General features: G+C 41.4%; 2 protein-coding genes across 3 annotated transcripts; one reads left to right on the top strand and one right to left on the bottom strand.

Annotated features, from left to right (window-relative positions):
• Positions 1-95,138: 95,138 nt before the first annotated feature.
• On the bottom strand, positions 95,139-183,636 carry GPATCH2 (G-patch domain containing 2). 2 transcript variants are annotated; one of them, XM_036453481.2, is made up of 10 exons: positions 183,460-183,636; positions 178,058-178,771; positions 174,586-174,647; positions 171,760-171,942; positions 171,291-171,370; positions 128,821-128,888; positions 125,228-125,267; positions 120,503-120,573; positions 107,592-107,680; positions 95,139-99,400 (listed from the first exon to the last, which is right to left on the bottom strand). In XM_036453481.2, exons 1-10 carry the CDS (start codon positions 183,513-183,515, stop codon positions 99,171-99,173), a joined length of 1,593 nt encoding a protein of 530 aa, XP_036309374.1. In that variant the 5' UTR covers positions 183,516-183,636; the 3' UTR covers positions 95,139-99,170. The 2 variants fall into 2 exon arrangements, with proteins under 2 accessions (XP_036309374.1, XP_036309378.1); XM_036453485.2 differs by lacking the exons at positions 95,139-99,400; positions 107,592-107,680; positions 120,503-120,573; positions 125,228-125,267; positions 128,821-128,888 and adding an exon at positions 170,688-171,160.
• A 102-nt stretch (positions 183,637-183,738) lies between these two features.
• Positions 183,739-242,991, top strand: SPATA17 (spermatogenesis associated 17). Its single transcript, XM_045587116.1, has 11 exons — positions 183,739-183,985; positions 187,799-187,888; positions 189,263-189,344; positions 192,750-192,800; positions 196,235-196,338; positions 201,412-201,535; positions 213,792-213,995; positions 216,876-217,024; positions 220,448-220,571; positions 238,482-238,564; positions 242,634-242,991. Exons 1-10 carry the CDS (start codon positions 183,918-183,920, stop codon positions 238,560-238,562), a joined length of 1,077 nt encoding a protein of 358 aa, XP_045443072.1. The 5' UTR covers positions 183,739-183,917; the 3' UTR covers positions 238,563-238,564; positions 242,634-242,991.
• The last annotated feature ends 45,367 nt before the right edge of the window (positions 242,992-288,358 follow it).

The raw sequence follows: 288,358 nt of genomic DNA, 5'->3' as shown, positions 1-288,358 counted from the left end.
AGAGAGAGAAAGAGAGAGAAAGGGAGAAGGCCACAGAGCTAGACTTGATTTGCTTCCCTGCCAGCTAAGTTGCTGCCCGACCCCAGAATCTAATGTTCTGAATTATTCTTTGGTGCATAACTGTGCCCAGTGCTCCTGGTTCCTGGGATGCTAAGACTTGCTCATCCCTTCCCTATAGAAAGGAACCTCCCACTATGCTATACCTGCCTCTCCACATAGTTTAGATATCAACTGAAAGACAGTACACAGATGCACCAAGAACCCCTCCCTAAGATCTTCAACCATGCTCGGCTGGTATGGCTCAGTAGTTGAACGTTAACCTATGAACCATGAGGTCACAGTTTGATTCCCAACCAGAACACATACCCAGACTGTGGGCTCATTCCCAGTAGCGGGTGTGCAGAAGGCAACTGATCAATGATTCTCTCTCATCAATGATATTTCTATCTCTCTCTCCCTCTCCCTTCCTCTCTGAAATCAATAAAAATATATTTTAAAAAAATAAGACCTCCGACCAACACAGCAAAAGCCAGCAGAGGATAGTACCTGTAAAGTCTCCTCTAATCCCTGCTTCTTATTTGAGAGACAAAAACAAATGACTGCTTCAAATAAAAATATCCGAGATGTTGTAGAGACACAGACCAAAGTTTGAAGAACTATTAAACATGACAAAGGGATGGAGAAGGTTCCCCCCTTTCCTGAAAGTCCTTCATGTGACATCCACCTTACCGCTGTACCTGATTTTAAAGCCAGCAGATGTCTGACATATAATACAACATTTATAAATTAAGGAAGCCCTCCTCTTTTAAGTAATATTCTTTTAAATCTCCTTTTCTGACAGCGCTACTATTTGCACAGTAACTGTAACAGGCGTATTTTTGGGAAAATGGTGAATAAAACCTGACAAGCTATCGGGGGAATCTGAATGTATAATTGATGGGGGCATACATTAATATGATTAGGCCTTTATTGGGTGCGGTGGCTGCCAAGCCGACAAAAGGGGGCTGGGACAAGGCTCAGCAGCGGTCTCGGCACTGATAGGCATCAGTGTGTAACGTGGGTTATCGCGAGCCCTCTCATGTGCTCTGCTCACAACAGCACTGGGCCTAATTGAAATTTTTATCTTTTTGTTGCATACAGACAGTTGGGGCTGATCACTTCTTTGGGAAAGAGAAACAGACCAGGCGATAAAATCAAGTAAAAAAAAAATCAAGGTTTTCAGTGAAGGTCTTAATAAAATCATTTTCAGAAAGGCGTTAGAAATCAGTGCTTTGTGAAGCCACTCTGGAGAGCCCGACTTTGGGAAATTCCTTTGCACTAGGATTTTTTTGCATATAAAGCAGGCCCGTCCAACCCCGCATAACAAAGACATAGGCAGTTCAGTCACTTCTGTGGAAATTGAGGCGTTTTTCATAAAATCATGGCTGCTAATTTAGCCCTTTTTGACACTTGTATAGCGTCATTTTATAGAAACATCAATATGAGAATCATGGATCGGCTGCCTCCTGCACACCCTTTATTGGGGATCGAGCCTGCAACCCATGCCTGTGCCCTGACCAGGAATCAAACCGTTACCTCCTGGTTCATAGGTTGACACTCAACCACTGAGCTGTGCTGGCTAGGTGTAAAGCCATTTTTTTAAAAGGTGTAAAGCCATTTTTTAATGATTATAATAAAGTGTATCTTTGTAGAATAACATTTTTAAGTAAAGCAACAAAATTAAAATAATATTTCCTTCCATTCTAAACAATAAACTCACATGCTTTATCTAAATGGTACCATCCCTGCTGGCCAGCATTTTTTCTTAGATACAGTTTCTCAGTGTATGTTTTTGGTTGTGGGTCTATGGCCAAACATAGGGGATTGTGACAGTCACAGAATAACACATTAAGTTTCAGAGATGGAGGTGCATCTGTAATTTTCCAGAACTTTCTCATTTATAGAAACAGAATATCAGCCCTCTTTTACATCTGCCCTTGGCAGTAATAAGCATATGATGGGAAGCAAGCTGGATATGATTTGGGGGAACCTTGGTGTACTGCCACCAGAAAGGTCGTATGTTTTATGAACTTTGTGATAAAAATGAGTGTTGATATCTAGGGACTGGACAATGAAAACTAATGGGGCATTGGAACTTCCTTGGTGACCTCACGAAGCAATTTACGATCCTTTTATCACCCCTAATATGATGTTGTCATAAAAATGGTCTTTTAATTAAGTGTAACAGGAAAACTTTGCACCCACCGGTGACACCCCAGAGTTCTGCTTGCTCTACATCTTTGCCAACATGTGGTCTTTTCAGACTTTTTAATTTTAGTCATCCTAGTGGGTATATGTTGACATTTCGTTGTGGTTTTAATTTTAATTTCCCTTCGTTGGTCCTAAGTAAATTAGTCCTCATGACTAAAGATATTTTAGTAGCATATTGGCTATATATATCTTCCTTGGTGAATTGTATGTTCAAATCTTTTGTCCCTTCTTAAACTAATTGATTTCCCTTCCTATTACTGAGTTGAAATAGTTCTTTAAATTTTTTAATCGGTAGCGGTGGTGAGGGGGATATTTATGCCATCAAAGGTCAAAGGACATATGCATTGTAGGTCAAGGTAAACTGTGGGTCCAAGTGTGAGATACAGATAAGTTAGACGTGACATTTGAAAAACTATATGCATGAAAATGTTATTCAAGCCACTGACATAAAAAGTCAGGTAAAGATTCAGGGACCAAGAATGTAGAAATATGGAAATCTGCTAAAGCACTCTTTTGTTCAAGTGTAAGTGATCATTCCCCTCCCACTCAAGTGAAAGACCACTCCTGATTGTTGGCTGTTAGGGACCAAATCCGTGCTGGGGAAAATGAGTGAAGATGGAAGCATGGTTTGAAGTGTAGGGTCAAGGATCAGACATCGTTTTCTACCAGAGAGGGTGTGTTTGTGAATAATTGTATGTCTTTGATATACTTTTAACAGATGTTTGAGGGCCCATTATGGTCCAGACAGTGTATTAAGTGTTGGATGTAAATGGGGATAAAAAAAACAACACAATAGTGACAACAAAAGGTAAGATTGATGCTCTAAGGAGCTTATTGCCTGATCCTTTGATTTCTTTCATTTTTTATTCATTTCAAATATTACTATGTTAATTATCGTTGATAATTAATGCTAGATAAGTAAATAGTTAATTATCTTAATTAAACCATTATGATTTACATGTCTACTCAATTATCTAGGTAACATTTTTTTGAGCAAAAGGTATGTTTTGGTCACTGTCTTTGGTGCTTAGACCAATGCTAGAGTCTCTCTCTTGTGAACGAATGCTCTAAAATAGTCTTGGAAGCTCATTCTAAATATAAGCACAATGTTATATTATTTGGTGAAAACGTTCATTTTCAAGAGTTCTTTATTCCAAAAAGCTCCAGACAATTCCACATTCATCGCTTTCCTTAAGTTACATAGCCTGCATGTAATATTTCAACATGAGGTTAATTGCAGCTAAAGAAAAGTTTATGATTAGTCCAGACAGGTATTTTTCTTCATTGTCTAATACCATAAATCCATTAAATTCCTATCCATCTTGTCATCCTCTCCTTGAAGACTTAGTTATATGACCTGCAATAGTTCAGGCTCATGATTATAATGGTGACTGGCAGAGAGCTTTCAGAGTTGCAATAAATTTGCCACAGGCAGAGAGGGATTTTATACCAACCCAATTCCGTGGTGAAATTGGAATTTTTAACTATCTTATTCCTGGTGAGCAGTTTCATTTGGAAGAATACAAACAAACATTCTTCTGACTTTAATATAATAATTGTAGTAATTTGTTTGGAGGATAAAGTTTAAAGTCAGTTTGTACCACTATCTTGAACCCCATATTCTGGAATTATTTCCCATCCTTAGATACGAATATCTGTACTAGTTATATGTTTTTCTTTAAATTATTTTCATAGCCCGGTAAGTCTGGGATATGAGAGAAGAGGTAAGGATCTTATCAGGGGAAATGGACATTTTCCTTTGCTCTATTTCTTTCTTTCTAGAAAAGCAACAGATTTAGGGAACTCTCCAGTGAATGACTATACTTGAGTACATGTATGTGTGTATAAACAAATAGTCCATATGCCCATGATACATGTGCTCCTCCTTGAAATTTCAGTTGTTGACATGCTGGAAAAATTGGGTACGTAAATTATTTTTGCCTCCAGGCTCTTTAACTCGAACAGCCAGCACTCATTCAGCGGGCCACCGTAGTTCTCCCTGTCCTTGCAGCATTACAGGGGTAATAATTTTTACCATGGCTGAAGAGCTCTTGAAAATTCCTCCAACGTATTCAACATGAACCAGCCTTTCTTCAACATCAGGCCTGCATGTCTTCCCTCCACATTTATGTCGCTACAACAAACATATTTATTGGGGCCATTATGGGAAAAATCTCCCTCTCCATAAATATTTGTCTTCCCCTTTGTCCCTTTTATAGGATCGTGAAGAAATGATGGCGGGTCTTGTTGGGTGGTTGTGCATTATGTGGGTATGTGTGTGAATGCCTTGAAAGGGAATCTCTTTTTTACTCTTTCACTGAACTATCTCCATAACACCGTCTTTAAAAAGTCAGACACTTTCGGTGTGCTTTGAAGAGAGGAATGGACTAAGGAGCACAACAGGTGTTAAGCAGGACTCAGTGATGTAAATAAACAATGAACTATTTCCTGAGCTGGTATCTGCAGATGATTTCTTCATTGACCTGACACGTGGCTATCACTAAACTGTATCAGGGATCGAGCACTTTAACTGACTATCCTCTGGCCAAACAGCTATCTCGAACTGGCTTAAATGATGGAATTTGGATAAATAAATGCTCAGCTATCGGTTAGGTTTTTTTTTACATTTTCATGATCCACAGTGCTTGATCTGTTGGATTAAGAAATTTTACTAGTCACAGTGACATACTGTGCCCAGAAGTTATCCTTCTCCAAGACAAATCAGGTCTTGGAATGAAATATTTCCTTTCCTTTTGTTAGCTGTTTTCCTCCTCTTTCTACTGAGTGGTCCTATCAGGAACCAGCTTGGTGGGATGTTTTGTTTGTTGTTTGTTTTGTTTTGCAGTGTATGGCAGAGGCATGGTCTCTTTATGTAAGGATAGGTTATCATAGCAGAATGATAACCACAACACAAATTGTTAATAATTTTCCTTTGATAAGGGATTAGGTAGAAAACAAAGAATTGGGGGCAGAGGAGGTAGGGAACATTTCAGATGATCTTCTTCTCATCCAGTTATAATGAAAAAGGTTTTCTTTATTCCCCTGATATGAGGACAAAGGTTCAAATTAATGCGCTGTGAATAACATGACAGCCCTTTCAGGTATGGCTTCACATTCCACTGGTGAAGTGAGGAAATCCAAAGTGAATTCTGTTGCTTTTTCAAAAGGTAGCTGACATGTCTTTAATGTTCGAGAGAAAACGCGCGCGCGCGCGTACACACACACACACACACACACACACACACACACGGTTTCCAAATATGCCAGCCAGGATGAACAGGTAACTTATTGGGAATGCTAGATGAATAGTTTGGAATGTCACCATTTCTGTGGCTTTCCTTTCAGTTTCCATTTTTTTATAGTACATTTTCATGGCTCAATTACCAGACCAATTATAGTTTTCTCTTTTTATTTGTTCTCTTTTATTGCCACTCGGGACAGAAAAAAAAAGGGAACATTGGTGACAGTTAGCTCGTTTGTGGAAGGCTTTCAATACTGCTGATTAGAATGCTCTTCAGCTAGTCAACTTGCCAATGACATCCTATAAAAACAGCCTTCAGATGAGGCTCTTCATGGCCGGGAGGATATTTCTCACTAATGGAAATATACAAATGTGAGCTGCCTCTCCAAGTGAGGAGCATGAGATCTCCTTCAGGAGGGCGCCTTAGACTCATTGTATCTTTTGTTAAGATTTTCAACACTAACTTGGGAAATGGAGCTTGTTCCTGAATGTCATCCCTCACCCTACCTTACCCTAATGTACCCACATAGTTGTCATTACATACCCATCAGAACTGTCAGCAACTACACCACACCAAGCTAAGCCACAGCATTTCATTACGGATTGTCATTGTTGCTTTCATTAGGGCTCTTGAAAACCTGGAAGGCAAAGAGATTAAGAAAGATGAATTTTAAGATGGTAGATGAACATCAAAACCAATTACAAGCGGAGAAGAGAGTTTAGGTACACTTGTAGATAACAAATATTCTGAACAGCCTCACGTGGAGAATTTAGAGGTGAATTTTATGGGTGCTGGGTATTTTTTTAAATATGATTTTTAAAGAGAGAGATGAGTGATAGAAACATCATTGACAGAGACACTGATTAACCACCTCCTGCACACCCTCTCCTAGGGATGGAGCCTGAGACCCAGGCATCTGCCCTAACCAGGAATTGAACGAGAGACCTCCTGATTCATTGGTTGATGCTCAATCACTGAGCCACACTAGCCAGGTGGGTGCTATGTATTTTTAAATTTATTTTATATGACTATCTATTTCTAATGACTATCCTATGTAATAAAAGCCTAATATGCCAAGTGTCTGATCGTCAGGTCGTAGTTCAACCAATCAAAGTGTAATGAAGCAGGAACAAGGCAGGGAAACAGTCTCCAGAAACATGTGCAGAGGAGTATTAAGAAATGGGAACACAACCCAAACTCAGATCTAGAAACTCCATGAAGTGGGCTGGACCCACAGGAATGGAGTTGGGATTGGTGCTGCAGATTTGCTGACATGTGGACGCCCAAGGCGCACCCTGACAAGAACTATTGCAACAGAGTCTTTGGCAATAACCTTCTCCTCATTCACTCTAAGAGGGCACCAGAATGGAATCTAAATTCAAAATTAATTTTTAGCAAGTGATTCTGCCATCAGTGTGTATACAAAGGACGGTTTGGGACACTTTCTCAGTAGCACATGATAGTGAATGAAACAAACCATTTTCTTGCCATCTAAAAATCAGGCCAGTTCTAAAGCACAAATTCTACTTGGGTTGTCCAAAATCCAACACGCTCCATAGATACACAAAACTACACAATTATCTTGGCCCTCAAAACCTTGGCCAAGATAATTGAGCCAAACTCATAAAATTACTGAACCTATTTGGTTTATAAACCGCTTTTAAAAATCACTACTTAAATCTTTCCACGATGGATTGCAACAGAAGATTCAGGGCATTATGGGTTATCAAAGCACATCTCCGCCATTGCACCTTTGTGTTTTTTTATAATTGTGTTTTTGTGCCTGTTTCCCTAATAGATTAGGAATTCCTTCAGAATTTTAAGTTCTTGGAACGGATATCTGTGAAAAATTTGGTGGCAGTCTAAGCCATATGTGAATATACCTTAATTTAGTTCTTTGGTCTCAAGACAGAAAACCAAGTCTCATCTATTGCATTGTAAATAAAGGACATAAACAAATTCTCAATGACTTGGATCAATACGGTGTTCCTATGAAACCTGGCCAGCCTCAATCACATCATGAACACATGTTGACATACAGATTCTCAGTCACTTAGCTTTCTGAGCTTATTTTCTTGATAGGAAATGATATCTTTAAAAGGTTTCTAATGTAAAATATAGGGACTTTAACAATAGACACTTATGATAAAAATGTGCTTTTGCTCTAATGAAATATTATAGTAGGTGTGTTAGCTCGAGACAAACATATTTTTGAGTCTCCCCCCTACTTTTTTTTGTTTCTATTCATGTTTTTTGTTTTTTTACATACATTATTTCTCCTCCAGAAATACATACTTGTTCATATTCTTTCTCTTCAAAATTCTACTCAATGTTCCATTCTAGTAGTAAGAGTATTCTAGTGTAAGAAGTACATATTTGTCAGCATAAATCCCATTTGATCTTTCCATTTATTCTGAGAGTCTTCTAGACCTTGAATATATATAAGGGTCCTTGCAATAAAATCAACTGGTTGGGAAATTGGACACATAATTTGCAAACCTGCAGAAAACTTTCCTGATATGGAAGAAAATCTGATCCAGGGATTAAAACAAATGATGACATTAATGTAAAAGTCTATTTTTCTACAGCCAAAACAATTAACTTAATTAACAAACACTGATTGAGTTGACATATTGAGTTCAAAATAATGACAATAATAAAAAAGCTTTTTTTTGTTTCAAATCAATGAAATTAATTTAATTGGTTTAAAACCCATTATTTCTAAACTCAATACTTAAACAGAATTAACTTCATAATTTTTAAGTCATAAATAAATCTGCTGTGTTTTTAAGCAATAAATAAAACTCCTGTACTTAAGAGTTATAGGTCGTGTTTCTTAATTTGCAAATGAGCCATGTTCTGACTTTGATTATAGTTATTCCCAGGTTATATTACATTGCAACAAATCGTATTGCATTGAAATCTCCCTTTAGAGGCAGAAACTTTTTGTTTTCTGTCAAAGGAGATGGTTTTACAAAGAGAATGCATGGCCTGAGGTGTTGAGTAGGCCTGCATTTTTAGATATAAATGTATTTTGAAGAGCCAGAGGCTGCCAACTCTTATTTTTCTCTATTTTATTTTTCTCTATTTCAAATAACATTTGATTCAACAAAATCCTAACACAAGGAAAATTCGAATGATCCCTAGAGAACTTTGAAAAAGTGGCTTACCTGCATTTATATATAGTTTTCCTGAAAGCTATAATGAAAATGGCTCTTGAGCTAAAGGTACATATATGAATAAGAACAAATTAAAGCCAAATATCTGGAAACTATAAAAAAAATTGCTCTTGTGATTTATATAGATTAAATATAGATAAAACATCAAACACAAGCTTACTCTTTTAATTTTAAATTGGATTTTGTTTTGCCAATACATGGGTATGCCAGAGCATTTAGCGGCTTACTGCTTCCAAGTCTTAAACTACTAAACAGTGTTTCTATAATAGGACCTAACCCTAAAAAAAAAAAAAAAAAAATGTCCTATTTCTATGGGAAGAGTGTTGAATGATTAAAAATCTCTGCATGTCTTCTCACCTGTTAGCAGATACTAATCTCCGCATCTTGAAATCACCCAAATTTTCCCATATTGGGTCATGTGATCAGACATACATATGTGCAAATGGATGATTTATTGATAAGTGTATTGAAATAAAGCGTATTAGTTATTATAAGATGATTTAATAAGAGCAATAATTATTAACAATAATGCAAAAGAATGTTTTCAATAGACCTAGTTTTATTACCTGCAATTGTTTGAAAGCACAGAGTTCAAGTCCTCGTGTTAGTAAGCAAGTGGATGAAAGTACTGGTATTTAGCAGAGTGTATCTTTCTCATGAGTCTGAGGTGAACTCACCATTTATGTAGATGTACAGGCAGCACATCACTGTGAAGGGGAGTGAGGAAGATACACCATGGTCCCTTTGTATTGAGGAAGGAGACATCAGGGTGTCAGCTGGAGATGGGTTTAAAAGCTTGAGGAGACAGAGAGCTTTGAAGTAATTTCAGGAAGGAAGGAAGGGAGGAAGGGAGGAAGGGAGGAAGGGAGGAAGGGAAGAAGGGAGGAAGGAAAGAAGGGAGGAAGGAAGGAAGAAAGGGAGGGAGGGAGGGAGGGAGGAAGGGAGAGAGAGAGGGAGGAAGGGAGAGAGAGAGGGAGGGAGGGAGGGAGGCCTGATCAAGTACAGGGGGAAAAAACCCTCAGTATTTGTGAGCCCACCTAATACTGGGAAACCTTAAATTTAGATTCAATACCAAATTCCATAAATATTTTAACACCTAATAGATGCTTGGTCGTCCTAGTCCTCTTACTATTTATTAATAGAATTTTAGAAGAATCCTCCCATTTTGTTTGGCAGCTGCTGGGGTGGGTTTAAATGTGATGTACTTCTCGGCTGTTTATCCCACGGGGACTGTGTTGAGACAGACTTACCCAGGCTTCCTTTGAACACAGAAATGAAAATCAATAAACAATTTGAACCTCTTCGAAGAGAATTTTTCTTCTCTAATGAATATACAAGCTTGGTTACAGCTTAATTCAAAGGCTGAATTTAGGGAATGTTTTCGAATGCACCATAAGCATGACAAACACAAGCCTCACAGGACATGCCCCACAGGGAGACTTAATTTAAAAAAAAAAAATCACCATACTCTTTCATTCCAAGCCCACATAAAGAGGAGGCAGCTCCACGGGAATAATATTTACTTGAACATGAGTTTTGAGAAATGGCCCAGTGAGCACCTGATGATGTAATTTGTGCTGCCTACAGACACAGAGTTTTGTTTTGTTTTTGTTAATCCTCAGCCAAGGATACTTTTCCATTGATTTTTAGGGAGAGTGGAAGGGAGGGGGAGAGACAGAGAGAGAAACATCGATGTGAGAAAGACACATCAATTGGTTGCCTCTTGCAGAGGCCGGACCAGGACCAGGATCGAGCCTGCAACTGAGGTATGTACCCTTGACCAGAACTGAACTGGAGACCCTTCAGTCCATGGGCCAACACTCTATCCACTGAACCAAACCAGCTAGGGCTTAGACACCGAGTTTTGAAAGCCAACAAATATGCAGGTACGGGGGGTGGGGAGGGGAAGGCCAATTAAATCAAACACAAAATATTTGATCAGTTAGGATATTTTACATTTCAAGTGACAGAAAACTCAACTCTGGCTTTGGTTCTTTGGATCCAGGAGCCCAGGAAGTGTCACTGGCTCCTTTGCCTCCTTCTGTTCATTCCTTCTGTGATGCTCACTTCCATATGTTCCACACTTGGAAGCAAGGGCCTCCCACATGATGGCAAAATGGCTCCAAGGAAAGAAGTTCAGCTGCCTTTTCACACAATAGTAGATAAAGAGCCCTGAGCAGTCTCTCCTGGACCTGTCTAGGGTCACGTGCCCTTTCCTATCTCTGTGCCCCAGGACTAGGATGTACTGAGTTAGGACGTCAGAGCTTACCCTTGACATTAAAAATAGTATCAATTCCAGGGAGTTCTTGATGTGTTTGTTAGAGGTTGTTTCTCAGAAGAAATCTAAGGTCATATTTTACCAAAAGAGTGGTGAGAGAAGACAATCTGACCCAAACCACAGATAAAAGCAGGTAAAACAGATTTGAGTAGCAGTTGAATTAATTAATTAACTAATTAATTAACGGTACTATTAGAATCATGTTTGAAAATGTAATAAGTTTAACTGTACCCACAATTCATCACCAATATATTAAGCTTGCCTGTTGATGGATGATGGCATTTTTTTAAGATGTAAGAATAAAGATACAACTGTAAAACTAAAACTACCAAGCCAATACCATAAATCTCAAGTAGGTACTTTACTTTCCAATAAAGTCTCTTATTAAATACCTGAGAAAATTAAATTTAATACTTCATATTAAATGACTCTAGGGACTTCGTTTCCTTTTGCTTTATAGCATTTTATCATTAAGCTCCTGATTTTTCTGCAGGGTTTAACAATAGGCACACTAGAGTCATGAAAGGGGATAAATGTTATGTTTTATATTCTCACCCTATCGTTTTCTCTGGTAAAAGAAAATGGGAATGTAGAGAGAGAAGCCTGTAGGACTGACTAGGACTGACCTCCCTTTATCTTGTGTAAATCTGTGGGCTTATGACAAGGCCAGTTGAAAAATCCACCAGTGAGATAATTCAACTGATTAATGATGGTTGATGTTTATGGGGTTTAGAGCTGCATACAAAGCACATGTCTTCCTGAGTCTGGTGAGAAGAATGTGAATTTAGACCCAAATTCTTGCTTTGACTCACATTTGTTAGTATCTGTGGTGGTTTTATAATATGTCCACAAATTCAACACTCCCTCCTTTAATGTTGGAGCCTAATTCTCATCCTCTGTATGGGGGGGTGGCCTTGCTGACTCACTTCTAACAAACTGAATATGCAAAGGTGATCTCATAATTGTCTTCTTCCTTTCTGAGCTCTCTTTCTCCTTTGGACCACTCACTGTCCAGGAAGCCAGGGGCCACATGGTGAGGACACCTTGAAGCCCTGCAAAGAGGTCCATGCGTTGAGGAATGAAGGTCTCTGCCTACAGCCAGCAAGAGACTGAGACTTGCAGCCATGGGCATGTGGGTGAGCCATCCTGGAAATGGGTCCTCTAGCACCAGGGAAGCTTTCATTTAACTGTGACCTCAGCCTGTGTCTTACCCTCGATCCCAGGAGAGACCTTGAACCAGAATCACTTGGCTAAAACCTTCCCAGATTCATTACTTCCCTAAAATGTGTGAGATAAACATTTGTTGTTTTAAGTCACTAAGTTTGGGATACCTGGTTATGCAGCAATAGATACGTAATTCAGCACCCAATCTTAGTTCCCATTGCCCTTCAAGGTGCAAACTCCTGACATGTATCAATTGATAAATTAGTCAGTCAGGCAGTCAACCAATTGAGTATGTGTACTCACTTCTTCCATGCCCAGCATAATCTCATATTTAACATCAGTGCCTTCTTGATTTCAGCTTGCCTTCTGTTCGTTTTCTAGTCAGTAGCATGTAGTTTAGCACTTACATTTTTTATTTAACTGACTTGTGTATGTTATCTTTGGCCAGCTTCCCAAGAGTCAGAGGTCTTCATATTTTAAAAATATTTCTGAATGCATTTCTGGACTCAAGTCGTCTCAATTAATTGAAGTGGAAAATTAGTTCCTTCCAATTGCTTGATTTCCAGAAATTAAATAAACAGCCCTGTTTGTCTTGGACCAAGGGCTGTGTTGCATCTGTAGGCAGAGGGTACTCCATTTTGCCCATATTTAGCACTTTCCACTTTGAGTGGTAAGGCACGTGCACACACAACATCTGAACAAACACACCAGGCTTTAATATGTGATATATGTCACAGCAATGACGAGTATTACCTCTGACAAGTGTTATGTGAGTCCAGAGGAGAGACACAGTACACTGGAGCTGCCAGACATCTTTGGAAGAGGCAGAGTTTAATGGCAGTCCTGAGTATTAGATTGCTATAGGGAGTACAGGACAGAAAGAACATTGCTTTGGTGCCCCTCCATAACCTTATCAGGACTGAATTTGTTGGTGTTCAAGCAAGAAAAGCATGAAAACCCCAAATAGCTATTTGTCCACTTATGATACATGCGCACACGAATACACCATCTAGGAGCGAGGATGAGTTCAAGTTCACACACAAGTAGATCTCTGATATTTAGAACTCTGTTGCAATGAGATGACTAAATGTTGGTTGGTTTAGGTGAAATAAGGAACTCTCAACCCAAGTGCTGAACTATGGCTACTGCTTTCGGAAGGGAACACAAGCTGGATTCTGTTTGTTGGGGACTGACCCCTGTCCAGTCCCACATCCTATAAAAATGAAGCCAATCCCACATCCTATAAAAAGGAAGCCAATTGACTTGAGTATTTTTCTCACTGTGATTATTGGTCAAAAACCCATTTAAATGGCTCTAATCAATTGCCCTCTTTTATCCTGTTTTCAGCTATTCGTGTTATTTTTTCTTACCAACACTGGTATAATTTTCCTTTGCTTTAACTACTTTGAGTCTAAGAAACGTATGCATTCTAAGATTATGTATTTATATCTTGGTTTCAAAAACTAATAGCTAAAAAAAAAAAAAAATCAAATCTTCCTACCCCCCCAAACTTTGGCCACCTGCTCCTGAGAGTTTAAGCAGGATGCGGGTCATAAAATACATCCCACATACAATCCTTTCTGTCCCTTGAGCTGATTCACTGATTTAGGGCCAGGAATTTTTCCATCTTGTAGAGTCAGGCCTCATCAGAAGCTCCTGAAGGAACATTGTCATTCTTAATGACATTAGAAGAGAAGAAGCCAGCCAAGTCCTTTTTTTTTGTAAAACTATTTTTCTGAGCCTGTGAACATCCTCCGTATTAGTAACCCTGAATAGGACATTAGAACACATCCACTCAGACATTAAAGGACTTGTGTTTGTTTTCCTCTCTTATAGAAAACAAAGAGGATTCAGCTCCTACGAACATTTCCTGAGAAATTATTTAGTGGCGAGGCATTCTGGGAGAAAAATGCAAATGTCCCTTTTTGGTTTGGAACAACCAGTTAAGAACAGTTTCAAGAGAAACAGAGATCCTCATAAGACTAGGAAAGTGAATTATGGTCAACTCAAGTTACTTGTGGAAAAAAAAGCCAGTTGGGTTATTGCTATTAAAGATTTCAAGGAACGTGCACTCAGAACTAAGGAAAGGAGAATAAACACTCAGAATAAATGTGTATTGAGTGTTGACTTTTTAAAAAATCTGAATGAATGAATGAATGAATGAATGAATGAATTAGCAAATCTTAGAGAATTTTGTTATCCATTCTATAAGGAAAAAAAAATTATGAAAACCTAGATGCATGGCAGCGAAATGTGTAAATCTTATCCTGGAATGATGTAATCCCACAGCTATATTCACTGAAAAGATATTGTTACTCATCGGATAAAGCACAAAAAATGTATAAAAACCTAGATTTATGGCAGCGAGAAGTGTAAATCTATATCCCCGAATGATGTAATCCCACAGCTATATTTGCTGAAAAAGTATTTCTACTTGAGGCCGTAAGGATTAATGTTGCTTTCTTGGTAATACACCAAGAAACACTTGACGTCTTTTAAAACAAAGCAATATAACACTCTAATGTACAAGCAACATTACTCCGGAAACACATTTGTCTGCCTGGGCCAAATAGTAATCCTAACTTAATGACCATCCCAGTTTGTTGAGCCTGGGAATGAAAGACGTCTTCTGGGGAAGCCTGCAAACGAGCTGTGCTAACTGACTAAGCAGCTTTTTACCTGGGGTGAAATGTAAGTGCCTAGACTGCTTGACCGAAGGATTCTTCCAGAATTGAATCTGTTATCCAAGACTATCCCTTCAATGGGGAGGTTAGGGGAAATAGTCATCTACATATGAGATACTGCCTGGCTCCCAGACAAGCATATCTTTGTATCTTCAAGTCATGACTCAAGATACAGTCACTAAAAGGAACAAAACTCCTAAACTTTAAAGGAATTCAACAAGCAGTTAAGAATAGTTCCAAGAGAAATAAAGAGCATCCTAAGACTAGAAAGGAGAATAACGGTCAACTCAAGTTACTTAGGGGGAAAAAGTCAATGGGGTTATTGCTATTAAACATTTGCAATCCAGCCGAAACCGGTTTGGCTCAGTGGTAGTGCGTTGGTCTGCAGACTGAAAGGTTCCAGGTTCGATTCCGGTCAAGGGCATGTACCTTGGTTGCGGGCATATCCCGGTAGGGGGTGTGCAAGAGGCAGCTGGTCGATGTTTCTCTCTCATCGACATTTCTAGCTCTCTATCTCTCTCCCTTCCTCTCTATAAAAAAAAAAATCAATAAAATATATAAACATTTGCAATCCAAAGAGAAACATTATTAGATTCATTTATTAATAAATGTAGTCATTCACCTATTCATTTCTTATTTATTTTTATTGAATTTATTGGGGTGGCATTGGTAAATAAAATTATATAGGTTCCAGGTGTGCAATTCAATAACACATTGTCTGTATAATGTATTGTGTTCACCACACCGAGTTAAGTCTCCTTCCATCACTATTTATTCCACTTTTACCCTCTTCTACTTTCCCCATTTCTCTCTGATAAATCACCATACTGTTCTGTGTCTTTGAGTTTGTTTTATTTTTTGCTTAATCCCTTCACCTTTTTCAAGCAGCCCCCCTCCCAATAACCCTTCCCTCTGATAGCTGTCTGTCTGTATCAGAAATACTTAATAGATAGTCCCTTCTGACTTACAGCTTCTATAAAAGAGTAGTTTTTCTTTCCCCCTTACTTGGCACATAGAATTTTTGTATTTGTTATCTATTGAGGAGGTAGGCCTCCTGAAAAGGACACATACGTGACTTTTCCAGTGTTTGGGAGCTGGTACATAGTCACATGATATCAAGTCTTCCTAAGCAGCAGCTAAGACTGGGATGTGGATACATAACCTTCTCTGAATTGGAAGCTAGGATCACAACGGCAGATTTATTTCTTCTGTCATCTGCAGCATATTTTGGGATGAGGATTGTTATGGTAACTGGGGAGTGGGATGAATTGGGGAAAATTATTTAATGTGAACTGTATAAATTGCTATGAAAATTTCTTCCTGAAAACTGGACTTGTGATATTTTATTGCCTGTCCCAAAGATTCCAGTAGGCATTATGAGATCAATAAAAGTTCCTGAAATCCAATGAGCCACAGTAGTCTCCCTGGATCCCAGAGAGTCCCTGGTGCTAGGGGGGTGCAGGGGAGTATGTCCTGGTAGTACTGACATTTACTTTAAAATAACAAATGATCTGCCCTGGCTCAGTTGGTTGCTTCTGGCAACAAGACCCAGGGCAATGTTCCCCATCTTGAATTGTATTTCTATAACAGCAAAACTACGTTTATAAAATTTTCTTTCTATGATGACCAGCACAACATCTCAGGAAATGGTGTTATGATAATGATGACAATTGCTAACTTCCAAAGAAAGGAACTGAAGTAATGTAGTAAGAAAACACAGAGTTCTATCTTTAGCAGATTTACAAGAATTTTATTCAATTCTGCCTATGTACTGATCACCCCCAAATTTTTAGATGCTACACTGGGTGTCGTTAGCACTATAGATGCATCTAAGACCCTGTCCTTTCTCTTACATACTGACCTTCTAATGGAGGCCAAATATTATGCTTGTGCCCAAGTATTGGCACTCGAGTAGATGAAGCTGAAGAAAGTTCTCATGAAAAAGAACAACAACATTTAACAAACTGAATCGTGGGCAAAACTGTGAGAAGAAGAAAGATGCAGAGTCAAGGCCTGTTGGCCTCATTGCTAAATCATGAGAAAGTGGATGCCAATTGCTCCACCACTGAAACCCCAGAGGGTACAGCGACTCACTCGTGACCATCAAGGGATTAATGGTGCATTTCAATTGTTCTCACCAGCGGTTAGAGGTGCACTGAGCCACAGTGCAGGCCGGAGCTGGGTGGCTCCCAATGGCACACTCCAAAAGGCACCAGCCTTTTTCTGAAAGGAGGATTGATAACATCCAAAAATGTTGTGGCAAACTCTTCAGAGATCTGAACCCCAAGGAGGACCCCGGTTCCAGAGACCGACCATCTGGGCTCTAGAAATGTTTCCAGGAAACATCGGTCTCCTGGGCAAGCGGACGCCGTGAGCATGCACTCTGGTTCAGTGACCTCTATCCTGCAAGGAAGGAATTAATCAGCGTGTGAACCCAAGTGGGAGGGAGCTGGGATCTGGGCTAAGTGCACAGAATGTTTCCACTAAATGTCAGGGTGAGCTATGAACTTGGCAAGCTCCTACTCAGCCCCTGAACATTGTTCTCAAGTTCCCCCAGCAGACTATTTGGCCTCGTTGGCAACTAGCTGGTAAGAGACCCAGAAATAAATACATCCTGGGTTCAACTAAGCAGGCCCTGGAAAAGAGACTGGCCATAGAAGTTATGCCCGTGTTCAGCCTTAAGTAGACTGGTAACATTTTCTTGTCTGGAAATGAGAGCAGCATTGTCAGTGGAAGCAGCCTGTGAGGTGGAGGGCCGGTAAGACTCAAGTCCATGTACAGTGACTACAATCAGCTGGGCAGCCTGAGAAATACTAGACTGTCTAGGCAAAGCTCAGCGGGCAGAGAGACACTCACAGCAGCTCAGGCACATGGCAACTCACAGAGCTGTGGGTTCCTAATAAGAGAAAGCCACAGTCACGCTGGGTGCCAACCTCAAAAAGTGTCAGGAAATGTCAAGGCATGAAATAGCCTAATTATTTGAAATAATGGCTTTCAGGTGATATATGTGTTCAGGGACTGGGCCTACGTCAAAAATGTTCACAGTGCCTTGCCCATAATGTCATGTTTTTCTCCAATTAAGTGTTAAAGACTGGGGAAATAGAAACTATTAATAATAATAGTTTTAGTCAACATGGGCTGCTATCACAAAATACCACAGATGACAAACATTTATTTTTCTCCATTATGAAAACTGAGAAGTCCATAATTAGAGTGCAGAGAGAGATGCACTTCTTGGTGAGGGCTTTGTTCCTGATTTGAAGACAGCTACCTTCCTGCTGTGTCCTCACAGGACAGGGGAAGAGAGAGTTCTGGTCTCTTCCTCTTTGAATAAGAACACTAGTCCCATCTTTGGGCTCCACCTTCACAATATCACCTAAACCTAGTTACCTCTCAAAGGCTCTACCTCCAAATACTATCACACTGGGGATTAGAGCTTTGACATATAAATTTGGGGACAGGGATAGGGGAGTGATAAATAGTAGACTATAGCAACCACCATCATCATCATCACCATCCTCATCAGATACTATTTCTATCCTGAGGAAGCTCACAGTTAAGTGGAGCTTCAGGTATTAAATTGCCATACACAAATATGTGAAATTACAATTGTGCTAAGTTTTTTTTTTTTAAAAAAAGAGATGTATAAGGCAATGAGAGGCATAACAGGGGAATTTGACAAATGTGGGGCCAAGGGTACCCCTGGAAGAAGGTGACAACTGACCAAAATATATAATTAAGACTTTCAAATATACATACTTTTAAAAATAGCTCCATAAATCAGAAACTAATCTTATCAATTGAATTCAGATTTCCACTAGATGGTCACATATGTTCCTCCTTTAGAAACAGTTTTATGAATGATTACCAGCATGCTACACATTGAGTGAAGTAAAGAAGATCGGTTTCAAAAAGTGTAAGACAGAACCTGACCCATCTAAGGGCTTATAATCAAGGCAAAGAAGAAAAATCAGGATTCAGTTACTCATCAATATTGGTAAGCACCTAGTATGTTCCAGTAATGAACTAGAAAAGTATCATTCCTATGTTTGCAGATATCAGAGTCTAGCCAAAGCTACACACTCAGAAAAAGGAAAAGACAAAATCTTAGCCATGACTTTTAGCCAACTTAAATACTTATTAGCAGAAAAACAAAAATAATAATAATCTAACTTTGCTTCTGTGTAAACAAATTCTCAACTTAATCTATTTAAAATCAAATTTTTCACAAGGTACCTATGTCAAGCATTTGGATATAGTTAAAGAGCCAGGATATGATTTTGAAAACATCCAACCAAGAGAAATCAACGTATCAGTGTTGAGCAAATTCATGGTCTGTATTACTAGGGCTCTCGTAAGTTATTAATATGTCCCAATTAGGACTAGGCACAGAAAAGAGCTCATTTCCAAAAAGAAGTCAGAGAGAATAAATGCTAAGCAGCCAATAAAAAAATAAAAATTAAAAAAAAAAACAAGTACCCATTGCTTTGCATACAGGAGAGATGAAAGGAGGAGGAAAAAAGACAGACACAAAAATTGAGTAAGAAAAATAGTAGATTCAAGCTTCATATAAACAGCTACCTAGACATTTTATCATTTTGCTTTGTTTTCATCACTTTACAAATTAATCGAAAGACAACCTCCTAAGGACTTGATCACCATACCTCTGGTGATAATAATCTTGGACATTTCTATTTCGATCCATTGAAAGTGTTATTGAAATCAAACATAATGTGCGAACAAAAATTTTAAGATAGCTTTTTTGGGTTTGCTTTTTCCATAAAGTATACTACAAGGAGAATAAAGAAATTCTTTCCTCAAATTAATGGTGAATTCTTTTGTCATGAGAATAAGCGTTTGTATTCATTTCAGTGAAAGCACATAAATTGTTCTAGACAAGAAAAACAAAACTAGCCCCAGGCAGTATTTTCATTATAGAAAAAGGCACATGTCCATGAATATCTAGTTTAATATTAACAAAAGTCATTCAATTAGCTATGCATGTGCCATTGTTATGAATATTTATTCATGTCTCAGCTAAGTAACACTGATATCTTTTATGTGCTGGTTCAGAGATTCAGATGTTATAAACATTACCCTTTTTGCCCTGGTGTGACATAGGGGATTTGAGTCCAAAAAAATAACCTGACACTGCCCAGCACTGGAAATGCAAATTCCTTTAGAACTTTCCACTTTATGTGTTTAAAAAAAATGCCTTTGTTTTTTGCTGATTTCATTTCTTCTCTGAAATCATTAAAAGGGAGAAAATACCAGTGTGCTAATATTACTCTGTAATAATAATTTTTAAAGATCTAAATAATGGTTTCCTTTTCTTGGTCTCTTCCAATAACTGTCAGTGGCCAAAGGAAAGAGGAAAACGTGTAAAAGGCAGGTGAATGAGGCTCTGTAGAGCTTGGATACAAAATTGGGAGAGGCAATAGGATGTCTAAGACAGCTGCTTTGAATTCCAGCTCCAACTCTGTGAATGCGAACTCTCCTCTTCCTATGAAGGGCTCCTCAAAGGCCTCAGCAGATTGGTGGGTTATAGGTAGAGGATGACTTAAGCAGTGGGATAGTCACCCTCTCCTGGCTTAGGGCTCACAGTGACCCAGATAACAGGGGATCCTTGGTACAATAAAGCGTTTTCCCCTTTCTGCACGCCTTTGGGTCAACATTTTTATTTATTTTTATTTTCAAAATATATTTTATTGATTTTTTTACAGAGAGGAAGGGAGAGAGATAGAGAGCTATTGTAGAAACGTCAATGAGAGAGAAACATCGACCAGCTGCCTCTTGCACCCCCCTTACCGGGGATGTGCTCGCAACCAATGTACATGCCCTTGACTGGAATCGAACCTGGGACCTTTCAGTCCACAGACCGACGCTCTATCACTGAGCCAAACCGGTTTCGGCTGGGTCAACATTTTTAAAGTGACTGAAATTGCTATCCTCTGTTGGTATGGAATTAAAGGGAGACTTTGGCCCTTAAAACCATTCAAGTCTTATTTGGTCCTTCTAACCAAAGAATGAGAACTCATTACCTCCTATTCAACTTGTGATCTGGCCTCCAAATTATGTCACTGCCATACGCCTGGGCCTGCAGGACTGATTTCTCACCAGAGGGTGCTGTCCCCTCCACCGTGATCATGGAACACTCTTGTATCTTCACAAAGCTCTTGTCAACTCCGCTCTGACAACGCTTCCCCTCTGATGGTCTCAAGATGGACTAGCCCCCTTAGTTCCTGCTAGGTTCATGGTATGATGCAGTTTCTACCAAAGTCCCTGAATAAGAAAAGAAAAAGAAAACCCTGGTGACTTACTTGTTTCAATGTAACACCAAATGAAGACATTCTGCTTGTGAGGGAAACCATGTTTTCTGAGCATGGAAGCCGAAGGAGAAAATGCAGTGATAGGGGGGGAAATCATCACAGATTAAAAGCCCATTTCATTTTAGCTCTTTGGAATCCACTTTTGCTCATTAGTCTTTTATTTTATATCCTTCTCCCAAATCACCTGATGTTTGATGATTCTGAGGCAGAAACAAAAAAAAGATTCTTGGCATCTTAGCAGAAGCCAAATTATGGAGTAGATTTACGTCCTACCATAATGTTGGCTGAGAGATTGTGTGTCTCCCATCAAGCTCATATAACCTTCCTTCTGACTTAAACTACAGGTAATCAATTCCACCGCAATAGGGAGACAGACCTACCATGTCTTGGAAAGAAATAGCACAAACAAATGTTTGGACAACCGCCACTGAATTAATACACATGAGAAGGCAGCAGCTAGTGTTATTCTACAGAAATGAATGAATGAATAAATAAGTAGACTCTAAGCACTTTATTCTTCTCACATAACTTCTTCCCAGTGACATTATTGAACAGGCTGTTGAAAACAAACATCATTAAATGAGAAGAGAGGAGCAGCCGCTCCCCACCCCTCCCCCACCCTCCCTACCCCCGTATTCCCTGCTGCAACATTTTCCAATGACAAATGCTCCCTAAATGGGTTGAGCCTTTTGAAAAGGAGTCAGAGAGAAATTTGATGTGGCCCCCTGACCCCTGGTGAACACATGTATCTTCACCTGTCAGGCAACACACTGGCACAGGCTTACTTTTTCAGCGAAGACTATTGATTTTGCTGATTGGCTGCAGGCGAGTCCATAAAGAACAAATTACAAAGTCAGAGGTCCAGAGTTAGCAATGGCTTGCATGATAACAGGGACCTCCCGCCACCCCCACCTTTCGGCATTAGCATCCTCAGAGCTCCCGGTCAAAGGAGAAAGCTGGATAAGAAACCCTGGATGTGTTTTCAACTGATGGAAGTCAGTTATATACAAGGGTTTCTGTACAGGATGAAAGGGCAGGAAATGGGCTAGGACTGTGGACTGCGGAGCAAAGTAAGGGTGTGTAAGTACTGAAGGGAAGCAGAATCCTCAGAGAATTCACATCATTCTGGATGTAAGAAAGGAAACAATTCATACTAAGGGCAGCTGTGACACCGTCCTTTCTTGAGGCTTAAAATAAAAGCATGTAGATTGGTGGAGATATGTCCAAGCTTGAAGGCAGCTCTAAGCAGTTTCTCAAGACAACTTCCAGGATAAAAACTCTCTGGTTTTCGCCCTAGCTGACTTGGCTCAGTGGATAAAGTGTCGACCTGCAAACTGAAGGGTCCCAGGTTTAATTCCAGTCAAGGGCACATGCCCAGGTTGCAGGCTTGATCCCAGTAGGGGGCATGCAAGGAGATAGCTGATCAATGATTTTCTCTCTCATCATTGATGTTTCTGTCTCTCTCCCCTCTCCCTTCCTCTGAAATCAATAAATAAAATAAAATGCTCATTGTTTTTTGTTTTTTTTTAAGAGAGATATAAGGATGGTAGAACATGTTCCCCTGAAATTAAACAAAGCCCATGAGTCAAACCTTTAAATAAATACCCAAAATAAGATAAGAAGTGATGTGACTCAAATCAACTTGACGCCACTAAAGCTGTCAATTCATTTCTGTCAGCACCTTAAGTAATTTCATCAACTGGATCAAGCATGCATCAAGCTGAATTTGTGGTTAAACTCCTCAAAACTGTTGTTCCAGGGGATGATTTTCATCAGGGTTATATTGTAGTCCAAGGCTTGATAATCTCTACAGTCAAATAGCCTAAAAAGTTGGGGAGGGCGGAGGTGGGGGGTGGAATTAGTGTACACTACTTATAATAATTGGATAATCTGACTTTTTTTTTTTTTTTGCTAAAAGTATAAACACCAAAAATAATCATAAAATGAAGAGACATAGAATTTTTTTAAATGCATGTTATAAAATTAATATATTATTCACATAAACAAATCTAGCACCTCTAATTCTTCAGAGGACAGATACTAGAAAGACATGTCATGAACAGAAGGTATAAAATTACTGATGGCTAATGAGGATAGAACGTGGCTCTACCGGGTGTTTTCAGAGAGTTTTATCAGGAAAATAAATAGGTGAGAAATATTTGAAAGTTGTCACCATGTTATGGTGGCCACATAGCTAACCAATAATTCATAAAAACTACCACAGAGTCTTGAAGTTCAGCACTGGGCTTCGTTGCCAACATGTAGCATAAAAATGGAAATTTAGTTTGACTTTGGACTTACTTGCTGACTGTCATTTACTGTATTGGAGGGAATTGCCATGCTAACGAGACTGACCGATGTGCCTTAAAGAGCTGTACAGAAAGAAAAGCTTCCACATATACCTTCCTACAAGGCAGGGGCTCCTATGAATATTATTGAGCATTAACTTCCCTGGGGTATAACTGCTAAGCTAGGTTGCAGCTTTTAAAGAAAACTAAAATCCTGGTCACTTGATTTCAGGGGACACCATAGAGATGCCCAGGTAAGCTCACCCCAGAGAGTGGTTTCAAGAAATGGTTTATGCAAATTACCTGCTAACAGGGTTTGGATGCGAAGGCTTAAGGAAGGTCTATGTAAGCTTAGGAGACAAAGGCCTAATCTAGTTTGGGGCGAAGGAGAGGAGAGGAATGGCATGGTTGAGGGTTACTGGCTGCCTCTTAGGCTCTTTGACGCATACTGAAAAGCAAACGAAGAAAATTCTCAGACCTCAAAGCCAAACTCTCTGCATTCCCATGACGCTCCCCAAAACCTCCCTGCTCCCCCGCTTGGAGTTCCTCAGCCCCCAAACACATGGTTTTTCTGCACTGTCAGGTGGACAGAATAAGTTTGTCATCATCTTCAGCGAGGAGGAGCTGGGAACTGGTCTGGGAGTTGGGAGCGGAGACGGGACATTTACAATCTTCCACGTCGATTGCTGTTACTAATTCTGCTGTGAAATATGTAGAGCATCTGGAGAGGGAATTCAATAAAGTGTGGCCAAAATAGCACGCACTTTATGCCCCTGCTCCTGGCTCCGCTTAAGACAGCACTGAGACGGATCATATGACCCCAGCCCTTGCAAGACCTCATCACTTTTCATGGGAGAACGGAAAAGTGCTGATCCCGGAGCGTTTATGCTGATGGAACACAGATAAAAATCTGCAGGTGTAACTTTTTAAAAATTTAGTACATGAAGCATAAAAAATATATCAGTACCGCTATAGATCATCCGGACCCAACCTCAACACCGTGTTGTAGCTATAAAAACACCCAGCAGACCCCTTTGATGTGCCAGAATTCCAATATGGAACCATGTGAGGATAAAGAAAAGGTTAAAAATGCTCCTTTGGAGGTTTTTTAAAAGATATCAAGTTAAGGCTTTTACTTATTATAGTCCTACAATGACATGTCTTTTCAATGTAAAGATGTCAAATATTATCGACACATTGTGAAATGCTCTAAGTTTTCACTGTGTCAGAGTTTGCTCTATAGAATGTCTCAAGGAGTATTGGGGAAGAGGTAAAGAACAGGAAAGAGAAGATGACAATTTAGTAAGAAGTAAGGTGGGACTACTAAGCTCTGGTGACTGGAGAAAGAAATATATGAGTTCCTAGCTGGAGGATGACCTTCTGGAGGGGCACTGAGGTTTGGTCCCAATTTCTTCACCTGGGAAGTGGTGACCTGAATTGAACTTTGAATCCAATTGGAAACTCATCCCTAAGAATTCAATCACAAAAAGGAAGGCTGGGCATGCAAAGGTAGATTTAACCCAGGCATTTGGCTTCATCAGGCACCAAATTTAGATTCTCAAACCTAAATATTCAGGTCCTTCCAACTGCCTCCTCAGACTTAAAATGTCCAAAATTCATACCATCGTCATCCCCACGCGACCATGCCAACTTCTTTTTTTGCCCTTGGTTCCATTGCTCCATGAATGAGACAACCCGTACTTCAGATGGAAAGATGGGGGTCAACCCAAAAACCTCCTTTATTTTTCTTTCTCCTGCATTTAGGCCCCCTTTTATGCAATCCCTGGATTGTTGTACTTCCTAACTTCCTAACACTAGAACTAAATAGCACCCACCTCTCTTAACAAATATCCTTACTGCTGCCAGAGAAAACTTGCTAAGAGAAAACCTGCTACATTACTCTCCAGCAGTAAATCCTTCAATGGATCCTTGTTACCCATTCAAATCAAATCCAAATTCCTTAGGATGGCATGAAGGGCGCATCACCCTCTGACCTTTGACCATTCAGCCTCATCTTCTTCTAAAACCCTGCATCCAACCATATTCATGATCCACTGCTTTTACCTAACGGAAACCTCTGCCTCTCTTTACCTGCTCCCCTTGGCTCATTCAGTGCACTGGACTACAACAATGAGCACAGAAGAAAACACAGAACCCTAACACCAAAGAGTCCCAGCCTTAGTTCTAAGATATGCTCAGGCCAACCATGGGTTTAGATTGGCCCCCAAACAACTTTCTCTCATAAGCTGAACCCTGGCAAACCAAAAGATCTTTGAGTTTTCAGACCAGTATCTCTGTTACAGGCTCTGAAAACCTCATTTAGAAACCCTGAGTCCATTTAGTCCATTTTCTTTGTGAGCCTGGCTCTTCCTTTTCTCTGAAGCTACGAATGATATTAATTCTATCTTCATCTGGGGGATGAAGCTACATAGGGGCCAACGAAGTAACAGCTACATAGGGGCCAACGAAGTAACTCTAGGAAGTACTGGAAATTAAAGAGAAGTCAGGTAGTACATTAGGATTATGTTTTCTATTAGAAGATTTTATCAGGAAAACAACAGGCTCTGGTGGAGGGGATCTGACTTGCCAGGAAACCATAAAATCCTTTCAAAACAATCTCAAAAAATCCCAGTGAGGGTCTGGGAAGAAACTCCTCCAGTAAACACCATTGTGGATCCCAGGAAGACATAATATTTATAATGGATTGAGAATTGTAAAAGATACTGTTCCTGCCTAATTTGGGATTGATAGCCCACATCCACTTGTCTGTTGACACCTTAAGGATGAAGAATGTGTCTACCTACGTGTCACCTGGGGGAGCCTGGAGCATGGGTGGTCCCTGAAGGGAAGCGCTGAGAATGGAGTGTTCAGAGGAGAGTGTCACTTCTCTCTGCAAGGGCAGTGATGAGGATGGTTTTGCTTCTCTGACTCAGGGGAAACTTATATTACGTCTAAGAAGAGCCAGAAAGGGAGAATCAGATGATAGTCTTGAAGTAGTTAAATACAAAGAAATCAAAGCAATTAAGTGTCTGTGAATGCCTTTACTAATCTCTAGTAGATGCCTCTTTTCAAAAGTGATAAACCACAGAAATTTACAACAAAAGTAGGACTTAAGGGAGCCATGATTTTTTAAAAGTCACTTCAAGAAACAAACTCTCTTCTCTTCAAATCCAGTTTGATTTAATTCAAATTCAGTTATGTCTTCATTCATGACCTTGTCTGTATACTCAACTGAGATTTTGGTAATGCTTTTCTGCTGCTTAATCCCCGTTTCAAACTGTGAATAACAATTTTCTCCCTCTGATTACCAAATGACAAGAAATGTCTTAAGTAGCCGTTAAAGAAGCAAGCATTCTACGACAGGTTTTTACAACTCTCAAGATGGATGTAAACCAGCGTTTTATTCTTCAGCTTGAAAATTCCCTAATGGATTATTAGTTGCTCTATCTCCTTGGTTGAATATCTAACCAACAAACACTAATATGGTTGAATATTTACCAAAAACCTACTTAGACTTGGGAATATGAGATCGTTGGGGAATGTGGATTTCCTCAAAGTTTCCAAGAACTCCTGGTAGATGATTATCCTTACTACTAATACTAGCTTACACTTCTGAAATACTATGTGCAAAGCTGTACCTTATTTAATCCTTGTAGCAATCCCATCAAGTAGATACTCTTATTATCCCTCATTTTACAGAAAGTAGGCTTTCAAGGTGCTGCTAAGTACACTATTACCAAGGCTGTAGCTACCCATTAGCAAGGTATGCAGAATGCTGACTCCGTAATAAGTCCTCTCTTTAGAGTTCCAGGGTTCTACCACCCACCCGCCTTTTTAACAGTACAGCAGTTCTCCTCCCAGTTCCCAACCCTGCATAGATCTCATGTTTCAGAAAACATGATCCCTCTGAAAGATACTGTCTTCATCTGGGGGATGCCTATACTCACTCCCCTATAAAATGCTTTCCCTCGAAGAATAAGCACTATGTTTGGTGAACAGGTTCAGTCATAAAATATGCTCAATATTGAATACTGCTGATGCTTTTCAAACAACCCTGACTGCTGACTTTCATGATAAAAGAAGAGACCTTAAGGCTAACTAGAGTTACCCTAAGACTAACAATGGTTAGTCTTAATTTTTAATATTTCATTTCATTTATGGCAAGCTTTTGATATAGATGTCAATTAGCCTTCATTTTAGATAACTTTAATTTCTGTACAAAAGAACTTAGCTTTCTTTCCAGCATGCCTATAAGATTTCCCATGCTGGTAAGAAGTTACCATCATATCTGGCACTATTTTCTTTCTTTGACCATTTACTTACTTCCTTACTGTGTTCCCCAGCCAGTGTGCTATCTGTTAATTCTTCTCTATGGGAATCTTTTGTCAATTAGGTTTGTCCCACACACTGGACATTAACTGGCTTCTATCCATATTAAAGGAGTAACCAGGGACCCAACCTTTCCTAGATCTGGCATTACCTCTCTTAAAAGTTCAAATCATAAAATTACAGAAGTCAGAGCTGGAAGGAACTTCGGGATGACCCCTAATTCCTGCACATTACAGAGAAAATGAAATTCTAGACAGATCTAACAGGCATACCAGGTGAGTGGTTCTAACTCCTAGTTTTGGTCCTATGCCATATTTTCACACAAATTCATGATTGATAATCTACAAAGAGACATGAAATGTTGACTGGGTTGAATAAATACAACACATGGAGAGAGGCATCCTGCTTCTAGATCTATGAGAGGCAGGGTAACAAGAAGCAAGCATAAAAGTCCCTCCCACTTATTCTCTGACTCCACAGACATTGTATTAGGCATCTTCCATCTGCTATCTCTCTCCTTTTTTTTTTTTTAATCCTCACCCGAGTATATTTTTCTCACTGATTTATAGAGAGTGTGGAAGGGAGGAAGGGAACGAGAGAGGGAGAAACATCAATGTAAGAGACACACATGGATTGGTTGCCTCCCACATGCATCCCTACTAGTGAGGAACCTGCAACTGAGGTACATGTCCTTGACAGGGAATCAAATCTGAGATGCTCTGGTCTATGGGCCAATGCTCTAACCACTGGGAAAAACTGGCCAGGGCAACCATCTGTTGTTTCTTTCAAAACACACAGTATCTCTACTAAGTTCTACAAATAAGGAGACAGAAGCCAGGAGAACAGCTAGCTTGGCTGAAGTCAGAACTGGTAAACTGCCTGTCTGGATTTTGAACCCAAATGTTTCTGACTCCAAGCTGGGTTCTTTTCACTATAACATGTGTTTGACGTTTGGGAAGAAGAAAGTGATTTATTGTTTTAAAATAGAGTGATACATTGGCAGAGTGTTAGAAAGGAACAACAGGATTTTCAGTCCTTAAAGGGACTGCAGAGTGAATGGGACTTCATCCTGCATGGGACTTCTTTGCTCCGTCGCACTGTGAACATTCCGTACCTTCCATGGCAGCTGCTGGATATTTTAGGCCTATGGATCAGCTGATTTTTCTAACCAGGTATTTTATCATGTGCCTTGCTTTAGTGTCCGGCTATAACTCATTTCAGCAAAATGACATGACTCTTCGCTGCCAAAGATGATGTTATGAAACATGACTCATCAGAAAAGTAACATGACACATCAAAAATAAAAGCTCATGTCTAGTGATCTGGGGAACTAATAAAGGCAAGGGCATTGTACTATTCACGTCTAGAAAATGTCCATGGATAATTCAGGACACCCAAATCCCTGAGACGAGACTTCGAAGGCAAATACACTGTGTCTGTGGACTCTGCTAAATCAGACCAGATGTGCTGCAAGATACATTTTTTTAAATCAAAAGCTTTACTTTATAAATAGGCCCACCAGCCAGACTTATTTTCAGGTCTTAAAGCAGAACTCTGAGTGCATCCTGTCCCGTCTTGGGTATTATAAGAAGCAATCTGTTTCAAAGAACTGAAGTTTCCCGGCAGACTTCTCACACAGAACCAGCATTTTTTGAAGCTCTCGCCCTCCCTGCCCTGCCCAAACCAAGGGGAGAAAGTCATCACTCTTAAGTAGAGCAGAACCACTGGTCCAACTCCTGCTTTACTGGGCTGGAGACTAATGTGTATTTCAACAAAACAACCATCGGTTACTACAAAGATGCAGATGAATGGATACCCTTACTTGTATTTTTTTTAAAGTTCCTTATGATTTAAATAGCTTCCAACTCACTAAGTTACCAACAGAACCTGTACCTTTCATTTCTTTGATTTGGATGTTTCCACACCTGCATGTGGCTCTACCTCACAAAATAGAAACCCAATAAAACACAAAGCACAATCAGACAACCATATACTAAGTCATATTAGTTCCTATGGGAAATAAAGCAGGAATTAATTTTTTTTTATTTACTACTTTTAATCCCCAAATTGCCCATCCATGGATGTTCCTTCTCACCATCCCTCTTTGCAGTCTCAGGAAAGGGTCTCTACCCAGAAATTCTTTAAATAAACAATAAGGAGCATGACAGTAGCTGTAGGTTGGATAGAACAGGAAAGATAGTCTCTATATAGATAAATGTATTTTCAGAGGGCCAGTAAGTCAAATTGACTTAAAAGTAACCAGCTACCTGCTTGATGCCACAGGGAGCATGCATTTGTTTCTGGTCTCCCACCATTTACCGCACATAATAAGCACTCAAAAAATGTTTGTTAAACTGAACTGTTAAACACAGATATAGCCAAGGTGACTCAGTATGAGTGTCGGCAATAGGATGGCCATTGAGTCATTTGATCCTACAAAATAGAGTAAAATTTTACAGTAAACCCATTCAGAACTTGATATTTAAAAATCAACTAGTTGAATCAAAATCCTAAATAAAGCATCCGTTAGAACCCATCTATGATAATTAACAAACCGAAGGAGGTTTTTCTGCCACAGTCAAAAGAAATGCTGGATTGTGTCGGGGCAATTCAAGGAAGGAAGTGGAGAGCAAAGCAGACCGAAAGGTGATACCAACTTCTATATGTGGACATAGATTCATAATGTCGATTTGAGGAGCATCCACAATGGTGTTCAGAATAAATCCAAAATGTTTAGCCACAGGATACAATAAAATAAGTCTATCATTGCCAAGGAGATCTTTATGTCGCAAAATAGGAGAAGCTATCCCGAATAGAGAACTCAAATGTTCTCACGATGTGGTTGTCTATATGTTCTCTTCATTCGTTGCATTTTTTTTTCTCTGCTCTTCTCTATACCCTGTCAGGGGAGATAAATTCAGCAAACTACCTGAAATTATGATAACAGAAATGATAGATGAAGCTTCTCTCTACACATTTTGGCAATCCTGGCAGCTAGAAATGCAACAAGAAGATCTCTTGCTGCAAAGTGAATTTGGAAGACAAGCTTAAAATATGTCCCAGAGAGGTGGAATACACCAGACAGGACACAGTAAAGCAACTGTGTGGAAACGGCTGGAAAAATGCATAGCAGACGAGCTGAATTAAGAAGGAAGTGTATATTATCCTGCACACAGTGGCACCTGTGGGAACTGCAGATGTGAGGCAGGAGCACGTTTTTTTAATAAAATACATGTCTCCGTGTGTTTTACAAGTGGTAGTTGGGTTTGTGGTCCCACAAGAGAAGGACAACAAACAAAACACACACACAAAAAAAGAATGGCTGAGTGACGCTGCTAGTGATGAAAAAGGAAAATAATAAATAGCTTTCCTTTAGCCCCCATGAATTCTGAACCAATTGAGGGAGAAGACAAGAGTCAGAAGATAAAAGCAAAATGTTCCTTTTATGACTGATAGAGGGTAAGTTGGGCAATATATCATAGACAGTATTGTCGGTCACATGGACAAGAGAATCAGGCAGACTTGCCTGCCCCCTCCCAGGCAGGACTAAGTAAGGGGACTGGGAGGGTAAAGTGAGTCTTGAGAGGGTTGGGAGAAGTAAATCAGGGACTTGCCTGCCCCCTTTACTCAGACAGGTTCAAAGTATGAGGAAAGAAACTGCAATGACCTGTGAGCAGCTTGTACCCAAAATAGAACTAAGTTGATCATACCCTCCCCATCTTTAACTTTCCAATTTTGCCAGTTACTCCACCCACCAAATTCCTAAGAGGCAGGAGTTACATGACTGTGAATGCAACAATAGGGATGGAAAGAAGTGTTTCCTTCTTAACAGTATAAATTGGTATGAAATTACTGGAAATTTCTTGTCAGCCCAGCTCAACTAAGATTTGCAATGGCCAAATTTTGCTTTTGATTCCCAAGATGGATATTATGCCTGTCTACTCCCCCACGTACATACACTATTAAGTAACCTAGAGGTGACATAAATACCTTATTCTAGAATGGATTAATATTTTTATTCTGCCCCCTGTAATTCTTTCACATACTTCATATAGTCTGATTATGCTGCATACTTCTAGTTTCCAAGAGTATGTCAGTGTAATTACCGTATTTTCCCGCCTATAAGACGACCCCCTAATTTTACAGTTAAAACATAGGTTTAGGCCTATATTCACTGTATAAGACTAGCCCCCACTTCCGAGGCAACACCAGTTCTTTTTTTAATAGACCGCCTCTCTGACACTGGCCAATCTGAGCAGGCTTTTTACTAGAACACAGTGTGATCTTATACGCCGGAAAATACGGTATGTAGAGCAGTATTCTGCATAGTACTACATGCAGTCAGATGTTGTACATGTGCTCTGACCAAACTCAGTTCCCATGTACGCATTTTCCTTCCCCAGTGGCTATTGTTTCCCCATCCATGTGTATATTAACATTTTAAAAATCTAGTTGGAGACCATGGGCAGTAAAGACGTTTGTGGCTAAAGGAAAGCTATGACAGAGCAAGAAACATGACATGTACTATCAGCACAAAGGGTTAGAACAATGGTCATCATATTCATTTTAGCCATTGAGTTAGGTGTCAGTCTACAGTATATCCACGGCCTTGCTGCTTATTTGGGAGTTATTTACCCTAATACAAGTGTAAGAAATCTGAGTGTTTTGAGAGTGTTGGAAGAAGTAAACAATTATGATATAAATAGAAGGGAAACAATAAGTTACCAAGATGCTATGCCCTAATTCACTAAACGTGTCACATCAGATTTGCTAACAAATGGGATCTGGAAAAGCCTTTCAAAATATAAACTATGTGTAAGTCAAAGGGCCTCTTTATCACATCAAGTAAGTTTCACGGTATAATTTAGGCAGAGCCAAATTACTTGCTCCTGCATTTCAAAATGAGTCGCATCAGGTTGAACTGGATCTTATTTGCATTCCACATATAACAACTGGAATTTTTATTCCCCTTTTTAGGCTCAATGCATATCATTTCCCTGCTAAAATGAAACAAAGATTTGTCATTTTTGGAAGTCCGTCACAACACATCCTCGGGGGACCAACCTACTGCAAAACACGCTTGTGGTTGTGCTGCTGGCCTTAGAGCAGGGCTGGGGAAGGCGGTCCACGGACGGGCCATATAAGGCTGAGAATCATTTGGTCTGGCCCTGCCAAGCAATAGGGGTGAGTTAATTAAATGTTTGACCAAATACAGCAGCTGGTAATTTTGAATGGCCTAAGAATGATATTATAAATATCCAAATGGCCCTTGGCAGAACAAAGGCTCTCCACCCGTGGCTTAGAGCAAGAAGGAAAAATCTACAAGCTTCTCCCCACCCCCACTTCTGAAGAGGGGGAACATACCACAGAGACTCACTGCTGGGGACCTGAGTGCGATTCCCACAGCAAGACCAATGACAATCCTACAACTTACAAACAAGACGCAATGCTTTGGGTCAATGGTGAAGAGTAAGGGGTGCAATGGTGTAGAGTAAGGGGTGGAACTGGATACCCCGTCATTAAGACAGACTCTTAGCCCCCGCTGGTGTGGCTCGGTGGTTGAGTGTCGACCTATGAACCAGGAGGTTACATTTCAATTCTCGGTCAGGGCACATGCCCAGGTTGTGGGCTTGATCCCCAGTGTGGGGCATGCAGGAAGCAATCAATGATTCCCTCTCATCATTGATGTTTCTAATTCTCCCTTCCTCTCTGAAGTTATATATATATATATGTGGAGTGAAGGAGGGAGGAAATGAGAGAGAGGTGAGGGAAGCCATCATTACTGCACACCTGACCACATCCACCCAGAGCTCCTGCCTCACTCCTTGTCTCTCTCAATTAATCCTGAGTAAGCTGGAGGTGAGAGGAGCTATTGGGAACCCCCTACATTTCCAACCGGTATGCCTTCCATACTTAATTCCTCGGATAACAAGAGAACACCAAATAGCTACTGATCGTGTCATGTTAACATTTAGACATGGATAGAAAAATCAACAAATAATAAGATATGCTCCTTACCATTGAGAAGTTCATATATTTTGCTAGTTTTTATACTTTGGAAGTGTACATAAATTGACAGTTTTGTGGACCCCCTAATCAAATGTTAGTGCCTCGTGAAATGAAATAGATAAAGGTGCATTAGGAATTTGGATCAAATACAGATAAGCACTAAAATGTATACTATAATTTAATTTACATTATGGAAGAAGTCTTCTCTTTCAGCCATCCAAGTGACTCACTATGTGAAATTGATGCATTAGTAATTAAATTAAGACATGTATGTAAAAGTGTTTTATATATTTCAAAGCATTATATGCAGGTGAATTGTAGGCTATTATTTTGGTTATTATTATTCCAAATTTAGCACCTTTTCTCTATACTCACTTGAATATGTTATATCAGGTATAAACTGGTTATATTGAATATGGGAATAACCACCTTTTTCTCCTATTCTAGAATAATTCATATCAAGTAAATTTTATCAAGTAGAAGTTAGCATATTATTCTTGCATTCCAAGTAGCAGTCTTTAACCGACAGAAAAATCAATGCCATTTCCTCAACAGCAAATTATATTCCACTTCTGGACATTATAGCTCTTTTCTTAAGTGTTGATAAATAAGGAGAAAATTCTCACAACCATTTAACTTAGTATAATTTACTTAAATGAACTACTAGGAATAACGTACTTCTTATTATAAAATAATTGATTTTTCTCTAAGTCAGATGAAAAAATGTACAATAGAGTAAATGAAAATCTTTTAAACAAAAATAATTTGCTGTTCATTAAAGGAAGCATAAAACACATGATAAGATGGAATTATCCAAATGTCTGGGAAACATTTCTTGCAGGTTATTAACCAATTTTTACAGCAAAAAGCTTTCAATGGTGCTGAAAGCATTTCACAACCTGGCATGCATAGAGATGAAGAACTTTTAACACAAATAATTATAACCGCATTGCTCTTCTTAAACCTACAGATGCAGTAAAATAGCTGAATGTATGTAAGTGACTTGAAACTGACAAGTCTCATGACAGGGAAAGGCAGCAAAGAGACCTGGGAAAAAAATCCATACTGACCTCACCACCGTTCAACTCCTATCGACATCTGTCACTCAAAAGGCCATATCACATAAAAGCTTTCTGATCTGTAGCTTAAGTTTTCCATAGTAGGGCAAAATCCTATTACCTTCTAACCCACCTCTCAGACATCTATTCTCTTCCCTTCATGTTTGCAAACCACTGACAGTTTCTCCGAGGTGCAATGTCTTTTAATCAGGCTGGTTCTTGTTATCATGCCAGAGCCAAATCTTCTTTAAAAGAATCGGTTGTATGGAATGGTATGCAAGTTAATTATTTTTTTAGGTTAAATTGTGTAGTACCTAATACCATTTAATTGCCATCTACTACATTCTTGGGTTCATATAAATTTTTCTGTAGATGAAAACTTACTGATATTCAAAATGCGAGGGTCTGGTGGTAGTTGTAGTTTTTTTGCATTTATTTTTAATATATTCGGCACATTTAGCTTGTTTAAAAGTTGTTGAAATCTCTTCTGTGGATTCTGTAAACATTACACATAATTTAGAAAATGTGTAGAGTTTATAGACGTAAGTCTACAGTGTAGACATGTAATAGAGTAAAAAGAATAGCAGGGCTCCATTCTAAGAGGTCATCAGAGATTGATCCAGACAGATGGACAAAGAAATGTACAGGAATTTTATGTCTGAGGAAACTAACAAGACAATAATTTTGTCATTGTGCAATCTACCAAAGACAGTGGTTCCCAACCCCATTTGGTCATATTGCTTAGTTGTGTCCCCAATTATCTTAGGACCTGGAGAGGGAGTTCTCATGACATATTCAAAGAATATAATTCTCCAAATAAATTCAAAAATATTTATTTCATGCCTACTGTTAATGCTTGTATCACTCCCTTTACCTAGATGTTCTTTCCTGCTCCCTTCAATGAACTTGACTCCTCCTCATTCTTAAATATTTAAAGCAGATATTAGTATCTTCATGAAACCCTTCCCCACCTTGTTTTAAATCACAACTGACCTTGTTTTAAACCTACTCTTCTACTGGTGGAGTGAATTATATTTTCCTAGGAGTTTCTTTTTTGATGGAGATTTTTATTGAGATATAATTCCCCTATCGTAAATTTCATTCTTTTAAAGAGCACAATTCAATGGTGTTTCATGCAATCATGAAGTTGTACACTGATAACCACCATCTGCTAGTAATTGCAGGCTATTTTTGCTAGTGGGTATGTTAGCCTGCCAGTGGGGTCCCTCGGCCTGGCCTGCACCCTCTCACAATCTGAGACCCCTTGGAGGATGTCGGAGAGCTGGTTTCGGCCCAATACCACAGGCCAGGCCAAGAGACCCCACTGATGCACAAATTTGTGCACTGCCTCTAGTCTATATTAAAAGTGTAATATGCTAATTAGACTGGACATCCTTTCGGACATCCTTCCAGACAGAGCTGGGGCTGGGAGGGAAACCCAGGTCCCAGGTGCCAGAGGGAAGCTGGTGCTGGCAGCTGGGGAAAGGAAGACCTACTCTTGCATGAATTTCATGCATCGGGCCTCTAGTAATGTCTATAAAAGGAATGAACACATATGTAATTTTTAATAGTACTTTGCTTTTTTGAATTACTCATAAGAAAGGTCCTAAGAACCTAAATGTCTATTATAAATATTCTTTTCAAATAGCCCAAACACATTGGAAATTTTATATACACATATAAAACACATATTTTGTTACATAATAACTATAATACATATGTAATTGCAAATATATATTTTTTTAAATGCACTTTTAAAAACCAGCGAAAATATGTGTTTTTAAAATGATGGCTTATGTACTGACATTTTTCTCCTTAGAAATCAGTTTTAAACGAGCGGTATGTCAGGCTCTTTATGGGAACAAAGTTTCACTCAGGCTGGGCTGTAGCTGGGCTTCAGCCGAGCCGATTACAGGGCCAGAGAACTAAGGCTTGGTGTTTGTGGGAGGCACAGGCAGATATGGATCTTGCACAAGAGCCTGTCCCCTGAAATTAGAGATGGATCAGAGATATGGATTTATTTTTCAGGATGTGTTCCTTCCTGGATGTCAGATGCCATTTGTCACACCACCGACTTTGCTGTCTATCAGGATCTGGGCAAAAGGTATTTCAGAGCTTAAGGAGTTTCTCTCCATACGGCATTTAGCCAAAGAAGCAGTCCCAGCTCCTCCAGGGAGTTTAGGAAGTTGGAGAAAAACACCGCCAGCACCATGCTGTCTGGCAGGTCAGCTCTGTATTTCAGCAGATGCCTAACACTGACTCTACATTAACTCCATTGTTTTCCCAGGATGATTTCAATAAATCCTGTGTGCATGGTCTAAGCACGACCAAAATGGCTGTAAAAATTTTGAAAAAGTGGTAAATCTAGTTGCAGTGAGTAACTGAGAAACTAGGAGAATCAATTCATTAATAGTTGTGAGAACATAGATTGACAAAATGTTCTTTCAAAAGATTACACAATGGGCGTACCTACAGATGCATGGAGTTTATTTTAGGATTGTAACTTAAGGAAGTAAGTAGATAATTGTGAAAAGATTTATGAATATAGATGTTTATTACAGGGTTGTCTAACTTGAAGCAAAATATACAAACAGCCCAAGAGTCAAGCAATAAGAGGTGGATACACACACACACACACACACACACACACACACATATACAAAATGGACTACTATTCAGGCATTAATAGTATCTTATAAGATGAGTTAATGATGTAGAAAGTTTCAAGATATATGGAATTTAAAAGCAGATTATAAAAAATATGTATGTTATAATCAATCCTCTTTTCAAATATATATGTACACAATATTACTAGTGTGTGTGTGTGTAAGGACATAATAAGTACCTTTCAACTTCTTATTTGTGATTTTTTGGTCCATATTAAGTGACTAATAATTTATTAGTAAGTGGCACTTTAAAAAAAGAAGAATTCCTAGTGAAACACTATGTATCTAAGAGTCCCTGTCCTTAGGAGACAATATAATATCTTAAACAGGATTGATTTCATGAAAGGTTGATATCCATGATATAAGGGATCTATAAACACATACACACACACACACAGCAAATTAAATTTTGAGGCCACTTTTAGCTTTTGTTTTGACTTTATTTTTTAAAAAATATATTTTCAAACTGGAGGGGCTAGTGTGGAATTTTGGAGAAAATTTCTATTCTGCAGTCTCCTGCTTCTCCGATGGGCAGCTTCTGCTTGGATTGTTTCCTTGTCTTTCTACTCCTGACCTTTGCGTCTCTCAGGCCCTAGACTTGCTCCCACCCATGAGAAAAGAGGCAACTTAATCTGATGGGAAGGCTGGCTCTGCCTTTCTTGCCTTCTCTCTCCCTGTGTAGCAGGGCCTGTCCTCAGAACATATGCTCAACCCCTCTGTGGTGATGTTTCTGGGAGAGTTTGGTAGTTGACTGCAGCTGCATAGCCATGCCCACATGGGTAGGCAAGACGGTCTAATGAAGTGGTCGGCAAACTCATTAGTCAACAGAGCTAAATATCAACAGTACAACAACTGAAATTTCTTTTGAGAGCCACATTTTTTAAACTTAAACTTCTTCTAATGCCACTTCTTCAAAATAGACTCACCCAGGCCATGGTATTTTGTGGAAGAGCCACACTCAAGGGGCCAAAGAGCAGCATGTGGCTCAGGAGCCGCAGTTTACTGACCATGGGTCAAATCTATTATAAAGCATGAGAAACTACGGTCGTACCCATAGCCTCAAATCCAGCTGTACTCCGTAATACATATGATCTTCAACATCTATACCTGTTGTACAGAAATAACTTCCTTATGAGATACTGCAATGAATTAGAATTTGAAATTAAAAACACAATACTATTTGCATTAGTACCAAAAACAAAAACAAAAAAATACTTAGGTGTAAATTTTTTTTAAAATTACGTACAAAGTCTGTATGAAGAAAACAATAAAATTCTGATAAGAAACCAAAAGACCATCTAAATAAGTGGGGGAGATGTGCCATGTATGTGAAGAAGATGCAACGTTGTCCAGTTGTCATTTCTTTCCAACTTGATCTATAGATTCGCCACAGTCCTCATCAAAATCTCAGCAAGTTATTTTGTGGATATTGACAAACTGATTTTAACATCTATATGGAAAGGCAAAAGGCCCAGAATAGCCAACACAGTATTGAAGGAGAAGAACAAAGTCAGATAACTGACGCTACCTGACTTTAAGACTTAGAATAAAGCTACAGTAATCAAGACAATGGGGTATTGGAGAAAGAATAGACAATTCGATCAATGGAACAGAATAGAGAGCCCAGAAATAGACCCACATAAACATAGTCAACTGATCTTTGACAAAGGACCAAAGGCAAAACAATGGAGCAAAAACAGTCTTTCTAACCAATGGTGCTGGAACAACTGAAAATCTACAGGCAAATATATATATATATTCATTCTCACAAAAATTAACTTAAAAATGATCATATACCCAAATGTAAAATATAAAATTATAACACTCCGAGAAGCTAAAATAGGAGAAAATCTGGGTGACCTTGGTCTGAGCAATGCCTTTTTAGACACATCAAAAGCATAATCCATAAAAAAAATTGATAAATCAGACTTCATGAAAATGAAAAACTTCTGCCCTGACACTGCTGAAAAAGTGAGAAGCCACAGGTGGGGAGAAAATATTTATAAACATGTATCTGCTAACTGACTTGGATCCAGAATTATAAAGTTCCCTTAAAACTCAACAATGAAAAAACCATCTAATTACACCCTATATTTATATCCTGTAACCATATGACAATCAGTTATTAACTTGGAAAAGTAAGAAATGTGTGTTGTTTATACAACCCTCCCGGCAAACAAAGAATCCTGATGGAATAATTTTAGGAAGGTGTTTGTAGGAGGGGAAGCTCTCAGGAATTCCTGGGCAACCTACAGTGAGTTCACCTAACTGAGCTGCTGATTGGAGAGAGGTGGGTCAGGTTGGCAGGAACCTATTAATTCGGGTTCATTGAAGAGACTGAAGGAATCCCAAATGAGGAAATAAAACATGGGGTTGGAGTGTTTGTTTTTGTTACAGAAGGAAGCAAGACAGGCCAAAGCTCACAAAGTCCAGCTCAGGAGGCAACGTGCCCTGTGTGAGTCTTGGCTCTGTCCCTCACAAGCTGTGTGAGCTGCACAAGACATTCAACCCAGGGGGGCTCAGTTTCTTCATCTGTAAAATGGGAATTATAATATCAGTAAGCACTGGATAAGCATTACTTATTAAAACAAAGAGAAGATCCAGGAGAGCCAATTGTTCTTTTATGCTCCCTACTTCTTTAAAGTTTAAACTCCAGAATAAGGCATCTCTGTCTAATTCCTGGGGTCCTGGCAGTTTATCTTAAAGATCTTCAAAGGCAGAGCAAATGCAACCACCACTTCCACCATATGAAAGTAGAGTACTAAGGACATAAAAAGAAAGACATTATAGAGATACTAGTGGCCTGGTGCACGAAATTCATGCACTGGGCTGGTGGGGGTGGTCCCCTCAGCTTGGCCTGTTCCCTCTCACAGTCTGAGAGCCCTCGGGTGATGTCTGACTGACAGGGAGGGGGCCTAAACCAGCAGTCATCCTTAGTGCTGCTGTGGAGGCAGGAAAGGCTCCCGCCACCACCACTGCACTCGCCAGCCATGAGCCCAGCTTCTGGCTGAGCCGCACTCCCCCTGTGGGAGCACACTGACCATCAGGCAGCTCCCGCATTGAGCGTCTGTCCCCTGATGATCCGCAGGCATCATAGCGACTGTTAGTTCCACTGTTCAGTTGATTTGCATATTACCCTTTTATTATATAAGAAGGGCTCCTAAATCACAATCTGAATATTTCTAGGTGAAACACTGTTAATATTCAACTGCAGGAAGATAAGATGCTTTAAAAAAAAAAAAAATATATATATATATATATATATTTTTATATATATATATATATATATATATATATATACACCACACCGGTTTCGATGATAAGATGCTTCTTGAAAAGCAATGATGATGACATCCCTATTTAAAGCAAAAAAGCACTGGCTTTCGACCACGAGGGATACCTGATCTTCTATTAAACTCACCACGCTTTACACCTGGTCTCCAGGAGATTATGAGGCTCTGCTCAGAGCTAAGGACCAGGGCCAGGGTCCCCTGACACGTTTTATGCATGAACTTGCCCCCTCCCCCCCCATCAGAAATGACTGGCAGATGTCCTATTGAAAATTACTAAAACAGCCGAGACCGGTTTGGCTCAGTGGTGGAGCATTGGTCTGCGGACTGAAGGGTCCCGGGTTCGATTCCGGTCAGGGGCATGTACGTTGGTTGCGGGCACATCCCGGGTGGGGGGTGTGCAGGAGGCAGCTGGTTGATGATTCTCTATCATCGATGTTTCTAGCTCTCTATCTCCTTTCCTCTCTGTAAAAAATCAATAAAATATATTTTTTAAAAAAAAGAAAGTTACTAAAACATAGCTACAGCTCAGTAATCACAGTTGTTATTTCCTGGTATGACGCTAAGTAATATTATAGTATTAAAGAGATTGATTGTTTGTTCCATAGGTTACACAGCAAGGAAAAGACAAGAGCTAATATCCGAATGGGGTCTGTCTGCCATCCAGACTTCGATGCTTTGAACTGCAAATGCTATAGAGCAAACTGAGATCACTATTGTGGGGTTGGAGCCAAAAGCTCTAGCTAGGTGAAGGACGTAATTTATAATATTACAGAATCAGCACAGGAAAATACTTTTAAAAAATAAATCAGGCTTACCCTGGCCTGGTGACTCCCTGGTTAGTTGGAGTGTCATTCAGTACACCAAAAGGTTCCAGGTTCCATCCCTGGTCAGGGCATGTATAGGAGGTAACTGATAGATGTTTTTCTCTCACATTGATGTTCCTCTCTCTCTCTCTCTCTCTTTCTCAAATAAAAATAACATATCTTTAGGTGATCAATCAATCAAGCTCATTTTTTTGGTTTGTTACTCAGAGTTAGCCAACGTTATTTCAAATGAGCTCTGTTGATTGCATTTTTAAACAGATAACAATCACTTTCGATTAGCACATGAACAGTTGGTATGTGGCTAGACACTGCTGAAATATTAAAACATAATTTGTTCTCATTGACAGGCCGATCGATCCCATGATATTGAGTTTATCCTATCTGCTAGCCCAGCAAACTTTGCCTATGAGGCTGTGCAAAGTTAAATCAGTCTGGCTTAAGTTTTTAATTTAATTAAAGTCTATATTTTAAGGCACTTCAAAAAGGAGTATAAATACAGGTGAGCTAAATAATTCCCAAAGTTTCTTTGAAAAACTCTGGATCCCTGGAGGACAAAGTATAAATAACCTCATTGTCCACGATCCACTGCTGGCCAAGTCCTGGAACTTCAGCTGGGTGCAGAATGCTTTAATTTGGAGAAGAATTTTTTTTTTTTTTTTTTTTTGCTATGTGTGTTTCTTTTTCCCCCCAAGTAAGAAGCATACCATTGAGAATATGAATCACTAAAGGGTGAGATTAAATCTTGCAAAGAGGTAATATATGTTTCTAGGGTGGCTCAGGAGACTGACAATAAATATAAAATATTAATAACATTGTGGAAATCCTCATGGATATGCTCATAAAGTAGCACCAGAAAAGGGGGAAAAGACAGAAAATCAGAAGCAGGGATGTATGGAGGGGTCCTTCCGGCGGTGTGGTGTGTATTTTATATCTGGAGGAAAAGTAAGTGAAGAGAAGCGAAATGTTTCTACCATGATGAAAAGATAGGTTTTGGAGTATAAAGCATGTTCAAAACTAGATAATACTCTCCAGAGACAATCAGGCAGGGCTGCCCCACCTTGTGCTCTGAGACCAAAGGGAAATGAGCCACATTTGGGGAGAGAATCCACTTACAGAACCTTGAGAGGGAACTCGTTCGTTTTTGAGTTCACAGGGGCGTGTTTTTTGTTGTTGCTTTGTTTTTAGTGTTTGTGCTGCTTTGGTTTCCAGAAACAATAACACTGACAGAGGACAACAGTGTCAACCCATCACTCAGAGAGGGAGGGTGGGCGAGGCCAGGACCAAGCTCTCTCTCCAAAGCTGAGGCCTTCCCAGTCTCTGAGTTGATCTGTAGACCAATGAGGAGAGAGTGTACCATACGGATGTCAACAGCACTGGCCCGCCCTGCACTCCACTCTGACTTTTAAACTCCCATTCTTCTACCCTGACCACACACACACTGAGCCGGTGGATGAGCACTAGGGCTGGTGCTCTCCGAGAGAGGAGAAAATACACGTTCCCACTCAGATTAAGGGGATGGAGAGCAATAAAATGAGAACAGGAAAATTCAGAAAGTTCCACGAGATGGGAGAACAGGTTGCTCTGACATAACGTGGCTTTTTACATGCTAAGGGCCAGGGCCAGGGTCACTTGACTCGTTTTATGCATGAACTTTCCCATCCATCAGAAATGCCTGGCAGATATCCCACTGGAAGGCATCACAACAAAGTTATAGCTCAATGAGAGCAGTTATTTCTGGTATTATGCTACTTTGTTTTTTTTTTAATGTTTTTTATTGATTTTAGAGAGAGGGAGAGGGATAGAGAGATAGAAACATCGATGAGAAATAATCATCTATCGACTGCCTCCTGCACACCCCCTACTTGGGATGGAGCTTGCAACCGGGCATGTGCCCTGACTGGGAATCCAACCTTGACCTCCTGGTTCACTGGTCAATGCTCAACCACTGAGCAACACCAGCTGGGTTCTGAAATGAAGTGTAAAAATAAGGCACACAGAACGTCAATTATATACTAATCTCTAAAAGCAACAGCATAGGATTCTTGGGTTCACTTCTCACGAACATAGCGGTCAGGTTTAAACCGCATTGCAAGAAACTGCAAATTCATCGGATCCACCCTCACTCTACCAGCCGGCCTGAACCCCAGGGAAACCCTGAAATCAGAAACCCTGAGGGAGGGAGTGGAGACAAGTGGGAAGAGATTTTCCTAAGATATTCTGTTAATAGCTAAAATGAGAAGCTGAGCCGAAACCGGTTTGGCTCAATGGATAGAGCGTCGGCCTTCGGACTGAAAGGTCCCAGGTTCGATTCAGATCAGGGGCATGGACCTTGGTTGCGGGCACATCCCCAGTAGGGGGTGTGCAAGAGGCAGCTGATCGATGATTCTCTGTCATCAATGTTTCTAACTCTCTATCCCTCTCTCTTCGTCTCTGTAAAAAAATTCAATAAAATATATTTAAAATACAATAAAATGAGAAGCTGATATTTTTAAAGGACAGAGAGGCAGGTAGAGGGGAAGATGAGAGACCTGCCTACCCGGAGGATAGCGGCCTAGATGAACCTATGATTTCAACTAAGATATGCAACTTGCCAAGACAGCTGCGTCTGAGATGTCTGGGGAGGAGACAGCACCCTGGATTGATGGGTAGACGCGGGGAGTCTGTGGATGTAAAAGCAGTCCTCCCAGCGAGTCTGCCCCAGATCCCAGTTAAGAGCCACTCAGACGGCGGCTAAAAGAGGCCCACGCTGGAGCCCACAAGTTCTAATGTGCAAGCGGGAGGCTGCCTGCGTCCTGACTCAGCATGTCTGCTCCTTGCCCAAAGCGTCTAACTTTGAACCCAAAAGTGATTGCTTTCGCTACCGTCTGCTGTCTGTAAATTGCTCTGCAGACAAAACCCAGGGCTTTTGCCTATTTCTAAATCCCCCGCTGTGGCTGGCACAGAGCTTGGAATGAATGGAAGGGTCCTTCAATGGGTCAGAAGTGTTTAGGGATTTTGAGACTCCGCGACTCAGGACGGCAGGTGTGATGGGGTTATTCCCTACTATATGTATGGGGAGCCACAAAGGTGTGTGTGTGTGGGGGGGGGGTGTGAGCCCTGGCCCAGACACTGTGCAGTGTGACCTGGCTGAGCTGCTTTTGCTTCATGTGTGTGCAGCTCCGGGCTCATCCCTGAGCTGCTTTGTCTGCAAGCCTCAGTTTTCCCATCTCTAAAATGGGGGTGATAATAGTACCTACCACACAGAATACAGTAACTCCCCCCAAGACCCCCACTGGATGCCTGAAACTGCAGACTGTACCAAACGCCATACTGTTTTTCCTATACAGATGTACCCTTTTATATATATATATATATATATATATATATATATATATATATATATGTTTTATTGATTATGTACAGAGAGGAAGAGAGAGGGAAACATCGGTGAGAGAGAATCATTGATCAGCTGCCTCCTGTCCACCCCCCACTGGGGATGTGCCCGCAACCAAGGCACATGCCCTTGATCGGAATCGAACCTGGGACCTTTCAGTGCACAGACCGACGCTCTATCCTAGGGGTATTGAACTCAATCAGAGAAGGGGCCAAAATCTAAAATCCAGCCTAAATGGCGGGCCGAATGGTTTACTGAACAGTCATAAACTGTCATTGTGATGGAAACGCAGAGGAGTGCAGTGATGACAGCGCGGTGCAGGCCACATTGCAAGGCCTGGCGGGACGGATTTGGCCCGCGGGCCTTGTGTTTGACACATGTGCTCTATCCACTGAGCCAAACCGGTTTCGGCCTACAGGCGTATCTTGATAAAGTTTAACTTATACATTGGTCACAGCAAGAGGGTAACAACAATAACGAATAATGGGAGAGAACCGTTATAACACTCTGCTGTAATAACAGTTATGCGAATGCGGCCTCTCTCTCTCCATCTCGCAGTGCCCTGGACTCACCCTTCTCGCTGGGATGACGCGAGGTGACCAGACGCCTTTTTAAGTGGAGCACTTTCACCTTCTCCCTTAAAAGAAGCGCTTCATGGCGCCCCTCGGGGGCAGCCGGAGGGCCAGCCCCGCCGCACCGGCCCTTCGGGGCCATTAGGAAGTCCAACCGGGGCGACTTCGATCGATCGCAAGCACCGCGACCCCGCCTACGCCCCGCGGGTCCTGGCGGGGGCGGCTGCGACGTCACAGACGTGACCTGCGTGAGGTCACGTGTCCAGCGCGTCCAGCGTGTCCAGCGCGTCCAGCGTGTCCAGGGCGTACACGCCGGGGAAAGGGAGGAGCCACGTTGCAGGAGCAAGACATCGCGAGAGTTCATCAGGGCCTTGGACCCTGGTGACACTGACAGTGCGAGATTTCGTCCCCCTCCTCAGCACAGCCCGTATGAATTGTTCCTTTCTGGAGTTTTTCCTCTGGGGATGGGTCGTTTCTGGAAGTTTTCTGTTCATATTTTCGGGCCACACTAATAGAAAGCGGGGGAAAAGCAAAACTGCGGATGTGGGGACGGCAGAACCAAGAGCACCTGCTTCGAAGAAGCTGTGGCAGCAGGAGGGTAAGTCCCCCCCGGGGTCCCCGGGAGGAGGAAGTGCGCTTCCTGCAGCTCAGAGCACGACTTCCGGTCCATGTTAGCTGCTCTGTCATGAGAGTCAATAATAAATAACAACTGCTGTTTTCCATGGCCACGTCCACAGTGAGTTTATTCCGAATGGCAGGTTTCACTCCCCTACTGGAAAAAAAAAGATAACAGCATCCTAATAAAGGTTCTGGGTTCTAGGTTCTAGAATCTAGAATGTTCCTCCACCAGCGAGGGGCATGTGCCTGCCGTGGGAAGGTCGAAGTGTTTTGATCATTTGCTCGAGGTCCAAGTTTTTTATTTAAAATAGTAAGCTATATTGCCGAAACCAGTTTGGCTCAATGGATAGAGCATCGGCTTGGGGACTGGAGGGTCCCGGGTTCGATTCCAGTCAAGGGCTGTGGGTATATCCCCAGTAGGGGGTGTGCAGGAAGCAGCTGATCGATGACTCTCATTGATGTTTCTAACTCTCTATCCCTCTCTCTTCCTCTCTGTACAAAATCAATAAAATATATATTTAAAATAAAATAAAATAAAATAAAATAGTAAGCTATGAGCTAGCTCAGTGGTTGGCAAACTGCGGCTCGTTGGCCCCTTGAGTGTGGCTCTTCCACAAGATACCACAGCCTGGGCGAGTCTATGTTGAAGAAGTGGCCTTAGAAGAAGTTTAAGTTTTAAACAATGTGGCTCTCCAAAGAAATGTCAATCGTTGTACTGTTGATATTTGGCTCTGTGGACGATTGAGTTTGCCGACCACTGACCTAGCTGGTTTAGCTGGGGGGATAGAGCATGGGCCTGTGGACCAAAGGGTCCCGGTTCCATTCTGCTCAAGGGCAGGTACCTTGGTTGTAGGCTCCTCCCCAGTCGGGAGGGGTGTGGGGGGCGCCTGGTTGGGGCTCCTGCAGGAGGCAAGCAATGGATGTTTTTCTCACACATCAGTGTTTTCCTGTCTCTTCCACTCCCCCTAAAAATCAATGGGAACCGAAACCAGTTTGGTTCAGTGTATAGAGCGTCCGTCTGTGGACTGAAGGTCCCAGATTCAATTCCAGTCAACGGCATGTACCTTGGTTGTGGGCACATCCCCGGTGGGGGTGTGCAGGAGGCAGCTGATCGATGATTCTCTCTCATCGATGTTTTTAGCTCTCTGTCCCTCTCTGTAAAAAATTAATAAAATATATGTAAAATATAAACTTAAACTTCTTCTAAGGCCACTTCTTCAAAGTAGACTCTTCCAGGCCGTGGTATTTTTGTGGAAGAGCCACACTCAAGGGGCCAAAGAGCCGCATGTGGCTTGCGAGCCACAGTTTGCCGACCACGGCTATTGGGCATTTTCACGCGCTGTCCCTTCCCTCATTGAACACAGGTGATTGTGGTTAGGGCCTAATGAATGCTACATACTAGTGCTCTCGCAAACATTCGCCACCATCTTAATTATTCTTAACTGTTCTCTGCTGAGTTTGGGAGACCAGGGTGTGGAAAGAACACCACCTTGGGCACTCCTGTTTGCAGGAATGTGGGCAGTACATGTTCACCATTGCTTTCAGTTCTCCCCCCCATACATGTGTATGAAGCTCTTGTCATGTGCCAGGCACCTGTGATAGGCTAACAGTGAAGTTAGGAGGAGTAGGACTCCTTTCCTTGGGAGCTGGCAGTTGTATGGTGGCTGCAGAACAAGTTTAATTCTAATACTAGTAGCCCTTCCCACAAATCCAGGCGCCAGTAGGTCCCTGCTCTCCTGTAGCTCCTCCCACCAACCCCCCCACCCCATAGCTTGCTGCCCTGCCCCGTCCAGTAGCTCTCCACTGCCTGCTTATAGTTCACTGCCCCACCCTCCTGCAGATCTGTGATCAGGTCTTTATGCCGTTGGTCATTATGCCTCAGAGCACAACGGATAATTAGCATATTCCTCTCTTATTATATAGGATATATAGGATAGTAAATACTGCCCGGCAACCTATGAACCAGGAGGTCACAGTTCGATTCCCAGTTAGGGCATATACCCAGGTTACGTGCAGGCTTTATCCCCTCTCTCTCATTGATGTTTTTTGGCTTTTTTTTTTAAATATATTTTATTGATTTTGTACAGAGAGGTAGGGAGAGGGATAGAGAGTTAGAAACATCGATGAGAGAGAGTCATTGATCAGCTGCCTCTTGCACACCCCCTACTGGGGATATTTCCGCAGCCAAGGTACATGCCCTTGACCGGAATCGAACCCGGGACCCCTCAGTCCCCAAGCCGACGCTCTATCCATTGAGCCAAACCGGTCTCGGCTCTCATTGATGTTTTATCTCTCCATTCCTCTCTGAAATCAATACATACACACACACACACACACACACACACACACAAACACATTATACACACACACACACACACACACACACACACATATATATATATTAAAAAAATATCTAATATAGTAAGAACTGTAGCAGATGTGGGTACACTGAGTAGCATTGAGGCGCAGAGGGTGTCAGCAAAGCAAGCCACAGATGTTTTGGTTTAAGTATCTGATGTCGCAGCTAAGTGCCAGCATGTTGGTGCTGTTAACCAATGCATCTCCAGTTGCGCTCCCTGGCACTATATCTTGGCATCTACCACGTACCAGGAACCTCTTGAGCTCTGGGGACACAGAGGGAAAACAATAGAATTGATACAAATGAGCTTCTGGAAGTTCATGCTGCTTCCAATATATGTAACCTTAGGTCAGTCATGTCACTCTCGGACTCAATTCCTTGACCTGTAAGGAAGGGAAATTGAAGAAAAGAGTCAGTGGAGTTCTTCGGTCAGCTTGAACTCCTTAGTCATCTAGGAAAATAAAGATTTCTGAAGAGGTTGGCAGTTTTCAGTAAATGCCGTGATCCTGGTGAGTCAGTACCGCCAGGAGCGTGGACCTGGGGTTCAATGAGGACAAACTATTCATGGCTGCTGCTCTCGTGGAATTCACCCACATGTGGGAAATCATTCTAAACACACAAAACGCATAACTACGTATTACCCGTGCTAAGTGCTTCGACGGAAACAATTTCAAGACACACGTCCTTATGTAGCTTGAACTGATCTGCTCTTTTGATCGTGTGTGTGTCTTGCTGGTTGAACACAGTCTGGGTGACATCTGTTTGGGTGTCAGCAGCAGCCATAGGCAGGGACAGGCACGGGAGACAAAGGAGGGCTGGCTGAGCCCCTGAGCGCTTTGTCACCATGCTCTTTAGATGCCCCTCAGGGCCTTCTGAGAGCTAAACAAGTGACTCATTAGGAAGGAGCAGTGAAGGGAAACAGCGGGGACTGAACAGGAATCATAGCTCCGTGGCAGCCAGATCTGATTTGGACCACGACACCTGGAGATAACTGGGAACCGACAGTGTTTGCTGCTCAGGCTACTCAGCCAGCAGAGAGGGGACCAGGGCTCCTCGCGCATAGAGAGTGCTCCCCAGAGCACTTCTTCCTGGCCAATGGGCTCTGGCAGCTGAATGGCTCACCAGGGAGAGCCAGGTTGCACTGTGAGCAATTGTTTAAATCCAGGCTTAACGCAGCTAAGTGCTTCGTCCTCCATCAGATGGCACTTTGATGACTGCTGCGGGGTAAAAGAGGAGAGAGGGAAAGCGCGTTGGAGATTTCAGCTCCCTGCATATTTATGGTTGTGAATTCCCGGAGTTGTAGGTTACTGATCACCTTCGGAATGGTGAATAATGCCAGCCAGGTTTTACCCTCTGCATTTCCCCAGCATTCTCTAGATAGATGGTCGTGTGTGTGTGTGTGTGTGTGTGTGTGTGTTTTTCCTCACCAAAATAAAAGATTTTTTTAAAAATTGTAACATGCATAACAAAATTTAGCATGTAAACCATTGTTAAATGTACAATGAGTGGCATTAATTAAACCATATGGCTGTGCAACCACCACCACTATCCACTAGTGACACTCTGAACCCAACCCCTCCCCGACCCTGATAACCTGCTCTTGGTTTTTATTTTATTTTTTAATATATTTTTATCAGTTTCAGAGAGGGAGAGGAAGAGAGAGAAACATCAGTGATAAGAGAGAATCATCGATCTGCAGCTTCCTGCACGCCCCCCACTGGGGACTGAGGGCAAAACCAAGGCATGCACCCTGACAGGTGACCTCCTAGTTCATAAGTCGACTTTCAACCATTGAGCCACACTGGCCAGGCTATCCTATGTTTTTAGTCATTGAACTCTTTTGCCTTTCATAAGAAGTCCTAGGCTGCTTTGCCACAGCATGAGATAAATAGAATTAACCAAGAGAGCAGGCAGCTCCTGGCAGAGGAACAGCCATCGACATTTTGGTTCTTGCCACAAGGCTCATTAACTGTGCATTTTGAAGCAACATCAAAAGTTTCTCCTATCAACCTAGAGCATAGAACCCACCAGGGTAGCTTGAGCTCCCCCTAGGGGTCAGTGTCCCCATTGCAACAATCCGGACAAAAAGACCAGGCCCCAAAACCTTGAACAGTTGATGGATGTGGCGAGAGAAGGAAGGGACAAGATTTGAGAGCCACTAGGGAGTGTCTAAGTACAACCTGTCTGGGTTCCTAAAATAGCACTCCCTCCCTCCCTCCCTCCCTCGCACACACTGGACTGCGTTTCATAATCCTGCCAACACTTAAATCCCTTTTGCTTCCTAGACTGTCCAGAGTAATTGATAATGCCGATGCCTTCATAAGCAATGCTGTTCTTCAACCCAGTTTGGAGCTGACGTTTCGGCAAGGGGCCACTCCGTTCCCAGGGATGGCAGGAATCAAGCAAAACATAACAAGCAGACCCTGGCCAGCTGGGTCCTCCAGGCTTGCTCTCAACTCCTCCCGGATGCAAGCCTTCCTGTTTGCGCATTAATCCTTGTTTGCTGGCCACCGTTCAGCTCAGGTCATTGCATTCTTCCTCACCCCAAATGCCCCCGGCAGGTTTAGTCCTTTCGTATCTTCTTGCGATGTTTTATTTTTTTGTTTTGTTTTTGTGGCATATTTGCTCTTGTCGCATCATTTTTCCCGAGAGATGTTGCCTTTTAGTGAGAGGGCAGAGCCAGGCAGGCTCATTGGCACTGTGGATTGTCTGCAGAAGAATGGGAGGTTCAACCAGAGGTGTCAGAGCAGAGCCCTAAAGAATGAGAGGCCTCAGGAGGCCATCTGGTCCAGCCCTCTCCCTCAGGTGGGTGGATAATTTAACCATCCGCAGCCACAGCCAAGTCCATCACTCCTTGGCAAGGGATTCTAAGTTATCCCCCAGTGAAACTCCTCCTGCTTGAGTGTTGCTGATGCACCCTATGCTTCTCGTGCTTGATTGCTCAGTTCCCCAAGTTAATATCTAGATTTTCCTTTGGAATAAAGGAGGTTCTAGACATTTTTGGTTACTGGAATTTTTTTTTTTCTTTTTTCTTTATTTTTTTCATAAAACATGCCAGTGATTTCTCAGGAATTAAAATTTAAATAACACCTACCCCTCAAGATGTGATTCATCACAGGACACCCTTCAGCTCATGAAGCATTTATTGGACACCCGTGCCACCTCCCACCCAGCTGACCTTGAGGAAGTTCACTCACAGCTCGGTGCTCCGGTTTTCTCATTTGTAAATGGAGGGTGGCAAGAATAACTACTTCATAGGATTGTTGATTGCTGTGATGATTAAATAAGAGTGCATGAAAAGCCATTATTATAAAACATTACATTAAGCTAGTGTATTATGGAATTAAACTAAAAGATTGTGAAATACTAAAAAAAAAAAAAATTATTTTAAACCAGATGAGGCTATCAAGATAACTTAGCAAGGTCCCTGCCCTCCATATACTGTGGTCTGATGAAGGAATCCCATATTCTGTATTGCTGTAACTATAACACCTACCTCCACACCTGGCATTGGTAGTGGGAAGTTAATAAATATCTATTGACCCAATGAATGTATAAAGGGCATGAATATGCAGAAGGGAAATCACCAATGGGGAGGAATTTAGGACAGCTCCAAAAAGAAGCTCGTGTTTGATCTGAATCTTGGAAGGATGAATATGACTTTGATAGACAGGGGAAGAAGTGGAAGGCATTTAAATCAATTGCTGGAACAGGGTTTCCCAATCTTTTCTGGACTGTAGCACGCAAAGCAAATGCCAATATTTAGAAAGGGCTCGAAACCGGTTTGGCTCAATGGATAGAGCGTCGGCTTGGGGACTGAAGGGACCCGGGGTTCGATTCCGGTCAAGGGCATGTACCTTGGTTGCGGGCATATCCCCAGTGGGGGGTGTGCAAGAGGCAGCTGATCGATGACTCTCTCTCTCATTGATGTTTCTAGCTCTTTATCTCTCTCCCTTCCTCTCTGTACAAAATCAATAAAATAAAATAAAAAATAAAATAATAAAATAGAAAGGGCTCTAGCCACAGGTTCTACACTAGAACATCACCCCCTAGAGGACAGAAGCCATGTCCATCTTGACCCACTTTGTATTTTCAACACCTAATGCAGTCCTTAGCACATTTTGGTTGAATGGGATCAGAGGGGGAAACACGGGCAAACACAGAGCTGGCCTGTAAAAGGCATGATTGGGGCCAATGGCACATGGAAGTCATAAGAAAATGTAGAAAGAGTCTAGAGAGAGAGGGTTGTGGCAGATCCAGGAGGCTTTTGAATGCTGGACCCAACTGGCCTTTCTTCGTTAGAGCATTGGCTTTGGCACAGATTTGGGAATAGGGAGCTCTGAATAAGGGAAATAATTCTGTATGGGGCTGTGCAACGGATGGAGTGAAAAATATCAAGAGAAGAAAATTCAGTGGGTGGCTGTTTATATTGTCTGAATACCAGACAATGACTAAAGTAGGCAGAGGGAACATGAATGAAGGAGATGAATTTTGACACCGAGTGAGTTCAGAAATATCTGTAGGACATCACGGGATTGAGTAATATACGGCAAAGCAAGAGTCATATTATCACTAAATTGGCTATTTTACTTTAGACAGTGCATTTAACCTCTCTCTGCCTACTTTGTCATCTATGGAATGAGAAACTTAAGCTATTCCTTCAGTGCCATTCATCTCTAGTATTCTAGAATTCTCTAATCGTATCAAACTCCTAATAAATTAGCAAGGTCTCCCCTCCTCAACCCCACCATGCCCTCTTCCACATCAGTTGGTGGTGGCATTTCAACTTACTTTGGACTCCCTTAGTCCTTTGAAAAAATTTAGGTGGACATTTCATTAAATTATAACTTATGCAGAAACCAGTTTGGCTCAGTGGATAGAGCATCGGTCTGTGGACTGAAGGGTCCCAGGTTCGATTCCGGTCAAGGGCATGTACATGGATTGCGGGCACATCCCCTGTAGGGGGTGTGCAGGAGGCGGCTGGTCGATGTTTCTCTCTCATCGATGTTTCTGGCTCTCTATCTCTCTCAATTCCTTTCTGTAAAAAAATCAATAAAATATATATTTTTAAAAAATTATAACTTATGCCTTAGGGCCCTGGATAGAGGAGTCTTGTCTTACTGCATAGTAGTTAACCAGTCATTTCCTCTCTGCATATTTCTCTTCATCGTTTGGTCTTCTGAGGAGACACCTGACATAGCCTTTTGTCTTTTGAGTAAGAATTACTCAAATAAGGAAAGTGTCTTATTCCTCTTTGTCAGTATAAGCCTGGCATGTAAAAGTCAATGAAAATATGAGGAATGAATGAATGAGTAAATGAGGAGATGAGGAGACATCCATCCCTTGGCTTACATCTTACCGGAAGTAGTCTGATGCATTATGACTACTGGCAGCATCATATTTTGGTTTTTCTTTCCTGAGGATCCTTAAGAATCTAAATGGTTTTCTGAACCTTTGTTCTCCTACAGCTCGTGCTGGTATTTGCTGCTTTGTCTTTCCCCTCACAAGTAGTCACCTGCCCACACTCATTTGAAAGCTGGAGAACCAGCGGTGCCATTCCTTTGTCTTAGGATTTGACCGCCTACAGTTATGATCACAGAAATCCCATCCAAGGCCTCAACATAGTTTTTCTGGGACAGGGACCTGAAATGAGTTAACAAGCACCAACACACGTCCCAAGCTTAAAAGAACACTCTATTATTGTGTGGCAATTGGTAAAGAACTTATTAATTAAGAATATAAGATAGAGAGAAATCCCCCAGGAGGCAAAAAGCCATTACAAAGACATTGTGGAACCAATCTAGCAGTTAATGGAATACTCAGATGTTCTTTAAAAAATAAAAAAAGAAAGAAAGAAAAGAGGGAGTCACTTTTCAAAAGAATGGGTATCACTAAATTTGTGATCTTGCAGGTTAAGGGGAAAAGCTTGCCACAAGGCAGGTGAACTCTAAAAACAAAACAAACCAAAAAAAAAAATCCCATAAACATTTTGTTTTAAGAAAATCCAATCTTTCCATGGTAACATCCATAGATCCTAAACACATATCCACACCACCACCAAGTAAATTGAGATGGAAATGAAACTAGTGTTGCAAATGAGAATTAATAGTACATTTGCTTTTGTTCTGAGATGGGGGCACTGGAGGCAAAAATAAATAACTCATTTTCTACGCCTGTGAGTTGTTTGTTTAGGAAATAACTGTCAAAATAATAAGAAATGCCCGCCTCTTCTCCATTTCCCATCTGCAATGGAACGTTTTCCCCCTTACAGACTTATCTTACTGTCCGGGGATAGTGCTATGTTTTAGAGAGGGATTTGGGAAGATGAGCCGAACATTTCGGATTACCCAGGAGTGTTTTCCTGTGGTGAGATAGTGGAGACCTGACATGCCTATTCTATTAGGATGTTTATCTTCAGGGGGTCCTGATAGCTCCAGCCCTGTGAGCAGGTGCTCCTGGGGACAGGCTGAGCCAACTCTCGCAGCCATACACTGTCACAAACTTCAGATCACAGGACCCTCGTTACTTAAACAGCCCAACTGAGCGTTCTCTGCGTCCCCCTGAAAACAGCATTCTAAAGAAGCCAAATTGTAAACCCACTTCAGGACGTAAGTTACAGAAAAAGTAAGTAGCAGCAGGAATTCTCTCTTGGAAGGAAGGTTATTCTACCTACTAAGGTAAATTCGTGCATCCGGGAAATGATGTCATATTTTTGAAACCCAATTTCCCTTGAGGTCGGGCCTCTTCTGGCTTGGTTCCTCTTGCATCCGCTTGGACCCCTCTCTCATTGAAACGAAGTTATCTAAATGTCTGCGCTGGGTGGTCAGGCAGCACCAGGATGGAACCCAAGGGAGGAGAAAAGAGCAAGAGGAAGAGAGTATGTCACAGCCTGACTACAGGGAAACTGCAAAACATCTAATCACAGCAGTGCCAGGGAACTTGAACCTGTCCAAAGAGATCCCAGGCTCTCCATGTTTAATTGCCGTTGATGGCTGCTGGCCGGTCATGCATGACAATGTGTGCGTGTCCGCTGCTCATTCCTGTCGGCTTTCACTCCAGGTGATGAACATGGTCCCGGGGAGGGGGTCAGAGCCACAGTGGGGGTGGGGTGGGCTAAAGCACGCCTCATGGACACACAGCAGCTTGTGCTCAAATCACCCACAGCCGGACAGAGGTCTTCAGTAGAAACACAACCAGCATGAATCCCTGACTTCCTTTCCCCGAGTATGCGGCATTCTTGTTTTCCTTGGGAGGCAAACAAAAGTAGGACACACCAGGCACATGGGTAGGACATCTGTGTCCTAAGGTCTGGAAGCTGGCAGCAGGCAGCTGTCCTGTTTGGTGGATTGTGTTTGAGCACATGCTTGAGGCTGGGTAGGGAAATTGAAACTAGACTTGAAGCATAAAGGACATTACTCAACAAATATGAACAGATCTAAAGAGAGAAATACACAACAAGACATTGACAGTAAAGGACTCCCGTACTCCACTTTCAGCAATGGATAGATCGCTCAGGGGGACAGTGGGGGAGGGTGGGCAGGTGGGAAGAAATCAACCAAAGAACTTGTATACATCTACGTATAACCCACAGACAACAGGGTGGTGAGGCCTGGGGCAGGGGTGGGGGCAGCCTATGTAGGGTCAATGGAGGAAAAAAGGGAGTATACCGTATGTAATACTTTCAACAATAAAGATTTCTAAAAAAGAAAATGGATAGATCATCCAGACAGAAAATCAATGAGGAAACACTGGACTCCTGGACTTGAACTATCATGTTTGACCAAATGAACCTAGAAGACAGGAACAGGGCATGGCATCCCACAGCAGCAGGAGACTCATTCTGCTCAAGGGCACACAGTAACAGTCTCCAGTGCAAATAATATGTCACAAAACAAGTTGTAGCAAATTTAAGACGATTGAAGTCATACCAAGTATCTTTTTTTCCCCCAACAATGCTATGAAACTAGAAATCATTGACAAGAAGACTGGAAAATCCACAAGTATTATATTTGGAGGTTAAATAGGATGCTCCTGAAAAACCTGTTAGGGGTGTTGGGGGTGAGGGGGTGGGAAGGGGGGTAAGGAAGCCCTCAAAAGGGAAATTTAAAAAACCCAACTTGAAACAAATGAAAATGAAAATGCAACATACCAAAACTTATGGGATGTGGCAAGAGGGAAATTCATAGTGATAAATGCCTGCATTAAAAAAAAAAAAAAAGGAAGATCTCAAATGGACAATATAACTTCACACATCAGTGAAGTAGAAAAAGAAGAACAAACCAAACTCAAAGTTAGCAGAAAAAATGAGGAAATGAAGATCAGAGCAGAAATAAATGGAATAAAGACAAAAACTCAATATAAGAGCTATTAAAAAAAAAAAAAGATAAACAAAATAGACAAACCATTAGCCTGAAGAAGGAAGACAGAAAATTCAATAAAATAAAATAAAATGGAGGGAACATTACAGTTTATACCATCCAAATACACAGGATCATGAGAAATAACCAGACTGTTATGTGCTATATGGGAAAATTGTTAAGAGTAAATCCTAAGAATTCTCATCACAAGGAGCATTTTTTCCTTTTTTTAAAAAATTATATCCATATGAGATGATGCATGCTAACTAAACATTGTGGTAATCATTTCACAATATATGTAAATCAAACCATTATGCTGTACCCCTTTAACTTATTCAGTGATGTATGTTCATTGTTACTCAAAAATGGGGAGGGGGGGTGTTACTATCAAGGGGAAGGGGAAGAATGCTTGGTATGAAGATGACTGGGAAGGGTGGATGTATCAAAGATACTCTCTATTCCCAGAATTACTCCCTTAAAATTTTTCTTAATTCAAAGGAGATTTCCCTGATATTATTTACCCCGTAGCTATTAGTAATAAAATAAAAAAAACACAGGACAAGTGATGTTTTCTTTGATGTTTTAAAAGTGGAAAGCCCTGAGCTGAACCTGACTCCACTTGGGAATCACTTTCCTCAGCTCTTGACCCCTTACTTTTGTGCACCTTTTACTATTTATTATTTTCAACTCATCTTGTCTCATTAAGGGCCTCTATTGACATTATAAGTGATTAATCACTAACCTAATAAAATGACTAATCTCTTCTTACTTGGTCTTTTACAAAGCTGGTCCCTGCAAGTCTCAGAGGGTGTTTTTGTTTTGTTTTGTTTTGTTTTGGTTTTTTTTTTTTTAGTAAATTTACTAATCTAGCTGCTTCATTCATTGTAGAAACACAGACTCGGATGCTTCAATGTTGTTTATTAAGGGTTTACACATGTACATGGTCCGGCTTCCAACCTCTTTTTACCACCTCCATGGTCCCCTCTAGGGAATCACGCTTAGTGTGTGTTTGTGTGTGGTGTGACAACACCTTTGTTAGGAGTGTGATGAACCTTGGATGAAGAGGCACCCTCTCTTTTAGCTTATGCTGGTACAGAGCCACTAACGTGAACTGTTTCTGAGAGTTGATGCAAGCACTGCCCTCCAGTCTGGAAGGAGGAAAATCAGTCTGTGTGCTCATTTGGTTTGGGGACAAAAATCTGACAGCTCTGTCAAAGGTGTAAATCTATTGCTAGCAAGTAACAACTCCTGACAAGTTGGACTTCATCGTCCTCTATGCCTTGGGTGAGAGTGGGGCCTTTGGTGGGATGAAGATAGGTCACAATTGGACATGGAATTTTCTGGAAGGCATGGTCATCTGGGCATAACTACAGGATAGATGCACACACACACACACACACACACACACACACCTCTTTAAAGCTTTATGTAACTCAGAAAGTTGGATTTTAGTTTTCTTTGTGTAGAAATTATCAAAGAAATTCCACTGTCAGATGCTTTTTCAGTATAACCAGATTGATGCACTTAGCTTTACTTGAAATCCACAAGTATGTGTTTTCTGTGTGCACTCCAGGTCAGAACACCAGAGAATACCAAGCAATGTAACATACACCATATTCTCAGAGGCTAGCACTGTTTGACAAAATTTGGTGGGATTAGAATATAAATATTGCAGGAGTTCAGAGAAAAGATTAGCAAATTCTGGAGTTTTCCAGAAAAATTCCATGAGGAAAGATTCATCGAGTTGAATCTTAAAAATTGGGTGGGATTTGTATTTATGGGAAAAGGGGAGAATTTTTAACAAATCAGAGAAAGGAAAATAAACGTGAGGAAATCCTTTTGGTTCTGAGCTCACAGAAAAATGACTAAAGAATCTGATAATTTTTTGGTTAGAATCAGAGTCTAAAGGTTAAAAAAATTTAAAGCCCTAGTCTGGGCCAGTATGGCTCAGTGGTTGAGCATTGACCTATGAACCAGAAGGTCATGGGTCAATTCCTGGTCAGGGCACATGCCTGGGTTGCAGACTCCATCCCCAGTAGGGAGCATGCAGGAGGCAGCCAATGAGTGATCTCTCTCATCGTTGATGTTTCTATCTTTCTCCCTCTCCCTTCCTCTCTGAAATCAATAAAAATATATTTTTTAAAAATTTATACAATCATTTGAAGATGTAGGAGGAGGAGAAGGTGGAGTGAAGCCAAGATGGTCCTTGAAAATTTTGAGAACCAGGTAATTTCCACCCACAAGCCTTAACATTAAACACATGAGTGCCAGATCTCTGTTTCTCATCCAGCCATTCTCACAGATGCACTCACATGTAGAAGCTGTAAGAAAGTGAGTCTAAGGAGAGTTCCATGGGCAGGCAGTTGCATGAAAGATTAAAAAAAAAAAAAACTTCTTCAAGTGTCTGCACACAAATTAGCATGGCGCACACTTTATAATAAGGGCAAGGATCATCAGGAAGATTTAGAGCCACTTTAATCAAAGGCTATATTAGAACATGGATCCCAGAGGTGAGGAGGCAGCCATTAGCTCACTGAACCACCCGGATCCCTAGACATTCATAGCTCAACTCACACTGAAGGATTTTAGTGTCTTTGTAAAAGACAATCCCCTTCTGAAATTATTTGGGTTGTGGGGAGTGGGAATCGCCTAGTGAAGCTAAGAGGAGATGAGAAAATAATTTGATTTTGAAATGGGAAAAAATGGGCGGAGATTTGAGAGGAAAATAAATCTATTTACTTCAATGTTGGTATGTGCCAAGGAGAATGTAGGTGCCTGCAAATGGTTCACAATGTTTTTGGTCACATTTAAATTTGATTAAGGCACATAAGCAAAATGGTTAAGCAGTTAATGTATTTTTTGAAAATATTATGAGTGGTTTGTAAAGAATTCAGAAATCACTTATTTGTACGCTAGTGAATTCCAGATTTATATTTCTATGCTTGACATCTTTCATGAGCTATAGGCATAATTTTTTTTCAAGGAGATGCTTTTATTGACTCTGTTTCAAATGTACACACACCCCCCATTGATTTTTAAACTCTCCACTTGACAGTCCCATATGAATGTGGAAAAAGGAAATCAAACTTACTGTCTTAAACAGAGTTCTTGATTTCTGTTTCAACTCCAGAATCATCCTGCTCTTGAGTGTTCTGTATTTTTTAAAAATATTTTTTTATTGATTTTTTACAGAGAGGAAGGGGGAGAGAGAGAGTTAGAAACATCCATGAGAGAGAAACATCAATCAGCTGCCTCCTGTATGCGCCCTAATGGGGATGTGCCCACAATCAAGGTACTGGAATGGAACCTGGGACCTTTCACTTTGCAGGCTGATGCTCTATCCACTGAGCCAAACCGGTTTTGGCCTTCTTTATTTTTTTAACCTTTATAAATGATATTATCCAATTTTTCTGGCATGAAATCTGGGAATCATTTGTGACCTGTCATTTTCCCTCTTGCTCCAAATCTAGTCTATCAACAAGTCCTATATCTTTTCTCCTTTCTCCCCAGCTCACTCCACAGCCTAAGCCAATGGCCTCTTTGTCACAGAAGACTACATACGGCTCCTGACTAGTCCCCTATCTTCTGTACTTGTTCCTTCCACACCACTTTCCCCATATGGACAGGGCGACCTTTTAAAAATATAAGTACGTTCACATCACTCCAATGCTCAGTATAGTCCAAGGGCCTTTCTATTGTATATACTCAGAACAAAGTGCAAACTCCTCCCTGTGATCTGCAAGGCCTCACACCATCTGGTGTCAGACCACCTCTACAACCTTTCCTGCTCCACATTCACAAAGGCACTCCAGTCCTGAGCTCCTGGTTCTTCAAAGTGAGCGGGCCTTGCCCCATCTCCAGGCCTTTGCACTTGCAGTTTCTTCTGCCTGGAACACTCTTGCAGATATCAGCAAGGCTTGCTCCCTCACTTCGGTCAAGATTCTGCTCAAATGTCATCTCCAGAGAAGTGACATCCTCTTTAAAATAATGTTCTCTCCAACAACCCTTACTCTTGTTACTGCTTTTAGCATTCTTCATAGCATAGCATTATCTGACATATCATGGTGATAGATAGATAGATAGATAGATAGATAGATAGATAGATAGATAGATAGATAGACTGACTCACAGACAGATGGATAGGATACATAGAGATAAATAATAGGGATAGAGATGGTAGGTAGAGGGATGAATGGGTGAGTGGATGGATGAATAGATAGAGATTTAGAATAGATAGAGATAATGGGAGGGAGAGAGAGAGAGAAAATATCGCATCAAGATTCTATAACACTTTCCAGGTAATTTCAGTGTGCAGCCAAGATTGAGACTCACAGGACGAGAAGGTGAGAGCTAAATACACAGACTGTCAGCTGCTGGAATGATATTGGAATATTTACTCTACCACTGATCAATTTGTTTTTGTGATGCTGAAGGGATAGCTCAGACTCCCTCTAACTCCAATACAGTTTGGATAAATGTTCAAAGCAAAGAAGGTTAAGTTCAAAAGTTGTGTTTCTCTTCCACCATGTACCTTTTCTAGAGGAGGGAGGGCATGGTTGTAAGAGCTGGACACCTTTGCTTTGAATCCTGGCTTCACCATTAGGGCAAGTAACATTTCTCCATGACTCAGTATTCTCATCTGTAAAATTACAAGAATGATGATAATTTTCCTCACGGAGTTGCTAAGGGAGTAGCATTTCTATCAAATGCAAACTTACATGGTGTCATATGTATATAGTTTTGAATTCTGCATAAAGGGCCAAGAGCAGTGCCTGACACAAGCTAAATGTTCTGAAAGTGTTTGCTGCTATCTTCTAGGGAATGACTCTCAAGCAGAAAATGCCCATGGAAAATTCCTTTGGCCAATGGGTTTAGAAAGTAGCTAGGGGGATTGGGACAGGCCGCTTTCTCTGACACTCTAACTCCACTCAAGAACAGAGTTGGTTAATGATTAGACCCTATAAAATTTTCCATGTCATGTGCCTTTTCCCCACCAGGCAAGGGAAAGTAATTAAGAATTATGGGAAGCAGATTCAGAGAGAGAAAAGGCATGCCTTTCTAGGGACAGGCTCCAAACCCTAACGAGGTTATTGGCACAGGTGTCTCCTGCAAATAAATTAATGGGAAGGCAGATCCAATCATTAATCTGTCATCCACAGTTGGTGTTTAGAGTCATTTGGGGAGATGGGACTTCCTTTGCCCAACTTTGGGGGTGTTTGGAGCAGAGAGTAGGAAGCTGAGTGATTTCATTAGGATAACAAGGCTGTTAAAGAACATCTAGCTCTTTTGATGGTATTAATAAAGCTTTTCAAAGAAACTGTGTTCTGACAGCTGCTGTCAGTCTCTTTCTCAAGAACTGTGGTATTTTATGGATAACATGGGGGAGGTCTTATTTTCTTTATTTGTAAAAGTTTTACACATACTAGGAGCTTATCTTGAACAAGAGGCCCAGTGTACAAAATTAGGCACAGGTAGGGTCCTTAGACCTGACCAGTGATCAGGCCAATTTGTGGGGCGACTAGCAGAGCAATTGGGGGTGGGAGGGCCCTGCTGGCACCTGCCTTGGCCAGCCTGGTGATGTCCAATTGCCAGCCCCACCCCACGCCACCAGTTGTCTCCCTCTGAGGGGGCTGGCCTGGGGCCTGCAGGCTGGGGGCAGCTACTGCCCCCTGGTGATCAGTGCATGTCATAGCATATTAGGCTTCTATTATATAGGATAGCCACAAACTTTCCAAAGACAAACACCCCTAACTGAATGTGTGAGCTACCCTAGCATGAAGCTTTGATGGAACAAATGTGACAAATGCTAAATTACATGGTGTCATATGTACTTTTGTAAATGGCTGCAAGTCCTTTTTGATGAAAAATGGTAGACAGCATGGCTAGTATGGCTCAGTAGTTGAGCATGGACCCATGCACCAAGAGGTCAATGGTACATGCATGCTCGATCCCCAGCAGGAAGCATGCAGAAGGCAGCCATTTGATGTTTCTATCTCTCTCCCATCCTCTCTCTCTCTCAAATCAATTTTTAAAAATCTTAAAAAAAAAAAAAAAAAAAAAGGTGGTAGACAAAATGACATTCTCAATTATCCGAATGTAGGTTTACCCACCACCAAGTTTCTAGGTTGGTTTCTCCAGATTGAGCTTTTTTTTTTTTTTAATTTTGCTTCTTCCTAATGGAACTCAGGAAATATTAGATTTATTATTATTATTAATATATTTTTTTTTTTTAGAAAAAGTTTGAAACTACAGGCTAGAATTCAGAACAAGGATTCACTGCAGACCTCAGGTGTGCACACATTTTCTGTCCCCTATTACCTTAGCTAGTCAAGAGTTGCCTGTGTTTTCTTTTTCTCAGCCATGACTGGTTTCAATGCTAGAGAACACCTCATCCTCAAATGCTAATCTTGTGGTTCTAATGGGTAAGGAAATTGGCAGAGTATTTGAAATTTAACCCGTTAACTGCCATGCTATTTTGAATGTAATTTTGAAAGGTCCGCCCTGGCACCTGCGTTTATAGAAGCTTACGGTATACAAGTGGTTAACAAGTGGTTAAAATAGAAGTTTCTGTTGCTCTCCTGCAGAACAGTAAGCCCCGTGAAAGTACTTCCTTGGAATATGAATGAAGAACCAATGTCATCAGAACTCTAATTATCCTATGTAATTAATGGCAGACATTAAAACATGTGGCCACACTTTCTATCCATGTTTGACATAACACCAAAAGAGCTTTTTACTTGGAGTGAGAAGATGTGAGTGCTAATCTTGGCTTTTTGAATTACTATCTATATAACCTTAGGGAAAGCACTTAGCCTTCTTAAGTTTATCCACTGAATTGAGCAAATGATCACGATTAATAATGATTTGCAGTGGTAAGGTATTAAATAATAGAGATGGAAATATTTACCTAAGTTCTTTCACATAGTGGTTGCTTTATAAAGTTCAGACAATCTAATCTAATTAGTGTTGTATTCATGAGAGTTTAAAGACACGAGTTAGTACTCAAGTTCTATTCAATCACACACAGGGTGTCTTTTGTCCATAAGTCTGTGGGAGCAATGAAGCCTGCCACCTTTCCTCTTGAAAAACCAGCTTAAGGGGAAAAAATCAATGATCATAATCTGCCCAAGGATACATGGCAGCTAATCTCTTAACCCTTCAGCGTGTGAAACCATCCAATACCAACAACATTCACATTTTTAGATAAGCTGCGGAACAAAACATATTTTATCAAAAGTTTGGCTGAGATTTTTCTGTAACAGACTATCTCCAAGAAATGTCTATGCCTACAAAAACTTTCTACAGAGAGGAAACAGAAATTGTCCTCTGCATCCATTCACTTCCACCCCTTTTGGTGTCTTGTGAGTCTGGCTTCTGGAGTGAGTTATAACATTGGGGACAGCAAAACTGCACCTCAAAGAACTGGGTTTTATGGGTTCAGTAAGGAAGTGAATTCAAAATAATAGGAGTCTGGGGAAGACATGGGGAGAGTATGGTGGGATAAGATGTGTTTCTGTCTTAATTACAGTAGTGTTCAAGCCATGCTATTCAATTCAGAGGTATAAATAGAAGAGAGAGAGACAGAAACAATATGATATTAAAATTAATTTCCCATCCAAGCACCTTTATCATCCTCAGGTACCAACCCAATTGATCCTACCATAGTCTTCCACTCTCTCCTCAACTGGTGTCCTAGCTCTTAAGTCTCTATGAGTAAAGGTTTGGATATATATATCCTAACCCCCATCCCCATATATACTATGAGTGTGTGTGTGTGTGTGTGTGTGTGTGTGTGTGTGTGTATTGCTTCCATCTCAAGAGCTCTCTCTTCATTCTCTTGCTAGCTCACTATTCTAAGGGAAACCAAAGGTCAAGCTGTGAGCTGCCCTGTGGAGAGTCCCATGGAGAGAGGAACCGAAGTCTCCAGCCAACAGCCAGTAGGGATCTGAGACCAGCCAACATCCATGTGAGTCTTCTTGAGAGAAAATCTGTCTTAAGTTGTTTTCTTGAGTGTAGCCTTGGGAAAGAACCTGGGCTGACATCCTGACTACAACCTTTTGAGAAATCCTGGGAAGTCAGTTGTATCAGGATTTCTGACCCAGATGCTGATTAATAATGAAGGTGTTGGTTAAAGCCATTTCATTGGGGATCATTTGTTACACAGCAATAGATGACAAATACATCTGGGCATAAAAAGGAATAAAGTATATGAAGCATCTGGTCAAATGTGACCAACACCTCCAAAAATATAAGTTTAGGCATTTAAAAAATTATGTTATGGAGGAAACAGTAGAGAAGGAGGCAGATATGGATGCTAAAAGACAACCTTTTTCTACATCAAAATATTTCCTACAGCTTGCCGTGACATTAGGCAGCCCTATCTTTTCTTTTGACAGCTCTCTAGCCTAACACCGCCCCCATAATTGGGAAAAGGAAAATTGACTCAACAATAATTATAATAATAAATGGCAAATTCACTTGCGCTTTTGCCTATCATCCAGATGTCACATTTGTCACTGGGCTTCTAGATATTGATGTGACCAGTGTCTTAGATCAATGGGCAGATGACGAGAATATGAATGATCATAACCACAAATGTCAACTTGATCCCTCTAAATGCACTCAGTGTCCTGGAGATAACCTGAAAGGGCACATCGATAGTTGCCACCTGCTATGCCTGGTTGCAAACACTATCAGACAGTGTGGCATTTCTAGAGCAGGGAAAGAAGTTGAGTGCAATGGCAGCCTGACATTGCATAACAGATCAGGGCACATCATCACCCTGTTAAGTAACGGCAATTCTTCTCTGTCTTTGAAAGACAGACTGGTAAAGTCTCCCTGTGCCCTTGGGTCAGAAGGCTACAGTGCTCTTCCTCCCAGGTGAGGTCTCAGCTGACAGCGTACATATTCAGGTTATATATAGTCCCTGAGGTCAAAGAACCAGTGGTTCCCAGCCACGCAACCTCCCCTAAACTACTGAAGGCAAAACTGGAAAGTCGTGACCTCATACTATAGAATGGGGGAAAGCCTGAATTGGGGAAAAGTCGAGGTTTATAAGCCACATTTTACAAGAAATGCAGTTTAGTGCATTTTAATACACAGAGTCACTCCAACTAATTGCCAGAATAAAGTTTGCTCCCTCTCACTTTACTGAACGGATTAGCAGCACAAGCATCAGCACCACCATTTGCATTAGATTAATTGGCTAAAACCCCTTTAAAAAGGTGTTCAAAGGAGCTTAAAGGTACTCACTGCCTATTTACATCATAAATTTGCTAAGTAAATCTTTATTTTTAAGGAAGGAAGGCAAGGGTGAATCATTAGTCCAGCATCACAAAATCCTAAGAGAGTAAAGTCTAGGTGAATATGTTTTGCCAATACAGGCTGGTAAACATAAGTCTATGAGGTTAGCACCTGGTAAGCTGAGAGTACAGAAAGTTCATTAAGCATTGGGCCAAGAACAGAAAATAGATGAGTTTTGAAGCTGATTTGGCCTTCCCTTTATTAGTAAAGTTTCATTATGATTGACTAGAGGCCCGATGCATGAAGATTCATGCAAGAATGGGCCTTCCTTCCCCTGGCTGCCAGCACCACCTTCGCTCTGCCCAAAGCTGCCTTTCCACCTTCCCACACTGCCCAGAAGCCCGGAGCAGCTGAGGCGGTGTGGAATGCCTGCATCATGCTTATGCCATGGCGATGACGCAGGCATCCTGTCCAGCCCCAGGCTCCTCAGCTCCTGTGTATGCAAATTAACCCACCATCTTTGTTGGTTTAATTTGCATGCTCACTCCTGATTGGCTGGTGGGCATTACCAAGGTACAATCAATTTGCATCTTACTCTTTCATTAGTGTAGATTTTATGGGTGATAAAGCTGGTAGAACTGTGTTGAAAAATGTACCGAAAGGTGGAGTACAAAGTAGAATAATACAAATATATACCTGATCATATGTACTGGTAGTCTTTAATATGGAAATTGTTTACCTATACTCTTAAAAATTATGATTACATGGAATAATTTGCTGTTTAAATGCTGACAGTACTCTCCAAATTTTTCTTAAATTCAAGGCAACACTAATTAGCATGTTAATAGGTTTTCTAAAATGATATTCAATAAGCTAACTCTATAATTCATCTGAAAGAAAGAAGATGTAAAAGAAAAACCAATATATTTCTTTTAAGTAGAAGACTTTGGGAGTAAGGACAGCAGCTTCTGCTACCAGATGTCAGAATATTTTTTTAAAATCTTAGTAATTAAAACTCCATGGGATTGTTTCAGGAAAGAATGGATCAGTGAAAGGGTGGAGAGAATTGAGAAACAGATTAGTGTATACATGGAAATTACTTATAAAATAACTGTGGAAAGTTAGATCATGTGGAAAGAATGGGTCGACAAATTGTGTTGGGAGATTAACTATCCATTGTAAACATAAAAAGTTAGATGACTGACTGACACAATTCACAAAAATAAATTATAGACAAATTAAAGCACTGACAGTTAAAAATACAAATGTTGGAAGTATTTAAGGAGCAGAATATACAGATAGCTTTCGTAAGCAAGGCATAGAATGGAACTGGATAAATTTGACCAAATCAAAATGCATAACCACTGTGTCAAAAAAAATCATATCCAAACCTGGGGAAACATTATCTACAACATATGCAGAGCAAAGAGCAATAATATCCAAAATATGTAAAGAATTCTTATGAAGAAATAAACAAAGAACTCAATAAAACAGTCTAACGACAGTCATGGGCAGCTTACAGAAAATTCAATGTAAAATGTTCTCAGAGGCGGCTGGAGTAGATGTTGCTCAGTCATAGGAGTGCGCAGATGAAGGGACATGAGCCAGGTCTCATGTGTCGTGGGAATGCTAACCAAACAGTGCATGAGTCTTCCCCATCTTTATGTCCCTAGCATCTACCAGGGGGGCTAAACATTGGATGATCTCACCACCACTTCAGTGGCCAAAGTAATTTGTACTCTTCATTTCCCTGTAAACACGCTGACTGTTGCCCACTATACATGATCTCCTAAAGGTGTGGCCTACTTATGCCAGAGGGTCCTTGACCCACCCAGCTGAGTCTGAGGTATATCCATAGTTAGCTGTGTCTGCTCCCAAACCAAGTTTAAAATAAGTTTCTTCAATATTATGAAAATGAACTAAATACTTGTGAGGCAAAGAGCTCTTTCTAAGAAAAATCAATTTATTCTTTGGAAAACTTAAGACAAGTCACTCAACATGTGGTAAAATGAAAGGGAGGGAAGATAACATAAAAAGACTGGATGAAATGACAAACATGGAGAAGTTTCCTGCACTCAGATTGCATCACTCGTGTCTCTAAGTTTTTATAGCATTTTAATGAGACATAGTCTGGGGGAGGACATTCTGGGTGTGATTTGTGCAGGAAAAAGCACTGCTGAATAGTGGACTTACATCCAAAGAAAGGTTTGAAAATGGTCAAGTTCACTTGTTAGTACCCTGTTATATATGTGAATTGTGTTTGAGATAGAATATTAGAAAAATTAAAGTAATAAGAATAAATGTTCACTGAATGACTTACCATCAAAAAGGTTAAACCATAGTTAGCATTTTAGAGCATTTGTTATTATAGTTATGAATATTTATACCTTATGCACAATATCATACAGTAATTGTTTACTTAACATTAATATATATTGTTCATATTGTTAAAAGTTCACAAAATTGTAATTTTAATGGCTTCCTAAATATTTTATTATGTATTATAATTTCCTTACTCAATTTAGTGTCAGACATTTAGCAAGTTTCTGTTTTTTCACCTTAGCCATTGTGAATATTTTTAAAATATATTTTGGACTATATCTTTAAGATAGATTCTCTAAAGCGAAATTAAGAGGTCAATGGAAAATGGCTAAAATAAGAGTTTTTTCCTGATAATTATAAAAATAATTCAGGTGCTTTTAGAAAATGTGGAAAATATAGAAAAATATGCAAAAAGACACCAAGATATATTTTAATTGGTATATTTCCTAATATTTATTTCAAATACTCAATACAGTATTATTAACTGTAATCACCATACTTTCTATTATATTACCCCCCCAAGAATTATTTTATAACTGGAAGTTTGCATCTTTTGATTTAATAGTTCTTAAATTTATTTAAACCATAATCCTAATCAAATTATATGTATAAATATAGTTTTAGCCTATTTTTAAATCTGTATTATAAATATTTTTGCATATCATTACTTATATTTATGAATATACCTTTCCTTTATGCATATCAACATTTCTTATGAACCCAAATTAATTCCTTGGGGAATCTTCCCTGGTGTATGGCTGTGCAATGGAACCTCCATAGGAAACTGTTCTTTAGTATTTAAAGTCAGTTTCAGTTGCCATTGTGCAAAGGCTGGTGGGGAGAAAAATGCAAACAATGCCAGCATCCCCCACAGAGATATTCATCATTTCAGCTCATCTGTCATTGTAGACGATCCTGGCTACACCTCCTGGCTGAGTTTTAAAGGCCCCTATGGGTCATTGTCACATACCTGTAGGATTCTGGGACTGCTTGAGTATTGATTTATCCATTTTGGAATTCCTTCCCATTGATTTATTAGGCCCATACATCTTCTGGAGGCCAGCTTCTGTCTATGAGAGGTGGCTGAAATAGCGTTTCTCCATCATGCATTTTATCGCTCCCTGACATTCATTTACTGACTCCTCTATTGGCCCAGTGTTAGTATTAATGCTAATGGGTGTTACAGACTGGCCTCCGTCTTTGTGTATTTTTGGCGTCACCAAGTACAACACAGAAATTAAAATAAAATATCGTTATCAAACTCGTACCGGAATAGAGAGTATTATAGGCAATCCAGTTTGCATGTCCCTTAAAAGAAAGGAAGGACAGGAATAGAAATGGGTTCATACAAGAAATAGATTACATTGCTCAACAGCATTTATCATAGAAAACATTCCAAGTTGTGTTTACTAAAAAATTGGGATATTTGGGGGAGGAAATAGGGGCCGAGGAAGAAGATAAGACAGAATGACCTCATTCAGAGTCATGGCAGAGATTTGCAGGAAAATCTAGCCAGTGACAGGATTCTAGTCCTGTGTAACTCAGGTACAGAAATCAGAGCTTCTGCTTCAAAGAGAAAACAGGAAGGCTAAGGGTACAGAATCTATTTATATTTACTGCTCTTCAGACTATACCCAATAGGGACTCTCTTAGTTGGTTCTCAATGTGAGGCAATAGAGCCTTCGCAAAATAAATTTAAAGTCAGCATTTAAACACCATAGGACTCATGGCAACTAATTCATTCTCCCTGTCCTCCCCACTCCCCCCCCCCCATTTCCAAATTTCTTAAATGAGGGGGGAATATGACAATTTTGGACCAGGGAACTAAAGCACCTTGACTCATGTACCCAATTTGCTTCCACCCAAGACCCCGACCTCACGCTGCTTGGCCTTGGAATGAGTGGGCGCTCAGTCATGAGGACATAGTGGGTCCAGAGACTTGGCCATGTCTCCATCACCCTGTCTCCTTGTTGCTCTGAGTAAGCGTTTTGTGGTTGCTGGTTGGAGAATTTCCCCTCTGTGAGCTGAGTTGGACAGTAACAAAAGGCCCTTCTTCCCACCCCCTTTCTCCCCCGGGGCTCTGTCACCATCCAGATGGACAACAAAGGAGCTAGAGCCCCAGGGACAGTCCAGTGGCCACTCCAGGCCACCACCGGGCAGAAATGTGTCTGTTCTCACTCAGAAGCCGGGTAGTCCTTCAGGGGGATACCCTGAGCTAAGCAGACTCTTCTAATCTTCTTGCACCTCAGGAGGCCAGCTTGCTCACTACTGAAATCCATATGCTGCAGAAATGTAAATACCCTGAATGAAGTCTGAAAAAGCTTCTGAGTTCTCAAAAGATAAACAAATTCAGATTGTATCTTCTTTTTACTGCATACTTAGTACTGCATACCCACTGCACCAGGCCAGGTGGTTAGGTACCAGGCTCCTGCTCGTCCACACCCACCTGGGTGAGTAGCCCAGGAGGTCCCCAGACACCATGCTCCTCCCTCTAGACCACTAGACTCATGGTCGGCAAACTGCGGCTCGCGAGCCACATGCGGCTCTTTGGCCCCTTGAGTGTGGCTCTTCCACAAACTACCACGGTCTGGGCGAATCTGTTTTGAAGAAGTGGCGTTCGAAGAAGTTTAAGTTGAAAAATTGTGGCTCTCCAAAGAAATTTCAGTCGCTGTACTGTGGATATTTGGCTCTGTAGACTAAGGAGTTTGCTGACCACTGCTCTAGATGGTTTCAAACAGAAGAATACAGCATTGTCCACCACAGGGTCCTGAGACGACTTTCAGGACCTGCCTGGACCTGCCCAGGCTTCTCCCTAGGGTCCAGCCTCCTAAGGGGGTCTGTAACATGGGATGCTGCTTGTGAAGGAGCTGCACCCAGATCTCGGGTGGAGGAGGACTGTGCCTGCACGTGTTCCTGGGCTGCTCCCAGCGAGAGGAGCTGGGGTGGGAGGAGAATGGGGAGGCTCCAGGCTTGGGGGGCCGGTGCTGGGCAGGCTCTCTTCCTGCGTCCATCTTTTACCTGGAACTTCAGGAGCCGGAGAATGCTACGCTTGATATTGCTCTTCCACTTCATTGAGAAGGGATACCAGTAAAAGTAAGAGAATGCAATGAATTATTTTAAACAATTTCTAGATTGATTTGTAAGCTTTTATTGATTGGTTTTTAAAGAGGGATTGTGAGCTTCCATTTGTATTCTTACTCCTGGCACAACCAGCTTCTCAGACTTTTTGCGCATAAAAGCCACCCATCTGCCGAAACCGGTTTGGCTCAGTGGATAGAGTAGGGATGTCGAACTCAATCAGAGAAGGGGCCAAAATCTAAAATCCAGCCTAAATCGCGGGCCGAATGGTTTACTGAACAGTCATAAACTGTCATTGTGATGGAAACGCAGCGGAGTGCAGTGATGACAGCGCGGTGCGGGCCACATTGCAAGGCCTGGTGGGACGGATTTGGCCCGCGGGCCTTATGTTTGACACATGTGGGATAGAGCATCAGCCTGTGGACCAAAAGGTCCCAGGTTCGATTCCAGTCAAGGGCATGTACATTGGTTGTGGGCACATCCCCGGTGGGGGGTGTGCAGGAGGCAGCTGGTCGATGTATTTCTCTCATCAATGTTTCTAGCTCTCTATCTCTCTCCCTTTCTCTCTGTGAAAAATCAATAAAATATATTAAAAAAAAAAAAAAAAAAAAAAAAGCAACCCATCTGCTTGTTAAAAATCTAATTCCGGGCCCAAACTTTCCAGATATTTAGGTTCATTTGGCCTGAGTGAGGGCTCAAGAAGTGCCTTTTTTACTCAAGTCCCAAAGTCTTTCTGGATGGAGTGGTTCAATGGCCACCTCTCCGGGCATCCCGGAGCTCCTTGGTGGAGTCGATGATTTTACTGACAACATGCACCAGAGAGCAGTTTTCAATCATTATCTGAGCGAAGTGAAAAATGGACTTTTACACAAAACCAGAACTAAAAAAGCGAGAGAATTGTTGTCCCCGACGAAGGAAGCGCCCCTTGGAGGTGAGCCACTTATCTTAAGTAGGCAGCTGTTGCCCACAAGATTCTGACACTGATCGTTTCAAATTGCCTTTGGAGGTGGATTATGAGCCACATCAGAAAGCCAATCTCATTATTTCACATCACAGTTTGCATTTGACAAAACACAGCATTACCCAGAAGGATGATGCATATTACTTCGCAGATTTAGTTCCTATGTTTTCCAAGTCAAATACGTAATAAAAGAAGATCTATTACATAAACACACCTGTCTATGTCAGCCTCCTTCGGAAGCGGCACTGCAGTGACAAGACAGGAAACTGGCATAAATCTGCCAAGGAGAAGAAAGTGGGAGAGGAGGTGCAGGACCCAAACAGGCATCAATCCTTTGCAAACTGGAAAGTGGGTGGGGAAGTGGCCTTGGACTTGGCAGACCCGAGGAAGCTGAAACTGGGCCTGTCTTGAGGGAAGCAAGGAGAGAGGCTGGTTTTACTTGAGAGCCTGTCTCAGGAAGGAGGGGCAACAAGCAACTAAGAGTCAGGGGTGTTGGTGGGGGTGATAGAAAGAGGATTTTTTGAAAATGTATTTAAGAAGCAATTAAACCCCCCAGATCCCTTTGCTCCACCAGGCAACAGCTCTTCCCTAACACAGAAGACGTGAGGGTCACTTTATGAGATCCCCATCTAGAAACTCTGCATTCTAGGCTACAGGCCTGCAAGGCAAGGATGGAAATCCTTACTCAGTGGCTCATTAAGGCCTGGCCAGCGTGGCTCAGTGGTTGAGAGTTGACCTATGAACCAAGAGCTCACCGTTGAATTTCAGGTTAAGGCACATGCCCAGTTGCAGGCTGGATCCCCACTGTAGGGCATGCAGGAAGCAGCCAATCATTGATTCTCTCTCATCAATAATGTTCTTATCTCTCTCTCCTTCTCCCTTCCTCTCTGAAATCAATAAAAAATATTTTTAAATATAAATAGATAAATAGGAGGCCATTAAGTGAAAGGATGCTGACCATGGAGACCCCCCAACTCCTTTTCAATTATTGACAAAAATGCAGACTTAGGTCTGTCAGGCGGGAGACTGAGGAATGTGAGTAATCCAATGGAAAAGACAAGGATAAAATAAGATTCTGTCATGGCGGATCCCCAGAGATATGGGCTAGTCCCCACTTCACCTTATGGTCAAGCTGTCAGTCAACAAGCCTACCAGGCTTCCTTCCAGTGACTCATTCTGACATAGATCACCTGGCACCTGAAGAACGTTTACCGAGAAAGAGATTAACAACAAGGAAAGTGGGGAGGAGAGAGGCAGGGCAGAGAACTGATAAAACACTGTAAAACATGTGACAATATGCCTTAAAAATTCCATGGTTAATATCCAATGATTTGCAGGCGCAAGGATGACATTGGCAATGGATGCCAGGCCTGGAGTAATTAAACAATGTCAACGGTCAAGGAGGTGGGACTCAGTTCAAGCCCAGCTGGAGCATTTAGCTGTTTTACTGCTGCATCCTTTTCGGCCTCTTCCAGCTTATAAATATTAATTTAGGTACTACCAACAAGGACAGTAAACGGACTTAGGCATAAAACTTCCTGTCAGGGCTGATTTACATCCGATAAAAGGGGAGCAGGAGAGGGAAAGCCTGCATGGCTAAGTTTCTGATAGACAGTGAAATAGGACTATCAGCCTCGAAAGGCTTTCCGTCCCTCGTTGCGTGTTCTGCGTGGGTTGCGTGGGCTGCATGGGCGTCTCCCCTCTTCATAAGTAGCTCGCCAGCATGGCATTGTTTGCTTTATCAGTGCCTCGCACTGCTGAGAAAGAGTTCCTATCACATTGCCAAATGAACTTCTACTGATTTATAGGCGCAAGGCCTGTGCACACAAGAGATCATCAGGACTTAAAAGATAATAGTGCCAGCGAGACAATGAAAACTGCTCTCACCACTTACATTTCAAGAGTGCATAACTTCTAGCCTTGACACATCCTGTGATGGACGAAGAACTTGTTTGAAAGGAAGATCTGGACTAAGAGTCTACACAAGAGTGACTAGATGCAGAGAACTCTGGTGCCATCTTACCTCGCATGCAGCCCAGAACTATTTGTTTAACTCTTATAACTTCCAACATAAAAACGGTTGCTGACTTGGTTGTATTATAAAAGTACTAGAGGCCGGTGCACCAGTGGGATTCCCTTGGCTTGGCCTGCGAGATCGGGCTGAAACTGGCTCTCCGACATTCCTTGAGGGGGCCCAAACTGTGAGGGGGCACAGGCCAGATCGAGGGACCCCACTGGTGCACAATTGGGGCTGAGGAGGGACATGGGAAGTTGGCCAGCTGAAGAGGGACGGGGGGCGGGCACCAGGGCATGTCTGGCCTGTCTTCCTTAGTCCTGATTGGCCAGACTCCAGCAGCAAGCTAACCTACCAGTCATAGTGTCTGTCCCTTGTGGTCAGTGCACATCATAGCAACTGTCAACAGGCCAGCTGCCCCCTGGTGGTCAGTGCACATAATAGCGAGCAGTTGAATGGCCTTAGCATATCATTAGCATATTACGCTTTGATTGGTTAAACCAGTGGTCAGCAAACTTGGGCTCTTGAGCCACATGCGGCTCGTGAGCCATGGTTTGGCTCTTTGTTGACTAATGAGTTTGCTGACCACTGGGTTAAACGGATGACCAGACACTTAGCATATTAGGCTTTTATTATATAGGATAACTTCACTCTTGCCTCTCACATTCTAACTTTGTCCTGAGGTCCAGTGAGGTTGTTGTCTAGCCTCTTTTAAAAAGCTGGAGGTCACACCAAGGCATATATGAACCACTATGCCCATTCTGCATTGGTCCCCCATAAGTGGAGCAGACCTTCCCATAGGGAAGATAATGCCCTTAACCAAATTTTCTCCATCGCCTTGTTCCTGTTAGATCATGAAGGGGAGAAATAAGCTGAACACGAACTTTTTTAAATAGACAGGGATGGAGTTTCTGTAAGGGGTGGAAGATGGATAGAGCCCATGATTAAAAATAAATAAATGGTGAGGTTGCCTGAAGGTCCACATGGAGATCACGCCAAGATTTTAAAAGAATGGGGCTGCGTATAAGGCAGAAAACCCCGGGTGAGGATATATTCTCCTAAAGAGGAGAGCGTGGTCGAACAAAGCTTTGATGGTGGAATTAACATGAAACAAAGGCCCTCTGAGAAAGATCAGTCTGCAAAGAAATGAAGAATACATAAAACTTTGCTTAATTTATGGAATTTATATGCTGCTGACCAGTAAGTATGAAGTTCCATTCCCTGGGCCCCCACTATCACTCATGTATTCCTTGTCAGTAAATGTGATGCACTCAGAACATAACAGCCGCGGCAATATTTCCGTTCCCACTGCAGCTTTATTGCACCCATGGACCTCCGTAATCTTCCAATTCCCTCACTGTTAACATCTGCTGGAACATTATGGGTCCCAGCATAGCCAAGCTGCTCTGAATTACAGTTAGCAGAGTAGTTAATGCGAACACTATGATCCTTGATGCATCCGTGTTTGAAAAGAGCTTTGTAAAGGGCACAGAGACTGCTTCCTTCAGGTTTTATGCCTCTCATACCTGTTCTGTGTCATCCTCTCCTCGGCTCGGAGCGTGCCATTGGAAAAAGCACATAGTTTATTTTTATTGTTCAGTAAACACCATATTACATTCTGATAGTTTCTTTTTTATTCCACAGCCTAAAATCATTTTTTCCCCTCGCACTTCTTTAATGAGATGAAATTCTGTTGCAAGATAGGATTATAAGCATGAAGGGAGGTTTGAGGTAGGAAATTAATTACATTTCTGTGAAACAAAGATATTTCATCACCCAGTTAAGGTGCTTTGAATATTTTAAATCCAAATGGTACTATACATAAGCAAAATAGAGTCTTTATTTATGGCTCTTGTTAATGAGGATGTATTCATTCTATAATGGTGTAGTTAACATTATAAAAAAAAACAAAAACAAAAAAACTTGGTCCTGAAGAACTATCTTTGTTATGGGCCCAAAGAATATAAACATTGTCTGAACGTTACTGTACAAAAACATGTCATATGTTGATTATCAAAGTATTTTATATTAATGTAGTTATTTATATCAATATTATAGGACATGCCATTTAACATGTTTAAATGTGGGCATTTATCTGTTCTAGTTAATGCTATGTAGTACATGACTTGGTAAATATTAAGGATTATTCTTCTCCAGAGAAGGTTGTCCCCAAAATTAAAATACTAAATTTGTCTTGACTTTCACAATTAAGTAAAACTGTATGTAATCATTAAATATTAAGCAAACTCAGATGAATTTCTCAAGTTGTAATCTTTTTTGAGAGCATGAAATATGTCTTACTAGCCGAGTGTGGAGAGAGGTATTTTTAAACAAGTTAGTCAAATGTCTGCGTGAATAAAGAATGTTCACATGTTAATTTTAACATGCTTTCACATAGCTTCCCTCCAATGAGCAAGATGTTTCCCAAAGTGGGTGCCATAAGACAGATAAAGGGCCGAAACCAGTTTGGCTCAATGGATAGACCGTCGGTCTGTGGACTGAAAGGTCCCAGGTTCGATTCTGGTCAAGGGCATGTACATTGGTTGCGGGCACATCCCTGGTAAGGGGTGTGCAGGAAGCAGCTGGTCGATGTTTCTCTCTCATCTACATTTCTAGCTCTCTATCTCTCTCCCTTCCTCTCTGTGGAAAATCAATAAAATTAAAAAAAAAAGACAGATAATGGTCAGAGATAATAATTATACACCATTTATTGCTCTATATGTTATCTCTTGGAATATTTCAATTGTTGTGTCATGTGGAACAGTCTGTGGATCGTAGAGGGCAGGTTATTATATCCCTAGCTTTCCCTGCAGGATTTCTGCCAGCATCTAAGCAAGATTAAGTCTTTCCTAATAGAAAGGTGTTGGGTTTCTCTCTCCCCCTCTCCACCCCCACCTCAGGAATTCTTATGTTCCTCCTTCCCCAGCAGAGAGCAGTTATAACCACGATTCAGAATGTCTTTGGCCAGAAAATCTTTGCTTTGCACCTAGTGCCCTCTACTTGCTGGCCAGACTCTTTGCTTGAGTCCCCTCATCACCCTTTAGTCAGTATCTCTTTGGCTAGATCTCTGGGTGTCTGCTCCATATCGCCCTGTTGTGCTGACCTATGGTCTGTAGGTGATCTGGAAAGGTATTGCCAAGTCCTACAGCCGCCATGCCTATAGGCCATCCACATTCTCATCTCTACCATGGTCAGTGCTGTTGCCTTAGTTCTGAATCTCATCCTCTATCGGATATCCCTTGGTTACTATGCTAGTCTTCTCTATGTGCTTTTCTCCAAATTTGTAATATTAAGAAATTTAAAATAATTCTATTAAAATTAAATTCACCATTGGTTTTTCTTTTCTTTCTTTTTTTTAAAATATATTTTATTGATTTTGTACAGAGAGGAAGGGAGAGAGATAGTTAGAAATATTGATGAGAGAGAGTCATCGATCAGCTGCCTCTTGCACACCCCCTACTGGGGATATGCCCACAACCAAGGTATTGGGTCGGCAAGTAAGTAATTGCGGGTTTCACACATATGGCTTCAGTTGAATTTTTAGGTTTGCAGACGTAGTAAAAATGTAAAACACATTTTGTTATTTGATAGTTGGCTATTCAGCTGTTAATCAGTAAAAAAAGTTTTTTGATCTGTTTTGTAGTTTTCGTTTGGCGTTCGTTGAAAAATGGAAAATCAAAAGGAACATTTTCGTCATATTTTGATTTTTTATTTCCACAAAGGGAAAAACGCATCGCAAGCTCATAAAAAGTTATGTGCTGTTTATGGTGACGAAGCCTTAAAAGAATGGCAGTGTCAAAATTGGTTTGCCAAATTTCGTTCTGGTGATTTTTCACTCAAAGATGAAAAACGCTCTGGTTGTCCAGTTGAAGTTGATGACGCCCTAATCAAAGCAATAATCAATTCGGACTGTCACAGTACAACACGTGAGATTGCAGAGAAGCTTCATGTATCACATACATGCATTGAAAATCACTTAAAACAACTTGGCTATGTTCAAAAACTCGATACATGGGTTCCTCACGAACTGAAAGAATCACAGTTAACGCAACGCATTAGCAGCTGCGATTTGCTAAAGAAACGTAATGAAAATGATCCATTTTTAAAACGACTGATAACTGGCGATGAAAAATGGGTTGTTTACAACAATATCAAGCGGAAAAGATCGTGGAGCAGGCCAGGTGAACCAACTCAAACAACATCAAAAGCTGATATTCATCAAAAGAAGGTTTTGTTATCAGTTTGGTGGGATTACAAAGGAATTGTCTACTTTGAACTCTTACCACCCAACCGAACGATCAATTCTGATGTCTACATTGAACAACTAATGAAATTAAACAATGCAGTTGAAGGAAAGCGGCCCGAATTGACAAATCGAAAAGGTGTTGTATTCCATCATGACAATGCAAGGCCACACACATCTTTGGTCACTCGGCAAAAATTAATGGAGCTTGGTTGGGATGTTTTGCCACATCCACCATATAGTCCTGACCTTGCACCATCTGATTACTTTTTGTTTCGATCTTTACAAAACTCCTTGAATGGTAAAAATTTCAATAATGATGATGATGTCAAATAGTACCAGATTCAGTTTTTTGCTAATAAAAAACAGAAGTTTTTTGAACATGGGATTATGATGCTGCCTGAAAGATGGCAAAAGGTCATTGATCAAAATGGGCAATACATTACAGAATAAAGTTATTTAGTTCCATGAAAAAATTGTCTTTGATTTTCTTTAAAAAATCCGCAATTACTTACCTGCCGACCCAATACATGCCCTTGACCGGAATCGAACCCGGGACCTTTCAGTCCCCAAGCCAACGCTCTATCCATTGAGCCAAACTGGTTTCAGCTACCATTGGTTTTTCTTAGCTGGAGCCTTCTACTCTCCTAGTCCCATCTCTACCGTTGCCCAGGAATCTAGGATTCCAATAAGATGGGTGTGTGTGTTTTTCCTTAAAATTTTCAGTGATTCTCTATTGCCTACAAGTTATACTGAGAGGGAAATTCCTCAGAGTGTTTACATGATTCCTACCCTTGACCCTCATAGCTCATTGTACCTTCACCCCCAAGGTCTTCACTCGCCGTATATTGTGCTGGTGCCTTTTTCTCCCAGGTTGACAGTTGTCTCCTCATGCTACTACTTCGTCCAATGCACACATTTGTGATGGAATCCAGAAAACTTTATCATACTTATTGACTTAAAATCAGTCTCCCTGGCTACACTTAAAACCTCACTGAGGTCCAGGATAAGGCATAACATGGATCTACATGCTGGCAGTGGGTCCTGGGAAAAAGTATTGTAAATCTCAGAACACTTAGAGATGGCACTCCAGTTCCACTCACTCAGTGGTTTAGCTCTTGTGTCACATCCTGCAAGGATATCGCATATACTGTTTTATAGACCACATTTGGAACTGGATCTTGGGGTAGGGGAGACACACAACATTTACATAAGAGGGGTTTTCCAGCCAAATTATACCAATCAAATATGGCCAGGCAGTTATTTTAATCGGATAGCAATTTGGGGGGCATGTGCAGATTTGAGTTATTCACATTACCTCCAGGTGTGAGTTTTCTTTACTCATTTGAAGTTTTCTGCATTTGTTAATGTCTATTTCACTTTTTTAAATTAGTCATTTAGTGACATTACCGTGGTACAAGATACAGAATCCAAACATTCATTAATAAACAAATAAAAATATAGTCGAGGCAAAAGCTAGCCTAGGAATAAAATACTGTGCGAAATAACAAGTGCTGTCACTGAAGATGACATTTAATAAAGAGGGGAGGTTCTCATAGAGTGTGATAACCTTGGTCAGAAGTATGGTAGAGCTTGTGTGTGCACGTAGTCTGTCTCAGCAGACACTTGATGTGAGCTTCTCGGTGTATTTTCCATTCAAGATATTGAGTGAGATGAACAAGAGTATCCGATGACGTTGAAGATGTTGATTCTTTACTAATCACTTTTTAACTGTAAGTTCCCCAAGAGGAGGAAAGTTGACAATTATCCCTCTCCCTTCTGTTCTGTTATTCCATTATTTTTTATTCTCATGATTGACAGACCTTCAATTGTGTATTTTTTTTCATTTAAAAGATATTTGAGTACCTACTCAAGGAAGGAAGGAAAGAAGGAAGGGAGGGAAGAAAGGAGGGAGGGAAGGGAAGAAAAGGGAAGGGATGGGATGAAGAGAACATTTTTTCCTTGGCTTTAAGAATCCTAGTCTAGTTGGTCAGTGATCAAGACTTCCTTCAGTAGTTAGAATCTGCTTGACCCCTTGTCCCTGTATTGCTGTAACCTTCACAGACAGGGAAATCAGAATAGCTCTGCCCTTAGTCAGAAAAGATTTGGAAAGACCACCAGGCGTTCAAGGGTAGCTCCTTCATCTGTGGCCTGACCTGCTGCTCTGCAGTCCCTCCTAGTGTTGGAGCCCTGCCCAGCCCCAGCCCTGACTACGGGGATCACCAGCTCCCCTTGCCAGCCTCCTCCAGGCTGTCTGCATCTGTTGATTGCCTGCTCTTGTGTCTACTGATCCTGGCTTCAGCATAGCCGGGCCGCCCACTGAACCAACCCCTTCTTCCCCGACTGTCTGTCTCTGGAATTTTCTAGATCAGCATCCTGTCCTGAGTTTCTCTGGTCCGGGGTATGTAGGCCCAGGCCTTTCTTTCATTAAGAAGAATGCAAATGGTCTTACAAATCACAGGCTGCCCACCAGTTGAGCTGACTCTACATCACGTTTTAGGGAGAGATGGCTGATTCCCTACAAGAGCAGGAATTTGAGGCATCCAACTCCCGCGATCTTTGCCTGCCCCGAATCCCACAGTTCTCATCCAGAGATCTTGCAGCTCCTGTGTGTGTGTGTGGTGTGTGTGTGTGTGTGTGTGTGTGTAAAGGCGAAGGGGAGGATAAAGGATGACAGTCAGAGAGAAAGCATCTGACGACGCTGAAGACCACTCGCTTCTCCAGAGCAGCTTGCATCTCCCTGCCTGGGCTGCCAAGTGAAGGCTGTGATTAATGAAGAGATGTCAGGGAGATAATTCTTCCCAGCCAGGAAGAGTGGCAACCGTTTTTTTGTTTGTTTGGTTTCAGATTATTAGAGGTTGAGTAGAAAGAAAAGAAGAAAAGGGAGGCTTGTCCTGATTGTAAAGGTGCCAGGAAGAAAAAGCGGTGCCACCACCGGCCCAAATAGGGACCCCGCGCCACCACCTGCACCTCCAGGACCTACCCCTTCCCGCTCGCCCCAGTTGCTGCGAGCTACCTCCCTTGTTATAAATAGCAGCACAGATGTTGACAGAAAAATGCTCCCTTAATTACCATACAAACGGCTTTACTTGAGTGAACCGTTTAAAGCAGCCTCCAAAGGAAGTTCACTCAAGCAATTCCGCAGATTATGGCTAATGAACAATATTTCCTCGCACCTATTTAGTGCTCATTAAAATGTAAAAGCCTTTCATTTTAAGCAGACGCACAATAAATAATTCCCCTCTCCCTCTCCGTCTCCGGATAAAGGCAGGGAGGAGAGGGAGCAGAAGTAGCCCTCTGGCTGAGGGTGGGGGCTGGGGCCGGGAGAGGACTCAAGGAGCAGAGCAGGGGGATGGGCAAAGAGAGACCCAATAAATAGCCCAGGCTCATTAGTATCCCAGGAAGCCACAGCCTGTCTGGTGGGAGGATGTCTGTGTTTGGAGCTCCACAGACAGATCCCGGGACCCAGTCATCCAGGAGGGAGAGGCAGCCAGCCATGAACAAGGACAGCAGACAAAAGCTACCATGGGGAATGCCGGGAGGCAGCCAGGGAGAGGCAGAGTCAGATAGAGTCCTGCCCAAGTCCCACCTTGCTGGAGCGGGTGTGTCTTTAGACGGCCCCGTGTTTAATTTTGGCTTCGCTTATTTTTAGGCTGAGGTTAGAGGATGCATGTCAGATAAACCTTGAGAGGCTACTTGTGGCACTAGGACACAAAGAGCCTCTAGAAAATGCGTTCTTGTTCCCCATGACCTCAGGACTTGGATCAGATGACACGCATAACACACAAGGTGGCTGCTTTGGGTGTCCCAGTGAGCGGGAAGGGGAGGAGGGTGGCAGACAGGGAGATGTCCTGAGAGTCATCCTCTGGAGGCAAACAGCAAAGGAAAGTGGACCAGGGACTTGGCCAAATATATGCCTTGAATGGATTTAAGGAACCTCTGCTTTGTATGGAAAAGCTTTTCCCCTTTAAGAGAGCTCTTAACCTCAGAGATTGGTAGGATTTCAAAGTGATGAAAGACTTTGGGAGTGATGCATCTATAGGTTAGGAAAATCCCAAGACCAGACTATGTCACCAAATCGACAGATGAAACGGACAGGATTAGTGTGTAATATCTCAAACATTAGCCAACTTGTTGGATCCTGTGGGTTGCGTTAAATTGGTTTTAATGGTTAGGACGATGATCAAGATATTTCTTTCTTCTTTTCTTCTCTTCTTTCTATTTTTTTTTTAAACAGTGGACAAGGGATCTGGATTCTGTGAAGGAACATTGTCTTTCCAGCCAAAATTGACAGTATACCTTTTGACTTGAAATCATCATTTCAAGTGGAAAGGATGACTGAAAACCACTGTCTTTTGTTCTAGACGGTACCCATGTATTACGCACGTCCTAAGTGACAGCTATTATGCCACGTGTGGAGGACACAGACATGAATAAAAGATGACCCTGTAAGGAACCCACAGACATATAACAAGCTATGATGCTGTTGTAGTCATGTGGACAATGAGAGTGGGAGAAGCTGAGACAGGTGGGAGGTTTAGGAGGAAACGAGAAGTTGACATTCTGTATTGCCACTGGCAACTCCGTTATGTTCTTTTTTAAAAAATATATATTTTTATTGATTTCAGAAAGGAAGGGAGAGGGAGAGAGAGATAGAAATATAAATGATGAGAATCATTAATTGGCTGCCTTCTGCATGGCCCCTACTAGGGACCGGGCCCATAACCCAGGAATGTGTCTTGTTTGAGAATCAAACTGTTATCTGGCTCATAAGTTGGTGCCCAACCACTGAGCAACACTGCCCAGGCATCACTGTTGTGTTCTTATTCCAGAGCTCCAGAAAGAATGGTGGATTCTTGGTTCAGTTTTATTCAGTAAATGTTAGTTAGGGAGTGGCAGGCAGGCATAGGGATGGGGGAATGCGAGGGCCAGGTGGGGCATGTCTACATAAGAACCAGTCCTGTGCCAGAAGAAGGCAAGAGGAATGATCTCTGTACCTGGCTTTGCACAAAGGTCATGCCACAATGGTCTTCCACACCCATTGCGCTGGCTTTCATGTGCCTGCCCATTTAATATTGCATTCAGAGAGTCATTCATTTGCAGTGAAGATTTATTGGGTAGTCTTTCTGGGAATTAGAAATCACCAGTCTCCGGACAAAATAAAGAGCACCCAGAAATTTTATAATGGGGTGTGGAATTCACACCATTATATATAAACATAGGCACAGTCTTAAAATGGGAGAGTACATAAAGGAGTTAATGTGGATATTAATAAAGCCAACAAGAGTTCTTTAGCACCTCTTGGATATTTATCATTTATTTTCTATTAGGACAACTTCATTTCCAAAAGATGAATCAATTTTTTCCTGTTTTTCTGCACTACTGATTTAAACATAGAGCATTTTCACTTTCCTTCTCATCCAGAGCTATAAAAATGTGGGAAACATATTGTAATAAAGTGAAATACTTGCTTAAAGCTGTGTTATAGCTTAAAGCAATGTAAAATGAGGGGGATAATAATATTTCAAGGAATCAAAGATGTTTCCTCAGTTAAGAGTACATTCACATTATGCTACTTTTTAAAAAGACCCATAAAATGAATTTCCTAAATGTCAGACCATTTATATATATATATATATATATATATAGTTTCATTATATATTTATTATAATATTTCTATAATATATATAGAGAGAGATAATTTTTATACACACACACACGCACACATATATATAAAATTTAATTAACTAAAAGATTTACTATGATATTGCTTGGTGTTGCAGGCTCAGTGCCCAGTGGGGGCATACAGGAGGCAGCTGATCAATGATTCTCTCATCATTGATGTTTCTATCTCCCCCTCTCCCTTACTCTCCGAAATCAATAAAAATACATTCTAAAAAACCAAACACCGCTAAATACTCCACACTGTAGTCTTCATTCTGATGAGCTTAGTCTCTTTTTTCCCTCCAGAGAAATAAAGTGAGCTATGGATAGAAAAGGAAAAAGACAACAAGAATACATACATATATATATATATATATATATATATATATATATATATATATATATATTAACTGATGCAACTCATGAATCTATAGCCAGAATTTTGTTATTTTGTTTTAAGATTTTCTAGGTGAGGACCAACAAACGGTAAGAGAGAGAATCTGTGCCAAATTCAGTGGCTCTGGGGGAAATCTGCTAAAGATCATCTGAAAGTTGGCCTTGCCTGGAAAATAAAAACACTCCCCCCAAACAAACAAACAAAAAAAAATCTAAAAAAACTAACAACACAGAAAACAGAAAACAAAAACACAAAAAACTTGACATTTTGTCAAATTTTTCCCTTTCACACACCATGTCTATGTCTCATATGCACCCTTCCTTCTGTCTTGTGTATTTTCCGACGAGCCCTCTGGAGCCAGTTAAAGTCCTGATTTTATGCAGGTGACACTACCTGACAATGCCATAGGCCGTCGCGGTGTGTTGCAGGAAGAAAGAGAAAGAAACAGGAGGCTGGCCGTCATACTCGTTTTCGTTTGCCAGGCCCCATCACAAAAAAGCAAATGAGCACCTTCCGAGGGATGTGATGATAGCGCGGGGTCCACGGGCATTCTGGGGAGCGGCCCGCAGAGATGGATGGTGCGGCTGGCACGCGAGCACACACGTCCCGCCTGCATATGAACAACAGATTTGTCAGCGCGTGACAGGCTGACAGCCCCGCTCCCAGCTGCTTGTCCACTGTCGTTAGATCAGTACCTCGTCTAAGTGCTCGGCAAAGAGGCAATCTGCTGCCTCCATCCGGGGGAGGCAGGCTGCCAGTTAAAAACAAGTTATTGGCTGCAGGCGGCAATGCCAGGATGCATTGGAAAGACGCAGCGTAAGCCCTCCCGGGCTCCTGCGGCCATGCAGCCCGGGCCTCGGAAGTTCAGTCCTCCAGATTAGGTTTGCAAACCAAAGGGGATGACTCAGAATGAGATCTGCGCTGGCCAAACACTGAGGCTTCTCTTCCATCAGCATCTCGGCGGACCTCGGTTATGAAAGGAAAAACATGCCTGACATGAGCACAGGAGTGAGTGAGAGGCCCGGGAAAGTATGCTCAGCGTTCCTGCCATTGCAGTGTTATTCCAAACATTTGCACAGCTGAAAATGTGTCCATGAAATATACCATAGCTCATAAAGCCTCCAGAGTTAGCGACGAGGACTAAAAAAGTTCCCGTTTTTTCCAGTTGGGCTCTGTGGATATAGCTGGCAATCATCAATGAAATATTTTTAAAAAATTGTAGGGAATATATTTTTCAGACTTTATTGTTGTCATTGTGAAGACTACCTCATAGCCAATTCATTTTACTCTAGTTCTGGAATCTATAGACATAGATGACAAAAAGTAGAGAGAAAGCTAGTAAGAAACTGTACACGTTATCTTGAAATGTCTAAGAGAATGAATTACCGTATTTTTCGGACCATAAGACGCTCCGGACCATAAGACGCACCAGTTTTTAGAGAAGGGAAATGAAGAAAAAAAGATTCTGAAACAAATAGTGTCCTAAAATATTTTATGTGCATTAAAACCCAACATCACAGTCATAAACACATGTAATCAACCCTGTAAAGTAAACAGCAGCATTTAGAACCATTTTAGAGCCGGGCAAGCACACAGAGACCACACAGAGCCAGGCAAGTAAAAAAACTTTTTTTTTTAAGTATATGTGTAGGCTATATTTGGACCATAAGACGCAGGGACTTTTAAGTGCGTCTTATGGTCCAAAAAATACGGTACATGCATGATGTTAGAGAAAAGCTGGTGTGGTTCAGTAGTTGAGCATTGACCCAGGAACCAAGAGGTCACCAGTTAGATACCCGATGGTCAGGGCACATGCACTGGTTGTGGGCTCGATCCTCAGTAGGGGGGGATGTAGGAGGCAGAGGATCCATGATTTTTCTCTCATCACTGATGTTTCTATCTCTCGCTCTTTCTAAAATATCAATAAAAATATATTTTTTTAAATAAAAAGAAAAGCAGGAGAAGCAACAAATTTTAGGGAAACACTGCCTGTTGGCCCTGGATAGTATGGCCGTGTTGTTTTGAAGTGCGAGCACCGTTGCATGCTCTGTACTGTCTGACTCAGTCTCCTGTGGCCGTCTCCGACGGGTGGGGCCTGGGAAGTGAGAACCCAGAAAGATTTACACCGTGGTCTCTAATCGCTCCTCTGGAGCTGTTAGGCTGTCAAACATTAATAAGCAGTACTTCAGGGTCCCTGAGTACACATTGGCACAATAGTCCCCAAGGACTTAGGCAAAGCTATTCTAGTTTGTTGGATCAATAATTATTATCATTTCATTCAAGTCCACTGCAAAACAGAGTACTGTCTATGGGGTCTCCTGGCATTCTTGTCCCGGTCCCAAGGTGAAGGGTAGGTCTGGAAAGGCCCCAAGGACCTGGCCCTCTGGCATTCCTGGAGACCCAGGCCCCCCCACACCGTCTATATGCATCTGTTCTGCCATGTGTCAAACTCAAGAGATGCCAGCACCCTTGTAAGTTTGAGACACCTTACCAAGCAAAGTCTTTCATTGACTAAGAAAATTTGTTCACCTAAAAAAGAAAAGAAAAAGTGAAAACATAGCAACAATGCTGTTAGAAAGCAGTGGCAATAATATTTGCATAGGAGTGCTGTGTGTACTTTTTTTAATGCTAAAACTCAATAGCTCAAATATCTCTTTATTTTAAATATTTTTTTAATTGGTTTCAGAGAGGCAGATGGGGGGGTGGGGAAAGGGGAAAGAGAGAGAGAGAAACTGAGAAACATCTATCAGCTGCCTCTGCACCCTCGCTGATGAGGGATCGAACCCACAACCTGGGCATGCACCCTGATGCTCCAACCAACTGAGCCACACCAACTAGGGCATTAAAAATTTTATTTTAAAATAACCACCCCTGTATTTTCCTGCCTGTATTTTCATGATTCAATGATTAAGAAGAATTTTTTTTTGAAATTAAGAGCAGTGGGTAAATTGTAAAGCTCTCTATAAATATATAACAAAATACTATGAAAAGAAAGAGAAGTATTTTAATGATACAAGATTAGCTAGGATTTCAGGGAGTGATATGTTCTTGAATGTTACGCTGGCACCTTTGTGTGTGTGTTACTTCAACCAGGAAAGACAAGCATTAGAAACTTGACTGTTTTTGACATCCTAGCTTTTATGAGGATACTCTGTAAGCTGAGGGAAGCTTCGCTGAGTGTATTTAAGATCTCTCACTTAGAGTAAAGTGGAGGAAGAAAAGGGAGCGTTGTCTCGCAAATATAGAGAAGGGATTCGTTGCAGGCGATCATTGTCAGATCCAGAGCCGACTTTTTGAAGAAGTGCTTTCTCTCCATAAATCAAACGAGTTGGCACTCACAGCAGTCTCTTAGAATGTACACAAGGAAAGCAGGAATATTAAAACAACAGAGATGTTAATATAAAAAATCAGCCATGGTAGCAAAGAACAGTAAAGGAAATTGGGAAACTAATTTTTTTTTATAGTTAACGTTAATACTATCTACAGTAGGGACTATTGTGTAAACAAACAAACAAAAAAAGCTAAAACACAGCTTAAGCTGTGAATATTTACCTATTTGGATGTGGCATGTGGCATATGAGTTGTTGATATTGCTGTAACTTCCATTTGAAAGAAATGAAAAATGTTGCCATTTGAAATATGGACAATTTTCTCAATACTATTAATAGATGCCCCATACACTCAACAAATGAGACTACCTTCTAGCTTTTGGACAGACCATGTGTACATTTTTCAGACTCTGTCTCCTCTGACAACAAGGTCTGCCTCCACCTGTGGGTCTGGAGGCTTGCTTTTCGTTAAAGATCAGAAGAAACACTCTCCTGTTTTAATCACCTCTGTAAGCAGGTATCTTTAATATTTGAACACTGATAGCTCCACATAAAAATTATTTGGGTCCTTGGCATTAACTCTTCTGTACAGTTCCTTAACATTTTAATTTTCAAAATGTTAAGGAGGCACAGCTGTCTTGGTTCAGTGGCTGAGCATGGACCCATGCACCAGGAGATTGTGGTTCAAACCGGGTCAGGGCACATGCCTGGGTTGTGGGCTTGATCCTGAGACAGTGTGGGGTGTGCAGGAGGCAGCTGATCAATGACTCTCATCATTGATGTTTCTATCTCTCTCTCCCTCTCCCTTTCTCTCTGAAATCAATGAAAATATATATTTTTAAAAATGTTTTCATGTGATGTTATTTCATTTGATTTTCATTATAACCAATTGGGAAAGTGGGAACCAGGAGAAGAGAGACAACGGAGGCTTCAAAAGTTTCAGGCCGCCCACAACAACCAGGACTCCAACCCTGAACCGTTGCGTTTCCTAGCAGACCACACGGCCTCTGAGGGTCTCCTTTCCTCCCTCCATAGGAGGATGAATGTCCCACGAGGGCGGGAAGGAACCAAAGTTAACAGGCTGCGCTCCAAATTCCCAGAGATGGGCAGGTTTGACACTGACATAGAGCCCCCTATGCTGCCCACACAGCATTATGAACACCCAAAGTTTTAGCCATCATTGTTTACATGACACATGCATGCAAATCCTGTCATGATTCATCAATATGCTGTCAAAGGGACCCGGGCCTCATTACACAGACAGGTCGCTGCATCACAAAGGAACATGGGAATGACATGGGAATGTAGTTAACGGCAAAGCACACTGGTTGACAAAACTCAATGAGGACTCAGCGGCCAAGCATGAGGTCAGCAGAGATGTCCCTGCACAAAGAACGCTGTTCATCAATATTTTTGCAAATATAGAGATTCTCCCACTGCAGAAGGAACGTGGAACTCAAAACCTACTCTGGGAGAGTGTGTTCACGCAGTGGGCTGCTCTCGAAGGAGTGTCAGGATGCTTTCTGACTTTGAAATCTCTCCTTCTCTCCTGCCTTCCTCCGCTGCAGGCTAGCATATCACCAGCATGGCTTTGATCCCTTTCTGTACACTAATTTTTTATTTTATTTTTTTTTCTTAACATCTATAAGCCTTTTTGTGCCAGCTTTGGTTCTGTTTTTATTCCTATTATTAACGTGGTCGTTCAGTGACCAGCTGCTTCCTTGCTGCATTTATGAGGATTTGGCTGTTCGTTTTCATGTATTTGTTTTATTTCCGTGGCGGGGAGTCCAGAGTTCAACTCTTGCAAGGGGTCCATCGGCCGGTATTTTGCGGGTTGATTATGCATGCGGCTGACCCATACCCTGGCTGTGATTTCGGCTTTCCGGGCCCCCTCTCGTCTCGGGGCCTGCAGAGAGCCACAGCCCCGTCACCTCCCAGAATGTGGGTACCTTGCAAGAGAGACTCAACGGCCAAATCCTATATTTGCACGCCAGCAGGCAATAAGTGAGGAGGCTTAAGCGTCGTGTCCCTACTGTCTGGAGCCTGCAGACCCTGCAATCAGACACGGAGACCTTATTCCAGAACAATTGCCTTCTATGAGAGCTTATTACCGAGAGTCCGTGTCTCTGAGGATGCTCGCCAATAGCACAAAGCAAAACACTCCTCCTAATTCCTGCACAACGAGCCACAATTTTGCAGACGCTCGCTGAGCGCTTATTCAGATTTCAAAAACCACTTTGGGGACTTAGGGCCTGGGATGGGGGCATCCCGGCGGGCGGGCGGGCAGCAGTAAAGCCTTGTGTTGCTTAAGCCCATCCTGAGCCGGCCCAGAGACCTCCCCCGGCCACCCTGACAACCTGGAGATTGAGTTAAACACGAGTCCAAGCAGTAGCCGGAGCTCATGGTTCACCGCTTATTTTGGTGTTAAAGTTGGGATTTTATTATCCTGCCGGTGACGGGAGAGACACCTCCGGTCAATCCTTTATTTCTAAGTCGGGATAACATGGCTGCCAGCGGGTGTGACACCAGGTACACGTGTGAAATGCCAGCTGGCCTGGCGAAGCAATTGCGCCCGCCGGAGGGAGTGTGTTCCCCTGCTCTCCTGGCACCTCCCTCAGACAATTTGCTCATGGGTCTCTGCAAACTCACCCTCTTAGTTAAGAAAATGGGGCCAGAGGCAGCCTGTGTGCAATCTTTCCACGCCTTCTGGCTGCATTTTAGTATTTTTCCTTAAATGAAGCGGTCAGGCAGCTATTCTGATTGGGGCGTTCTCAAACATTTGAGGCAAGTTTAAATATTCCTAATTTTGGGGTTATAGCTTTGGTCCTATAGAATTTCTTCTTCTTTTTAAAAAAATATATTTTATTGATTTTTTACAGAGAGGAAGGGGAGAGAGACAGAAAGCTAGAAACATTGATGAGAGAGAAACATCCACCAGCTGCCTCCTACACACCCACCACTGGGGATGTGCCCACAACCAATGTACATGCCCTTGACCGGAATCAAACCCAGGACCCCTCAGTCTGCAGGCTGACGCTCTATCCATTGAGCCAAACTGGTTTTGGCTAGAATTTCTTTTTATTAATTATTATTATTATTATTATTTTCACTCATTTCTTCAGCCAGTCAAATTTCCATTGCGGGTCAGTGATCCCTGTGCAGGGTGTAACTAAACGTGGACACATTGCTTTTGTGCTGGTTTAATATTATTATTAGTCTGCTAATTGATGCTTAGAAAGGTACAAACAAGTTAAAAGCTTGGTAGAAGGAAGTGAGATTTAACCTGATTCTAAATGACACCGGTTACTGGGGAATCTTTGTAGCCAGGCGAGGGGAAGGCCATAGACAAAGGAATGGAAACAGGGAAACCAGTATGGGCAGAAAGAAGGGATTAAGGGATAAGCAACAAGAGACCCATGAAAAAATATGCTATTTGATATCTACATGCTCAGCTAGACTCCTCAGGCAGCATTCACTTACAATAATGGCAAATAGCGGAAGAGGGTTGGTGGGAGAGAATCATCTTTGAAAGAAAAGCAAATGCAAGAAAAAGCATTTGTTTTCTAGCATCCAAAGGTTTGGCGACGTTAGGGAAGTAACCAGGACATAAACTTCAAAACATAGAGCTATTCCACCTTCTGGGAAATGTTTTACCCACCACAAGCCCACTTGCTTTTTAAGGAACATGTAAGATGGACATATCTCAAAACCAGACAGCTCTCTGGCTTCCCTCAAAGTTCTCCTTTTCAGAATGCAATTCTGAAATCGCTTTTGGTCTTGTCTCAAGGAAAATCCTGTTTGTGAAATGGGTCTCTGCAAACTCACCCTCTTAGTTAAGAAAATGGGGCCTGAATTTCCTCCCTGAATTTCCGGGATCTGGAAAAAAGTGGAAAGACTGTTTGCTTTTGTGTAATCAGATTCTCTGCAATTTAATCTTCTATCCTATTTATGGCTGAGCTGGCCATTCAAAATTAAAATGAACCTTTCATCCGTGTGTATCATAAATGGGCATTTATCAGGATATGATTTTGCAATCCGGCGGAATACGTAACCAGAATTTGTTTTCTTTCCGTTTCACTATGTAATTACCAGGCAACAATAACAAAAGTGACATGTTTGAAGCACAGATAAAATGCTGTAAATTGGCCAGTAATGGTGATATTTCCTCATCTCTTGAAAAACCCATTTATTCTCTCTCTCAACAAATCAAGGCATTGTCAGCCCACACTCATCTCCTGGCTGGAGGGGCTCCACCAATTTCTCCAGGGGAGCCAGCCCCGGAATGCAGATGAGGGCCCCGAACTAAGGCTTTCAGTGTGGGCAGCCGGGCCTAGCTCGCCTCAATTTCTAAATCACCCATAATGGGGCCAAGACCTCCCAGCACTAAAAAGAGCGAGCTGACACACTGCACAAACTGTTAATTTTTTTCCTGAAGAAGCTGCTCTCTATTGCACATCTGTCACTGAGGCGCGACAATTACTCCCCAAGTGGCGAAATCTGCTGCTAGCTGCCTGGGTAGGGGGCCGCGTGCAGAGCCCGGTGGCAGGGTAGTCACCAAAGGCTGGTGTCCCCAGGCTCAGCGATGCTCTTCTCATTGGGAAAGACTGTCGCGTGGTATTAAAAAATATTAGTGCCCTGCTGCACGAAATTCGTGCACATTAAAAGGGAATTAGAGGAAATATTTTAATGTTTCTTTGTGCCCTTCATCTAAAATAGAAGTGTCAGAGATAAAAGAAAATTAGTAAAATGCATATGAAAATCTCCCTTCTGTCAGAATCTGGGGTGCACCAGGGGACCTAGAGTCAAGTCCCCGCCCATCACCCCCACTCGATTTGAAAATCCAGGAGATCCAGCCCCTGCCAGCCCCACCCCTATCAAGTTCCTCTGGGCAAGGAGGCAAAGCCTCAGGTCCCCCATCCCGGCACAGGGAGGGGGGGGCGTGGCCTGAGGACCCCCGTCAAGCCCTGCTGGATGAGGAGTGGGACCTGAGGTCCCTTACCTTGGTCAGGTGCCATGCAGCCTCAGTACCTGCTGTTGGGTCGGGATGTTACAGTGCCGTGGCTAATTTGCATATTCCTCTACTATATAGATAGATCTGACGTAGCCCAGCTGGCATAGCTCAGTGGTGGAGCATTGACTTATGACCCAGGAGGTCACAGCTCAATTCCTGGTCAGGGCACATACCCAGGTTGCAGGCTCTATCCTCAGTAGGGGGCGGCAGGAGGCAGCCAATCAATGATTCTCTAATCATTGATGTTTCTCTCTCTCACTTTTGCTTCCTCTCTGAAATCAATAAAACATGTGATGCAGATGAAGATGTGTGGGGAGGAAGTCAAAGTGGTCCAGGAAAAGGACAGGTGTATAAAGAATCAGGAGGGATCAAGAGCCAAGCCTTACAGGATGCAGAACACTGTACTTCCTGCCAGGGACCTGTAGACACCACAGCCACTGTATTAGGAATATTCAGGTTTCACACCTTGACTGTGTGCTCCCCAAGGCTTCCCAGCCATTCAGAACATTATTTTGTGAATTCCATGCCTTGTACATGCAGCATGGGTTACCCACCGTTTCCATAGTGAATGATATCCATCAATGAAGAACCACAGGTTAGCCAGGCAGCCTCCTAACAGAACCTTATATCATTTCCCCACTAAATTTACCAGCTCATTTAACTATGGCATTTGAAGAAATTCACCTCAATAAGGGACATAATAATGTGATTGTGTTTGGAAGCATATTTTAAGTATATATGTTGTTACAATAGTATACTATTTCTCATCCTTTCTGCTTTTATTAAAGAACTAGAAATCCAGTGCATGAATTCGTGCACAGGTGAGATTTGGCTGGCCCCATCCCCTGATCAAACTCCCAGTTGAGGGGACAATTTGCATATTAGTCTTTTATTATATAGGATAGAATGCTATCCTTAGAAAGAAATGATCATTTCTTTGAAAGGTAGTAGAAGATGAAAACAGGTGGGAAATAATTTTGGGAGTTCCTTTCACTTAGAATGCTGTCCTGACTCCATCATCATATAGCTGAAAAATCAAGTTTTATACACATATTTACAACGCCAGCAACTTATTCTGAGAATCCAAACTAAAAAAAACACCCCTACAGACTAAACAAGCCTTCACTTGCTCCCTAATTCCATCCTTGAGAGACTAAGGACTAAGGAGGAAGCACAGGACATGTGGGTGACGTTCCAGGAGTGGGGTCTGTGAATGTGAGAAAGATTTAAACTGTCTGACAATTCAGAGATGGAAGACAGCCCTAATGTACAGATAAAACCCAAAGTGAAAATAGTCCATCATGCCGCTGGCAGTCAGTGGCACTGACTCGCTGGAGACAAATCTGGATCTACTTAAAATGTCAGGTGAGCCAAGTAATGAGTCTTCGCTAAGTAGGCCCCAGCAGAAGGAGCCTTCATGGTCCGCTTGGCAGTTGAGTATATATTACTGCAAGCCTGTTAAATAAATGAGTATTTAATACCTATTGGATTACAAAGATACCCACTTACTCTAACAAGATCTACTTCGTTTTTTTAGGGAGAAAAGATAAAATGTTATCGTCACAAGTGAGATGCTTCCTGCAGCAAACAGAACTCAACGCTGTGGTGAGTGATATAAAATATTTAAAATATCCAAGCATGTTTATGAGAAACGTAATTTTCCAGAAGGAGATGGAGTGGCTTGTGATGTTTCAAGTGGCCAGAGAGAGAACCTGTGCTTGCTATTTGAAATCCTAGAATCTTTGAGTGGATGGAGACCTAAGCCAGCTAGTCAGTCTAGCCCAGCTTCAGAGAAAACAAACAAAAACAGGACAAATATGTGGTAGAAACAGTTCCTAAAATGCTGAGAAGAAATGGAAGTCAAACATTTGTTTAGCCATGTTTTTATCTAAAACTTTTTTAAAAAACAGACATTTTCCAGGGCTTAAAGATGAACAATGAATTTAAATGCATCGTTGGACGTTAATGGTAAATGGGTAGCAATTTAAAAAGCAATTTAAAGTATTTTCAACTTTATTTTTTATTACTTTTAGAGGGAAACAAAGCACAAAGACAATGACTTCTTATAAATAACATTCTTAAACATTAAGTTTATTCTTCGGTTCTTTGTTGTACTATTAATATAGCTTTCTACCAAAATAAAATAAAATAAAAATCCAAAATATTCCTTGCTAAACAACTTCATTTTACAATACCAATTTACATAATCTTTTTAAAAAAGAAAATGTACAGGAAGCAATGGTTGCTAAAAGCATGTCAACAATTATTTTTTTCTTTTATGAGACATCTGCTCAAAATGAAAATATATTGAAGAGAAGCAATTGTCAGTTCAATTAATTACAAGAGTATCAATTCACAATGTTAAAACAGACATTAATAAGATGCAATGTTTTGCAATTATGTCTGTATGTTGCATATGCGTGCTCTGTCAACACACACATATGTATACATTATGTTTATCTTTAACCCTATTGTCTTCTCTTTAATAGTCACAATACGAATTATAAAAATATGTGTATTCAAAAGCTGAGCCCATTTAATTGGTTAAATTCTAGTTAGCAGTGGAATTTTTTTTAAAAGGGTACCATATAATTTAATAATGAAAACCAACAAATCTAAGGGGAATATAGCCTTAACAAGTAAATTTGAGGAAAGGGAAAGAGGGAAGGAAAGAAAGAAGGAAGGAGGGATGGAAGGGAGGTAGAAAAGGGGAGGAGGGAGAGGAGAAAAAAGAAGGGTGAGAGGGAATGGCCCTAGCACACAGGCTGGCCAGTATCAAGTATAATCCTGTATAATAAAGATGTAATATGCAAATGGTCAATACACCTTGAAGTAACGACCAACTGCGTAACGACTGGATCACGGATCAGCAGGATGGGATGAGAGCTACAGGAAGGGGCAGGGCAGCAAGCTGAGGGGAGGCAGGCAGAAGGAGCTATAGGACAGCAGCGAGCTACTGGCGCACAGATTTGTGTGCAGGGCTACTAGTAAGTACATAAAGACAAAAAGTTGAATTGCTAATTCATGCTCAGCCTCTCTTGGCTACTGCTGGAGAATGGACAATTTGGACAGTAATGGGAGAGACCGATGCGCTCCCTAAAATTTTTAGCACTACCAATTAGTGTGATAGGAAGCTTTGGCTACTGTAGAAGAGCTTTAAGAAGGAGCAGCGAAAAATCTCACCACCTTTGTAAGGAGATATGGATGACAAGTTCTTCATTATAAATTGCTTTGGGCGCTTTGGGTTCCATAGGCATAGTAACTGGTAAAAAGTGAACTATAACTATATATAAAACAAATAAATTAGTGGACTTTATACTTAAAAGATAATTGATTTACATTAAAAGTTCCATGTTTAAGTTGTGCTTACTTCTCCCATTAAGATCAGGTACAGGCAGGATGTCATGTGTCTGCATTGCTATTCTTTAAGGACCCAATGGTGCAGGGTCATGTGCGCTTCTGGTGAATGTCTGTGAGAGCAGAAGTGGGGCGGGGGAGGGCGGATTTGGTGGGGGAAGGCTCCTGGACATCACCACTTGTCTACTCTGGGTGTGGATTCATGGATTCCATGTAGTTAAGCACTTCCATGGAAGAGGAATTACTTTAAGTCCTCAGCGAGCCACATAGAGGGCGCTAAAAGCCAAGAGTAAGCTTTTCTCCTATCAGCGGTACCAATAAAGATGGATTTTTATGGTTGGGGGCGGGTGTGTGTGTGTGTGTGTGTGTATGTGTGTGTGTTAGAGGACCACACCCAGGTTAAGGGAGCATCTAGAAGATTGGGACAGTTGAAAAGACAGTAAGAAGCATGCATGAAGGCTGCAGTCTTTACCTCAGGGGCTCTCTGGCCACTTGTTTATGGTCCGCTCTTCCCTTAGGAGTTAGAGCAGATGAAGTGAAAGGACCCGCCACATTCACAGGCGTCTGGGGCCAGTCGCCTGATAACCTTACTGTGTGTGCATCAGTGGCTCCAAATGAGATGGATTTTCAAAGTGCCAGGATTTTAGAAAAGCTTAAGATCTTCAGAAAATACTGGGGTTTAAAGAAGTTTTTAGACCACTATCTGGACAATCTTTCCCAGCTTTCCCCCTTTACATCCAAGAGGAGTATTTCACAAAAAGCACTCTTTAAAAATGACAGTTTTCTAAGTACCAAGCTTGTACAAAATAGCAGTTACTTCACCCAATAAGAATGCTTCCAAAGATCAACTCCCCTGGTAGCCCATAGTTCCTCAAGTCAAACTGTCCTCTTACCACAGTACCCCTAAGAGGGAAGATGATGCTTACAAAATGTGTACATTTGGCAAATCACCAGGCTTTCCAGGGGCAGGCTGGACTTCCTCTCTCTAATTGGTGGTGTTTTCTTTGGGTACCACTCCCGTAAGGTCTATGACACACACAAAACCCTCTCCCTCCTTTAAAAATCTCTTGGGAATTTACAGATTTTCAACAACCTATTAGAGTAGAGCACAGAGAACTTATAGCACCATACAGAGTAGTAAAACTACTCTGTATGGTGCTATAATGTCATTTATACATTTGTCCAAGTCCATAGAATGTGCAGCACCAAGAGTGAACTGTAATGTGAACTGGGCGATGGTGATGTATCAGGGTAGGTTCCTCTGCTGTAACAAAGGTACCACTCTGGTCAGGGATGTTGATAACGGGCGAAACTGGGCATATGTGGGGGTAGGGGTATCTATGAGAAATCTCTGTACCTTCACCTTCATTTGGCAGTGAACCTAAAACCTCAAGACCTTAAAAACAAAAAACAAAACCTCTAGCAAGGAGATTCACATGTGTGATCTTGGTCTTTACTTAACCAATAAAGGCCATTACAAATAGAATATTATTATTGGTCATTACCAATGCAGGAGATGACAAATCGGCATCTTCTAAACTAAGGAGCAATTTGAATCTCTAACATTACGAAGCAGGTGATTCAGACATAAGACTACCAGGCACATAATAAAAATGACTTGCTTTGCTTGGTTTTAAAGAAACTGCTAAGATGTGAAAAGGGCAAGTAGGTTCCATTCATTTTTGTTCACCTTGTAAATGGGTTGGCTCATTGCCTGACATTTGAATTCTTGGGAGAGCCATTTATATCTTCAAATAAATGGGTTCAATATTCTAACTTACACCAATGGTTACATTTTAAAATTAGTTTACTACAGTTGAGTTGATCTTTAAAAAAAAAAAAAAATCAACCTTTGGGAAGAGAGAGGTAGAAGTCAGTCTAGATTAATAGAATTTATAGTTCTAAATTCAGGATGAATTTAAAAAATACATTTTTCTTTCAATAATTACTTTATGTTCTAAACGAGGTAAAATTTATAAACACGCACTAAAGTGATGTTGAGGGCACTCTGGTGATAATAGGGATGAGGTTTATTTTTGTCAAAACATCAGAGGGATACGTTCATTGCAGTTGGTCAACTTTGAACTTCACACTACACTGTCCAAGGTCAGAAGACAAATGGGTATCTCTCCATTAGAGAATCCTCACACACACACACGGACTTACTCACAAATGCCAAACTCAACAACTATGGAACTGACACATCTCCCAATCACAGATTCACTTAGAACCTCACTGATGGGTCTTCTGAGTCACCCTCAATCAGGGTGATGGAGACACAACCTCCCTGGCCTGTCCCATCTTAGAAACCCTTGGATGCACTCACATTTGCCCGGACCTCACACACACACACACACACACACATATGAATGAATCAAGCTTAAAAGCATCAGCCATTACTGACATTTGCGATCAAAATAAATAAGAGGGATGATTTGTTCTTTATACCTAAAAACAGCCGAAAGTTGCTGGCAACATTAAAGGGATGGTTTGAACTTGAGCACCAGGAGCTGTGATGAAAGCGCAACTCTGTCGCCGCGGTAGGACTGGATGCGGTGAGGAAGCTGGTGTGCCAGGTCTGAGGCCTTGCCGGTTTGTGCTCCATGAACAGAAGCTGTGCTGTAATCTCAGAACAATGGGACACAGAGCAAGCGAAGCAAAACTGTGAAGGGTTTCTTCTCAGGCGGATGTCCCCGAGGCGGGGATCGGGGTGCTGGGGGCTGCGGGAGTGCTATTTGGTAGCGGAAATCCAAGTCCCAATCCCTTTGGCCTCTGCATGGCTTGAATGGGCTCGGCCAGTCCCTTGCCATCACGTCCGAGGCCCGAGCCAGGTGTCCAGCCCATATTCTGGAGCATGCGGTTCCCTATGTTGTTTTCTGAGATGGGCTGGGCGTTTTCTCCAACGAATCCTGAAAAGGTAAAATGACAAAGGCTATTAGTTCTGACACAGGCGAAGGTCCTCTCAGGCCAAGAAAACCATGTTCTCTTCAGTTTTTCTTTCATAGAGGCACCTGGGAGGGAATCTCTTACTTACAAAAAAAAAAAAGCCTTGTGTCAAAATACTTACCTAATACATACAAAACCTACATAATTTTAATAACTAACTAGTGGCCCAGTGCATGGATTCATGCACACTGAAAGCAAATTAATTAGAAGAAGTATTTTAATATCACTATTTGCCCTTTCTCTATAATAGAAGTGTCAACCAAATTCATGATCCACAATGACACATCGAAACACATGCATATGATTGGCACTAGCAAGAGCTTTATATATATAGATATAACTTCCTTAATTAGACCTGCTTTCTGATTTAGCCAAACTTTCTCCAGCCCAGTGAAGCACCCCAACTTCTCTTTCAGGTAATTGTCAGAAACACAACAGTAAATATCCACATGAAGCAGATTATTATTGTAGATCACTCAGGGAGAACAAAGGGTAAAATATTTAACTGTGGCAGTGTTTGACCATATTCTGCACCATGAGAAAACCTGAAGTCATTTTCAAGGTCCACCATATCATCTTACTACTTTTCAGTCAGGTCAAGTTCCTAAACTTTCTAAATCTCTGTTTTTTTGGCTAATGAAAAGAAAATAGGATTCCACCAAGTCTCCTATCTACCTACTCCAGGACTTCTGTGAGGATCAAATAAGATGAGGCAGGGGGAAATGCTTCACAGATATTTGGTCAAAGTGTAAAATGTTTCCACCTGGCTATTAAACAAGTTGTGTTTCTGGGCTGAAGAAACTCTAAGGAGGCTAGTCACTAGGGAGAGGAAGCCGGGCGTTGCTATGTGACCTCATTACCTGGCACCCACATCCACCATTTCTGGGTTGGGCTAGGCTGTGGGCTTCATTTTGCACCATGGGGTCTGGGCAGTGTGGGCTGTGATTTGGTGCAGGCTCCAGTGTGGTGGTGGGGCCTCTGTCACCCACTTGGGGGAAGTTGAGTGTTGCTTTGTGGGAACCAGGTCTACAGTGCGATTTCTCTATAAATGGCCAGTGCACATCATTGCAAATCCTGCATTTGAGCGTCTGCCCTCTGATGGTCAGTGTGTGTCATAGTGACCGGTTGGATGGACACTTAGCATATTAGCCTTTTATATGTACAGATGTCACCCCAATATGTTCAATGAAAAAAAAAAAAACATTTAAAAAGACACTACAATTTTATTTTGAAATTATGATTATGGTGGTAACCAAGACAGATCTCCAAGGTCTCTTTAATTTTTTACTGAACAGCTACTGACCAGTATTTTCAGTTAAACAGTACATGAGTATTCTCTCCCATAGCCCTGATGTTTTTTAGTGATAGTTATGAATTAATTTATTTCAATGTATAAGCTAAAAATCAGATCTGAGGTCTAATGCTGCTCTAGGCTGCAGATTTGTTTAATCATATTTTTATTTTTATTTTTAATATATTTTATTGATTTTTTACAGAGAGGAGGAGAGAGGGATAGAGAACTAGAAACGTCGATGAGAGAGAAACATCAACCAGCTGCCTCTTGCACACCCCCTACCAGGGATGTTTCCGCAACCAAAGTACATGCCCTTGACCTGAATCGAACCTGGGACCTTTCAGACAGCAGACCGACGCCCTACCACTGAGCCAAACTGGTTTCGGCTAATCATATTTTTAATACAAGAGGTTGCAAAAATCTCAGATAAATAAGGCCAATTCAAAATGTTCCTGCAAAAACTGCAGAAGTGTGACACATTTCTGTTCTCAAGTGAAGAGCAAAGGAAAACTGATTCACTATAATGATTTTAAAACGTTGATATTTCCAGGATAGGGGCCCAGGAGTGCTGTGCTTTCATGTAGGTGGAAAGGAATCCATCCCCTCTCTTTTTAAAAACGCTAGTTGCAATCCTTAATGAAAATAAAACAAAGCAAAGCATTATCTTGTGCTTTGAAGAAAAACAAACAAAAAAGAAACATTAAATATCTCCAATGCTAAATCTTTCCATGTAGAAACAAAGATTCATAAAACAAGCAAAAACAAAACAAAAAAGCAATGGCTTTTCCATACAACCTTTAAAAAAAACTAAAACCTCATCCAAACAATGGAGAGATACTTTGATTCTAGAATAAAATATACTGTTGGTTTCCCATCTTTTTTTTTTTTTTTTGAGATTAAGGCAAGGGAGGGCACCGTTCAGTCTTCGCTCAGCATACCACCACCACCACAATTTCCTTGTCTTTTGCTCCTGGCAGCGCTAAATCCTTTAAGTCCTTCCCTGGAAGGCGCTCCTCCCGCTAGGGCAATTTCAGCAATAACCTTCCACGCACTCCCTCCCAAGCCCGCCTGATGCTGGAACCCTTGTATCTATTATAGCCCGTTTGGTCCTCTCCCCTCGCATCTTCCAAAAACTACTGCGGCTGGTAATTCACTTGCGTAATTGGCTCAAGAGATGAAAATCTTGTACCGGCCTCTCCTCGCTGCTAATCTGTCCAGCTGACTGCAAGCCTAATTGGCAGCTTGTTTAGTAATTTGGCTCCTAAAGTGTTGTATTGATGTTGGATAAGCAGCCGGTGGAAAGGGGAGGTGATGTGCTGCTTCCCACATAGTCTCCGTTGCCCCTTTCCATCCCTGTCCTGAGCTTGGCAAGCATTCAGTGGTCCACACCCACTGTCTCCCCATCCTTCCCCCCCCTGCACTTGACTAGCCAGCCCAGAGCCAGGGCTGGTATTGTTATTACTAGTGATGCTATTAAACCACTAAGTTATTAAACTGCCCTGTAGTGTTCAGTAACTCACTTAGGATCAGAGGTTTTGATGACTGTTAAAAAAAAAAGAAAGAAAAGAAAAGCAGCAGCATTAAGTACAGAAAGTGATAGGTGTTACAACTCTGTCAAATATTTTTATTATTTCGTTTGAAAAAATTACGAACCCGTATAATTGTTGGATGCTCAACCACTGACCCACACTGTTCAGGGCGACTTTTAATAAAAAGTGCAATGTTTAAAAATCTTCAGCCATTACTATAATTTACAACCTGCCTTCCGTGCCTTAAGTATTCAGGAAGGTTATTTTGTTACTAGACGCCTGGTGTATGAAATTTTGTATATTGGGCTGAGACCGGTTTGGCTCAATGGATAGAGTGTCGGCTTGGGGACTGAAAGGTCCCGGGTTCAATTCCGGTCAAGGGAATGTACATTGGTTGTGGGCACATGCCCAGTAGGGGGTGTGCAGGAGGCAGCTGATCGATGATTCTCTCTCATCGATGTTTCTAACTCTCAATCCCTCTCTCTTCCTCTGTAAAAAATCAATAAAGTATATTTTAAAAAACTTTGTATATTGGGGGGAATCCCGCAGCCCCTCACTTTTTACCGCCTGCCTGCTTGCTGCTCCTTAGCGAGAGCACTGACCACCAGTGGCAGCTCCTGTGTTGAGGCTCTGCCTCCTGGTGGTCAATCAGAGTGTCTGTTTGTTCCCCTGTTTGGTCAATTTGCATATTGGTCTTTTATTATATAGGATTAAACTTTCAGTAGAATGAAAGGAAATCGTTGAAAAGTCACAAAAGCTGTAATGCAGCCTCTTGCCAAGAACTTGCATGTTCATAAAAACACTGTTTATGCTAAGAGAAATAAGCCAGTATCGCATGATCTCACACACCCGGAAGTGGGAAGAGATTAAACAGGAACTTGTATGCACATATGCATAACCCATGGGCCTGAGGCGGGGCCAGGAGTGAGGTGCAAAGGAGCAAATGGGGAGAAAAGGGAACATCTGTAATACTTTCAACAATAAGAATAAATTTAAAACAAACAAACACTGTTACATTGGAGCAATCTCTAGACTGAGTATTAAACTTGAATACGTATCTTTTTGTATAATTTGAAATGTACAGAAAAAAGACTGATTCCTCTGGTGACTATTTTCCCTATGATATTATTTCACTAGAAATCAAAATAATAACAGCATTTTGATAACAATGAGTTCAGTAATGTATAGTGGACAAAACATTTAAAAAAAGATAATAGCCACAATAGCAATAAGCATATTTACATCTTTTAATTTTCAAACCCTCAATAAGCTGTGACTTCTACCACAAAAAAAGACCGTAACCAGAACTGCTGCCTGCCTTTTAAAAATGCCTTAATAGTATTCCTCCTATTTTGTTCACTGCTTTTCTTCACCTTTACAGATGACATTTTTCAAACAATAAAATGCATTCTGCTGGCAAGCCTTCCTGCTTCAACAGTTCTCAATTTTAGAATAGTAACTCTGCATCCTCGCCACGGCGACACCCACCGTGTCTCTGCCTGTGTGACTTTGAATGAGACAGGGAACAAGCCATACATTTAAAAAAATCAATACCCAGCCTTATCAATATTCATTTTGCTTTGTCAATACAAACTACAAAGGTGAAGGAGCAGTAAATAAGCTCAAGCACTGAAATAAACTTGGTGTTCCTGTCACAATTAATAAATATTCAAGCGATAATGCTGCTGGCTAGTGCACAGCCTTATGAAGCCATGAGCTTAAGCTTCATGCTGGTGCTAAGATGGGGTGAGCACAATTTTCAACACAGTAAGCAGGGAAAGATGATCGCATTTTGGGTTATTAATTTCATAAAAGACTTTAAGTCTTTTTAAAAAATAATACTATGTACACAACGTACAACTTTATATTTAGGATCCTAAATTATTGTGTTTAACCCAGTTTGGAATTATAAAATGAAAGTGCCTGATTTTTCTAACAATTCTTTTAGTGAATCTTTTCTTAACCTGCTGTTTGACTGCATAATAGTTCACATGTAAATCAGAGGGAATCATCAAACAATGTTCAAGCTGACAGGCTTTTAGCTCTTCTTCCATATTATAAATGAGAGTGATCTTCACCTGCTTTTTTCCAGCTTGGATGCAATGTTGATTTAAAGGCAGGAATTATGAAAAACATGTCTCAATTTAATGTGTTTTTTGAGAGGTCTACAAAGGGCCTATGAAAAGGTGAAAAAATTCTCTTTAATTCTACCTGCTAACTCAACTTTGGAAGCTCACAGATATAACTGACTCTTTATTATGTGACTGACTATATTCCAGAATTTGAAAATGACAATTTCAGAGACAAGACAATCTAGGATTCATGATCTCATTATCAAAGTATATTTATGCAAAAGCATTTCTTACTTGAATTCGAATAAGTCTTCACCTTGGAGTTGATTCATTAATATTGGAAGAAATGTTTTAGAAGCTTAGCTCTTTTAAATTACCTCACTCTCCTCCTCCTGAGAGGAACTGGTGTGCATGGATTTGAGACTGTTCTGGAAATGTGTGACACAGTTCTCCTGCACCACTGCTTTTTGAATAATCACAAAAAGTTCTATGAGTTTTATTCTTTAAGGAAATTTGAAGGGAAAAAATCTAATATAATAAAAATCCAGAATCTTAAGAAAATCACAGCAGTTTAGAGTATAACATCTGGAACATGCTGGCGTGAGCTTCTAAATGTTTTAGGCTAAAGTTTAATGTCTGGAATTATAATGTGAAAGGGCCTAATTTTCTGACAATTTTCAACACATACTCCATATAAGTGGTTCCCTCTGGCACTATGAATAGTAACATCAAAACCACCTCACAGAAATAATTATATCACCCTCCTTGACCATTTTGTATTTTCCTTCTCCCTGCACATTTTCCTTTTCCCTGAGAGTGTGAGGCATTACCCAGGTGTTGTCTGCTCCTTATTGCTGGCATGAAGGTGCTGCATGCACATTCCTACGATTGTTCTGTCTTTGCCACTAATCATTGAAAGACAAGAGAATTCAGGGGCCCATTCAAAGGAACAGGGCATTTTAAGAAGCCTGCATCTGCCTATGAAAGATTTGAACTGAAGAACTTATGACATGTGTTTGGTCTGAAATTGGCTATATGTTCCCATATAAAGATATATATTAGAAGTGCTCTAATTAATATTCTGTATCTCTGTACAGCAATATTTAGATGAATCTTCTATGAAACTTATGATATATACTAGTGTGTTCAAGTAAGCATATGCAATGAGATCGACTTCACATATATAGTCTTACAAAAAGGTCTTGACTAAGTGGTCCTAGACAGAACATGGGTTTAGCGGTCATGCAGGTGTGGGCTTGAAACCTCCCTTTGCCATCAATATCATAGATAGAGAAGAAGATCCTCACACTTCTGTGAATTTTAATTTTCTGGCATAAAGTGATAATAATGACCAGCTCATAAAGTGGTTGCAAGATAAAATGAAATAATGAAGTATCTGATAAACAGTGGGTACCCAGTCAGTGGTAAATATTATTCTACATCAAAAGAAACACATTCTACACACAGGTGTTCCCAATGTCCAATTTCTGAAAATTCAATACAACTAGAAGATCAGATATTATAACCACAGGCATAATTTCATAATGTAGTCCTTTATATGGATAAGGAAACTGGATAATGAGTGCTGTAATTTTAAATTACTCTTCCTTATTTTTTTAGAGAGCTATGGGATAGGTCCCCTAAATAGAGAATTTAAGTTTCACATCTTTCCCCCCACCTCAAAAATCTCCATATCAAGATTATGTGTGTATGTGTGTGTGTGTATAGATATATATGCATGTATATTATATATATTTATTTTCCCTTCTCACTGCTTATGCTGCTATTCACATGAATCTTATTTTCATAGCCTATAATTAATTGTGAAAAAAGTAAATTTTCCTACCAAGGGTTTCCCAGATGAAGTTAAGAGAATGTTTATAAATCTGGATGGTTGAGGACCCCATGCAAGAGACCAAGGCTGTTATTCTTTGTAACTGACTGAGTATCTGCCCTGAAAGTTTTCTCATGGTCATCGGGCTGCATCATATGCATGCCAACTGCTGCTTATTCCTATGTGGACATCCACTTCTTAATGCCCAGTGAGCTCCCGCTACCCCTGGTTCCCCATCTCTGCCTCCCTCCCTTACCACTGCTCTTGCGTGAGATTTCTGCAGTACATGCTCATCTTACTCCTCTCCCTCAGCCACGCTGGAGTCCTTGCTCCTCTAGAAAGGCTCCCTGTCCCCTCTGGTCCAGTGACTTCTCTCTGTCAGCACTTGTGGTTTCCCTGTGCCACTCTCATTAGCATGACATACTCTTCCAATGACATGGCTCTTCCGGTGGAAATGCTGAGAGATGTTTTATTCTGATGCGAACGTCATCTAATAAGGAATGACGACTCTGCCGAGCTGGGACTAGACACCAGACGGCCCCAGTCACGGCCAGCTTCCCATCTACTTGCACATGGAGGCTGAGTCTAAACTGTGTGTGTGTGTGTGTGTGTGTGTGTGTGTGTGTGTGTGTGTGTGTGTTATTTCAGAGAAGAAAGGGAAGGAGAGAGAGATAGAAACATCAGTGATGAGAGAGTATCATTGATCAACTGCCTCCTGCACTCTCCCCACTGGGCATTGAGCCAGCAACCCTGGCATGTGCATGACCAAGAATCGAACTGTGACCTTCTGGTTCATAGGTCAATGCTCAACCACCAAGCCATGCCAGCTAGGAGAGCCTAAACTTTTGTGTTTATTACTATTAATCTCTTCTGGGCTTATTTGCCTTTTATGCATCCCTCCCCCTGTCCCACAACAAGTCTACATTTCTTGAGGCTACAGAAACAGCCTTTGAAGATTGTGTGCCCTTTAATACCTCTCACAAAGCACTGCATTGGGGGCAGGTGTTTAGTGAAAACTTCATTGGTGGACTGCCTGAAACCTCTACAGAAGGAATGTGCATCCATCTTACACCAAATACAAATGATGTAACAGTTGCTGGCAACTGTGCCTCTTCTTTGGCATAGTGATTAAGAATGATCAGTATTTTGCCAAAACCAGTTTGGCTCAGTGGATAGAGCGTCAGCCTGCGGTTCTATTCCGGTCAATGGCACTTACCTTGGTTGTGGGCACATCCCCAGTAGGGGGTGTGCAGGAGGCAGCTGATCGATGTTTCTTTCCCATCGATGTTTTTAACTTTCTATCTCTCAGCCTACCTCTCTGTAAAAAAAATCAATAAAATATATATTTAAAAAAAAAGAATGATCAGTATTTTATTCTTGATGACTCATGAATTTCACCTGTGTGCTCCGCCCCCTTCCTTTTACCTGTTGTAGGCGGTCCAGGCAAGGGTGCTGCCTTCCTTCTCCGTTTGACATCTCCCATGAACAATGATCCTAAATGCATACTGGTTTGCCTGGGAGCAATTATCAGGAAAAAAACAACAACAACTATTAACAAAGGAGAAAAAGCACGATACACAAACACACAGCTTGTACAATCTGAACCTAAATCCAAAGGTTCTCAACCAAGATGGAGCGGCATCGTAAAACCACCAATCTTGTTTATATCGAAACATAATTACGTTTGTTGACAAGCGTTCAGCAGCTAAATGCGCCTCCATAAATTGTTACTGGAATGAATAATATAAAAGGAATGCTTTTTAATTTTCAAAACTGGCAATCTTTCTGGCTCAACATAAAATCCAGCGCTGTGGCTTCTGACAGGAAAATAGCGAAGATTAATTATCTAAAGAGATCACAATATTGTTGCTAGGTTATCAATTGGTTACTAATGCTTTACTGTCAGAACAACATTTATTACAGGAAAAGTATGATCAATTTCTTGGAGGATATTATGCGGCAGCGAATTCTCTTAAAACATTTTCAATAGGAAGAAGAAGGAAACAGTGATGCTCTCCCTTATAATTCATATGATTAGAATTCCTCAGTTAATTACCAGTTAGGTGAAGCAACATCCTGGGAATGCATTAACGCCGGTCTGCTGCTCTTGAGCAGGCTAATGGGGTATTGGATCATATTCGGAAAGACACAGCATATGAGAACCTTCTGCTATTCTTGGAACTAGTTAGAGTTAGATGATTCTGCCTCATCGTGGGTTGCTGAATTAAACAGATTTGGGGAAATCAGAAATTGCCCATTGGAAACCAAGACAAAGTAATATCAACATGGAAAGGATGGAAATGTCTTCAGATTCTTCAAGCTACAGAGGGACCTGTCCACTTCCTGGATCTCAGTCCCTGACATGGTTTGGGACTGTGTCTGGTGGTCATGAAGCAGAAATAAACGAAGCGTTTCATTTATGGGAGCACACGCTCTTAGTAATTCATAGAGATATGCAGTAGTAGCCTCAAGTTTTATAGAACCCAATTTGAAAACATCCAGCTTATTAGAGAAAAACGTAAAAGCAAAATATCAATTCAGTTAAGAACCCAAATATGTATTTATACAGATGCACTCAGGTGTTTAAATACTATGAAACCTTGGGAGTTATGGAATGAAATTAAATGTAAGTTCTGTCTGTAAGGTACAAAGTAAAGTACAATTAATGATCAGGCTAATTCAAGGGGCTATACACAACCAAAGAAATACACCTTGAAAATCTATCAGTACAGGATGCAAATGGGCATTTGTCTAGTTTCTTTTTCCGTTATATTGAGTGCATAGTGTTTTTCTGTAACAGAATAACTAATTATAATTATTTAAATATTTCAAGCCCTAGCTGGTTTGGCTCAATGGATAGATTGAAAACTTAGTTCACTCAGTTAGACTAACTTTGCAGAAATATATTATCACACATATATGTCAAAGTGTTCATTAACATGCATAACTAACATTTTTGTTGGTCTTTGTGGTGCTCTCTATGGCTCACAGAGATAAGGAAAATCAATGGTTATGATCACATCTACATTTAAAATAAAATAAAAAAAACACACAGAAATTTAAAATATAATTACAATAACAAAGAAGCAGAAGTAAACAAAGTACCAGAAAAGATACATCATTTTTATCCAAAATTAATGAGTTCACTGATTCTGCAAGTATTAATATCTACTCCTGACTTTGCATAAGATCCCACAGTGGTGGGGAAGATGAAGAGAGGAGACAGAAAATACCAGAGAATGAAATGTTTAAGTTCTATTGGGAGAGTTAAGTCTGAGCAGGGAGCTGAAGACATAGGGTCGGGAGTAATTAGGGACAGTGGTGGCAGTGGCAGGCACAACTGATATCATTAACTATTGCCAGAGATTTTACTTTTAGTCTTTATATAACAGGTGGCATTTAATGTGCCTTTTTTCTCTTAGTTGGAAAAAAAAAATCTGTGTTTCTATGGAAGACTATACTTGTAGAAGATACCCTCCCAGCCATGGGCGATTTCTTCTCAACTCCAAGTTACAGTAAACAGAAAGCAAAGGAAAACCATTCTTTCTAGAACCTGAAGACCTGAGCCATAAAAAGAACAGGCCACTGCAGTCCAGAAATTGTCAGGGACAGATTCCCTGCTCTGGTGGGGAGGGATCCAGACTACTGATTGGGAAGATTCCCCCTTTAGGCTGTCCTCTCCCCCTCATCCCTTTCCCTTTAGATGGTGCAATGGAGATGCTACAAACACCACCAATGAAGGTCTACCCTGTCATTTAATTGTCACTTTTCATGTAAAACATAGCAGTTATTATTTAATTTAAAATCAATGAATGTCTCAGAAACAGCCTGTTGCTTTGGTCTGAGTCGTTTGCCTTTGCAAAGCTGAGCACTTGGGTTATGAGAGGAGGCGAGAGTTGGCCATTTCTGTTTGTTTGTGTTTGGCTGTGCTGCTCTGACAAATGACAACTCCTTGTCCTACCAACAGACCCAAAGTCACTATAGAATAATGTTTAAGACCCTTTTGTAAAGCGCCGTATGGAAATTGCCAGTCAACCCTATCAGTGTCCTTGTTCAGAGGACTGGCTTATGATGGAGAAGAGGGCAGACCAATCCAAGCCTGATGATTCCGTATCTACTGACACCTTCAACACTGGGGGTCACAGACACAGTATGTAAGTGGAGAGGATAAAGGAAGAAGCCCTGGCATTTAGTTAGGACCTGAAATATGATTTCCCATACACACATTATTAAATTTCCTACTAAATATGAGAAAAGCAGAGCTCACAAAGAACTCACTTTTTTGCTTTTGAAACAGACTTCCCTTATGTATCCCATCATCCCTTTAGATAGTCTGGTGGTGGGAAACTGGCATGCTATCCAAAAGGAAAAAAATAAATAAGTAACAAAAAACAAGAGGCAGAAGGAGAAAGTCCCAGGGAGAACTACCTCGCCTGGAACCTGGCTTCTGACCTGGGCTCCGAGGACGGATGCAGCGTGTTAGACACAGTAGCCTTAAAGAGGAGACATTGGAGCTTATCTCTCTAGCCTAAGTGTTTACAAAAAAGAGGCTTTTCAGTTAGAGCTGCCCCCTGGATAGAACGTGTTCCCAAGCAGCCTCGACAAGCTGCAGAGGAGAGGCGAGCAGATGTGACTACGGGGCCGGGCATCTGGCAACAACACTCACTGTCAGTTGGAAAAATATCAGCCAGGACAGGGTACCAGCTGCACAGAAGTGAGGCAGGGCCACTATGTCACTGTGGGGGGCATCAGGCCAGCGGGAAGGGTGGGGGCTGGGAGACCCAGTCCCTGTCACTGCAGGGCCATGGGGCAGAGAGGGGGTGGGGGCTGGGAGATCCATCCTGTTAGAGGTCCTCTGTCTTAAATCCTAGGATGGCATCAAGTCCTTGTTTTTCCTGGTATTCGCTCTCAAAGCCCCTACTTGTGCATGAGGAACCCTTTGCGTTTGGTGTTGTCAGTCATACCCTGACCAGGTCTAGGGTCTTTTCTCTCTGGTTGTGGCCCCTGGACTTAACCATTCTGCCTGAGCCCATGACCCATCCCTTCCGAACGACCCTGACTTGATGAAGGGCACTGAACTGGGGACTGGTGGCCCATCACTGGGCCCCCTGCTCTATTCTGTCTTACTCTCTCTTGTCACAGCCCTTCTGTGTGGTGGCATTCTGTGGGAGTGTTCCTCTCTATGCCTCTCACTGTTACTGCATTTTATTTGTACCACGAGCGTGCAACCACAAGAGATACAAGTCGTAGCCAGGTGAATTAGAAAGTAGCCAAAAATGCAAGTGAAAATGAGATGAATTAGAAAGTAGCACACAATGGAAGTAATAACAGCGAGTGGTTAGGGCAGCTGAAGGGATTTGGCGACCAAAGGCAAGGTCAGACTGTCCACACAAGGAGGCTGGGGTGTGTGCTCAGCTGTGGGTTCTGGGGCCTCATGTGCATGTGGGATGAGTCAGGGGGTCAGAACTTGACATCCCCCCCTCCCCCAATGCCTCAATTTCTGCTTCCTCAACCAGATCTTGGAAAAACACAACCTGTCCCCATTTTGGTCCATGTTGGAGGATGTCTATCCATCAGCAGCATGTGAGACTTAACTCTTCTGACTGAAGTCTTTGCATTACTCATTTTCATATCCGTGTCATCCATTGAAGTGTACCATAATATTTGAAAATGTTTGTTGAATTAATTTTCTTATTCTAGTCGCCTTATATGTGACTCTAAACCAAGATTCAGGTTCAGTTCTGTTCACTTAGAACAAACGGGTTAAGAATATTAGGAATATCTTTAATGCAATTAATTATAGATATTATAAATGGCAACCATATCAGGCTAGGGAATTTCGTAGTGCTGTTACCAGAATGTGGGATTATGTCTGATTATACAGTCTGATTGATTTTTTTTTTTTTTAATGTAAGGTTCAAGTACCAACATCCCATTTTAAAAATGTAGACACAGATCTTCTTGCATTTAATGGAGATATCCAAGGGAATTATGTTCATTTTGAGTACTTTTTAAAAATCTCTCCTAAGTCAACACTAGATTCATTTTATCATTTTTAAGGAAATTAGAATAAACTTATTCTTAAACTAAACAAACTGGACGGGGGCGAGTTTCTTTCTTTCACCATCTTCAGGGAATGATGGAATGAAAAGGGCAGCAAAGAAGATATTTTCTTACTTTATTATTATTTTGAATCCATGTAAGTCTTTGAGTTGATCAGATGACTTACAGGGAACATCCAAGCTTACTGAGCACCAACGATGATGCTAAATATTTTCACATCCTTTATCTTGTTTAATCCTCCCAATAACCTAACCCCTCATGGTTCTGAGGCACCCGGAGTCCGGGAAAGCTGTTACTTGTCCAAAAAAAATCACATACACAAAAAATGAAGGGATTGCAGGTGAGCCAAGAAATGCTTGCCTCAAAAGAATCACTTTTTGCCTCTTCCTCACTACATCATTCAGCTGAGTTTATTATCCTCCATTTAATAAATGTCTACTGAGAATGAAATGCATGCCGTGCCCTCTGCCATAAAACGGGATTGAGAAATAAAAAAGATACGGTTTTCATTTCCTGGGGTTAAAGTCTACTGATCATGTGGGGAAAAAATTTCAACTCGGTATTCAAAGAGAATTCCAACCAGCAGGTGAGGGACCCTGGGCCCCCAGGTGAGAGGACACGCATGAAGGGGCACAGACACCCTGGAGCTCGCCGGGGACATGGCATGTTTGGGGGCGGGGGGGGGGGGGGGTGAGCACCTCAATCGGACGGGACCTGGGGCACAGGGAGGCGGGGGAGGAGATGGCGCCTCCTTGCACGCATCGCTTGGAGTTGCAATAAATAATGCATCTGTCCATTCGTGATTATTTTAAATTCTCCAGAAAACAGACAATGGAGCTGCCTGCTGGCCTGAGTTCATCAGAGTATTTACTAAACAGATAGTGGAATCCAGTGGGAAAAGCCTATTCCTAGGTCTCTGTAGACCTACTTCTGGGTTTTGTTGCTGCTTCTGTGGGAAAGTTACTGCTCAGAGAAGAGATGGACTCAAGACCAGGTTCTTGACCAAGGCAGCTCTGGAGGCCATGGGTGGCACATCAGCAGAGTTATAAGGGCCTCTGGGATGGAGTTGGCAGTGACAAGCTCCAGGCTGAGCTGGCTGTGATTTTCCGGGAGGTGTCCCTGTTGAGCGGGGACTCATTTTACAGTCATAGTTCTAGATGCTGTAATGTACATAGGTTGAGTATGGCTACTTTGTCCCCTACGTCGAGGAGTTTATAAACACAGGGTATTGTCATCACAGGCCAGCATGTCTGAAACTTCTGAAAGAGGGGAGGAGTTATTTCTACTTGGAATATGCCAGGAAGTGGCCCTATTTCATATGGGCTACTTGAATTTTGGTTAAATTATTGTTGGTAGGTGAAGTTTAATTGGGAATCTAGGACCCGGTTGAAATGTCACCTCCTCAAGGCAGCCCTCTCTGATTGCTACTGCCAGAATTCTCTCTCACTCACATCACAGGGTTTTCTACCTTCATCTGTAGTCCTGTGTGTGTACATGAACTAACGCTCTCGCTGCACTGACATTCCCTGAAGGCTGTGGGCCCCATATCTGATTTACCTTTTTAAGTAAATTCCCCTTAGTATTTACAGACCTGGCTGACACAGGCACATATTACTAGTAAATAGCTATTGAATGAAACTTAACAAGGCATGGCAGGGCTTTTATATTAACTTATTTTTATGATAGTCAATATTTTAATTGAGGCTCCAATTTCTATCGTAAGTAAATGTTTACTTACGGAAATAGCAAACCACAAAACACACTGGGTCCATGCCTTAGGCTCCGGAGGATACATGCCCATAAAACCAAGCTTGTACATGTGAGCCAGCGTCTAACGCCTCTGCAGGCCCTAGCCCTCTTCCTACATAATTCTGCATTTTACTAAATGTAACTTCATGAAAATAATGCCCTCAGTTCCTCCTCTTCCATAATCATTATGTCTATAAAACTTTCACAGACCTGTTAGCAAGTATCTCCTAAACTGTGAAATGGACGGTCCTAGCCAGGTGAGCTGTCCTGAGGCTGTGACGAGGGCCTGAGCGCTAATGATCAACGAGCAGGAAGAGAACTCGGAGACGCACCTCACTCCGTCCAGCTGAAATGCTGGCACAGTTAGGGGGCACGAGCTTACACTCCGGAACAGTTCTGCCATCAAGAGCCTTCATGGTTCTGTTAATTCAGGCCTGTTACTGTCCATATTCGGAAGGTCTATTGCTTTTAAATTTACATGGAGAAATGCCCAAGGAAAACTAGTTTCAAATATAAATGGAGTCTTTCCTCGCATTTATGTAATGCTTTTCCTTAGAAAAACTTGCATGTCCCATATTATTTTTTTAAATTTTAGAAACAAAATGCCAAATGAATTAATAGCAATCTCATGGTGGTTATGAGGAATCTACACTAATAAAAGAGTAAGATCCAAATTGACCGTACCTTTGTGACGCCCACTGGCCAATCAGGAGTGAGTATCCAAATTAACACAACAAAGCTGGTGGGTTAATTTGCATACGCAAGTGCCACTCCAGGGCTCTGGGCAGCATGGGAAGGCAAATAGGTGGCTCTGGCCAGAGCAAAGGCCGTGGCAGCAGCCAGGGGAAGGTAGGCACATTCTTGCACAAATCTTCATGTACCGGGCCTTTGTATATGATAAAGAGATAGGAAGATAGGAAGCGAGAGAAGTGTACAGGACTGCCACTGAGAGAGTCCTGGCAGGACAAACCAAAACAAAGCCAATGAAACCTAATCAGCACTCTAAACCCAAACACCAATCACAGGCAATCCCAGGGACAGGCACATGTTAACTGATGGCATGGGAATCACGCCAGCAACATTCCTGAGATGAGGGGGACACTACGGTACAAACCTGACTTCTTTAACTATAAAATTCCAAGGAAATAAAGGGGGGGAGTGGGTGATAGGGTGGAGACTTTACAAATCAAAGAGAACTTAAGAGATATTGATAGGTATCAATTATAATAGGAAGATTTCATTTGGATTCCAATTCAAACAATGTATAAAGAGAATTTAAAATCAGGAAATGGTAATATTATATGTACATATACACTGAGTGGCCAGATTATGATGATCTCTGAATGCATAATTATCTGGCTACTCAGTGTACTTCTCTTGAGTACCTTATTCATTTGATATCAAAGATACTATAAATCATGCACCTGATCAGTTTTTTCCCTTGCACTGGCTGATAGCTCAGGGCAAATAGTTGATTGATCTCCTCGAGTCTAGAATACTTTTGGTACCCATTTGATACACAAATACACTGAGTGGCCACATTATTATGTGTTCAGATATCATACTAATCTGGCCACTCAGTGTATATTCATAAACATGAAGACATTAATTGCAATTATTGCTTTCTTTTATAGATGTGATAATGATACTGTGGCTTCTTTTAGTTTTTTTTAAAGAGGTTGCTATTTTTTATGGAACATATTAATATATTTCAGTTGAAACAATAGATGGGCTTCGGGGTTAGAGGAAGGAGTGGGCAGGGATATAAATGAATCAACAGTGGCCACACATTGATAAATATCTAAGCCAGGGATGTACCCGCTGAGTTTATTTTTCTCTATTTCTAAATGATGAAAAATTTAACAATAACATTGTTTAAAATGGCTTTTATCATCTTGACATCATAAGTGAAAATATAAAGTCATTATAGGTTTTTCAAGTCTTACTGAGACTCTCAGTAATTTTTGAATGATGAGAACTGAAATTAAGTTACCCATGAAGTCTACCTCTTCTGGGCCATAGATACCCTGGACTATAACTTGATGTAAAAAGATTACAGAAATCCCTATCTGAGCTTTATTGTCCTTAGAAAGGATAATGCATAGTTTTTATTCCATCTTTCTAATTAGTAATTTAAGCATATGTTGAGCATTTAACTCTAAATGTTTGCCTTTTCCCCAAGCTCAAAGACAGCTGTCCAAGATGTGAATGCCAGAAAACATTTAAATATCAACATCTGTTGAATTATGTTAATTTAGAGTAATATAATTGGGCATGAGCTGGAATTGATCAGAAGTATATGAAATAAACAAAAGTAAATTCTTAACAATACCTTGGTATACAAACAGATCACTACAGGTTGACGAAAACATGTTGCTAAAGAGAAAGGACAAGAAAATATTGATCATAGAAAATGGATTCTTTTCAAAACATATTCCTAACTCCCTGGGACATTCTTTTTGTGATTTTTAAGTTTAGTTTTAAATTGTCTCCTAATTGAAAATGAACTAAAAGAAGTGACAATTAAAAGTTTAATATTTGAAATTTTTTTCAATTATGAACTATAACATTAAAATGTTCTAGTTACACTTATGTGTTAAACTTTTTAGTTTGCAGGATGGCTCTTGTTATATATTATGAGCAGTTACACACCTCTGAGTCCAGGAGTGAGGTGATCTGCTCTCCAGATACATAAGGTTCTATCTAAGTCGGAAGTGTCTCCAGTGTGGCGGATATGAACTTCGTAGATTTAGTCCCGGGACCTTCCGGTTCAGACCGTCAGGTAGCAGCTGCTGCTTATTGAGTGGCCGATTTAAACTATTAATTTTTACAGGGATTCCTTTACTAATAGATTAGAAGGCTTGCTGTTTGGGGGAGTATTTGGTATGCACGCATGCCCACTGGACGAACAGGGCCCCAGACGTCCCGTAATGAGGTTATACCCTGGCAGCAGCAGGGCCGCAAGCTGCTGTGCCCGGCTCTGCAGGTGCACCTCCTGGCATCCAGGGGACCCAACCCGGGGCCTGAAAGGTGACCTCTGTGCCCACGCCCGTTTAATCACAGCACCAATTCAGAGCATGCCAACCACGGAACAGACACCTGTCCTAAAGGAGATGGGCTTCAGGCGACACGTCTGTGGCAGCTCGGGTCACGGGAACACCTTTCAGATGCTGACTATGTTCCATATTAGCGACGATGGCCAAATGCAACTGCTGTTCTGGAGGGGCCCAGCTGTGCGCCGTTAGTCATTTGTAAAAGCCGAGTTCATCTGCCAGATCTCACGAAAGAGCGCCTCCCCGGGGGGTGCTCCATTGCTCTTTCATTTACCACACTCCGGACACGTGACATGTTTTCAAATGGCAACCCCCCTCCCCCTTTCCATATGGGCTATTCCTATCACATGGAAGGCAAACCTCGCAGAATTCTAATGGGCTAATAACTAATTTTATTTAGTGTAATCACAATGTAAAATAAGTCTGTAATCATCAGTTTAAAGTTCCGGCAGGGGAGGTTAGGATGTCAGGATGCCAAACGGACAGCAGGCCTGAGAGCTGGAAATGGGAGAATATGCCCTCTTACAACGATAATTTGGTCATATAGAGTCAAACAGATGAATCGAATGCCTTCGAAACCATTTGATGTTGTATATGTGGTATGTGTCCAATTATTCTAGTCTAAGTACCTCTACACCTAGAGGCTATTCAAATTTTTTAAAAAATTAGAACACATGCAATTAAATGTGTTCCAATTAAAAAAATATGGAATGTATACATTCTAATTAGCGGGAGTATGTGACTTTCTATTTGTTCACTCATGCATACATATGGACGAATTAAAATAATTTAAAATATGCTTTTCTATCTGAAGGACTGGGTAAACTTTTGTAGAGCAATGAAATGTAATGCCAATTTTAGATCTGGAAAGAAACAATGATAAAGTATTTATAGATGTGATAAATAAAATTTTAAAATTTTATTTTTAAAATTAGTATTTAGAAGCAGATTCAAGCAATTATTTTGGACATATAAACATAAAATACACAAAATATATAAAGTTGATGCTATATTTTTGCTTTCAAATATGGTGTTGGATCATTAGTTTTAGTACAACAAAGAAGGATCTGTTAAAAATACTAAATTTATTAACACAGGATAGTTAACTTCCTCTTAAATAATAGAAATAATGCAGCAATTACTTTTGTTGATGTACGTCTCTGAAAAGCATTCGTCCATGTCATTAACCAACACTCTAATGAACAGTTATCCTCTCCCAATTTATTAGCAGCTGCTCAAAAATGTAGTAATTAATAGTTTCATTTATTTTTGGCAAAGCTGCAAAATGACAAATAGTTTTGTATCTATTGCAAATTAGGTCTCCTTCCCAAATAACAGATGAGTCTATGGGGAGCACTAAGCAAACTGAATCCGCCAGCATCTCTGGATCTTTGGAAGATCAAATAAAGAACAGCTGTAATTGTATTTGTTACATCTGCAACGGAATACAGCGATGTGTGGCATCATATGGAAATGAGCGAGCTGTGTCAGTGTGAACAGAAATGTTCTGACCAAACTGAGTGTGTGTGTGTGTGTGTGTGTGTGTGTGAGATTGTGACTGTGAGACTGTGTGTGAATGTGTTGAGTGAATGTATATGAGGGTGTGTGAATGTATGTGTAAGAAGGTGTGAATGTGATGGCATTTGTTTTGATTCTCTGATGAAATCTATTGTCATTTTAAAAATTTTAGAAGACTTTTCACTATTAACCAGACATGATGATGGAAAAAAAACACACAAAAAAACAAAAAAAAAAACAAAAAACATATTTATAACAAATTATAGCACACATAACTCCAGGGATTATCAACTCTTTTCACACTAAGTAGATGAAAAATGTAATACTCGTAAGATCAAAGTAAAATGAATGAATACAGGCTTCTAAAAGGCATTTTAAAATGTTTAGTAAAAGTTAATAATAATGGCAATAAAAATATAAACATGTTTTTATTTGATTTCATCTTATGTACCAGGCTATTAAGATGATTTAGCCTCTGGTGCTTCACAATGGTAAATGGCAAAAATCATGTAAGCAAGGAAAAGGGGCAAACCCTCCCCCCAACCCCCAAAAGAAATACACCCCAAAAACAAAACCCAACATAGAAGGAAAGGCCCTAACGTAATCTAAGTAATTCAGCACAATTGCTTTGAACTATCAGTCTTTTTGTAGGGATTCTTAGAACAATACAGGCTAGTGATTAGAGACTAAACATTAAAATGTGTTATGAACATTACACCGCCTAGTATTGGGCATCACTCAGTACATGTGGTGCTGACTTTCAATTGGGAAGGCCACCCTGAGCGTTCTGGTCTAAGCAGAGGTTAGGACCTGAGACACGAGGTGAAATTATTTAATTGTAGTTTCTAATGAGGTGAATGCAGAGCAAAAGAATCTGATATTCCTGGGGATAAATATATCGGTTTTATGTTGACTGTCCCTGATGTCCAACTTCCGTTTGCTGTTGAAGGGTTAGGTCTGTAAAATAGAATAGCAGGTATCTTTTTTTGCTTTGGCGGGTATCTAAGGGGTTCTCAGTGGGGTTAGCTGGTATAACATGGTACTTGAAAGCAATGGTGCCTGCGTGGGGATCTGAACTGAGTGGCTAACACACGAGCAATGGTGGCTGCTGAGGTCTGTTAACTCGTTCTGCTCAAGATTATGACAGCCATTTTTATCGAAATGAAAATTAAGTCTTCAGAATCACCACATGTAAACTTTGAAGCCATAGCACCTAAAGCAATAGATGGGCAAATTCTTTGCATTAAAGAAAAAAAAAGAAAAAAAAAGAACATCGACTCAGTAATAGAAAACGAGCAAGAACCTATGTTCTTTTTAAAAGGACATATTTTCTATATACCCAGTTACATAGTATAAGAATAAATTAAGTACTTCGCTTTCTCAGGGGGCCTAAGTACCATTTACATTTTCAGAAACAAGTTATCTCTCCTTTTGAAAATTAAAAAGGAAATAATTATTCTAAACCCTAAACTAGGGGTGTCAAACTCAATCAGAGAAGGGGCCAAAATCTAAAATCCAGCCTAAATCGCGGGCCGAATGGTTTACTGAACAGTCATAAACTGTCATTGTGATGGAAACGCAGCGGAGTGCAGTGATGACAGCGTGGTGCGGGCCACATTGCAAGGCCTGGCGGGACGGATTTGGCCCGCGGGCCTTGTGTTTGACACATGTGCCCTAAACTAACATTCATTAATTATGGGAGAAAGAAAATTTTCCTTTCTTTTAAAATCTTGTTTTTCACCACCTTTTAAAAATAAATCCAGAATGGCGTCCTTCTCTTCATGGCATTTTAGTAATCCTAAAATACAGTCTTATAAAAAACACATAAAATAGCTTACGTCAGCTCTTTAGAACAGAAGGCAAGCGACCCCCCTCACCGTGGCATGTCACGAGCATGGAGACAAGGACAGGCGTGTCAGAGATCAGAGCGAGCAGTGGTTTCGAACTGCCTACCTGCTGGCCGTCTTCACAGAGCAGTTTTTCTTGTGTCCTCTCTCGGCTCGGTTGTCTCTCAGAAGCTGATGCTGTCCAAAGAGTTAAGACAAAGTTGTAGACACAGAAACATGATCATTATATTATCTGTGAGAGGAAAGTGTTCTCATTCAAAGGGAATCCTTCCTTCCCTCCTGACTTCTCATCAACAGAGCTACTCTGCAGCTGGAGATGCCGCAGAGACTTGCAAAAATGTCCCTCAGACCTGGCGATCTGGGCTTCCCTGAGGACCCAGAGCCAGAGGTGTAGGACCCTGTTCCAACCCCGTGCTTGGGGCGGTCCTGCTGGGAGTCGGGGAACCTCTGCCCACAGCCCCCACCACTGCACAAACTCGGACCTTCCTGATGCTTTGCCATGTGGGCCCACATAAGTGACATATTATCTCTGTATTTATTGGCCTAACAAGGAAATACAGTGAAAACGTTGTGTTTTCAAAGACGTTATTGGCTTTAAAACAGGTAACTAGAAGGAATATGCACATGATTGCCATCTCAGAATGCCTCACCGGCCACTACCCTCTCACACTTCAACTATTTGAAAAGAAGCAAAAGAAGTCAATTCTCTTTACTGTGGCTTCACTCAGCCTGTAGCTGATTTATGCGGGAAATGATTGTACAGCTAAAGGGAAGCTGGACCCCTGTTAGAAACCAACAGCAACACAAAGAGAAATCTTGGGAGGAACAGCACAGGGCTGAGCTGGGTTCTCATGCCTGCTGTGCCTGTCACACACTCGTCTCCGGGTGGCAGTGACAGGCCTGCCATTTATAGGCTGTGTTGACCTAAGGCAGAGGACCTCACCTCTCCAAGTCCCAGTCTCCATCTACAAAATGGAGATAACAGTAATATCTACCTGGAAGGCTGCTCTGTTAAATAACATAAACCACGCGGCACCCATAGCTCTATGACTATAGACAAGCGGAGAAAATGGTTCAAATGCAACAATTACAATTATGATGGTCATTAATGAGCCTGCTTGCCAGTGGGCATTGTCTGACCAGCATCAATGACTTTTCATGAAAACTGCTTTGCACTGTCCCACGGCATCATTCAGAATCTGTTATTAGCCACATTTGGTCCTCTTGGAGAAGGTACAGACCTTAATTAGATCACTAAGAGGATGGTTAGAGCTTTCCTTCTTTTGGGAGTGTCTTCACTAAATAAGTATATATTAAATTTCTCTTAAATATCCACTTCTTTCCAGCCCACAACCACCAACCTGGTCCAGAAACTCTTTCCTCTCACTGGTAACAGCCTGCCATGTGCCTCCTTGCCCCCAACTCATCCATTCTCCCCCCTATAGCCAGGAATTCTAAACTGATGTCTGATTCCAGCTTCTCTCCAGATAAGCCCCGCATTCTTGTACAAGGCATTCACCACCCTTCACGATTCAATTACATTCCTAGACCTGTCATTTATTACACTTCTTCCTCCCCCCAACCCAGTGGTCGGCAAACTCATTAGTCAACAGAGCCAAATATCAACAGTGCAACAATTGAAATTTCTTTGGAGAGCTATAAACAGACCTCTGCGCATGGGCCATGAAATTTCAGTTGCACTGTACGTGTACACCCGCACGTGGTATTATATTTTGTGGAAAAGCCACACTCAAGGGCCAAAGAGCCGCATATGGCTCTCGAGCCACAATTTGCCGACCACTGCCCTAACCTCACCTCCTTACTTCTACAATATATATCCCAGCCAATTTAGTTTGGGGAGCGGATCACATTCTTGCTTCCCATTGGCCCTTTGCTTCCGTTATTGATCTACCTGCATAGCCAGGGTCCAGCCGTGTGTCTGGATTCTTTTTATTGATCAATACAAATTTGTTGAAAGAATAAATAAATGAGATAAAGAAGTAGGGAGGGAGATCCTGAATCTGATATGTAGCTGAAGCCGAATCTCATCCTTTACTACTTAGAGAAAAGAGCAACCATTTATCTTAAGTCCATTAATCTGAAAGTGTTTCCATTTAGAAACACTTCGTACCATAGAAACGAAATTGTTTCTGAAAATAAAAAATAAAAAAGTTAATTACTTTGGCATCTCTAAGTCTAGTGTCTTTTAAAAAATATATGTGTATATATACAAACCAACATTTGTGACACAGATAGCTAGAGATGGCGTGATGAAATCTCTCCCTCCCCCTTAAATTAATGGTAGTGGTTAACTTTCCTAATTTTAAGATAAAAAACAGATATATGAATTCTATACTTGTGATTTGTGCTAAAAAGTTAAAGAACTCAAAATCCCTAACATAATATTATGAGAAAAGAAGAGAATTCTGTAGTTTAGTTTTTAAAAAATGTGACAACAATGACCAAAATAAATATTGTGCTTTGGCTACGGGGTTGGCTAATGCTCAGAGGGACAACCCTAGGGAACTTAAAAAAACAGCACTCCTATGAACTCCAGCATTAGGGCTCTTCCTATTAGATTCATATGGGGATTTCTTTCCTTCCTCACTTGTATGATTTCCATGGGCTTTAATATAAAAAGGGACAAATACGGAAATTATTTAATACAATGCACCTGTATTAGGCATCCATCACAAAACTATCTCACTTTATCACTAAAATTATAAATCTGGGTGTGACTCCGCAAATTTACAATCAAACTCAGGTAAAAAAAAATATAGACTTGGATCTTTGGGTCATGAATATAACTAATTAAGATGGAACTTACATCTTTTAAGGTGAAAAAATTAACCGAGTATTGCCAGAACGTAAAGAAAGCATATATTTGTATATGAAAGAGCCCCAGCAGGCGTATGCCATGCCCCATAGAATGAAAATGGGGGTGTGGGAGGGGGGAGGGGAGATGTCTGTTCAGAACTTCAGGGTCAGAGACAAGAATCCTTGAGCTCTGCTCTGGTGAGCATGCTTAGGCAGTGCATTCGGCCATGAGAAACTTCTCCTTCTTCCTGGTAACTGTCTTGTTTCCTTGAATGCCTATCCGTGTCACAAGTGAGGTCCCCTTTCAGGTTCTGACTCAACAGTGTCAACTCTGATTACGAACAGAATTTCTGAATATGGTGCGAAGTGCTTCTTACCTTCCAACTTTCAGATTGCTGGACTTAGGCCAATGGGAGACACAAGCTCCTTATTAGTGACCTGCAGGTGTATATTGAAAAAGGACTCACATAAGAATTGCATTAAAATTCATAAGCACAGAGCCTAGTACAATGTGAGGTTCACAAAAGGAACACAGTTTTATTTATTTATTTTTAAAGTATTTTTATTAATTTTAGAGAGGAAGGAAGAGGGGAGAGAGCGATAGAAACATCAGTGATAAAGAATCATCCATTGGCTGAGGATGAGCCTGCAACCTGGGCATGTGCCATGTCTGGGAATCGAACCGTGACCTCCTGGTTCATAGGTGAACTCTCAAACCCTGAGCCACACCAGCTGGGCAATCAACACAATTTTAAAAGTTGTTGCATGAAACCAGGAAGAGACATGTTCCTTGTGGATCATGGTTGTTACTCTTATAGACGGGGTGAGGAGTTGCTGTGGTTACTCAGGATATCTTTGCAAGATTCGTGAAAGAGTCAAATCCCTAACAGGAAAGGAAGAAGCCAAGAGCAGAATCCTTACTCCACTGCAAACCTCTATTTACTACCTGATATTCAGAATGCATTCAAGCTGGTGGTGGGAGGGGGGGAGGGTTATATTGGCAGCCATTCATCAGGTAATTCCTCAAATGTCTGCACAATAACTTCAAGCCTCCTCATAGCCAGCATCTCAGTGTCCTCAGCCTTTAGAAGAACTAAGCAACTTCTGAACTATGTTCTCTGCCTCAGTAAGCTGCATGTTCCCCTCCGTGGCCCGTGGAGGGTGTACAGCGCCCTCTATGGTTGTCCCAAGTATCTCTCATCACACTGTGGTTACTGGACAGGAATGTTTCCAATTATCATTGCCAAGCCCAGTCCCTCTACCCCCATCCTTACTTCTTACCAAACCCCAGGGAAAAAGAATCTCTGTGAGTTTGGGGTTTATTATTCCCATGTACTCCTTACATATCATAGTTTTGACCCACTTAAATAATAAATTTATCATCAATAATGAAAAAAAACAAAAAAACAAAAAAACAAACTTGGTCAGGATGCCAAGTCTAAGATATCTATGCTTTATAAAACATAAAAAACAAACAAACCCGTAAGCCCTAAATTACCTTAGCGTGCTGCAAAGAATGAACTTGATGTGTAAAGTTAACTAAAAGGAACGTCAAGTTCTGGCTAAGTCAGCCGATCATTGTACTGCCACGTGGACGACTAAGAAATTACGTAAAACACACATCTAGAAATACCACGTGGAGGAAACTATTGCCACCTCCTAAAGGGCGAAGGCAAAAAATATCTTCTTTGCTGGCTGATCTCATTTAAATATCCTCAGATTGCTTAAACATATGTACTGTTTGATGCCTTAACTTTGAAAAACACACAAAGATGAATCCCAGAGTCTGTTCACAGAGGACACAGGCATGACTGTGGAAGGTGGCAGTCGGAGAACTCAGTGCTCACTGAGGCTCATTCATGTGGTCTGTGTGTTAAGCGAGGACACAATTAATTCCTCCTAAGCTGAGACTTATATATTTTTTTCTCATAAAGCTGATCTACCGCCCTGAAGAGAAACAGTTAAGTATTTGAAGGAGGCTAAGCTGCTTCCTTTGGATTACAGTGGTTCTTACCTGGCCGTGCTCGGTCCTGGCCCCGGGGCTGAACCAGTGGCTGGGGAGGAGAGAGGAGAGAGGTTAGCAGGAACCTGACCCAAGCCCGTGGTCCCCCACCCCCGCGATCAGGCTGCAGGCTGTGAGAAATGTATGCGCCGCCAGCCACGGCGCCTGAAATAGGCTTTATTCTAATGGATAGTTCATGTAATTCTAGACTTAGAGCAATTTGGACAGAAACGTAAGAGTGCTCACAACCCAGTAATTTTCAATTTAATAAGCAAACTCAGTTAGAATTAAATTTCCATTTAATTATGTTAACATAAACTGCTGGGACTGGATTCATTTTATGAATCAATTCTGGGTTGTAAAATCTACAAATGCTGTCATTTACCACAACTTAATTATGGCATCATTACAACAAATGATGACCTCTGGATTGGTGGGAGTCCTCAAAAAACATTAAAAAATAAAAAGAATCTGACATCGCCCGGCTATGCTCCACAGAGCTCTTGATGTGGATTTGGGGGCATCAGCTGAACGTACCTGAACCCATTTGTTCCACGCTCATGACACTGTTGGCCAGGAAATGTTAGCTGTGCGCTGGGCACCAGGTTCATGGTCACACGTGGGTTATCTCATTCCAACCTCACCATAAGCTCGGTCTCCCCCTCCCCCCCGTGGTAGAGGGCCAGTGTGGGTATGTCCAGTGTGGGAACGACCAGTATGGGCATGTACAGGGCCAGTGTGGGCAATAGTTGTTTAAATAATTTTCTTCCCCTCCCCCACTGTGCACAGTGAACGGAGTAATTGGCGAACTTTCATTCGGGGAATTTTCATCCCTAAATGTCATCGGAGATGCCAAAGCCCGTGGGTGATATTTATCAGCCACCCCCACCAGAAGGTGGAGCATCCTGGAAAATAAGTAACAGATGCTGAAGACATGTGTTTCTTTAACTGACTTTTGGTGGAGGACAGTGTTTGACGTAGAACAGTCACATCTTACCTAATAATAGACAAACATGTAAATTGACCGTACCTCTGCTACACCACCAGCCAATCAGGAGTTATATGCAAATTAGACTAACAAAGATGGCTGTTAATTTGCATACACAGGCACTGAGTGACGGGGGCAGGACACATAGCAACAACTGGGCATTCTGCCCCACCCCCGCTCTCTCAGGGCCTCTGGGCAGTGTGGGAAGGCGAGGCCGGAGCAGAAAGGGGTGGCTCCCGGGCCTGAGCAGAAAGGTGGTGCCAGCAGCCAGCGAAAGGAAAGCCCATTCTAGCACAAATCTTCCTGCATCGGGGCTTCTAGTTATGTATAAAGTAGGGATGTGATATTGCTCTGATTGCCTCAGAGAAGCAGTAAGCACATTGAGGAGAGTGGTGCTTTTGAAAAGACTCGAAAGTGAAATGCGCTATCCAAATAAAGCATCATCGTCATCATTATCTTGAAATGTTTATACCTCGTTTAATAACTGTTCTGCATTTTACATAAGTATTCTGTGAAAATGGCTTCTGTGAGAAAGGACTGTTATTACCCTTATTCCGTAACTAAAAATTAAGACATATGCAAACTAAACGACTCACCCAAGGGAATCACAATAAGTCAGAAGAACTGATCCAGTTTATCGATGTATCACAACATAGAGTTCAAGCCACTCTCACTCTCTAGCAGTGTAACAGTATTCCCAATGAACATAACCTATGATCCAGGCAAATCTGGCTTTAAGCAAACTCCATATTTACACAAAAGGTAAAAATAAAGGATAAGTATTTGCTTTATAAAGGAATTCATCATAGGGTCCCCACTGGGAGGGGGTCATGGCCGGCCTGGGTGAGGGGCTGAGGGCGGTTTGAGGGCAGTTTCCAGGAGGCCAAGCCCCCCAGTGAGGATCCTCACCCCCATGGGGCCATGGCCAGCCTGAAAACGGCTCTCAGCCTCTCACCCAGGCTGGCCATGCCCCTCTGCGGAGACCCACCGCCCCACGACACCCATGGGGGTGTGGCCGGCCTGCAAACTGCTACAGCCCCTCACCCAGGCCATCCCTGCCTCCCAAGGGACCCTCACCCTAATCCAGGACCCCTTTCATGGCAGACCAGCCAGCTCCCACCTGTGCACCAGGACTCTATTTTATACTAATAAAGAGGTAATATGCTAATTAGATCCGGAGAACTTCCAGACAAAGCCATAGTGATAGGGCTGAGGCAGAGGTGGTTCGGGGGGATCTTGAAATCGGGCCTAAACAGCTGTCGGATATCCCCTGAGGAGTCCCAGATCGAAGAGGGTGCAGGCTGGGCTGAGGAACACCACCCCTGCACATGGACAAATTTTGTGCACTGGGCCACTAGTCCTATATAATCTTATATAATAAAAGCCTAATATGCTGTGTCTGGTCATCCTTTCAACCAATCAAAGTGTAATATGGTAATGATAGGCTAAGGCTGCTCAACCGCTTGCTATGACATGCACTGACCACCAGGGGGCAGACACCCAGTCAACCAATCGCTATAATGTGCACTGACCACCAGGGGGCAGACGCTCCAACTGATAGGTTAGCTTGATGCTGGAGTCTGGCTGATTGGGACTGGACAAGATGGGTTAATCTCACCCTGGAGCCCTCCTGCGCTGGCCAACCTCCTGCATCCCTCTCCGGCCCCAAACATGCACCGGTGGGGTCCCTCAACTTGGCCTGTGCCCTCTCGCAATCCTGGCCGAGGGACCACCCCCGAGTGCATGAATTTCATGCACCAACTCTCTAGTAGAATCATAAAAATGAAGGAAATAAGCTATTAAAATGAATAGCTATATGAAATTTTATCTATATAAATAACATTTTACAGCACATAAATTATACTTATATTAATCTATATAAAATAAGCTATACTTGCACTATAAGTTTTATATTTATTAAAGAATGGATTTAAAAAATAGAATCCAATGGGTCCTAATATGATTAGCTGCCAGAAAAAAATTCAATAATTAATTCATGTCTTTCCATACTTTATGGCCTTTCTCAAGTTCAACCAACTCCACAGGAGACATATGGGACTGAGCCAAAGTATATAATGTATTTAAGCTCTTCCAACAAAGATGTATTTAGAAATAGAATTAGCACCTAGCAATTTACCCAATAATTCATCCAAGTCAAAGCTCAAGTACTTAATTTTTTGAATTATGTAGTGAATGAGTCTCTTCCTTTTGTTGCTAAATGGAAATACATTACGGTCCCTCGCAGCTGATGCTGGACAGGAGCAGAGACCGGAGAAGTCGGGAGAAAAAGTCACTTAGTCCTCACGTTAGCAATTCAGACCGAATGAAGGAGAAGAGCTTGATTCTACTTCATGTGACAGAATTTAAATGTTTCCAGATAACATGTGAATTTCCAATTCCGCCACAAATAAAAGGAGGACTGTACAAAAAACCTTTATTTAAATTTCTCCAGGGGATGCATTGAAATGGTTGTTGCACCTCTGTCATGGGTATATGATATTAACTCTTTCTTAAGGAAGAACCAAATGAAACCGCCTTCACCAGCAATGGCTACCATTTTTCACAAAGAAAGACACAGAATACCCCAAGGAGATTGCACAGGTCAGCGGGCACTCACTCGTGGTGGTGAGAATCCGGGGAGAAGTGAACCATCCTCTTGTTACTGCCTGGCCCCGCAGTGGTCCCCTGCAAGGAGAGTTCAAACAGGAAACAGTCACAGGGCCGTTTCTAGAAAGACAGAGATGGAGAGAAGTGCACCTGTGGACATCCGCTCTAGATTGGACAATCTGATATTAGGTCTCAACATCTAAACAAAATCTCAGAGCAAAGGGTACTCCCAGACCAATGTCTCTGTCATTCATTCCTAAATATAAAACTTCGTAAAGCTTTCCCACAAAGTTAGGAATTATCTGTGTATTTACACACAACAAAACGTAATGGCGCCTAAAAGAACAATATTTTACTTATAAATCAGATAAAGAATGAAAGGTTCAAGAGCATTTTTATAATGAAACCTACACCCAAGGCTCTCAAAGAGAACATCAGCCACACCATGCAAGAATGAACCCACCATGACAATCAACAGGACAGAAACTTACATCAAAAGGCCTTGGCTATACTCCGTGGTAATAAAAATGCAATATCCCTGTAACTACAGAAGTGCCACTTAGGAGTACAGACTTAAAAAATGGCATGCCTAGGGAGAGAAAGACCCAAATTAACATTTTCAAATATGTACTCCCTTCTTGGATCACTTGGGTAACAAGGATGCCAGCGCACAGTCGGCAGTCCCAAGCAATGCAAATATTGCAAACGTGCTCAGTCCAAGACACTAACAACCCAGAGGTCTGAGCATCACCGGTCAACACGCGGCTCCTCTCCAGGGCTCCATCCCGCACCCGTCTCCAAATGCGGTTTTCACGCTCCTCCAGAGGGTATTCCTGGGATGCAGTAATCCATTCTCCCCACCGTGGCTGCCAGAAAAGCCAGCCGGGCCCATGTCATGCTTTGTTAAGGGTTCATGATCACATTATCTCCTGGTGGACCTGACACTTTTATTCAGTTTACAGTGTGTTCTATGTACAGGCAACTTATTTCCTTTGCCAGGGCTGCTGACAACCTTTTCCACACTGTATTAATCTTGTTTACTGACTTTATCTTGGTACAAATATCAGAAAACTGAACTTTTTATCTCAGAGAAAGAATAAACAGCGTGTTGACAGAAGCAGAAGCTATTTTCGGGGCTAAAATTGCTTGTTTACCTGAAGCTATACGTATGGGAAAAAATATTTAGAGTCCTGCACAGGCTTGAAATACATAATCTGAAATTTAATAAATGGAGAAATTTCACATGCACCCGTGTGATAAACTGCCTGATGGAAACAATGCAACTGAACACAATAAAACAGAATCTATAACTAATTTACCCCCACGATACAAATGTAAGCTTTCAGCCCGATCAGAAATAATCAGAGTATGTATTTCTCAGAAATCAGACTTATATATAAAGCATAAGCTCAATCCAATTGCTGCAAGTAACTCAGATTTATAGTTGCCAAAGTGGATATTTAAATGACTTTGCATGATCTACCTAGTACTACATGGTCCTTTAATAAAAATAAAAAAAATAGAAGCAAATACCCTATACTATTATTTCAAGCCAATTTTTGTTTTACTTTTAAAGATGTGCAAACAGCCAAAACCGGTTTGGCTCAGTGGTAGAGCGTAGGTCTGCGGGCTGAAAGGTCCCAGGTTCGATTCCGGTCAAGGGCATGTACATTGGTTGCAGGCACATCCCCGGTAGGGGGTGTGCAAGAGGCAGCTGGTCAATGTTTCTCTCTCATCGAAGTTTCTAGCTCTCTATCTCTCTCCCTTCCTCTCTGTAAAAAATCAATAAAATATATTTTTTTAAAAATTAAAAAAAATAAAGATGTGCAAATAGGTACAGTTGCAATTTTTTTTTAAGTGAAATTAAGCAACAGTGAAATCTATGCATGATGATCTTCTCAGGGTCAGTGTCACTGGACGGCCTCAGGGGTACAGAGCTCTTACAATGGGAACCTTGTGCCACTCCAGTCACGAGACGCCCTTTCTGAAAATCTGACAAATGACTTTAATAGAGATTTCAGCTTGTGGGAAGTAGTGCTGTGCTGGAGTGCCAGTACATTTTAAGCTTGAAAGCATGTACTTACGGTGATGGCTTATTAGTGGACATTTCACAGTATTAGAAAATGTCAAGAAACATTCTTACAGAACTCTTTCTAAAAATTTACAATTGAGGCTAGGAGAATAATCTTTATAAAAATACAATGCAGCAATTTTTAAACATCAGTTCAAAGTGTTCACTCCTAGTAAACAATCAAGTATGGGCATTATTTTATTTTCCCAAAAGTATGCCCTCTAGTTATTCCAGAAATATCTCGGGAAGAAATCACAATTTATAAAAATCATATCTCTTTAAATAGCCAATACAGTAGTCACATGTAAATATTTCACTACCAGCATTCACATGCTAAAGTTTATCTGTTAAAAAACATAGCTTTCATCCCACAAAATTATGCAGGGAGCAGGTAGTCTGTTGGTGAGAAAGAGTCTCTCCACAATCCAATTCTTGTTATTTGTTAAAACACTGGAGACATAGATAACATAACATTTAGTTCAATTTCCAGCCTTTTTAGATGGTGAAATAAACTGTAATGCTAAAAGACCATCTGGGTCTTAGTTTTTGCTATTGTTATTTATAATCAAGTTATCAGCCTTAGAAAGTGGGAATGAGTAGTGATAGATGAAAATTTAATAATAGTACCATCAAAATTCAAAGTCCGTAAGTACCAATGTGGGAAATTTAGATATATGATATAAAAACTTTTTTTCTCAATTTCATTAGACATCAAAAGCAATTTCTTATTCTTCCTAGCACTAAATTATTAACACCAATTTCAGGATTTTCCTCAAAAGATAAACATTTTCCCTTTACAATTATTGAATCCACTGCATCCCATCCCATTCTTCTACAATTAGGTAGGCGAATATCTGACTTCCCAAATCAGACAACGGAACCACAACGGTCTTCTGGGATTAGTAGAAAGCTTCTCCAATATGGCGGTACTCTGCTCATATTCTTCTTAATTCAATATGGGGATACTCCACTCATATTCTTCTTCAATATGGGTGATTCTCTATTCATATTCTTCTTCAATATGGGGGATACTCCACTCAGATTCTTCTTCAATATGGGGAAACTCCACTCATATTCATCTTCAATATGGGGATACTCCACTCATATTCTCAACAATTAAGATTCCCTCTGTAAAATAATGAAGTGCTATTGTCTCCATATATTTGCCAGAAGCCATCATCCTTTCTTCTCTTCAACTCTGCTCTCGTTTTGTTACACTTCATCCTGCTTTGGTGTCCACACTGATACACACTTGGGCGGCAGCTGCTACCCAGGAGGGAGCTTTCAGTCTTGAGAGGCCTGGGCCTCCCGGCTGGAGGGAGACAGGCCCGAACCCTGCCAGGTTGTCAAGCCCCATAGTCCCGGCTCCTGGGGGGACCATTATTCATTTGACTCCATTCCTTTGAAGAGAGAAACCAGCCTTTAAAGTTTAGCAGGCTCTGCAGTGAAGGCCCCTGGTGCCTTTGACAAGCATGTCAGTCAAACGCAAGTGACATATTAAGGAAAAACAACTCAAAGGAAACAGGCTTAAAAATAAGACTTTCAATCCGGGGCTGGGAGCAAGGGGAGGAGAGGGGAGGCGGAGGAACTGGGAATTGCTTGGCTGTCTACACATAGATCGCCATTAAGGCCTGAGAAGGTAATCGGATAAATATTTTGCAGTAAAAGATGTTAATCAATAACTGTTAAAATGAAGGCGTGAAATAGGTTACCTTTTTAACCCCATACACAAGTAGAAAGATTTCACTAAAGTATTTCAAATGAGGGCCCCTGGGTTTTATAAGTTGGTGGAAAGGTTCTGATATGAGGTAGCTGGGAGAATGAATAAAATATTTCACATGTCATCTATTCTCACATACAACATTGCAGAATGGTCACAATTCACAACAGGCACAGTCTCTGTGGGGATGGAAAAACATTCAAGAAAATAACAGTAGAATTCCCTTTAAAGCAACATACAATAAGGTACAAATTTCCTTTAGAATTACTGGTAAGGTAAATGCAAGGCAAAATCAACAACTCAGGTAGCATACAGGGTTCTCACTTAAGAGATTACAGGGAAACGAAGCAGTTATCTGATGTAGGGGGACAAGGAGACAGAACTCTGTGTGCACTCTCTCTCCTGGCTCAAGCCATCTGAACCAGCTGGCCAAACCCGACTTGCTGCTGTCCACGTGACAGGTTTCCATTCCAGAGCTGTCCAGAGCCAACACTGGGAGTAAAATTAACACTAGCGAGAAATGCACGCAGAGCACTCTGGTCCGATCCTTAATTTCCAATGCAATTCTTCTCTCTTCTCTAGCTCCTTAAGCAGTAACTCTCCTTGTTCAAAAGCCAAACCAGCTCCACTTGGTACAGTTCAGCAGATACTTACGAGTTACCTACTGTGTGAATAAAATTATGTTTTAATTTACTACATAACAAGTAGTATATGGTAATAGGGGTCAACTTACACTGTTCCATTGAACTAATCTTTCTTTTTAAAAAGATGCTTTTCCTTGATTTCAGAGAGAAGAAGGGAGAGGGAGAAAGAGAGAGAAACATCCATAATGAGAGAGAATCATTAATTGGTTGCCTCCTGCACACACACCCCCCTCTCCCCAATGGGGGTCGAGCCCACAACCCTGGCATATGCCCTGACCAGGAATCGAATGGTGACCTCCTGGTTCATAGGTTGATGCTCAACCACTGAGCCACACCAGCCAGGCTTAAACTTTCTGATGTCATGATAAAGTTTTACGTTAAGGAACCCCTCTAATTCCAAGGTATTTTTTTAAGAATAAAATATCAGTAAATAATTCATGTAGAAATTCGTACTTTATTTCATTTGTCTAGATCTCTAATAAAGGAAAATGTGGGTTTAGACAGTCTCCAGGGACAGTCCCCCTAACCAACTTCAAGAGACTGTCCTAGGTGCCTGCAGCCTGATGGTGTGCGTGTGAGATGCAGGGTGTCACTATAGTCCTCACTTACCAGGGGTTCTTAGTGTCAGACAGCGTCCTCCTAGAAGGAATATTCTAGAAGGAAGACAATCTTTTCTGAGGACAACTGAATTTCCTGAGATTCCTAAAACGGTCCTACTAAATGACTAAATTTATACACTGTAAGTTGGTCTTCCAACCAAGAAAATGCCTCAGTGTTTGGAATTTCCTAAAATCGAATAACATTACAGAAAAGTATACAAAGTTTCCATCATCATTCACATTTTTTAATATACCAATATTGACCAGCAATCTTGCTCTTATCAGCAGAGCTCACACTGGTAAGACTTTGAGGGGGAAAAAACCTCTTCTTAGGATCTATGCGGCATCTTATATCCATGGCCTTCATGGTATCTAAATGATTCTGAAGTGGATATGGAGATGAACTTGATGATTTTTAATCCGGGTCAAGGTTAAGGACTCCAAATTGTGCAGTTACATGTTTACTAAGCAGTTTTCAATCCTCCTTGGAGGGATGTAAGCATAAATGAACCAACAACGAAAAGTGTGATAATGACCACTATGGCCATCAGGAATGCATGTGATTAGAAGTATTATTGTCATTAATGATAACAACCCTGCTATTCTTTATAGCTCTAGCCTATCTATAAGGAGTGTTCACAAGCAGGTGGCTACAGTGCACAGACAATGACTCTCAAATGATGCAGAAACTACCGCTCCCTTGAGTGAGAGCAAGTGCCCAGATCACAGCTCTGCACAGAGATGGACTTGAACTTCAGTTGTCCTGCTCGTAGCCTTCTACTCTCCCCCTACAGGGCACCACACACCAGAGATATCACTCCAAACACATGTGTTCTGTGTTTGGGGACCGGCCACAGGAGATGCAGACTGAATCACCCTTACCGTAGTTTCACTCTCATAGCCCAAAAATAATGACAGGAAAGTTCCAGAAATAAGCAATTCGTAAGTTTTAAATCTTGCCCCGATCTGAGCAGCAGGAGGAAATCCAGGCTGGACGTGAGTCACCATCCCTTTGTCTTTTGGATGGGCTGTCAGGGGGTCTAAGTGCTTGTGTTCAGTCCCCTTCACAGCAGCCTAAGCTACATCCCCAGGCCTACATCATTCTTGCCCTTATGCTCATCACCAGACACTGTATCACTCACATCATCACAACAGGAAGGGTGAGTGCAGGACAGGAAGGTATTGAAAAAGAGGCCACATTCACATAACTTTGATCACAGTGTTTTATAATTGCTCCATTTTACTATTAGTGATTGTCAATCTTGCACTGTGCCTAATTTATAATTTAAACTTTACCATAGGCAGGGAAGTACAGTATGTTTAGGGTTTGGTCAGGCATCCACCGGGGGTCTTACAATATGTCCCTTGCAGATTAGGGGGACGATTTTATGCTCCCAGGCAATCTCCAGCCTAGGACACTGCGCTCCTTCCCTGTGACCCTAGGCTAACTCCGGGCGGTGGTAAGCATAGCGAGCTGGTGGCTCAAACAGAGCTGTCAGCCCGTGTTAGGGACAGACTGACGAGAATGACCGATGGCTCCGCCGAAGCGGTGAAACATGGAAAAACGAAGCCAGAGAGGAGTCAACATGTTCCTCATGCAAGTATGTGCAGGAACCTGAAAGTCAGACAGCGAGGGCCGTGTTTTCCTTCAAAAGCAGGCATCGGTGCAAAGGTGAGCTTACACCTTTAGACCAGAGCGTTTTCCTAAAGAGCCGGAGAGAAAGGAATAGGAGGGAATGGAGCCAGCCAGCACAGGGCCCTCCTGTCACCTGGGGCTAGCTTTCCCAGCAGGAGCCTGAGTGGCCAGGGAAGATGCTAAGTCTTGGGACATTCTCATGTGACAGTAGCTCACATCTTTCTCTCAAAGAATCATCCAGATGCAGGTGAGACTAAACTGGTGACGGTTTAGAAATGTGCACAGACACATCCATGCAACATAACAACATCAGCAGCCGTGTTTTTCATCTAAGAGTCAACAAGGTTTTTATTTTGAACCTTCACTTCAAACAGCTGTTTTCCCAGTTAAAATAAGTCGGCATTAATAGTTAAAAATTTAAAATGATTGGCCTATTATGATAACAGTGCTTTTAATAAGTGCATCCATTCTCATTTCCGGTATACACTAATAATGACCTAAATGCATTCATAGGAAAGAATAATCTACATGATTCAGGATCAAATACGGCAACACTGTTTTGTCATATTGCCCCACACCGTAAGTTTCCTGGAGTAAGAGATTAAAAATTAACCAGCTCGGAGTGAGGGCCTATAGTCACTAAAGAAAGACTTTCACTTTCTCAGTGTTAGCAGCGAGCTGTGAGTGGCCTCTGCTGGCTGACCACGGCTTCCTAAATCACTCATCGATGATGCTCGCAGGACTGTGGGCTTCTGGAAAATAAGGACATGGCCACTACGTACGTAAAGCCCATTGTGGACATAGACCATGCAAAGTAATAAACACACTATGCAAACAATGGTCTGAAATACTTTATAATCTCATCCCTACTTCATTACACTCAAAATCCACACCTCTTCCAAAATTCTAACTTATATGCCATGATAGTTGAATTATCTTAATCCAGATCAAGCAATTGTCAACTACATTTAAAAATAAACACTTTCTGGAGGTTCATCACACCCACACACACACAAACTTTTTCTCAAAATTAAGAGTATAGTTAGGTATGGCAAACTGACTTTGCAGAGAAGTACAAAGAAAGACTGAATTTAAAAATGTATTACAGCACGCGTGACTTTAAAAAAGGCATGAATGAGTAATTGTTTATAAAGATACTATCCTGGAAATATAGTGTAGCAAAGCATTTTTAAAGATTTCTATATTATTGCACATGTATTTGAGTAGAAGTAATTTTATATCCAAATCCTAAGAAGTTGAAATTTTAGTAGTGTTAGGTAATATTAATTCAGTAATCATAATAGAGAAGAGAGAAAAAGTTTTCCAATTTTTGTTCATATAGATATGAATAAAAATCTTGTGTGATAGAATTTGTAATTTTTTATTTATTTATTCCAACATAAAATTGCCTAGGATTCACTTTATATGCTACCCAATCTATCCACTTAAAAAATATGCCCCATTAAAAGTCACTACCAAATATGCCTAATGATGTCAAAAGGTGACTACATTTATTTTTAAGAGTTATTCTCACGTGCGACCAACTCCAGTCTATTTCAGCCCTCATTTCAGAATTCCATCCCATTATCTCGCCTGCTCACCACAGGTCCCGGGGTGAGCTGGCTGACACCGAGATAACCCCAGAGCTCAGACAGCACTGGGACAGCCCCCCCTGACCCGCAGGAGGCCCCGGTTACTGGCCTGGGATGGATGGGATGGATGCAGCCACCGCCAGGAACTTGTTTATAAAACCCTCTCACCTCCCTGGACACTCAAAACCTTTTTTAGAGGTAACGTTCAACTACTTAAAGGAATTTCAGATAATAAAGAAAAACTCTAATGAGTGTTTTGAAGCCTCCCCTTCAATTTCTCACAATTTTGCAGAAATTAAAAAAAAAGCATATATCTACCCTGTTTCCCCGAAAATAAGACAGTGTCTTATATTAATTTTTTTCTCCCAAAGTTGCGGTAGGTCTTATTTTCAGGGGATGTCTTATCTTTCCATGTGCTAGGTCTTATTTTCGGAGGATGTCTTATTTTCGGGGAAACACGGGATATATATTGTATATATATTTTCTAGATTCAATAACAGAATCTAGAAAATGTTTTCTTGTTGGAGTTCAGCTTATTCAGAGTCTGTTCTATTGTATTAAGGATTAAATTTAAAAACAAAAAGATACTCAACAGTTCACATTCCTAATGAGAATTTCAACACATGGAAAAGCTTGGTGCATGTGATTTTTTTTGTTTTGTTTTGTTTTGTTTTGTTTTCTTTGTAGTCAAAGAGGTTAGGGGGTTACATGACAGTGAAGATAATTATGATATTCAGCAATCACAACTGACACCATAAACTTAGTAACATAGCTTTTGGGCAAAAATTCTACAATGTACATTAAAAACTTAAACTAAGCAGACTAGGAGATCGAAGTACTTATTGATACATTGCTTAAATTATTCAGAATTACATGATCAACATTTCAGTAGCTAAAACAACTTTCTGTATTCATTATTTGACACTTTATTCAGAGCATTAAATAAATGTGCATATATATATATATATATATATATATATATATATATATATATACCTGTCTGAACTGCTTTCCAGTTCTTGCTTTCCAATTGTGGAAAGTTATGAGATAGAAAATGTAGTAAATATGCCGTAACCGGTTTGGCTTAGTGGATAGAGTGTCGGCCTGCAGACTGAAAGGTCCTAAGTTCGCTTCCAGTCAAGGGAATGTACCTTGGTTGGGGCACATCCCCAGTAGGGGGTGTGCAGGAGGCAGCTGATCGATAATTCTCTTTCATCCATGTTTCTAACTCTCTAGCCCTCTACCTTCCTCTTTGTAAAAAATCAATAAAATATATATATATATTTTTAAAATGTAGTAAATAAAGAAGCCACGTTTTCCACTGCCTCACTTACAAAATAAGTGTAAATACATTTACAAAATGTCATCAGCCCTTTGAAGACACTCACAAAAACGAAGACTTAGCCTCACCTTGAACAGATGAATACCTTTCCCTTCGGTCCACAAGCAAAAAGTCAAGCATTCCAGACTTGACTAGTTTAAGCTTTTCCACTGTTTCACAGCACAATTCCGCATGAAGTCTATCACATTTTTCAATCTGCACGTTGTAAGATCGATTGTGACAAAGATGTCATTGTCATGATAAGGTTAGAAAATAAATCAAGAAGTCCCAGGAGAGATTTTTGCTGTCCAGTGCAGGGATCACAGAGGGGAGGACATTCACCAAGTTGAACAACATAAACTGGAACTCAGAACGTTCCTCAGTTTTCTCCTTTTCTCCCGTATAAAGTTATTCTTAGGCACAGGAGAGCATGATGGTTAAAAGTGTGGGTATTGGGCCAGATCGCCTGAGTCCAAACCCCGGTTAGTCCACCTTTCAGTTAGTCATATGGCAGGCTTAAGTGTCTTGTCTATAAAATGGGGGTAAAAATAAGGCCTATTGTATAGGTGCTATGGGAATTAAATGAGATAACCTGTAAGATACATGGATCAGTGTCAACTATCATGTTGTGATTGTATTGTCTTAAAGTCTAATGCAAGATATAATCTCAAGCCCTAACCGGTTTGACTCAGTGGATAGAGCATCAGCCTACAGACTGAAGGGTTCCAGGTTCGATTATGGTCAAGGGCATGTGCCTTGGTTGTGGGCAAATCCCCAGAAGGGGGTGTGCAGAAGGCAGCTGATCAATGTTTTTCTCTCATCCATGTTTCTAACTATCCCTCTCCCTTCCTCTCGGTAAAAAAATCAATACAAATATTTTAAAAAATATATAATGTCAATAATGACATGACAATAATTATTACAGGAGATAAGGCAGGAATACGGGCTCTTGTAGGGTTGGTGGAATCTGAAACAGGGAGGGGTGCGAAAGGAGGAATGGAGCAATAGGAGAAGTTGATTCCTGGGACCATTATTACCTCTCCAGTGGATTCCTCAAAACCAGCTTGGTTAGGGCTGATAAAAATCAGAGCAGTTGCTTCTCACAAGCACATTAGAAATATGCAGATGCATATTTAATATTCACAACACCCTGAATTATAAAGAAGAGTTACTCTACAGATTAAGTTAAACTGCATGGTAGCCAGCCTAAATCACAAAACCGAAGTCAGTAATTTCCACAAAGACATTATTAGTGACTACACAGGCTGCTGCTTTCCTGATGCTTTTCAATTAGTGTAAAGGTCATGAGTTTAAATAAAATAGAGTTAAGTATCTTATCTGTAATAATGGTCTCTAAATTGAATGTTTTACAGCTGATTTGCCAATTCTGAGAGCCTAAAAGAAACTTGAATTAGCGGACCATGCGAATGCCTGGTATTGAAGTCATACAGAGTATGAACGCACCTCTTCCATGTACACACACACACACACACACACACACACACACACCTGCTTTCTTTGATTTTACACAAAATAACAATGAAAAACCTTGAAGGCTTCTATAACCACACAACAGAGGTAATTTCTCTCTCCACTTTGAATTCCTGTATTTCTCTTCTATGACATAACAGACTGTTCTATGATAGTTACATGTACATGGTTTTATGATAGTTACACGTACATGGCTCTGTGATAGTTACATGTACATGTTTGTCTCTAAGAACATAGTTTTCTCAAAAGCAGGGGCTATCCAGTGAACACGAGTACTCTGTATACAAAACTCGGTACACTGCCTCCCACCCCACTTTATCACTACTATAATATCGCTTTTTTAAAAATTCATATATTTTAAAAATTAATTTCAGAGAGGTAGGAGAGAGAGAGAGAGAGAGAGAGAGAGAGAGAGAGAGAGAGAGAGAGAAGAGGGAGAGATATATGGAAACATCAGTGATGCGAAAGAATCATTAATCAGCTGCCTCCTACACACCCCACACTGTAGACCAGTCTGCACCTGGGGAATGTGCCCCAACCAGGAATCGAACCGTGTCCTCCTGGATCACAGGTCAATATTCAACCAGGCTGGGCACTACTATAATATCTTGATGCTACTCAAAATATTAAAATATAAGAAGTGAAAGAGTCATTAAAATAAATGAAACCACTTCAAAGTTACATACTAAGGACTGTGGTACAGGTACGAGAGAATCAAATTCATCAAAGAACAACTAAATCATTTAGAACTTCAATGCCCATTTAAACCAAATTAAAGAAAAAGGAGATATTTATATTAATCTGGTAAATACAACTTTCCTACTCAATAATTTGGATTATTCCAAGAATGTCAATTGACCATCATCTAGGAATTTCATCCTATAGTCATTATCTGGATTACTAAAGTAATGTTGTTATGTGGTCTGGGGTTTATTTTGGAGGCAGAATTCACTTCATTATCTTGAGAAATACTCTGGTCTTGTGTTTATAGAAACATTCACCAATGGCCTGAAGAGTTACTTATTATTTTTATTTGTTTTAGTTTTATTTTACTGGATTTTATGGGGTAAATAATTGGTTACATGTTACATTCTCCCATGTGTAGCACATGAATATCTTCGGACAAACCCATTGCCAATGTCAAGGGTCTAGGACTAGGTACTTGTTCAATCTGTCTGTTGAAACTCAGCAAATGGGTGATTCCCTGGCCTCTCCACTCAGACAGGGACTTGAGTGGGAGTGTTAATCACAGTAAGAGAAGCACTGAACTTTTCATGTTAAGATAGGCATAAATCTTAGTCCAGAATGTGTACTTTCTCATCAATAAGTTATTGTGGGCCAAGGTACGCCCATCATCTCATGTCACAGTGCTGGACCCTAATTTTAAAAGGCATGGCTATTTAGGGATATATATGGGCTGATGCCCTGTGCTGACTGCCTCGGATCCTGCTTTATCAAGTCACTTTCTAGAACTCTCTGCCTACCTGCAGGCAGATAGATGAGAAGGTTTATCAGCGTGGGTGAGATATGCAATTTGGGGGGTGGATGTGGGTATAGTGCAAGGACTTCCATTTCAATTTTTGAGTGGTGAAAATGGAAGCAGTAAATAAGTGGACATTAATAAAATCTGTAATTCTGGAGAGGAAGATATTAATAAACAGTTTTTCCTTAGTAATCCAGAAAAATTGACAAGTGTAAGTTCAAACTCATCCAATTCATAATATAAAGCCTAATTTAATTTCAGAATGAGAAGCATTTCAATATTCCTCCAAAATGTCAAGTTTAGGTTGATAATGGTTATTTTCTCAGTAAAAGGAGGACCGTTAATTTTAAGTCCAAGAAGCGTTTATATTTTTGAAAAAGAGTCTATATTTGTTCAATTTACTACCCAGAGATTAATGAGATTGAAACAGACTGACTACTTGAAATCTGAAAAGGGCAACGTCCACATTGGTCCCTGGGCGCTCTCCAATGGCAGGTCAGACTTTCGTTCCTCTTGTCCTACAAACAATTTTCAGGCCCACGCTCAATAAATAAATTTGGTCTCGGCAGTCCCAACCAGGGCGGCACAATCCCCTCAGTAGCAGACCTATGATAAATGGACTTATTTTCCCAAATCAAACACTTGAATTTAAATTCAGATGAGTTAATGCAAAGGTCAACATTGTAATCAGTTCTTTTGATCTTTATAGAATTTCTGGAGTAATACATAATAAATCTGAAACAAGGCAATTTGCAGCTCTGTATGTGTGGCTGGCAATAAAAATCTTAACGATCAGAGCCTTTATGTACTTAGGGAACGTTTTATAGTAATGGCCACGGTGAGGGCTTCAATGCATAGGAAACAGTGGCAATAAATAACCCGAAAAGCTTGATTTCTAGGATTGCTTCTACAATTTATCCAGAAACGTATTTATAGAAACACTAAACGCGGACACATCTATGCTGACAGCATTTTTTTAAATAGCCACTCCTTTAATTATAATCACTTAGTTTTGGTTAATACGTTGGACATAACAATAGTTTAGGATAAATATTAGCATATCAGATACAAACTAAAATTGTTCAATACCGAAATGAAAAGTACATTGCTTTGGAGTGTGTGTTTTTTTTTTAAATAAAAAGTTTCTGGAGTTCAAACTGTTTAAAAATGAACTGGTATACTTCAACTGCATGACTGATAGGGAAAGCACAATTGATTAGGGTCCAATCACAGAAGGGGAGAGGGGGGGAAGGAGAGAGGGAGGATGGGAGGGAAAGAAGAGCAGAAAAAAACAGATGCACAGGAAGTACCTAAGCAAGTATACAATTGCTTGTTCCTTTTCTCCTTCTGTACAACCTCTAATAGTATCTACATACCTTCTTTTCAAATCCTTAAGTTTGGCTGAATCGTCCCCCTACCCCCCCCCCCTCACCTCTGAGTCCCACTACAGCACCATTAACTGAGCCCCCACCCCCCTCACCTCTGAGTCCCACTACAGCACCATTAACTGAGCCTCCATTATGGACCAGGCTCCGTGCGAGGTTTGTTTGAATTTATCTTCAATTAATGACCAACTGATAGCTGGTAACTCAGATACACACTTAAAGATATTGTTCCAATTTAATACTCATTTCCATCTCCCTCCAGGGTATGGACTTCCCAGCTCCCACCCTGCCCCTCCCGCCTCTCCCTCCCAACCTCCCTCAACCCCCCCCCCCCCCCCAATATCTCTTGCCTCCAATATTAGACTAGGTACTGAAGGACTGTCAGTCATAGCGAACATTTGGGAAATGGAGATGGTAAATGCAGCTTCAGGCTGAAAAAGCTCCTGAGCATTTATGATATTCTGGCTACTGAGCAGAGAAAGATCCGCATCCATCCCACGAGAGGTTTATTTTGATCAGATGTCTTCCTTTCCTGTCTTCCTTCTCCTGACGATACAAATGACTGCTTCCCTTGCATCTGAATTACAGCGCCCCCAGCGCTGCTCAAAGAGAAATCGTGAAGTGCACATGCCTCTAGTCATTCATTCATTCATTAATCTGTTCATTCATTCTTGATGCAATAAGCACTCACTGGTCCCTCACTCCTGTGGAAGATACATCTACGCAGATAACTCGAGGCAGGAGAATTACAAAAAGAGAGAGTTTAGGTAAATCATTAAGGAAAGGGTTACATACAGATCATGAGGATTTCTGAACCGGTCAGTGAGTCTAAAAGCTAACTGGTCCTATGCAAATTCACGGGTGCTAGGAAACAGGAAACGTTTAATAACGGAAAGCTATCAGCGTACTTAGATTCACAGGTTAGTGACGTGCAAAAATCACGCTTCCCTTGGGTGCCAATTGCTTTCAATGATGTGCAAACAGAATCACACCTCATTCCCTTCTGATCGCTCCTCTATCGGGAGAGCTCTTCACGGAATAACTGTCCACTTCCCACTTTCAGTTTCCGATCGTCTTTCTCGGAGTTGACGTATAGTTTATTTACGTGTCAAATATACACCAGCAGAGCCATATTTTGCACAAAAGACCAATCAATTCCAAACTGAGTAGCAGAATTCCGTTTCCTGTCTTCGTAAATGCCAGTCTCGTAAGTGGTCCATCCTTCTTCCCTTGAATGCTATCATACTCCCCAGAATAGGAGACTTAGAGGCAGCCTGGTGTAGTGGCAAGAACCTAGGTTCTGTGGCAAAGACAAGGGCCCCTCATTTGTGAGCTGTGACGAGGCTCATCTCTCCAAGCCTCAGCTTCCTCCGTGATTAAGAATATGTATTTTGCTGAAACCACTTTGGCTCAGTGGTAGAGCATCGATCTGCAGACTGAAAGGTCCCAGGTTCGATTCCGGTCAAGGGCATGTACCTTGGTTGTGAGCACATCCACAATAGGAGGTGTGCAAGAGGCAGCTGACCGATGATTCTCTCTCATCGATGTTTCTAACTCTCTCTTCCGCTCTGTAAAAAATCAATAATGTATATTAAAAAAAAAAAAAAAAGAATATGTATTTCTATGGGCTGTGATGAGCATTGACAACACAAATCAATACCTAGCCAAAAACCTACCCTATACTAGCTGCTCAATAAAAGGCAACAACAACAACAACTGCTACTATTTATTTATTCACCAAATATTTCTGGACACCTATTCAGTGCTGGCCAGTGATGTGACTGCAGTTATTTGAAATAACATTTTATTTTCATCAAAATCATTCTAGATCCTCCAACCTCTTAAGAAAATAAAACATGACATTTTCATGAATCATGAATAAAACATGGGACGCCTGGACCAGTCCGGAGTGTGAATCCGGTCAGGTCAGAAACAGAGAAAGGATTCTGGGCAGTAAACAGTCTCCTCTCGCTCTCTGCAGGCGCATGGGCATTCTATTGGCACCAAAGTCACCAAACAGCAGTTGGGATGGGTGGGTCCCACAGACTGGTTCATTTCTCATGTCAGTCAAGGGCAGTCTCATTGTCCATGACCCTGGAAGCATTAGCATCACTCGGGAACTTGCTAGAACTGCATATTCTCAGACCCTACCCCATCCCCTCTGAATGAGAAATTTGGGGAGTGGGGAGCCCAGCAATCTCTAGTGTAAGAAGCCCTCAAAGGGTTCTGATGCCCAGAGACTTAGAGGCCCACTGGTCTAGGTCAGAGCATTAAGAGATTTAAGATGTGATTCCTTTCCATTGAGAACAGTGCCCCAAACATTCCCTCTGCCAACCAAATTAGCAGTCTGAACTGTAGTGAGAAACAGGAACACAACTGTTGTATTTGAACAATAATGTCTAATACTTCTTAGAAATGGTGTGGCAGAGATCGTGTACCAGTTTATACACATTAACCCAGTAAAATACTGCAAGGACAGTACTATTATGAACCCTCTTTACCAGGGGAAGGCTAGTTAGAAGGAATTAGTTACTCAACCTCTCAGATGAAGTAAAATAACTTGAATGCTTGAAGGCTACAAAATAATTATAATCATTTACACCATCCATCTTCACTTAAATAAATTTTCAGTCATCATAGTCTTAGATGCCACTAGTATTATTTCTCAGCATTAAATGCCAAGAGTTTTATTAAGAGATTCAGATAAATCCTTAAAGAATACCTCATTCTGACATAATAAGTACAAGTCGTATTTCTAGATGTGAAATACCTACAGAAAATACTGATGTACTAATAGCTCATACATCTTTTATCTACTGAAACTCCAATGAACCCTTAGCCTTCACATATGCAGGAGACACCTCAACAGATTGCTATTCCTTAGGTTAGGGGTGTCGAACTCAATCAGAGAAGGGGCCAAAATCTAAAATCCAGCCTAAATCGCGGGCCGAATGGTTTACTGACCAGTCATAAACTGTCATTGTGATGGAAACACAGCGGAGTGCAGTGATGACAGCGCGGTGCGGGCCACATTGCAAGGCCTGGCGGGATGGATTTGGCCCGCGGGCCTTGTGTTTGACACATGTGCCTTAGGTCCTTAAGCAGCTGCGTATGACAAATCCACAGACATATGGACACTATTCAAAGCATAGTTATATCATTGAATTTAGGAACGCATCTAACTGGTGTGTGTGTGTGTGTGTGTGTGTGTGTGCGTGTGTGTGTGTGGCCTTATATACGAATTTCGTATGGTTTACCTGTCCCACAGGCAGGCAGGGAGTGATAGGAGCCACCGGGGACCAAGGGAGGTGTCCGTGGACAGCGAGGGTTCTGCCGGACAGTGATGGAGCATCCCACGTCCCGGCGCCGCCATCAATTATGTCACCGCCAATGGTCAGGCCACAGAGGGGTTTCCAAAAATAGGTGGAAGCTGCCCACAGTCCGAAAACAAATGGTCTAACTCCCGACGTGAAAGAACAGTGTTCTTGACGTGTGGCCACTACGGGATGCGAGGTCTGCAGAGATGAAGCACAATGTGCTTTGGCTTTGAAGCTGAAAGCGGTTATTCCAGCGGTCGGCAAACTGCAGCTCACGAGCCACGGTTTGGCACTCTATTGACTAATGAGTTTGCCATCCACTAACCTAGACTCTGGAATCCAATAACAACAGGCTGTTGTTGTTCCTTGTGATTAAGCCCCTACCCCAGTGGTCGGCATATGTGGCTCCCGAGCAGCAGTTTGCCGACCACTGGCTTATTCCATTAAGACACTAAAAGGCACAGGAATGTTCATGAGTCCCAAGTCACCACAGGAATCGAAGTGAACCTGAGTGACGTAATTATCGGTGTAGCTAAGAACATATATGTAGATGTTAATAGCTGTAAGAGTCTCAAAAATCAAAACCAACTATGACCAAAGGATCCCACCATTACTAATGAGTACGCTTTTCGTAAAGACCAACACTAGGTCTAAAATGTAAGGAAATCACTATAAGATCTTATCCTTTAAATGATAGAAAATAAATAGGGGGGAAAAGGTAATAAAAAACACACTAAGAGAATGTTTATTATCTTTATTAGAGATGTCTGTGACTAATAGAAAAGGAAGGCAGTCACCTATCCGCTACTAAATATTCATTTAAAAAACATCATAATTACAATAGAGACAACATACAAAATACATAAATATATGGTCTTCGTGAATGAATGTCCCAACTCTATTTTTAAAAATTTAATATGCCTCTAAGGGGGAGAAAATCAATCCAAAAATAATATTGTATTTTATCTGATCACTGCTATTCAAGTGAATATAACTTTATTTTTAAATCAAACAGTATTCAGTTAATTTTGGCAGAAATGGCACAGGCACATTATTATTATCAAGAGTATATATGTGTGGGGGGGGGAAAGAATATGTGTGTGTGTGTGTGTGTGTGTGTGTGTGTATAAAATAGTATTTAGGGAATTTAGGTAATACTTTAAAATAATTTTAAAGGTCCTACAATTTTTTGTATTGTGTACATGACTGTTTCAAAATTAACAGTGAGTTATATTAAGCTGAAGAAAATATACATTATTATTCAACATAATGTCATGATTCAAGGCACCGATTTAACCTGTCACAGGTTGTATTAAAATTACGTTCTCATTTGAGAAGTCATCCGTCCGCCCCCACTGGAAAATATCACCGGCTGGGTTTTGTAAGACAGGACTGCATCTGTATGTCACCGGAAAGCAATCCGAAGCTTTCACAAATGCTACCCTGCACCACCGGGGGGAGAACCAAGCAGCGCGAAGCCATATTGTCCCCCTGCAGGAAGTGGTCAGATACCTGCCCGGAATGATGGACAGCTCTGGCCTAGTGAACAGGCAAAAAAAAAATCCCATTTACTCTCGTCCAGATGGGACCAACTGGACTCTTCAGTGCAAACAACTCATCCTTCTTCGGACCTTCTTGTCCAGCTTCGGAGCCAGCCCGGGCCGATAATGATGGATCTCAAGGCTGCGGCAACGTGGGTGACAACAGAAGCCTTGTTATGACTGCCACTCTCTCCGTCTTGTCATTATTACACATGGAAGATTTATTTGAGTTTATTGTTGTGCACAGCGTCCGGCCATTTGCAATTCATCACCTGACTACGGAAAGTTCAAGAGAGTGGCCGGAGCTATAATTGTCACCTCCACCTGCTTCTGGAAATTATGAGGTCACCAGCCGGGGGCAGCCCCATTTTCCCTGCGCCCCAAAAGTCCCAGCAGCCTCTTGTACAAAACAGCCAGGCCCTGTCTTTGCTTGAGCATCTGGGCGCTCCTGTTATTAAAACCACAAGCCTGGCGACTGATGGCACCGTATCTACAGTGCAGCCCGCTCTCTGAGAACACTGGAAGGTGACTAGAGCAGAGAAATCATGAACTATTGGAGCTGCCACAATCGGAGCATTATTATTATTTTATTATGATTATTGTCAATGCTTATAGTTACTGTGTTTGATTCAGAAATATATAAACCCATTCACAAGACTCATTCCCTTTAGTTAATCCAGTACGACCTTCCAATCTTTTTTTTTTTTTAATATATTTTATTGATTTTTTTACAGAGAGGAAGGGAGAGAAATAGAGAGCTAGAAACTTCGATGAGAGAGAAACATCGAACAGCTGCCTCTTGCACACAATAATGCTCCGATTGTGGCAGCTCCAATAGTTCATGATTTCTCTGCAACCAAGGTACATGCCCTTGACCGGAATCGAACCCGGGTCCCTTCAGTCCCCAAGCCGACGCTCTATCCATTGAGCCAAACCGGTTTCGGCTGATCTGCCAATCTTGAGAAGTCAAACTTGTGTAGCTGCACATCTGTTTGGGAAGCGGGTGAAGTATAAATTCAACCAAAGTAACTACCAAAGGTTATGAATTGCTGGGGTAATCTATACCTAAGACTCCCAAACTAATACCAGACCCCAAAACTTCTGGGTGAGACTTTTAAACTTAACCCATGCCACACCTGCTTCCTTTGATCACTGGAAAAATAAAGCAGCCCAGCCAGTGTGGCTCAATGGTTGAGCCTCAACCTATGAACCAGGAGGTCATGGTTCAATTCCCAGTCAGGGCACTTGCCCAGGATTGCAGGCTCAATCCCCAGTAGGGAGCATGTAGATGGCGGCCCCATGATTCTCTCTCATTAATATTTCTATCTCCTTTTCTCCCTTCCTCTCTGAAATCATTAAAAACATATTTAAATGAAGCACTGTTTTTTTCACCTTATAAAAAGACCTACCATAGTAGAGAGGTAGACGAGATGTATAGGCTAATAGTGCTAATATAATAGTATAGCCTTAAATATCTAAAAGAAAGAAAGCTCTATTTTAATTAATTGACTTTGATGAACAAAGTACTCTTCTCCTATTATTTGAACTTCTGACAATCTATTTTCGATACCTAAACAACCCTAAATTCCCAGAAATGAAAAAATAGGAAACAAATACCGTTCACCTGAACATAACTAAAATGTTCTACAAAATACCAAGTGAACTGGTATTGCTATCTCCTTTAACTACAGTGTATAAGCTGTCAGAAGAATGAAGAGAAAGTTTTAGAGTATATATGAAAAAGATAATTTCCTCCCAAATAATGTACAGATAGGAAGGAATGTGGCAAATGACTCAGACAGTTCAGATAGTTTGTTTGTTTGTTTTTAATTCCTTAACATCTGACAAGCATCATCACTTAAAAAAGGGTACCGTTATTGGCAAATTGAGCAAGAGGACGCGGCGATGGCCATATATAATCAGTTGTCACCTTGCAGCTCAATTAGCCCCCATGTAAAAACGAGGCATGTAAGGAGAAATGAGGTTTTGACATTATCTCTGCCAGCAAGATAATTACACAGCCTTCATTTAACAGTAGGGCAACACGACTGTAGCAACAAATTAACTCAGCTCCATTTGCAATTCATGGTGTGTTTTCTCGTTTAATGCCATTTGTCTTACCCCAAGTGAATGTCTCCATTCGCTTGCTCTAGCATGGCAGACACTCAGCTTGGCTCCACACATACTACATCACGGAGCCAACGCCTTCCTCCTGACAACTCAGAAGGCACATTTAGAGTGTGATGGGATGTCCCGTTTGTCCACTTCAGTTACTTTTCTTGGGCGTAGGGCTAAATCATACAGTAGGTGTGACTGTGTTGAACAATCAAGGACATGAAGTTCCCTATGCCTACCATCGATTTCAGAGGACTTGTGTCCTTTTCATAAAGAAAAATCAAGAAAGAAAACAAATATCAGCCAAGTCCTAAGCTGGGTGCAATCACATATTAAGTTATTAATATATTTCCAAATGACATTTTAGGAGAGAGACGTTTTTGGTTTGTTTTTTTTTTTTAATGTGCTGGTGACTGCACACTTAGCCTAAACAGATGAGTCTGTCATCTAGTTGATTTGCTTTTCCACATTTTACATTAAAACTCATGGATTTAAAAGCCACTCTGTCCCCCTAAAACTGGGGGAGGGTTGAAGGCGATTTAGAAAGAAAGAGCAGCCTGATTACAGGGTCGTGGGCACAGAACAGGAAACAGGAAGTGGTGGACAGGCCTCTGTACATGATAAATAGGCACATCATTAAGTTTCATGTTCAACTCTAAAAATGCCTGAGGGTAATGTTTAGGAGGAACTGGTGAAACATTTATTTAGATGCTACTTACCATTAATGTATGGGTAACAATACTGACCTTAAGGAGGTATTTTGAGCAATAATGCAGAGAAAAAATACCACTCAACATGGGTACTTGGAAGGGATGGGTGTCCCTTCATGTCCCCATCGCCAGCTCAAACGCCACTTCTGCTCTGAGTCTTTCCCCAGCTACTGCTTTTAAGTTAGTTTAAATCTCTTGAGTTATAGAAATACTCAAAGATGTTTTAAATATAATCCTGGAACTGCATTTCTGTGTACCTATAATATGCCAGGAGATTGACAAATCTATCGGCAACACAGTGGTGACAAGGGGGGGTAAAATCGAGTGTCACTTGCTGAACAGTTTACCAGACACTAGAGGAAACCTACCGTAACAGTTACTAGGCACTAGCATAGAGCCACTAAGAATGTTTTGCCGGAGAAATGGCATTTACTTTTATTGTCAAGGTTACTACCCTGAAAGGAAGATGGTTCTATTAGAGCCTTAAAAGGGTATCTAACGAAGTCTGTAATATAATAGAATTATTTGCAATGATGAGAGTGAATAAGGCTGGCCTCAAGTTCAGGTAGGTGGAATTATAGACAGCTAAGGCACCTTAGGCAAAGAACATTAACAAACTGAAATGAGTTTATAAAGAAATTTCCAATGGCAAGCATTCTGTGCTCCTTCAGTTTAATCAGCATTACATCAAAGTATTGGAATTAAAAAATAGAAAATACGCTTCTTAAAGTCAATTACCCAAAGACTACTTTAGGTAGCAGAATCGAAATTCTAAAGAAAACATGAGCAATTTAAAATTCAGCCTTTGACAAAAAGAAGTTACTTCTGGGTACCATAATTTGAAAGACTAATGTACACAACCCAGAAAGGTGTTTAGAAAATGTGAAAAATAACTGGAAAGAAATGAGGCAATCTAGTATAAAAAAAGATCTAAAACTGTCCAAATATGTGTGAGATTATCAGGTAGCAATTCTTAATTCCTTTCCTTTCCTTTCCCTAATAGCTTTATAACCATTTTACAGGTGGGGGTAAAAAGTGAGACCAAGAGAGGTAACACAGAGAGCAAGCAGAAGTAGAATTTAAATTAGGTATTCGTTGTAATCCACAAGGTAGAACTAGAGCCAATTACACTGTGATGCCAGAAAATATATAAAAAACAAGCACTTAAAAACTTATATAACTAGAGGCCTGGTGCACGAAATTTGTGCGTGGGTAGGATATCTAGGACTAGCCAGCAATCAGGGCCTATTGGGGCCTTCCTTTGTTCCATGCCACCCCCTGATGATCAGTACATGTCATAGCGAGCAGTTGAACTGCTGATTGGTGGAACCCCCAAGGGGACAATCTGCATGTTAGCCTTTTATTATATAGGATTTTCAGAATTCCCAAAGGTCTGGATACACAGGCCATATGTAATGTTATTGAGAACAACTTCAGTCTGAAAAATGAAGTTATTGATGTTCCAGACTTCATGGGCACTTTGTATGTGCTGGACAGCCCTTATGCCAGGTGTTCTATGATCCCTTAATCTGCACAACAGAATCTTAATAACTCACTAAAATAACTCACCCAGGGTCTCAAAGCAAAGATATTAAGCAGCAGAATTCAATCACAGATCTGCCCGGACCTTTTTGTTATAATTCTCTCAGCTGGACACCCATGAAAAATCACCCAAATATCTTTGGTCTGGGTTCCACTTCCAGAGGTTCTGATATAATTGGTTTCAGATAAGGTCAGTTGTTAAGACCTGGATAGGACTTCCCCCAAAACGGGGCCCAATCATGGCCACACAGGGGAGAGAAGCTACTTTTCTGGGGGACGGGGGACAGAGAAGAGAAAGATGTTCCAGTCAATAGAGTGTGAACCAAGCATCTTGATCAAAATAAACCTGAAGTGCAATTCTGTACCCACTTGAGATGTATGCGAACAAAATCAGACAGCCAAGATCCAAAACACTAGAAACGCAAGAATAAAGGCAGTGTGACACTCAGGATCATCACCCACTCATCTGAAATATGCTTTTCAGACAAGTCAAATGACACTTTTTAAAGTCAAATGCTGTCTTTTGCACAAATGGCAGATCTCTTATCGTCCTCATCACATTGAAAGCTTATCCCACAGATGCCCTCTCTACCCTCCAATAGCCCTTTGTGCACTCAAAATTAACCCACTATCGCAGTGTTTCTTGCATTAACCAATGAAAGATGCTTGAAGAGGGTCTTTGTTGTTGTCAAATGAGAAAAGTTGCATCAGAAGCATTAAAATAATTGTGGTCGCTTCGGGGAGGGGAAAATCCAGAAAAATCACAGTGCCAGCATTTTTAGTTGGGCTATTCCTCGAAAACAACTAATGTGGCTTTCAGCTCTTTAATTAAAGAGATATTCTTTGAAACTGGGAGGAAATGTGAAGTTGAATGTCATCTTCTTCTTCCTGGAATGAATGACCTCTGATAAGTATCTGAACCATTCAAACACAGACTCACATCAAATGTGACTTTTTAAAAATTCAACAAACATGAAGTTTGGAGTGTTTGAAGAAAAGAACTATTTTCTAAATTAAATGAAATAGAAAAAGAAACAAACAGAGCTGACAAGCAGATGAGCTGTCTAAATAAACTTTATAAGCTAGATATTAAGAGGAGAGTCATCTTGCGTTACAAGTGCCCAAGGTGACTGCTTATGTTTTTGAACTGCTAGTTAATTCTAGCCCGAGCACAAATCTGTCTTCTCTCTCATAATTAATTCTCAGTGTCAAAACTGCTAGATGTCCTTTTCAGAATCAGCCTACCCTGGCTGTTAATTAGATTACAGAAATACGTTTGAATTACGTGCAAGTTGGAATCACAGAGCAAGTTATAAGGGGAGCTCCATTAATGACTTAGCCAAATATGTTTACCTAATTATTTTGCCAAGAACATAAGGATGATTTGTAAAAATGATCCTGGTAGAGGTGATTTTTAAAAGAGAAGAAATGCAGTCTTGACACGAATACAGGGCATCTACTAAAATACGGAACATTAAAATTATTTCTTACAGGGTTTCCCAAATGCTCAGAAAATGGGCAAACAAGAGAAATACAGAGAGCAAGAAAAAGTCTTTGGAAAAGCAGTGCCTTTTGAACATATTTAAATATTCAGTTATGATGGTCTTATCCTCTCAGTGGTCCCCACTTCCCTGAGCCCCACCCCTTGGGAATTCAGACTGAAACCAAGAAACTTGCATCTCAAACCCGCATCCCAGCCCTGGGCAGAGCCTGGTGCTGAGCTGACTGCCAAGCCCCTGAGCTCTAAGACTGTCTAAATCTGGGAAGTCCCCTTCTGATGCCATAATGTGGAGTGACATTCAGAGACCATATCTAGTTTCTGGATGTGTATCTGCCAACAGAGGACTAGCTTGTAATTTATCAAAGTGAGGCAAAATGGTAAATGGAGTCATCGTAGACCTGAAAAGAAGGAAGGGGGGAAAGCAGACATTTCTGAGCGCCCATATGAACCATACATCAGATTCATTCAACCTCTCTTCTCCCACAAACCCTTGCGGGTAAACACTATTGCCATTTGCAAAAGGAGAAAAGGAAGTGCGGAAAGGCTAGGTAAATTGTCCAAAATCACCCAGTCTGAAAATGGCAGGTCCAATCAGGATCTGAATCTGGGTCTTTTTGCCTCCAAAGAGCATGCTTGTCTAGTAAACTATACAGAAAAGCACACTTCAAGATAAATTCAACAATAAGGAAAAATATAAAATTCAGTTCTCACATATTCAAGTCAGTGAGTGCTCTTTAGTTCCTGATGAATGTACACACTGGTTTGGGAATCTGGTGACTGTATGTTTTCTCTAGGCCTGAGGAGTGATTTGACCGGTGGTGACCTTGGCACTTGCAACCCTAGCATTTATAGGTTTTAAAAAAGAAACAGCTTTGATGCGTCTTGATTCTTACAAATGAGGAATTAAGCACATAAAAAGCGTATGTGCCCTGCCCAAAGTCCCAGCGTGAGATTTCTGCCAAGCCAGCATTTGCCCTAAGATCTGACCCATGATCTGCTGTTCTTTCCATGACAAAATGCTGGGTTCCTCACGAGGTTCTGGAAAAGGCTGTACCTATTAGTTATCATAAGAACATTGTGCGACTATGAGAACGTCATTAAAATAATTAGCACATTCAATCTCACCTTAAATAGGAAAGCCATTGTATGCCTTTATACCAGTTTTGTTTTTTTAAAAAATAAATGGCTACACGGAAAAGACAAAGTTAGGTGAGCTTATTTAAGCAAAGTAAAATTTGGATTTATTGGTAAAAATTCCAGGTGGCTCAGATTTAAAATATATCTGATGTAAAAGATCAATACATCATGACATGAGAAAACTGTTACTGATTCTTTATGTGCCTCCAATTTGATTGCTTCGGCCTCCAAACAAATAAATGGAAGTTCCAGAAACCTATTAGTATGATAATAAAGCTTGCTCCTGGAAGTGTACAATCTCTGTGATTGGAGGAGAGCCAACAAACAAACAAACAAACAAACATCCCTGTTAAGATCTGCTCTATATTTCAATAAAAGATCATTTGAATTAATTATAAAATGTAAAATTGTAAAGAATTTCAGAATAATTAGATTGCCTTTGGTTTCTCTATGTCTCTACAGAAATCCATTTCTATCCATCTTAAAAAATAACAGCTCCTCTCTTTTAACCCATTGCTCCTATTTTGGTTTATATTTTTATTCAGTATTCCAATTTTTTAACATCCAAACCTAATGAGCTTCTGGTTATTATCATCTATTACTACCCAAAACACAGGGTATTCTTTTATAGGTAGATAGAAAATAATACATCTGGTAGGAATATGTTTATTAATCAAGTATAGAAAATAGAAATATAAAAAAATATATAAATAACATAAACACATACATACACATATACACATTTATGTAACATATTTCAACAGCTGAAATGCTTTTGCCTGTATTCTATATCTTCCATCCACCTAAAATCAAAGTAGCGTAATAATTTTAAAGAGCATTTTCTTATTATGAATACATATTGGTCCTGTCACAGTAATGAAATAAAATTAGAACAGTGATGACAAACCAGCTGGTAATAACTCAATAATCTCTTTAAAGTGAAAGTATTCTTTCCTAGAACTTAGTACCACAAAACCACTCATATTTCATGAACACAGATTATATAAAATACTGATTGCAAAACAAAAATGGGTAAGAGTTTTATATTTTATATATATATATATATATATATATATATATATATATATATCCATGCAAATGGGGTTCCCGGATTTTTATATATTTCATTTACTCAGCTGAGGCCAGGCACATAATTCAGATGCAGAACTCTACCCCTGTGAACTAAATGAATTCCGTTATAATGGAGAGATGAGACTCGAAAAAATTGCTTACAATTGCACAGACAGGTGACAAAGAGAGCTAAGTCTAAATTAAGATGTTGGCTATGAGCTTTCCAATAGGACCTTGACATGATTGTTGACCTACTCATGACATGATCACACCAGAACGGATTTGGAATTCTATTAGTATTACCAGAGGAAAAAAAGTCAAGGAGTCATCAAGAAAACAAATCTATATCTTCTACTCCATCAGCCAATTACTGTTGTTAAAGTGGAATTAGATGGGTATTGACAATGCGAAGGGGATAAGGATTAAGCAGATGACTGAATATATCGCAAGAGTGGTGATCAGAGCTTGGTTGTTTTAGCGCTGTTTTGTTTTATGCTGCACACGGTTTTTAAAAATTCTAAAACAGAAATGTGCAAAGAAGATTAATTACCATTAATATCATGCCTGAGAAGATACAAATAATATATTTACTAATTGGATAATGCACACATATTTTCACATAATGCACTACTTTCACAAGTATATATTCAACAGCTTAGCAGAGATTTAATAGAAATTTGCACTTGCCTATAATTAATGTTTTTCTGGAAGCTTAAATAAAATGGTTTTTTTTTTTATTGTTAATATTTTAAGGCAAAAAATTTCCCATCTGCGTTTTGAAAACTGTATCTTCTCTTAAAAAGTAAAATAATAAAACCCGACTGATCACAACACTAAAACACTTCTTCCTGCTCAAGGAGGCAATATGATGATGTAGCTGAGAGCAAGAGAGACCTACTTTCAAGGCTGGACTCTGCCATTTGATGTAGTTCCATGACCTTGAAGAAATTACTTAACCTATGTCTTAATTTCCCAATCTATAGAACTGAGATATAATACTCACACTATATGGTTATTATGAGGAGTAAACGAGAATGCTTGTGGAAGAAACCTAGCATAGTATTCAATTGTTAGTTTTTGTTATTATAAAATATTGGTGCTATATTTCTATTGAAGTGAGCCAGATATTTTGTCTACAGATAAAACTCTATTTTTTTTCCCCCATGGTAATTTGGAGGTACTAAGTAGTCAAAGTCAAGGACCCCATAAAAGTACCAGTTATCAATGCCCAAGTACTACATAAAAGCTGGTTTTACTCTACACTACAGCCCCACTCTGCCCAGGAAAAAAAAATAATAATTGCAAAGCATCAGGCAAATTTAATTTAACAGTGGAAGAATTACCACCATAACACAATACCATCAAGACACAAAAAATAGAAATATTTCCTCCATAGCTTGATTAGTTCACTAAATCCTGGTTAAAGTTTCTGGTACCATTTTTTGCCATTTTCTACTTGTATCCAAGTTTCATCCATTTACACAATGACTGTGTTTCACTGATGGAAAAACACTGTCACCTTCCTCTTATCACACAATTCACATATTTTGATATTAAGTATATTTAGATAATAAATAATAGACATGAATATATATATATATATATATATATATATATATATATATATATGCCGGTCTAAAATATCTACATGAAATTACAATCAACTGAGAAAGTCAATGAACTTGAATTGGCATCACCTTGGGCTACTAATTTCTGTATTCTGCGTGTGTGAATATAGAATGAGAGATCCTCTCATCCATCCTATGTACATGATACTCTGCCTACCTTAGTCAAAATGTGCGAAGTTTTCGCTTATAATAGAAAAAAGTAAGTGTGGTTTGTTTTTTTTGTATCCACACTTGGAAATTATGGTGAATTATGCCTAAAGCTTTTAAACCCTCACAATTTTTTTTATTTCCAATTAACTGAGTTAACTTAGCGTCACAGATTGATTTTTTTCAAAGGTATATATAATATATATATATATTTTTTCTCATACTTAAAATTTACCAAAAAAAGTCTATAAAGAAACATGAATTAGTTTTGTGATTCAAATAAAATTCAAACAATAATATATTTTATGCCGAGACCGGTTTGGCTCAATGGATAGAGCATCGGCTTGGGGACTGAAGGGTCCCAGGTTCGATTCCAGTCAAGGGCATGTACCTTGGTTGCGGGCATATCCCCAATAGGGGGTGTGCAAGAGGCAGCTGATCGATGACTCTCTCTCATCGATGTTTCTAACTCTCTATCTCTCTCCCTTACTCTCTGTACAAAATCAATAAAATGTATTTAAAAATAATAATAATAATAATAATATTTTATAATATACAAGAAAACTAAAAATACATTGTTTTGAAAAACAGTAGCAAAGGATGCCAAGAATGTAATAAGTAGTGACAAGGTTTCCAATGGCAATTCATTCAAGACAAAAAAAACCACTAAGAGATATGAAAATGTGTTATTGAAATTGTAGTGCTATTTTCAGAGTAAAATTCTAATCAGCAATAGAAAAGCAGAGAGATTCCCAAACACAGACAAGAAAATAGCTCGAGCAAATCTAATAAATTTAACTCACCCTGCCAGATCTATTCAACTTATTGAAAAATTCACTTGACTTAATATTGACACAGAGACGTGTAAATCAATACAATCAGAATGAAAGATATATTTTAATTTAAAAATGTTCAGACTGCAGCTGTAAAATCTATGCACCTGGCACATAAAAATCATCAAGGGTTTGAATGTTGAGACATAATATTAGGGCTAGCCAACATTTAAAGGGGAATGCCAAATACTAAATTTTCAGCACTAACTTCTTTATTTTTTCATGGTACTTATAAGGCAGACTTTACAAAATGTACTGAAATATATTTCTCAGCACCACATACTAGTAAGCTGAATTTCACTGAGAATCCATCAAAGCCTGCAACCAGGGCACCACCTACCTGCTGTTTATAAAAAGTCCTATTTTTATATACAACTAGCAAGCTAGTGTGATCTTCCCAAATGCAATGAGAAAAAGAAATGCAGGTACCCCCTAACCTCAGCGCCTTTCCATGCAGTGGGAAGCCTCAATTGTGCTATCCCACATGGTATCCACCAGCCATATGTGATATCAAATGAAGATGTATGCGAAGTATAAAAGTCCACAAAAGTCTTTATGTGCAAAAGAAGTGTACAATATCTCAGTCATTTTTGCTACAATAAGTTTACACATTTTCAAGATATCTATATAATAATAGCCTAAGTGACCGTTATGGCGGATCGACCAGAAAACCAGTCGCTATGACACTCACCGACCACCAGGGGGCAGACACTCAATGCAGGAACTGCCCCATGTGGTCAGTGCACTCCCACAGGGGGAAAGCTGCTCAGCCAGAAGTCGAGCTCAAGGCTCGCAAGTGTAGCAGTGATGGCGGAGCCTCTCCCACCTCCAAGGCAGTGCTAAGGAGCAGAGAGCAGGCAGGTGGTAAGCAAGGTGGGTGGGGTCCCGGACTGCAAGAGGCACAGGCTGGGCTGAGGGACCTCTCCCCACCATACACACACACACAGTGTACAAATTTCGTGCACCGGGCCTCTAGTAAAACCAGAAGTAACCAACTATTTAATTCGGCCATCATAATATCTTCTGATGTTTTGAATTTGAATGCCTGCAGCTAGGGAATGCCTTCTCTAATTTACAGCTACATCCTCAACATCAAGCTACCTCTCTCCTCTCCCCCGCCCCCCAATCTCTCTTTTTCTCTCTCTCTTTCACACACACACACACACACACACACACACACACACACACACACAATCAGCTTGGCCCTGAAGGCATTTAAGCTTTGAGTTCCTGAAGCAAATGAGCACTAACAGTTCCTTTACAGTTCACAAGTCCTAGTACATACCTTAGTCCACCTTATCCTTCACTGTCCCTGCTTTAGGGATGAGGAAACGGAAGCTCAGTGAGTGACTCCTCCAAGGTCACACAGCTGGGAAGTCATGGCTTTGTAGCCAGCTGCTCTGACTTCCAGTCAGGAGCCTTTTGCTTGCACAACACTGGGAGAGGCCAGAACAGGTTCTGGGAGGAGTGGAGTGGTGGGAGTGAGGCCTTCGGGCCTGGAAGTTTTCACGTAAGGGTTTCACTGAGGTGCATTCTGATGAATGGACAAGGTTTCCACAGACTGACATGAAGGGTGATGTTTCAGAAGGTGAAAATCGTGGGGGGGTAGAGGCTGGGAGGGCCAGGCACACTCAGGATGCACCGACCAGCGAGAGCCAGGCCACTAGGAAGGAAGTGGCAAGACCTGGAGCAGGAAGGACAGGTTGAATTTTCTCTGGTGAACCCAGAGGGCACCCGTAGACAACGTTAGAGGTCAAGAGGGTGGCGAGAATCACATTAGAAGAACTGCTGATGGTGAGAAAGGAAGTAGAGAGAGGAAGACTGAACAAGAATAGTCAGGTTATGTCAGTGGCTTAGAGCACTGTGGGAAGTGGGATGGAATATATAGATTACTAATTAATCTCCTTAAAAATGCCCATTTGGATTGAAAAATAGTAAACTTGTTAAAACCCCTACAACTAGTTAAAAACATTAACAAAAATCCACTCTCTAGAATGAGTTAACATTCAACTAGAAAGATTAGAGAGGCAGAGGGGACAGACAAATGGACCGGGAATGGGCAGAGTGACCCTGCCTCAGCCTCTAGGTTATGTCATCTTGTTACTCATCGTGTCAGAACCTTTATTTCCTCCTTTGAAAGGTGGGAATGACAAGCCTGTTGTGCTTCCCAAAACTGAACACTGCCAGACCAAGGTGACAACTGTGATATTAGTTATTGTTAAAATTCCTCCTAACAGCCTGGCCAGGGTAGCTCAGTGGTTGAGGGTTGGCCTATGAACCAGGAGGTCACAGTTGGATTCCCTGTCAGGGCACATGCCCGGGTTGCGGGATCAGTCCCCAATGGGGATGTACAGGAGGCAGCTGATCAATGATTCTCATCACTGATGTTTCTATCTCTCCCTCTCCCTTCCTCTCTGAAATCAATAAAAATATATTTTTTAAAAAGTCCTCCTAACTGAAAGGAATAGAGAAAAACACTAAATACTTAAGCAATAAATTGACTGTATCATTAACCAAGTTTTATAAAACCGCTAGAGGAATACCTCAAAAATGCTGTATCAGTATTTTAAAAGAAAGGCGTAAGAATGTGGTTGATGATTTCTTATTTATTTAAGAGCATGATTTGATTTACTTTCATAGTCAATGTGATAGGAAAACCAAATTAGAAAGTACACATAAGTCAGAGATTGTTTTTAACATTTTTACAGCTAGCTAAATTTATTAAAGCCTATAATGTGTTAATATAGAAATTAATTTGCTAAGTACAAGTGAGTAATAAACTTTATATTCAAGAATCCATAGATCAAAAAAATTAATAAGTTGTTTCATAAAAAGAAACACTATTTTTAGATGAACAACTAAGACCCGTAATTCATGTCTGATCTTTGCCTTAGAAAACATGTTTTCTTCACTGAGCAGTTACCCCAATTAGTGAATTCCATATTGGTTATTCTAGCTGTATAAATTGCCCTTTTTAACTGCTAAATTAATCATATGGCATTCTATGTTAGCAGCAACACAAATTTGTCCATGAGTTACAGATTTGATTCAAATTAATGCCACCTTCATTTCTAATAATATCCATTCTGAAAAATTAATCTTAGAATTTCAGTCACTATCACATAAAAAGTATAGACTTAAAACCAAGTCTTAGAAGGTACTGACTGCAAGTGCATTTTTATTAAATTTGTCGGAAAGTAAACTGACTTTCACGTTCATTTCTTAAAAGCACAGTAAAAGTGGAAATGGGTAAAAGAAAAAAAGAAATACCAATCTGACTTCACTGTGGAATAAGTAAAGAAAGGTACAAAATGAAAATGACAAGAGTCAGTGCTCATCATATAATACTTGAAAAAATCTACTTTAATTCTAATGATCATAACTAAGAACCAAGATAGAGACTCATGTGTGATGTATTTAACTAAAAAATAATGGCTGCATTCCATATCATGGCGTGTGGTGTAAAGCCAATCTGGTTTCACACTTAGGATACATTTGAAAAGAACAACCCGAAAATGTAGAGAGAGATTTAAAAATTAACAGTGTGCTTGGAGATTAATAAGAGAAAGACCCGTGTGGAAGACAGAATGGAATGGAATATTTGTGTTTCCTTTGGATGTCACTATCAACAGAAAATAAAAGCAGGCTCCCAACAGGATCGATAGAGGATCCTAATTCAAATGAGTACTTACCCTTCCTTGTAACAAGCACATGAAATGATGGAGCTACCCATGTATCTCTGGCAATAATCACCTAACAGCCTCCTAAGTGTTTGTTTTATGAATCCGGCCCTTTCTCAGAAGGGACGCCGAAAAGTCTTTTAAGCTCCTTCTGAAAAGAATTGACTGGATTGCACTTAAGTTCAAGGGTATTAAAATGTACAGAGGAGAGTGAAAAAGGTGCTCGGTTATAGATTTCAACTTCTTAACTAGAAGACTGACTCAAAATAGATTTTCTAATTTACAATGAATCAAGAGAGAAAACATTCGACCATAGCGAAAGTGGCGCAAATGTATCAAAAACCAAATGAATAAACATTTGAGGAGATTTATGATTAGGAATTGCAATAAATTTCGGAAAGATGAATTGATTTTAGTTAAAAGGTATAACTGACAATTTATTGGGCGGGAAGATGCATTATTTTCCAATTGTTATCCATCTCCAGTAAAACTGATTTGTGTCCTATTGTATTTTATGGAAAAGGAGAGAGCAACTTTCAGGGATTTAGATTAAATGTAGTAATCATAACCAGGCACTGTGAACTATATATCTACTATTAAAGAAGATTTTTGACATTTAATTCTGTAGCAATATTTTGGCTCTGTACCACTCTTCCTAAATCCAATTCCTGCTCCAGTTGGCAGACTTCTTCCTTTTAATTTTATGAGGCTGAAAGTAGCGTTTAACCACCCATGCGGTAAATAATGCCGGATTAGAAATATTTAGTGTTTTGTTTCCCTTTCAAGAGTGGTAATCCATCAAATCCAAAAGTGTTCTCTAAAATTTTTCTATATTTTTGGCAACCTCTAATATATGGTATCATAAAAACTATAAAATTAAATAAAATGCCTTACCTAGCCAGAATAGATGGGCTTTCCTAAAGAATGGCATTAGCCTAAAAGGGCAGGTAAAAATTACTTTGAATTGGAAACAGAAGAGTCCTTATTGAGGGGGAAAAAAAAAAAAAAAAAGGATTAAAGCATGATACTTGATTAGACTCTTTTAATTTTATTCCTTCCTGTAACAGATCTTAGCAAGGGTGCAAATAAATTTCTAAGCAGTTTAACCATTTAATATCCACCAAAATCACATACTATTGCGAGGCAAAAAGTTAGAGTTATGCAGGAAAACAGGTATTGAACATCTGACTATACTCGGTACTTGGCTAAGTGCTCCACGAATGTAAAACTGAAGTTTAATACATCATGTATGCACACTTGCTCCCAACAAACAAATTTTTTTAAAAATATATTTTATTGATTTTTGTACAGAGAGGAAGGGAGAGAGATAGTTAGAAACATCAATGAGAGAGAGTCATCAATCAGCTGCCTCTTGCACACCCCCCACTGGGGATATGCCCTCAACCAAGGTACATGCCCTGGACCGGAATCGAACCCGGGTCCCTTCAGTCCCCAACTCGACGCTCTATCCATTGAGCCAAACCGGTCCCGGCATCCAACAAACAAATTTTACTCGTAATTTTTCACAAAGGGAGACACAAAATATAATGTACTGATTAACCCACTGAAGTTAATATTTCTAAGTATAATTCTGATTATAAAACATTTTGCTATTTACATGTGAGCTTAGGAAAACTGTAATTAAAAAGTATATTGTTGCCGAAACCGGTTTGGCTCAGTGGTAGAGTGTCAGTCTGTGGACTGAAAGGTCCCGGTTTGATTCCGGTCTGGGGCATGTACATTGGTTGTGGGCACATCCCCGGTAGGGGGTGTGCAAGAGGCAGCTGGTCCATGTTTCTCTCTCATCGAAGTTTCTAGCTTTCTATCTTTCTCCTTTCCTCTCTGTAAAAATCAATAAAATATATTTTAAAAAAAAGTATATTGTTAGTAAATCAAAATAAATACCAGAAAACAGATTTTAAACAAAATCAAATTCCAATTCTTTTTAATTTTAATGTACATGAAATGTTAATTTTAGTTATTAATGAATCCTAATTATTACAATAATCACACTATAACTACATTCAGTAGTCTGAGATACATTAAAGTAATAAAGTAACTTGTCAAATGAATAATTACCCATAATCTATAGATAAAACAAATGGCCCAGAAATGAGTAAAGTTTGTAATTCACTCAAGACACATGGATGCCATACATTAATGGTTAGAACATCTAATGTCTTCACACACATTCATATCTTCATTCTCCCTTTTAAACGAGTTTATGATTACAACTATTGTGAAAATTAGTGTAGGTCCCTCATACCATCTAAATGAAATGATTACCTACCAGAATAAAGACTTGCAATCTAAAAAACTGTGTGGGTGCACATGTGTGTGTTCGCGAGCACACACGCGTGTACAGGTCCCTTTTCAATCAAATGCCTGCTTTGCCCTTCACAGTGCTGCACTGTGAGCTGAGAGAGATCTGGGAGACTCAGAAAGAGAGAGCATTCATCCCGTCAGCTACACAGCCAGCTTCTGTAGGAAGACCCCAATGGGAAGTCAAGGCATTTCAATAACAAACATCGCCACAACTATGCAATAAAGATGTTCATAGTGTACTAGTGACATATAGGGGCCCCCCCAAAAAAATGTATATACACTGTGAATAGTTATAAAAATAGTGCTTATTAAAATATATTGCATTTTCTCGCAGCCAGTGTGGCTCAGTGGTTGATTGATTCCTGGTCACATGCCCGGGTTGAGGGCTCAATCCCCAATAGGGGCATGCAGGAGGAAGCCAATCAATGATTCTCTCTCATCATTGATATATCTATCTCTCTCTCAAATCAATAAAATATATCTTTAAAAATACATTGCATTTTCAAAATTGAGCTAGCAGCAGTTAAAGTGTGTATACACGTTTTGGAGACATTCTGTATATAACATACAGTAATTTTTTATGGAAACAGGATGGCTCTGAGATTTTGTTTAATCAAGGGATGAGTTCAATTAATTTGTATTTCCTAAAAATAGTCAATTCCAAAGGCTGGGCATACACCAGTGTTCTTAAAAAGCTCTATGAGGAAGCAGGATTAGAAAAACTATTCATTAAGTTGTAATATTAATGAATTTTCAGCAAATACCATGTGCTAGGAACCACCAGGTATGACATGTTCTTGGGGTTACTGAATAAACATGAGCAGAGGAATAACAGTATCAGATAGGAAGGCTACCCATGCATGAGTTCAAAAGAGGCAGGGAGGGTAGGTGTGATGTAATTTCAGAAGCTGTGTGAAGAGTTAGGGAAGATTTTGAAGAAAAGAAAACAGAACTTGAACTGCTTCTGGAAGGAGATGAATCGCACAGTAGGAAGAGGTTGTGCACCATTGTGAGCAAAGGTACAGGATGAAGGACTACGCTGAATATGGGACCACTGCAGGAGGCGTAGTAAGCTTATGAGTAACTACTCCAGGGCAGCGATAGCTGGAACTGGGAAGAAGGGCTCACAGGACAGATGAGGAAGGAAACAGGACTCAGAGTGCTAGAGGACAGAGAACACAGACAACTAAAATGAGAAGTGAAGAGTGGACATGCTCCAAGGATCAGTGCTTCCCTTCACAAATATTAGTCTCTTTTCTCGTTCCCTTTCCTAATTAACTTTTACTAACCAAACTGAAAGATAACGGAACACTCAGTTTGTGTTCCTAGCTCTTCCCACACCGAAATCATCATTACCTGTGTATAGTACAACTGACCCGAGAAATCTGTGGCTGAAAACACAGTTAAGTAAGTCATCAAGTTTCTGAGTCACCTTCATCCACTCACAAGGTGATGTAAAATACCCCGTTCAAATAATTTCTTCTAAAACATTAGAAGAGTTTGTCAGAGACATATGTAAACTAGAGGCCTGATGCACAAAGATTAGTGCAAGAATAGGCCTGCCTTCCCCTGGCTGCCAGCACTGCCTTTGCTCTGGCCAGAGCCACCTTGCTCCTCTCGCCTTGCCAGGTCAATTTGCATATTCCTTCCTTATTGGCTATGGGCACCGCCATATTTGTCATAGAGTTACAGTAAATTTGCATATGCCATCTTTATTAGATAGAATGACATGGAATGAGATGAAATCTTAGTAATACTGTATCATTTTTAAAAAATATATATTTTATTGATTTTTATATTATTGATTTTTTACAGAGAGGAAAGGAGAGAGATAGAGAGATAGAAACGTCGATGAGAGAGAATCATCGACCAGCTGCCTCCTGCACACCCCCTACTGGGGATGTGCCCGCAACCAAGGTACATGCCCTTGACAGGAGTCGAGCCCGGGGCCTTTCAGTCCGCAGACCGATACTCTACCACTGAGCCAAACCGGTTTCGGCAATACTGTATCATTTTTAAATATTATTTCTAGATTACCTATACTAAAATCTCTACAAATCTGAAAGACCAAGTACACGCTATTAACTATTCCTACAATAAATACTGCAACTTAAAGAGAAACACACCTACCAGTTCAGAACTGTATTGACCTGGAATACTATAATGGTGAATTGTCTATCATCAATTGTCAGACTTAAATGGGAAGTTCTAAGAAAAAGATGCCATATATAATACTGATATATAGCTCAAGTCATCACTTCTTTGGTATATAAAGAAATCATCAAATTTCTGCCTTACTCCTCCACTAAACAGGGGTCAATATTTTAGACAATTGAGACTTAACAACAACTTTACAAGGTTTATTGGCTTATAATATGTATAAATACCTGTTGGCATGTGTCTCTGGTTTGTCATGGACAAACAGACAATGGCATCTGGTTGGCATTCGCTGCCTGAAGTGCTGGGAACCCCTTTCATTTATGGCTTCATTGTGAATTCCGTTGTTCAAATTGACCTTCAGCTGGAGGATTTGCAGGTGACTTCCATATAGAAAGCACTTGTTAAATATTATTTGGAAGTATGCTACCCATCATTGATTTTGAACTTTTCTGATATCAGCTATCTGACAGACTGAAGGCAAATTAGAAGACTGAGTTTATAGACCATCAGAAGAATTCCATCAGCAACATAAAAGGCAGAAAACCTGAGGTGAGTCTCCGAAAAAAGTGAAATGTTTGCAGCATTCCCATTTCCTCTATTCTGATGGGGTCGGGGAAAGACAAAGAATAGGGCCTCTAGCAATGTCACTACCCCTTTAAGACACAAAGAGGAAAAGGGGTTCTTCAGTATCCACCGGTGACCATCAGCAGTCTTAATAAAAACAACATTTTAGAATATATCTCAGAGGTTTCTTAGGATACAAAATGTTTTTAAATAATAAGCATAATCTTTACTAGAAGTATTTTCTAAAAAACCTCAAATGTTTGCAAATTCAATGTTTTTAAAGAGATCCATTAAAAAGTCCATAGATTATTTTTTTTTAATCTTTAAAAACAGGCCATTTCTTGACTAATAACCTAAGGATTTGCATACAAGTACTAAAGTGGAAAAAAAAAAATAAGAGGAAGAAAACATGGCATTTCATGCATTTTTAAGAATGTAATGAAGTCCGGACCAGTGTGGCTCAGTTGGTTAAGCTTAGGTTCTGGCACCGAAAGGCCACTGGTTTGATTCCCAATCAGGGAATGCCCAGGTTGCAGGTTTTATCCCCGATCGGGATGCTTACTGGAGGCAGCCGATTGGTGTTTCTCTCTTACATCCATGTTTCTCTTTCTCTAAAATCTCTTTTAAAAACCATATTAAAATAAAAAGAAAGTTAATTTTTTTTAAAATGCAACAGAAAGACTGGCTGCCCTGTATAATATTTAAGTAGCCACAAGAACAAAATGTCTGATACAATATTATAGTGTTAATTGCAGAACATACATTATGATTAAAGGTAAAGGGGGAAACCAAAACAGTATATAAATATTTGGCACCTGTCTTCTTGCTTTAGCTCTGATGTTATAAACAAGTGGCCTTTTTGTGGTTTATTTAGTGCCACGTTTTTCTCACTTTTGTGCTTTTCCTTTTTTCCTCACCAAGAATATTTGTTTCCATTGCTTTTCAGAGAGAGAAGGGACAAAGGGAGTGAGAGAAACATGGATGTTAAAGGGACACATCAACAGGTTGCCTCCCAAAGGAGCTCTGACTGGGGCAGGGAGGGAACCCAGGTAGGTGCCTTTAACCAGGAATCAAACCTCAGACCCCTCCTTTCACAGCCCGATACTCTAACCCAGTGGTCGGCAAACTCATTAGTCAACAAAGCCAAATATCAACAGTGCAACGATTGAAATTTCTTTTGAGAGTCAAATTTTTTAAACTTAAACTATATAGGTAGGTACATTGTTATTCATTTAATTAGAGTACTCCTAAGCTGGCCTTTGCTAAACATTCAAGGGGCCAAAGAGCCACATATGGCTCGCAAGCCACAGTTTGCTAACCAATGCTCTAACCACTTGGATCCTGGGCACTTTTGTACTTCTTGTTGGTGACTCACTGTGCTACATGTCCCGGAGCACAAAGCTGTCGTGTGATCTGGTGTCCCCAGAATGTGGGGCTGTGACGTGCCTTATGGAGGTGACATACGTTGGTGCACTTTGTTCAGGCCTGAGTTACAGGGTGTTGGCTGTAAGTTCAATGTTAATGAATCAACCATATACTAGTAGATTACACAAGACGTTTTAAAACACAAGCGTACATAAAACAGGATTATTTGTTGCTGGGCTGATGAAAATGTCTGGATCAGAAGCTCATAGGAACCTAAGCCTGTTTCTCTCTGGGGAGCAAGCGCAGCATTGGCTAATTCGGTGTTTGCGTAAGCTTTGTAGAACACAACTATGGTGAATAGTAAAAATCCCAATCGAAAACTAGCCCCTTCATGTTTGCATTCATATTTCAGTAAAAAAAAAAAAAACTCTCCTCTGTCATTTCCTTCAAAGATCACCAGTAGAGACAGAAGCGCTTGGCCTTCATGCTAACAGGTCACGGCCACGTGTGTTTCTCTTTGCACAGAAAAGTAACCCCTCTTGAAAGCAGTCTGGCTTTCTTTCCAATGTGAAAATCTAAGGGGCACTGTTTAAACATGACTCTTCTGTGAAATTATGATTTTGAAAACTAGGTTCTTTAAAATAACACTGACAGTATGAGCAATGACAATAAAAACGTGGCATAGGAATTTTAAAATAGCAGTACAAATTGGAACAGAGCTTACCTTTCTTACCCAAGTCAGATATTTTATTGGAGAAAGAAAAGAAAGAGATTACAGTACTTAACAATCCAAACAAGGACAATTCAGGGTTGAGAGAAAGAAAACCTGAGAAAGCCCATTGTCTCCAGGAAATTAATACAGAAAAAGGGAGACCCGGGAAACAGTTTATGGCCGAATGCACTAGTTTCATGATAAACACACACGCACAGCACATCTCCATCAAGGGAAACTCAATCACCTTTTTACAATTTAGAGAGGAGAGGCAGCTCTTACTTACCATGGCTAAGCCATGTATCATCAATACCATGAAGCTAGCCATCACTTGTAATAGCTTCTATAAAATACCACAGTGAGACTGCAATAAGCCCAGAAAATGGGCTACAAATCCCAGCTATGCTCGGGCAAGCAGTGAAGCAAAAATAAAAATAGGTAAAACGGAACCAAGACCTGGAGCGCATTCATCCCAATTCATGACTGGTAAGGCAGAGTTCACAGGCCAAGGTTTGAAAGTGACGTGTTCGGATCCAAAAGACAGTCATTATACTAGATAAAAGCATTTATGTAATTCGGGGAGGGGTGGGGCGAGGTGATAAATTCTCAAGGCACAGGACATAGCACAGAAAAGCTTACTTACAATTACATGACACCACAGAATTGTACCTCTAAAACATCGCGTTAAACATGCAAAGATAAAGAGACGCAAATGGGCACTTGGTCCTTTGCGATCTCCCCAGTTTAGACAAATAATCTAAAAGATGCCACACGTTTCAGATTGTAACAACTCTGGGTATAAAGGAGATGCCAGCTTCAAGTTTCTTTTCCATCATCCTACTGAAGTTAGCCATGAAATGCTGCATTCACAATCCATGCAGTCATATAAAAATACATGTATTCCATCAGTTGCCATCAATTATTGGAACATAACAAAAATAGTCATCATATATATATATATATATATATATATATATATATATATATATATATATTTCATATAGTGTCTAAATTCTGCCATGAGCAGAGCTGTCGTTCCGTTTCCCCTCTGTGAGGTGAGAGCGAGCTCATGCAAGTACTTCTGACACAGTGACACATGCGGTCTGTCATTCTAAGGACATGCACGCAGCTCTCACTTTGAAACATGATAACATGATTCAGAGTCGTACAGCGTTTGCTGAAATACCAGCTTTCATATGATTTCAATACGCTCTGAGCTGAAAGGATCCTTGGATGGCTTTCAGAGATTGGGCATAGCGCATAGTTTAAAAGGTAATAGTAAATAATTCTGCTAGCACACACCAGTTATCACAGTAACTAACAGTAAATAATTCTGCTAGCACACCCTAGTTAACGCTAGGGTGACGCAGGCAGTACAATGGATACCATAGGGTAAAATACAATGAGTTCTTCATACAGAGCACATTATCCACGTAGGAAGCAAACTTAAAATACAAACACTGGCAAAAACAAGCAATCTCACCTACTACTCATCCTAGCCCTTGTTAAAATACTGAGTTAAAAGGCAGATACTTGAAACAATGCTGGTGATAGGCGATTTCTCTAAAAACGACCCTCAAACGTGAATGTGTGGCCATTTTTATTTACAACAGTCAGATCATGTAGAAATGAGCTCTTAACCATCAGTCACGACATACACATTAAGCAATACTGATGTGACATTCAGACATTTTTTAATTCTCTAGCTTTTGTCAGCAGTTTGGCAAAGCAGGTGATACATGAATGGTTTCAATATTTTTAAAAGTCATAAAAGAGAAAAATATATAAAATGTACAGTAGTTTCTACCCACCCCGGGCCCGCCTAGGTCCCTAGACAGCCGCCCAGCCAGGTTCGCTTCTGACTTAAGGCAGATCCCAGGCCTTCGGCAAACAGCCCCATCTCGCCATCAAGGGGGCTCCCAGTCACTGGAACTCCTCCAGGGGACAGGACAGGAGCCAGGGTCCCTCGGGTGCCATTCCCCAGATGCTCAAAATGTAACTAATTTATTAGCATTAGCAGATTTGGTCTACAGGGGAATCTCACTGGTCCAGTTTGGAGCCTACAAAAAAATGGATTGTCTTTAAGTATGGCATTGGAATACGAATAGGAGAAGAGGGTGTGGCTTTTATTCCACAGATATGGATACGTTTCCAAACATGGCAAACACTCAGACAGAAAGGCATGCCTACCATTGAAGGTGGGGTCCCTCCGGACTTTTTAAGATTCTTGGAAGGCATTCCACGGAGGCGACTGAGTCTAGCTTGGAAACCTGGAAAATTAAACACCCAATTTAGGAGATCCTGTGATCACGGGAGCAGAGGACTAGATCCTGTCAGTTCCAGAAGGAAAAAAGTTGGAGCAGGGAAAACACCTCGAATGAAAGTGAGGGGAAAAATCGAAACTCATACTTAAAAAGACCGGAATGAATGGCAGGTCGGATTCCAATGTGGTGAGCACACACTACCCACTATTTACAATACATATCAGGATATTTCTCTCCCTTCAATCCCCTTTCTATCACCCCAGTGTGTTCACCATGGGCCTTTGGAACAGTCTGAAAGCAAGAACATTAGGTTCTTTCATGCCCATTTCAGCCTTTCTTCCCTCAACGACTAGCCCTGGACTGACAAAGCCCACCGTGTCCAACGTGCTACTGACCTCTTCTTCCGGGATGCGACATGAGGGGGAAGGAACCCGTTAGGATGCTTTCAAAGACGGGGTCTGGCAGGTGCCTGTCCAGCTCAGCGGGATCTTCCTTCTCCCACCAGGGAATGACCCCCGTGATGCCACACGCTCCTCCCGAGTCCTTTTCATAAAACCAGTCGCTCTGCTCATCGTCACCTGTGCAAACATGGGAAACGCCCCAGAAACTCAGCTGTGTCATCCCAACAGGTTAATGCTTAAAAAGCACAAGACATCAATGAAATTTGAATTTCAGATAAATGATTACTTTTTTTTAAAAAAATTATTTTTAATTGATTTCAGAGAATTATTGAGAAGGGGAGATAGAAACATCAATGATGAGAGAGAATCATTGATCGGCTGCCTCCTGTATCCTACCTGCCTCCATCCCTCCCCTCACTGGGGATTAAGCCTGCAACCTGAACATGTGCCCTGTCTGGGAATTCAACCCTGAACTCTGACCTCCTGGTTCATAGGTCGACACTCAACCACTGAGCCATGCTGGCCAGACAATGATTACTTTTTAATATAAATACAAGGTATGGCAAAAGTAGGGTTACAGTTGTGAGTACAAAAAGAAGTTTATTCTTGTATTATTATTTATTAATTGGTGTATTATTTTCCACATAAACTGTAAACCTACTTTTGCCCACCCTGTATATTGTACTTGTACAGAATTTTTAGTCAAAATACTGCATGGGAGATGCTTATTTAAAAAAATAATTTGTTATTTATCTAAAATTCAAATTTAACTAGGGATCCTGTATTTCACCTAGCAATTATATAAATAGCCTATAAAAAACAAAACAAAACAAAAAAACCCTCAACATTTCATTCTATCCCACAGCTTTACTTAAAAAATGTCTTTAACACTATAACAAGAATTGCCATCAACAATTACATATAAATAAAATGTTATGTGTTAGAACCAATGTAAAAAGTTAATCACTTGGCAAAACTGTAGGGAAATCCAAGGCAGTGACTACCAGTCCCACATTAAGGAAAAGCAAGCCTTAATCGCCTGCAGAGAAGGAAAAGATGTAAGACTGTAGTTTGTTCTTTGCAGCAGATAATTGTGTGTATTAGCTTCATCTCATTATTTCTATGGAGTGGAAAAGGAGAAACAGTCATGAACAGATGTGACTAAGTGAAATTAATCTGATTAAGCTCATTAGGAAATGGTTGTGAAAAAGTTGATTTTAAATGAAAAGTGACAGTGCCACAGAGTTTACAGTAAAACTACAATGGACTACAGCAATGTATTTATAAAACACAACACTATTCAATGTGTAGTTGAGAACATCCATGAGGATAATGATGGATCAATGTAAATTCAACTTGAAATGTACCAAAGATGTGAATCAACAGTATTTTATGTGTGTGTGTGTGTGTGTGTGTGTGTGTATTTAAAAACAATAGAGAAATGTATAAAAAGACAATAAATGCTAGCATAGTCAATGTTTTTCAATGATTGGTAGGCTTATCAAAATGTTACTTTAAAAGTTCTTTCCATTTAATTTCATTACTGTAGTCAACATTTATAACATAACTTTGGGGGAAATGTGTATTTTAATAATAACTTAGGTATATCTTAGCCCCAAGGGTCTACCATATTTCAGCAGAATCTTAAGTTTAAAAAAGCCTTGGTCTTTAAAAACAGTTACATATCTATTTATCCAGGACTAAAGGCTCATAAGTAAGCAAAACAGGATTATATAATAATAATTTAAAGCACTAAATTTCGTTGTTTTCCTTGGAACTTACTAATTTCCTCCAAAGACTCTCAGGAGATGAAGTTCACATTCATGATTAAGTATTTGCAGGTACACCTGCTGTTTTTTTCCCTTCCAGAACAGGTAGTTTCACAATAATGCCCCAGGAAATTTCAAAAATAAAAAAAGATCTACACGGTGAAACATTCCTGTTTAGCGGTTTACAATCTTGAGCGTATGAAAACTGTCTAATCACAAACTGGACAGGACACGTAAATGTCACAGCTGAATAAAAATGACAAACGACTTGCACATCCAACTTGAGAAATGCTTAAACAGACCGAAATGCATTCGAATCAGGAGGGGAGTGGGGACCAGTGTCTCTTGAACTTGCTACAAGAGACACCACGGAAAGACTGTAGGGCTTTCTCAAGGAAGATAATCCTCCCATAATATAATACTATTAATAGCTCCACATCCTGGCTTTTGGGATAATCAATTGTTTCAGGTCATGAAGATAGGATGCTCTCCTCCACTCAGTAGGTGTGTAAGGTAAAAGGATCGCAGTCAACTTAGGAAATAACAAGACATCCTCCGAAAATAAGACCTACTTACAGGTTTCCTTCTGAGTGAAATATAAGGCACCCCCCAAAAGTAAGCCCCCCCCTAAGCTAAACATGAGAGATTTGGTCCACTGATTCTGAAAGAAATGGAGTCACAAGAAATTCACCAGGAAATTCAGGAATTGGATTATTATGATGATGTTCCAGAAGATGATGACATGATTGCCATTGAATAAATGAGTAAATTCTTGATACTGTAGGATTCACAGTTTGTCTGGTTTGTGTTGACAACTACCGTACTACCGTACCGTATACAGGTAATAAATTTCCTTTATTTTCATTTAACAATGTGTGTACCATATTCTTCTTCATGGAAAAATAAGACATGCCCTGAAAATAAGACCTAGCGCATCTTTGGGAGCAAAAATTAATATAAGACACTGTCTTATTTTTGGGGAAACAGGGTAATAAGCAAAACTTGACAATGAAGGCGTTCTCCCAGAGAGAAAAAAATGACATTTCAGTACCTTGCCTTCCCTCATCGTTGGTAAACAGGCCAGCATCAGTGCTGCTGAGGCTGCTGGAGTCACTGTAAAGAGGGAAAAGAGGGAAAAAAAGATCAAAAGAACAATTGATCTCCCGCTGTAACATTTTAAAGAGACCTGACTGCTCAGGGGTGGAACTGGATGGAGCCTGACAAGATCTGAAAGGAAGCGAGATGATTTTTTAAAATATCCAACTGCAACTATCTCGGTTCCATTCACAATGGAGCATATTATTTTTGGCACATAAAACCCCGGGAATCTAATGGGACCCTGTCAGTAAGCCAGATGTGACTGCAACGAGGTGCTGACATAATGGATGTGTTTTATTATCTGCTTTCATCAAATGCTCACCACTGCCTGCTCAGGCCATGCAATGAGGCCTGAGCCAGAACACCAGTGCTCAACACAATACGCAAGCCGCACTCCAAGTCCGCCTGAGCCTCTCCCCGCACCTGACATGCAAGAGCTGGGAATGAAATGACTTTTCACAACCGCATCTGCAAAGATCTTGGAGAAGGCATCACTGAAGAGTTCACAACAACTCTCCTACTTGGCAAAGAAGAAAAAAGTTGACAACAGAAACAATCCCTTACATCAAAGTTAGGGTCCTCTGAGCAAACACTGAGCAAAACGTAATATTCCCACCACAAAGGAGGGAGTAGGCAAAAATAGCAGGTTCTCATGACTTCTGCTGAAGTTTGAGAATATCAGAGGCAAAACGAACATACAAATTAAAACAGTAGACATTCAGATGACCTGAATAAACTGTCACTGTTTGTCCCAATACCAGCAATGCTTATGTGATAATATAGTTTAAAAACATACAAAACAAGTCACATGATAAGAGAGGTTTGGCTTATAAAGTAAATTGAATGATGTTCTTTAAAAAGTCTCATGCACTCCTCTCTGACTATAATTCTTAATTTACCAATCAGAAAATTACCCCCCGCAGCTGATCCGATAACCCCTAGAATTCAGTAACCTAACTTATTTAAAAAAACAACCATCCCAATCAGTTTTAAATTATTTAAATTGATATATTAGGATTAAAATATTAGGATTAAAATGGTAGATGATATCTAAATCCAAACCTTTTCTGATTACAAAATATTTCAATTTTTTATTTTAAAAAATAAATGTAAACATTAAAAAAAAAAATGTGACACATTTTCTCAAGGAACTCTGAATTAGTACCTTTCCCTCTTTCTTCAAATTCAGAGAATCTATGGAGCTCCCTGTACTGCACAAATTTTAATGAAAAAAAAATGTTTTTCTAAGAGCATCAAATGTTTCTTATTTACAAACATATACACTCCTCTCTCTAAAATATATTCTTACTGATTTCAGAAAGGTAGGGAGAGGGAAAGAGAGAGAAACATCAATGATGAGAATGATTGATTGGCTGCCTTCTGCATGCACTTCCTACTGGGGATCCAGCCTGCAACCCAGGCATATGCCCTGACCTGGAATCAAACTGTGACCTTCTGGTTTATAGGTCTATATGCTCAACCATTGAGTCACACTGGCCAGACTCAATTCTTATTTATAAATTAATTCCAAGGACATATATAGTTTGAAAAGCTTTGGAAGTAGTTTCAAAAACACTAGCTTTTAAGTAACAAGAAAACAGTTATAGAAGAAAGTTTAAATTAAAAGAAAAAATTTTGTTTTATTTATTCAAGAGTGGAAACGTCCTCTATGAAAATGTGTACCTTGACTGTGGATGGCTGGGTGGCCTTATTACACCTTAGGTATTCAAATGCTTTTTACAATGAAGAGAAAGAGTTTCATCTCATTTCTCTCCCAGGGTAGATGTATCAATAAAAGGCGGAAATCAATAAAAGGAGGGGCTTGCACAATCAATCCAGAAAGCGGGCAATCTGTGAATAATCCAGAACCGAGTACTTATCTCCTCTGCCACATCCTCCCAGCCAGTGAGCAAGATAATTACTCTCAAGTCAAGCTAAGCGCTCCCCTCCCCCCCGCCCCCCGCAGCCCCCTTCGTCACAGTGGGCCCAGTGCTGACATACAAAGCATACAAATAATTCTTGCTCTGGTCTCTGGTGTAAAACTGACAACTTTCTTGGAAGAAAAGCAGATACTGTACATTTCTCAAAGTCTTCCAGAAATATTTTTTAAAGTCATTTTTACTTCTTTAGAAAAATTGCATACATGGTAAGCCATCTGCAATGAAAAGCCCATTCTATAAAATTTTACCAGATCCTACTCCTATCTGTAATCATAATCATATTTACAGACAAATACATATTCTATATACATACATATAATAATCCACATGATAAAAATGCCAGTCCCACAAATTAAAAAATCAAATACTTCTAATTAAGACCATTTGTAAGGAATGTTTTTTCGGCATCACAATTCCGCATTTGGTTTTGAGGACACAACTGAAAGGATGAATAGCGTCAATACTTGCTCATTTCCTGCCAGTAGCATTAGTTCTGTGTAACGGGAAAATGACCACTTACCTTCGGATGCTGTTAAAATAGGACTTAGCGCTGTGCTTTACCTTCTTTCCAGCATGGATGGTTTAGACCAAGCATGTCAAACTCGTGGCCCACGGGCCACATGCCTCCTTTATTTGGCCCGTGTTAGCCTTTGAGTTTGACATGCTTTGTTTAGACTAACCATCAGATCACTGCTTTTCTCCTTTGCCTAATGACAAGTTCAGGAGTTCCAGATGGTGAGGCGGGCTTTACAAATTCATAAGCGATCAGAATTCCTAGCAAGCTAGCCTTAACATTCCAAGCCACACGGGCTGAAATACTATTAATTCTTGATGTTTGGTAATCAGAATAATCTGAAAGCCCTGGCCAGTGTGGCTCAGATGGTAGGGCATCAGCCTGTGCACTGAAAGGTCGCTGGTTTGAATCCCAGTCAGGGCACATGCCCTGGTTGCAGGCTGGATTGCCGGTAGGGGTGTACAGGCGGGAGGCAGCCCATTTATGTTTCGCTCTCTTCCTCTCCCTTTCTCGCTCTCTTTAAAAACAAACAAACAAACAAAAACACAACAACAAAGCAAAACAAAATATTTAAAAAATAAAATAAACTGAAAAAAGTGAAACTAAAGAGAGCCAATACTAAAACTCCATAATTAAACAAACAATTATAAACCCAATCCTAGGAATTACCAATGTGCTATGATCCAAATGCACAACCTTTCCCATCGAAAATCTTTTCCCTTTTCTCTTTGTATCTGAAAAGTACGTCATCACGACACCATCGAAAGGCTGTGTAAAATCAAAGAAGCAATTCTGCTTTGGGCTGATCATAAATTATAAGGAAATACGACCATGGTTCAACAGTATCGGCACTACCATGATTATAGATCATCATCATTCTAAAAAAAAAATAATAATAATAGTTAAAATACAAAACCACAACCACAACATGGTAACCAGGCGCCCTTCTAAGTAGGAAACAGGAAAGCCACCTTTCGCTCATGAGCTCGTCCGAGACCTTCTGCTCCTCGTATTCCATCTTGTCCTTGGTGGCCTGGCTCAGCTCCTCGCTGTCCAAGACCAGCCCTTCGTCCTGGGTTTTGGGGCCCTGTCTGGGGAGCCTCAGCCTCCGCTTCTTGACCTTGCTCTTGGGAAAGTCCGGGTACTGGTACGCCCGGTCGTGGTCCATGTCCTGGTCCCTGCAGCCGTCGGGGGGCTGGGTCATGGGGCGCTTGCAGGAGTCCTGCGGCAGGTCCACGGCCATGCGCTTGACCTTGCGGCGGCGCCGCAGGCTGCGGCTGCCCAGGCCGTCCAAGGCCAAGTCCGCCTCGTGCCACAGCGGCCGCTTGCCCCGCGCGCCGCCGCCCAGGGCGGATGCCGGCCTGCGCTTGGCCACCAGCATCTGGTCGTCCGAGTCGCTGTGATCCTTCTTGTAGCTGGCGGGGTTCTCCCTGTAGTCCTTGCCCGGCTCTTCCAGGCTGGAGTCCGAGCCCTCGCTCAGGCCGTGGCCCGCCTCCCACGGGTGATGCGTGTTGTAGGACCTCCGCTTCCTCCCCCTCCGCTTCCGGGCCTGGCGTTTGAGGGGGCAGGAGAGGCTGCGGGCATGGTCCCCCGTCTCCGCGAAGCCCCCGCGGGCCTGCTCCGAGCTCTCCTCCAGGGCCGACACCAGGTCATGCACCAGCTCTTCCATGGTCCGGCTGAAATGCCTGGGTTTTTAAAGAAAGAAAGACGGGTCAACAAAACAAACACTCAGCATCCAAATGTTAGCCTAGCTGACAGTGGTCAGCAAACTCATCAGTCAACAGAGCCAAGTATCAATAGCACGATTGACATTTCTTTGGAGAGCCAGATTTTTTAAACTTAAACTTCTCCTAATGCCACTTCTTCAACATAGACTCGCCCAGGCCGTGGTATTTTGTGGAAGAGCCACACTCAAGGGGCCAAAGAGCCACATGTGGCTCGCGAGCAGCAGTTTGACACAGAAACTATGTTCAAATTCAATGGGAGCCTCGCTGTTCTAAAATGGCCCTTCATTTTGCTTAGAGTTCATCTGGAAGTCTCTTGGCCTTCTTAAATTACTATTTTAATAAAAATAAACAGAAGCCATTGAACTCTCACCAGTGAGGAAGTGATCCGCTAGCTGGCAAGGATAGACATCCGTATTCTTTGGGAATGTTTATAAATTACACTGGTCCTCTGGAACCAACTCTGGAAGATTCTAGATCAGCTGATGTGATGGAGGGCCCAGTACTCGGATTTTATTTCTTAAACGTTACAGGTAATTCAAATATGAAGATCATAAACAACCACGTTAACAAGATACTCAAAGGATTTACTAGTAGTTCAGTAGATACGTCAGTAAACTATTGAAGATGGTTTAAAGGTTTCCATAAATATGGATGCTAAGAAGCTATAGTAATATCAAGGAGTGCCTAACCAGGATTTAGGTGGAAACCAGAGGGGGAAAAAGGAGCTGAAAGAGTCACATTTCTAAATCAGTCATCTGTCCCACAAGTCAGTATGAACATAGCAAGAGCAGATCAGTCTTCAGAGCACATTTTGTCTCCCTTCCTTAACAAGGTATTGCAGAGTGAAACATTTTAAGAAAGGTACCCTGGAGAGGATATCAGATGGAAGTGTCTTACAGTGTTCTAGAAGTCCTTAGGGATCAAAGTATTCTAATTGTAGATTATACAATTCTACAGTCTATAGCAGGGGTAGGCACACTTCTCCGTAAAGGGCCAGTTGGTAAACCTTGTAAGCCCTGAAGGTTAGTGGGTCAAAAATATCAACCTTCACCATCATAAGAGGAAAAATACCTCAGGCCATCCATGAGCAAATGAGTGTGGCTGTGCTCTGATTAAATTTATTTACAAACCGGGTAAAGGCAGGCCTGCTTTGCTGACTCCAGCTTTATAGACTCTCTGTAGTCTATAATTTTAGACACTCGCAAATTCCCGATAACTTTCAACTTTTGCCTTTTCATTTTAATGAGCACTAAAAACAAACACCTGTGACCCAACTGGGCCTGCCATGTATGAGCAACGCATGCACAATGCTTGACAAATCACAGATGCGTGACAAACCATAGATGTGAAAAACAAAACAAAACTGTTGTGTAAGCATACTGATGAATGACTAAAAAAATGAGCAAGCAGCCAAGGAAAAAGATGACTTGACTAAAAATTTAGCAATCCAGGTTTCCACACTTCTGCCATATTAACAACATACTCTAAGTGGATAGTTAATAAGTGAGTCAGGTAAGGGCATACTATTGAAGATGGTTAAAAGGTTTCCATAAATATGAATGTTAAGAAGCTATGCCTAAATGAGTCTTATGCCTAAATCATACCGGCCATTGCTTTGATTTCTAATTGTTGAAACAGAAACTTAACTCAAACAAACCTAACATGAAATTAAAGACAATAAAAAAGAGTTATTTAAAAATGAACATATTTCACTATGTAGTTTTCCAGACCTAAAAATACCAAATAGAAATGAAACTATAGAAACAAAGGTCCCAAATCAACAGTTCAATGTTTTTTCTAAAAGCAAAGCCACAAAGTTAAATAAATAATGTTCAGTATGCTAATTATGAAGGACTTAATTTTTAAAATTTGTTTAGGTCAATCTTTAAATATACTTCCTCCAAAAGCCCAGAAATTGACTTCAAGTATAAATTATTAATAATGTAAAAATAAAAGTCTATCTAAATACTAAATGTTATTTGTCCACCAAATGAATCAAAATTTAAAAGTTAATGTTAGATGAACCAATTTAGATATATTTAGGATCCTAATTTCAAAATTGTATGTGAGTGCTGAGGCAGGAAATAGCAGACACTCAACTATTATAACATTTTTTTATAAAAACATAATATGAATCACTTATAAGATTTACTTGAACAAAACGTATATATTCCTTTCCCGACACATAAAAAGTCACAGGATCTTTATTGTATAAAACTTTCCTTCCTTTGGCATCTATATTATAGAATATAGTATTAGTTCTACTTTGCAAATTGTTAACAACGAGATAAATTACCCAATTGGTGCCTAAAAGCAGTAGTCAAGATGAGAGTTAAATACATCAGGAATTCCTGGTAGGCTAACAAATCCAGACATATTCTTTCCAGTTCACATATTCCTTAAGATATTGTACGTTATTCCTTAAGGCATTGTACATTAATAGGTAATATACGTGGATTGTTTAAGAATTTTTGTAAATATACTGAAATCATACTACAAATGACACTTGGGCACGTTACTTAAAAAAATCCAGTAAAAATGATGAATGACAGGGTGGCTGTGCAGATAAACTAGAAAGCAAAGGTTCCAGTTGTCTGGAACACATTCACTCTGCCAAATCAAGCACGATTTCAAGAATTTCATTCAAAAACACTGATTAAGTGCTTGGCACTGTCTTAAGGGTGAATCGTATGCTGCCAAATGAAAACAGGGTAGGCTCTTTAAAAGAGAACTGTATTATAGCCAAAACCCGTTTGGCTCAGTGGTAGAGCGTTGGTCTGCGGTCTGAAAGGTCCCGGGTTCGATTCCGGTCAAGGGCATGTACCTTGGTTGCGGGCACATTCCTGGTAGGGTGTGTGCAAGAGGCAGCTGGTCGATGTTACTCTCTCATGGATGTTTCTAGCTATCTCTCTCCCTTCCTCTCTGTAAATAAAATATATTTTAAAAAAAAAAAAAGAGAGAGAGAGAACTATATTATAAAGAGGTGCCTAACCAGGATTTTGGTAGAAGGTGGGAGAGGAAGGAGTTGAAAGGGTCACATTTTTAAATTAAATAGTCACGTGTCCCACAAGTCAGTATCAAGACAGCACCAGCAGACCAGTCCTACACAGCACGTTTTGTCTCCCTTCCTTAACAAAGAGCTTGATTAGTGAAACATTAGTAAAAATACCCTGGAGATGTGATTCCAGGTGATGGAAGAGTCTTATATCTTGTTTAAGGTGAGCAGACGTCCCTCTTTCCAAAAATCGGGACTTTTTTAAAACGCCGCGGGACTCTGGACAAATTGTTCAAGATCGAGACTGTCCCGCCAAAAGCGGCTCATCTGGTCACCTTAATCTTGTTCAGTGTGGTGGTTACACAGTATATCCATTGCCAAAAGAAGAAATACTAAACACTTAAGAAATATGTTTTACTCTAAGCTAAATCACATCACCATTGGGGAGGAAAAAAATGTGTTCCCTGCTTTTCTGAATGGAAAATGTGAGAATTTCAAAGGAGCATAAACAATCTATATTCATTATAAAATGAGCCATAGGATGATCTGATCTCTGTCCAAACAAGATATTCTTTTATCTTCTCCGATGAGAAAGAACCGGGATTCCCTGTGTTCTCATTCATTGTCTAATCTAGGAATGGACATACATTTTTTTTTTTTTTTTTTTTTTTGGCCACTTTTCACCTGTTGTTCAACTCTTGGTGCTTGAGAATTCACTGTCAGTAGGAAATCTGCTTGGATGTTTCACTGCTTGCCTTGGGTATGCTTGGAGGAAAAGATGGTGGGAGGAAAGTGGAATAGGCATTGGGGTTTTCAACTGGAAATCGGTCACCCAGACCCCAGCTCTAGGACTGAAAAGTGTATGGAAGTGTAGACAAGTCACTCCAGTATTCCGTGCCAGTCCCAGTAATAATCTTACCACAGGGCTGTCAGTCATAAGGGTACAGAGGAAGCAATCTGATGAGACAAAGTCATTCTAAAGTGACAAGGGTTGACAAGCCCCAGACGTAATCCTGGCATTTATTTCCATGTCCTTACCTTTCTCATTTGAACTAGAATGGGATGTTCGAGGGACAGAAACAGTTACTCCCACTCCAAAAATAAAAACGGGTGGGGTCTGGGAGGGTAGGGTAGAGGCCTGGGTGGGTAAGATGGTCGGGAGGGTAGGGGCCTGGGTGGGTGGCTAGGGGCCTGGGTGGGTAGGTAGGGTGGGCGGGAGGGTAGGGGTGGGCGGGAGGGTGAGGTCGCTTCCTCTATCAAACTTCCAGAACCTCTAGATCTCTGGAATTTGATCTGATATGACCTAGCCCATTTTTAAAGGTAAATGCGGGCATTAGGCCTGGATTCGGATCCAAGCTTCCCGCCCCTGATCCTGTCAACACATCCCTGGGAAGTGAACTGCCTGCCCCAGGAGTACAGAAAGCTTTGCCCCTAAAATGCCGCGGCGTGTCAGACAAGCCATCAGCCAGCGTTCACCGCCTCCCGTCACCGATCCCCTGCACCCCCGCCCCCTCCGATCGCGTGCACCCCGACACGCGTGGGGGCCAGGCCTGCCTCCGGGCCGCCCGCCACCACTCCCCCAACCAGGTCGGGCGGCCTCGGGCCAGAACCCCGGCCTGTGTCGCATCCCCCCTAGGGCCTCCAGCCTCACCAGCGGTTCCCGGCGGCTGCAGCTCCGATCGGTGGGCGCCCCGCGGCCCCGAACATTAACGACACCCAGGAGCCTAGCCTCGAGGCTCAGGCCCGAGGACTGACTCCAATCAGCGCCACCCTAGAGACGGGCACCGAGCGCTTCAGCATTTTGAGCGCAGCTTCCGGGAAACCCCCATGGAGGCGGAAACCGGAAGTCGGGAGCAACCACCAGTCCTCTCCCACCGCCCCCTACACACTGCCTCACTTCTCCTGATTTTACTCACAGAGGCCACCAAAGTAAATTTAGCTGCTACTAAAAGTATATTGGTTTTTTCTCTAATGTTTTAGAAGCAAGCAGGGTGGCAAAAAGTGGAGTACACCAACATCGGAAACCCCCCCCGGAATCTGCCGAATGGTTTGGCCCGGTTGCCTTGGAGACCGAGAGCAACACCAGCGGGAAGGCAGACGCCGGAGGCGATGGCCAGGCTGGCCCAGCTGCAGCAGCGGGCCGCCCTCCTAGCGCATCAGTTCTACTTCCGAAACAGGTGAGCCCGCCGCCGCCCGGGGCCGCCCAGCGCCGGCTGGGTGTGCAGGCAGCCGGGTCTCAGCAGAGGTTTCCTGACCACACGTTTCCTCCTTCGAGAAATAGACACCTGCCCTTCTTCATTCCTTGGCTGCGGATCATCATCATCACAAGTTTAGAAAGTAGTGTCACCCTACCAGGGGTTACCCTTAGGGAGTGGAGGGGGCGTTGTAGATAGCAGCTTGAGAATGTTTTATTACATTCCCATGAATACTTTTGGTCTTTCATCATTAATAATTCATTTAGTATTCATGTAAGGAAAAGCCAGGCGTCCATGAAATTGCAAAAGGGGTTTATGACATCATCACTCCGCAGTTGGATGAAAAGAGGTTTAAGAACCTGATTGGGGCCAAAAATCGGTGTGGCTCACTGGATAGAGCGTCGGCCTGCGGACTGAGGGGTCCCAAGTTCAATTCCGGTCAAGGGCATGTGCCTTGGTTGCGGGCACATCCCCAGTGGGGGGTGTGCAGAAGGCAGCTGATCGATGTTTCTCTCTTATCGATGTTTCTAACTCACTATCCCTCTGTCTTCCTCTCTGTGAAAAATCAATAAAATATATTTTAAAAAGATAAAAAAAAGAACCTGATTGGGATAACATGGGCTCCCCAGTCTGGGTGAGCTAGTGTGTCCCCCATACCTGGAAATTTGTGCCTCCATTCTTTCAAAACCATCATTGAACTCTGTTCTGTGACTCATTTGTCCCAGTAAATGGACAATATCTAAAGTGGACTATTGGCTGTGGGCTATTTGGTGTCTTTTTTTTTTTTTTTTTTTTTTTTTTTTGTCAAGAGGGGGAACAAATCCTCAGAAAAGCCAACTTGAACTTGACCTACACAGATGTCAAGGGGATGCCTCTTTCATGGCTCGGATTCATCGTGGGTCTCAGAGCGAACTGGTCAAAACAGGAGCAGAGATTTTCCAGTATCCATATATTAATTAATAGGAGAGGGCTTACTAGGCATGTGGGCAATCATATGAGCACAAAGTATAAATTAGGCATAGTGTCTACCTTTAAGGAAGTTGACATCCTTGAGAGCTAAGAGTGAAATGATATTCAAAAACTAATAATTTTACACATCAATATAGCTTATAATTAGAGGGCAGCTAATATTGGAATTTTATTCCTGGTTTCTAAAATAGTTACAAGTTATAGGATAATGAGAAGGAAGGAAAAACTACTGGGTTTTTAATCTAGTATTTAGTAGCTAATACATAGAATGCAGAGTAAGCACTGTATATTAATGTGCAAAATGCATAGTTTTTGCATATTACTTAACAGATATTTCACCACACATTTTTTCATTTTTATTTATTGCAGTTAATTTGTGGCCCCGATATATGCACAAGAATATAGTGTTATCCAGGGTTATAGTGCTTATTTCTAGTTGATGACGAATTGACTAGAAACTTCCAGCTTTTTCTCAATGTTTTATTACATTCCCATTAATACTTTTGGTCTTTCATCATTAATAATTCATTTAGTATTCATTGTGATAATACTGATCATAATAAATTTATTTCAAATTCATGTAGATGTCATGTTTTATTCACTGCTATAGGATTTTTCATCATAATTTGGAACTAATTAATATACCATTAAAATAAAGTGTTACCCACATTTTTCATTTTAATCATAAAATGTCTAGCAGTTCATGACATATTGTATGAGTAGTCAGCAGCCCAGTGGTAATCCAAATATCTGTAAATTTCATTTTTAAGCAGTATTTTTAGAAAAGGGAGCAATAAATAAATGTGTATAGAAGTCAAATTTTAGCACATAAGTTAAAACTTAGCAGTAAGTGAACTACTAGATATTTTTAAATGTTTCCCTTTAAGTTATATAGTTCTAATAAGTATAGTACAATATGTGTACTTGGATTTATATACATTATTATTTATAACTCAAAAATGAAGCAACTTAATTTTGCTCTTGGCTATGTATTATATGTTAACACTATTACCAGGAGATATTAGAAGACATAAACTCAAACTAGATAATTTGATTGCTTATCTTTTGCATAACAACAATCATAAGTAAAGGGTAAGTTGAAAGGACATATTAGATGTATCTATACACCTATTCATACTTTTTCTCCGTCTTTTGTAAGGGTAGTAGGTGTTTATTATTGGTGGAAAAGAAGAGACAGCTATGCTCAGTCATTTTAATAGTGAACATTAAGAAAAAGGAAAATGGGTCTACTGTGATATTAAATGTTAATGGCAACAGTGGGTAAAATAACCATAAAAAATCATTTAATCCTATTATCAAGACTTTCACTTCTCATCAGCCTTACTGAGTGACGTCATTCTTTCCTTCTCATGCTCTTGTTTGTTGTTGTCTTTTTAAAATATGACTTTATTGATTTGGGGGAGGAGAGAGAGAGAGAGAGAGAGAGAGAGAGAGAGACATCAGAGAGAGAGAGAGAGAGAGAGAGAGAGAGAGAGAGAGAGAGAGAGAGAGAGAAACATCAATGAGACGGAAACATGGCTGCCTTTTGCAGGCCCTCCACTGGGGATCCAGCCCACAACCCAGGCATGTTTTCTGTCCCAGAATCAAACCTGGTTACTAGGTTATCACTCAACTACTGAGCCACACAGGTCGGCAGCACGCTTTTGCACATCCAGATCACTGCCTTTGATGCAAATTTTGGTTCCTCCCTTTGCTTTTGTGGATCCCTTTTCTGTCAGGCTTTCTGGGTAGCTCTCCTTCTTACCTATAACTAGCATCCACCTACTTATTTCTCCAACTCCTGGTCACTGACAGCTTAACAGCTCATCCTGTTTTTCTTTCTCTCAGCCGATGTTATAATATTGTCTAAGAATTTGTATTGTTTCAAGTGTTTTTACTTTCCATTCTGTTTTTCTTCTAATTATGATGAATACACATGATGAAATCTATATATTTAATATAACCTTTAATGGCAACAAAAAAATAACCTCTCTCCCAAAAACCGTAATTCTGAGGGAATTGCTTTTAAAAGCAAGAAATAGATGGCTGGCCATTCTTTATTCATTCAGCAAACATAAAATGCTATTTATGTGCCCAGCAGGATTCTGGGAGGGAAGTCCCTCTGTGCCCACAGTAGTTGCCCTGAGCAAATCACTTCATCAAATGGGGAGGAAGGGAGCATGCTAATGATTGCTGAAATGAAAATGGAAGTGTGTCTTCATTGAACCTCTTTGGACTGGAAATTAATAGATCTGATGACTGCATTTTGTATCTTTATCTCTTTATAACCCCATGGCCCTCTGCCCTGCCTCCTTTAACTGAAATGGACTTTCTGAGAATTCTATCTAAAATTGGCATTCTGTGATAGATTTATTTTACTTAGAAGCGATTAGTGTAACTGATGAAATGACTGAAATATGCAAACATTTTAATCTCGCTTGATATGTTTTTTTTCTTTATTTTGTTTCTTTATTTTCTTATAACATCACTTGTAAATTAGTTAGTTGAAAAGTAAGTGAGCATAAAAATTTTTTTAAAAAAGTAAAACTGTTGAAAACACATGGCCCCTCAGAGAAAGGTTTATGTTTTAAATATAGCTTATGCTTTCTGAAATGCTTTTTTCCTATCTAGTATTTTTTAAATTTACCTTTATTGTTGAAAATACTACAGATGCTCTGCCCTCTTTTTTAATTTCTATTTAAAATGATGTTTGATTGGTCATGACCATTTTGGAAGAAATTAAACATTAAGTTTAACTGACTGACTTACTTTAGAATTATATTAGTCACTAATGAAAAGTTTCTTTTCTTTTTTTTTTTTTTTAAGTGTTGTGGATGCATTTAGAAAAAAAGAAAATGATGCAGCAGTTACAATCCAGAGCTGGTATCGAGGATGTAAAGTTCGGACGTATATCAGGTATAATTTTGTCCAGGAAAATTCAGATACACCATAAAAATATACTCCTTGCAAAATGTAACTTATGCATGTAATGCTCATTTCAAGTAATATTTTATGTTACTGTAATGTAGCTGATGAGGTATATAATCTTCTTTTTAAAGATATAATTTTTTTGGTCATTTTTCTTACATATCAGAAAAGAAAATTATATTGACCGTTTCTCAACTTGCAGCTATTCTCAATATTGTAAACCTATTTGACAAAATTCTTTTCTTCAAATTCTACTGAATATGACTGACAAATGACTGATATTAATAGCAATTAATTCATTGACTGGTAAGAAAGAAGAAAAACAAACCAAAAAAAAAAAAAGCTTATTTTTTTCCAATAAGTTGGTAAATGATACTGGAATGATGCCATTCCTATTGCAAAAGGATTGAACTTGCTCTTTAACTGGTCCACTTGCTCTTCAATGCTCAAACTTCCCTTCAGTTTCCCTTCCATTCTGAAAAAATTAAAAAAAATTTCTGGATAAGGTGAAGGACGAATATGCCTCATCAGTAATAATTCAGAATGCAGGCTAGAGATCATACTGTGTATGTCTTTAAATGATTACCTAGTAGAAACCAGGCATGCAAATTAAAGTGTGACGTTTTGCCTGGCTGGTGTGGCTCAGTGGTTGAGCATCGCCTCATGAACCAGGAAGTCATGGTTCTGATTCCAGGTCAGGACACATGCCTGGGTTGCAGGCTGGTGTCCCAGTAGGAGGCAAGCAGGAGCTAGTAGATCAATGGTTCTTGCTCATCATTGATGCTTCTCTCTCTCTCTCCCTCTCACTTCCTCTCTGAAATCAGTAAAAATATACTTTAAAGTATGAAGTTTTCATCTTTGATCACAGTAAACTAGGAACTTGGCAGCAAAGAAAGTCTTTTGAATTCAGCGAACACAACATTCACCTGGACAGACTGAGTAATATAAGGAAAGAATTGGGTGGGGAACCGTTTTCTAACCTCAAGAAGTATTTCTAAATTCTGCAGTGATTCACAGCAATAGTGCCTGTCTTATCTCTCAACATGTCACCATGACTGGTTTTATTGTCTTAGAATAAAAGAATACTTTAGAGAGTAAATATTGAAGAATAATTGAAATTTTAAAGAATTTATTTCATCAGCAGCCCCAAAGAAATACTGAATCATTATCTATACTTTTTCCCCCCCTCTTCTATACATTATGAATTCTTTCCCAGGATGGAAACTCTCTACTGTTTGAAAGTACACATTCAGTTGGCTTTGAATTTGATTTTTTGAATAGCAGGAAGGTATATTCTAAGCAGGTTGTAAGAGATATTTTTGTTCCGGTGAAAGCATACTAATAAGCATATTTTTCACTCAGGTATTTACACAGAGTTGCAACAGTTATTCAGAAATGGTGGAGAAGTTACTTAGGAAAGAAATGTTATCAACGCAAGATAAAGGTAAATATTACCCAATTTATATATGGTTGTATTAAAATTATACAATATGCCATAACTCATTCACTTCAGTCAGATTTATAAGTAATTTTTAAGTTATCTGTGGTAAATATTTACATACGAACAAAATTGGATTTAAATTTTAGTGCGAGACCTCTTCTGAGAGGCCATTCCTGATTTTCCCGTGGAGAAGTGATGACTAATTTCTTTGCAACCAAATGACACCAGAGCTTTATTTTTGTTAAAGAACCTTTCACAGTATATACGTACTTATTTGTTGATGATTTTCCTCTACCTTTTAGATGGTGAGTAGACACTGTAGCTTGTTCATTTGTGGATCACCAACATGTACACTGCTCTCTGGCCCATAACACAGTCAATAAACATCAATTGAGCCTGGGTTGTGTGGCTTAGTGATTGAGCAATCGACCTATGAACCAGGAGGTCATGGTTTTATAATTGGTCAGGGCACATGCCCCATTTTCAGGCTGGATCCCCAGTGTGGGGCATGCAGGAGGCAGTCAATCAATGATTCTCTCTCATCATTGATGTTCCCCTCTCTCTCTCTTCCTCTCTAAAATCAATAAAAATGTATAAAATATATTTCTGGAAGAAAGGAAAGGAGGGAGGGAAGAAAGAGAGGGGAGGGGAGGGAAGGGGAAGAAGGAAGGGAAGGGAGAGGAAAGGAAGAAGGAAGGGAAGAGAAGGGAAGGGAAGGGAGGGGAGGGAAAGTAAGGAAGGAAGGGAAGGGAGGGAAGGGAAGGAAGGGAAGAAAAGAAGAAAGATGTGAGCTCTTTGCATTTGTGCTGACGACGTTAGGACACCTCCATGTGGTGGTGTCTTGCAAGGAGCTCTGGCTGTATCTCCAGAGCATCTGGAACACCATCCTCGGCCCAATTTTTATAATAAATTTCTTTAGAGAACTTCCTAATAAGTTATGTTAACAAGTCAACACTCGGCACCCTTTGATGTCAGATCATAAAACTGAAAGATAATGTATTTTTCCCTTCAGGGTCTTGCCTTTTAAATAAACACCTAAAACTGAATATGTTAAGACTCTGACTTACTATTAATATTAACTTAAACTTTATTCATATATTTTCACCGAATTATGAAATGAATTTAGTTTGGTTCACCTGCTTTTATATAATTTTATTTATTTTTTTAAAATATATTTTATTGATTTTGTACAGAGGAAGGGAAAGAGATAGAGAGTTAGAAACATCTATGAGAGTCATCGATCAGCTGCCTCTTGCACACCCCCTACTGGGGATATGCCCGCAACCAAGGTACATGCCCTTGACCGGAATCGAACTCGAGTCCCTTCAGTCCCCAAGTCGATGCTCTATCCTAGGGGTGTCGAACTCAATCAGAGAAGGGGCCAAAATCTAAAATCCAGCCTAAATCGAGGGCCGAATGGTTTACTGAACAGTCATAAACTGTCATTGTGATGGAAACCCAGCGGAGTGCAGTGATGACAGCGCGGTGCGGGCCACATTGCAAGGCCTGGCGGGACGGATTTGGCCCTCGGGCCTTGTGTTTGACACATGTGCTCTATCCATTGAGCCAAACCAGTTTCGGCTGGTTCACCTGCTTTTAAAGATTCTATCAATAGCAACTGGGAGAAAGAATGAAATTGACTTTTAATTGTTTTGGGGGTTTGGAAAAATATAGGTTATTTTAAAAATCAGCTGTTGATAATCACCAGGTTGGTATCGGTTGCCAGCAAACAAGGCAAAGCATATGCCACAAATACTCATGATTATTTGGTAATCAATCATCTTAATGATTCCACTCAAAATTATGAAATGAGGGTGACACTGCTGTGGAAAGTAATGAAGGCCCATCCGCTCTGGTATCCATATGTGCATGTTTTTTTTGTTTTGTTTTGTTTTGTTTGTTTGTTCGATTGTTTTGGGGTTTTTTTGTGTGTTTTTTTTTTTTATAAAAGAGCAAATCTTTGTCTTTTATTTTTATTTTTTTAAATATATTTTTATTGATTTTTTTAGAGAGAGGAAGAGAGAGAGAGAGAGCCAGAAACATCGATGAGAGAGAAACATTGATCAGCTGCCTCTTGCACACCCCCTACTGGGGACGTGCTCACAACCAAGGTACATGCCCTTGACCGGAGTCGAACCTGGGACCCTTCGGTCCACAGGCCCATGCTCTATCCATTGAGCCACACCGGTTTCAGCACGAAGACAGTGAATTTAGAATGAAGTCTCATCGTTGTGTTCATTTGTGAGTAACATATTGCAGCCAACTGTTTCTTAATTGCCCGACTGTTGATGAATAAGCCAGCGCTGCTCAGCACAGACAATTTGCTTTGGATCAAATCAAGGCAAATAATACTAATTACAGCAGAAGTCTTTCCTACAAATTCCGATGTGTTGGGGGAGGGAGGGTGGAGGGAGAGCGGGACCCTATGTAAAATGTGAAGGCACTTGTCTCTGATTTTGCCTGACACAGCACCTGTTACCTGGGCTCCAGAGAACTATTAGTTGCACGAATTTTCATTGAATAAAAACAGATCAAGTTGCAATTTGTGTTGGAAAAACATGTGTATTTTATTCCTTTGCTGTATATTGCCCTCTCGCGACCCCGGTTCACCTTATATTTTTAATCAAAAGCTGGGATGGAGATGGAAGCGTTATTGAAAGCAGTGTTTTCATTGAAATAAGCTATGGTGGCAAATGGGGATTTGCTATAACGGAGACATGCTTATTAATGTCTCTACCAGAAAGAAACCAAGACTTGAGGAAGTCTTCCCTGTATCAGGGGATTTGCTGTAACGAGATATCATTGTATTTATGGTTTTATGGTGGTAAAAATGAATGTTAAACGGAACAGAATTCCCGAGCATTCCTTGGGAGGCAGCTGAGTACATAGCATTTTGTACAGATGGTTGGAAGGCACAATTTTCCTCCATCGCTGCATCCCCATCCTTGAACGCTTTCAACTGAAGACAGCCTTTCTTTGAATTTTTCATTAAACCAGACGTCTTGAAATATGAATTCCTTTTATGTTTCTGTGAGTTTTGGCTAAGAGAGCCCCAGTGAATAAATCATACAATGCTACGTGTCACCAGCACTTGTGAATATTTCTGCTTTGTTATTCTATTCTCAGTAGAGCCCCATTGATTATCAAACTCAGCGGAGAGCATTTTATGATCATATATCTCCATTAGCGCCTAGTTTGACTACCATAGATTTTTCTGGTTAAGCCTGCATTATGTATTAGGAAGCCTATCTCTTCAATACAAAGTTTGATTTCATTTTTCTAAGCCTAGAGCTCTTATTATGTATTATGTATAAAGATTCTTATCTTTTATATGTAAGAAAAGACTGCACTGTCTTTGTGTAACTGAAATATATGCCATCTTTTTTTTTTTTCCTTCTTGATTCACAGTTAGCATATCATGATATGAAGATGAATATCTACAATGCAATGGCTGTCAGGGTAAATATTTCTTCACTTGTTAAACAAATGAAAAGTCAATTGTGCCTTGAATTCGTTTTTAATAAAATGAGCAAACCAGAATAATGCAAATTTGATTGATATGCTAATGGTAAAGAGAGAAAAGAGAACATAGTTAAAAAGTTAGCTCTACTAAATAATCCTGGCAGTATTAAAAATTAGAGTAAAATGTAAAACATGTAATTATCAATGCTTATGTTTTAGAATGTTAAATATCTCTGAGCCATAACTGGAGAAAGACCATAAATATTAATGAAGCAATGTATTAGTTTCCATATGTCATAGAGAATATTGTGATAAATAGATGAACGTGGTTCTGGAATTTAAGATTCCTGCCCAATACAAATCAATTAGAAATAATTCAAATGATTTAACAGTAATAAAGTCAGTTTCCAGCTTAGAAGTTTTATTTCTATCACTTCTGTGTTCATTGTTACGTGTTATTTTCCTGAGAGAAAGCTGGAGTTGGTGATTCTGAAATTGGCACAGAATTGGGGAATGGGGAAGGCAAAAGTTTTCTTGTTTGTTTTCTTTTTGGTCTCAGACATTATGGTCATATAATAGCTTGATTGCGAAGCTACTATAAATGGAGAAGTTACTTACGCGGGTTTTATTAATGTCCTTAAAACCTACATTCTCTTACATTTTCTTTCATTAATCTATTCATTCTTTCTTCTGGTAATAAAGGATTTTATTGGGGGTGAAAAAAGACAGTAAGATGCCCGCTGGAAGTCCTGAGTTGAACTCTGGCGGGCAGATTAACGTTATTTTGATGATTTATATTCCTGCGGAAAGGTGCCTCCCTCTGCAGGGGTGTCTATGCTGGGAGCCTCGCTTAGGGACAGTCTCCAGTATCTCTCTGTCTACCATGTGGAACTGATCACTCTCTCTCTCTCTCCTTTTTTTTTTTTCTTTTTCTTTCTTTTGATCACTCTCTCTTTTGATGTCCTTGTTTTACCATGGACACCCTTCTGTTCTAGAACCTCTGACATCTTATTAGCCTTACTCATTTACGCTGTATCCATCCCCATCCCCTCCCCTCTGTAAGTCCCTTGGGGCCTCAGATCTGATCTTCTTTGTATCTGCAGTACTAGGCTTGTAGTCAGTGATGTTGATATCCCTTAATATATCAACCAACACTGGCTTGCTCTAAGCAGGGAGTAAAACAAGTCGTTTGTTTAAAGTCCTTTCTGTCTCTGCCCCTCCAGTCCTCACTGGAGTCATGTTAGCCCTTGTGGGGGATGTTCAGGCTGTTTTGATCTCCTGCCTGGGCTGTGTGGGGTGGACAGACTGGAAGTGGGGAGGTCATATTTGGCTAGTGCAGTTCTCGTATGGATGGAAGATCTCATGAGCTTTGGAGTCCTGGCAAAGTCCCCCAACACGGACGGGTCCACTGAGTTCTGGTCTACACTGCCTTCGGAACCCGCAGGGCATCTACACAAAACCCCTCAGGCCAGGCCAGTCGGGCAGTCAGTTGCTCAGTAACTTTTTCCCTTGGCTCCTGGCCTGTTTCTCTGAGTGACACTCCATTGCCTTTTGAGTCTTTGATTTGACTTCGCTCCAGATTGCGGTTCTGCTTCTCCTCCGGCATCTTGGCCGCTTCGTAGCAGATCTCTCTTCAGTTTGGCCCCCCAAATTTCCCCACCCAGCTCTCTCTGCACAGCTTTTAGTATCTTATGCGAATGGCAGGAGGTGATTCAGCTGCCCAACTCATTTCGCTCCCTGTCCCATCTAGAGGGGCAATGGTGCATGTTTGTGTGGCGGGGTAGAGAGCTGGTCCTCCGTTTCTGCTGTTGCTTAAACATGGGTGTCACCAGAGGCCCCCAAAGCACTGGGCTTAGGAAGTCCGCTTCCTAACAGTAGTATATGTGGTATTAATATGAAGGCAAAATTACTTTGTATAGTTTTCCAGAGTGTTGTTCATTCTAAATCATTAAAAAGGTGTAATTATGAATAAGTGCTCTATTTCTGTATGCTCTCATATACATTTGGAGCATCAGCATTAGCTACATTATTAGTGAACTTTTTGTCCATGTCTTCTTTTTAAAAAAAAAAAAAATATATATATGTATATATATTTTTTCTTATTGATTTCAGAGAGGAAGGGTGAGGGAGAGAGAAGCATCAATGATGAGAGAGAATCATTGATAGGCTATCTCCTGCATGCCCCCTACTGGGGATCAAGCCTGCAACCTGGGCATGTGCCCTGCTGGGAATCAAACAGAGACCTCCGGATTCATAGGTTGATGCTCATCCACTGAGCCACACCAGCTGGGCCATGTCTTTGTTTTTCATTTTAGGTGAGAAAACATTATTTTTCTGTCTTTTGATAACATTAAGGTCACTAAGAATTTTGAGGAATTAAAGTAAACTCAATGGAGGTAGACCTTTCCTATGAGTAGATGACTTTTGATATATCAGGCTTTTGCCATTTGTTTTAGTGCTTAAAATAAACGTTATTTATAAGCCCACTTACGTTTTGATGTTACTTAATGAGGAATATGCATCATTGATTTGACTAGCTTAAGAGGTCATTTGGAAGTTGCCCGTTAACAAGCTGTAATCTGCTGAGCTCGCAATGGCTGTTTAAAATTATCTATTCAGAGCTGATCAATGACAATAATTGTTTCATACCAATCACTTCTGAAAGTAGCTGATTACTTTGAAGGACATGAAATAAAAACTCAATAAATGTTCGCTTTTGTTATTTTTAAAGAAGTATTCAAATGGTTTGATGAAGATGCAAGACATTTTGTTTAGAGAACTGATACCACTGAATTTAAAAAGCCCACTTAAAAAAAAATTTATTTCAGCCTGGCCAGTGTGGTTCAGTGGTTAAGCATCAACCCATGAATTAGGAGGTCACAGTTCGATTCCTCGTGAGGACACATGCCCAGGTTATGGGCTTGATCCCCAGAAGGGAGCATGTAGGAGGCAGCTGATCAATGATTCACTCTCATCATTGATGTTTCTCTCTCTCCTCCCTCTCCCATCCTTTCTCTGAAATCAATAAAAACATATTTTAGAAAAATTAATTTCAGTAAGACCAAATACAGTCTTCAAGTCAGTTGGTTATATAAAACAAAAAACTTGTTCAGTTGGGAAGTAGAATTAATAGGAATTGGTTAAGCAAATATTTTTAATCTTTCATAGCTAATTTCATACTTAGTATTTGTGAAACAATTATAAATATTTTAAAATAAATTATATTCCAGAAGTACATTTTTGTCATTATAATATTTTGCAATCTATGACTACAACCTACATTGGCACCTGTACATGTTGTTATGTTAATGGAGAAATTTGTGATATAATTTATATGTATTATCATCCATCATTACCTTTATTCTGATGAACTGTTAATGATTTCACTAAAAATGTTCACTGACATTTTATTTTTCTACTCACTTCAATAGATTCAGAAGCAATGGCGAGGCTATAAGATTCGGAAATACTGCTTCAATTATTATTGTTTTAAGGCATATCTGAGGGCCATATCTGAGACCAATGATGCAGTTAGGTGAGTACCATAATCACTACTCCACTAGTGAAAACTGTAGACCAGTTACTCAGCCATAATCAGGAATAATTTCTAAAACTCAGGAATAACTTAGGCAGACAGGTGTTGATAAGATAGGAATGTGATTCTATTTAACTTAAAACTTATGGTACTATATTTAAATATCTTGTATTTCTAACAGTACATTAGATTATATTATGCCTTGGTTCTATGCAAAATAGCTTAGTTTTCAATGAAATTGTTTTATTTAAAATGAATTTATCTATACAATAAATCCTGTTACCTCTGAATCCTTAAATATGATAAGTCTCAAGGGTTTTTTGAGAAACATGTTCAATAACAAGGCTTGCCTCTCATAGCAGAAAATAAAATTCCTTGGAGCATAAGGAAATGGGCCACTGTACTGTAAGGTTTTGTTTTTTGTTCGTTTGTTTGTTTTTTAGTATATGTTTACTGATTCCAGAGAGGGGAAGGGAGAGGGAGAGTGAGAGAGAAACATCAATGATGCCAGATAAACATTGATCTGCTGCCTCCTGCACGCCCCCTATTGGGAATCGAGCCCACAACCTAGGCATGGGAATCAAACCGTGACCTCGTGGGTCACAGGTTGACACTCAACCACTGAGCAGCATCTGCCAGGGCCATTCATTTACTTGTTGAAAGGTTTTACAGTGCTACTCAAAAAGACCATTTATTGTCACTCAACAAGGGATTTTAAGTTAAAGAGTGGTAGATCTTCTGTCCTTACATGAAAGTCGTGTGAATCCTAAGAAGCGGCCGTGAGGTAGACTCCCTCAGTGGGCTGTCCTGATATCCCATTTACTGTCATTGTTGGAACTCCAACGAACTTCCCCGTTTATCTATGGTGAACCCGAGCAGTTCGGCAGGACAGGGGAAGAGGCGCGGTTCCATTAAGCGCTAACATATCATTGGCTGTCAGGTGAGCCTTGTTATGCTGTCCATCCTCATTTAACTATCCCACAAGATCTCTTAATGAAGTTAAGCCCCAAGTTCACTGCCGTAATTCCGCAGCAAGAGTTGGTGCGATGTAACAATTCATCACTTGTCAGGGAGGCACTTTTAGTTTATACGTTTAATAAGGGCATCCTCGAGCTTGGTTAATTAGAAGTGAACAGTTTGCATATTTACTAAATGCGGAGTGTCATTGCCACCACGGCCTCTTGCCTGCATGAATTATTTCTCTATCTGCCATAAACAGCTGGGTAATTATTACTGCCATAATCAGATAAATTCCCTCTGTAAGGCTTTTCTTACATGGCAGCTCTTTGAACTCATCCAAAGCCGAACAGAATTTATGAACTCCAGCAGAGAGACCACTTTTTCATGCGACCGTGTCCCCGTTCCCGATTTCAAGGACACAGTAGAGCACCGGAGCCTACTGTGAAGCCCGGCCAGTGTGGCTCAGTGGTTGAGCGTCCACCCGTGAACCAGGAAGTCACAGTTTGATTCCCGGTCGGGGCACATGCCTGGGTTGTGGGGTTGATTCCCAGTTGGGGGTGTGCAGGAGGCAGCTGACGGATAATTCTCTCTCATCATTGATGTTTCTCTCTCTCCCTTTCTCTCTGAAGTCAATAAAAATATATTTAAAAAAAAAATGAACAAAGAACAGGAGGCTGATTAATAATACCTGCCCCTTACCAACCTCAGGAGAGTGTTGTGAGGATGGATTAATGTCTGGGGAAGGGCTTGGAGCTCCTGAAGAAATGCACAATGTGAATACATGTTGTTATTGTGCCTCTTGTACTTAGTTCAATGTCATTCTCAATTATTCAACATAATGTATGTTGTATAAAACTAGAGGCCCGGTGCATGAAATCTGTCCACTCGGGCAGGGTAGGAAGGGAGACTCTCAGCCCAGATTGTAAGAGAGTGCAGGTCAGATCGAGGGACACCCCACCCCCCACCCCACCCCCAGTGCATGATCGGGGACATGGAGAGATGCAGGAAGGCTCCAGAGTGTGTCTGGCCCATCTCGCTCAGTCCTGACATGGCCCCGATCCCCAGCAGCAAGCCAACCTATCGGCTGGAGTGTCTGCTCCCCTGGTGGTCGGTGCACTTCATAGCAAGCAGTTGAGAGGCCTTAGCATATTAGGCTTTTATTATATAGGATTTTTACTTCCATTTAGAGAAACTATCCAGAATAGTAAAAAGAAAATAATTTTACAGTGAAATTCGTGCGTTTTTTCAGAAATAATACTGCACAAAAGAATTCTCCTCAAGGAAGTTTATTCAAAAGAGCAAAAAGGAGGAAAAAAAATGATTTTCATGAATGATCTTTTGAATGGAATCTTATTACTTTTTAAAACCATGCAAAGTAGGCAAATGAAATAATGGAGCAATTGGACCATCAGAGTGAAGTCATGGTATGGTAATTTTATAACATGGACCATTATCATCTCTTTCATTTTCTTCATTCTCAAAATGCCTAGTCCATGGAGTCCCAGTTCGCTGGCCTCGCCTTGAGAGAGGCCGTCCACCCTTGGCCAGAAAGCCCGGCCACCCCTTCACGTAGATCCCAGGATGACTCAGCACATAGATCTCATGGTGACTCAGCACGTAGATCCCATGGTGACTCATTTTATTGAGATGATGGGACAGAAATAGAATTCTGCTGTTCAATAGTTCTGCATACTCCCAGGGAGGGCAGTGAATCAACGAGGAATGCAAGATTGAGTCTTCTCAACAATTGGGTGGATTTTTAAAATTAATTACTTTGTGTTTTGAAATGACCCAGGATTAGTTTTTCCAGTGCTTTCTCAAGTTTTTTGGATTTGCCTTTGGGGCATGCCAGTTACTTCTGGGTGGATTGTGTGGGTTGTTTGTGAGTTTGCTTTATATCCTGGTCACTGGCATTCTTTTTCCTATCTCTCGGTTTTAGCCTTCCTGGCCGAGCTCCCCAAGCTTCTTTAGCGCCTGAAGATGGACTGTTTGTGCTACTTCTCATCATTTACAGTTTTGATTTTGTGTCAGGTCCTGTGTACTTCTCTGTGTCTTACCTGTTCATGCATGTGTTCTTTGTATTGAGACTTTTTTTCTGTCTTAGGTCAGATCTCTCCATAGTCATTAAATCATTTGTAACGCACAAACTTCTTTGTAGGTATGCCGTGTGTGTGTGTGTGTGTGTGTGTGTGTGTGTGTGTGATTGCTCAGAAAATTACCGTATTTATATTCCGCGGCATATCTGAGTAATTATCCTGGTAGTGGCAGCTCATTGGTTATTTTAAATCACCTTAAAGACTTATAAGAGGAATGATAGAAGAAATATTTCTTTTTACCACAACAGCAAGAGTAAAGATGAAAAATGAATAATCTATTCAGTGTTCTATGTCACATATGCTTGTTATTTTTTTTTTTCCTGGTAAAAAATTCTCATTTATTCATAAGCAACTGCCTTGAAGTGTGTTCCTTAAGGACAAAGAAAGGTCACCCGTCCCTCTCACTCCTGGTTCTTTGTCAAAAATGGACACAGTTAATGAGGTTTGTTTGCTACAGAACCAACTCCCAGACACAGATAGAGATCCTTTCAATGGAAACAGATTTGTTTGGCTCCACCAGGTTACTCAGCGATTAATAACAGCCCCGAGGTGCAGGCCAGGCAGGTCACCGGACCCGTTGGCCAGCAAAGCTAAGCATAGCAGCCAGCCCGGCTCCATGGGGGGGGGGGGGGGGGGGGCGGAGAAGGGGGGCGCAGGAGCCCCCAAATACCGCGCACGATGGCAAACGGGCTATTTTCTGACTCCTTCTTTCATATTAATAAGCAATTTTCAAGAGAAGTGTGGCAAAATGAGGGCCATGCCACTCCAAGTAATTCATTTATTTTGCAATTTAATCTTATGTTGAAAAAAAATTGCTCTGCTGCGGCAGCGTAGCCCGGTGATTTTTAAACGTCAGGCTGTTTCATAAGTAACCTTGTCTGAAGCATTGTGTGAGGGCCCCTCGGCAGGAACTTGCCCCGGGAACATTTCCAGGCATGGAGGGAGAATGGAGAGTCTTTTCTTCTTGAGGAATTTCCCCCTCTACGTGTTTGAGGTGAAGTCCCAGGGTTCGCTTAATATTCTACTGAAATAACTCGACAGGAAGTTACATCTCTATTTTATTTTTTTTTAAGAATGAAGTCCAATTGCAAAACATGACCTTTATAGGAATAGTTAAACTTACTCTTTTAAAATAAAGGATAGCTCTTCACAGAAGTTATTTGTTTCTTCATATTGGAGAACATTCTATTTTGGAGTACTTTTTTTTTTTTTTTTTTTTTAGCATGTTTTAAAACCTTATTTTTTTTTGTTTAAACATCTTACAAGCACACACAAATGATTTAGAAAGTTTTGTTAATTTAATGGAATTTATTATACTTAGTCACAAACTTGTTCACATAATTTTTATTCTGATCATATAATTGGACAAAATGTCAACTTTTCAAGTGCATTATAGAAGAAATATAGGATAATATATATATATATTATATCTATATAGGATAATATATACACATATAAATATAGGATATCATATATAAATATAGGATTATATATATAGTGATATTATATATTATTTGAACTGTAAATGGAAACTGTTAACAGAAATAAAGTTGTAATGAATTAAGCATATGTATAAAATTAGAGCAGTTTGTATAAAAGATAAATTATGAGAGATTTCTAAATAGAAAATTAAAACTTAAAGGAACTCAGTAGATCAAATCTTTTCTTGGGATATTTAAGTACATCCAAATAGTTCATCTACAACCAAAGAAATTAATATAGTAATTCACTTACTTTGCCTTTGATATGTTCCTTAACTATTAGATTCATGGTAAGTTATAGATATTTGATTTTAAAAATGTAACCACTGAACAATCACTTTATATTTATTTTTATTTACTTTTATTTTTTATTTTTTTGAACAAACCCTCTAAATGCCTTTTAAAGATTGCAGGGACCCAGCCAGAGTAAGCAGGTGAGACGGGGCACAAACACTGACTTGCTTGTCATTAGTGAGAAAATGAAAGTCTCAGCAGACTGTCAGCATCCTGGGTAACCGCTCACTGCTCTGCTGCAGGGAGGCCCTGGATGAGTTTGCAGAGATGAAGGAGAGAGAAGAGAAGAAGGCCGACCTGGAGAGGGAGGAGAGGAAGAGAGATTACGAAGCCAGAAAGATGCATTACCTCCTCAGCACAAAGCAGGTTGGTCTACCTGTCCCTGACAGCTCGTGCGCCGCCGGGGCCCTGGCTGACAGAGACAAACTAGCAGCCTGGATGGGACATGACTGGGTGAAAGATATCACAAAGACACCACTTCGAGTTCAATTCCGTGCCGCTGGCTAGGTGCTCGCAGGCACCCAGCTCGCCTGCAACAGCGGCTTTCTAGCAGCGGCTGCTGGGATGCCAGCAGGAAGGCACAGGGAGCAGTGTGGTCTCACATCACGATTCCCTCCCCACACCCAGGGCAAACCCCGCTTTCCAAACCAGTCGGGAGCAGCTCACTGTTGTGCTGTGAATTGACCAAGAAACCAAGAACTGGCACATTATTAAGCTGGCATAGCATTCAGGTTTCTTGCACCTTTTCCAAATCCTGGTGCAAGTTTTCAGGGACAGGTCTTTAAAAAATAAAAATTATATATATATATATATATATATATATATATATATAAAAAACTGATTTTTTTTATAGAAAGGAAGGGAGAGGGATAGAGAGTTAGAAACATCAATGAGAGAGAATCATCGATCAGCTGCCTCCTGCACACACCCTACTGGGGATGTGCCTGCAACCAAGGTACATGCCCTTGACAGGAATCGAACCTGGGACCTTTCAGTCCACAAGCGACACTCTATCCACTGAGCCAAACCAGTCAGGTCTCAGGGACAGCTTTTAACAGAAGTCCTTCAGCAGTTCCATCTTTACATAGAAAAACAAGTGTGGAAATTGTATACTTAGACATTTCTTTTCTTTATATATACTTTTATTGATTTCAGAGGGGAAAGAAGAGGGAGGGAGGGAGGGAGGGAGGGAGGGGGAGAGAGAGAGAGAGAGAGAGAGAGAGAGAGAGAGAGAGAGAGAGAGAGAGAGAGAGAGAGAGAGAAACATCAATGATGAGAGGGAACCATTGATAGGCTACCTCCTGCATGCCCCCAACTGGGAATTGAACCCAAAACCTGGGCATGTGCCCTGACAGGGAATCCAACTTTGACCTCCTGGTTCATAGTTTGACACTCAACTTCTGAGACATGCTGGCTGGCCTCCTGTCAGTTTTTACTGTCAATTGATGTAGGTATTTGAAAGGTTACTGAATAAATATTTAAGTGTAAGTAATTTTTATGAGGCATATCAGAATGAGAAATGTTTTATTACCCCACTTAAGAGGATAATTGTAATAACATTTCAGCAAGGAGAGAAACACTATTTGATTGGAAGTAATTTAGAAATTATTTTAATCTAGTTGGTAGAAAACTAATTTTATGTTAAACTTTCATAGTCCTAATATAGTTTAACTTAGAGGAGTGGAAACAAAACATTAGTTCAGACAAATAACGCTTCTGAAAAGATGGATATTTTCGTAAGCTAAAATTATATTTGTAAATTCAGACACAGAAAATAAATGAAATCATGTTATTTAATATATCAATCATTTTGGACAATTATGATGATATACTGACAAACTCATACTGAAAGCACAGTTTTAAAGTCAGTTTTAAGCTCATTTTCAGTACAAATCCAATGTATGTCTTAAAAGTTCTAAAATCTACTAATTTTTACTGATATTAATTATCTCATCTTTATGTAAGCAAATATGTTAGCACAAATAGAAATCACACAACTAAACTAGTATTACATTGAGTGAATTGATAGACCCCCTCCGGCTTTTATTAATTAAAAAGTTCAAGTCATATTAAAGCACCTTCTGTATATGCTTATTTCAATCAGAAAGCTGAATGTGGTAACTTATTTGCATAAATAATCAATCACGATTTACTAGTAGTAATAAGGTTAATTTGTTGCTACAGACACAACAGGATTAGTCAATTATATTTCCTACAAAATGCTATTTGCTATGCACCCCATTACCTGGAAAACAGGATTGGGTTTGGCGCCCTTATTAAATGAACACATCAAAAAAGTCTTCATCCCTGTAAAAGTTCTATGAAAAGAGAGCTACTTTTAGTTGATTTGAATAAGCAAAATGCGGACATTGCCTCCATTTGAAAATTTAATTTATCTTTCTGCAAAGATTGATTATTTAATAAAGTTATTTATTTTGATTCACTAACCAGTCAAACTAAATCTAACACAAACAGGACATATTCCCTTTGAAGAAAATCTCATTTGCAGATTTGTTTTATTTCACATAAACTGACTTTCATCCCCTTGTCCTTGTTCTTGGTAATAAATTATGTTGTCTGCGCCACCTACTGGTGGACCCAGGCAAAGGCCCATTTGTTTGGCTCCTGGGAAGATGCTGCCTCTAAAATGTTGCCCGGAGTTTTTAAAGAGCCTCCTGGAGAGATCAGCAAAGTGGCAGAAACAAAAGTGAGACTTGAGGTTAAGTCACACATAGTTAGTCTTTAGAAATACAGGCTACAATAAGAATCTAGGGCTACATTCTTCTCAGTAGGGCTACAAGGGAAGTGGTGTTCCAGAAGAGAAGGGAGCTTCAATTATAATAATTTTTAAAAAATAGAGAGTGTGTTTATCGAAAAGTTTGGGGGGCATCGGGAAGTTGTTGGGCATGGATGAGAGACAGGTTACATGGGCAAGACTGAAAAGTGTTGGGGAAGAAAGCAGGGGATAAGGATGAGAACCAAAGAATGTAAAGGAGAGTGTGGCTGACTGGTTACCGAGTTAATTGGGCATGAGCAGTCGGACCAAGAAGCAAACAGATAAGTACTTGCTCTACCCACTAGCTCCTATTGCTGAGAAATGTTAAGTCGCTGTGCCTATCCCTTATTTCAATGATTATAGTGACGATTTAATAGACCTAAAATGAATTCTGGATTTCAAAGTTCAAGGGAAGCACTATTTCCTCAGATTTTGAAACCTGAAAAAAAAAAAAAAATGAAAAACTTGTGAAACAACCCAAAAGCCAGAAATCAAACTATGATTCATTTTACTCCAAATTCCAGCTTTTTTAAATCAAAATACCAGAGGCCCAGTGTACAAAATCCGTGCACTCGGGGGCAGGGGGAGTTCCCTCAGCCGGACCTGCACCCTCTTGCAGTCGGAAGCCCTCGAGGGATGTCCGACTGATAGCTTAGGCCCGCTCTTCCCCATCATGGGGATGAGAGCAAAGTGCAAACATCCTAGTCACTCAGTTCAGTTGTCCCCAAGTGGCAGGTGTAATCTGAACCTAATAGGTACTAATCAATAATTTCCATTCAAGAAGCCACAGGTTGATAGCACAAAGACAGTGAGAGCCCCCAGCCATTGGAAAGTCACGTGGTCTTTATTCCCGCACCCAAGACTGGCCAGCCCATGAGGCAGGCAGTCCTTGTGCTTTGACACCACCTAATGGCTTCTTCCTGTTCCCTTAAAAAAAAAAATTCTTTTTCAAAGACACATGGGAAATCAGCTTCTTCCGGAGCCCTCTTAACCCTGGGATTAGACTGTGACAAATGCCCCCTTCTGTTGCTACATTTTCTTCCACAAAAGAAAATTTCCATCCAGTGGCCTGTTTCTGCAATGCTAAGCATGTCTCTTTCCGCCATGAATTGTCCTGGAAGTCACCTTTTAAACCCTACTCTGAAATCGTTTTCCAATCCAACACCCGGGGAAGGGACCAGGCAAGAGAAAGAGCCAGGCATCCAGGGGAGGAAAAGGTGTCGAGTGGAAGGCTTTATCGGGGGAGGGCGGTCATAAACATACTTCCCTGCTTTCCTTCTCTTTTCCTGAGAGCACACAGGCTTCATTCGTATGTAATAAGCCAGTTTGGAGTGAGTGGAGATTGTGCAGAGAGGAGTCACAACACTGAGTTCTCAGATCACTGGGGATGGAACTGGAGCTCCCTCCGACTGCTCTTCTGGAAGTACCTCCTCCCCAGGTTGCCCAGGAATCTCCTGGTTAGAATCCGGGGGGCCTCGGGGAGGATTGGCACCTGGTTTATTACTCTTGTAGTCATACTCTCTGTGGTCCTTTCTTTCTTCTCATTCTCCTTCAGTAACTCGTGTGAACCTTGTTCACTGTGATTCCACGTGGGGCTACTTACACTGAATGGCCAGATTACTATGATCTCTGAACACATGATAATCTGGCCACTCAGTATACATTAGAGGCCCAGTGCATGAATTTGTGCATGGGTGTGGTCTGGCCCGGCTGGCCAGGGGGAGGGGACATGGGCAGTTGGCCAGCCTGCCTGCTGGTTGAACTCCTGGTCAAGGGGACACATTTGCATATTAGCCTTTTATTCTATAGGATACGCCCTGAGTGGCCAGATTATTATGTGTTCAGAGATCATCATAATCTGGCCACTCAGTATATAGTCCATCACATCAGTTATTTAAAGCCTTCTGTTTCTTTGCTCATCTCCTTGATGTTTTCTGGGGAAAGGTCTTCCTCCACCTCACAGGACAGACAGATCCCTTCTCTGCCTTCTGACTCTGCCAAGTACCAGGAATCGGACCTGATTGGACCGTCTATTGTCAGTGCAGGGATGTGTCAGTGCGGGAATGTGTCTTTCGTGATTGAGACTATCTGTGCACTAGTGAGGCTGTGCGTCACATGGACACACACTAAGCCAAGGCAGATCTGGGAGGCTGTCAGGGTAGCAGAAGGAGCCTGGGGTCAGAGCAGCCGTGCTGGGACCAGGGGACAGGCCTGGGGAAGTTACATAAGCAAGAAAACAATCCCAAATCTTGGCCGCAAAGGGAAGCTGTTGAGCATGGATGGGAAACAAGTTACACAGGCAGGATGGGCGTGACTCGGTGGTTGAGTGTCCACCCATGAACCCAGAGGTCACGGTTGGATTCCCAGTCAGGACACATGCCTATGTTTTGAGCTCCCTCCCCAGTAAGGGGGCATGCAGGAGGCAGCCGATCCATGATTCTGTCTCATCCTTGATGCCTCTATCTCTCTACCTCTCCCTTCCTCTCTGAAATCAATAAAAATATTTTTTTTAAAAAAAAAGAAGAAAGAAAACAAGGGACTTCTGTCTAGTTCTTGGCGGGAATCACAGATGCAGATACAGAGGCCACGGGACTGATCTGTGGAGAAAGTTTCCCCGAGGGTCCCCCAAGTGTTTCTCAGCAAACCCTCCCCCACGCAGATACGGCTGAAGGGAAATCCTGCGTGAAAATTAAGAAGAGAGAGCGAGCCATTCTTTCCGTCCCAATATCTGAGAGTCCTCAGGAAACTGCCTGTGTCCTGGAAGCCTGCAGCCAGCCCCTCGCCCCTTCCCCCTCCCTCTCACGGAGTTGCCATGTCACGTCTGCCACGAGGACAGACCCTGCTGCTGCGGAGGTCACCTGTCACCTCCTAATTACCATCCGGCGCTGCTGTGGTGGTCCCCACGCTGCCCCACCGCTCCCAGCCCCCGACACCGCTGACCTCCCCCTGAAGCCGTCTTCTCCCGGTCTGCGGCTGCTCCCTCCTGTTTGCTGTTGGAGTGCCCTTCAAGGGTCCTCTGCCCCCGTTATTTCTACACAGGCACGCTCGCTTTTGTTGCCTTTCCTGGATCCTGTGTTTTCCTTTCTTTTTATATATATTTTCAAATATATTTTTATTGATTTCAGAGAGGAAGGGAGAGGGAGAGAGATAGAAACATCAAGGAGGAGAGAGCATCATGGATCGGCTGCCTCCTGCACACCCCACACTGGGGATGGAGCCCGCCACCCGGGCATGTGCCCTTGACCGGAATCGAACCTGGGACCCTTCAGTCCACAGGCTGACACTCGATCCACTGAGCCAAACAGGCTGGGGCAAGGTTACAACCATGATGAGAGGACACTTACAGCCGGCGGGGTTATGTTATTGTTGGTCACAGAATCATTCTCTTTACCCCTCCCCCCTCCATCTCCTACCCTTGAGAAGGGCATAATGGTCTGTATTCACCCCTGTACACGCCTTAGACCCGGCAAAGCCTTTCTAAGTTAGTAGACACTCAATATTATTGCATAGAAAGTGGTACCTTATTGAAACTTTAATTGGCATTTTGTAAGAATGTTTTAAATATCTGATAATAATGGTAAAGATAACATGATTTCTAAAAATCACATATTAACCTAAAGAAGCATATAACATGACCCCTTTAAAATTTGACCCTAACCACTTAAAAATTTTATATATATATATATATATATATATATATACACACATATATATATATTTAAAACAACCTTTATTATTTATAAGAAATCATTTTTCCCCCCATTGATTTTTAAGAGAGAGTGGGAGGGAGGGGAGGGGGACAGACAGAGAGAGAGAAACATGGATGTGAGATAGGCTCATCGATTGGTTGCCTCCCACACCAAGGTACACGTCCTTTTGTCCTGAATCAAACCCGGGATCCTTCAGTCCCTAGGCCGATGCTCTATCCACTGAGCCAACCCGGCTAGGGCAAAAATTATATTATTTAACTGAAACAAGAGAAGAGAATAAGCATTTGTAGCCGGCCATAGTTCTTTCATTCTCATTCTTGTTTTACTACACAGCTAAGTGCCATACCAGGTACATTCCTGTGACTCCCTAACATTTCCCTGGAACCTCCAGCCCTCCCGGGGAGCTGTGCCTGAGGGTCAGGGGGACTGTTGTCTGAAATGCAGGTGGAAGCGGAAGGGCTCCAGCTGAGAAATGACCGTGTTCCCTCTTAGTGCTCAGCAAGAGTAATTGAATGGAGAATATCTTACTAAACGCCGGGCTGTGGCAGTGTATTAACACTCCGACTGTCTCCTCCGACTGCAGGGCAATTATTTGCTGAGTAGGGTTTTTATAAATCCCGCGGCACTTCTGTGCCCTGGTAATTATGATGAAGTGCACTGGTCAGCGTCCACTCAGCAGGCCCTGCCCCACACATATTTCATTCACACTCCCCGGCCCACTGTTCCTCTCCCGTTAGCAGAGATCTGTACTCCTCTTCTGTGCTCGCTCAGTGTCTTATTGCCTCAACACACACACACACACATATATATAGATATAGATATAGATATAGATATAGGTATATATTATTGATTTTTACAGAGAGGAAGGGAAAGAGATAGAGAGCTAGAAACATCAATAGAGAGAAACATCGATCAGCTGCCTCCTGCACACCCCCCACTGGGGATGTGCCAGCAACCAAGGTACATGCCCTTGACCGGAATCAAACCCGGGACCCTTCAGTCCGCAGGTTGATGCTCTATCCACTGAGCCACACCAGTTTTGGCTCAACACACTTTTTAAAATTGATTTCAGAGAGGGGAAAGGAGAGGGGGAGAGAGAGAAACTTCAATGATGAGAGAGGATCATTTTTTGGCTGCCTCCTGCACGCCCCCTCCCCCTACCTCCCACTGGGTATTGAACCCAAAACCGAGGCATGTACCCTGACCAGGAATCGAACTGCGATTTCCATTTCAAAGCTCAACCACTGAGCCACACCGGCCGGGCTCAATGCATTTTTTTTTTTTTAATGAAAACTTAGAACCCAAATATAGTTTAGATAACCCTCCTTTTAAACTGCTTCTCTCTCCCAGGATTCACAAATTCTGAATTGTGGAGCAAGAAAATACTTTCTAATTGGGTTCCATTTCTGTGGCCATCAGTGACTCTCCTCTGTGCTGTGCTCCTGCCGTCTGCAGAAGCAGAAGCCGAATGCTCCCGGAAGAAGGAGTGACTTTGAAATCAGGAGGAATTAGGATTTCTCCAACGGCGACACATGCAATCGAAGCCCTCATAAATGTGCTTTGGGAGTTTGAAGTTCCCACAGTCCTATTTCAAGTTCTTTTTTTTTTATTATTATTATTTTACAGAAACTTGTGTTAAGAGTAAGCCTCGGTAACAAAAAGAAGAGGGGAAATTAGACACAGCTTCCCCCGGGCAATTACAAAATAAAGGTCAGCCTTTGGAAGGAAAATGATCAGAAAGACATTCTCCGGGAAATAAAAACACAGTAGATGCTCTCTATATAAAAAGGATGTCCATTCGTTTTCAAATCAATTGCATTCCGCGCTTTGTTTTTTAAGGACTTTCCTATATGATACTCAAGTAGAAGCATAAAATCTGGAAAGTAAAGAGCCAACTGATTGTCAGAAATACAGAATGGTTCGAAATATGAACGTAATGCTAAGGGTGACTGGGTAACAAATGGCACGTTTGCTGGCTGCTCGGCCCAGCGTAATTAATATTCTGGTTCATGCTTAAGTCCCCATGATGGAGAGTCTGAAGGGAGGAATTCAAGAAAAATATATATATCTATTATATAACTCATTGCCTTTTTCCCCCCACCTCCCTTTTGACTAGTCAGAATCACAGCCTTTAAAAAGAACCCGGCACTTTAACAGCTCATTTGCGGTCTCCACCGCTGGGCCCCCAGACTGCAGTCCGGCCTGATGCAGGGAGGTCAGTAAGAGGCTGTTAGCTGAGTCCTCTCCTGAGAACCCCTGAGTCTTATTGAGTTGAATGTTAGCATGACAGTACTGCAAATAACTCAGTTGTAGGCTGTTTTAAAAAAAAAAAAGAACCACACAGTTAGCAGAGATTTCCCCATAGTGCTGGTCACTCCAGAAAATGATTGCCCAGAATGAAGTCCCACAAGCGAGCTTGGCAGCCGCCCTTCCACGCGGTGAAAAATGTGGAGGCTGAGAAATAGGCCCTGGTCCCTGAGGATGAACTTGGCCTTTGGTGGCTCCTAGGAATATTTTTAGAAACCCACAGCAAGCCGTTTTAGTCACAGGTGCCTTACACATGATGAACTAACTAGAGCAACTGGGACAAGAGTAAGTTCACGTCATTTTATTTTTTTTAATATAAATATATTTTTATTGATTTCAGAGAGGAAGAGAGGAGGAGAGATAGAAACATCAATGATGAGAGAGAATCATTGATGGGCTGCCTCCTGCGTGAGGCCTACTGGGGATCGAACCCACAACCCAGGCGTGCGCCCTTGATCAGAATCGAGCCCGGGACCCCTCAGTCCTCAGGCCAACGTTCTATCCACTGAGCCAAACCAGCTAGGGCAAGTTCACATCATTTTATTTACTGCAAGAAGAATAATTAAATGGGTCATTTCTCAACCTAACCAAATAGGGTATTTGCTGTGGGGATTGTGGGAGGGCCGGGCATGTTTAGCATTAACTGAGTTTCTTAAATAGAGCATTCACTTAATTTCTAAAATATGAACTTAATTTCTAAAATATTAACTTCATTTCTAGAATGCATTCTTTCTAAATCTAACCAAGTAAAGTGTCTGCTGGGGGGATTGTGGGAGGGCCAGAGCGTGTCCATTGATGGCTTTCGCAAATGCACTAACTTAATTTCTAAAATATCGACAGCCGGAAGATTTTAAATGAGACATTTTCAATTCAATTAAACTGTATTTTCTATCTATATTTGATTTAAATTGCAAGGAGAAGCCACAGGAGGAGGGCTCCATGGAGGCTGCAGAGTACGGTTTCAGGAAGCTATCAGGCCTGCGGTCAATTTGCATTTCCCATGGAGCCCCTGTGTACATGGGCATGCAAATTTGGGGGGATCAGAGGAGATTTCTAATGGGGGTGACGTGAATAGCCGGCGGCAGTTACCCAGGTAGATAGTCATTGTCAAGCATAAATTATAATCTAGTTAAACTGCACGTATTTTACTATTTTAATCTGGAAATGATATGCTAACAGACTTCCTTTCATTAGATTATCACTGAACAAAATGGCATTTTTCTTATATCTCTGTCCTAGACTGATGTAGGTTTAATTATATTCTATGTCAGAATAGTCTTCTTTATGCCGTACGTATTGTTTTTTCCTTATTACATTTGATATATTCTCAATAGAAAATCACCTTGGAAAGATGTTAAAAATTACCATCCACTTAAAAGTTACTGTCCACTGAAAGCTATTTTTAATATATATGTATACATATTTTCTTTTATTAAGATCATTTCACTATCTGTTTACGTATCCACCTTGTTCTATAATCAGTGTTATAGGGAGCGAATGTTAACTGACATTATAAGTGGTGTATACAATGGCCTGTAACATTCTCAACACTGTTCTTTCTTATATAAATAAATTATATTGGGGGGGGGGGGGTTGCAAAGAAGAGCTAGTTCAACACATTTTAAAAATATTTAAATACATTTACATTAGGTTGGTTTTATCTGATAAGATTCAGTCCTGGATTATAACATAGGAAAAAGCTGAGTGGGAGGTGATTCGGGTTAGTGCTAATTTCTGGGTCACAATGTAATCGACAACCAATTAAAACTGACTTCTCAAGAAAGATGAAAAGGGTATAATCTATAACTTCTTAGAAAGAAGTTGGTAGGATTCTGAAATAAATCTCAAGTATTTTTACCAAGAATGTGGCTTTGGAAAACAGTAGAGAAACAGAGGCCTCGTGGGCATGTCTGAATGATGCATTGTTATTCCGGAAAAGCATCTAGTCTCATCTTAAAGTATATTTTTATCGATCTCAGAGAGGGAGGAAGAGGGGGAGAGAGATAGAAACATCAATGATGAGAGAGAATCTTGGATCAGCTGCCTCCTGCACGCCCACTACTGAGGGTGGAGCCATCACTCCTGGCATGTGCTCTGACCGGGAATCAGAATCAAACTATGACCTTCTGGTTCATAAGTCAGTGCTCAATCACTGAGCCGTGCCAGCATGACCAGTCTCATTTTTAGTGTCTACCATGTGACAAGCACTCTGCTAGGCTCTGGGGATAAAAAAATACCCAACACAGAGTCCCGGCACTCCAGCTGCTGGCCTGGGGGAGACTGACACACAGAAAGATAGCTGTGGGACAGGACACAGAGTCCAGCCAGAGCCAGTGGTATTAGACTCAGGTTAACACTGAATTGCATGTTGGGCTAGAAGTAGAACATTTCCAAGGATAGGTACTCAAAGGCAACTATCCTAACTAATCCTAATACTTTGGAACTGCTGATTCCATGAGGGAGATAAGCAACCAGAAATATTTATGGATACGATAGAAAAGCACATTTTCAGGGAAGAGAGAAAGGTTCAATGGATCCATGTTTTTACATTAGTCCAGAGGATGCACAGAGCCAACAAGCCAATCATACTGTCCTCTAAAGTGTGACTTGTCCTTATGAATATGCATGTGTGTATATGAAAAGGTATCAAAGTACGGTTCTGTACTCAACCACCATTGAATTTTCAGAAAAATGGACATCTGCTAAACTGGAATTGAACATTTGTCATCCATACATCTGCTGACCCTCTGTTGCATAGCAGGTGCTGTGCTAAGTAAGCCCTGACTATTTTGACACAGTGTGACAAGGTCATTGATGAATAGCAAGGGTACTGTGACATTACGGAAGTAGAGCTCCGAACCACATGAATTCAAAATACAGGATGTTATTTTGAATATATTATATACATATTCATATGTACATCCACTTTGATTATTATTTTATCCACTTTGATTTTATATATAATATCCACATATATATCCACGGTGATTATTATTTATATATGAAATATATATGCATACACACTGGTTTATTATTTTAAAGAACTTAAAATAACTGCCATTTTGTAATGAATCATCATTCAAACAATCAAATGTTTATTGAGTTCATATTTTGTTGTTGTTATTTTTGTTGTTGTTGTAATCCTCGCCTGAGGATATTTTTTCCACTCATTTTTAGGAAAAGTGACACAGAGAGGGAAAGACAGAGAGAAACATCGATGTAAGAGAAACCATCAAATGGTTGCCTCCTGCAAGAGCCCTGACCAGGGCCGAGGCTGGGGAGGAGCCCAAAACCCAGGTACATGCCCTTGACTGGAACTGAGCCTGGGACCCTTTGGTCCACAGGCTGACGTTCTACCCACTGAGCCAAATCAGTTAGGTGAGAATACATACTCTGTCCCTGAAACTGGCTCAAGCCTTGCGTATTTGGTTTGTCTGAGTGAATGGGTCGCTATAATAGTAGATATAGTTCATAGACACACTCATAGTTAGTTAATGGTTAAAATACAAAAAGAATGACTGTTATTTTTCTTTTTTCATAAATACAGTGATGTAAGATGTACCTTGTGTGGTAGATAGGAACCACAGTTCAGTGGTTTTTAGCATATTTTGTCTTCAACCAAAGCATGACTCTGAAACGGCTGGTCTGGCGTCAAGACGGAGCATGGGGCTTTTTTTTATTTTTATCTTCCCTGGTAAATCTGAAATTCCACCTCCAGAAGTCATTTCGCATAGTCCTTACATATAGGAAAAATGCGACAGTCCAACCTGATCTTCCTTTTACTTCGTGTGAAAATGGAAGACCCAAGTCAAACTTCTGTCTGCTTTAGATCCCAGGCGTATACAACTCGCCCTTCAGAATTAATCCCGACCCGTGGGAACTGCGGCTGCAGAACGCAAAGCCTTTAACGCCTCCACGGCCCAAAGCCAGGCGGAAGCGAGTCCACCACCTGGAGAGCTGGCTGGCCTGCACCAGCACCCGGTCCTTCCCTCGCACCCACATCCTGCCGCCCATCAACCGGAAGCAGTGCCAGGTACTCTGGTCCCATGTGAGAATTCTTCCCACGATCGCGTACTTTGCTGGTTTGTTAAAACGTGACTGTTGTTTTGCCTTTGTGATCATAAAAAAAGGAATTTTAAAAAATATATATTTTATTGATTTTTTACAGAGAGGAAGGGAGAAAGATAGAGAGATAGAAACATCGATGAGAAAGAATCATCCATCAGCTGCCTCCTGCACACCCCCTACAGGGGATGTGCCCACAACCAAGGTACGTGCCCTTGACCGGAATCGAACCCGGGACCCTTCAGTCCGCAGGCCGATGCTCTATCCACTGAGCCAAACTGGTTTTGGCAGGAATTTTTTTTTTTTTTTTAATAGAATCTAATGTTGTAAGTAAGAAATCTAAAGTATGTTTAAAACATACACCAAAGAAGCAATCAAATATTTATTTGGTATTAAACTAATATATAATGTTTTGAATGAGAAGTTAACACATAGGATTTTAGGTTAAGATCTAGACTTTTGAGTGAAAATACTGGCTTTTTGCTTTTTTAAGAAATATTTTTTTTTTCTTTATTGATTTCAGAGAGGAAGGGAGAGGGAGAGAGAAACATCAATGATGAGAACGATTGATTGACTATCTCTTGCACGCCCCCTACTGGGGACTGAGCCAGCAACCTGGGCATGTGCCCTGTCTGGGAATCAAACTGTAACCTCCTGGTTAATAGGTAGATGCTCAAACACCGAGCTCACCAGCCAGACTGAAAATATTGTTAGAAACAGTACTCATTATAACCTATTGTTGCTAGAAATATTGCATGTGTCATCAAATACATTTAATGTAACCTGTCATCTGATGACCCATATCTTTAAATATAACTGTAAACATAATTTAGATTTGAGTACTTTTAAGAGTACTAGTATGTGAGTTGGGGAAAGAGAGAGGGCCTGAAATAGTGCAAGACTCCAGTAGAAATAAACAGACAACCTTCAATATAGACTGGGATAGAGATAAAGTGTGGAGTGAGGTGTGTTGAGTGACTGTCCTAAAAGTCCCAGAGAGCAATCGTTCTGTCATCCCCGCCAACACTTTAAAACTGGGAGTACAACCGCCACCAGGTAGAATCCACCCGGAACTGGATTGCTTTTGGTTCACAGGCCAAGCTCCCACAGCTCCTGCTTATGGGTTCTGTGCACAGGAGTGCCTCCGTTTACCTCTCTCTGTATAAAAAATTACTCCAGCCCAGCTGGTATGGCACAGTGGTTGAGCATTGACCTATGAATCAGAAGGTCATGGTTTGATTCCCAGTCAGGGCATGTGCCTGGGTTGTGGATTCAATCCCCAGTAGGAGACATGGAGAAGGCAGCCAATCACTGATTTTATCTCATCATTGATGTTTCTCTCTCTTTCCCTCTCCCTTCCTCTCTGAAATCAATAAAAATATATTAAAAAGTATATATACATCAAATATATAGTAAATAAAATGTATAAAGATACATTAATATATTAGTAATTATATATATTGTAATAAGTTAAAGTTCATAATAAAAGATATATGTAAACATATATATCAAATGGGGATATAGATAGATAGATAGATATTAATAATGAACTTGAAATTATGTTACTGTATCTTTAAAAAATAAAGTTCCAATAAAAATTCATTAACTCCTTTCCAATATAGCAATCCTCCTGTCCAGCTGTGAAAAGTACTAGATGATACTTATTTGCCATTTGTGTTATTTACGGTCCATGACTTTTATGGTAACTGGTTCCTATTATTGGTTTCTATTAATGTAAAACATAAGTGAACAGAAATGAGGCGTGAATCATTTCTTTTTATTAGCCCACTGTCTTCCCTCAGCGCCGGCAGGAATTCTAGCTGTGGCCTGTTAGGGATAACCTAGTTAAGGAAGGATAAGGAATAGGACTAGAAATCTTGGTCCCTCTTCCATCACTTCTCTCCTGCACAGTGGTGGGCAAAAAGAGAAAACTATATGTACTTAATGGCACAGCAAAATCTCCAGCCACCTCTGACTTGCATTGTGCATTATGTGATGCTAATTCGTCAGACAACCAGTGGATTCCCATAACTGGTATATAAGTAACTACTAATTTAAAGGCAGGACATGTGGTGAATCTCTTTTCCCAGTTGTGGCTTCTGGACTTGGCTATGTTTGCATGTGATTGCATGGCTGCTATTGTATCAAATAATTTTAAATAAAGAACACAAGAAAGAATAAAATAGAAGATTTGACATTCACCAAAAAGCCTTATTTTAGTGAAAGAACGCTATTAATAGCGGTGTTCTTTGAAAGCTAAGTTCAGAATTGTCTCTACTATTTTTACTCAAAGAGGGAGAGGATTCTTTGCAAATGATGTTCAAAGCAACATGTTTTTAAAAATTTGAAAGTAGAGCAACTATAACTATAGACTTACCAATTTTAGCAGAGCAACTCTTTAGATGTGCAGAAAATTAATGCAACACATTTTCAGTATCATCACTTGTACCAGCGTGGACATTTCTGGAAGATGCAATATTGTGCCATGCATTTTCTAATTCAGAGAAGAACGAATTGTAATTTAGGCCTGGCCGGTGTGGCTCAGTGGTTGAGTGTCGACCGATGAACCAGGAGATCTCGGTTCGATTCCCGGTCAGGGCACATGCCCGGGTTGTGGGCTCGGCCCCCGGGTGTGGGGCATACGGGAGGCAGCTGACCAATGACTTTCTCTCATCATTAATGTTTCTATCTTTCTCTCCCTTCCTCTCTGAAGCCAATAAAAATATACTTAAATAAAATATCCTCTGCAATGTAAGTAAACTTGCTGTGTTTTGTAGGCATTCAGTAGCCTTGATGACTAATAACACGGTAAAGGAATCCTTCCTAATGAAACATCCTGTCTTGCCAGGGGCCCTTCCGTGACATCAGTGAAGTACTGGCGCAGCGCTACAAGCCTTTGGAACCAACGTTGCGGGTGGCAGAACCCATCACTACGTTAAAAGAGGCCAGAAATGAATTCAGAAAATGGGACTCGGCAAAAAATGTTCAAGAGAACATGTGAGTCTTGAGCTGAAAAAAGCAGCTGTCCCGAGTGTGGGGCCTTACGTTACCTGGTTAGATATTGCAGAGAACTTTTTTTTTTTTTTTAATATATTTTATTTTATTTTATATATTTTATTGATTTTTTTTTACAGAGAGGAAGAGAGAGGGATAGTTAGAAACATCGATGAGAGAGAAACAAGGATCAGCTGCCTTCTGCACCACCCCCACTGGGGATGTGCCCACAATCAAGGTACATGCCCTTGACAGGAATCGAACCCTTTCAGTCCACAGGCCGATGCTTTATCCATTGGGCCAAACCGGTCTCGGCTGCACAGAACTTTTTATTTGTGAGAAAAGGTCAGGTCCCCATGATTCCTCCGAAAGCAACCATTTTCGACGACGTGCAAATGTTTTAGATAGGACAGTATTGATGAGGATATCGATTGCATATGTGTAATCAATAATCGAATTGGATCAGGGGCCCACCGTACTCTCATCACAACTTATTATTCCTGCAGTGACCATATTTCCAATGAGGTCACAGTCTTTAACATGTTCTTCAAGATAGGCATAGAAAGAGGGGATGGTACTGTTTGACAGAGTGTGGATTGCAGAGGATTTCTTGAAGCAGTCACTTCAAAGCTTTATTTGTTTGTTCTTGATCCTAAAGAAACCGATCCCTCTTTCTTTTGTCTCTTGAAGACATGGTTTTCCTCCTTCCTAGGTCTGTATTTATGAAGCCAGGATGTTACATCAGCAACTTGTACATAACTGGCAAGTAATTTTTATGAGAAGCTCTGACATGTATTAAATAAGTTTTTATTTATTTCTGAGAGAGGAAGGGAGAGGGAGAGAGAGAGAGAAACATCAATGATAAGAGAGAATCATTGATTGGCTGCCTCCTGCATGCCCCCTACTTGGGATCAAGCATGCAACCCGAGCATGTGCCCTTAGCCAGAATGGAACCCAGAACCCTTCATTTTGCAGGCCGGCACTCTATCCATTAAGCCAAACAGGCCAGGGCCTGCTTCTTGTTTTAAGTGTGAATTGCAGGCCCAACACTCAGCCCAGGGTAGGGACCTGTGAATTTTTCTGTTCTCCTTCTCCAGCGTCATATTGGTCCTCAGATTCTCCTTTCTGCCTTTTAAATATCTCTCGATTCACAGTTGAATCTTCTGCATGTGGCTATGCATTTGTGTGATTAACTGGTCACTATGACATCAAAGTGATTAAGCAAAATATCTAGAATTCCAATTAAGAACTTAATTTAAAATATAGTCCTTCTGGTCTCAAGTCTGATTCCTTCTGGTCAAGGGCACATACCTTGAGTTTCAAGTTCGATCCCCAACCCCAATCAGAGGCAACCAATCCATGTGTTTCTCTCACCTCAGGATTTCTTCTTTTTCCCCCTCTCCCTTCCATTCTCTCTAAAAACCAATGGGAAAATCACCCTCGATTGAGGATTACCAGAAAAAAAAAATTTTTTTTTTTGAATGTAGTGTATAGAAAAGAGACCAGTTCTGTTTATTAACAAAGAACAGTGATAAGGAAGTTCAACACGCCTCAAAACTTTTTTTGACTTATGTGATTCTTCAAACACTTTGGCCCTCTGCAGTCTACGTGTTTTCCGAACGGTTATTGTATTATGGTAAATAGGCATTATCATATGTTTTCAGAGAGTGTTTCCTTAACATTTCAACTTTTATTTGTAACGCTCCCATTTGTTTTAATTACTGGCACAGTGTGCCACATTTATTAATCAGCAGAGCCTTTTTAAGTTAAAATACTAGATTAGCTAACCCCATTAACACAGAACACTCCAAACAAGCGGTAATGGGAGAGGTAGTTAGTGTGCAAATCGCATTGCCCACACGGTGCTCCGGGCACCGTTAGCATGATTACCCTCTTTTGATCCAGACTTGTGCCTTTCCCAGACAATTTCCAGCGGAAATTTGCAAAGGGCTGCCTTCATTCTTCCAGCTTAATTTCCCTCTAATGAAGTTCTGGTGCTTTAGAACACTGGGGATACAGATAATCAGCTTGTGTATTATTAAGAAGTTCTAGAATTTGTCTACAAAAGATCCCTTTGTTAGCTGTATGGTGATGATTGCTCTTTTGTTGTCCCCTGTTGCCTTGAAAATAGAATGTTTGTTTGTTTGTTTTTGTCTTAAATCAATGGCCACGGAATAGTGGAATTTCATTATTACAGATCTCTAAGTCTTAATATGTTTAAGAGGTATAACATCGCTGAAACCGATTTGGTTCAGTGGATAGAGCGTTGGTCTTCGGACTGAAAGGTCCCAGGTTCGATTCCGGTCAAGGGCATGTACCTTGGTTGCGGGCACATCCCTGGTAGGGGATGTGCAGGAGGCAGCTGGTCAATGTTTCTTTCTCATCGATGTTTCTAGCCCTCTATCCCTCTCCCTTCCTCTCTGTAAAAAATCAATAAAATATATATATTTAAAAATAGATATATAATACCAACATCATAGACATTTTGGAATACTTCCTGAGAATATTCCACACGCTTTTAGTGTATGCAGACCAACACATCATAAAACTGGGACAGAGAAGGAGGGGTAGGAGGGTAAACTGACCCAGTGCATGCTGGGCAGCCTGACAGCCGGGCTGAAGAATGCAGGCTTGACCCAACAGGCAATTGGGGTTCATAATTTGTCAGTGTGAATTATCTGGCAGTGAAATAAATGGGTTGGAGGAGAATCTAGAATTGTAAGTGCCTAGAAAAAGGGGGGGAAATGAAAGAAAGTTATCAGAAAAAAAATGGTAAGTGTAATTTTTTTTATTTGGGAAAAAAAATGAGGTATGTTAATTCTCAGTGCATAAAGACTGTATATTTGCAATGGTCCCATTTTCCCTGAAGCTAATTGGCTGTTTTGTTTCGGTTTTTGGTTTTTTTATTTTTTTATTTTTTTTATTAAGGTATTATATGTGTACATATCTTACCATTGCCCCCCACGCACCCCACTCCCATACATGCCCTCACCCCCAGAGTTTTGCGTCCATTGGTTATGCTTATATGCATGCATACAAGTCCTTCAGTTGATCTCTTATCTACCCCACCTCTCCCTAACCTTCCCTCTGTAATGTGACAGTCTGTTTAATGCTTTACTGTCTCTGTATCTATCTAATTGGCTGTTTTTAAATTTTGCTCTCTGAGACCTCTACCAATTGTTTTCCAACTACCCAGACATTCATGTAATGACATGTTTGTAAAAGCCAAGACTTGCCCCCTTCAGAAAAACTGGGGATCGAGCTCATAACCCAGGCGAGTCTCATGACTGAGAATAGAACCTGTGACCTTTTGGTTCATGGGTTGATGCTCAAACACTGAGCCACATCAGCCAGGCTAAATTTTTATTTGTTTAATCAAACGTCTCTAGAAATCCAATGAAGAATATCACCTTACTGCTCTTTCAGATTTTTGCCATTCTCTTCCTACCATAAGAATAGAAAGTACATTCCATCAATGCATTTATCAAGCAAGTATGGTTCCGGTCACCGTTTCAGAGATGAAAATCCTGCCAAGTGGATTGGTGGCAAGGTAAGTTGACGCAACATTAAAAAAAATAGTTAATAAATAGTGTCCCCTTTAACAGGCTAAAATAGACAACAAATATAAATTGCAATTAATACATTAAAAAATACAAATGATTCACCCTTGGACATTAAGCTGCTTCAGAAAAACAAAGATCCTTATGCAAATGTCTATTCCTAAAAGAGTCTGGTTCTTGTTGGCTTTCTACAACAGATTCACTTCATGCATCCTAACATATTCCAAGAATATGCCCGGATCTAACTTAAGTAAGCAGTTCATGGAAACGTAGAGATTTTTGGATACTCACTAAAAAGAAAAATAATTTATTTGGGTATTGTTGTTTTTTGGGAGTCATTGTGTGCCCTTATATACTTTTAGAATGTATATATAGTTAAAAATTAATGATGAGTAATTGTTCTTGTAGGCCCCAAAAATAAGCAAGAAATGTATAGGAATTCTTTAAATTTTAATAAATCATTAGTCTACTTAACCTAACACAAACCCACGTAGAAAAACATTAAATGCAAACTTGAATTTCTCTTTTCTCTCCTCCCTTCCCTTTATTTTCTCCCTTCCTTTCCTACTTCTTCCCACCTTCCTTCTGATCTCTTCAAATAACGGTATTAAATAAATTGTCCCTCTCTGTAGCTGTATAACCTGCACAACACCGAAGTAGTCATTCTATTATTGATATGTAAACCTTAGAATTATTAAAAATACTTTTATTTCAATTTGATATTAAGTGATTTGGGTGAGACTTGTTGTACCCCATAAACTGCTAAAATCAGGCTTATTTTTCTTTTATATATATATATATATAAAACTTCGTTTCTTGAGCTCAGAAATTGGAGGCCACAATTTATTCATTTTTAATTGACTCAAGACAGTTTTAGGGAGTTGTGACATTAAAAAAGCTAAAGAAGGAAAAGGCTGGAGTAGTGAAGACAGACTATTGAAACCTTGTAAATGCACATATGATGTAGTTGAGCACAATAGATTGCTTTCAGCCAAGAAACAGCTCAATTAAGTATTTTTGGTTCCTGTTCTTCAGCCTTTTCATCATAATTGAAGATTGTCTACACAAAAAACTTACTCTTCTACCTTCTTTAACCAGAGAGATTAAAATGTTCAAATAATCTTTTAAAAAAATATACATTTCACTATTTAAAATAGAAATGAAACTTAATAAGGGGACTACACTGATCACTATTAATTTAGTCTATTTGGGTAGATGTAAAAGACTTGGACAATTAAAAGCTCCTTATGCTATAAACATTCTTTTGATTGTCAAAGCACTTTCCTATGCTTGTGTTAACCAGTGCACAAATGATGGTCTGGGCCCCTCTATCTTGACTGGAATTAGCTTTTATATTCACTTTAGACAACTGACTCCAATGGGACTGTTTATCTTTTCCTTTGCTCGAAAAACCCGGGAAGAGGCTGATGTTTACCCGCTTTATTATTGATGAACGACACCGCTAGAGCAGCCTTTTTTTTGTGTGTGTGTGCTTTGTTTTGGTATGTCCACGCGCATTTGGGTCCTAAACAAGAATCAATCGATAAGCTCCAAAGCATAAAAACAGCCAGTCCTCCAGAGGATTAATTTGGAGGGCCTAAGCATATTGCACAGAACATAAAGCTGACCTTTCCCGCCCGGGGCCTGGGGAATGGAGGGGGATGCGGAACGTATCACAGGTTTAATGTGGCACATCGCCGGCTGCAGGGACTTGGGTGGGGCCGGGGCTGCTTGCCCGCTGCACCCGGTGATTGAATCCGCTGTCACCGGGACCCCGGTAGTAATGAGCGTGCAGCCTAACGACCGTGATTATGATGATGGTAATGGATGCGCCCGCGCGGCGTGTGGGCATCATTAGGGCTGCACTGTACGCGGAGCCACGGGCCCCGGTGAGGGGCGATCTTACTCCCGTGCCCTGATTGCGATCAAATATGCCTCTCTGTTTCAACAGGCCAGCTCCACGGAATTTTAAGAATCTTCCCCGTACTGTTGATAGATGATGATGATGCACTCGCTGATAAACAGCCCCTTGCAGTTGTTTGTTTTGTGTTGTTTCATTTCATTAGTGAGTGTAAACAGTTAAATAATTGGGTGTAATTGAGGGAAAATATTTTGCTTATGAGGATGGCCTGCAGGAATGCAATATTCAGTTTGAGGGCTTTTCTCTTTCTTTCTTTCTTTCTTTTTTCTCTCTCGCTAATACATCGGGGACTGAGATTCTTTCATTTCCTCCCTTTTATTACCCTGGCGTCCGACTTCTTGAAGTCAGTAGGTTTCAGGAAAAGTATTTGTTGATATAATTTTTATTATAAATCAATAGGTCTGTTTGTGTTTGCATGTAATATTTATATATACTCTGCCTAGTTTATTATGCTCTTTAGAACATTGCACAGAGCCGAATATTGGCATATTGTTGGGAGAAAAAATTAAGTGACCTATAGAATGGTTAAATGTGAACTCTTGAGATGAATATGTTTATACAACCTTTGCTTTGTAATCGCTGTCTTGCTTCTGATAGATTTCTTACCTTGTGTAGTAATTTTCAATATTTTAAAAGTGGCTTTGATGCCAGAATCAGTTTTGCTCAGTGGATAGAGCGTCGGCCTGCAGACTGCACACCTCCCACTGGGGACGTGCCCACAACTAAGGTATATGCCTTTGACCGGAATCGAACCTAGGACCCTTCAGTCCGCAGGCTGACACTCCATCCACTGAGCCAAATCGGTTTCGGCTCTTCTCTGCATTATTGCAAATCCAAAATACAATAACAACCAGCTAAATTTCTCATTTCTGGGCTTCCTGCTTGAGCATTCATTTGAAGAAATTGTTCCCGTCATGAAAATTAATATTGTGGGTTTAATTCAATTTAACAAACTTGTCTGAATATTTTCCCAATTATGCCTAAAGGCAGCATATCTTCTCATAAAGACATTCTTCACAGAGTTATAATACTTCACTAGACATTTATAGTCATCCTAAAAAAGATGCTAGAAGCCATATTGCTACAACTTGTAACTTCTGTTGTATAAGCAGCAGGTTGGTAATCATGTTATTAACTCTGCATTAATTTACAAGTTACTTTTTATGTGGCTGCTATAAGATTATATGCTATAGGGGAACATTTAAATCTGCTAGCATGTTAAAAGTGGAACAAATATGAAATATCAGATAACTAACTAACTAAATGGTGATCACTTGATAGTCCAAGGCAGCCAACGACTTTAAGGATATTGATGACATACGATCAAGGCACAAAAGTAGTCGAAATATTTCACAATGTTGGCTGGAAGGATACAAATATTGACCTTACTTTCTTATTAAATCTATTCTAAGGCTATTTGTGAGGGTTTTGCTCACCACAATTGGAATATTTAATAAAATCTAATTCTCCTCCTCTATAATTCCCTTGGTTGAAAAATGTGCTCCCTTGATGATGATCGAGGGCTTTGGAGAATAAATGGATTTTAAGGAGAAAATTAGATGGTCCTTATTATGCTGTCTCACCAGCGAGGCCTTGTCATTTATCTGTTGTATTACAAATGCCTTGCTTTGCCTACTTTCTTCATTTAATCGTGCAACTTGCCCGTAAGCGGCATTAGAGAGGGGAAAAACGTGGCTGTGTTACTCTTACAATTGATTTCTTTGCTTATCCCTGCGACAGCTCACACCGATTATGCTCAACACAGAATTCATCTCTCCTCCCGACACCCAGTATCTTCCAAATCCCTCCCATCTACACAGTGACTGATTCATTTACGCCAGATGCTAGGAGACAGACCAGTTTCCTCCCTCTTCTTCCTTCAGAGCCCCTCTCCCAAGTGAAGTTAGATGCAGCTGGCAGGTTTCATATTTAAACAAATTAAATGCTGATATAAAAATTGCATTTCACAACCTGGCCAGTGTGGCTCAGTGGTTGTGTCAACCTATGAACCATGGTTCGATTCCGGTCAGGGCACATGCCCAGGTTGCAGGCCCGATTTTCAATAGAGGGCGTGTAGGAGGCAACCAATCAATGATTCATTGAAACATTGATCAGGTGCCTCCTGCACACCCCCCACTGGGGATGTGCCCGTAACAAAGGTACATACCCTTGACCAGAATCGAACCTGGGACCCTTCAGTCCACAGGCCGACACTCTGTCCACTGAGCCAAACTGGCTTTGGTTAAAACCAATTCTTAAAAATGTTTAAAATTGGATCAAAGTCCAAAATTAATTTTCCTTAGGGTACATAAAATATATTTTATGTGCATTCATTCGGTGTTTTATAACTTTAACTGTACTCTTTCTGAGTATGTTCCTTTATGAACCAAATGATTCATCATTGGAAGGCTGGAGGCATATCTGTCCGAATTTCTTTGTAGCTCACCAACCTAGTACCCTGTGTCAGGCTGACCTTTATGATAGCAATGATGAAGAACAAATAGCATTTGCAATATACTTTTTCCTTCGCTTTTATGTCGTGTGTACTATTTAAGAAAATTGCTTCCTTTTTATTTGTCGACCTAATCAGTACTAGTTCATTTATACTGTATTGCTAAAGCGTACAAACCCTGAAAAAAGGCGAAAGCATTTCCTTCAAAACAGCATTTTCCAAAAGAACTAAGTGGAATTTGAAACTATTTTTGTTTGGAGCCGAAACTTTGCTGACTTTCTCTCTCCTATGATTTTTGAGACAGCGTATATTGTTCTTCTAATTGAATGCAGAAATCATCTGTCATTTTCATGTTGACATTTAATATGCATAAATAATGTCTAAAGGGTGGAAGCAATCTAATCTGCAAGAATGAATATACTTTCTGGTCCTAACAGCATAAATTAAGGTAGTACAGGATGTGATATATAAAATGTATACTCAGTTTTGAAAGTAAGTTTCCATATATACAGATAGTATGACCTAAATTTCGATGTATAGTAAAAATTCTAAAAGTATTCCAGAAAAAAAAAAAAGATGAGGGGATATATTAGGTATATTTTTAGCTAACATATGTACTTATTTCTTTTCACTCCAAGACATTACTGATAAAATTTTTCATGCTTTGACTTTCAAACTCTCATCTTACTGATCTGTAATAGACATAGATGATGATATTAAAAAAAAAAAAGGATATGAAGTTGGATGATTTTGTCGATTGGGAGATGTTTAAATATTAAATGTTCAGTATTTGGTATTCTATGAAGAAAATCATCCAAGAATGTATCCCGGGTATTTTTTAAAATATATTTTCATTGATTTCAGAGAGGAAGGGAGAGGAAAGAGAGAGATAGAAACATCAGTGATGAGAGACAATCATTGATTGGCTGCTTCCTGCATGCCCACACTGGGGATCAAGCCTGCATCCTAGGAATGTGCCGTGACCTCCTGGTTCATAGGTGATGCTCAGACACCGAGCCATGCCAGCTAGACTAGCCCATGTATTAATATAAAGTTACCACTTAGTAGTATTAAAATAATCATTGGTAAATTTAAAGATTGATTTTTGATTACATAGTTTAAGAAGGCTTCTTTCTGCTACAGGTACAATGGAGCATAAAATACTGCCTCAGTAAAGTCTATTACTCAAAGCAAAGAAAGACACTTCTTTTCAGGTTTTCCCTCTTTCCTATATGTATCAATACTTTTGATTTTTGGCAAATAAATAATCATTTCTATTGTTATTATATGTCTTGACCTCATAGGATGACAGTGTAACTTGTTTTTATTTATAAACATTATAGTCAAAAAGTTAGTTGCCTTCAGATCACAATAACTGACGTACGTCTGTCTACTGTATACACTCAAGATCCGTCTGTCTTTGCCCATTGGGCTCATTAGTCCTTTCTGCTCAGCTGTGCACACACCCACATAGAGGAAAGGCATCATCAGATGGGGTAGGAAGGAGAAATAAATACTGAAATTTGCATGTCAAAGTGATGCTCTGCCCTGTGGTTATTTTCTCTGTGGAAGCGTGGTGAGGTAAGACAGAGTGACGTAAGACAAAGGATCCATTACAAGGGCATGTTCCATGGTTGTGGGCTTGGATGTCTGCGCCCAAGACCTGGCCAGCCACACAGACTCACCAGGTCACCAATATAAGTCAGGTGTCTGCTTTTCTCCAACTGAGCCACGTGGTTTGACTTCCCTTTGCCAACCTCAGGCCTTGTATTTATGTTATATGGGAAGTTTGACTTAAAATGCAAGAATGGCAATGTGGCTTTTTTAGTTTAAACAAAGAGACTGCTCTTTTTCTTCGGATTTGATGTTAAGACTTCAGATTAATAATCTGATATCTTTTCTGACGTCTGACTCTTAAAAAAATCTAATTGAAACCATCGACCTTCTCTCAAGAAGAAAAAAGTGCAAATATACAAATGCAAAATAGCATGCCATCAATTTTATTGGAAACTAATTTTTTAGTTTAACAGTGAAGAAAAATGTAACAGTTTTTCTAAAATTTTGTTTATAGTTATTACCCTCAAATGTCTGCTTTATAAAGATGTGGGAAGTGAATCCAAATTTTTGCAACTATAGAATTTATATAAAAATAAATTTCAATGAAAACACCACCATGGTTGCACTTGCGTAATAAGTTGAAATGTTGGGATAGGCCTTCCATATGGCAGTACTCCTACCTTTGACATGAATTTAATTTCAGCCTTTTGTTCTAATGGACACAAATCTTAAAAATAACAATTTACTAAGGTATGTAGTGTCCAATGGAATTAGAACCCCAATGATTTGCTTTGTCAGATAGCAATGGTTGGAGTAAGGGTGTATAAAAGTTTTCTACAAATCTCTAGTTTGAACTTCTGTCGTTTTCTTTTATTTTTTTGTCCTTAAACCATTGAAGTTCTGAGTTTTGGAGTCTGCATCATTGATACAGACTGTGACAGCGGAGAGTTCTAAACCCATGTGTCATGTTAGGGACACTGAAGCGGAAGTGAATTTCAGCAGAGATTGGGAATGTCCCTGGGTGTAGAGAGATTTCCGCCTGTGCAGACATAAACAGATTGTCATTTTCCACTTCAGCCTGCAGAAGCACTTCCTCCAGAATTAGAGAGTCGGTTTAATGATCTCCCTCTAATCTCATTTTCCAGAGTAAGAGCTTGTTCAGAAGGATGTGTGACTTCTCAGCACTGTGCATAATATGACTAGAGTGCATTGAATCATAACAATAAAATTCTCCAGGTAATCCAGTCTGTGAGTGAACTCCATGTGTTGTCCCAGCCATGATTTCACATTTCTCCCAAGTATTGTATTTTAAAACTTGTACTTAAAATTGACTCCTTACCTTCAGGACCTTTCATTTTATATTCTGCTCTCATTTTGTCACAACCATTCTCTGAAAAGGCTCCGGCTCTGAGGCACACTACCATAAAGGAATATATACATGCCTCCATTCAGGATTTTGGGGCATCTTTGAGAGTCATTCATGCTAATTTAGAAAGAAACAACCAAGATGGTATGCGAAACTCTCTTCATCCAACAGTCAAAATAGATGTGTTTCCAAAAACTGTAGATACTCTTATCTAGTCATGAGATTATGAGATGCTTCCTTCCGATTGAAGTTGTGCTCAACAAAAGAACCTGTAAACATTCCCACACCTTAACAGTAAATTGGACTTATTGGGTTAAAATATTTTATTCCTATCCAGTTAATTTCACCTGTTTCTTCTTTCTATTTCTAACATGACTACTTGAAAATGTAAATTACATAAGATACTTCCACATTGTATTTCCATTGGCCAACCCATTTCTAAGTGACATAATATGTCCAGTTGTTTGAGGTGAAAATGACTTGATTGTGGTGGAATCTGTGGAAAATCCCCACCCCTGGAAACTCAGACAAGCATTGTCCACTGATGTTGTTATGTTTTTTCACTTTAACACTTTTTCTCTGCTATGAAGTGGATTTGAAAACAATGCCAGTTTTTTCAGCTGTGGCTTCTCCCTCCACATATCACTAAATTATTGCTTCCAGTTTTCAGGTCAGTTCAAGGAACGAGATTTAGAAAAAACACAAAAACATAGTTTGGGCTTAGCAGTAATTATCTTAAAGCAAATAATTAAATAATGATACAGCCAAGGGGATTAAAAATTAAGAGAGTTTGGCAAAAATTTTAATGACACTGCATATAGCTATTACACTATTGATTTTGGATAAACTCGGCCTACAGCCAAAGGACTAAATCAGTTTTGTTGTAAGAAAACGAAGTAAGAGTCCCTTTCCTTTCATCCCTCTTCATTAGATTTCATGAATTTATATTGTGGAAAATCAAAGTATATTCCCTTCATCCAGGCTTGAGATGACATTCCTCTATTCGTAAATACAGGTGACATGAATGTAGCTTCATAGATTGTTGAACACATGCGGTCTTGGAAGATTTATAAACGTATTTGAAAGATGTCTCAATCATAGAATTATACGGAACCACTCTTTTGCTGATCTGCACAGTTAAGGAAGAAGCTAAAATTTCAGGCAAAGTGCACTGACCTAACTTCTCAATGTGTTGGAGGCTGTTGGAAAATCTTGATATCAATGAAGTAGGGGTCCAGTGCACGAATTTGTGCACCTTGAAAGGAACTGTGGGCAGTGAGGCTGCAGTAGGCACAGGGGCAGGTCTTAGCCCATCCTCTGTACCCCTGCCTCGCCCCTCCTGCCATGGCCCAGACTTCTGTCTGCCAGCAGACTTGCTCCTGCTGTCACTGCTCCCACACAGAGCAATTGGGGTTGGTGCCAGCAGCGGGTGAAAGCCATCAGAGGGTGGAAGTGGTGGCTGCTGCCCTGATCACCCCACAGGAGCAGGGGGAGATGGAGAAGTCCTCAGGTGTGATGAGGGCCGGCAGCAGGTGCAAGTGCTAGGCAGGGCCACGGCATGCAGGAGCAAAGAATTTTCAGTAAGAACCAGAGGCTTGCCCCAATGACAGCGACTGGCACCCACCTTGGTCTGGTGCCCCCGCTCACCTGCTCCATCATCCCGCCTCAGCTGATGCCCTGCATGTTCTTCGCATGTCCCCTGCTGGCCAGAACATGCCATAACAACTGGTTGTTCTGCCATTTGATCTATTTGCATATTAGCCTTTTATTATATAGGTTAGGTGTGAGTCTTGGACCCTGCAGACAGGAAGAAAAACCCATCAGAAATGCCCTGAATATTAAAAGCGACTCTGTGCTACAACGTGAGGCCGCTTGATGGAGTGGCATGGTGTCACCCACGTCCTCCCTCTAATGCTAAAAGTAATGCACATGGACAGAGTGACAATCACCGCCCAGCCTCCCATCAGCAATAATTAATCTTTTTGTTAACAGAGGCCAGAAAAAGCCTCTCACCAGCCCCTTCGGAAGTCTGAGAGGCCCTGTGTTTTTGATGTTTGCATTCCAAGGAAAATTGTCCCCACCAGTTCTGACAAATTGCAACACCAGGCTAATTATGGCAGCTAATGAAGTGTGCGGAATGGTCGCAGCTCTTCGTGAAACTGGTCCTTCAGCTTGGATTAGAGTCTCATCAATCACTTTTTTAAACTGATCCAGAATTGCTTCTGCCTGGTGCTTGGCGTTTTTAATGCTGTTTCTGTAATTGGTTTTTTCCCTAAAGCTTAGACTGTTGGGTTGTTTTGTGTGTGTATGTTTTAAAATATTCCAGTCTGGGAACAGGGCTTGCACAGGCTATTTTATAAGAAAACACCTTTCGCCCTAACCGGTTAGGCTCAGTGGATAGAGCATCGGCCTGTGGACTGAAGGGTCCAGGGTTCGATTCCAGTCAGGGGCATGTACTTTGGTTGCGGGCACATCCCCAGTAGGGAGTGTGCAGGAGACAGCTGATGGATGTTTCTCTTTCATTGATGTTTCTAATTCTCAATTCCTCTCCCTTCCTCTCTGTAAAAAAATTCAATAAAATATATATTTTTTTTTAAAAAAAGAAAGAAAACACTTTTTATTAGAGATATTAGCGGATCAAGTGGGAGAAAGGGAATGAAAAGACCCCAAAAATGAAAGTGGATACAGTGTGTCAGTCCTGCACCAGGGAGCAGTAAAGCATAGTCATTTCAAACAGCATGTTTCTCAAGTGTGGGTGTAGCGCCATGTGCCATCCCAGCTGGTGGCTAGTGACTGAAATTCCAGCTAGAGTTTCTATGAAATAAATACATAGGTGGTAGTTTACTATTAGGGGAGCAGAGATGCCTGTTTATCATTCAGCATCCTTTTGTAAGATGTCTACATCTTGGATTAAGCCAAACATCTGGAAGCACTGAGACCAAAGTCCTATATCATCCTCAGGACTCACCTGGGATGTTGATACTGTCATTTCCTCTCATTTTACAGACTAGAAAATAAAGCTAATCACTTCTAAAGTCTAGATGATCAATAATTATGCTTTATTATCTCAACTAGCTCTTTAAACCTACTTTTTCCTCCTGTATGCCCGTTTCTAAGATTTTGTAAATTCTTTCCAGATGTTTCGAAGACTTACTGGGAATCATGTCTCTATAGAATATTTGAGCTGGAAGTTGTTAAAAATAATTTAGCTCTGGCCCAGCTGGCATGCCTAGGTAGTTGAATATTGATCTATGAACCAGGAGGTCACAGTGCAATTCCCAGTCAGGGAATATGCCCGGGTTGTGGGCTCAATCCCTAGCACGGGGTGTGCAGAAGGCAGCCCATCATCAATTATTCTCTCTCATCATTGGTGTTTCTCTCTCTCTCTCTCCCTCTCCATTCCTCTCCAAAATAAAATAAAAATATATTAAAAATAATTTAGCTCTTAAAAAAATATGCACATAATGTTGTATATGCTTAAGCATCTAGGCATAGATATATCAGTATGTTCTAATAGGGCACCGAATTAGTGGGTACTTGGAGGTTTGACCTCTTAGGAACCCTAAGTTTTCAGAATGTAGTCTTTAAAATTGTTGAAGTGTTTGCCATGTGTGTTATCATCCACTGAAAACCTTTTTCATGATTTACCTCTTTTTCCCTTACATTTGGATGTCATCTTTAACTGAAAATTTTAAAAGGAATTTAAGGAAGTAAAGAGGAATTTCAGAGCAATTTACTTAGACTGAGAATGTTCTGCCATTTGAAAACCTCAGAAGATCCTCGGGGGTAACTGAGTCCCGGGCCCTCTAGTGATGACTTCTTCCCCTCCACCCATGAGGACTTCAAAGGTGGTAGCTTGTTGTTCGCAATTTGCCTCCCAGAACCCTAAGCCAGGCCCACAGGCCATTGATGGCAGAGACAAAAAGGAGTTTTCACCAGGGCTCTAAATGTGAGATTCTTGGAAGAGAAGATTCGTCCAAGGCTAATGAACTAGCCCTGGTGATGGATAAGAGCTTAATGGAACATTGTGTGAGGTTAATATCCCCTAAATCACATTAACAGTCTTGAAAATTTGGATAGGCCCTAGCCTGAGAGTTGGAGAGCAGACGACACTAATTGAAATACGTTAGCCATTAACTTCCAAGCTCCTGGAAACTAATGGGTTTCTAGAAGTGTCACTGGTGACCAACACCTATGTCATCGTCCACGTTAGCTAAACATATGTCAACATAAGAGATACATAAAGTATTATGCATGAATGTCCTAAAGTACATTGCTAAATAATGTTTGTATTAAAGGAAGTACAGTTATAATTATTTCAGTCTAGCATATTAATATTATAAAGTAAAGTTTTAATGATAAAGTAAAGTTTTAATGTGGCTTTTCAATACTTTTTCTTTTTTTTAAGTAAAGTGAAGATATATTGTCAAAATTTTATTTAGTAGTATTGAATAAAATCAAGACCACTCTGGTTATTATTTGTTCAAAAGAAACTGTGAATTACCTCTATAAGATTTTGATTTGTTTGAAACACTTTTAATTTATCAAGTTTAATTCAGAGATGTTTTCTATTCATCATTTATATTAACCTTCAAGTTGCTAATGACTACAAAGCATGTGAATACACTAGTAAATTATTTTAGGCTGTTGCATCAGTGCCAAATCTGAACTACTTAGAACGTATTACTTTTATACTTTTTTATATTCTTTCTTAATTGAATTTATGTTATCTATATCTATCTATCTATCTATCTATCTATATCTATATCTATATCTATATCTATATCTATATCTATATCTATATATATATATATAAAAGCCTAAGCGACCGTTTGACCATTTGACCATGACTATTCGACTGTTCAACTGGTAGTTATGATACACACTGACCACCAGAGGGCAGATGATCAATGCACAGGCTGGAAACATGGTACAGACTGATGAAACTCAGAAGAAAGCAGGGAGGGGGAAGGGTGGGAAAAGATTAACCAAAGATCTTTTATGTATACTACAGGCCCAGTGCACAGATTCATGCACCAATGGGGTCCCTCAGCCTGGCCTATGGGTATTGGGCTGAAACTGGCACTCCAACATCTCTTGAGAGGTCCTGGATTGCTAGAGGGTGCAAGCCAGGCCGAGGGACCCCACCAGTGCACAAATCTCAGTGCACCGGACCTCTAATATTTCTTATAAAAAGAGTTTCTTCAATAAAATAGGAGAGGAAATAATATTACAGGAGTGGTTAACCTACTTTACCAGCCAAAGTTTCTCAAGTATTTTTAAGTATTAATTGAATATAGTTCATTTACTATGGACACCACATATTATTGGTTTAGTTTTAAAGTACAATTTAAAAAGAGATATCAACTAATTGGTAACCATTATTATCTATTGGCCATGATGAGACATACTTATTTTTCACTTTGTTTTTTTTATAAATTCTTATGTGTAGCAAAGTTGGTATAATTAAAAATACATACATAGTTGAATTGAACTTTATTCAAGAGTTATTTCCCCCTCTACTGTCTGACCATGCCAAACAGAATTTCAGAAGGCCATAATCATTTAAGTTGTTCTATTTTCCTGTCCTCTTAATCTTGCAAAAATTTTATATTGTTCAAAAATAATAATGAAAGAACGTATTAAAAAAATTGAGATGAAATTCTTATCTATCAAATGTCAGTATCCTCGAATTTTAACAGCCTTTCATTTATAGAGTTTAAATAAATTAGCACTTAGATTTGAATGTTCTGCAATAAATTGTGCTCTTAATGGCAACAGCAAATAAACATTCCTTAGTGTTTTGAATACCAAAGTGATTTACCTGCACATGTTTTGGAGTTTAGACTCAGTAAAGTTCAGGGGCATCCATGTATGAAATAGCTTGAGAGGAAATTCCCATCGCTTTCTTCATTTGATTTAGTTTGGGAAAAGGACATGAGTTCAGAAAAATAGATCATCATCTTTAGTAATTTGGGTTCAGATATAGACGTTAAATATTGTACATAGACTAGTGAATGTGTATATAATTTTCTCAAAGCTTATAAAAAAGGAGTTGGCATTATAAAATACATTAGTTTCTGTTGACTATCTCATTTGCATTTTTATATGTTTTATTATGTAGACTTGCTTATGGGAAGCATTGTTAGAGATGTCAAATGTAAAAAAAATGAAAGCAAAATGTTTTTAAAAATGAGGAATTACGTGTTTAGGTATTTTATAAAAACTATAAAAAAGAGGGTATCAATTCCTGAGAGCGATGCAGTTAATTAAAGTGTCCTAGTAGAAAGAAAATTTAAATCTAAGGGAAATAGTACACATTTTGGTGCACTAATTATTTCTTTTTTTACTCTATTTTTACCAAGTAAAACATGTGCCCAGTTAAGTCAACTATGTTCAGAGATTTGTGATTCTGGGTGGTATTCTTGTCACGGCCCCGCTACCCCCCAACTTTCAGGAAAGGTCCTTTATCCCAGAGGCCACTCTAACCTTCCAGTTCAATCCCCATGCTGAGCATCCTGGGCTTAGGAAAGAAGAACAGGATAGAATTTCATTGGTCTGCTCTCCTTTTTCTTTTCTTTTCTTTTCTTTTCTTTTCTTTTCTTTTCTTTTCTTTTCTTTTCTTTTCTTTTCTTATTTATGGAGAGTGAAAGAGAGAGGGAAAGACAGAGAGAAACATTGATGTGAAACCAACACCTCGATTGGTTGCCTCTTGCACAAATCCTGACCAGGGCCGTGGCCTGGAAGGAGCCTGCAAACAAGGTATGTGCCCTTGACCTGAATCAAACCTGGGACTCTTTGGTCTGCAGGCCAGTGGTTGATCTACTGAGCCAAACAGTCTAGGGCTTGTTTTCTCTTTTTAAGTCTGGGATGCTACCCCATCTGGGGGACATTGATCATGATTTGGGGTCACTGCTGTTTCCTGGTATTCCTGCAGAAGCCCTTTGGTAGATGTTTATTATCCTCCAAGTTCTGAGGATAAGGCAGGAAATGAATGGCTCGGCCAGCTTAAAACTAGAAGCTTTCCCAACAAATGATTTTAAAATACGGGTCTATACACCTTTCACAAAAGAGGATTTTGAAAATAATAGTGATGTTTCTAAACACAGAACACCCAGAACAATTTTATTCACTCTCAAATGAATGTGGGAGAGGGTGGATGTAACACAGAGGGCCAGGGTCCTGCCCCCAGGAGGCTGACCATCCAGTGAGGGGGCTCACACTGGGAGTCCCTGATGCAAAACAGACGCTGGACCAGGGCTGGGAGGAGCGTGATTGTGAGCAGATGCTCAGTGCAGGGAGCTGGCATTCCCATCAAAGCTGAAGGCTTTCCCGGAAGAGGTAGTCTGTTTATGTGTGACAATGTTTGGGGAGGATTTCCACCTCCTAAGAGCTTAATAACTTTTTTTAAAAAAAATTTTTAAATTGATTCTTAGAAAGAGAGGAAAGGAGAGGGAGATGGAGAGAAACATCAATGTGGGAGTGAAATGTTGCCTCTCATACCCACCGGGACCCAGCAGAATCACACCAGCAACCTCTCAGGCACATGGGATAATGCCCCCAGGCAGTTGAGCCACACCGGCCAGGGCAAGAGCTTGCTAATGTTTTGCTAAATATAATTCATGCCGCTCAGCCTCGGTGGCTGGCCAGTTTTTCTTTCCCCTCTGTTCCTGGTAAATGTTCTTTTGTTCAACGCAATGTATCAGCAGTCGTCAGTCTCACTTACTCTTGTCTCTGTTTCCCTGAGCGGAATTAACAAAAGCCTCTCTCTGTGGCGACAAGGCACCACCAGTCAATGACAGTCACTGATCTATCTTGTGAATTAAAAAAAGAAAAATCCTCCCCGTGAGAATTTCATCCTGTTAATGAGGCATGTATATTACTAGGAATTACAAATATCGGGTAATAAAGCTTCAAGTTCACACATTCCCAGATGTTATTTTGGGGCCACTGGAGTAGTGATTTTTTTTTATTTAATTTTTTCAAAAACGTCAGCAGTAATTAGAAATCTTTCATAATTTCTTTCAGAAGCAGCGTTTGATTTTAATTCTTTCACTTAAAAAAAAAAACTTGTGTCAGAACTATTGACATTTTTATAGCTTGACAAAAATTAAGCATAATTAAAATGAAATATTTGTTGCATAAATTAAGTTGCAATTAATATGTTTTCTGCCTCTGCTTGAAGGATAAGATTAAAACGGTGTTGTTAGCAGACTCCCCGCCGCGAGACTAATTTCTTGATTTTTATACCAAACATCATCATACATGTTTCACAGTGAGAGAATAAACCAACAAGTAGAAAACAATATTTGATGAAAATGATAGGCTACAGAAGGAGACGCACTGACTTTTATGAAGGCAAGGCAATATAACTGTTTATTTTAAAGTTTAATGACTAGTTGATTCCCAGGGTAAGATTTGCACTTTCAAAGCCATTAAAATAAGTAGAAAATTGCCCTTCGTTTTAGTTTGCTATTCCTTTTTTTTTTTTAAAAAAAATGTTCTTATTGACTTTAGTGAGAGATGAAGGAAGAGAGAGAGAGAGAGTGAGAGAGAAATATTGATGAGAGAGAAACACCAATTGGCTGACTTTTGCACTTCCCCTACTGGGGATCAAACTCGAAACCCAGGCATGTGCCCTGACCAGGAATTGAACCAGTGACCTCCTGGTGCATGAAATAATGCTCAAGCAACTGAACCACACTGGCCGGGCCACCTACGCCTTTTAAATGACCCGGTGTATTGTGTCACAGTGTTTGCTTCTTTGGGAAGTAATTAGAAAGTGAATAAGACGTGGTATGCTAAGGCTCTCAGCTCACCAAGAAGTTATCATAAATCCCACTCCCCCCAAATCTCATATGTAGACAAGGTCAGGAAAAGTGGAGGGAAGACGTAGTCTCTCAGTGCTTCAAAAGTTAGTCGTTGACGCCAAAACCGGTTTGGCTCAGTGGATAGAGCATCAGCCTGCAGATTGAAGGGTCCCAGATTGGATTCCAGTTAGGGGCATGTACCCTGGTTGCCGGCACATCCCCAGTAGGGGGTGTGCAGGAGGCAGCTGATCGATGTTTCTTTCTCATCGATGTTTCTAACTATCTCCCTTCCTCTCTGTGGGAAATCAATAAAATATATTTTATTTTTTTAAAAAGTTAGTCATTGTCTTGGAAAGAAAAATCCCCCAGTTGCCACTTACCCAGGCAATGCATTAGTTCTAAGGTGAATTTTTTTCTAGCTAATTACTTTTTTGTTGTTGCTAATCTTCACCCGAAGTTTTTTGTTTGTTTGTTTGTTTGTTTGTTTTAGAGAGAGTGGAAATGAGGGAGGAGGGAGAGAGGGAGAAAGAGAGAGAGAGACAGACATGGATTGGTTGCCTCCCACACACACCCTGACCTGGGCCAGGGATTGACTCTGCAACCCAGGTATGTGACCTTGACCAGCAATCGGACCAACAACCCTTCAGTGAGCAGGCCCGTGCTCTAACCACTAAGCAACACTGGCAGGGGTGGGCATTTCCATCTTCTAGATGACGAAACAAGAGAGAGTTAGGAAGTGCTTTCCAGAGGAAGCTTCGTTTTCTGGAACAGTATCATTTCTTCCTTGTTCGCTAGAATTCACTAGAAAGAATCAAAGCCTATTCGGAAAGGTTATTAATTACTGAGTTGATTTTTTAAATAGATATAGGCCTATTCAGATTATGTGTTTCTCATGGTGTGAGTTTTGGTGGGCTGTCTTCTAAGTGGTCAGTCCAGTTTACCTTAGTTATCAAACGTCCACTGTTCCTTCTTTACTTAGCCTTTTAGTTAAAGTGCACGGCACCAGTAGTGACCACCCATCTCTCTTAGTAACTGTGACTAATTTGTGACTTCTCTCTTTTTTCTCACTTAGCCTGGCTAGGTGTTTATCGATTTTACTGATCTTTTCAAAGAATCAGCTTTTGGTTTTGTTGATTTTCGCTCCTCTCTGTTTCAGTTTCATGACTTCTGCTCTGATTGGGTTCTGGCTTTCTTTTTCTGCTCACTGTTTCCTAGTTTCCTAAAGTGGAAGCTTAGATCATTGACTTTAGGTCTTCCTTCTTTTCTACTAGATGCATTCGATGCTTTTAAAGCATATACAGTTGGAATATATCTCTATCCAAAGTAAATGTAAAAAATAAAAGTTGAAATGTACATTTATTTAACCATGTTTTTTATTGAATTCATTGGGGTGACATTGGTTAATAAAATGATGCAGGTTTCAGGTATAGAATTCTATAATACATCATCTGTATATTGTATTGTGTTCACCACCTACATTAAGTCTCCTTCCATCACCATTTATTCTCCCTTTTATCTTCCCCTCCCCTTTCCTCTGGCAGTTATCATACTGTTGTCTCTATCCACAAAATGTACATTTTTAAAATGAGTTATTTTATATATTAAAATAAAACTAAACATAATTAATAAATATAAACAGGTTAAACAAAGATCATTTAAATAAAACTAATCTTTTCTTTTTTGAAAATTAGTCATTATTATGTATATTTAAAGCCAATAATAATAATAAAAATAATAATATTAATACAAAGTCAGTAAGAGCTCTGTGGTAATATTTGCTCTTTTTTATTCTAGGATTTCCAAACTATATTACCATCATTCGGTCTCTTCTCCAGTTATGGAAAGTTATATTCAAAAGCTGGACATATTTTATAAAGGTATGCATTTTTTTGCCAAGTATTTTAAGTAACTGAACCATCAAGCATTTAAAAAGCTATGCTACGATAATATTAATGCATAACAAAACCAGACACGTTTTAATTCTAGTGTAATGGGTTTTTAACATAAAAAATCTTTGGTTTCATTTTTCAAATCTCCAAAGTGGACTAAAAACACGTTAAGAACTAGAGCTTACAAAAATCAGAAGTACATTTACTTCATGTTAATTAATACAATAAATAATAGTTTTACACTATCTGGTGATAAAGCACTGATAATGTTCCAAAACCAAAACAGTGTCTCAATACTGTATTGATACAGTTAGTTTAATAGACTATATTCAATATGTGTGCTTCTTGAGCTACTAGGTGTCTTTATGGAATCCCAAGTAAATAGTGTCTGGGGTCTCTGATTATCCCTGTTTACAGTGCAGAGAAGAACAAAGACCTACATAACATTCGGGTTCACAGAAATAGCTCTCAATGTGTACTGCATTCACTGGCTAAGGTGTATAAAAATAGAGCCATGAGTACAATCAAAGCGAGACTTATAGGAAGTAATCTGGCATTTTCATCCAAATTAAAGGAGGTATTGGATGAAGACAGCACAGATCACCAGTTGAAGGAGAAGAGGGAAGAGGCAGGAATGAGAAATCATGCGAGTTGGAATTCCCCCGGTGCCCTCCCACCCACAGGGCCACGGGAGAGCTGGTCTGCTGGGGAAGGCAGAGCAGAAAATTTCCCTTTATTTCAGTTACTATTCTTTTAAACTTTTTTCTTATGCTTTCATGAAGCAACTTATTTCCTTTCATTCAGCATCAGTGTTGCCTGTCCCCACTTATAACTCGGGATGCTTCCATGTGGAAGTCAGTGCGTTCAACACATATACCACTACCTCTACCTTTTAATGACCTCAAAGGAAAAACGCAAAGAGAAATAAGACATATTCATCTATATTGCCTCATGGAATTTCAGTTCCAAAGGTTTATAAAGTATCACTACCGTTAAAACAATTGTCTGGTTTTTCTAACTCACAGTATAAAGCAGTCTATAAGTGAAACCTATTCTATCTGTGTGTGACTTAGCTTTTCATTCAAAGGTATATTCTGTTTGTAGTGGTGAAAGGTTGAAAACAAGTTGAACACTGGATAATATGTGCTAAGTTAAATAAATGATGAGACATAGATCCTTACCTGATAATTTTTGGGGGGAAGCCTTAATATTTGCATTTTCAAAGCCATTAAATAAGTAGAAAATTGCCCTTCGTTTTAATTAGCTATTCCTTAAAAATAAAAAAGTTCTTACGCTTTTATGAAAAATACACTTATTCAATACAATATTTGTATGCATTTGTACATTGCAAAAATGTGTAGGATTGATATTTAAGATTGTAGATGTGTAAGACAAAATACTCCAGTAGGAATTCCTTGCTCTTCTCTACCAGTTACAAAAGCAGCTTGATTTTATTGAATCATGATAATTTAGAGAAAATTATTTTTAAGATTAAATAAGTACTTGCTACATTATTTATAAGAAAGAAGGATGAGCAACAAATATTTAGAGTTACTTTTAATTACACGGAGCAAATATAAATAGGTGATAGTTTTTAAACAAACAATGCCTGGTCAGTCTGCTCTTGGATTTTCAACTATTCTGTGAATCGGAGATATTATCCAAATGACACCTCCTCTCAGAATGGAAATGAATGTGTTTAATTTGGTAAGTGGACAGGGGCTGCCCCAGCTAAACTCTCCCCTTAAGCTTGCATTTCACCAAATCTGACAGAGTGCTTCCGCTCTGTGTGGAGAAGGCCAATTCGGGGACACTTGCCCCAAAGTGTTTACTGGAGATGCCGGAGGAATTCTTAGAGCTATCTGCTTGATTGCTTTGGCTTCAAGGCAGTTCATCACTTGACTGTAACTCACCCGACATTGCCTCTCCCAGCCATCCTGCTCTTGCCCATCAGTCCGATTAGAAACGGTGGTGCCTTTATCAGATTAATCTTTCTCCCCTTCAGCGTGTCTGCGTTTAGGATAAAACCGTGCCTACCCCAACCCACTTCAATTAATCCACTAAGATTTGAGCCACCAAAATGGCTCAGAATGAATTGGATTTTAAACACTCACAGAGGGCAGGGTGTTCCCTCAAAAATGGATGCACAGTTTGAATAATGAAAAAGGCAGTGCTTATTCAAATACTTTTCATTTTCAAAATGTAATAGAATCTACATAATATGTATACATTTTTTTGGGGGGGACACTGTATATTTTAAAATGTACTCTCTGACTAGGATATTCTGACTCCTTTTATTTTTTATTTTTTTAAATTTTTCTTTATAAACTGCTCAGTTGGGTAATGGTGGATAATTTCCCAGAAATCCACTGGGTCTGAATCAGAAAGGACTGCCTCCTTCCATCCATCTGAACATTTGTTGGTATTTCTAACACAGTATAAAGCTGTCTAAGTGAGATCTATTCTATCTGTGTGTAATTTAGCTTTTCATTCAAAGGTATATTCTGTTTGTAGTGGTGAAAGGTTGAAAGCAAATTGACCACTGGATAATATATGCTAAGTTAAAGAAATGATGAGACATAGATCCTTACCTGATAATTTTGGGGGGGAAAGTCTTGATATTTGCAGTTTTCAAGCCATTAAAATAAGTAGAAAATTCCCCTTTATTTTAGTTACTATTCTTTTAAACTTTTTTCTTATGCTTTCATGAAAAACATACTTGCAAGTACTTCTGGGTTGCATATATTTGTATACATTTGTACATTGCGGAAATGTTAAAGGTAGTTATCTCTGGGTAGGATTGGTATCTGAGATTGTAGATACCTTTTTGGGGGCATTGCTTTCTTTAGCTGCATTCATCTTTCCAGGCTGAGTGGAGAAAGTCAGCAGCGGGATGGGGGGAGAGGGTGCAGAGGAGACCATTGGCCAATGGGCATTGCATTGTGTGCACCGAATCTCCTTGAGTTGTGTGCGTCTCAGCTGTCTCAAGTTCTTGTCCGCAATGTGCTTCAGTCCGGGTCCTCTTTCTGCTGAAAGGCCTGATTCCATTTGGAGGCCCAGTGAGATGAGTTTCGATGAAATTACCTGTTGTGCATGGAAACCCGGGTCCTGTCTTCCTCCCTCACAGGGATTTGGCATCTGAATGACTGGAATGGCTGGGGAAAAGGAAAGTGAAAAATGAGTCTGGTTAGCACCTGCATTGGGACAGGGATGACATTTGTCTTTTTCTTTTATTTTAAGAGGAAATATGGTCTTAGCAGCTGTGTAAGGAGAGAAATAAGCAATATACACTGAGTGGCCAGATTATTAGGATCTCTGAACGCATAATAATCTGGCCACTCAGTGTGTGTGTGTGTGTGTGTGTATTAGTGTTTGAGGTCTGGTGCATGAATTCATGCATGTGTGGGGGCTGGCCTCCTGCTGGTCGAACTCCTGGTCAAGGGGACAATTTGCATATTAGCCTTTTATTATATAGGATATACACTGAATGGCCAGATTATTATGCGTTCAGCAATCATCATAATCTGGCCACTCAATGTATGTGCTCATCAGGGATCCAACCTCTAATTCAACAAGAAAACTTGTTAACCTGTTGGCATCCAGTCTGGCACTGTGTGAATGTATAACCCCTTTCAATTTCATCAGAGTAAATCTGCAAAAATAAGACAAAACAAAAGTAGAAATATCTTTAGTATCTTCCTCTTGGTGAAGGTGTTCTCTGGATAAAGACGCTGTAATTGCCCCCAGCCGTGCAGGAGGCAATTTTTCTCCATGGCTGGGGCAGGTTGGCCCAGTGCCATGTGTGTCTGAGCTCACTCCTCTTTGTTTAGCAGGATCTGCAGGTGCAGACAGAGGTCAGAGATCAGGGTGGATGCAGCAAGGCTAGCAATGGGGCAGCTCAGGGTGCGGCCCCCAGACCTCCTGCTGAGCAGACTCTGAGTGAGGAGGATTTGTGTAGAGAATTTGAGAACTGTGTGTCATTGGCTTTTTCCCTTTTTTCACCTCAGTGTGCTGTTTTTAGAAAATACCTTCTCTCACTTTACTGTTTTGTTTTTAGACAATAAAAGAAGACAAAATGTAAACATGAGGTTCAGGTGTGAAGTGATTGTGGAGTAGAAGACGTCACTGCCTGGCTGAGTCACCTGGACACATTGTGTCAGCCTTTGAAGTCTCTCTCTCTCTCTCTCTCTCTCTCTCTCTCTCTCTCTCTCTCTCTCTCTCTCTCCCTTTCTCTCTTCCTCCCCCCTCCCTCCCTCCCTCCCTCTTTCTCATTTGTTCAAAGAAGAAATGGGAACCCTCTAGGTCATTCAAAAACTCTCCAGTTCTAAAAGGAACATACACATGAGGATCCTACAGAAACCACAACATAAACCACGCTTCTTATGATTCAATAAACTATAGTATTTTATAGATGATTAGTTTCATGCAGTGTGTGGACAGTTGAGTTGGATTTTTTTGCTTCTGAGAATATCTGTCACAGCCACAGCCCCTGGTGACCAAAAGTGCCATAAAAATGGTCCCCCAACGAGGCCATCTTGGTCGAGAATCATTGTTCGGCTACCTCTTACACACCTCCTACTGGGGATCCAGCCCACAACCCTTGACCAGAATCAAACCCGGAACCCTTCAGTCCACAAGCCAGCTCTCTATCCACTGAGCCACACCGTTTGAGGCATTGGACTCAGGTCCAGCAAGTGGTCAGCTCAGGGGGTTAACTGTTGTGTCTGAATGACGTCCCTGGTGGTGGTTGGTCAAAGTCCAGAGGCCACACCTTTGGCAGGAAACCAGAACTATACCCACTCCAGCCTTTTAGTGAGTAATTCCATCCTGTGACTCAGATCAGGGTGGTGATGGTCTCTTTTACTGTATTTTATAAGGCCCAGCAGAGCTAGCCCATCTCCTTGCACCATTGTTATGAAGATTGAAAGTCAGTATTTTTCATTGAAGGGAACAATTTCATTCTTGCCAGGCAGAGCAACGGTCAACCACACAAAACAACTTCAAGAAAGGAAACAGGAAATCTCATTTGGGGGTGAAGAAACAAGTATTTCAAAGTGTATATGATTGGGTCTAAGTAAATGCACCAGGCCTCTAGTGCATTTTATAAAACCTTAGCCTGTATATAATAAAAAAAATGTAGAGTGTAATGAAAACATTTGAAATACTGCAACAAAAATTACACCTGGAAATTCTGTGTTCTCATATCCTTACTACCATCCTCTCTCCAGCCAGTGGCTGATGAGACCAAACACATCCCTCCTTTTAAAGAAAAATAAGTGGATCCCAGCCGGTGTGGCTTAGTGGTTGGGTGTCTACCTATGAACCAGAAGATCATGGTTCGATTCCCAGTCAGGGTACATGCTCAGTTTGTGGGATCAATCCCCAGTTGGGGGCATATAGGAGGCAGCTAGCTGATCACTGATTCTCTCTCATCATTGATATTTCTCTCTCTCTCTCTCTCTCTCTCTCTCTCTCTCTCTCTCTCTCTCCTCCCCCCCCGCCCGCTCCCTTCTCCCTTCCTCTCTGAAATCAATAAAAATATATTAAGAAAAATAAGTGGAAATAAAGAGAAACTCAGTATCGAGAAGGGAAAGAAAGTGAGAATAACACATTGGTAAAGAAAACTGCTGTCTGCCCAGTGCCTCCTGCCTTCATTACCATCCTTCCAAATAAATCTCCCCACTCCTCCGGAGCTGGCGAATAAAAAAATCAGCCTGCAAGATAGATGTGTGTGCTCCTCCTGATGAGCGTCCCCATCCATCCACGGCCCGCCCATGTGCCAGCGTGAAGACGGGCCGGAGGAGAATTAAAGACTCGAGTAAATCCACAGCTTAATCAAGGAGGCTTTTTTCTTCCCACCACACAGCTTTCATCTCTGTCGTGTGTGATTTTTCTCCCCATCTCCTTCATTCTGCAGCCAAGATGCTGATGGCTGATGGGACAGTAACTGATCGCATGCCTAACCTTCCAGGGCAACCAATTGGTTTCAAATAGATGGCAGGCTGGCTTTTGATAAGTTTCATTTTGGCCAGGCCTGTTAGTTCAAGAATTACCCGCATTCACACAGCAGAAACCCTGTGTGAATGCTAAGGTTTTATAAAATGCACTAGAGGCCCGGTGCATGAATTCATGCACCAGTGGGGTCCCTCTGCCTGGCCTGAGGGATCAGGCTGAAACCGGCTCTCCAACATCCCCAGAGGGGTCCCAGATTATGAGAGGGTGCAGACCAGGCCGAAGGATCCCACGGGAGCATGACCAGGCCCGGGGAGGGTCATGGGAGGTTGGCCAGCCAGGGAAGGGACTGTGGAAAGGCTCCAGAGTGTGTCCAGCCTGTCTTGCTCAGTTCCAATTGGCTGGACCCCAGCAGCAAGCTAACCTACCAGTAAGCATCTGCCCCTGGTGGTCAGAGCACATCATAGCGAGCACTTGAACAGCCTTAGCATGTCATTAGCATATTATGCTTTGATTGGTTGAACGGCTGACCTTTTGACCAGACACTTAGCATATTAGGCTTTTATTATATAGTATGTCCATTTTCAATGTTTTTGATTTTTATCTTTGTTGTTGGATGGACTGGGGTGATACAGGTTAACAAAATCACACAGGTTTCAGGTGCACAATTCTACAACCCATCCTCCATACACTATATTGTGTATTCACCACCTCAAGTCTCTGTCCATCACCATTTTAATGTGTTGTGTTTTTTTTTTTAATTTCAAATTAAGAGTCTCTTTCAATGGGTAATCCCAGGGTGTGGACTTGGCCTCTGATTGGGATGAAATTACAGTGGAAATGTGAAGCATATTTATCTCAAGCAGCTGGATGGTTTTCTTCATTTTTATCTCAGTACAAATAACCCTACTCTAGAAGGTAATGGTTTTTCTTGTTTGAGGTTGGATGGCATATCGTAAGATCCCTAAGAAATCATTTTTTTCTGACTTCCCACACCTACTGGGATCTGTCCTAAGATATCCATACCCCCTGCCTGGGCACATCTAAGTCTTGGGGGTGAGTCTGTCTCTCAAGAGAGTATGTTCCATTTTTGACTTTTCTAATTATAAGTTCTTCATTCTTTAGACTTCACTTCCTGCTACTAATTTATTGCTTTCAAATAAGTTAATACCCTTTTCCATATGACTGTTTTGCAAGCCTTTTGCCTAAGATGTCATGGCTCACCAGAGGTTTCTTTTCTCTGTGGTAAATGGCCTTGGGTTCCAGACCTTCATCACCCCTTGTTTCTGCCACTCTCTCCCCCCTGGCAGACCTTGCTTGTCACAGTCCCCACTTTTACTGACCTGGACTCAGAACCCCTCTCCCCAAGACTCTCCACTCAGCCACTGGTCCATGTGAAACCCATTTACCACCCTTGGGATTTTGGTTTCTATATGAGCAAGCTCAGCAAAGATGAAGATGAGGAATGGAGTTAAGCTCTTTAGCAATTTGAACATGCTTCAGTTGGGGTACTGGTCCAAGGTTGATGTCAGTGTTCCGTCTACTTCAAATTAAATAAAAAAATCCTATAGGATGCCAACTCTGACCTTGATAATGCATATTTCATTCAAAAGAACTGTTTCTGAGCAGATCTTTGGAACCAAAATACTCCTATTTGGCAAGATTCTCAGTGCTAGATTGTTAAGAGAATAGGCGATAAAAGTGAATGATTGAATGCCATCCGTAAATATTATTTCAGAACGGTGTTCTGGCTTAGTTTCTGAAATGATTAACTAGTTTTTTATTCAAGTTCATATATTTCAGGGCTTATGTCAGACACCTGGAATCTAGAATAGCCTCGTATGATAGCAATACTAGTATATCCCTCTAGTTCATGGCAGGTTTCATTTAGGAAGGCTATTTCCTTGTTAAAGGACTTACAGAAGATTTTAGAAGAAAATCTGGTTAGAAGCTCAGTTTCCTTTTACACCCTCGGCATCTTCTGCTGAGAGATCCACAGAAATGTTCTCTCTTGGTTACATGAGACCATGACCATGTCCTGCCTAACTTCAGAGAGGCCTCCACAAATATATACTTCTCCATCTCTCAACACAAGGAAACCGCTGAGACTTATGAATGAATAAGTGCAATTTTGTGGCTCTTTACATGCAAGTTTTTGTAAAGAAGTTAGGCCTGCAAATACAGTGCCCATCTGAGTTCAATAAGCAGTAAACTCGTTGGGTCTGATTATTTTTTTAATAATTAAACTGCTTTCAAACAATGACAGAGCCCTTAATTTCTCTCCACTTGACCTATATAGTCTGCATACGCTGGGTGCACAGACTAAATACACACCAAATATCTCTGCTTGCTGCTGGAATTCAGCGTAATAACAGTTTGCTTAGAATCACAACCCAGATGCCTTTGTTTAATAAGAATAGAAAAACTGTTATTTAAATGCATCTTTTGGTGAAAATATATGTATTTTAAGATGAACACTAGGAAGATGGTTGGATGGATAAAAGAAGGCCTTGGTGGTGAAACGAAGAATCCTGTTGACTTAGAAAAGCTAGGTACCATGTAAACCTTGGAAAAGGGCTTGGTATTGGAGGGACGATGACTGAGATATATTTACTTTGAAATGACTGTATAATAGTTAAGTAAACATGTCTTAAGAAGCTGCAGTTCTGGTAAAAAAAAAAAAAAAAAAGTCAGGACCAAAACAATAAATTTAGGTATGAATCAGATGTAGATTATATCTGAGTCATTGACAGGATTAGTTCACTAAAGTGAACAAAGAGTCTGGGAATTTCGCACAGGAGAAGAGAAGGCAAGGGAACAGGAGGTGGAGTAAGAACAGGAAAATTTTTAACTGTCACAGCAAGAAAGGAAGAGAGAGTTCAAAGAGGTATTGGCCGTCAGCTCCGAATGCTGCCTAGGAGGGGATGTGAAATGGTTAGAACAGTTCAGTTAAACAGAGGGAGTGTCCTCTCACTGTTTCTTCCAATTGCCCCAGCTTTCATTTGCTAACAAATATTCTCGCTGAGTGTTGTAATGTGCAGTCCTTCATGGTCATTCCCACCCGGTCTCCATCAGTCGGACATGAACTTAGAAGTACTTCTGTTGAGTAAATGTGGCGGGTTGCATCTTGTCTCTCTCCTGATAGTGTCTTTCAGCTACTTAACTAAGGGATAGGATGCACTTCCGGTTATGGAATGAAGTCTATTCTTGTGTAACACTAACTTGACTGGATAGCTGTCAAGTTCAGGACTTTGGGGTCATTGATATACCACCAGCAACTGAGCTAATTCGTCTAGACATTTGGTCCAAGTTCCATTGTATATTGTCAGATTGACAACACTGGAGTAGAGAAAGAGGTTATTTCATTTGCCTAAATAAACGTGTAGGCGGAAAGAGTATAGTTTCTTTTTCCAGTTGATTGCTACCAAAGAGAAGAACGACAAGGCAAACTTGTGAGTCATGGTTTCTTCCAAATGACCAGATGTGTCTCTTATCCATTGGTTATGATCCCTCTTGTGGAAATCATGCTCATGTACGAAATAAAAGGCCTAACAAACTCTTCATTCTTATATATATATATATTTTTTTTTCATTTATTTTACAGAGGAAGGGAGAGGGGGAGAGAGATAGAAACATAAATAATGAGAAACAATCATTGATCAGCTGCCTCCTTATTGGGGATCGAGCCCACAACCTGGGCATGTACCCTTGACCAGAATCGAACCTGGGACCCTTCAGTTCATAGGCCAACACTCTATGCACTGAGCCAAACCGTCTAGGGCAAACCCTTCCCTCTCCTGTTCACCTTCTTCACTGTCGCAGTTGACTTTCTGCTTGTCATGCAGAGATCAACTCACTTCTCCAAAACAGATGGTGTTCCCTTTGCCATCAACGTATCCTTCTGTAGTTCTGCAGTTGGCAAGGCCAGATGGATGAACATCCTGAAATTAAACTTTTCACCAAGTTCTCATAAGTAAACAGACGTTTTATTAATATGGACTTCTGGACATGGAACAATGCGCAGGGATGACTGACGAGAGAATCTAATTAAAGGCAACAGTGTGGAAGCCCCGGAGCCCAGGGTTTATTCTGAAAATAAGCAACATCTTTATATCTTATGCCCTTTGAGGAACAAAAACTGAACCAAGGATGTGTTGTATTTCTTTTTTAAGTATGTTTTTACTGATTTTTAGAAAGAGAGAGAGGGGCAGAGAGACAAAAACAGACATTGATTGGCTGCCTCCTGCACATCCCCAGCTGGGGACCGAGCCGGAAACCAGGCATGTGCCCCGACCAGTAACCTCTCGGTGCATGGACTGATGCTCAACCACTGAGCCACATCAGCTGGGCTAGTGGTGAAAATGAGACACCTGTGTTTCACCCTATCCTTGGCTCCAAAGAAGCCCAGGATGACCTTGCTATGGAGGCAGAAGGCAGACCAGGGCACTGAAAGTTCTCCTAGAGTTTGTCTAGATGAGAGTGGTTGGCCAAGCAGAGAAAAGGAAATGAGGTCACTTTCCCAAAGCTTCGTGTGTCCCTGATACAATGCTCTCCAAAGAGACTGGGACAGTGAAGTCATTCTGGCTTTGGCATTACATTTAGTGAAAGCTCCAGATTTGAGGGAGCACTCTGAATACAGCTTTATAGTAATATATCAATAAAGGAGACCTATCATTGAGAGTAACATTTTTAATAGCAGGCTTGGAGAGGGAGGGAAATGATGGCATGGCTGCTTGATTTCATAGGAAAAATAAAATAAAAGCAATTATGCAAACTCTAATTCCTCTGACATAAATTACTTTGCTATGACTCATAGAAACCAGGATATATATTTCAGAGTCCAATCAGGAGACAAAACCACACAGTATTTGAACAGAGAGAGTTTAATATAAAGAATTAGGGACTCTAGTCTGGTCGGTGAGGCTCAGTGGATTGATCATTGTCCGAGTCAGGGCACATGTCCAGCTTGTAGGCTCCAACCCCAGTGGGGGGTGTGCAGGATGCAGCCAATCAATGTTTCTCTCTCATCAATGTTTCTATCTCCCTCCCTCTTCCTTCTATCTCTCAAATCAATTTTTGAGAACATTTTAAAAAATTAGGGGCTCTAACCTAAGATTTGAGTGCCAAGGGATTAGCCAGTAAGACATAGAGAGACCTCTAAGCATCTAGGAGTAGCAGACAGAAGGAGAAGCTGCCAGCTAAGGCTGGCACACTGAATCCAAGGGAGGGTTCCTGCATGCTAGGATTGATGGAGGGCATGGCTCTAGCTCCCTAGGTCAGTGGTTGGCAAACTGCAGCTCGAGAGCCACATGCAGCTCTTTGGCCCCTTGAGTGTGGCTCTTCCACAAAATGCCACGGCCTGGGCGAGTCTATGTTGAAGAAGTGGCATTAGAAGAAGTTTAAGTTTTAAAAAATTGGCTCTCAAAATAAATTTCAATCGTACCGTTGATAGTTGGCTCTGTGGACTGATGAGTTAGCTGACCACTGCCCTAGGTGACCAGTCACTGTTGCGTTGCACCAGTGGAAACGACTGTAAGTCTACTCTCTGCGTTGCTGGGAAAGTTCTTCCCGGGAGGTGTCTCTCTGTAGCCACTCTGCTACAATGTCCGACAACACACGTGTGCGCCAGCCAGGGAAGCTCACTGACCCTCCTTGTCCAGAGTTTTTCTTGGGAGGCAGTTACACACACTTGACCTAGCCTCATTGCAACTGACCATCTCTAGCGCCCCTAGAGGCCAACCTGATCCAGCATGTCCCAAAGTCTCCACCCTGGATCACATTATTAGCAAAGACTCTCTGGTGGCCCAAAGCCCCCCAAATGCACAGGGACAGCCTTAACCTGACAGGACATTCCAAGGGCTTATGGGCTACCTCTCAGGGTCTGACAAGACCCCAAACTTTCTTTGAGATGTTCCGGGTGTGGGCAACCCTGATTTGGTCTTTCACCGCTCATCCTTAGACCTCTGTCTTTGCCAAGTTGCCTTCATCTGTAGACTAAAATAACACCTAGCTCTAAGTCACTAAGGCACAGATGTAAATGTTTAATGTAGCAACACAGAAATAAGAACCATTCTAACTGGGCAAATGGCTTAAGAAACACCAGTGTGGGAGACAGGGACGCTTCTTTATATATTTCTTACCATGAGGCCACCGTTCTCTCTATCATTGCATTCAGCTTGTAAACACGAGTGGCGGCTCTTTCCTATCATCAACCCCTCCGGCCGGCCCTTCCACCCTGCAAAGAATTCCCATCCAAATCTCCGGAAAATGAGTACTTCTCAGGAGACTTGAAGATTAGTTCAGGCTAATTGCAGCCAGATCAATAGTGTCTAGCAGCAGTTTAAAATAAGAAAGACACCCCCTAAAAAAAATAAAAAATTAAAAAAAAAGAGAGAGAGCTAAGACCGTTTTGTCTCAGTGGATAAAGCGTAGGCCTGCAAACTGAAGGGTCCCAGGTTCGATTCCGGTCAAGGGCATGTACCTTGGTTGCGGGCACATCCCCATTGTGGGGTGTGCAGGACGGCTGATCGATGTGCCTCTCTCATCGATGTTTCTCTCTATCCCTCTCCCTTCCTCTGTAAAAAATCAATAAAATATATATTTTTTAAAAAGAGAGAGAGAGAGAGAGAGAGAGATGGTTTCTCTTGCTGCAAGAAGAATTTAGATTCGGTGTAAGGACGGGGTCATATTAACACTTACCCTGGGCTGTCTCAGGTGATGCCACAGCGAGGGACACTAGATGTCAAGCTGGTGCTGGGGGCAGGGGGAGGGGACCAGGGATGGCGATAGTGGATGCCAGGCTCTGCCTGCCCGCCTGTGAGCTCAGTGAGCAATGCTCAGCCCACCAGCCACTTCTCTGTATCCTGCAAAGCACCCTGGGAAACAGGAATAAAATGAGCATTTTCTACTTGGGTGGAGCCACTTAGTGGCCTAGGATCTGTGAGCGAATGGCAATATGGCAATTTGCAAGTCTATGTGAGCTGATACCGGCAATGCTAGGGTGGGAACCAAGACTTGGTGGGTGTTTCTGATGCTGCATCTTCGGCAATGACGGCAATGGCCGGGTCCCAGGGGAGGTGGCTGGTGACCGACTCCCCAAGCGAGCCTGTCTCATCATACTGAGCTCCGAAGGCTCAGAGCCCATGCCTCCAAGCCTTCCCGCCACCTCCTTCCTCGGCGACCACACAGGTACTTGGTACATATTTCCTGATCTTGGTGAGAATCAATGAGACAAAAGTGGTTTCTCCTTGGCAGCCGCGTCCAGCAAGGTGCTGGAGGTCCCTGGGTGAGTTCCGTCTTCAAAAACAACACCCGCCAGGCTGCTCTCGAATGCCCCATTTTCAGGTGACATTAGGACAGCCCGGTGAGTGAGGATCTCACTCAATGAGCTTTCAAAGCAAAGATTAGGCACACGGGTTGGTGGTGGGAGGGTGCTGCCCGCACAGGCAGTGAAAGGGGTGCAGGGGGTACATTTGGGGACCAGCACAGCCTTGGGAGTGACACCTGTCCCCCCCCTTTTTAAAAAAAATATATTTTATTTATTTTTTTACAGAGAGGAAGAGAGAGGGATAGAGAGTTAGAAACATCGATGGGAGAGAACCATCGATCAGCTGCCTCTTGCACACCCCCTACTGGGGATGTGCCCACAACCAACGTACATGCCCTTGACTGGAATCGAACCTGGGACCCTTCAGTCCACAGGCCAACGCTCTATCCACTGAGCCAAACCGGTTTCGGCATACCTGTCCCCTTTCTGATGATAGCCCACCAGGTATCTCTGGCTTAAGCCCCAGAAGGCAGACCGAAGCCAGTGCTGGCTGTGGGTCAGTGAGACAGGCCTTTGGGTGCTGGCTCCTCTGTCCACACACTGCATCTCCGCTTGCGGGATCCCACAGGGGGCCCGGGGAGAAAACACGCGTGGACCTGCCTGCACAGTGCTCTACAAGGGTGCCTGCAGGCTGGCTCTCCATCCAGGAATTCCTCTCTGGGGTCTGTGACAGCCTCGGGGGCGACGGGCCAGGTGAAGGGTGTAGGCTTTTCTCTTCCTTGGGGGGAAGGGAGGGGAGAGAAGGGGAGGTCACAGCCAGGACAATCCCGCCACGTGGCCAGGAGCCTGACAATGCGCCCCACTTGTACACATGGTTTCGCTCGCGTGGACTCCAACGGAAGTTTCTTTTCCTGCGAATGAGAGCCGGCCTGTCACCTCCACTCAGGCACCCCGTGCTCGCTGCCTGTCCATCAGGCATATGGTGCCTGGCAGGGTGCTCCCCCACCCACCGCCCTTTCCGGAGAACAGCTGCTCGCCCTGCTCGCCGGATGCCCCCCACCTGGGCATCACCTTTTCCTGGGTTTCTTGCTGAATCAACCAGTTACTAGCTGCGGTGCTCTCTGGCTGCTTGAACTACGTCTTGTTAAAACATGGGCGGATGGGGGCCCTGGGAAGGCCAGAAGTCACTCTGAGCAAACCAGCCCTCCCCCCCCTCCCCCAGCCCTAAGGCCCAACTCTCTGTCCCACTGAACGGAGTCAGAGGTTTTCGGGCCCGCATGGGGAGTGTGACTTCCGCAAGGACCTTGTAGGGACTCTGAGCAACACGTTCGTTTCTTAGGACATTTCCCTCCAGGATCTTTCCACACCAAAAAGCGAAACTGCATGATTTATTTTTTTTAAAAAAAATAAGTGAGGCCACCCGTGACCTTCCCTGCAGCAGCTGCAGCTCAGTTCACAGCGTCTCTGTGGCCTCCCAGTGCCTGCCAGCCCGGAGAATCAATAGTCACACTCAAGCGTCCCCAGCCCCGTGTCTGGCTGCTGATAGAACAAGGGGTTTCTCGCACTTTCCCAAGGAAGATTGTCACCGGGGTGCCCTGCAAGCCAGGTGAAGGGGGACACAGAGCCTTCCGGTCCTTCTTGGAAAATCTGTCTCGTCACCTGGCATTGTGCCTTCGTTAGCGTTGTTGTCTTGCCTTGATCCAAATACTGATTTCCATTCCTAAGACTCATGAGGCTGGTGCAGAAGTTAAGAACTTCACATTAAGGAAAGCCACTCAACGCCTGCCTTCTCCAGCACGTCAAACCCTCTCGGACTCTGCCATGGCCCTTCGGAGGTTCTTGATTCTTCAGAGCTGAGCTATGTCCACTAATTGATCACCCTCCCCCACCACTGATGTTCATTCCTCCACGGGAGGACTGTCCCGGCTGGTTGCCACAGGATGTGCTCCCAGAGTGGCCAGGCCAGTCCACCAGCCAGTTCCTCCCCCCAAACCCTGCAACTTGTCCCGGTGAAAACTCCCACCCACCCACACACACAACCGAAACCCACTCTTCAGACGTGACAGGCGCCTTAATGATCTGCAAATTGCTTTGATATCACACTTGACATCTTTAAGGGGATGCAGCAAAAATACCTCCCAACCAGGCTGGCCCCTCTCCTTCCGTGCTTACTCCGGACCCGGCAAATTGTCTTAGGTTTGCGTGCGCGGTGTAATTAGTGCATATGGTCCAGCTGTGAAGAACGGGCGGCGGACTCCTCGTTATTATTAATGAGGCTCATTAAGATGCGAGGAGGAGCGCGGCACCTAGGTAAACAATGCATTATGTCAGGAAGTCATTACCGGCCCCAGCGAGCCATCCTGACGCCAGTCATCGCAGGCCTTCCGAGCGGGGTTCTGTGAAGGCGCCGTGGGTGCCAGTCAACCCCTTTGACTGACATCAAGGACGGACCGCAGGCCGGGAAGGTGGCGGCGGGCCCGCCTGGCAATTCTTTTCACTTCATTTCAAAAACACGTCTGGGGGAGGTCAGGGGTTGACAGCATTCTCCAGCGGCCGGTGTCACAGCGGGGGCACGTCAGGGAAATGCCCTCCCCCCAGCCCCCCACTCCCTCCCAGGCTCACGGTTCTTTCCCGATGGCACAGGTGGGATGCCACTGGCATCGATCGTGGTGACAAACACCTGCCAAAGAGGGACGCACAGGATGCCGGGTAGGATCCTGGGGGCTGGCCAGGGAGGGGACACCCAGGCTCAGGTGGGGTGTCTCTCCTGATGTGTCCCCCAAGGCGGAGGGGAGAGAGAGCAGGCCACACCAGTCCAAAGGGACACTGCATGCTGGCCCCACAGCCAATGGTTTGGGGCACTTTTCCCAGGGCCAATCTAGGTTAGCTGTGACCTCTGACCCCTGGCCACATGCCTCCACAGCCAAGTAACTCCGGAGTTAGATGAGCGAACTTGGCCTTCCTGGTACAATGAAGTGAGACCACAGGCTGTGTGAGATCTGATGAATGAACACTGGGCTCCCCTGCTCTAGCCCTTCTGTACCCCAGCTTCGGGGTCCCACACTATAGTCAGGATCCTGTAAGGTCTTAGGTATGAATAGTCCCCAGGTATGCCCTGCCGGTGTGGCTCAGTGATTGAGCATCAGCCTGTGAACCAGAAGGTCACGGTTCGATTCCCAGTCAGGGCACATGCCCAAGTTGCCGGCTCGATCCCCAGTAGGGGGTGTGCAAGAGGCAGCCAACCAATGATTCTCTCATCATGCATGTTTCTATCTCCTTCTCCCTTCATCTCTGAAATCAATAAAAATATATTATAGAAAAAATAGTCCCCACGTATTGTCTCCTCTCGGGGTCTTTGCAGAAGCAGCCGTTCCCATGCCAGCGGGCTCCTGGAGCTCCAAAAGGTGTCCCTGCCTTTAAAAGTCCACGCACGCCTCAGTGTAAATCACCCCCGGGATGCAGGCTCCGGTCTAAACGGATCAAAAGAGGCTATTGACAGGTGCTGAAATGAGTGTCTCCCCTGAACACCGGGTCAATTGGTAAGTGTCTGACCCGGACTTCTGACTGACATGAAGAGCTGTCAGGAAGAAATCTCCTTTTCCAGGGATGACAGGGAGGGGACAGACGAAGGGAAGCAAAAGGAAGGAGTCACTCCCGGCAGACACACCTGTGTTTCCCCCCCCTCGGTGTACCTGCAACTGCATGTTTGATGATTAGCTTCTGCACTTGCGCTGGATGAAGGATGGGGGAATCCAGGTGAACCTCAAGTTCCATGAGCGACTGGGAAGAAATTAAAGTTCATCTCAATAAAAGAGACCATTATCACTGATACTATTCTTGATCTCAATGTCAAAATGACTGAAAGGAAAACACCGCCTTCAAAGCAAAAATGTCCCCGGTCAACACCAGTGGAAACATTCCCAGCCTGGATAGAAGTGTGCATGAGAGCATGAGATGGGGCCAGAAGCACAGAGTCTGCGCTCTGCCTAGTTTAGCATTTGGGCAAATAAATGACTTCTCCAAGGGGGGACTGTTGTTCTGTGTAGCCTACTTTTACAATTTCATTTATTCTTATTTTAATCCAACTGATATCAGCAGAGTTAGTTCATTTAGGTGCCTCCACCTGTTCAGAAGCTGTGATTGTATAGTTCAGCTTTTCATTTTTAAAAAAATATTTTACCTGATTGACTTTAGAAAGAGAGGAAGGGAGAGGGAATCTACCCAATAAAAGAGCAACATGCTAATTGACTGTACCTTCACAACACCCGCCAGCCAATCATGAGTGAGTATGCAAATTAACCCAACAAAGATGGTGGGTTAATTTGCATACACAGATGCTGAGCAGCTGAGGTGGGGTGGGATGCTTGCATCATCGCCATGGCATTCCACACCATCCCAGCTGCTCTGGGCCTCTGGGCAGCATGGGAAGGTGGAAAGGTGGCTCTGGCCAGAGCATAGGCGCTGCTGGCAGCTGGAGGAAGGAAGGCCCATTATTGCATGAATATTCATGCATCAGGCCTCTAGTGAACAGGTGGAAACATTGATGAGAGAGAAACATCAACCAATCAGCTACCTTCTTCATGTCCCCCGCTGGGATTAAGCCTGAAACCCGGGCATGTGCCCTGACCAGGAATAGAACCGGTGACCTGGTTCATGGGTTCACACTCACCGCTGAACCATGCCAGGTTGCGATGCTGTGTCCAGACAGACAGTAGAATTCAGTTGTTAAATCATGAGGCTCCCCCAGTCCAGACTGCCCTTCGTGTGATGGCTACTCCATGGAGATCATCTTCTCCAGCCATACCCTGTGCTGACTTTTTCATTGATTCTCAATAGATCTCAGGTGGTTCCCATGACCCATCATGCTTTGCGATTAACCTCTTTGTAAATATCTTCGTTTGGGCAGAACACCTGTTGGGGCCTTGCCAGTAGGTACATCCCTTCCTTGTAGTTTCAAGAAATGGCCTCTGTTCTCAACGGGAAATCAGACAAACCCAAGATGCTGAGTTAGTTCTGCAGGTGAAACTGCCCAGGTGCTTACCTGTAACAGTGCAGGCACGGACAACAGCCCCAATTTCCCTACTGGCCAAACGTGTAATCCCACCAAGCCTTGTATTTAATGCCCGCCAGCACGCTTTATATATTATATATCTAATATGATTCCTACAAAACTATTCTGAGGTAGGTATCCTTTTCAGCCCATTAAATGGGTGAGGAGACAGAGGCCAAGATTAACGACTAACTTGCCTGCAGTTGAACCATTTAATGGCAGAAGTTGCAAGTGGCTGGGAGCAAGGGACCTGGTGTTCTTGGGTGAACTTGGCAGTCTCTGAAGATGGACGACACTGGTGGGACCTACAGGACATTCTGAAGACACCTCCTCAACCCCATCAAAAAAAAAAACAACACACATAAGGAGCTTTAAAATGTTCTGTTTCATGGAGATGAGCCCAGGATGACTGGCTGTTGTCACGTTCAGACAGTTCCACGTCCGGCCCCAGAAACGGTCAGTAACGGAGAACACGCTTCAGCCTTGGCTGACACCTCGTCCTGTTTGTTCCTAAATGTGCGTGCCTTCGCCCCAGAGGGGGGAACGTTACCTTGTAAAGGCCTCATCTAAAGTTCCTCTGAGCTAAAATAATAATAATAGTAATAATAATAATAATAATAATAATAATAATAATAATAAAAGTCCATTTTCCTCTGAGCTGGAAGGTCCGTCTCTGGGAAGATTGGTTCTTGTTTTCCTCTCCCTTTTGCTGCTGCAGACATGTTACCCTAACGCTCTCCCTTGCCCTTTCCTTTCCCTCTCCATCACGCCCTGACACATCCGCCTACCTGGGCGTCTTGCATCAGCTCAGGAAACTCATGGCTAATTTCATTATTTGGGAGAGAGACATGCAAATGAAGCCAGACAGCTGGTGCTCCCCTCGAGCTGAGGGTGGGTGGAGGGGACGGGGCCCCCTCTCAGAGGCCTCCACGCCCTCCTGCTCAGGCCCTGGGGGAGGGGGGCAGTGAGCAGCAAGACTGTCGGAGCAGCGGGAACAGATGGCTGGGAGGGGGGAGGATAGAGAAGCCCAAGATGCTGGAGAGGTCAGGGAAGGTGGCATGTCAGTTACCTGGGCCCTCGGATGGAGCCCCGCGGACAGGGCTGGAGCGCCCGCAATCCTTAAACACTACCACTCACTCAGGGGCACTGGGCAGGGCGCTGTAGGTACAGCATGACCCCGTGGCCAGGAGCAACCAGACTCCTCTGCGCTGGCCTATATTTCATCTGCTTTCTAGTAATAATTAATGTCGTTTTTAAACATTCGTTTAAAATCTTGCTTGGTGTTGACTTGTATTGACATAACCTTCAAACACGTGGTATCTACAGAACGTGTGAAGTGCAATTAACAAGTTTTGCTTGAAAAAGTTTGTGTTTGGTTTGGTTTTTGTTGCAAAACTAAGGCTAAGAAGATGGCGGATGAAGAGCATATTCGGCACTGCATGCTTTACGAGTTCCAATTAGGAAGAAAAGCAAGTGAGGCTGCAAAAAACATCTGTAGTGCTCTTGGTCAAGATGCAGTTAGCGCCAGAAAATGCCAGCGTTGGTTTGAGAAATTTCGCTAGGGAAATTTTTTGTTAGATGACAAGAGTGGTCGAGGCCGTGTGTCCAATTTTGATCAAGAAGCTCTTCAAGCTCTTTTGGTGCAAAATCCTCAAATTACCCAACAAGAGCTTGCAACAACTTTAAATTGTTCACAGAAAACAATTTCCAATCAATTGTGTGCACTTGGCAAAGTCCAAAAGTTTGGAAAATGGGTTCCTCATGAGTTGACCGACAACAACCGTAATCAAAAAGTCACAATTTGCAGTTCGCTCCTCTCTCGTCAAAACCGTTTGCCGTTTTTAGAGCAAATTGTTACCGGAGATGAACAATGGGTGCTGTGTGTTAATTTGAAAAGGCGGCCTCAACGGTTGGACAAAAATGAGGCTCTGCAGCCCACGCCAAAACCTGACTTGCATGCGAAAAAAGTGATGTTGTGTGTTTGGTGGAATTTTAAAGGAATTCTTCATTATGAACTTTTACCATCTAACCAAACCATTACAAGTGCAGTGTATAGTGCCCAATTGGAAAGGTTAGCCCAAGCTTTAAGAGAAAAAGAACCCGCGCTGATTAATCAGAAGGGCGTAATTCTTTACCACGATAACGCACGACCACATACTGCAAGAATCACTGCTGAAAAACTGCGCCAGTTGGAATGGGAAGTTCTCCCTCAACCTGCATATTCTCCTGATATTGCCCCTCCCAATTACCATTTGTTTCGTTCTTTGCAAAACTTTCTTCTTGGAAAAAAATTTAATAATGAAGAATGCCTCAAAAATGCATTGACCGAATTTTTTGCATCAAAATCACAAGAATTTTACAACAGAGGGATTAAAATGCTTCCTGAGCGTTGGGCACAAGTAGTAGAAAACAACGGCAACTATATTGTTGATTAAATTTTGTTGTATTGTTTAAATAAATTCGATTTAAAAAAGTATTAGAAAACGACATTAATTATTACTAGACCTAATATATACTCAGTATCTGCCTTGTGTCAAAAAGGAGATGTGGAGACAGATTTAAAAAGAAAGGTAATACCCTAGCTGGTGCCGCTCAGTGGATAGAGCGTCCCTCTGCGGACTGAGGGGTCCCAAGTTTGATTCTGGCCAAGGGCACATGCCTGGGTTGCGGGCTCGATCCCCAGTAGGGGGAGTGCAGGAGGCAGCCGCTCCATGATTCTCTCTCATCATTGATGTTTCTATCTCTCCCTCTCCCTTCCTCTCTGAAATCAATACAAATATATTTTTTAAAAATAAAATAAAGAGAGCGGTGAGAGGATGGAGAGCCCATTTCCTCTCCCCCAAATGAATCTCCATCTGCAAACCCAGGTGTGCAAGACACCTCAATGTGTTCCTGTAACCGAACTGCATTCTGTGTTCCCTTCATGCCCCGCTAGACGGATGGAAAGTTTATTTCCTTGGGTGCCCTCCCTTCCTGTAGAGTTCACGGACCTAGGGGAGGCTCAGAGTTCCAATGAGGGGCAGTAAGTCCTCCTGCCATCTGTCCACACTGGCCTCCACTGAGAAGTCCACCATCCGCCCCTTCAGCCCTTTTAAAATAATAATAATAATCATCATCATCATCTTTTAATTGATTTCAGAGAGGAATCAGAGTTTCCTCAATCTTCCCATTTCTCCTGGGTTCTCGTCTTGCCTCTTCCTTCCCACCCCCACCAGGAGGCCCAGCCAACTGTCTCCTCTTCCTATTCTGATGGTTAGTTTGAACCTAATTGTGTCAGCAGGACCTCATGTCATCCTATAACCAGCCGCATGAGAAAGTCCTCCCCAGAGCGTCCCTGGTCCGGGAGCAGCGAACAGAGCTGTACTCCTGTGAAATCCCAGAGTGACCGTAGTTTTTTCTAACTATGCTCTGAGTGACTCTGGTCTTTGAGAAGCTGCCCTGGCAGCCTGGGCATCCCCATCAGTCTATCTTTCGTAGGAACAACGTAAAAATCATCCTGTACGGAAGCCCACGCAAAGTCTAAATGCTTGCTGATGGCGAGATATGCGTCCCCTGGTTTCTCCAAAATGACTCCCCCCACTAAAAATATCCCAGGCATTTCATCCTGATGACATCCCATGGGGAGGAGAAACTGAGGCACCACAAATGTTTTGGGTGAAAGCCATGAGTCACAGAGAGAAGCCAGAGTTTTCAAATCCAATTATCTTAGTTTATATGCTTTGGCACTTTTAAAGACTTTTCCCTTTTTTACTCGTTTTAGCCCAGTAGGCTGTGATGCATGTTGGCATGTTATTGCATCACCTGCATTCACTTCTTCCAAGCGGGGACAGCGGGGGCTCCGGAAGGTCAGGTCCCCCTGCTGCCTGGGCGCCTCGTTTCCAGGCTCTGCAGAAGCGGGGAGGCTCCGTAGAGGCTGTAATAGGGCTTGTTAACCGCCTCCCCGCGCTTTAAAAGTGAATGTCACAGCGCATTGTACTGGCGAGCTAACGACACGTTCGCGGCCCTCATCCCCATTTAATTCACGTTTCTGGCCACGATGCCTCCGAGGATGCTATTCAGTGAATGACTCTGCGGCTGCGCCATTTACACAGAGTGGCCAAATGATGATGATCTCTGAATGCATACGAATCTGGCCACTCAGTGTATATTCTATAGAATAAAAGGCTAATATGCAGATTGTCCCCTCGACCAGGAGTTCGACCAGCAGGCAGGCAAGCCAACCACTCATGTCTCCTCCCTCTGGTCAGGCTGGCCAGACCCCACCCATGCACGAATTCATGCACCAGGCCTCTAACACACACACACACACACACACACACACACACACACACACACACAGTGGCCAGATTATTATGCTTTCAGAGATCATCATAATCTGGCCACTCAGTGTACTTCTTCCCTTCTCCCTGTGGCCTCCTGGGTGGTTTTGGAAGTTTAGTTATTGCTACACGTTCTCTCCTGCCAGTGAGAATGTTGCTATTGGTTTGAGAAATAGTCACATCCTAGTGTCTGGGCCACTGTGGTACAAGCTGACCCCTCCCTGGCCTGGCCAGTCAGGTGGCCTCTGTGTACCTGCTCTGCCACTGGCCCCTGTGCCCATGGCAGGAGCTGGAAGCAGGGGCTGGCCTTGCCTTGCACCCCTCCCAAACTCCTATGTCGAAGGTCTAACCCCAGGTCAGAGCACGGGGCGGTAAGAAAGGCGGGACTTAAGTCCACCTTCATTTGATGGGCAGGTTTAGCCACGTGAAGGAGGGAGGGACAACAGAATAAGAATAGATCGCTGTACAGAAAGTTGTTGTTTACAAAAAGGGCATTTTCTATGCAAAATCATGCTCATCCCTCACGATCATCTTAGAGAGAGAGACATCCTGGTTGCTATTGACTGAGGACACGCAGCCCTCAGCAACGGACCTAGACTGGACTCTGGTCTCTGACTCTCAACCTCAGGTCCTTCCCACTGTCCCCCACGCAAGGCCATTCCTTGGCATCCACAGTCTGCCTTTGGTTGATGCAAGTTTCCTTTGGTTCGTTTGGTGAAAGGTTAGCTTTCAACTTCTGAATCTCATTGGATCTCGTTACTATTACACCCATTTTACAAATGAGCAAACTGAGGCTGACTCATTTGTTCACCGTCATGGGTCTGATAGGACATTGAGCCTGGTCTCAAGCAGTTTTTCTGCTTCACGATTCAATGATTTCCTTATTGTATCCTGCTAACATTCAGCTATAATAGTACATTATTGATGTTATCTTGTTAGAGAAGCAAAATATTGCCGTATTCATGGAGAACAATGAATGGCCTGTTGAACTTTCTCCTTAGAGTCTTATGAATGTCACAGGTACACCATAATAGGGAACAGAATTACTAGTATATTTGATGAGATTTCTATTTCCTTTCAATGAGCTTCACTAAGATTGCATATTTTAATCTGAAAAAGAAAAATACAAATGTAATTTCTGTGAAAATGCCCAGAGGAAGAGAAGCATTATTCTCCAAGAAGGAAATGTCTCAAGTCAAAAGCTTATGATTTTTACCCAAACCACCTTCTCCATAAGCGCTTGGAATCAGCGGCACCCTCGTTCGTTTTTTGTTGTTGTTTTTATCGCACAGCACTAGTTCTTTCCTCTTCTGATTTTTTTCTTTTCTTGCTGCACTTGCAATTTGATATCTCATGCGTGGCTCTCCTGTCTGCAAACTCTCTTTAGTGCAAAGCTCTGCAGAAAAAGAAGAAGAAGAAAAAAAAAATTCTCTTCTTTGACCATGAACTTTCGATGATCTAGTTAGCGTTCCTGTCAAGCTTCCCGCGGTCTTTTTGAAAAGCAAGACTTGTCCGGGCTGCCCTCTGGCCAACTTGCGTGGGCCCAGAACGCCAGCGAGAGCCGTCACCCCGCCTGACGGCCTGTCACCGGCGAGGCTCGATTAATCTACACACATTTTCCACTGTTTGGCATCGCCTGTGATAACTCTCTCTCTCCTCCCCCCCCTCCCTCTTCCAAGCAGCTCCTGTTTGCATTTAACACTTGGGTTAATTTTCATCTGAGTTTAAATTTAGCCATCAGTTATTTCACGGGAGCTGTCAGCCAACATATGGAGGGAGGGAAAGGGTGGGGGAGAAAAAAATCCTTCGGAATTTATAATAAAGTGGGATCTGTTGAATGTGAAACAACAAAAAAAATACAAGTGCAATCTAGGGAGGCCCCGTTGGGCAGAGCGGGGTCAGGGCGGGGTGGCGGGCTGACTTTGCAGCTCTATTCGCAAGAGCCACATCTGCGCACCCCTGAGCTTCTTGATCTATCAAAAGATGATGGAAAGACACAGTTCAATTTGTCCCCCTTTTATAAAGGATAATTAACCTGTCAGTCTTGCTACTTTAACAACTTCATTAAATTGGAGGCGAAATGGGCGCCGAGGAGTCTTGTGTCTTTCCCCAAAAGGAACAACAGGGCGAGAGCGTCTAAAGGGCGGGAGAGAAGGGGACACGCACCTGCGCGCCCCAGTAATGCCGTCTGCTTCCCGAGAAATGGAACATGCTCCTTCCAATTAGGTAATAATCCCGTCTCCACGATGACCTGCTCAAAGTAATTTTCTTACCTGGGAAGGCAGAGGAAGTAATGGCACAGCCCTGCCAGGCCCGGGAGCGCACCCTTAAAAAAAAATCGAGGTGATAGGGTTTCAAAGACTGTTGAGCCAAACTATTTGAGACCCAGAGTGATGGTTACTAAAGGTGGACAGCATTTCACAAGTAATGAGGAGAAAGGAAAACAGATCTCCCGCAGGCCTCCACCCCTCCCTCCGCTGCTCTCCCCCCCTCCCCCTGCAGATGGTTTCCAGCATTTGTATCTGGGCAATCATTTCTACAAGGATTCTAAGCTGTAAAATATGTTCCTTCAAGAGAAAAGCAGCACACATCCTTTTCGTGTTTGCAATCTTAGAGAATCTGAGCTTTTCATTTCCCAAAGCTAACGCATTGACTATTTTAAGTTGTCAAAATAGTCGTGAGTTAAGCCTAGAGCCATCTTCTCTGTAAAAGGAAGCACACCAGCACGTTAACAATTTAATTGTCAAATATTTTTCAAATGTTATTAAAGTCAAAGCTATGTTACACCCAGTGGGAAAGAAAGCGGTTTTATGAGGTTGGTAATTCAGTCTTTATAATATCATGTGATTATTATAAAATAACAATTTATGACAAAATGATAAAAATTCAATTCAGTTATATAGTAAAGATAACATTTATCATGCTTCTCTTTTCAATAGTCAGAAACTCTCTGGGTGTGATCCTATATCAAGAGAGAAATTTCTTGTTTTAGAAAATATTTTTTGAATGATTATTGACTAAAAGGGTGAACTAATATATATTTCCCCAATTTCTTTCTTGTTAATATTTTTCTATGAGATTATGAAAAAGTACATATTTGTAAAGCTAATATCAGCCCTGTGAAATTTATTCTAAATTTATGAACCTTATGAGCTGTATTTTTATTTTTTAATTATTTAAAATATCTCATTTTTGATCATTTGCAAATATGCTGATGATCCTAATTCTTTTCATTCAATAGATGGCATAGAGAGGAAAATCCTTCAATTATATGACAAGTGGTTTTTAGAAGAGACAGTGAGTTATCCCCTAAAATATTTCCATGTTTTATTTGATGCAGAATCAGAATTCATCTATTGTTTGTTTTACTTGAAACGGGAGTTGATACAGCTCCTGAAATAATTAAGCTACCGCAACAGCTCTTCAAGGAAAACTTGAGACATCGCTACCCTTTTTCATAATGTCTATAATGAAAACTGTTTCAGAGACACACTCAGTAGAAAAAGAGAGCACATACTTCTGGAGATCAGTAGCATGCAGCGATTTCTTTCAGAGCCCATTTGCTTTATCATATCATTTCAGAGCGCGTTTGCATTATCATACAGGATGCCTGCTCACCTCCGCTAACTAAGGGTTGTGTTTGGCATAAAAAAAGACAGTACAAGGTTGGCACAGTTTCTGGAAAAGGAGCTGGCCTCCAACGTGACTTCCCTCCCTTCCTGAGCTTGCCTGTCTCTAACACTAGACAATAATTAAGATGATGCGATCTGCGTGGTTCCAAATCAGCGTTTGCTGGGAAGAATGAAAAGCTGTACCAGCCCTTCCCCTAGGATTGCAAACACGGGAACCCTGATTCCGAGTGGCAACTGTTCTTGCCACGGGTGCTTTTGCAGGGCGGGCGCGGGCTCAGAAATCAGGTGGCGGACGCCTTACCCTGTGAGTGCTTTTCCGCAGCAATGACCTCCCACCTCGTCACAGGCACCGCTCAGCATGTTTGCTTGCTGTGACTTTGAGAGGAGAGACCCAAGGGCCACTGGGCCGTGTCACCCTCGCCAGGGGACTCCGCAGACTGAAAAGGAACCGACTGGGCTCCCCCATCTGAGCTAATGTGGGGAGACTGGGGGTGTCAAGAGCGAAAGCAGTACCAGTCAGGCCTTATTGGACGTTCACTGTGTGCAAATGCGGCGGAACAGGGACGAGGGGGAAGGTTTTGGGAGATCAAAACCTGCTCCAGGGTACAGGCCGTGCCTTTGAAGGAAGTTGCCGAGTGACCCAGGCTTTAGTTGTACAAACCAGGCGACTCCACGGGCCCAGATACAATACTCAGGCAGAAATACTCAGGTCAGCTTTGTAATAGTGTGGGTCTGAAGGTGTTGTTTTAATTTTGTGGTGCATAGTCTTCTTGTTCCTTATTCTAAGCCAACAAAACACTGCTTGCCGAGACCGGTTTGGCTCAGTGGATAGAGCATCGGCCTTCGGACTGAAAGGTCCCAGGTTTGATTCCGGTCAAGGGCATGTACCTTGGTTGTGGCACATCCCCAGTAGGGGGTGTGCAAGAGGCAGCTGATTGATGTTGCTCTTTAATCGATGTTTCTCACTCTCTATCCCTCTCTCTTCCTCTCTGTAAAAAAACCAATAAAATATATTTAAAAATAAATAAAATGCAATGTATTAAAAAAAAAATGGCTCATTTTAAGGAGTGAAGAACCAAAAGCTTAAATGAATCCCTCGTACCACTAAGTAAGCATGGAAAGCAGGGCAATTTCCTGTTGCAATAAAATATTTAAATTGCCTTCGGTTTAATCACTGTCACTTAGTAATTTTGCAAATGTAGGTCAGCCATTTGTTGGCAGTGAAGTTTTTTTGTTTTTTTTTTTGAAAGGGCACTTATTTTTCACTAATTACCTTCAAATTTGCAGTCAGTTATTCCAAAGAAATTCAAAATTATCAATTTTATTTAGGGAAAATTTATTTTTATGTATAATTACAATTTTTTATCAATAGTAATTCATTGATTTGCATATGACATGTATTATAGCTTTGGAAATACAATTATGTATTATTTGTGACCTCAGCTTGAGGAAATCTTATGTTTTGCAAAGCTAAAGCTAGATTATTTAGAAATTATGATTAATTCCTACATGTTCATAGTTTGGGCTGGCCAAAAGGTAGATTTTTCAGGGCACTAAATTCATGCACTCGTTTTTCTTTGCCTCATTTTGTGACAAATCAGTAAAATTATTTATGGCAATATATAGCCTACCTTTTTGGTAAGAATTCTATACATTTATAATTTCTATGAATATTTTGTTAACTCATTGTTAGCTAATCTAGTAAGTGTCCTGGGACATTATTGAATGATTTAGATCAATAAATACTGCTGTCACACCCAGGGTGACTCCGTGCACCTGCCTTGGCCTTGACCTAAGCAGGTAGAGACGCATATCATTATGCATCTATTTCAGAACAGCAGTAAGATAGGACCTGTCGTATGGGTTGTATTGTACCCCCCTCCCAAAAGACATTGAAGCCTTACCTGTGAACTTGACCTTATTTGGAAATAGGATCATCACGGATCCACTTCAAGTTACAATGAGGTCATTAGGTTGGGCTCTAATCCAGTCTGACTGGGATCCTTATAAAAAGGGCAAATGTGAACCTTGAGGGGAACATGCACAGAGGGAGAATACTATGTGAAGATAGAGGAGCTCCAGGCACTTCTTCTGCAAACCAAGGCACACCACAGTTTACCAAGAAACTACTGGAATCTGGGGGGGGAAGGGAGGTAAGGAACAGACTGCCCCTCACAACCTAGGCAGGAACCAACCCTGCTGACCCTTGATCTCAGATCTCAGAGCTATGAGACAGGGCATTTATGTTGCTGAAGTCACCTAGTTGGGGGTGCTTGTTATAGCAGCCTTAATGAACTGATACACTTGCCTGACACTAAGGTTTAAGGACAGTGGCCTTACATTAGATGGCTTCTCTCTCTACTTAAAGTTCTAAGAATATTTGTTTTCTTATATATGTTTTTCTTGAATTCAATGATACACATGTCCGAGTCATAATGTACAAATGTCATAAAGAGAATATATTAATTTTAGAAAGCTTGGAGTCATTTTTGGACACCTTTTTGAGTACTGTGTAAACAGACTGCATGCTAGTGATAGCACTGACAGAATATTTTAGTAGAGATGCTGCAGGATACCATCAATTATTCAACAGGGGAATAACAATAAAATACAGGTATGGCTACAAAGAGGGACGTAGGTCAGTTCCTATCACCTGGCCCATGTTATCCTGGACATCCAAAGCATTGAGTGAAAGTGAGAAATTTAGACCCATCAGTCTTGACACCAGGCAGAAAGCTTTCTGGGTGGCACTTGGGTTTCTTGGGAAACGTGTGTGTGTGTGAGTGTGTGTGTGTGTGTGTGTGTGTGCACACGCGCACTCGTGTTGGGGGGGGAGGGAACTAAGGAACTTGGGGGCTGAGCAAAAACAGCTCCTATTTTACCAGGTTTATATATCAGGGTCCTAAATAAGGTTTCATTTGAAAACAAGGCTGGGCTGTTTTTAAAAAAATTGAGCCGAAACCGGTTTGGCTCAGTGGATAGAGCGTCGGCCTGTGGACTGAAAGGTCCCGGGTTCGATTCCGGTCAAGGGCATGTACCTTGGTTGCGGGCACATCCCCAGTAGGGGGTGTGCAAGAGGCAGCTCATCGATGTTTCTAACTCTCTATCCCTCTCTCTTCCACTCTGTAAAAAATCAATAAAATATATATTTAAAAAAATTGAAACCATTGCTTTTTCCATAACCCGTTTCTTGCCATAACCTTCCACATCTGCCACCCTACAGAACTATAGACAATGGGTAGATGACTAGATAGCACCATCCAAAAGTAATTAAAATGTTGTGTTTTAAAAATATATATATTTTATTGATTTTTTACAGAGAGGAAGAGAGAGGGATAGAGAGTTAGGAACATCCATAAGAGAGAAACATCAGCTACCTCTTGCACGCATCCACTGGGGATGTACCTGCAACCAATGTACATGCCCTTGATCAGAATCGAACCTGGGACCTTTCAGTCCGCAGGCTGATGCTCTAGCCACTGAGCCAAACCGGTTTTGGCAAAATATATTGTAGTTTCTGAGATCACACAATTTCACAATATTTGTTAAAATCACTGGAAGAGTACCTAAACCTATCTAAATCCTTGCCTTCCATTCATAAAGCAAACAGCACTGAGCATGCTTGAGTAGTCAATGACTCCCTAAAGGAGAAAATGGGATGAAAATAGATTCTAAAGCTTTCCAAACCACGGAAAACATGTCTGGAGTATTTCTGCTTTCACAGCAAAAGCAGGAGTGATGGTAAAGTCAATTTCAGTGGATGTTCTTGACAGGATCATCAAGATGACATTGATGGCAGTATCAGGAACGTGTGTTCCTGCCTGTCTCTAGCGCAGGCCACTCCTTCGGTGTTGGGACTAGTAATAAATCATTCATCTCTGACATGTACCCTTTAGCAAAGGAGTTTCAGCATGGGAACATGAAAGATCCTGGAGGCTGGAAATAAGTCTCTACTGTAAACCTTGTCTAGTTCTGGGCACCTAGTAGGTACTTAATAAACACCTATTAATAATGAATGGGATAATACAAGACTAGAGCCATCACCAATGACAATTGCATGGAGTAAGTGCCATTTATTTCAATGATCCGGTCTCATTTTTTTCCCTAATATTTTTTGCTTTTTTCAAAAAAAGAAGGTAATAAATTGCCTTCAAACAGCTCTCTGAAATATAAGAAAGCTTCAGTAATTTTCTTTAATGTCCTAATCTAAATCCTGTTTTTCTTTTTGAAAGTCCAATTGAAATATGGCCACTTGGACATAAAACTCAGAGCACTCTCCTCTTCAGCGCTCTCTTGTGGCTGCAGAGAGAACAACAGTCGACATTTACACTGTTCTGGGGAAAGGCAGGCTCCTCCCAGTTCCCTTGCTGAAAAATGGGTGACCCAGTGACATCTCGCTAATGCAGGATGCCCTGGTCAGGTGGCTCAGTTGGTTAGAGCATTGTCCCAATGTGCCAAGTTGTGGGTTGATCCTGGGTCAGGGCACATATAAGAATCAACCAATGAGCGCATAAGTAGGTGGAATAAAATCTCTCTCTTTCTCTCTCTCTCTTTCTCTCTCTCTCAAATCAATAGATCTATTTTTATAAACATCTGAAAGATATTTATACAGTGTATGGTGTTGAATCCACCTTTGATGTATTGGGTTGGGAGTGTCCATTGACTCAATCCAAACAAATCGGCTCTGGGTTCCTTGTGGTACTTTAAAACTCCTGCTTATGGTGCTTCCATACCACCAACTGTGTCTTTCCTCCTTGTTTTCGAACGTGGAAAAGAATATCTATCTGTTCAAGAGCAGCTGCTGTCATTGTCTCGTTCACAGCGAGCTGCCATCCCGTCTCTCCAGTGGCCTGATCGCACATTTCAGCCATCATGTAGGTAACCGAGCACTTGGGATTTCTGGAATCGAATGTGCTATGTCCCCATAGCTTTACTGCTGGGTCTCTTCAGCATGCAGGTCCCTTATGCAGTCTGCTCTTACCCACGTGGATGTAGTTGGAGCTCCGCAGTGCATTTCATGTGTCCACACTGACCTTGCATTCTCCCCTCCCCCCACTCCAGAAAACCCTAAATAAGCTGGAATGGGAGTAATGGAACAAAGTGGACAGCCTAGTATCTCAATTTTGACATAGTTAGCCCAGGAAAGCAAACAATTCATTGTTCTCTCTCTCTCTCTTTCTCTCTCTTTCTCTCTCTCCCCCTCTTTCTCTTTTCCTAACTTAGGTAAGCTTACATATTAAATTAAGATACCCTATCATATGTTTCCCTGGCATTTCCACAAATATATACATCTATCCTATCTAATAAAGACAGAATATGCAAATTGACCGTAACTCCTCAACAAAAATTGCAGCGCCGGTAGCCAATAAGGAGGGAGTATGCAAATTGGTCCAACAAGGTGAGAGGCTGAAGGTGGCTCCAGGCTGGAATGAAGGCAGTGCCAGCAGCCAGGAGAAGGAAGGCCTATTCTTGCATGAATCATATGTATATTTTTGATTTCAGAGAGGAAAGAAGGAGAGAGATAGAACCATTAATGATGAGAGGGAACCATTGATTGGCTGCCTTCTGCACCCCTGTTTCTACTGGGGACCTAGCTTACAACCCAGGCATGTGCCTTTGACCAGAATTTAACCGGGGACCCTTCAGTCTGCAGGCCCAAGCTCTATCCACTGAGCCAAACCAGCTAGGACCCAATCATATTTCTTATATTCACATAGACCAGCACCTCCTTTCTTTTGGACAAATAAATATTTTAAAAACAGACAGGGGCCCCCTCTTCACAGAGGCAAGCCAGGGAAGCGCACCTGTAGTGGAGAACAGAGCTTCCGAAGCTCCCGAAGCTTTTGGTGAAGGTGAAGGGGGCTTGTTGACAACATCGCTGTGAGCAGATGGACCCCGGAAACCATCTGCTATGAAGCAACTAGATGCTCAATGATGCATCACGGAATTAGTTAGCTCTCAAAGAGCCTGAAAGTAGTTAGTAATGATGGCATCTGCACGGAGAGCAAACAACCTATTTATAGGTGATCTATTACCTTGTGAGCTGTGTGGAGACCCTCGCTTCTTAAAGAGGCAGCAGCCTTCTTGATGGCACGTATAGATACAATCGTGGCGGAAAAGAATTGTAAATCAGAGTCTGCAAGTTAGCTCTATTTTCCTCCTTTGGGTTAAAAGAACTTTTTGCTGAACCCAGTTTTGTTTTGTTTTTTCTCATTCCTCACCTAAATCAAAAGGAATTAAACTATATTTTCATTTTCTTTTCAAGTTATATTTCCCAGCTATTTTAATATCCATGTAAAAAATGTATTTTTCAAAATAATTTTTTTCTTGATATGAGCCCTTTATTAAAAAACAAACAAACAAACAAAACTAGACCAGACCTAACTGGTTTGGCTCAGTGGATGGAGCATCGGCCTGCGGACTGAAAAGTCCCAGGTCAATTCCGGTCAAGGGCATGTACCTTGGTTGTGGGCACATCCCCAGTTGGCGGTGTGCAGGAGGCAGCTGATCGATGTTTCTCTCTCATTGATGTTTCTAACTCTCTGTTTCTCTCTCTTCCTCTCTGAAAAAAAAAATCAATATATTTTTTAAAAAGAAAACTAGACCTATACAAATAGAGGGGAAATGGAAGGAAGTTACTCAGAAAGACAGCCACTATTAGTATTTTTGGTGTATTTTCTTCAGGTCTTTTCCATATTTTGTTCAAAACTAAACAGCTAAATTTAGTTCTCCAAATGTGTATGCTTTTCCTAGAAACTTGTATTTGTGATGTACAACTTGATGGCACATTCCCTTTATTCATGGTCTCCCAGAAATACATCAAATTCAAACATACACAAATAGAATACTACTACAAACCTTTAGACCCAATGATATGGCTGAAGCTCAAATGCTTTCTGCCAAGAGAAAGCAGCCAGAACCACAAGGCGACATGCAGCATGGACACATTTACACGACCTTCTGGAAAAGGCAAAACTACCCACTGGAGAACAGATAAATGTTTGCCATGGGTTAAAGATGGGGACAAAGCTTAACCAGAAAGAGATAACATGAGGTATTTGAGAGAGGAAGATTAAATTGTTCTGTGTCTTGATTGAGGTATGGCTTACATGACTATGCATTTGTCAGATGCAGATAACTGTTCAATGTCACTTTACCGACACTGAAAAGAAATTTTAGAAATATATTCAAAAGAGTAGAGACCATGGACATGACCAAGTCACAGCTCTACCCTCGCTTTAGAAAATGCACTTATTCACTCAGCAATTGTTTATTGATTACTGCTATATCCCCAGCACTGTTTGTCCTGGGGGCAGGGCGGTGAATAGGCAAAACTCCTGATTTCATTGTAAGTTATATTATATCATTCTAGGAGCTGCAGAGAAAGGTGAAGGAAAGAAGAGAAATGAGAGGAGGGCTTCTCTAACAAGGTCACATTTGAGCCAACTCTCTCTCTCTTCTCTCTCTCTCTCTCTCTCTCTCTCTCTCTCTCTCTCGATTGATTTCAGAGAGAGGAAGGGAGAGGGAGAGAAACATCAATGATAAGAATTCTTAGGGAAAAGGGGAGAGGGGGATGTGGGAAGAAACTGAACATAAACTGTGCACCTATGGATGAGGACAATGGGGGGTGGGGAAAGGGCAGAGGATGGGGTGGGAACCTGATGGAGGAGAGCAATGGAGGGGAGAGGGAGGGGAAGGAACATTTGTAATAATATGAACAATAAAAATTTATTTAAAAAATAAAATAAAATAAAAAAGTTAATTAAAACAAAACAAAACAACAACAACAACAACAACAACAAAAGAATCATTGATCAGCTGCCTCCTGCATGCCCCCAACTGGGGATTGAGACCAAAACCCGGGCATGTGCCCTGACCAGGAATTGAACGTTGATCTCCTGGTTCATAGGTCGATGCTCAACTCCAGAGTCACACCACCTGGGCAGTCTTAAAGGAGACGAGAGGATGAACCCAGAGGCTTCCTCTGGGGAGACACACATGATGCTCTCAAACCCCTGTGCTGGGTGCCATACAAGAGCAAAAGGAGACATGACTGGTCTGGGGGCTCCGGAGGGAGAGCAGTGGGGGGATGAGGCCAACGGGTAAGGTCTGGTGGGATCCCAGACAAATGGAAGAACTCGGCTTTCCTCTGTGAGCAGCAGTGCTGTTGGAGGCTCCCACAGAAGACAGCATGACCCACTTACCCTTAAAAAGGTGAAAATAGAGTATATGGTTTGGGCGCATGCATTGTGGGGGGAAGGGAGGGGAGAGGGAACCCAATCAGGAGAACACAGCAGCCCGTGGAGAGATGGAGGTGGCTTGCACCAGGGCAGTAGTGGTTGAGTTGGTGCAAAGTGATTGCATCCTGAGTGTTTCTGGAATTAAAGAAAACAGAGGGGATGGAGGGCGTGAGAGGAGAGAGAAGTCAACGTCCTGGGGTTGATCACTTGGGAAGATGGACTTGTTTTATCGCTGATGAGGAAGGCTGTTGGAAGGACAGGATTGGGAGAGGAAATCAGGAGTTCCAAATACAAATTCACTTTTCCATTGTTCTTAAAATGTGGATGTCCAAGCCGTAGACAGTTGGCTCTGTGAGCCTGGGGTTCAGGAGAGGCGTCCCAGGAGGAGATAGAAATTGGGTGTCTTCAGCACACAGGTGGTTTTAGAGCGATGGAACCCCATTCAGCTGGTTTTCCCAAGCAAAAAAGCATTACCAAACAATGCATTTCTCAGATACCACAGAGCTGATCCTGAATTTTGATTGTATTCATTTGACTAACACATTCAATTAAAGTGTTTTAATATAAGAAAACAGTCTTCTCTATGCAAACATCTCAGAAATCTAAGGGATTCACCCTTAAAATATACAACTTATGAAACTACAAATGTGCTTCATAACTGTGAAGAACTTGTAAAATGACAGAGGAGTTAAAATTACTATACAACTAGCCTTCTCTCACTGCTCTCAGTATTCAAATTAGGAATTATCTCTTGCCCTGGCCGTTGTCACTCAGTGGATAGAGCACTGGCTTACAGACCAAAGGGTCTGGGGTTTGATTCCGACCAAGGATATGTACCTCGGTTGCAGGCCCCTCCCTGGACCTGGGGTCCTGGTCAGGGCTCATTCAGGAGGCAACCAATTGATATGTTTCTCTCACATCGATGTTTCTCTCTGTCTTTCTCTCTCTTTTCTACTCTCCCTAAATAATAATAATAATAATAATAATAATAATAATAATAATAAAAATCAATGGAAAAATATCCTTGGGTGAAGATTAACAAAATAAAACGACAAAAAAGAAAAGATCTCTTAAAGGGAGAGTGTTCTTTCTCCCCACACCCGCAACCCCAAACCCATTTGTATGGTGGGTCTGTGTTTCATGTTACTTTTTTTTGTTTTGTATCCGATTGTTTCACAAACAAAGCTCCTGATACAAATTCAGGTGATAAACCTAAAGATGATAAATCCGTGTGTGTCACCTCAATCAGGTTCCCCCAAAACCTCTCCCCCGTTCCCTGGCTCCGGAGCAGTATATCCGGCTCCACCTCACCTGTCGATCCCTCACGAGTCCATCAAGGAGAGAAGCGTGATCAGCAGCTAATGACAGCCAGATGGCACCTGCCCTGCATAAACTGAGCTAGCTACGCGGTCCGAGTCTGCCTGGGACCCCCTCCCCCCCATGTTCTCTCCTGGGTCAGAGGAGGAGTGTGTGTGCTCACTGTACGCTGTGATGGTCCACTCCAGGCCCCCCGGCCCAGAAAGGCGGTGAGGCTCTCAGGATCCATTGATTTTGCATAAACAAGCCAAGTGCTCTCTGATCATTAAGGCAAGCAACCTGGCTCGCCTCATGGTAATTGGCCTTGTAGAGAGGCAGGCGAGCAGCCAGCCTGCATTTCCAACAGCTGGGAAGCATTGCTGACATTTAAATACGGCTCCTCCTCGTCCTGCCTGGGCCGAGTTTCCCAGAGCTTTCCACCTTGACCCGGAGGGAACCCCTTGGCTGGAAGTGACAGGTAATTCAGCCTCCCCCCTAAGTCGGGGGCTCTCTCCTGGTGAATTATGTATGGCGCTTCCCTGACACGGACACCTGTCCACTGAGAGTCCGGCCAAAGCTGAGAGGTTCCTCTCAGAGGCCTTAGAGTGGATATAAGCTGCCCTTTCCCCCCAGAAAGGTCTGGGGGGGGGGGTGTGCCAATCTCCTCCTTTTCTTTCCTCTGTGATTTCAGGATCCGAGGAAGCCTAGCCAAATGGAGCAATGTTCCCGGTCACAGGGTCTTTGGGTAGTAGTCTCCCTCTCTCCCTCCCTTTTTCCCTCCGTCCCTCTCTCCTCTCTTTCTCCTTCTCTCCCTCCCTCTCTTTCCCTTCTTCTTTCTCTCTCTCCCTCCCTCCCTCTCTCCCTCTCTTCTCCTTCTCTCCTTCCCTCTCTCCCCCTCCCTCTCCCCTTCCCCCTCCTCTCCCCCTCCCTCTCCCCCTTCCTCTCTCCCCCCTTTCTCTCTCCCTCCCTCCCTCCTTCTCTCTCTCTCTCTCTCTCTCTCTCTCTCTCTCTCTCTCTCTCTCTCTCTCTCTCTCTCTCTCTCCTCGCTTTTCTGAAACCATCAAAACCCCTTTCCTGTTAGAGCAGTGGTCAGCAAACTGCGGCTCAAGAGCCACATGCGGCTCTTTGGCACCTTGAGTTTTTAGCAAAGGCCAGCTTTAATTAGGAGTACCCTCATTAAGTTCATCACAATGTACCTACTTCTATCGTTTACCGTATTTTTCGGACCATAAGACGCTCCGGACCATAAGACGCACCAGTTTTTAAGAAGGGAAATGAAGAAAAAAAGATTCTGAAACAAATAGTGTCCTAAAATATTTTATGTGCATTAAAACCCAACATCACAGTCATAAACACATGTAATCAACCCTGTAAAGTAAACAGCAGCATTTAGAACCATTTTAGAGCCGGGCAAGCACACAGAGACCACACAGAGCCGGGCAAGTAAAAAAACTTTTTTTTAAAAGTATATGTGTAGGCTATATTTGGACCATAAGATGCAGGGACTTTTTCCCCCCACTTCTGGGGGGGGAAAAAGTGCGTCTTATGGTCCGAAAAATACGGTAAGTTTAAAAAATGTGGCTCTCCAAAGAAATTTCGATCGTTGTCCTGTTGATATTTGGCTCTGTTGACTAGTGAGTTTGCCGACCACAAGAAACTTGCGAATTGTAAGTTACGGGTGTTTGCCCTGTCCCCTGCCTGCTCTTAAAATAACTCAGCAAACTGCATAAATAAGTGCATGGTGGTCGTGACGTCAGAGGTCTCAGCAAAGGCCCCCGTCGGTTCAAAAGCAGTTTTTTGGAAGAAAAAAAAAAAGGCAAAATCCTATCACAGGGTTCCTGGTGCGTGTTATGAGAGACAGGTGTGTGCAACGTGTTGGATCTGGAAAATGGGGAGGGAGAGGTCGGTAACACTGAAAAGTTCTGGAATATAAGGAGGCTGGATAAATGGATGTTGGTGAAATGATGCAACTCTCTCCTGGGTGATGGGGAACGAGGAGGAAATGAATGAGTCTTGTATTGAAATGGATGGGATTCTCCAGGGTCCGTTTCAGTGTATGGCTCTCTTAAAGGGCCCCCAGCCAGCCAAATTTAGACCAGGACATTTCTAGAATCCATGGAACCACCTCAGGGCAATGGCCATGATTCAGGGAACCTGGTGCCTCGGGAGGGTTGTTATTCTTGGACCTAACAGGTTTGGCTCAGTGGATAGAGCGTCAGTCTGCAGACTAAAGGGTCCCAGGTTCAATCCTGGTCAAGGGCATGTACCTTGGTTTGGGGCACATCCCCAGTGGGAGGTGTGCAGGAGGCAGCTGATGGATGTTTCTCCTTCATCGATGTTTCTCTCTCTTCTCTGTAAAAAAAACAACAACAATGAAACGTTGTTTTTGTTGCTCACTTTCTACCAGCCGCTGATGGCAAAATAAAAAAGCAAGCCCTTCCGCACAAGAGCAGATCTGGTTCGGAAACGTGACTTGAGGCTTAATATGTTACTTGAGTCTCTTTCCATGAACTAACCTTTAGTCCCGTTACTTCCCAAAGAATTAAAAGCCCACACCTGACTCGCCTGTACCTCTCTGTGGCAGTGGCGATGAGATGGCCCAAGAAGGGACATAGGGTCCCCTTATGACTCAAGGGCAGGCAGGTTCGTGCCCACTAAAGACAAGATTTAAATGGGGTGATGTCTCCTGAGACGGACCCCCTCCCCCATGGCTCCCACAGTTCCCCAGGTCCCTTGCCTGGTGCAGACAGAGAATCTCATTAGGAACCTAATACAATAAAGACATGTAGATCTTAAGGGAGGGGGTAGAGGGCAAATCAGATTAGCCTCATTACTCTATTCTGCACCTCACAGCGCTTCTGCCGGTGGACAATTGCATTAGATCAGAGAGGAGATCAAAAGGCAGAAACTCCTAGAAATGCATTGTCTGAAGCCAGACAGGAGGGGGGAGAGCAGGGGAGTAAACTGTGTTGACTCGAGGCACCTGCCCGTTGCACCTGCCCAGGCTCCTGCTGGCCTCCACTGGCTGTTGACACTGCCAGGTCAGCGTCTTGTTTTACATTGGCCTTGGCCGTGGCAGCTGGAAGAGAGAGGCCCAAAGTGAGAGGCAGAAAACCAGGCTCCTATGTCCCACTGGGCTATGCAGTCATTTGAGCTCTGAGAGTTTTACTTTTATGCTCTTTAAATTTCAGAAGGCCCTCGGAATTCGGCAAATACACAACAGTGTTGTTGAAATGCCTCTAAGACTTCTTTAAAAAAAAAAAAAAAAATATATATATATATATATATATATATTATTGATATTTACAGAGAGGAAGAGAGAGGGATAGAGAGTTAGAAACATTGATGAGAGAGAATCATCAATCAGCTGCCTCTTGCACACCCCCTACTGGGGATGTGCCCACAACCAAGGTCCATGCCCTTGACCAGAATCGAACCTGGGACCTTTCAGTCTGCAGGCTGACGCTCTATCCACTGAGCCAAACCAGTTTTGGCTAGACTTCTTATCAATAACTGAACTGCAGAGGGAGAAATGTTCAGGAGGGGGACCCTAAATAATGAGGGGGAGTGAGTTTCTTTACTAGAGAGAAACCACAGCCAGAGGCTTTATGGTTTTTGCAAGTTGAACTGTGGGTAAATATGATAGCAAAATAAGCTGCTCCTTAATTCAACACATACTCCATTCGTTTAACAAATGGTTCATTGAGATACTGGGAGAAAGTACAGAAATGCTCAAGACGACAAATTAATGGGACCTATCAAAAGGATACAGTAGCCAAGAGACCCCAATGGTCAAAGCTGGAGCAACTTGGCACCAAACAAAGTACTGCAGGATTGTAACCCAAGGCATGAAATAAATATCTAAATATCCAGAAGTCCATTCTGATATTAACATTCTGTGTAGCAGAATTCCAAATAACTTATGGAGATCCGCCCTCATCAAGACTTGGAGCATACACTCTCCACCCCTTTAAGTCTGGCTTGTGCATAGTGACTTCCTTCCAAAGAAAACAGGAAAAGGGAAGGGAATTGGGGGGAGGTGAGGAGACCGCTTTCCCCATGGAGAACCTGACATACATTCCCTTGGCCAACTGAGCTACAATGTCAATGTTGATAGTGACATGTTGACAGTATGTACCCTTGATAGGAGGTGATGAGAGTGGTACTTCGCCCCGTGATCCTTCTCCTACAAACCCAGAGCCCCCACCTCACTGTGAGGGCAACATAAATTCTGACTGGTGGAAATCCTACAGAGTCCTGACCAGAACTTCTCAATACTGCCAAGGTCAGTGCAAATCAAGACCATCTGAGAGACGGTCACAGGCTCAGGGAACCTAGGGACACAGGAGGAGTAATAACCAGTGCTGTCCTGGGGCCCTGGAGAGAGAAGGAGCAGCAGGTAAAATTGAGGACTTAAAAGTATGGGCTTAGGCCGAAACCGGTTTGGCTCAATGGATAGAGCGTCGGCTTGGGGACTGAAGGGTCCCGGGTTCTATTCCGGTCAAGGGCATGTACCTTGGTTGCGGGCATATCCCCAGTAGGGGGTGTGCAAGAGACAGCTGATCGATGACTCTCTCTCATCGATGTTTCTAACTCTCTATCTTTCTCCTTTTCTCTCTGTACAAAATCAATAAAAAATATTAAAAAAAAAAAAAGTATGGGCTTAGGTTAATGATAAGGTATTAAGATTGGTCCATTCTTGGTGGCAAATGAACCATCCCACAATAAGATGTTAGGAAGAGGGAAAACTGGGTGTTTGGTTATCTGGGAATTCTCTGCACTATCTGTGGTCTCTGGGTTTCTGTAAATCAAAAACGGTTCTAAAAAAAAAATATCTGTTTTAAAAAGTGAATAACCTAGCCCTGCTCTCCAAAGAACTTTTAATCAAGTGGGAAATAACTCGGTGGCATCTGCAATAAATTCCTGCAGGAACTGGTGTGGCTCAGTGGATAGAGCTTTGGCCTGCAGACTGAAGGGTCTCAGGTTTGATTCCGGTCAAGGGCATGTACCTTGGTTGTGGGCACATCCCCAGTAGGGACTGTGCAGGAGGCAGCTGATCGATGTTTCTCTCATCAATGTGTCTAACTCTCTATCCTTCTCCCTTCCTCTCTGTAAAAAATCAATAAAATATATATTTTTTAAATGCCTTTCCCTGTAGAGCTGGTGTTCATCAGAAAATCAAACCAGCTGAGTTTTACCAAGTTAGGGGACAGTTACTCTCCACATCCTCTGTAACTCCTTTTTTGTTTATCCTGTAATTGCAGAAGAAAGGTTGTAAGAAATCCACTAAGCAGAGTTTTTTAACCTACAAGTAGGTCTTATTTCATTAGGTAATTATTACTAAAACACACCTTACACACCAGTAGTGGCATATAATTCTTTCCAGTGGTCACATGCATTTGCCCCCTTGTCTCCCTCACAGATTGTAACCCCCTTCGCCCAATCCCTTCACCCAACTTTGTGAAGATAATTGGAGTTGATCCAATCACCTCTTGGGTCAAAGGCCCTTCTGGGGTTCCATGCAATCCATTCAGCTACAGATCAATAGACATACAGTGATAATCGGCTTTGTGTCGTTGCTAAGAGCAATACAAAAGAGAATAGAATACAAGTTAAAGAAAAATGGTAGACTAAATGGGAATTGAGCATTTGTGTGGTCTATCTTCAAATAACTGGTGTTAATGGTAGATATAACCATTTCTCAAGGCTGTTCAGCGGTACTGCAATTTCTTAATCCACGTTTGTACAAGGGGGAAGAATGAACTTGGAAGGGGGGGAAGAATGAACTTGGAAGGGGGTAGGATTTGAATAGGGAAGGATCTGAGGAATGCGTAAAAATGTGGCAAAGAACTATGGGAAAGGATTAATAAACAGTGAATATTGTGATTTGGAGAGAGTGGAGGTTCTATGTGCAAGAATAGGCAATTAGCTCTGGCTGGTGTGGCTCAATTGGTTGGGCATTATCCCATGCAGTGGAGGGATGCTCCTCCTCCCAGCCCAGGGCCTGGTCGGGGCTTATGCAGAAGGCAACCAGTTGATGTATTTCTCTCACAACAGTGTTTTTCTCTGTTTTTTTTTTTGTTTTTTTTTGTTTTTTTTTCATCTCTTCCATTCTCTCTAAAAATCAATGGAAAAATATCCTTGGGTGAGGATTTAAAAAAAAAAAAAAAAAAAAAGACTGTCTTGCTGGATACTTGCTCTGCAAAGGGAGACCATCTAAAGTAATAAAACATGACATGGAAAGAGAACATTTTTTTTTTTAAACATACTTTATTGACTTTTTACAGGGATGAAGGGAGAGAGATAGAGAGCTAGAAACATCGAGAGAGAAACATCAACCGGCTGCCTCTTGCACACCCCCTACAGGGGATGTGCCCGCAACCAAGGTACATGCCCTTGACCGGAATCGAACCCGGGACCTTTCAGTCTGCAGACCGACGCTCTACCACTGAGCCAAACCGGTTTCGGCGAAAGGGAACATTTTAAAGCTGCTCCCTGCTGAACTGTAAAAAGAAAAAGGACTCCCAAAAGTGTCTGTCTGACTGTCCTCTGATTCTGTTTTCTGCGAGTGAACAGGTCATGTCTGTAGCCTAAGCCAGTGTCTGCCTTTCATCCTCCCCTATATTGTCCCTTGGGGCCTGGCTGAGTAAAAGACACATTCCTAGGGCCTCCTTGCCTCCCTCCACCCCCCACCCACCCAAACCCAAGCATTTGCGTCACTATTCCTGCCTTTGGCTGCCTCTTAACATCAGCACTGAACTTGAGAACGAGTTTAAAGGGGAGATGAACTGACAAGAAGATTTGCTTGTCTCCAGGCTGGGCTGTGCGGCCTTTAATTAAAAATAGTATTGATTTTTTTTCTCTGCTCCCCGGACAGGCACGAGTCTGCCCTCCTGATGGTCCTTGCTGACAGCTTAAGTATGAAACAAAGGGCCTTTATTCAGCACTTAATGCGAAATTATGACTGATTAAAAAGTGATTTATCATAGCAACTACATCCGTATCGGCTTTGGGTTGGGTTTTTCTTTTCTTTTTTTTAATGTGCCTGTCACCATGTCACCAGCATTTGGAAGGGATAGTTCTCTCCTTCACCATTGCATTCTCTCCTTCCCTGGTTTCAACACAAACTAAAAAATTTCCAGCGCATTCAGGACCAAAACACATGGGAGGGAGGAGACTTGTGGGAGCCAGACCCACGTCATATCCCAGATGTCGACAGGGGAGGTGCCAAGTTGCCTTCAGAGCCAATCACAGAAGTTTCTGAGACAGTGTCTTTCTGACACCTGCCCCTTCTCTTTTCCCATCTCACATGGGGTTTGGCATGACTAAACATTAGAAGCCCATAGGCTTAGAACACCAACTCTGTAACCCCAATTACATTTCTGCATACCTCTGCACCTCAGTTTTCTTATTCATGAAATGAAGGTAAAAGGTTAAATCACGAAATTAAGGTAAAAGGTTGAATCATGTATTTCCCATGGAACGTACACAACTCCCAAAAAATAATTTTTAAGGAGGCTGATTCCATAATATACTCAAATGTGTATAATAATGAAAATATTGTTTTCATATTTACTGTACACAAGGTAGATTCTAAGTGCCTTACATGTATCTTATCTCATTTAATTTCCCCAGTGACCCTTTGACCTCGTCACAGCTGTTCCATGCCTCAGGATGAAGACATGAAGCACAAAGGTGAGTCTGCCGCCGCTCATTCATTTACTCAACAAACATTTATTACATATTCACTTCGTGACAACACAGACAAAATTTCATCACCAAAGATACTTACATTCTAGTTGGGGGAGACAATGTCAAAGGTTAGAAGTGATCACGTGGGGCTGGGTCCAAGGAAGTAAGAGTAGGTACGTTGTGAAGATGGCGCTAACAGGAGCTCCTGACTGGATGGAGCACACGAGGAAAACAGGATGAACAATCCGAAGAGAAGAACCACCCTGAATCAGCGTGGACAAGACTGCTACTGGAAAATAAGGTAAGAAACTTAGTGTGAGACAGGGACAGGACAAGTTCACCATGAACACACAGTGCAGGCTATAACAGTCTTTTTTCCTGGACGATTTTGAAGAGGCATTTTTGCAATATTTGGTCAATTAAAAAGAATATCTGACAACCACTTAGTTCGTTTACAGCTTGGCGACCATGTCTTCAAGGTAAGCCAGGATCCTATGTTTTGGTTCATTTCTTTTTTTTTAAAGTGTGTATTCATGAATATGTTGTTCTTTTACTCTAAAGCACATGTGTCAAACACAAGGCCCGCGGGCCAAATCCGTCCCGCCAGGCCTTGCAATGTGGCCCGCACCGCGCTGTCATCACTGCACTCCACTGCGTTTCCATCACAATGACAGTTTATGACTGTTAAGTAAACCATTCGGCCCGCGATTTAGGCTGGATTTTAGATTTTGGCCCCTTCTCTGATTGAGTTCGACACCCCTATTCTAAAGCAATTGTTGAATAGAGGTTTCATTTGTTGAATGGCTCTCTGATGGAAGGAGGTTAGAGCGGCTCTCGGTCTGAACAAAACCCAGGTTGGGAATCTCTGCTGACCTTAGATGGGCTCCAGAAACCAGGACTTTGAAAGTGGAGGGTTTCTGGTAAATGTCTCCCGCCGTCTCCCCAATCCCTGTGTCTCCCCCTCTTCCCTTTCTCGCCACCAGGCATCCTTGCACTCTGAGTCTACACAGTGGTCCTAGGTGGAGCTCTTCCCTTGGCCGACAGATGGGAGCTCCTCCAGTTTTGGTGGATAGTGACTGGTGCCTGGTCCTGGCGGGATATGGGGGAGCAGAGGGGCCCGTCTGCCCTGGAAAAGGGGGACCCTTCATTTTCTTGCAGTCTCTCCACCAGTGCCTCGCTGTCCTGAGGAATAAGCATCAGCTACACACCAGGTTTTCTTATTTTCTGGTAAAGAGAGAATACTCTTCCTATTGGGCAGCCTTTGTCCCCGCTGTTTTGACCCAACGCGTCCACCATGACTATGTCACTTAGGGCTTGTTGTGTAAGACGTGTGTTTACCGCAATTACTAAAACGCACACAGGAGAAAGGTCCTTCTTCCACACAGTTGACTGAGCATGTGTGGTCCATGCTTTTCATGCATTGTCTGTGTGGACCTCACAGTAATCCTAGCCCCAGGAAACTGCTAGCATCCGCGTTTCCCAGGGGGAGGAGGACACTATGGCTCCACGAGGTCAAGTACTTGCCTGTGACGATGGCAGAATCGGGGAACGAAAGCCAGGCAAGACTCTCAGATCTACGCTTTTCACCGCTATACGTGCCTTTTGAAAAAAAAAATGTTTAAATAAGTCTTACTTCATCATTTAATGAGATACTGTCCATATTTCTCATTCTGGGAGAACATCACCCAAGCTTCTTGGGAAACAGCTCTGGTCATGGACACCATTGCAGTTGGGGAAGAACAGATGCTGGGCACAGACACGGCTGAGCTGGCACGCAGGGCAACTTCAGACCTCCAAGCCTCCGTTTCCTGAATGGAAATGACAACGTCCTATTGCAGGATTGTAGTGAAAGGAAGGTGACACCAGTGCATTCACTCATCACACACTCATGAGCGTTTGCTCTGTGACAGCTAGCGGAGTAAGATGCTAGATACTAGAAGGAGTGAGCAGATTCCCTATCCTTAAGAACTTCATGGTGCTGATGTGGGAACAGGCAGGTAAACGAACATGAACATGTGCCATGTGCTATGTTAGGGCACAGAGGGAGGGAGGGTGTAAAACTGCGCCAGTTTTCCAATTCACCGTCAGTAGCCAACAGTCCCTTCTCCTGTCACCATCATACTTTCAAAATTCCTGTGGCTCTGCAATTTTTCATCTCTGCTTTTCCAGGCTACTCTGGCCCCTACAGCTGCTGGGGAGTGGGGGGGTAGGGGGGGTAGAGGGGGAGCAGGCTGGCCTCAGGCAGGTTCTCCCTTCTCCACAAGCCTCCTTCCCCTTTGCATCAATGGCCCTACTGCCAAGCAACGAATGGCATCTCCTAAGCCCTGCCAAAGCCCCTTCTCAGACGTCCTCTGCCATCTTTACTTTCTGCCCAGACAAGGCCTCTTGGCAACCGGAGGCCAATTTCTCTCCAGTTATACTGGGAAGCCATACGTGGGGAAACATCCAGATTTCTGTGGGATCCCAGTCAGCGTGAAGGTGGAGCGAGGCAGCCCAGTGGGCAGCGCAGACTTTCTCCTGCACCTGACCCCCCCCCCCCTCCCATGTCCTCTCCCCCTCCCCCCCTGCAAACAGCTGCGATCTCCTCTTGCTTTCAGCTCGGTGGGGCGAGAAGAGGGGGGGTGGCCAGAAATGCCCACAGGTGGGGAGAGCATCGCACTGGGAGGGATTTACCTGCAGAGGCGCCGGGCACAGGAGGAAGTGGCCGGGCTGAGGGCAGGAGGAAGGTGCTGCGTTCGGAGCCGTGCTAATGACCTGCAGGGAAACCACGCAGCAGTCATTCCGCAGCTCCGATGGCGGGTCACGGCAACAGATGTTCCCAGCATATGTGGAGAATTAATTACCCACCGGTAAACAAAATCTGTGATGCGGAGAGTCATTTTGTCGAAATTTCTTACAATTTTGCTGTTATTAGGGCCTTAATTTTTCTTGATCATCTCGGTAACTTGGACTAAAGCACTCCTTAATGTGAGGTCCCAGGAACATTCCAAAGGAAAATAAGGGCTGGTTGGCTGCAGAGGTGGAAGAGTAGGAGGAGGAGGAAGAGGGAAACGAGGAGGAGGAGGAAAAGGAGAAGGAATAGGAGAAGGAGTAAGAGGAGAGGAGGAGGAAAGGAGAAGGAGGAGGAGGGGGAAAAAGGAGGAGGAAGAGGAGGAGGAGGAAAAGAAAAGAGGAGGGGAAGGGGGAGGAGAAGGAGGAAGGAGAGGAGAAGGAAGAGGGGGGACAGGGAGAGGGGGGACAGGGAGAGGGGGGACAGGGAGAGGGGGGACAGGGAGAGGGGGGACAGGGAGAGGGGGGACAGGGAGAGGGGGGACAGGGAGAGGGGGGACAGGGAGAGGGGGGACAGGGAGAGGGGGGACAAGGAGAGGGGGGACAGGGAGATGGAGGACAGGGAGATGGAGGACAGGGAGAGGGAGGAGGAGGAGGAAGAGGAGGAGGGCAGATCTCAGGGAGGACTGAGTAAACTGAGAGTCGAATTGAAAAGCCACACCATACTGGGTGATTAGCAAATTATTTGATTAAAACATCAGATGCTCGCCCTATTTTTAAAAATATTCTAATGGTTAGCTCCTATTTAATGGCATTTACACTTACATTAGCTGCGTGCTGTGGAACAGCTGGAGTTTCCAGAGGAAATTACAGAAATTCCACCAGAAATGAGCTTGCAGGAAGGTCGGCTTTTGAGCTGCTGCTTTTAAGCTTCTGAACAGGCTGCTTCTGTCTGTGGTCACGGAGGCACGTTCTCATTTTCACCATCTAAGAAAATAGATTTTCTTGAAAAGGGGGGCTCGAGAGCCTTTTGATTTTCATAAGGCCCTTATTTCCTTGGCTACTTCCGACCATCCCCAACATTGTCCAAAGCGCCGCCATTCTCTTAAGTACATACATCCGCACGGTTATGGGAAAACATGGTTCCTCAGCATTCATAGGTTTGTGGCTCCTCTACATCTTCAATTCATGATTGCCCCTCCAATCTTACAGATAACCGAGTAAATTTGCAAGAAGCCATTGGTTCCATGCAGCACTGTCCGTGTTTCAACATATACACACTTCTTGTTTTTCCTCTTTCATTTATTTCCTCATTCATTCAACCATCACCTGTTGAGCTAGGTGCTGGAAGAACAAAGATGAGTAATATCAAGTCCATGATGTCAAGGCCTTATGCCAAAACCAAGCATGTAAACAGATGGCTACTTCACTACAACTAACCTTGGGCCAGTGAATGGTAAATGCTCTATCGTGACCCCTTCCCCCATCACTGTGACATCAGAATGCTCTGTAAGGGGTGGGATTGGCCCCCACCTTAGGTCAGAACCCTAGGTTCAGGCTATACTCAGAGTGAGGATCCAAAGGCAGGAGCCAGAGCAACGTGCAGGCTGGACCATTCCAGGGACTGTGGTCAATGAGAAGAAAGAAAGAGGGTCTATTGCCTTGGAGATCAAATGGAAGGAAACAACATGCTTAAGGTAAAGCCCACTTTGATCATTGCATTCCTTCCGTAAGCATTGATTTCCTGTCTTCTCTTTCTACAAATGTGCCCCATCACAGGAAACAACCTTTTTTTTTTTTTTTTTTTTTTAAAGGACTAGGACAGTGGTTGGCAAACTCCTTAGTCAACAGAGCCAAATATCAACAGTACAATGACTGAAATTTCTTTTGAGAGCCACTTTTTTAAAACTTCTTCTAACGCCATTTCTTCAAAATAGACTCACCCAGGCTGTGGTATTTTGTAGAAGAGCCACATTCAAGGGGCCAAAGAGCTGCATATGGCTCTCAAACCGAAGTTTGCCGACCCCTGGTATAGACCTTGTTTGGTGTTCATTTTTGCTGCAAGTCGCCAGGATCTGATAGTTGAAATTTATTTGGGTGAAACTTCCCTTCCAAAATAATGACTTATCCCAGTTTCTCAGGAATTCTGTTTGTTTGTTTTTTGTGTTGTTTCTCCCCCCCTAAATCCCCTAAAACCTGAGAGACCTGTTAGGAACATGGCAGCTTCTTAGCTAGAACAAAGAATATCTGCTTTCTGAGTCCTTTATGAGGTCATTTGAGTTCTGTTGTTTAGTGTGTTTGATGCCCTCTGGTAAGTCTTTACCCTGTTGAAAGGAGTTGGTATTAGACTTCAGTGATCACTTAGTAACCTCCCAGGTCTGATAGAAGGCTGCAGGAGTGGGAGAACAGCCTTGATCTTGCATCTTGGAGAATTACAAGTTAAAAAAAAAAACTCAGAAAGAGCCCTTACCCAGCTTAGCTCAATGGATAGAGCATTGGCCTGCAAACTGAAAGGTCCCAGGTTTGATTCCAGACAAGGACATGTACCTTGCTTGTGGACACATCCTCAGTAGGAGGTGCGCAGGAGGCAGCAGATCGACGTTTCTCTCTCATCAATGTTTCTAACTCTCTATTCCTCTCCCTCTCTGTAAAAAAAAAAAAAAAAAAAAAAAAAAAAAAAAAAAAATCAATAAAATATGTATTTTTAAAAATTCTTAAAAACAAAACAAAACAAAAACATATAAAGAATGGTGACCAGTGAGTGGTGAGCTTGCTACAGCTCACGTTTGATCTTTAGGAAATCTCTTAGTTTCATTATCTACATCCAGTTCCACCCACACATGAACCAATCTTCTGGCATTCTGCCCCGATTTCCCATTTTCTTCTTTCATTGGGTAAAAAAATTACAACCCAATGATTGCTATGTTTCCCCACATCTACTCTCTATAACAGTGGTTATTTTTTATCTCAGAGCCTACACATAATTCTATTCTACTTGAACATAACATGGTACAGTACGTGAGGAGCCTAGCAGAGGCTGAAGCAGCCCTGGCTCAGGGCTCGGCCTAGTTTCCAGCTGCATTCATTCATTATTCCTTGCCACGAATGATTAAACCAATTCTCTGATTAATCAAAACTGGACTTTGGAACTCTCCACAGGAGATCAGAATTCTCAATCATGTTATGCGTACGGTAGCCATTTAAAGCACACGATTGAAAGATTATTTCTGTAAGAAATACTAAATACGCGTTAATCTTCCCACAGACTTCTTGAAAGATCCAAGCAGCTCTCAAGCAAACTTTAAAATATATGCCTTGCCAAGCACCAAGGAAAATGTCACATGCTTTTAATAGGTGCGCGGTGTTGCCGTGTATCATCCCTCCTTGAAGGACTTAAACTGTTCATGGCTGTTCCCCAGTAACACTTCATTTCTAGTTACAGTGTGTGCCCCCTTTTCATGCTACCGGGGGGGGGGGGGGGGCTGGATTCTTCTTCTTGCCCATGATTCCTTCATAAACATAATTCAACAATGCGTCCTCCTTGGAAGAATTAATGTCATTTAGT

Source organism: Pipistrellus kuhlii, unplaced genomic scaffold (genome assembly GCF_014108245.1).
Source record: "Pipistrellus kuhlii isolate mPipKuh1 unplaced genomic scaffold, mPipKuh1.p scaffold_m20_p_25, whole genome shotgun sequence".
Classification (NCBI taxonomy): domain Eukaryota; kingdom Metazoa; phylum Chordata; class Mammalia; order Chiroptera; family Vespertilionidae; genus Pipistrellus; species Pipistrellus kuhlii.
This window is presented reverse-complemented; position numbering and strand designations above follow the sequence as displayed.

What these genes read in the sequence shown, in the direction of transcription:
- SPATA17 (XM_045587116.1), top strand. Translation starts at nt 183,918, where the DNA reads ATGGCCAGGCTGGCCCAGCTGCAGCAGCGGGCCGCCCTCCTAGCGCAT. An exon ending in CAGTTCTACTTCCGAAACAG is followed by an intron (nt 183,986 to 187,798) that starts GTGAGCCCGCCG and finishes TTTTTTTTTAAG; the next exon opens with TGTTGTGGATGCATTTAGAA. An exon ending in AAAGTTCGGACGTATATCAG is followed by an intron (nt 187,889 to 189,262) that starts GTATAATTTTGT and finishes TTTTTCACTCAG; the next exon opens with GTATTTACACAGAGTTGCAA.
- GPATCH2 (XM_036453481.2), bottom strand. Translation starts at nt 183,515, where the DNA reads ATGTTCGGGGCCGCGGGGCGCCCACCGATCGGAGCTGCAGCCGCCGGG. An exon ending in GAGGGACCCCACCTTCAATG is followed by an intron (nt 128,889 to 171,290) that starts GTAGGCATGCCT and finishes CTCTCCTTGCAG; the next exon opens with GGGACCACTGCGGGGCCAGG. An exon ending in CCAGGACCGAGCACGGCCAG is followed by an intron (nt 120,574 to 125,227) that starts GTAAGAACCACT and finishes CTCTTTGGACAG; the next exon opens with CATCAGCTTCTGAGAGACAA.